General features: G+C 41.1%; 5 protein-coding genes across 10 annotated transcripts; 3 read left to right on the top strand and 2 right to left on the bottom strand.

Moving 5' to 3' along the window:
* Nucleotides 1-22,146: 22,146 nt before the first annotated feature.
* Nucleotides 22,147-23,263, bottom strand: ccr6b (chemokine (C-C motif) receptor 6b). The gene has a single exon (XM_076749151.1). It carries the CDS (start codon nt 23,258-23,260, stop codon nt 22,172-22,174), a length of 1,089 nt encoding a protein of 362 aa, XP_076605266.1. The 5' UTR covers nt 23,261-23,263; the 3' UTR covers nt 22,147-22,171.
* A 4,437-nt stretch (nt 23,264-27,700) lies between these two features.
* crybg1a (crystallin beta-gamma domain containing 1a) lies at nt 27,701-90,832 on the top strand. 2 transcript variants are annotated; one of them, XM_076748680.1, is made up of 23 exons: nt 27,701-28,111; nt 51,197-51,338; nt 60,901-62,339; nt 63,969-65,068; nt 65,900-69,672; nt 70,088-70,126; nt 70,230-70,348; nt 70,975-71,152; nt 71,729-71,868; nt 73,017-73,143; nt 73,235-73,270; nt 80,445-80,605; nt 80,791-80,917; nt 81,196-81,341; nt 84,003-84,129; nt 86,555-86,584; nt 86,708-86,820; nt 87,140-87,272; nt 87,418-87,557; nt 88,205-88,328; nt 88,587-88,745; nt 89,237-89,399; nt 89,724-90,832. In XM_076748680.1, the coding sequence occupies exons 1-23, from the start codon at nt 27,780-27,782 to the stop codon at nt 89,810-89,812; spliced, it is 8,937 nt and encodes a 2,978-aa protein (XP_076604795.1). In that variant the 5' UTR covers nt 27,701-27,779; the 3' UTR covers nt 89,813-90,832. The 2 variants fall into 2 exon arrangements, 1 of the variants encoding a protein (XP_076604795.1); XR_013078152.1 differs by lacking the exons at nt 81,196-81,341; nt 86,708-86,820; nt 87,140-87,272; ... (3 more) ...; nt 89,237-89,399; nt 89,724-90,832.
* Nucleotides 90,833-92,025: 1,193 nt separating this feature from the next.
* rtn4ip1 (reticulon 4 interacting protein 1) lies at nt 92,026-121,476 on the bottom strand. The gene is made up of 9 exons (XM_076748688.1): nt 120,910-121,476; nt 118,423-118,574; nt 97,643-97,711; nt 97,103-97,227; nt 96,710-96,758; nt 96,359-96,495; nt 95,844-96,027; nt 93,341-93,433; nt 92,026-93,126 (listed from the first exon to the last, which is right to left on the bottom strand). Exons 1-9 carry the CDS (start codon nt 121,190-121,192, stop codon nt 93,004-93,006), a joined length of 1,215 nt encoding a protein of 404 aa, XP_076604803.1. The 5' UTR covers nt 121,193-121,476; the 3' UTR covers nt 92,026-93,003.
* A 62-nt stretch (nt 121,477-121,538) lies between these two features.
* Nucleotides 121,539-142,301, top strand: qrsl1 (glutaminyl-tRNA amidotransferase subunit QRSL1). Of its 3 annotated transcripts, XR_013078154.1 has the most exons (13): nt 121,539-121,660; nt 122,704-122,863; nt 122,939-123,037; nt 123,128-123,224; nt 123,436-123,597; nt 123,732-123,907; nt 125,052-125,164; nt 126,985-127,177; nt 127,322-127,439; nt 127,714-127,919; nt 134,027-134,244; nt 135,931-141,047; nt 141,171-142,301. XR_013078154.1 is itself a non-coding variant. In XM_076748687.1 (11 exons), the coding sequence occupies exons 1-11, from the start codon at nt 121,637-121,639 to the stop codon at nt 134,191-134,193; spliced, it is 1,515 nt and encodes a 504-aa protein (XP_076604802.1). In that variant the 5' UTR covers nt 121,539-121,636; the 3' UTR covers nt 134,194-134,520. The 3 variants fall into 3 exon arrangements, 1 of the variants encoding a protein (XP_076604802.1); XR_013078153.1 differs by having other exon boundaries at nt 135,931-142,301; XM_076748687.1 differs by lacking the exons at nt 135,931-141,047; nt 141,171-142,301 and having other exon boundaries at nt 134,027-134,520.
* A 10-nt stretch (nt 142,302-142,311) lies between these two features.
* iars2 (isoleucyl-tRNA synthetase 2, mitochondrial) lies at nt 142,312-205,109 on the top strand. 3 transcript variants are annotated; one of them, XM_076748686.1, is made up of 25 exons: nt 142,312-142,708; nt 169,969-170,054; nt 174,683-174,805; nt 175,465-175,618; nt 175,701-175,849; nt 178,935-178,984; nt 179,117-179,226; nt 179,354-179,444; nt 181,515-181,630; nt 181,766-181,935; nt 182,194-182,284; nt 182,427-182,578; nt 182,716-182,876; nt 183,072-183,174; nt 184,551-184,644; nt 188,510-188,590; nt 189,203-189,311; nt 195,101-195,203; nt 195,532-195,654; nt 195,751-195,882; nt 196,058-196,164; nt 196,336-196,481; nt 196,592-196,782; nt 200,636-200,780; nt 204,315-205,109. In XM_076748686.1, exons 4-25 carry the CDS (start codon nt 175,495-175,497, stop codon nt 204,458-204,460), a joined length of 2,694 nt encoding a protein of 897 aa, XP_076604801.1. In that variant the 5' UTR covers nt 142,312-142,708; nt 169,969-170,054; nt 174,683-174,805; nt 175,465-175,494; the 3' UTR covers nt 204,461-205,109. The 3 variants fall into 3 exon arrangements, with proteins under 3 accessions (XP_076604801.1, XP_076604800.1, XP_076604799.1); XM_076748684.1 differs by lacking the exons at nt 142,312-142,708; nt 169,969-170,054 and adding an exon at nt 173,787-174,371; XM_076748685.1 differs by lacking the exons at nt 142,312-142,708; nt 169,969-170,054; nt 188,510-188,590 and adding an exon at nt 173,755-174,371.
* The last annotated feature ends 83,249 nt before the right edge of the window (nt 205,110-288,358 follow it).

Here is a 288,358-nt window from a genome sequence, read left to right on the forward strand (position 1 = left end):
GACGGGAGGACAGGTCTGTATCTCCTCCTTCTGGCGCGACGATCAGCTCCAGCACGACTTCCCTGTCTCCTCCTCTTCAGCTCGCAGGAAACGTCAGGTCTTACCAAGCACTGCCACCCAAACAAAACATAATTCAAACCCCAAGAAATGATATGGACATGTAAGAAAAACACGAAAATAGTGTATGTCCACTTTAATGCTTCTGCTGATCTCACCACATCAAGCAAACCACACAACCACACAAGCTCCAAAGACTGACTGATGATGAAGATGTCTGCCTCACCACTGTGCGACGAAAACTTGGGGAACTACCAGCCCAAGAGTAGCCGAATTAACTTTGCAAAACCATAAAGTATGTCTTACCGTTGCTGTTTTGTGGTCAAAAGTTGAATTCCAGTTCAAAAAAATGCTGCTAATGTCTACTCCTATGACTCTGCGTTAGTTTGAAATGAATCATGAAGGTCCTGGTTGTTTACATAAAGAGGAGGGGGTTTCTAGAGTGGAGGGTGCACTCTTCAGGGAAATTCTCCTTGTTGCTCATTGAGAGTTGCTGGGGCTGTGGCTCTGGCCGTGGTTCTGGCTGTGGCTTTGGCTGTGGCTCTGGCCTCTGGCTGTGGCTCTGGCCCTGGCTCTGACTCAAGCTGCGGCTGCGGTTGCGGCTCTGGCTGAAGCTTGGGCTCTGGCTCTGGCTCGGTGGGTGGCTGCAGCTGCGGCTGCGGCTCCAGCCGTGGCTCTGCCCCTGGTTCTGGCCGTGGTTATGGTTGTGGCTTTGGCTGTGGCTGTAGCTGTGGCTCTGGCTCTGGCCCTGGCTCAAGCTTGGGCTGTGGCTGTAGCTGTGGCTCAAGCTTGGGCTGTGGTTCTGGCTCTGGGTCTGGCTCAGGCTTTAGCTGTGGTTGTAGCTCTGGCTCAAGCTTTGGCTGTGGCTGTGGCTCTAGCTTGGGCTGGTAGCTGGGAGCCTGGGGCTGAGGCTGAAGCTTAGGCTGGTAACCGAGATGGGGCTGAGGCTGAAGCTTGGCCTGGCAGCTGCCAACCTGGGGCTGGGGCTGAGGCTAAAGCTTGGGCTGGCAGCTGGCAACCTGGGGCTGAGGCTGAAGATTGGGCTGGTAGCTGGGAACCTCAGGCTGAGGCTGAAGCTAGGGCTAGCAGCTGGCAACCTGCGGCTGAGGCTGAGGCTTGGGCTGGTAGCTGGGAACCTCAAGCTGAGGCCGAAGCTTGGGCTGGTTTGCGGCCTGATGTCTGCGGACCCCCTTCCTGCCTGTGGGGGTCACCTTGAAAGCCAGCCGTCTCCCCTGGAATGGAGACCTCTCGTCCTCTGGTGAGAACTGCCAGGGAGCTAGCAGACCGGTGGCTAGCCCACTCAGAGACTGGAACTGGCAGGGAGCTAGCAGACTGGTGACTAGCTGACTCATGGACAGGAACTGGCAGGGAGCTAGCAGACTGGTGGCTAGCCCACTCAGAGACTGGAACTGGCAGGGAGCTAGCAGACCGGTGGCTAGCCGACTCATGGACTGGAACTGACCGGAGGCTAACTGGACTGGGGCCAGCTGACTCAGGAGCTGGTGGGAGGCTAGCAGGCTGCTGGCTAATCGAGTCATGCACTGGAATTGTCCGGCTGCTAACAAGCCTTTGGTTAGCCAACTCAGGAACTGGAGCTGGAGCTAGCAGGCTGGGGGTCTGATGGCTTAGAAGAAGAAGAAGGACCTTTATTCGTCACACACATGTCCATGCAGGACACTGCACATGATGTGAAATTTATCCTCCGCTTTTCACCCATCCTGGTCGTCCCTCCTCCGTGGCAGACCAGGAGCGGTGCGCAGCCAGACCGGCGCCCGGGGACCCATCTTGTCGTCACCATTGGTCAGGTGGTTCTTGCATGTTTTTAGTGGGGGTATATTTTTATGGAGGATACCCCAGGTGAACACGGGGAGAACATGCAAACCACACAGAAAGGAGGACACACCCCCAGTTGCAGCGAGAATCGAACCCGGGACCTTCTTGCTGTGAGGCGACAGTGTTGCCACCGTGCCACCGTGCCACCACTTAGGGGCTGAGACTGCTGACTCGCAAACTGACTGCTGCTCCAGCATGTCTTCAATGGAGTCTATCGAGCACCACAGCCTCGGCATGACAGGATGACTCCAAAACCAAGCTTTGCTATATAAAAAAGTCTCTAAAGAGATTAAAGCAACCCTACCCTGAGTGTCCAAGGAACTATCCCAACCATAAAAGGCCAGAAAATTCCAAATTGCTTCAATGTCCTCTGTCTCCTCCGGGGAAAAAAGTCTGTTGGGTTCAATTCAGGTGGGATCATTCTGTTATGATTTGTGGTCCTCAACGTAAAAGACTTAACAAAGACAATAAGCTGAGCACAGACAGTCCAAGTCATTTATTCAACCAAATATAAAGGCAACCAAAATCCACCACGTACAAAAATCCAAAAACAAAAAGCAATACTAGGAAAACAAACCTATAAACAAACTGGGAAAACAAGGACTAGGCCAGAAAACTCATTAAAGTCACGGGAAACAAGGAAAACCACACACAAGGGGATAATCCCACAAAGACAAAGGAAACACATGGACTTAAATAGATGAGGAACTAAACAGACACAGGTGGACACAATAACACAATCACCATGGTGGGAAACATACAGGAAGTAAAGTAAACTAAGACACAAGATGGAAGACTACCAAAATAAAACAGGAACTAAGCCTACCAAAATAAAACAGGATCCAAACACATTTTTCAGTCAGATGTTTTGAGTCGTGTGTCCCTGTGGTTGTCCACAATGTTTCAGTTCCAGGACTTTGAAATAAATGGCAGTGAAAGCAAAAGGCATTATTCATGCTACATCCAGCTAACCATACCCCTGGTAACTATCTCCACCTTCATAAAGAGTCATGGAGAAGCTTTGCGTATGAGATCTTCCCCAGTCCATGGTCTGCTGTTGACTATGCAGTTCTGGACAATTGGGTCCAAGTTCTTTCACCCTCTTTTTTTCGCCATCTGAGTGCCTTGTAAATGGTATTTGTTGTAAAGATACAACCAAGTTTTCTTTCACTGCTGCAGCAACACTTGATAAAGAATAAATTCCATTGGATCATTTCATATAAACTAATGATGCTATTGGTTTGGTTGCACAAAAATGCGACCCAGCGGAAAAGTTTGATGCTCCAATTAAGGCTAGCTGTGTGATTACATGATGGGGAAAAGTTCAGTATCTTCCATAGACTACTGTATAGTCAGCGACCCGTAACTAGGAAGAGCTGGAATACACGTAAATGGTTGCTGACAGCCCGTGGCAGGTTCTTAAAGCCTACCATACTTATTGTAAGAGTAGAGCATATTAATGTCTTATTTATTTCTTATTTATTATCAAGAATTTATGTAGTCATAGATTTTCTTCTCGATATTTTAAAGAGGGCAGCACCCTAGTGCCCCTTATTTACCGAACACCCCTGGTCAAAGGTTAAGATGTTGGGGACAACGTCTATCTTGAGGGGGGTATGTCACAAGTAATACGTTTGTGTTTGTACTGTTTACCGTTGAAATTGTGTTGCCAGTGACACCAGAGGAACACAGATATTGTTTTGGTACAGATCCTTATTTGTGGATTAATCATGCGTTGAGTTGGTGGTAATGCCTCAATGTTCCAGTAGGGGAATCACGCCACTCCCTGTCTCACTTATCAAAAAATTCCAGTTCCAGCCTGAACCCCAGTGTGTGTTTGTTCCTTTGGTATTATTTTTCGGTCTAGCTTTGGGTATGCACTGCATTGCTGAGCAGGTCATCTCCGCTAACAGGGTATGGGCCCAGAGTTTTCCAGAGATAGTTAACCAGTGACTTACCACAGAGAGAAACATCGCAACGTACAGCATGTCCAGTGAGAAGAGTCCAGTAGCCACTGGTCAAGGATAGTTTTTGACAGAGATGAAAAGAATTATGAACTGTGGGAAAGAAAGTTTTTGGGCCATTGTGAGTTACTCTGGCTGAAGGACAATTTTAGATGAGTCTGCCTGATTGGGACAAAGAAACAGCAGAATATGCTGCAGTCATAGAGGCAGAGACAGTCATCACAGCATTAAGAAATGCTGGTGAGACATTGAGTGACAGGCTGTTAATAGCAATGATTTTTGAAGGGACTGTCAGAGTCATTCAAGCCATTCGTTATTCATGTCAAAACTAATTTGCGGAGCTACGAGGACACCAAGAAAACGTGCGCAGCCACATCTGATGACAATGTCATGAAGGCACAAGTGCAGCCAAGTGTGGGGCCCACTCTGGCAAGTTCAGGTGACCGAGGAGCAGAGTGTGTGGACATAGCATGTTTCAAATGTGGCCAAAGAGGACATAAAGCCAGATGATGTCAATGCAAGCAGTGGTGCAGTCAGTGTAAAAGCACCTGAAAAGTCCAAAATTCAACCTTCTGTGAAAGTATGTGATTGTACTCATACTTCAGCTTTGTAAGCGCTCTCAGATCATGTGGAGAGAAGTCCTGTTTCAATTGTTGTTCAGCCTCTTCCACTTTTTTTTTTTCCAAAGCTGCTAGCCCTCTCAGATTCCACTTTTTCTTGAGAAAACTGAATTACATGACCACTTATAAATGCTTTAAAGACTTCCCAGGTTGTACCTGGTGATGGAGAGGAGTGAACATTTGTTTCAATAAAAAGATCAATTTGAGTTTTTAACATTGCTTTGAAGGCATCATCTTGCAGGAGGGAGGAGTTGAATCTCCATCTAGTAGATGTTTTCATATTATCAGCAGAAACCAAATTAAGCAACACCATAGCATGGTCCTATACTAATATGTTCCCAATAGTGCATGACACTGTGAATGGAAGCATCTCTTTAGAAATAAAAAAATAATCAATCCTTGTGAACACGCTGTGCATCGCTGAGAGAAATGTATAGTCCCTTCCTGCAGGGTTAAATAGACGCTATACATCTAGGAGGGCAGAGCCAGGGCAGAGCACAATTTCTTAACTACAGTCAGCGACTTAGGTGGTTTAGCTTTGCTAGGACTATTCCTGTCTAGGACTGTGTCCATTACCATGTTCATGTCCGCTGCCCATATAACTGGGTGGCTGCCCATATCAGTCAGTTTACACTCCAAATTGGTGAAAAAGACAGGATCATCATTGTTTGGAGCATTAATGTTCCAGCCAGGATAAGAAGCATCCTTCCCTCTTCATCCTTAATTTCTTTTAAACATCTCAATTGTAACTGTTTACTTTGACTTGTGTCAGCACTACAAAAAACTTTCCCCACCCATCCTTTATGTAGTTTATTTGCATCTTTAAGAGACAGATGGCACTCCTGCAGGCAAACAATATCATATATGACTGCTTTCAAATTGTGAAGTATCTTATTCCTCTTAGTGGGGTTCCCCTGACTGTTCACATTCCATGTGGCTAGGCGCAACTGATTATCAGCAACAGACATAGCAATAAAGTGCGAACATATGTGTCAGTGGTACCAGAACTATGATATGCCTTGGGTGAGATGCATAACAACAAAACCTTATGAACATAAATCTCGAATTAAATAATAAAACTGCGCAGAACTCTGAACACAGCGCAACTTAACACACTTCAGGTCCGTAGACTGTCAGTAAAGTAAAGTGACCAACCAAGTCCAAGTCCATTAACAGTGTCTTAAGGAAAATGTAGCACTTTAATGTGCATCCAAATATAAACAGCTGGTGAACACAAGGTGTGCAGGCAGAAGAGGAAAGCTCAAACATACCCCTTGACAACAGTTGTCCGTTCACCATGTTGCACTTAGAAATTGTAAATAAATTTGACAAGGTAAACTTTTAGCAAACTTCAGATAATTTACTGATGATCATTAATATGGTCATTAAATTTTACTCTCCTTTGTAAGCTTTACTTATAAATCTCACCTAAAATCAATGGCTTTTCAAGGTAATTTTTAAATACTTTTTGTAACTTTTATTTATGGACTATATTTAAGCAACATGTACACAACATTTTTGAAACAATGACTTTTAAAAAAATGAGGCAACTGTTTAATTTAACAACACCTTTAATTTTCTTAAGTGAAAAAATAATCTTTTCAATAAAACATTTTCCAACAAGTTTGGATGACAAAACAACAACAAGGTATAGTTCACCCTAAGATGAAATTTTTGTTATTATTTACTCACCCCTTTGTCGATAGGATTGGTGAAGTTTTGCTAACACCTGTGTTCTTCTGTGAGTTTGAGAGATGTTTTTTCCACTCAACTGCAGTGATGGGTATCTTAGCTTCAAACATCCAAAAATGTATCAAATACAGCAAACAAAGCCAAAATACAATTTTGAGATGCTTTTTTCAAAACATCTAGGAATGTGTAAGCTGCAGGACACTTGATTACTTCAGATGAGCAGTATGGAGACATGTTTTTGATTCATGACATATTTTTTGGATGTTTGAAGCCAAGTTGCCGTTCACTGCAGTTTTGTGAGAAACAAACATCTCAGCAAACTCCCAGAAGAGCATGAATGTTGACAAAACTTCAGTCCTTCTAGCAGTATTGAGGTGAGTAGATGATGACAGAAATTTCATCTTAGGGTGGCTAAAATGGGTCTGAGGTAGCTTGTTAAAGGCACAACAACAACTTCAGGAACTGTTTGCATACGCAGCCCGAAGAGTGGGAGAACTTTCCCGGTGGAGGCTGTAAAAGACAAAGAAATGTAATCATTAATGCATCATACTCAAAGTTACTTTAATGCCAGGGATAATGGAGAAGCAGCATTTCTTGGGCTATATTAATATCACTACAATACATATAACATCAGGTTGTCCTTTCAACTTTTGTATACATCACATATCTATTCTGTGATGATAGTAAACCTCTTACAACTTATGAAGTGCAAAGCACTACACAATTTTTTTTTTTTTTTTTTCACCTGATAAGCCAGATGGCTTTGATTGTGACACAGCTTGCTGTAGCTGCTGCTTGAGAGGGCACTGTGTCAACTGCAGAAAGTTGTTGCTTTGGGCTTAGGGACAAAAACATAAAGACAAAATAATACATTAAAACTACACAATACTACAAGAAATACTACATTAAAACTACAGAATCGTGTAACCAAAATAAACTGCACCACTGTCAAACCAATGTATTTTTGATAATATGATGTCAAAATACTTTAAAATATTGCTCTGATCTAAAAAACAAAAAACAAAAAAAAAAACAACACATCTTTCATACAAAATCGGAACCATTTCCACATATGTTGAATCTTAATTCAAGAAAATCCTACATTTTTGCCGCTGTGATTCTGATCCTTCCTCAAAAAAACAGTAAAGCAATGCTGGCCTAGATTCACATCTTTGAGAGAGAGCTGTGTCATATGTATCAAGAATAATGCAGAATCAAAATTTAATCAGTGTAAACGGAATCAGAATAGAGAGCAATGAGGGTTCATATCCAAAGATATAAAAGAGATATATAAAAAGACGTTAACTGGTTAGCTAGCAGCCCCTCCTCCTACTGTCTCTCTCCCGTGCGGGCGGACATACACACACACACACACAAAGACCGGTGCACGGACAGGTCGCGCTGGACCACTAATAGACGCTAAATGCGCTAAATCGCGCTAATGGTACAGTGTTCAAATTACCACGATCCGTTACACATACAAGAATAACCCTGAATGATTTACCTTCAAGATGATTTAGCCGCTCCTGCCTCCATTGAACCTGACCGCCGTTGTCGTCTTCTTGTGTTTAAGCGGGCAACGAAGCGCATGTGTCCTGTATGCGCATCACAAGTTCTCCTGGAGAAGTCCGGAAAAATCATAACTCGTTTTCCTTCCCACCATATTTCACCTTTGTCTTGGGATCCACATAGGATGCGGTCTCTGCTTCCTGTTCGCATAAATCTTGCAATCAAGTCCGACCATTAACTTTGCGCCGGTCAACAGCGGTCCGGCGGCCGAGTCTGTGTGCGTGTTCAATAAACCTACCCTGCAATGGTGTAGTTATATGCATTTCAGGCAAAGCTTTCTTCAAGAATGCAATTGAATCCCCAGCCTCACAGCCTTTAGGGAAGCTGACAAAACGCAGATTATTACGCCTGCTTCTGTCTTCCATGTCGTACACCTTTTTGTGAAGAGCTTCAAGTTCGGATTTTGTAGCGGGCGGGTTTGCCTTTCGCTTGGCTTCAGCGTCCTCCAGGAAGCCGAGTCTCCCTTCCACTTTGCCAATTCTTGTCACGAGTGTTGTTAGTTTCTCCTCCATTGATGACGTTGCTTTGCGTATTTCTCCCAGACATTGCATCTCCCCTGAAATCTCTTTCAGGATTGAAAAATGTTTGTGATGTCCTCTGCTACGTTTCCTGACAGTCGGTCGCAGTCTTCACTCTGATGTGTTGGTGAACTGCCATTAGCACCCTTGCTAACACTCACATAGCCCTTGGCCACGAGTCTTGTGTTTGGCCAATTTGTACTCTTCTGCGTGCCCGACATTACAGACTAGGGTATCGCCTGTCGTCAGACTTGTGTTTGAAGGAATTGTGCCAACTCCAAATGGAAATATCGGATAAAATATCAGACACTGCAGCGCAGAACTCGGCTTGGCAGCCATCTTCTCCACTGCTTCACGTGTGATTCTTCACCTGTTTTAACTTCACCCTCTTCCACAGACCTGGCTCTCAGAACATCAAGCCTGACACTCTGTCACATCAGTTTCAGGAGGAGGAGGAGAGAGTGACCCAAGCCACACCCATCTTGTCCAGCTCCTGACTTCTAGCCCCCATTACCTGGGAGATTGGGGAGAGGGGGAGAGTGGCCACAGAGGACAAGCCTGGGCCATCGCCTGCCCTCAGGATTGGTTAATTGTTCCTCTGAACCTGCGCTCTGACGTTCTCCAGTGGGTACATGCCTCCAAGCTCACCTGCCACCCCGGAATTCAACGGACTCGGGATGTCCTCCAACAATGGTTTTGGTGGCCCACCTTGGAGGAGGACGTCAGGGAATTCATCAATGTCTGTGCCATGTGCAACCAACAAAAACCCTCTCATCATGCCCCAGCTGACCTCCTTCAGCCCTTGCCTATCCCGCATCGTCCCTGGTCCCTGGACCTCCCTGGACTTTTTCACCGGTCTCCCTTGTCCCAGGGAATGGCATCTCAGAAGCCTTCCTCTTGGTCACAACAGATCTTATGGGTTGAGTATGCAGCCCCCACTCTTCCCAGCATTGGAGAGGGAGGTCTCATGTCCTCATACTGTTGACGCACTTGGGTTTGTGCCAGAGCCTCACTCTACTCTGTGGGTCACTATACCTTCACCACCAACCGCCTGCACTCGCAAGCACCAGAATACCACAAGGGTCAAAAGGTGTGGCTATCCACGCCACACCTTCTGCACCACGAAATTTCCACCAAAAGCACCCGGACCAGCCCACTAGGGCTCCAGCAACCTCATGAGAGAGGAGAACCACAGAAATATTGACCCATGTGGAAGAAGATTTATCCTCAGACGGGACCGAACCCTCTGACAATGTAGAAAACAAAGTGACAGCAAGGGCAGTTGATATATTGTATAAATGTGCTCTCAATCGTAAAAGGTTGACTTTTATTTTTATTTTGGAATCATTACACAGGCAGACTTAATAAGTTAATGCATGTATTGGAGAAGGGACAGTGAAAACAGCCAATGAGGTGTGCTGTGTGTGTAAAGAGGTCATGTGTAAATAAAGTTATCAAAAAATTCCAGTTTCAGCTAGAACCTTTGCCCCAGTGTGTGTTTGTTCCTCTGGTATAATTTTTCAATCTAGCTTGAGCAATTCATCTCTGCTAACAGTCAGTCATTGTTTGACTCTTGACTCTTCAACTGGGTGTACATGGGAGCCAAAGACGTTTCCACAAGAGGAAAAGAGGTATTTGCAAACAGGTTAAGAGTACTTTTTAATTAACCTTTTCATTGTCAAGCCTACCCTGTTTAAAATGTTTTTGTGGTTAGTATCATTCAACAACACAATTTTGGCTCAGCTACTGTGTACTGAACATATGCTAATCAGCAGTGAACACAAAGTACATCTGAGGCTGATAGGACTGCCTGTAGTTCTGCAGGCATTTGGTCATAAACCAAAGTTTTCAACAAATTTTGACCTGATGCTGGCATTAGATGAAAAGTCAGGAAAGCCATTACAGTTAATCCACTGTCACCCTGAATGTCTGTACCAAATTCCATGACAATCCATCCAATTGCTGTGAACATTTTTCAGTCTGGACTGAAGTGATGACCCAACCAACAGATATAAATTGCCATCCACAGAACCATGCCCCCAGCAGAGCTAAAAGCCAAATGATGAAAACAAGCAGTTTTCATCATTTGGACATCAGGCTAATAGTGAGTACCTCATGTGAACCTGCATTTCAAGGTTTGCAGGATACAAAAATGGTGTGATGATGCAGCCTGCCGTCACATTCTCCAGTTCTAAATACAGTCATCTTGTCCCCAAGTTTGATGGGGTTTTTTTTTCTTTTTTCATTTCTCTTCCTGCCCATTTTCATCACAGATACCATCTTTTTTCATGTACAATAAGAGAAGAGCAATGCTGTACCACACATACCGTGGATTAATTCCGTGGATTAATTAATTTGTCATTATCAGTAGCAGGCTCTCTCACCATGACCATGTCAGAGAGCAGACTGTCACAATGTGCAGCCACTCTTCCCTTTTCTGTTGTGATTGTCAGTAAAATGAATTCAGCTTTCAGCTGGGGTTGATTACCTACAGAGTTTGCGCAACATAAAAACAGAGTAATGTGTGCCATTGTATCCAGGCATGCTATTTAGGATTTAAATGTCCAGTAACTGTATAAAAAGTCATTAGTAATAGGCTTGGTAATTAACTAATGTTTACTTGTAAAAATATATGTTAATTATGAACAAAAAGCCAATGAGTAATTAGTTATTTCACAGTCTGGTTCAAATGTCACATTATCATACATACTGACCATAAATGTTTCGCATGCTATTTAGTGGTACACAAGCTATTTTACAGCACTGTACACTATCCACTTAAAGAACCAACATGTAAGGTTTGGGGGACATATTGGTAGAATATGGCAGAAATCCAATATTATATTCCATAATGATGTTTCATTAATGTGTAACTACCTGAAAATAAGAATTGTGTTTTGGTTAGGTTGATGAACTCTTTATATTTGCAGGAAGAATGGGTCTTCTCCCATGGCCATGTTGCACTGCCATATTTCTACAGTAGCCTAGAATGGACAAACTTAACACTGGCTCTAATGACCACCTATCGCGTTTTTTGTGCCCACCAGGGCCAGGGAAACTTTTTTCTGTCAAGGAAATAGAATGAAATAGAGACTTCTGCCGGCCAGCAAGGCTTTTAATTTTCTTTGCAAAGAAAAGGTCAATCATCACCCAAGCGGTAGAATGAAGAAAGACCCCAAGCATGGGGAGAGCTACACATCTATACCTGAGGAACGTCCCCTACCCAAAGGTGTGTTTTCGCACCTTTTGGTCGGCTGTAGGTATTGGTGCCGGCTCCCTAGGGAGTAGTTCGCACCGGAGACATCCTGCAGGATTTTGTACGTAGATGTTAAGAGGTCTAGACATCAGAATTTAAAACACAAAAGAACCTGATATCCTGGTGAGGAAATGGGAGGTGGGCTTTCTCAAGTAGATGAAGTACAAGGAAATGAAATTGCCTTTACAATTCCTCCCTTTTGATTATTAGTTAATCACTGAAAAACAAAAACAAAACAACAACAAAAGGGAAGAAGGGTAAAATAAGAACGAAAAAAGTCACAACGTAATTATCCGATACATTAATTCACACAGATTTTAAAATGCATCATCATGGCAGTTGTGAGAAATAAAGATAAAAGAATAAAACAAAAGTAAAAGAATGAAACAGAAACATTATTTACATCAGTGTCAGAGTGATGGTCTTCGCAGGTTTGTAGGTGTAGACCTCTTTTAGCATCACCGAACATGTTGGATCAGGATTAGGTGATGCACAGTGTAGCCTGGTGGGAAAAAGTTTTTGTGTTGTTAGTCCTGTATGTCTAGCGGGTGTGAACTGATTGATTTTGACTGTGAACTGAAGATTGCTTCAGACTGTTCTTGGGCTTTCAACAAAGAACCGAAGGCTAAAAGCAGTGTTATTTCTTGTGTCATCCTCGCGTTGTCCATCTTTGCATTGTCCGGGTTGGCAGCTGAGTTCTTCTGGTGGGTCCGGGACTTTCTTGCAGTGGTTGGCGTGAACCCACGTTGCTCTTTCAGCGATCTTTACAGCAGTATGTGTTGTCAGGAACACCTGGAATAGACCTCGCCAGCGTTTGGAGTGCCAGTGTTTCCTTCTTAGGTCCTTTATCAATATTCAGTTGCCATGCTTGAAGTCATGGAGCACTGTGGAAGCTGGTGGTGGAAGGGCTGATTTTACCTGCTGAGAGATGAAAGAGAGAGTAGAAGATAAGTTTTTGCGATATTGTAGCATGTCATCCTCATATAGGCCAGTGGAGGGGAGTGGCCTTGTTACAGGTTCCTCTCCAAGGGATGGAGGTCTGCTGAAAAGAATTTCAAAGGCACTCATATTCACTCTGGATCTTTTTCTCATTCTCATGTGCATTAGAACAATGGGCAAAGCTTTTGTCCAACGCAGTCCCGTTTCCTCACAATATTTTGCTAATTTTGATTTCAGAGTGCCATTCTCTTGTTGACAGCACCTCCACTGGCAGGGTGATATGGGCAATGTTGTTTGAGGTCAATGGCAAGGAATTCACTGATTTGGTTTACTGCAGAATTGACGAAGTGAGAGCCATTAAACCTTTGGTGAACCAGTGCTGAGTTATAGCGTCCAACATCCCCCTTTTGACACATGGTCCAAGCCGTGTGTCAATTTTGCAAAGTGAGGAAAGAAATGTTTAGGAAGGCATGGTTTGTCATTGGGTCCCCGCAACACTGCGTCTCTATTGGTGGCACCGCAGCGTCTCCACGATGTCTTTTCTTGTGGTGTGGCAAAGGACTGTATTGCTGTAAGGGAGCTGGGAGACTGACAGAGACTGGAAATGAAACAAACAATGGCTTAAGGATAGTGGGCTGGGTTGCAGCTCTTTTTGCAGCAGCATCAGCTCTTGCGTTCCCTAAGGAAACAGAATCTGAGCTGTTAGTATGAGCATGGCATTTATAAACAGCAATTGATTTTGGAAGCAAAATGGCTTCTAGAAGAGCTGCAACCTTGTCAAGATGGAGAATGGGTTTTCCGTAAGATTTTAAGAATTCTCTGTGTTTCCATACAGTGCCAAAATCATGCACAAATCCAAATGCGTATCTAGAGTCAGTGTAGATAGTTACAGTCTTGTTGCTTGCCAGTTTGCATGCCTCTGTCAATGCTGTCACTTCTGCCACTTGCCAGAATAGTGAGAGGGGAGTGAACCTGAGACAAGAGTTTCATGATTAGTTACAACAGCAAATCCCACGCTGTTGCGACCAGTTTGTGGGTCATCTGAAGCAGATCCATCTACAAAAACAACCAAATCAGTGTTAGTTGATGGTGTTTTTTGGAGATCCGGTCTTGGGGAGCAAACCTGTTAGAGGACAGCAACACAGTTGTGCTCTTGTCCATCATCTGGTGTGGGAAAGAGAGTGGCAGGGTTTAAAACATTGCATCTTTTGACAGTGATATTTGGCATTTCTAAAACCACAGTGTTGTATCTTAGCCATCGTGCTGTGGAGCTTTTTTGTTCAAGTAAAATCATGGACACAGCATGTGGAACCAGTAGAGTTACATCAGAGTAACCCACCATGTCTCTGGAGGCCATGACTGCCTTTTCAGCAGCAGCCACAGCTCATTTCGGGAGGCTTGCAGCTACAGGATCCAGTTTTGAAGAAAAATAAGCTACATGTGATCTTGCAACAAAACAGAAGTCATACTTCCATTTTTCTCATCTACCGTTTGATTGAAAGGTCTGGTAGGATGAGGTAGACCCAAGGTTGGAGCGGTCTGTGAGGGAAGTTTTAGTTCGTCGAAAGATTGTGTCGCTTCAAGAGTCCATGTGATCTTGTCTTGTGGTTGGAAACCTTTGCCATGAATGAGGGAGGCGAGTGGAGCCTCAAGAATGGCACAGTTCGGAATGAATTGTCTACAGTAAGAGCATATGCCAAGAAATGACATCATCTGTTTCTTTGTGATGGGTCTTGGAAGATTCTGAATTGCATCTACTCTTTTTGATGAAAGAGTTTTCCCTTCAGAAGAAATGACATGACCCAAGAAAACAACTTTTTCCTGGACAAATTGAAGTTTGGACAAGCTGGCTTTGTGACCACCATTTGCCAGATGTTTCAAGAGTTTCACTGTGTCGACTTCACACTGCTTTTCGGTTGAACTGCAGATCATAAGGTCATCAACATACTGTAACAAAGCAGTCCATCTGGATGAACTGGAACACTAAAGAAAGCATTTGAAAGGTCCACCACTGAACAGAATTTTGCACTGGGTGGGATTTGGAATGTTTGAAGCTCTGGGTTGGACTGCGGCATTTACTGCTTGCAAACCCTGAACAAAATGCCATTCTGTTGGTTGATCTTTATCGCTCATTTTTTTTGACAGGGAACAAAGGTGTACGTACTGGAGAGTCATCACAGGGAACAATTACTCCTGCTGTTTTAAGAGACTCAAAAACGGTGTTATGCCATCGATGGCTTCTTGTTTGAGTGGGTATTGAGCCTTGCAAGGTCTAAAGTCTGATTTTGGAGTGATGACAACAGGTTCACAGTCTTTGATGAGGCCAATATCAAAGTTACTGACATCCCACAGTGTCTTAGGGACCTGCTGTAGGGCTGTAATAGTTATAGCTTGTTCTTCGCACAAAAAAGAAAAAGAAAAAGGTTTGGAGGCGCTTTTTGATACCAGCTGGGAGTAGCACTGCGGTGTTGGTGAAAAGATCGATCAGGCGTTTTTTGACAGTCAGCTGCATGCAGACATGATTTCATAAATGGGCCCAAATCTTCCCAGTTATCTGATGTGTGTTTTGCAAGTGTGATGTGTGGGACCAAATGGTCAATGGTATACACATCACATCGAGCTGGTGTGAGAGAGACTGATATAGCGTATTTATGTTGTGTCCAGTAAATGCGCGTCAGGGTTAGTCTATCAAATCCTTCTCTCAACCAACGTTCCTCATATGGCTCATCAGGTCCTGGTGACACATGAGAGATGCATTGCAGATCGTCTGGTGTCATGAAATGTGTTGCAGCTGTTAAGACTACTTTTCTAGCTTCTGTAACAAGCTCAAAAGAGTTTGTCAATGGTTGCAATTTCCATTGATATGCATACTGCAAGTTTGGGGTGTGGTGGACAAAGGAGTGTGAGAAATTTGGTTCCAGATCAGATATCAGTCTGTGAACTTTGATACCTCCTGGAGTTGAGATCAGACAAAGGCCTAATTTGCACATCAAGTCTCTGCCCATCAGGTTAATGGGGCAGACTTTAGAGAGCAAGAATGCATGTTTGAAGCTTTTAGTTGGTCCGTCCACACATTTGAGTGGGACAGTGATGTTTTCTCTAATTGTTTGACCTGATGAACCAACAGAGTACACATAATCTCCACTCAGTTGTGGTTTTGTAGTTAGTTCTAAATCTTTTATCACAGAATGTGCGGTCCTTGAGTCAACTAAGAACACAACATTTTGTTCTGCAATGGCCAATATATGTTGTGGGAACTTCTTGAAGTGATCAGATGTGTACTTCACCAACGTCAGAGCAATTGCGTATCTATTGTCTGAGCCCTCAATAGATGGTGTGTTAAGCCTGGTTTATGCTTCTGCGTCGCGGCGACACCGTACCTACGGCGTACACCCGACGCCGTCACTGAGCATTCATAGTTCTGCGTCGAGGGAACGCGTTGTTCCGCAATTCACCGCCAAGCCGCTAGGGGGGTGTGGCTGTGTCTTTGTATGGTTTCGGGGGGCTGTTGTCGGATTCCTTGGTTTTCTTCCGGTCAGAGACAACAATTGCGACTGAGATGGAGCGGTTGTTTTTGGAGATGGAGCTCATCGATATTGAACAACAAATGTTGTTACTCCAAATGTTGAAGCGCAGGCGACGCAGAAGACGTTTGCGGAGGTGGTCTGTCTGACCATTGAACCAGTCGAGGATGAGAATGGGGGAATTTCTTCTTGTAGCTCTCACCACAGAAACTTTGAAAATGGCGGTGTTGTTGTGCTGCGACCATAGGGCTGCGACTGAACCGGAAATTACGTTCTGAGCGGACCAATCACAGTCCTCGACGTTCACGTCATGACGCGTCGACGCAACGCGTAGTCAGGATTTTTTGGAGGTGCACGTCAGGCTGCGGCGTAGGGTCCGCGTCAACGCCGTATCTACGCCGTCGACAAGAAGCATAAACCAGGCTTTAGTCTGCTCAGTATGTGTGTGTGGTGCAGTACCTTCTTCTGATCTTTGGTCTGGCTTGTCAGCAGGAGTCCATCCCTCTCCGACAACCCCCAGCCATCGTCAATCTGATGTGTTTGCTGGATTTGATGATGTCTTCACCACAACAAATTCCTCGTATGTGTAAAATCTTACCATGTCTTTCTCCTCTGTGTCCATGACTTGGTTGTCCACTGCGTTATACATGGTTATTGCTGCCATGTGAAGTTCTTTATGAATTGTCTCTTCCCTTTTTTTTTTTTTCTTTTTTCTTGGGGAGTAGTTGGTCATGGGCGTGCATGGCATGTCACAGGCGTGCATCACACCAACTGATGCAGGAAATTTTAACAGCTGATGCAATATCTGGTTTCAGTCCACTTAGTCCACAATCACAAAGATGAATTTCCCACACATCTGAAGTGTTGCTCAACTCATCAGGCAGTTGAAGGCCACTGTAGGTGCTGAATACCTCTGTCAGGCGAGTGAGATATTCGTCAGGGTTTTTTTGTTTTTTTTTTCCTCCATGCTTTTGCTTGATGCTGTGGGGTTGGCCGGATGTTGAGAGGCTGTTGTGACATCAGCAGAAGTCCATGGACGGAAAACCAGCGTTGCACCTTCTGGTCCAGATATTCCATGGGCATGTTGAAGGCTGCATTTTTATTGGGATGGCCCAGTATATGTGCAACTGAAGAAGCGGAGTAGGTTGTAGAGTTTTGTGGTGGAACAGGCACATCAGGATGAGCTGCTCCCGAACTTGTGTTATGTTGTGGCATGGTGGAGTCTGCTTCTCTTCTTTAGTTTGACACCGTAGGGTTGTATGGTGGTGGAGCTGAAGAATTAGTTGGTGGGTTGCCGTCAAGGTCTGAATCCAGCTTCAGAGCCGCCAACTGTGGAAACAAAAAAAGAAGAGATCTGTGAGTCCGGTGTTATTTTTGTGTGTAAATTTTGTTTTTCATTGGTTTCAACTTTTTCGCATGAAAAGTTGTTTCTGCATTATTTTCCTGTTTCGTGCTTCTGTTTCCCCTTTCCACATTTGTAAACATTCTTTTTGACCATCTATAATTTCATTTTTTTTTTTTTTTTTTTTTTTACAGAAAGTTTCTTTCTCTTTCTCATTTCTTGTTCTTTTTCTTTCAGTTTTACTTCTACCAGTAATATGTTTTTCAAACTGAGGGATCCCCCTATTGGGAATCCAAACTCAGCTGTCCAGACATTTATATATTTTAAACTTTTATCCCCATATTTCCTTCTCATGATATCCACAATCGGAACCTCTGGAGATCCAATCTCAACAGAGCCTTTACTCTACACACTCAAAACTGGTGGGTTAAAAATAACACAATTTGGGCTGTTTTATAACCCTACCGCTGGGTCATTATAGCACCAGCCCAGCAGTAGTTAATTTGACCCAAAAAGATGGGTTAGTCCATTTTAACCCAACAGATGAGTTAAATATTCTACCCAAATACTGGGTCAAATTAACTGCAAATCTGGGTTGTTTCAACCACACATATTTGTTATTTATGCAACCCAAATGCTGGGTCAAATTAATAATATTCTGGGTTGTTTCAACCACGCATATTTGTTATTTACTCTACCCAAATGCTGGGTCAAATTAATAAATATACTGGGTTGTTTCAGCCACACATATTTGTTATTTGCTCTACCCAAATGCTGGGTCAAATTAATAAATATTCTGGTTTGTTTCAACCACACATATTTGTTATTTACTCTACCCAAATGCTGGGTCATTACAGTACAATCTATAAGAAAATAAATTGCAATAGACTACCCATACCTATACAACTGTTCATCTACAAACCTATAAGAAAAGACATGCTAGATTTGGTCATGCAAAGCATATATAATGCAATAAACACTTCAACAATACTGGAATTTTTAGGCACCGCCTTGAAATTTATTATTACAGAATATAAATAAGGTCAAGAACTGGAACAGTTCAGATCAGTGGCACTAAATCATTCAGTGCGAAAAAAAAAAAAAAAGAAAAAGAAACAAAACTGAAAACAGTTAACAGGCCTAGTATCCATTTTTTCCTGTGTTTCCTCTACTTGCAAGCAAGTATAATACTTTGAAGAAACTTCACCAGTTTGGACGTGCTGATCATCATTCCCAAATGTCAGGACGTAGGTTTATGGTCTGGATGCCTTGGCCTCATGGAGGTACTCCACCATGTTTGTTCCAGGCTAAAGAAAGAAAGAAAGAAAGAAAGAATGCAGGACAGCAAGTGAGAGAGTATGAGTGAGTAAGGACCAAATGTCTACCAACTAGTATAGTAAAATAAAAATTAAAAACCAGGACCATTTTCCTGACCTTCACAAGAAAAATGATTGTTTTAAGACAAAGTCTAGTTAGGTTTACAACTTGGAAAAGATTCAGTGCATCTCTAACTCAACAAGTGTGGTGTCCTCCGTTTCGTCATGTTTTCAACAAGTAGTTCCTGCACTCAAAAGACCAAGATTCCTTGCGAATAGAACATGCACAGAACACAAATTAATGTTCCGTTCGATGGGGATATTCCGATAGGCGTATACATGACCAAATATTCGGGTTAGAAAAGGAGTAACCCAGGGGTCATATTCGGGTTTTTAAAAACCGGAATATGAGCATATTCCGGTTATTCAAGGTGTTTACATGGCCGTGTGCAACCGGGTTATTGCTGATATTCCGGTTATGAAAGAGTTTTTGACTGCACGTAAACGTAAAGACTGTGTAAGATGTTTCCTGCTCCAACACACCTGATTCAAATGATCGGCCCAGGAGCCGCTTTGTTTTATTTTTCCCTCGACTGTTTTTTTATCTATTCAAGCCGCTCGTGATTGGTCAACTACATGATGCATGGTGGCTTCAGCGTGTACGCACCGATTTGGGGGGGGGGGGGTATAAAGATACTACTTGAATAGGTAATGCAACACAGACAATGTGAATTAGGTATGTAGTGTGCACAAACCTTTTATTATACATTTGCCTTGCCTAGTCAGGTTCTCCCGGTGCTCATACGTGTGAGCTCTCGATGCATGGAGCCTGGTGTTTGGATTCGTGGTGGAGCACGTCTGTCAACGTGATGACACGTGACGTTTGAAGCACAAACAACCCAGTTGCTGAGTCAGCCGATGTATGTTGGGTTGATGGATTTTGAGCGCATGAGTTGCACAAAAATAACCCAAATCACATACAAATAACCCATAATGGGCAAAACATTTTATAACCCAGCGGCTGAGTAGATGAAATAACCCAGCTGTTTTTAGTGTGTACAAACCAGCTGCAGAGGTTGTGCACGACAATTACAATACAGACGTCTCTGTAAGGACTGCTTCGTCCTTGCCACAAGCAGTAAAGAGCCCTCAAAGTTTTTACACTTTGACCTCTGAGTCTACCCTGGTCTCAGACACAATTGTGGATAAAATGAAAATGAAAATGTTTAGCCAAATTAAAACCCTAAATTTAAAAGTCAATATAAACATCCCAAATTTAAAAACCAGATAAAAAGTTTGCCCCTTTTTTTTATGAAAAAGAATTGAAATGTCAATATTTCAATGCTCACCAGATGAATTTCGCTGAATTACATTCGTGGAATCCCAGCGGTAACGATGCGGGGCGAACACAGACAGTCCTCCCTTCTCAGAAGAGGATTTGAGGTTGGAGACTGGAAAACCTTTTTTCTTCCAGGATGGCCTGTCACTGTTCGTGTTCCGTCCCAGACGATCACTTGAGGGATCCCACTTCTGATACCAAATTGTTGTGGAAATTCTCTGCTGCTGGTGAAGAATGAAATAGAGACTTCTGCCGGCCGACAAGGTTTTTATTTTCTTTGCAAAGAAAAGGTCAATCATCACCCGAGCGGTAGAATGAAGAAAGACCCAAGCATGGGGAGAGCTCAACATTTATACCTGAGGAATGCCCCCTACCCAAAGGTGTGTTTTCGCACCTTTAAAGGGCCATTTAAATTTTTAGAACATCCTTCAACCGCCATAGTATATTATTGAACACATATCACACTAGCCTCTGTAATGGATGGAATTGCTTCTCTTTAACGAGGTACCTAATGTCAGATGGTAATCTCAGCTGGTTTTCCAGGTTTGGGTCAGTTCACCTTGTGCAGAACTGAGTCTTTGCAAGAGTCAGTTATGAAAATGACTGCTCACAACTGCTCAGGAGTAGGTTGTTGCTTTGCAGTTTAATGATTTTGTGTTGTAGGTTGTCAAGCACATGTGTGTATACACACTGGTCCTTTAAGTGCTATCTTCAGTGCTTTTCGAGACAAAAGACTCTAATTTCCTGACATCCAATAGCCAAGAAATTTCCAATTGAACTCAATTTTGGATTGACTGTGCTAAAGAAAATGTACATTCTTAAACACAATATTTATTAGTTGAGATAGAGCAATACAAGCTGAAATCATTGTATATCAATACAATCAAAATATAAAAGCTTTATCACATATAACAAAGTAGGGCATGTAAAGTGACAGTCCAGCAAGATCAGAAATGCTTCTTATCTTTAAAAAAAAATGAGCAGAGTCACTCCACATCATATACATGCAGTAGAAATATAAGAAAACAAGAGGTTGTTGTTATGATGACATAAGTGCAATAAAATAACAACAACAAAATAGGGCTTAATCATTATGTTGGATAGAGAAATGTAATTCCATGTGTCAACCATAAAAGTTGGGATGTAAAACATAAATGAAAACAGACTTCAGTATGATGCATTTTACAGTGTTCCCCAGCCCATATAGTAATATCCTTTATACAATTATATGTTTCACAAAGCAGTGAACCTTGCCCCATCCTTGCTTGTGAACAAGCAAATTAATTAATTTTTCAATTAAATTCAATTTTATTTGTATAGCGCCAAATCACAACAGAAGTTGTCTCAGGACACTTTCCATATCATAACATTCTGTTTTGTTAATGTAGCGTTCAAACTTTTTGAACCAGAATTGTACAATAATTGAAAATGAGGATATTACAGATATTGACATAAGATGTAACTTTGACCTCACTAATCAGCAGATATTCCTTCCATGGTAATCCCTTAATCATATCTATGTAAAATTTGACTTAAAATACCATTACATTGTATGAAAGTTTCTGTTCACCAGTTGTTGTCATATGTGGTTATTGTAAGACTGGTCATAGGACGAAAAATACATTTGTAATTAATAACATAACATAACGTGTTCCAGTTCCATCGTTCATGTTATTAGTTACATGTGCTATCCCTGCTTGACTGTGCAGATGCAGGTGATTAACAGTTACACTAAATGATGATATAAATTTTTATTGTGTATTTTAAGGAGAACTCCACAGTTTACACGTCATTTTAATCAGCCTCAAAAAGCAGATTTTTTTGTCTTATGTCTGCTTGAGCTAGAAGACATATTCTGAACAAAAACTTTCAAAGACATGGGTGTTTGGTAGGCAGGGCATGTATTGCAAAAAAAAAAAATATTGGTTATTGGTTGCAGTATTGGAAATGTAGCATCCAGCATTTCAAACCATGTGGAATATCTTCCAATATTGTATTATAGTGAAGGCAATTCGATTGCTGGCTTACTAGAATATAATAGATTTCAAATACACATGTTTTGTTTTAGCACATTTTGCACAAATGCTTTCACTTTTAGCTATGTACAGCTACAGCAAAGTAACAGTGTGGGAAAGATGAGAGGCTGCTCTATCATCGCCATTGCTAATTATCCCCTTTCGAAGGAATTCTACCATTGCAATGTCATCCACTGAAAGATGACATTTTGTTGGAACCATCTGGAGACATGTGGGCTGAAATGCAAATATCAGAAGTTCGCCGTGATGAGCGAACAGTGTAGATGTATTTTCTGCTGAAGCACCATAGGTCCAACATTATTTGCCAGAAGTAGCTCCTGAATTTCACCCCAATGAAGGCATAGAGGATGGGATTAAGACAGCAATGGAGGTAGGCCATGCTTCTGGAAATGGCCAGAACTTGGAGTTTAATCTTTTCCGTCTCACAACTCCTCTCCTTAAAAAGAGACAAAGTGTGGTCCAGCAGAGCCACATTGAAGGGAAGGTGGCACATGATGAAAACCACAACCACTGCCCAAACAACCCGGATGGCCTTGTGCCTCTGGCTGCTCTGTGCTCTCAGCAAGGTGCACATGATTCTGGAGTAGCAGAACACCATCACCAACAAAGGCAGCAGGAAGCCAATGGCCATTTGAAGGCTGGGAACCAGCACCTTCATTAGCTTTGCTGTTTCATTCTTACTGAAAGACAGCTGACAAATCACAGTGACAGTCTTAGCTCCCACACTGTGCTCTTCAAAGCGCTCAGTGTAGATGAGTGTGGGCAAAGTTAAGGCCACTGCAAACACCCAAACAACTGAGCAGATGAGGCGACTGTAGATAAGAGTATGTGAGCGAGCACCAAAGAATCTTCTAGCTTGAACTATAGCTACATAACGATCGCCACTAATGCACGCAAGCAGGAGCATGCCACTGTAGAGATTGACATAGTAGGCTGACCTCAGCATCTTACAAGCCACAGGACCCATTAACCAATTGTGCTGCTCATTGTATATAATAAATGGTAGAGCAACCACAAAGATCAGGTCTGCCACAGCCACATTGAAGAGATAGACATCTGTCATCATCTTGGTTCTCTTGTAGAATATATAGGTAGCGATTACAAGAATGTTGCCAATCAGACCGAAGGCACAGATGATGGAGTGGATGTAAGTTTGAGTGATGACCTCATTGGGGTTCTGGTCAAGGTTGCAGAGTCCATCATCTGAGTAATCTCCTTCCGTACTGTAATCATAATCCGAAGTCACTGATGCCATGTTTTTAATCTAGAGAAGCAAAAACAACCATTTACATCAAACAGCAAATCATTTAAAAATTTCAGCAAATCCCCCACATATCAGAGGGAAATATTGTACTTTTCATTTGACTACAGTTAGTTGACTGCTGTAGCTATGATACCTTATAGTGCCTTACTATTAAACTACCCGGTAGTGTATAAAGTACTTAAAATTGGCAACAAATTGTCAGATTACAACAGTAAGTGCCACAAATTTGTAACAATATAACCCTCTGAAAGGAGTGTGTCTGCATGAGGAATACTTTTGATACTATAAATACATTTTGCTAAGGAATACTCTGTACTGCATTCAAGGTTTTAATTAAGAAAAGGTACAAATGGATCCATTTGCATCAGTAAAGTAAAAGTTCTCATTTTAGAAAATGAACCATTTAAGAATCTTTCATATTATATTATTGGATTATAACTATGGATGCATTAATGTGTAAGCATCATTTTAATGTTGCAACAGGTAAAGGTTAAGTTTATTTTAATTACTTATATACTGCTGTGTATTTTAATCTATCATGTTACATAATTGATTAGTTGATTTTATTTCATATTAATAATTTGAAATGACCAAGTAACTAGTAACTAAAGCTGTCAGATAAATGTAGTGGTGTGAAAAGTACATTATTTGACTCCAAAATGTAGTGAAGTAGATGTATAAAGGAGGATAAATTTTAATTACTAAGAAAGGTATAAGTCCCACAAAACTGTACTCAGTTAATGTAAATACAGCATTTGTACTTATTGAACATATTTAGCTTCCAGCACTGCTTAGCAATATTAAGTTACATTTTGAATTGAAGACTTGTGATACATGTAATGGAGCAATTTTAGACTATTCTGCATTTACTCAAGTAAAAGATCTGAAATACTTTTCCCCATTAATAATACAGTTAATAAATTGTAACTAATGGCTTTATTAATGGTTATTAACTAAGGTATTCACTCTTTTACAGAACCGTAATAAGACCTCACTATAACCATGAGCCCTCAGATGGACAGTGGTGCCAGCACAGAATTTTTATAGTTAAAGTCTGCACCCTGCATAAACTAAGTAAAACTCACACTACAACTTTTTGTCTGTTTACAAGACAAAAGCCAGTGTTCTAGTTCAGCTCTTCCTCTGGCTGTCAATGACCCAGTTTCGGTCTCATTAAACATTTAGTGAATGCATGCAAAGACAAGTTGCAGGTGTTTGCACTCTGTTCTTTGTCTGATCTTTGTCTGAAGTGATCTTTATCAGCAAAGGTCTGTGACGTATCATTGAGAATTGGTATCAGATCACAAACATCTAGGTCAGATAACACGAACAGACCTACTGGTTGTATAAAAATGATTAAGAAAATAATCAATGTGTTTTTCTGTGTGACCCTAGAACATTACACTCCTCTTGTGATTTGTCTGTGAATAGTAGCATGTGAGAAACAGCATACTTCAGTTTACTTCTTCAAAAACTTGATGTAAGGAACAAACATGATGTGATGATATCTCTCGTTTTAGGACTTTCACTTCTCAGAAAATCACAAAAATTAGACATGGTACAGTGTAGTAGGACTCATCGATGAGAAAGGTATTGGGTTTTGCACATATTTGTTTGGGGAGATAATATGTAAAGAAACACATTTTGAGAACTTCAAGCGGTCTGCAAATACTGTTTTCGCAATTTACAGAAATGACAGTTCTGTAAAAATGTGTGTTATTTGAACGCTTTCTATGATACTCGAGCTATCTTTAAAAGTGATAGGTAAATCATTTTAAAGGTTTAACACTGATAAATCATTGCAAAACACTGACATTGGTCATTGCAGATCAGTTTTAGGCTTTAAAATTTATCACATGCACTTTGTCAGAGAAAAAAACAATAATTATAGTTCCACCCTTAGGCATATAGACACATCAAAGTACATTATGCAGTAACCAAAATCCAGAATCGAATTTCAAAGGTTTAGTACTCACATTTTCTGTTCAGAACATACATACCTTGTGAAATGATGCAGATTGTCTTCCTGTTAATTTCTTTATCCTCAAGGTATGATGTTAACAAGTCAAATGACAGTGAAAAATATTCATCCCAGGTGCCAGAGCTTCACTGTTGTCAAAGCTGCTTATGAAGAAAGATGTAAGGGAGCTTTATGTCACAATTACTGTGCGCTTAAAAAAAATCTCAAAAGAAGAAGATAAAGGCAAAACCACATTCTCACTGGCTCTGCTGGTGCTTCACTGATCTTCCTGCTTTTGATATCAACTCATCTATATCTGCTGCCGACCTTTGTACACAGATCCTACCAACAAAATAACACTTTGTATCATTCTGTGTGCAGGGACATTCCACCTGCATGCTCAAGGTACATTGGGGGGTTCCAGTGATTCTCTGCTAGATTGCATAATTTACACAAGCTGCTAACAGTCTCTTCTTTGAATCAACTTATGTCCGGTCAGAATTTTTATTAATTTGGAGAAAACAAGTCTGCCGTAGAGCTATAGAAAAAACTTTTTCATGCCATTTATGAAATTTGAGTTTTTACAAACTGCTGACTAAAAGATTGCTTCCCTCCCACACCCTCCCTACAACACACAGAAACTCTCATCTCCTTTATTCATCTCATGCATATGGTCAAACTGGGATTTGGTGAGGATTAGTTATTCGTTATGCAGAATGATGCAGATTGTCAAAAAAAAAAAATTTTTGATTTAAGGCACTTCAGGAGAAAAAGACATTTATGCTTGCACTGTAATAAACTTCTGTGCAATTAACAAAAGAGGTTGCACAGAATTTTAATGGCTTATGATGTTGGTGAGGACCTTTGTGTTCAAACTGAGAATTAAACTCTAACTGTCAACCCAACTGACACCTTTGAATGCCGTGTAGGGAAAAGTTTTTTTGCTTCAGTTCTCTTACATTTAGAGAAAAACATATACATCCACACCCACCCACCCACCCACCCATATCCGTATTGAAACATCAAATATATTATTAACAAGGTGTAAAGAGGTAATTAAAGGGCAAATGGAGGTTTGCATTAAGGTAAGACTAAATTGGGAAGGTTATGTTGAGACACTCAAGAGTCTGTCAGCAGCAGCAAGCAAGAAGCTCAAAGTAAAAATGGTGCTTTCAAAATAAAAGCTTTTTAGTGTGGCTCCTTAAAAGGAAGTAGCTGACGCCTTGCATGTGAGAGAATAGCACTCATATTAATATAAAGCTGAACACTGTAGTGAAAAGTGTATTAAATCTTAAATGTTATGATTTACAGGTGTTAAAAATCAGGTCTCACAGCATACACACTTAAAAAATATAATAATAAATTGCCCCTTGCTTAACTCAGATGATGTATACACACAGACATTTTCAAACACCAAACTCAAATGATTTGGCTAAGTTGTTGCCAAAATTGGTTTTAAGCTGTTCTCATCATGCACAGGACAGGTGGAGCAGATGCTGCAAGGTCCTGGACCATCAGTGGACCCTAAAATAGTAAAACTAATCATTCTAACAAGCGAACAGTAGTAATGCTTAAAATTGTTTCACCAGTGAAGATTTAAGGTTTTGTTTTTTTTTTTAAATCCTGCATATGACACAGCATGCTTGTGTGTCGTTGAAGGGGATAGGGTACTTGTACTAGATACTAAGTATGTTTGAGTTTTGAACTGTTGGTCAGATAAAACAAGCAATTAAATTATGTAACCTTGGATAATTTATAAACAAATACTTACTGATTAATTGATTACCTGAGAGAAATGGCAGATTAATTCATAATGAAATGCATGCCATATGTTCATACCAGCATTTCTAGTCTCACTATTTATGTATTAGTATTTTTCTATTTGAAGTAGTACATTTTTACTGAAAGAGAGTTAAATACATAAAAATGTTTCTGCTGTCTTCCTTCTTCCTTGAATAATTTCCCAAATTGGGATCAATAAAGTAACAGTCTAAGTCTAAGTCTAATTTTCTCTCCCTCTTCGATTTTATATGTAAATGAAATAAATCAGTATTTCTACAGAAGAATTTCATTTTCATTTGCAATTAGCATGGAGCTTTGGTCTGTACATATCTGTGTACAAATCTTTGGTGGATCCTCAAGGTTGATAAGCAAAAATTACAGTAAATATGACTTCACTGAGTAAATTAAATTGTATTATCCCACATACTTCAAACACTTGACGTTCTTCTGGTCAGAATTTAATCACTGTAATGTATTTAGGAGCATGACCTTAAAGAAGCAACCTGTACGATAACTTACGGTATATTCAGCATAATACAGTATTCGTCAAATAAAGGCATTTATTTTGAAGGTAACCGTGTACGTCTTCTGAGAGTTTTTATACAGCTGTATCTTTCCCTTACTTGCTGGTGCGCACTACTGGTTTAAGCAAGTCCAAAACTTCCTGTTCTACAGGTTAGCCCGGTGAATCCAGCAGCTAGAAGCAGAACAGCTCTCGTCTTAGATTTGTCTCGCACTTTCTTAAGCAGGAATTGTTTTACAGTCACTATGAGTAAGTCGAGCACTCTGAAAGTAAAGGGCTTGTTTAAATTAAAATCACCTGAAAAGGACAGCAAGGAGCTGAAACGGTCGGGTTCCCTCAAAGATGTAGGAGCGACCCGCACCGGAGACAAGCCGGGGACCTTACCGACGAGTCCCGGTCCCTTCAGTCCAGGAGACAACGCCACGATGTCCGGTGATGTTTTACCCATTTCCCCGATACCAAAGAAGGGGAAGCGGCTGTTGTCGTTCAGGCTGAAACGAAAGAAATCCAAGAGCGAGAAGGAAGGACAGGGGTTCCCCAGCGAGACTGATGAACTGGACAGCTTCAGCAGCCACCGGTACGATCAGAAATGTTCATTTCTATCATATCCAATTCATGTTTTTCTCCTTTATGAGCCCGTGGATAGTCGTTGTGAGTTAGATAGGCCTATATATGATTGGCTTGCCAGCAGAAGCTTGGCTATATCAACCTAATGTATTCTATCATTGCTATCATTGCCACTGTAACAATGTCATTGTTTTAAATGAACAAACCACCGCAGATATAGATCACTTTCCCCCGTTTAGTAAAAATAATTGTCTGAAGAGCCCGTATCAGAAAATATATTTGTTGTGAAATCTATATATTTTTATTTTTTCCGCAGACACTTGAGCAAATCACTAAAACAAAACAAAATTATACATTTTCTGATATATGAATATAAGTCAATAATGGTGAAGCTATAGGACCCCTGGCAAGTCTTGTAGGGCCCCGGGCCCCTTAGACACCACTTTGGAAAGAGCACACCATATTTCTCAGCTGACTGAACAGAAGGAAGCATTGAAATGTGTGTGTGTAGAAACACGTCTCAAAGCGACTGCTTTCCCCTTTGGCACTAACCACTTGTATTGAGCTATGACTGGGCTAGTTTAGTCATGCATAAGGCTTGTTGGTAGCAAGTTTGAAAATCCAGAGGGAGGTAAACAGCCACAGTGAGGTAGGAGTCTAGTTGAACTGTCACACAAACCACAAGATGCTTTTTTGTGGCTTCTTGTTACGCAGTTCAAATGTAAAATTTTGCATATTAGGTCTCCACTTTCTGGGAAGTTGTGGAAAATGAATGTGAAACACACACTGACCCAGTTCTGTTAAGGTGCCCTTAGACAAAGCATTTGACCCCATCAGTCCTTGCTCACTGGCTGACAGTTTAAGGCTGTGGCAGTTCCTTGATGGGAATGCTGGGAGCATGACTGTGAATGCCTTTGTCCATGCTGAGTCACTCTTCCCTGGATAAATTAAAGATTGAAAAAGAAACTGGTAAGCCTCAAGTGGTCACTATAATGACAAAGACAAAGTTTCGAGTTCTTTAATTATCACAAATATTTCAAGTTTCTCTTTTTTTTTAAAAATATATATTTTGATCTATATTGTTATGCATCCATACCGAAGTGTTCATGGATTATGATCTGTTGCCTCTGACTCAGGTGTTACTGCCACATGGTGTCACACTAACGTACATTGACAGATGCTGCATAACATTTAATGTTGAAATGACAAACCTGCTGTGCAGGTGTGACGCACTTTCCTGATCAGTCCAATTATATGTTACTCCATGAAGTTGATATTGTTTTCTGAGCTGGTTCTGGATCTAGACAAATATGAGTAGTACTGAAGAGAGTGTGGATGACATACTGTGCATAAATGGGAAGGATGAATGTCACTGTCACTTTTTTTATAACATCATGTAATGAAGGGGTGCACAATTAATTATATGACAATGATTATGTAACAGTTATGTGTATGCGGGACTGCAGGGAAACAAGGGACTGAACCCAAATGTAGGACACCAAACAGGCAGGCTGACAAAACAAAAGCAAGCTTTGATAAAATAAAGCTGATTACAGTCCACAAAAACAGGTGGGCAGCAAAACTGAGGAAGCAGGCTGTGGCAAATGAAAAAAGGAACAACAAAGGTGAACAACAAAAACTAAACTAAATAAGAAAAATCTGAAGTATGTGGAACAAAGTCAGGAAATACTGATAAGCAACACACACAGATGACCTGACAACTGAAAGAGGACTACATGGACTAAATACACAAGAGTGAAGGCTAATGAGCGACAGGTGAAACAAATCACGAATCACCAAGGTGGGAAAGAGACAAAAGCGGGAAATAAACTCAACTAAAACCCAAAACCCATAACACATGTCTACCCTACAATATTGTAATACTGCCGCTTTGTCTTGTGAGTGCCTCGGTGGATCCAATTGATGTTATCTGTTCACATATCAACAGTCACCATCATCAGTCACAAGCAAATCTGCTGTGATTAACTGGTCTTTGCTTCCCAAATATGCAAAGGAGAGCACCTTTCCATTACACTGGGAACTTTCAAATGCAATATGACATCTCTGTATAGATAAAAAACTGTTCTAATTTGACTTCTTGCTTTTGTGGCTAGGGCTGCTAGGGGTAGAGGATTTGTAAAAGAAGCTCAAAGACAAATAACCCCGGACTGTATTTCTATAGTAGTGCATTTATCATTTACATATTAATGTTGTATAAAGATGTCATGGCTAAGGTGTGGGCAAACAATTGCCCACGTACACATCCAGCAGATGCAATGAAGCATTATCATCCCATTGCAGTAGTGTCTCTGGGCCCTTGATGTGCATTTCAAAAGTTCAATAGAAATTAAAAAATATGTACCCAATGTGCAACAAACATTTAAATAAACATTTTCAATATGTTGAAACAATTACAGTAACAACTCTGACAAAATTCAGTTCTTATTCCCCCAGTGCTTTACAGGCCTGGCGGGCCGCCAGGCTTTTCTTGCCCCCCGCCAGGCTAAGCGTCGCTTGTTTATTTATTTTAAATAGGTTTTTTTATGCACCAGAAACAGTGATACCAAAGACAGTATATAGAGCTTTTAACCGCATCTGGTGATAAGATTGAAAGTGCAATGGCGACATCTTAAGCTTGGTTTAGGCTTCGGCGTCGCGGCGACGCCGTACCTACGGCGTACACCCTACGCCGTCACTGAGCATTCGTAGTTCTGCGTCGAGGGAACGCGTTGCTCCGCAATTCACCGCCAAGCCACTAGGGGGGTGCGACTGTGTCTTTGTATGGTTTCGGGGGGCTCTTGCTGCCGCGAAGAGGAGTTGTAGAGGTGGTCGTACTTGCGTACCTCCTCGATAATTCTTTCTTCGGCTTGGTCCAGTTTTTCTTGTAGCTCTCACCACAGGAACTTTGAAAATGGCGGTGTTGTTGTGCTGCGACCATAGGGCTGCGACTGAACCGAAAATTACGTTCTGAACGGACCAATCACAGTCCTCGACGTTCACGTCACTACGCGTCGACGCGACGCGTAGTCAGGATTTTTTGGAGGTGCGCGTCAGGCTACGGCGTAGGGTCCGCGTAGGGGTCTGCGTCGACGGCGTAGGTACGGCGTCGCCGCGACGCAGAAGCCTAAACCAAGCTTTATGGTCAATACGTGAACACATAGGGGGTGAGTGGTCAGGTGTATTTTCCATCACCTGAACCCCCCAAACCACTGCCTCTCTCTACCTGTCTACACGCTAACAACTTTTACGCGACATGTCACGAAGAAACGCCCTAACCCACGAGAAAGGGTCAGAAAATGTTGGACACTTTCTTTTTCCGAAGTCGGAGGAGCACTGGAGGAGACGATGAGCCCGCTTGTTCATCCCCAGGCCAAAGGGAGTGCATCCCCGGCGAGCCAACCAAGCCACGGCTGGATGATGAGGCAGAGCCAGTGCCAGTTAGCACGGATGTTAGCACGTTGTCAGAGCAGCCTTCTGCGAGCCACGAAGGTAAACATCGAACTAGCGGATTTGATCCAAAATGGTTAGCTGACCCTAAATTTAGTGGATGGCTCTACAACACCGGGTATGGTAAGCATGTTTTGTGCTATATTAAAATATTAACAATATTATGCTCGCTAATTTCATGTTGGTTTAGCAAATTTTGCAATTAAATTCAGCATTAGATACGCTTCGTTTTATAGCCATGGCTTTTTTTGTGTCGTTCTTAGGTATATTTTGCCGGGTGTGTTGCAACCGCCGCCAGCGGGCAATGCAAGGATCCTCAACCAGAGTCTTCATTGAAGCTCCCTGTACAACTTATAGGCAAGATGTGCTAAACGCACATATGGGTCTCTACACCATCGCACTAGCATTGAGATGGCAGCAAGCAAAAGGGGAAAAGCCTAACTGTGCCTATGGCATATGTAAATACATATAAATGCAGACAGTAGGTACCCCAAGAGTTTGGCTGGGGGAGTCGTGTTCTTTCCCTTCCCAAAGCCGAAGACACAACAGAAGCTGTGCCTACAATGGATCAAACAGTGTGGAAGGCCCCACTCCCAGCTAAATGTCACGAAAACAAACAAGCATACATACGTCTGCTCCAAGGTCAGGCGAGGCTAGGCTAACGCCATAGCGATAGCTAGCTAGCAAGACTATATGAGCAAGACGCTCATATATGCAAAACTGGATATCAAAGTTATGGTTACCATTAGCGAATATTGTATATTACTAGTATATCATTGCCAGAACATTACCAATACCCTCTAAGTTTAGCTAGCTAGCTAACCTAACGGTAACGCTCTTATGGAGGATGTGGACACAGATAAACATGTTTTAACAATACTAGGCTAACATAAGAGAACTTACCCGGCAGTGCAAGAGCATGACTGGTCCACAAGGCTGTGCTCGTTGCATTTGTGGTGGAGCTCGTAGGGTTTCTCCGATTTTCCCATTGACTGGTATGCTTTCGCTTTGATAGTCATAGTGTTCCCATCGTTCCTTATTTTAATATTTTGGATATACCCCTCTACTGCATATTGCAACCGCGCTGGTATTGCTCCAAAAAGAGTCATTGACACGCACCGGTATACTTCTCCCCGGCATGACACTGTGTTGACAGTCCGTCGGCGTCAAGAAGCTTGTCGTGCTAGCAACAGTAACTAAGGGGTGCGGGCTTTTGCGAAAGGTCAATTGATATTTTTTATTTTAATTGTATTTTTTTTTGTGTTAAAACACAAAAGAGCCAGCTCTGTCCTGGGCTGCCCACTTGAATTCATCGAGGAGGTGGCGGACAGAAGGATGTTAGCCAAGCTGACATCCATCATGGACAACTCCTCCCACCCCCTGCACCACACTGTGAGGACCTTGAGCAGCTCCTTCAGCACAAGACTTTTACATCCCCAGTGCAGGAAGGAGCGCTACCACAGGTCATTCCTGCCCACAGCCATCAGACTGTATAACAGTGCACAATAACATCAACTCAAATGCAAATTGTACTGATCACATCTCACACTTTTCCTGTTTTCATTTGCAATCATCATTTTTAAATGAGTAGTACATATAAGTAAATAAGGGTGTATGTATTGTATATATTGTAAATCCCATAGCGTATATAACACTTGTGCAATATTTTTCTTGTCTTATTGTCCTCTGACTTCTTGCACTCTGTCTTGTTGCTGCTGTAACGTGAATTTCCCCCCATTGTGGGATAAATAAAGTCTATCTTATCTTTCAAGATTGTGCCTTTTTGTAAGACTCTACGTTTAAGTATTGTTAATAAATGGCTTACAATAACACATAATAGTCATAATTTCAAAATTCCTGTCAACTTTTAACATTTTATTTTTACAAAAACACGGTGGGCCGCTGGTGGACTTCTCTAGCGGCCCTACCACCAGGCTTAGCAAGTTTTCTTGGGGAAACCCTGAAATTCTCTCAGAAATGTAATTGGCGACTGTTAACATTTTTCAATCAAAAAAGCAAACATTCTCTGATTCCAGCTTCTCTAAGGTGAGAATTTGCTATTCTCTTCTCTTAAATTACAGTAAACTGAATGTTTTGGTTTTACACTGGTAGTTGGTCAAGATAAGCTTTTGAAGTTGTCACCATGGGCTTGGTGAAATAGTAACTGGCTTTGTCACTGTTTTTTGAGACCCATACAGGGAAAAAGAGAAGATTTTTGTAATGATGCTACTGGAAAACCAGCAAAAAGGCAAAGGCAGATTGACAACTGTGCCAAACACACATTTCCTAATCAGGGTTCTAAATTAACTTTTTTGATCACCAGCCAATGTGGCTGGTGACCTAAAGTTACCAGCCAATCAGAATTTCCACTATCCAAATTTTTTCCCGGTGAAAATAAGAGAGATTATGAGTGCCACTGAATGCATTTGATCATTTTATTTACATTGTTGGCATGAAAAATGCACAGAAAGTACAACACATGAAACAAAATATACACAGAAAGTGCAAACATTTAATTTATACAAACAAAAAATGCTGTCAGATTTATTATTTTATAAAAGACATTTTTCCAGTAAGCATTTAGTATCATTACATTCCTAATAAAATGTATTTTTCCTTTCAACTTAAAGTGTTTCTGCTTTCCTTCTTTAATAAGAAATATATATAAGTAACAGCCATGACTTAAACACTTGCAAAAAATTGCATTGGTAATAAATTGAATTATGTATGTACAACTAGAAAACACAAATAGTGCAGCAGTCAGTATTGCAGACTCCTTAGGTTCTCCTGATGACTTCGGGCACTCTCATGGTCCTTTACTGCCTTGACTTTAAAATTATTAGTCTCCACCACAAAATTATTCGTCTTGTTTTTTTCTTTCGTGTACATGCGGCAATCCTTACAAAACATGACGGCATTTTCATGATCAAACACAAGCCATTCACGACCTGTCAGCCATTTCTTCGTTTCGCACGCTTTGTCGACATTCTCATCCCCTGCCTCCTTCCTGTTCTCGCCCCCAGACGTCTGTCCCAACCACCGCAGCATTTAGTTTAACTTTACTTTTTACTTTTAGCTAGCTCAGTCTCCTTTTTTACAGTTTATACGCCGCCGTTCATTCTTCTTCTTCTTCTTTGTGTTTGCGTTTCCATGGTTTCTCGCGCCGGTTGCACTACAGACTGTAGTGTGCCTGCGCACAACCAATGGGCGTCTTATACGTCATCACGTAGCATCACGACAGTGTTCATGGGAAATGTAGGACGGACTGTTAGGGGGACAAACGACCAAGAACTGTAGAGCGGCTCTGACTGACATGATTGCCTAATGCATTACCGGCCAAATTGGCTAGTAAGTTTTTATTTACACCCATCCATCCATCCATCCATTTCCACCCGCTTATCCGGGGCCGGGTCGCGGGGGCAGCAGTCTAAGCAGGGATGCCCAAACTTCCCTCTCCCCGGACACTTCCTCTAGCTCATCCGGGGGGACCCCGAGGCGTTCCCAGGCCAGCCGAGCGACATAGTCACTCCAGCGTGTCCTGGGTCTTTCCCGGGGCCTCCTCCCGGTGGGGCATGCCTGGAACACCTCCCTAGGGAGGCGTCCAGGGGGCATCCGGTAGAGATGCCCAAGCCACCTCAGCTGACTCCTCTCGATGTGGAGGAGCAGCGACTCTACTCTGAGCTCCCCCCGGGTGACAGAGCTCCTCACCCTATCTCTAAGGGAGTGCCCCGCCACCCTGCGGAGGAAACTCATTTCAGCCGCTTGTATCCGGGACCTCGTTCTTTCGGTCATGACCCAAAGTTCATGACCATAGGTGAGGGTAGGAACGTAGATTGACCAGTAAATCGAGAGCTTCGCCTTTTGGCTCAGCTCCTTCTTCACCACGACAGACCGATACAGCGACCGCATTACTGCTGCTGCTGCACCGATCCGCCTGTCAATCTCACGCTCCATTCTGTCCATAAAAATAATGAACAGAACTGGTGACAAAGGGCAGCCCTGGCGGAGTCCAACATGCACCGGGAACAGGTCCGACTTACTGCCGGCAATGCAGACCAGGCTCCTGCTCCGGTTGTACAGGGACTGCACAGCCCTCAGCAGAGGGCCTCCAACCCCATACTCCCGGAGCACCTCCCACAGAATGACGCGAGGGACACAGTCGAATGCCTTCTCCAAGTCCACAAAACATATGTGGACTGGTTGGGCAAACTCCCATGAACCCTCAAGCACCCTGTGGAGGGTATAGAGCTGGTCCAGTGTTCCGCGGCCGGGACAAAAACCTCATTGTTCCTCCTGAATCCGAGGTTCGACTATCGGCCGGATTCTCCTCTCCAGTACCCTGGAATAGACTTTCCCAGGGAGGCTGAGGAGTGTGATCCCCCGATAGTTGGAACACACCCTCTGGTCCCCCTTTTTAAACAGAGGGACCACCACCCCAGTCTGCCAGTCCAAAGGCACCATCCCCGACTGCCACGTGATGTTGCAGAGGCGTGTCAACCAGGACAGCCCTGCAACATCCAGTGACTTGAGGTACTCAGGGCGGATCTCGTCCACCCCCGGAGCTTTGCCATCGAGGAGCTTGCAGACTACCTCAGTGACTTCAGCCCGGGTGATGGACGAATCGACTTCCAAGTCCCCAGTCTCTGCTTCCTCTGCAGAAGACATGACAGTGGGATTGAGGAGATCCTCGAAGTATTCCTTCCACTGCCCGACAATATCCCCAGTCGAGGTCAGCAGCTCCCCACCTCCACTGTAAACAGTATTAATGGAGAGCTGCTTCCCCCTCCTGAGGCGCCGAACGGTTTGCCAGAATTTCTTCGAGGCCGACCGGTAGTCCTCCTCCATGGCCTCCCCGAACTCCTCCCAGACCCGAGTTTTTGCTTCTACAATCGCCCGAGCTGCTGCCCGCTTAGCCTGCCGGTACCCGTCAGCTGCCTCAGGAGTCCTACGAGCCAACCAAGCCCGATAGGACTCCTTCTTCAGCTTGACGGCATCCCTTACTTCCGGTGTCCACCACCGGGTTCGGGGATTGCCGCCACGACAGGCACCGGTGACTTTACGGCCACAGCTATGGACGGCTGCATCAACAATGGAAGTGGAGAACATGGTCCATTCGGACTCAATGTCTCCAACCTCCCTCGGAATCTGGTCGAAGCTCTCCCGGAGGTGGGAGTTGAAGACCTCCCTGACAGCGGGTTCCGCCAGACGTTCCCAACAGACCCTCACAGTACGTTTGGGTCTGCCAAGCCTGTCCCGCTTCCTCCCCTGCCAGCGGATCCAACTCACCACCAGGTGGTGATCAGTTGACAGCTCAGCCCCTCTCTTCACCCGAGTGTCCAAGACATACCGCCGAAGGTCAGATGATACGACTACAAAGTCGATCATTGACCTCCGACCTAGGGTATCCTGGTGCCACGTGCACTGATGGACACCCTTATGCACCCTTTACACCCGCCAGTATGAATTTTAACCCGCATTTGGCGGGTTGGCGGGTGTTAATTTAGAACCCTGTTCCTAATAATCAATTGTGATGGGATCTGGGAAAACCAGTCACATGTTGAAATTTTACCTTTTGGAGATTTTTATATCACCTAGAAGGTTATTTCAAACTCTTTTCAAAGCTCTTTTTTATTATTTTTTATATCTGGTTTGTATCAAGTGTTATGATCACTCAAAGTCAGCTAATCAGTAGGATTTTTTGGAGCACAATTTTGAGAAAAACAGGTTCAAAGACAAGGATTCTAATTCAGAACACGACCAGCTCCCTCAAACTCTCTCCGTCTCTGAAGCTTTGACATCTCTCTCCGTGTATCTCGTAGCATCTGACTGAGGTTTCAAAATAATGTTTTGATGATTAGGGTGACCTGACGTCCTGCTTTGTGCGGGTCAGTCACGCATTTCCATTACTTTTCCCAGGTTCCACAAATTGCGACATTGTCGCGAATTGTTAGCGACACTGTCAATAATAATTCACGACAACATCACAATTTGCGGGACGTGTGAAAAGTAATGGAAATGTGTGGCTGTCCTGCACAAAGCGGGACATCTGGTCACCTTAACTATGATAGATAAACCGTCTTCTTAGGCTATGTAGACTAACACGTTAAGGGTGGATTTCATGCATGTTTGTGTTTCATTCGTAGGAGATAACAACAAACAGCGTGCCTAATTTAAATAATGTTTTTAACATATTAAACAAGTGAAATATAATGAGATATTTTCAGGAATGGTAGACAAGATGTTGTAAAATAATTATTTAATGAAAACCCAATTTCACCAATATTTTGAATTTCGACCTATTTTCGCATTTTCTTGGAAAAGTGCCGGGGCAACATCTGACGGGTTTTCCCAGATCGCATCACAATTTCACTGTATTCCAAGGGATTTTCATTGATTTTTCCTACATCTATTCCCTGGTTCTCCTTTGCAATCATCATTTTATGGACTGGCCTGGAATGTTCTTGATTCGCCATGATCCTGGTTTTGCCACAGTACTGAAGTTAGACCTTCCAGTACAGGTATATTGTACTAAGAGAACAGGGAAAGTTCATGTCGTTCAAAGTCACTAATAATACTGAGGCATTAGAAAAAGTTCAGGATTTGTGTTTATGAGCAGAATTCAATAATTAATAATAACGAACAGTTTCACAACGTGTTCCCAAGCCCATGTAGTAATATCCTTTATATAGTCATTTTTAACAAAGAGGTGAACTTTGCCCCCATCCTTGCCTGTGAACGACTGAACCTTTCGATGATACCCCAAAGGTCAGATGATATGACTACAAAGTCGATCATTGACCTCCGGCCTAGGGTGTCCTGGTGCCACGTGCACTGATGGACATCCTTATGCTTGAACATGGTGTTCGTTATGGACAAAGTGTGACTAGCACAGAAATTCAATAACAGAACACCGCTCGGGTTCAGATCGGGGAGGCCGTTCCTCCCAATCACAACCCTCCAGGTATCACTGTCACTACCCATGTCAGCATTGAAGTTCCCCAGCAGAACAATGGAGTCCCCAATTTCCAGTACGCCTCCTAGGGACTCCAAGAAGGCCGGGTACTCTACACTGCTGTTCGGCCCGTAGGCCGAAACAACAGTAAGAGGCCTATCCCCGACCCAAAGCGCAGGGAAGCGACCCTCTCACTCAGCGGGGAGAACTCCAACACATGACGGCTGAGCTGGGGGGCTATAAACAAGCCCACACCAGCTCGCCGCCTCTCACCGTGGGCAACTCCAGAGTTGAAGAGAGTCCAGCCAAGGAGTTGGGTTCCAGAGCCCGGACTGCGCGCGGATGTGAGCCCGACTATCTCTAGTCGGTACCGCTCAACCTTCCGCACTAGCTCTGGCTCTTTCCCCCCCAGCGAGGTGACATTCCATGTCCCCATGGCCAGAGTCGTCGTCCAGGGTTTGGGTCGTCGGGGCCCCCGCCCACAACTGCCACGTCGCTCCTTCGGGCTGCACCCGGCCACCAGGTGCTCGCCTGCGAGCCCCAACCCCAGGCCTGGCTCCAGGGTGGGGCCCCGGTGGCGCCAATCCGGGTGACGTAAGCTTCCTTGTTGTTTTTTCTTTCATAGGGGCTTTTGAACCGCTCTTAGTCTGACCCGTCACCTAGAACCTGTTTGCCTTGGGAGACCCTACCCGGGGCATTAAGCCCCAGACAACATAGCCTCTAGGATCATTCGGGTACTCAAACTCCTCCACCACCGTAAGGTGTCGGTTCAAGGAGGAGCCTATTCCATTATTTACAGTATTGTGTTTCTGGAGCCATTGTTGTTTAAATACCTGACCTCTGTTGACTTTGTAAGATGCTGAGTTTGTTTAATTCATTTGACTAAGTCATTCAAATCATGCACAGTATCAATAGCTGCTTACCATTGTTCTGTAGAATTGATTAATTTCATCAGAACCTTTCATTATAACTTCAGTTTTAAGGCAAGTTTAATCCAGAAGTTAAATAGTGCTATCTTGTATGCACATGTGTGCATATATGTTTTTGGGTATTGCATAGATGTCAATTTCTCTTTGGATAACTGACTATTAACACCTAACCCTAACCTAACCATTGTTGCTTTTTGTACTGCAATAGAATCCCAAACAAATTTAAATCAAGGTGAGGAAGGAAAAACAACAAATACTCAGGGTAAGTCAGCTGTTTACACTAAGATATATAAAATAAAAATTCTAAGTTTTGATTTACCAAGTCAAAATTATGAGAATTAGTTAAAATTCTTAGATATTGTCTATAAATAATAATATACATTATCTTCATTATTTTGACGTACCATTAGCATTATCACATAGCAGTATTAGGACAGATGGGAGGATAGGATGGAATAAACTAGCATATTTTACTGTTCAGATATTTGTTTATTAAGTAGGTATTTGCCTTTCGATTTTGGGATTTCGATACTCTATTTTTTTCTAAAAGTAGGCTAACAAAAAGGGTGCACTGAAAAATACATTTTGTTAGCACGTTTTTCTACTACATAAATCTTATGAACCTCAAATCTCAAATTTGTTGGAGCTACTATACTGTTTTGTGCTTCTGCCTCTCTTCTGTATCGGATTCAAAGTCTATTGTCATGAGCATTCATGTAGGTCTATAATTTATGTTTTTTTAAAAAATAGTAATAATTTTGGGCTGTGGACCATGCTTGACTGCATCTACCTGTCAATCTTGTCCTGGAAATTTTCAGTGTCCCAGACAAGTGGGAGAAATTCCAGTCAAATATTATCTGTAATTATGGACCCTACCCTCCCATGTTTTTGTGTCTAATTGACTAACAGAGACAACAGTTTTTGAAGTTTTTCCAGTATTTACTGAGTATTTGCTGCAGCCGGCAGCCACAAAACAGGCTGCAATGTAAATCCTCTGGGTGTTTGCGCACTGTAAATGTATGTCCATTAAATGTGCTTGTTTTTGCCTCTGGCAGGCTCAGATTGATACTCAACTTGTCTGACAATATTATGGAAAGGTTCTCTACAGAGAAAAAAAATATACGTTTTCTCGATATGACTATAAAAATATGGCTCAGTGCTGTTGTGGGACTGTGACACTATCTACCCTGACATTACATGGTCCTTGTTGAAAATTATATTGCTTGTGTTTGAACAGCAGAGGGTGCAATCATAGTTGTCAAGAAGACTCCTGTCATCCTTTGCTTGCAAGCCAAGCACTGCTAAAAATATACCCAACAAGAAAATTACAGATGAATCTTCTGATAACGAAAAAGAGATTGAGGATGCTCCACTGACTTTTAGAACTGATGCGTGGCAGCATTTTGGTTTTCCCATTTCAAGAACTGACACTGCCGAAAAGGAAACTCACAAATGCAGAACATTTTGCATACACTACAGGACGGCTGTCAACTACAGTATGGCATACACATCAAACATGAAAAGCCATTTGGCACAAAGCTTATATAAAGCTTGGTCAAGTGAGGCATGTTGACAATTTTTGCACATGCGTAAGTCATGGTTGGCTACTTTTATTTTGTGAAAGAAGGAAAGCAGAAACACTTTAAGTTAAAAAATAATTTTATGTGAATAAAAAATATTGGGCCAGTGCACTGTGCACTGTCTGTGTGTATGCAAATTAACTCTCAACTGACGTGTAACCGGTCAAAAATATTCTTGGTCCATTGACATCCCTAATTGTAACATTATCATCCACATGCTTGTGGTAGTATCACAACAGTCTGTTTAGGTGACTGTAACAATGATCTCCTGTATACATTTTATTACTTCCACTGCATTTTGCTTACAGCAGGGTGGAGGGCACATGCAGCTGGCTTTAGTTTTTCACTAGAAGCATCATCTGCACTCTTAAGTTGAGGAAAACACTTGAAAGTATTCACAAACATGCTGGCTTCATTCCCATTGCATGCCATCATACCAGTTATTGGTCCAAGAGGAAGTGTAGTGGCTGCAACATACTGGTTATTGCAGACCCACCCAGCATCTGGCAAACACTTGGCCTGTACCAGCTGTTCCAGACACTCCCTAGTGCACAGTCACTCTAACAAACAGCTGTTTTCAATTCATTTTATGAAGCAACATTACAGTCTATTTATGTCTTGTCATTAGCACTTCAGGTTGTTGTATGGATTTGTTTTACACATATATCACTGCCTGACAAAACATCAGGCTTTCACAGCCCTAAAGGAAACTGCTGTGTTGTTTCAGGATGAAAAGAGAAAATTCAACTCATTGCAGCCTCCGCTTTTTGCTGCATTGTACTTCAGCTTAGCGGGGACCTTCAAGCTTTCTGTTGGGCAACTTGACCAAGAAACAAGCTCTTAAAGCAGGCAGTAGTCCATGGTATGATCAATGGATCAGTGTGGTGTTAATCTCTGGGTTGGCTGAGAAACTGCAGGGGTTTAAGTTCATGAAGGTTTGGTGGTAGTTTGTGCATTTTCCATGAATTAAGTAGAGTTGCTAGGTTCCTCCGCTTTGTGGACAACAACAATAGCTTTTTTTACTTTTAGGACAACACTTTAGTACAAAGCACAGTAGTATGTTTACATTACAGCGGTCAGGGGCCTCATTTTTAAAACATTGCATAGAATCCATACTAAAAGTGTGCGTACGCCCAAAAGCTGAAAATGGCGTACGCCAAAAAATATTCGGATTTATAAAGCCGTGCGTACTCACACCAGCACGCAGTTTTCCCTTTATAAATCACACTCCACCTGGAAGATTGCGCCGGTGGATTCACCTCACATCCCGCCCCTGACACACCCACATTTTACCATGAATGGTCAATGCAAAGTACCTCATGAATGTCTTTGCGTATAAATATGCCTGCTGATCAATGGCATTTTATGTTCGATCATGGCAGAGAAAAGAAAAAGAAATTTTACGGAGACTGAAATCGAGGTGCTTGTGGGTGATGTGGAGGCCAGAAAGGATATTTTGTTTGGTGGTCACAGTAGTGGCGTCACAAATATAATTAAAAAAAAATGAGTGGCAGCACGTCGTCACATTGTGTGTGTGCCACATTGAAGTGCACCTCCTCTGCGCTCTGCGGGTTGGTGAAGGGGGTGAGGAGCCAGCGCTTTAGGGGGTAGCCACTGTCACCTGCAAGGTATAACAGAAGAGTAATTATAAATCAGGCTTTAATGGTTGGAATCTATACAATGGTGTTTATGTACTTACCCAGGAGCCAGCCATCACGCGCAGCGCCTGCCTGCAGTCTGCTCCCTACACGACTGTACGTCAGGATGAATGAGTCATGTGTTGACCCAGGCCACCATGCCACTACATTCGTCAAGATCATGTCCGAGGTACAAATAATTTGTACATTGAGTGAATGCACATTTTTTCGGTTCACATAAGCAAATTCATTTTCACTCGGAGCCCTTATAGCAATGTGAGTGCAGTCAATTGCGCCGTAACATTTGGGAAACCGGACATTGGTGCAAATTGCCTTTTAATGTTGGCCTGTTCACCCACAGTGTAAGGAAACCTGATGTATCGACTGGTCATTTTTATAATGCCATCCAAAACGGCTGGCATTATGGCGCTGAGGGATGGCTGCGATATCCCAGACCTAAGGACATAATTTAACTGAATTATATCATACCCAAAAGGGGCTTTAGACAGACAATGTAACATTAAATAATATTAATCATATCAAACACTTACCTGTCGGCTAATTCCCACTGAAAGGAGCCAGTCGCCAGAAACCCCAGAGTGGTCAGCACCTGGATATGCACCGGCATGGTGCGGTTCCGGCGGGTGGGTCTATCTAACACTGGGCCCAGTTCAGCACGTAGATCCAAGAGCACCGCTCTAGGGAATCTAAATCGGCTTATTAGCCAGTCATCATGATGGGCCAGGAAATCTCCGTGGTCCCTAAAACTTCTCTCCATCCTGATCCTACCATTTGCGTGATCTTCCAGCAGTGCCAGTGCATCCATTGTGCAGCATTACGCACGAGTGTCACCGCACTATTTATATGCTTACTCAGCAAATTGAATGATTGTGACACACCTTGTCACAATTAATACTAATCCATCAGTGCCATCCACCACTCATCATTTGAAGATGGAAGTACGATATATGAACATTGTACATAAAGTAGTAGGCCTAACGGCTCACTAAAGGAACACATCTATAACACTGCAGACTTGGGTGTTTATGATTACGCGGGTCTATAAGTCTGATATGTGATGGCATTAAATGTATGAGATCAATCGGGCTTCACCACCTCACCATCTGCACCGCCAGCTCCCCCTGTCTCCAAAATGTTCGTACGCAAGCATCAAAGTTGGCGTACCGGTGCGCACATTCTCACGCTAAGTTTATTTTTATAAATCACAACCTTTGCATAGGAAGTTGCGTACGCAACTTTCAAGCCCCGTTTTGTGCGTAAGCAAGTTTTATAAATGAGGCCCCAGGTCATTACAGATCAAAATATACGTGTGTTTTTTCACCCTTTCGAATGTCATTAATGTTGTAAATCAGTGAGCAAGACTGATTTGTGGCAAGATTGGATTTTTCTAAAATGTTTGCATTAATTTGATGTATTACAGTACCTTGATTAAGGATCAGTCAAAAACAGACTTTCCTGTCTAAGTATTTTATCCATAAACAAATTCCCAATTGGTTGTCAGAAAAAATACTATATTACAATATATTGATGTGGCAATATGCCATGACATGTACAGTACCATGATAGAAGATTTTGTCCACTCATCTGGTCACTTATATACAGTGCCTTGCAAAAGTATTTTTTGTCATGGATCTGCACAAAATAGTCTTAAGTTGGTGAAGTGAAATGAGAAAAATATATATAAAAAATTAATTTTAAAAAATAAAAAAATAAAAATTGGCATGTACATATGTATTCACCCCCTTTGCTATGAAGCCCCTAAAAATTTCTGGTGCAACCAATTACCTTCAGAAGTCACATAATTAGTGAAATGAAGTCCACCTGTGTGCAATCTAAGTGTCACATGACCTGTCAGTATAAACACACCTTCTCTGAAAGGACCCACAGGCTGCAAAACCACTAAACAAGAGGCATCACACCATGAAGACCAAGTAGCTCTCCAAACAAGTCAAGGACAAAGTTGTTGAGAAGTCAGGGTGGGGTTATAAAAAAAAATAGCCAAATCTTTAATGATCCCCAGAGCACTGTTAAATCCATCATCTTCAAATGGAAAGAACATGGTACCACAACAAACCTGCCAAGAGAGGGCCGCCCACCAAAACTCACAGACCAGGCAAGGAGGGCATTAATCAAAGAGGCAGCACAGAGACCAAAGATAACCCTGAAGGAGTTGCAGAAGTCCACAGCAGAGAGTGAATTATCTGTCCATAGGACCACAATAAGCCGTACACTCCATAGAGCTGGGCTTTATGGAAGAGTGGCCAGAAAAAGCCATTACTTAGTGTTAAAAATAAGAAGGCACGTTTTGAGTTTGCCAAAAGGCATATGGGCAACTCCCCAAATGTATGGAGGAAGGTGCTCTGGTCAGATGAGACTAAAATTGAACTTTTCTGCCACCAAGGAAAACGCTATGTCTGGTGCAAACCCAACACATCCCATCACCCCAAGAACACCATCCCCACAGTGAAACATGGTGGTGGCAGCATCATGCTGTGGGGATGTTTTTCAGCAGCAGGGACTGGGAAACTGGTCCAAGTCGAGGGAAAGATGGATAGTGCTAAATACAGGGATATTCTTGAGCAAAACCTGTTACAGTCTGCCTGTGATTTGAGACTGGGATGGAGGTTCACCTTCCAGCAGGACAATGACCCAAAGCATACTGCTAAAGCAACACTTCAGTTGTTCAAGGCAGAGGTGTCAAACTCAAGTACACAGCGGGCCAAAATTTAAAAAATTGTTCCACGTCGAGGGCTGGACTGGTTCAATGTTTATTGAAAACTGATTGAAATGACCTTTTTGCACATATTGAACTTGGAACTAACACGGTCTATAAGTTACTGCCTATAAAACAACATTAATCATTAATAAATGAAAAACCAGTTGCATTCATTTCTTATGGCTTTATCTGCAGCTTTCCATAGTAATTTCAAATGAAAACATTTTCCCAAAGGCCAACAACAGCCAAAAAATAATTTCCTTCAAACAAAAACCAAACATGTCCAGAGAGTGCAAGAAGTCAACATATATTAAACCTGAGTGTGTTGCTTTCTGATGTGCGCTAGTCTAAGCCAGATACTTGAACCTGGACAACAACAACATTAAACATTAAATACAAGAAAAATCAGTTGCATTCATTTCTTCTGGCTCTTTATGCAGCTTTTCCAGACTAATTTACCTGTCATGATGTTTCGTTTCCTAGTGTCTTCTTACGTTATATTCTTTCATGAAAGCCACACTGTCTCCGCACAGAAGACAAACAGCTTTGTCCTTCATATCCACGAACACATACTCTGCCTCCCACCTGCCTTGAAAACCCCTGTTCTCAAAGTCCACCTTCAGTTTAGCCATTTTTCGGGGAGAGGGTAGCTGAAAGTTGACCACAGGTAACAAGCTCCATCAGGCTGCTGATGAACGAGTGGGGCAGGGACTGGCGCTCGCAGGCCTTTGATTGGCGTGCCAACGCACTGGCAGTGCATTGTGGGGCTTGTAGTACGAGTGGTGTGTGCAATATATCGGCGGGCCAGCTCTAATAATAATTAGATATTATCATGCGGGCCAAAGATAGTTCCATCGCGGGCCAAAACCCGCGGGCCTTGAGTTGATGTGGTTTAAGGGGAAACATTTAAATGTGTTGGAATGGCCTTGTCAAAGTCCAGACCTCAATCCAATTGAGAATCTGTGGTCAGACTTGAAGATTGCTGTTCACAAGTGAAAACCATCCGACATGAAGGAGCTGGACCAGTTTTGCCTTGAGGAATGGGCAAAAATCTCAGTGGCAAGATGTAGCAAGCTCATAGAGACTTGTCCAAAGCGACTTGCAGCTGTAATTGCTGTCAAAGGTGGCTCTACAAAGTACTGACTTTAGGGGTGTGAATAGTTATGCATGCTGAAGTATATATATGTATGACTGACTGGAGTGGAGCTCAGGGGTTTGGGCTACTGACTGCCACACGGGAGAGTGGGGGTTTGAATCCCGCTCAGGACAGTCTCTGATGAGAGCAACAATAACAGATAAAGCCGGACCAGACATCGCCTGGTCCAACGCGGACCTTGTTGGACCAGGACACCCTAATAAGAAGTTGGCTACTGGTACATGACATACATGGGGCAGGATAGAGAACAAAGAGGAGGATGTTCTTCCCGGAAAGAACATCTGAGGTCTCTATATGTATGTGTGCGCACATGTACATACATACATACACACACACACACACACACACACACACACACACATATATATGTAGTAACATTTTGACCCGAGCTTGGTGTTTTTCTTTCTATATATTTGCCAAATCATTATTTGATCTGTGACATAACCCTGTTTTCTTGAGACTACAATATTACTCTTCTATTTTCTTCTCACTGGAAATCAAAGTTTGTTGTGTCAAGATGATGAACTAAAACATCAGCAATAAGTACAGGTGTGAATGATGGAGCTGACTGCTAACTGCATTGCTGGCTTTAAAGGTTGAATAATATCAATAATATATGAAATATGTGTATTTATATTTAGGTTTATTGAAAAGCTGACTTTAAATTGAATTGCTGGCTTTGATTTGTATGGAGAAGCAGCTGAAGGAGTATGATTAGTTGGAAAAGTGGGAAAGAACTTATTTATTTATTTATTCAGCTGAAAAGTTGAGTAAATCACATCATGTATGGAAGATGTGGAACATGAAAAGGATTGAATTTTGAGGTTTCTGTCTTAAAGTATGAATGAGCAGATAAAAGTTGAAAAGGGTATGAATACCTGGAAAAGTAGGAAAAAGGTGAAGGATGCAAAACGGTGTAAGATAAGATAAAATATCTTACACCTTATTAATCCCACGCTGGGGAAATTTAGTCGTTACAGCAAGCAAGTTACAAAAAGCAAGCAAAGACTGGGAGATTAGCTGCATTGCTTGACTGATGGCTAGGAGTTAAACTGCATAGCTAGCTTAACTTTGTACCTAGAGACATCGGAAGTAGTATGAGTAATGGCTAGGAGCTAAACTGCGTTGCTGGTTTAAGTCAATATGAGGAAGCAGAGGGGTACGAAGGGTTAGAAAAGTGGAAAAGAATGGAGTTTAAACATTCAATGAGACCAATGTGTGAAAGATGTGGAATATAGTAAGGTTTCAGTGGAGTTTCTGGCTTAAAGTATGAATCAGTAGCTAAAGTTGAAAAGAGTATGAAGAGTTGGAAAAGTGGGAAAGAGATGAAGGTTGAAAACCTGTAAATTAGGAGAGGCATTGCTTCACTAATGGCTGGGAGCATGAAGGAGTATGAAGAATTGGAAAACTGGGAAAAGGACAATTGTTGGCAGTATTTTATGTTGAGGGACAATCAAGAGAAACTGTGACTGTTAAGCCTCATTTGAAGCCAATTAAAAGGCCTGAGTAGTAGCTTGGATGTGGAAAACTGTTTTTCTACATTGCTTTTTGTATATTCTCACAGAGCCAGACCAAGTGTTATCTCCACACTTCATTTTGTCTGTTGCTGCCAAATGCAAATTTACTCGAAAGACATGCCCCATGGTACCCTGACTGTTGTACTTACATATTGCACTTTGGGCTTTCTGCCAAAGTATATTATGTTGTTTTGTGTGCCTGTTGCTGCTGTATGTAAATATACTTGATAGACATGCCCTGTGTTCCAACTCTGAGAACGAATCACATTACATTTACTAATTAACCTACATTATGGCCCCCGTTCGACATGACTGTGTGTGTGTGTGTGTGTGTGTGTGTGTGTGAGAGAGAGTGAGAGACACGAAATGAAACATAGCAGCATATTTTTTTCTGTGTATGCAGTTTATGTGCTGTCAAAAAATGCTTAAGAGGATAGGCAAACCCTGATTTTTTAAAGTTGCATCCACATGATGGGACTTTACATTAATTCTGCGATTTACAGTTGATTATGTTTTATTATCACATTCTGCAATTTCTGCAATTTTGCATTGTGGAAATCATAGGACCCTATGTTTGCTTCTGTCATTACATGTCAGCACAAATTTTCCTACTTTTTGAAAATTATGTATGTTGTGTGAATTTTGGGAGGGAGAGCAAGTTCAAGAGAATGAATGAGAATCTTCACAGACAAGTTTACCAGAGGATTTTTCGACAGTTTTGCAGCTCCTTGTCTCCCCTCTGAACATTCACACTGAAGTAAAATTGCATGAAACTAAAACTGCAATTGTGTCGCAAGTAATAACATTAGGAAAAATTGGAATTTAAGTAAGTCCCAAGTGTGGTGAATGTATGAAAATTTGAATGAAGTTTCTTTGTGAAACTGTGAATAAATGGGAACAGGATGAAGTGGGTTCCAAGGGTTTTCTGATTGGCTTCCATTGTAACAAAGTTCAACTTTGTAACTTTAAAGAAAGTTGAATATTTTGAAAGGTTTTACTGGAATTTAAAAATTGAATAGCAAAAATGTTTGAAAGATGTGGAGGTTAGGAAAATGTGTGAATTTTGAACATTCTGTCCATCATTTAAAATGTCAAAAATTTCCAGGAAAATGTTAAATATATCAGAAAATATAAAAGATATGAATGAGAAAAGTAATATCACTTTAATTTCATTTTAAAGTTCAGGTGCTTACCAGGCAGTGTAGCAGGATCATGTGCAAACCATTTGTAAATCAAAGAATTGGGAGGTTGTCTTTCATATTGCACCCAGAACCTATGTGAAACAAAAATTTCTTAGTGTCTTGCTACAAAAAAACACTATTTTAAAGATGTATTTATACCTGTTAGGAGTTATTGCATAGCTGGAACTGGCATGCACCTCCTTCAAAATATTGCCACTTGTCAGGGTTACAACAGCTATGGAGATACCATGTGCAGTGAATCAGTTCACATATTGAAGGCATGCATATTCCTTGGAGGATGGTGAGAGACATTTCAGGAAAAATAGTAAATCTAGATAGACAGGAGTAAAGAAAAAAAGTAAATTACATCTCTTGTATAATTTCAGCCAACTGACAACTGACTAATTGGCCACGCTGGTCAGTAGAGGTTGGCCCTATTATGCCCTACTCTATGTTTTATATAATGCTTGGCTCAGTGACTGTATGTTAGGTCAATCTGTGTTAAATCACCAATTGTTTTTCCTTGCTTCACCAACAATAAAAAAAACCTTTAACTTATAACAACATACTGTATAACAAAACAAAAAAAATATGTAAATATAGTTGATTATTTATGCACAAGCCCTCTGGATCTACTGTTTTAACTCTATCCTTTCAGAGTTTGAAAGTACAGAGTAAACCAATGTCTGAATACTGTACATTAGAATATTTAACAGAAAATTCATTATTGATTTTTCACCAAAAAAGAAAAAAAAATGCTATCAGATAGTTGGATGTTCATGTACTTGTTTGTCAGTAATTTCCACAGGGAGTACACCCATCAGTCATAGACTGCAGAGCCTGCTTTCAAAATGTTGGCACATTTTAACCAGGTCTACCTCTGCCCCCTTGTGGAGAAATGCCACACGTTGTCTCATGTCCTGGTGATTGAGCAAAGGCCAAGGGAACTACTACAAAATTACTGCCACAGGTGCTAACAATATGCTGTCATATTGTTGTTATGTCTTGACAAACAATATTGGAGTTGATTAATGTTGTTTCTTATGAAGTGAAAGTGACGTGGATATGGTGCAGAATTAATCTCATCAGATCTGGAGGCTGCCATCTTTCGGTGCTTTGTGCAGATGATATCATGATTATGTCACGATAGTATTATTTTGAAGACACAGTATGTCATTGCTTGAAGTGCAAATTTAGTGCATGTAATGTTTAAATTAGGTGGAATGCTGTCTGTCATTCCATCATACACTCCAGATTGGGTGTGATTTGTTTACAGCTAACTAACTTGTAGAAAAGCCACTCCTCCTGAAATAGGTGCACCTCCTCATGCCTCACATGTGTTCTACAATCCTTGAAGGTGCTCTAATTGTTCAGTGTGTGTGGTTTGCCACTGGGGAGTGAATGTTGTCTGTCAAGTGCCATATTGTCTGTGTCCCCTGAGTGTTTTTCCAACTCAATGCAAAGGTAGAATGGAAAATGTTACTGCAGTTAAGAACAATCAGAGGTGCCAGTACACATAAGAACAATAACATATGCGACACTGGATGGAAGCAGGTTTGTGTTTGAGGTTTTTTATTTGTATATTATTGTTAATGAGGGACATTATGTGCACACAAACTGGGGACAAGTTCATGATCCTATAGGTAACATTTTGAACGAGACCAAGACAGCACCATATATTCAAAATTGTGCACTCATGCACTATTTTACACTCATGGACATATAAATGAAAAAATAAGATATTCTTCTCTCATCATTGTACTCTTAAATTTGTTATTGAAAAACAGTACACATTCAAAAAGACACCTATCAAAACTGTCATACATTGTAGCAAAGCTTCATGACAAGGAGTTTGATGAATAAATAATACTGTAAAAATATGAGCACTCTATATTGTGAGGGGAAGCCAAAGGGCCAATAACATAACATCTCTCTCTGCATTTCCTTCCTCTCGACCAGGAGCTATGACCAGATGAGTGTTTCCACAGAGTGCAGTTTCCAGACTGAATCGGACTGGGACCCTCATTCTGAGTCCACCTCCATGGTTAGCTTTGACATGACACAGCCATACAGCCCTACTTCACCCTCCAAATTCTTCAAGGTTAGTTTTATTAAGTAATTTTAACATTTTCAGTGTTAAACTAAAAACATTGTAGAAGTTAGTAGAAAAATGTGAAAGATTAGTGTGTGTGTGTGTGTGTGTGTGTGTGTGTGTGTCTGCATGTGTTAACATGCATGTGCACATAGCTACTTTCCTTGAAGTCATTACTAATTTCTTGGAAAATGAATTCATTCTGTTTTAATTGTTAACCTAAATAGTTTTTTGTCGTATCATAAAACCCAGTTGAATTTCTGTTGACAGCTAATAAATTTTCGTAAGGCCCATGACTAGCATTACACTTTTGTAAAAGAAATAAAGAGAAATCTGACATAAATTTAAAATGGTAACAACAGTAACAAAAGCAAAACAAATTGAATAACACATACACATGACATACTACATTTTCCTACTTTCGTGTACTTTTTTCTTCTTACCTTGTTCTAAAGAATCTGAATACTTCCTGCACTGCATTTTTGGAGCCGTCGTGATAACCACAGTGTAATACGACCTATTGAGAAGCAAACCGCCAGTGACGGCAAGCAACCGCCACAACCGCATGAACAGACTCCACACAGCAGACATGCTGTCTTAAACATAAGAGGATTCTCTAAATTTATCCGTTATTCCAAAACAGTGTAGATGAAACTATGCCCACTTGGATCGGAGTAGAGTGGCATGTCTTTCACGCAGGAGAGCAGGGTTTAATTCCTGTGTGAAACCACGAGTTAATGTTGATTGTTTTAAGGAAGTAGTTATTTCAAGACAAACCATGATTTCATTAAGCTTTGTTTTGAAAGTCTAACCGGACGTTGCATATGTATTATTGCTTACGACGTAAGTGCGTGTTCTCATACCTGGGTACAGCAAAACCTAACACCGATGTGTTTGAGCTGCGGTTGAGTTAGCTTGTTACTGGGGTGCAGAATCACAAGCTCTACTGTGTCTCACGTTCGGCCCAGTATTACAATAGTACACAGGAGAAAATTGCGTAGCCCGCCTCATTAGCTGTGAACTTCCGACTGGGAACACGGATGTTTTCGTTGAAAACTGGCCCGCTACTTATCATAGTTCAGCAAAGCTGGAGCGTTGCGGCATGTAGTCGTGACAGACTAATGAGGCAGGAGAAGAGAGAGTGCAAGGGATTAATTCAAGCGGGTATTATGATGAAACATTATCCCGCTGTTACCCTTACAAAGTAATTTGCAGGAAAAAACACACACACACACACACACACACACACACACACACACAAAAAACGCGCTTATACCGCATCCCGCGCTGTTGAGCCAACCTAAAACGCATTTAAGGGAAATTCTTAACTGCATCAGCCATATACAGAGCCGGCCCAAGCCTCCATGGGGCCCAAAGCTAATAATATTGATTGTTGATCATTCACACACCACCTATAAACTTACTGCAGCTCTGGCAGTGTGGCAATGTTTACATTATCCTATTGTCAGCGTGACATGTCTTTACACATTTAAGGGGGTGGCCCAGTTAATAGCATAAATAATACCAATGCAATAATAATACAAATAATACCAATGAATGAATGATGTCCAGGGTGCCACATATGATTTTTAATCTCAAAAAGGTAGCACATTCAGGTACAAGAGCTGCCTGGGGTTGATTTACACAACATTCAAAGTGATAAAGCACTGTATTAACTATAAAAGTGTCATCTGGTTTGTTATTTTTGGTTTCAAAAAACTGCAACAGCAATGCGCAAAAATAATTTGTAGTGCAAGAATAACAATAAAGTACAAGAACAAGTAAAATCACTTAGATATATGAAAATAATAGCAAATTCAATTGTACAAAAACAGGAAGAATAAAATCAAATATCAATCAAATACTTCAATAATGATGTAATGAAAGAGTTACCTGAAACAGGGTACCAAAAATGGTTTAAAGTTGAATAATTAGGTCTTAAAACTATGTAAAAGTATGTAACTATGTGCAAAAGCTTTAGTAAAATAAATAAATAAATAAATAAAATCAAAATAAACTACCTTAATCCACACATTTGACTTTTGTTTGTTACTCTGCTCTTCCTCAACACACTTACTCCTTAAAACCTGTGCTTCCTTGCTTTTCTGGAGGTAAAGTCATTTAATGACATCACTGTAAGAAATCTGATGGCCAACTTTGTTGTTAATACTAATCACTGCCAGTCCACTCAGTCTTTCTTGTGCCATGGAAGTAGTTCTTTATTAATTTGAGCTTGGAAAAGCTCCACTCTGCAGATGCAACAGTCACAGGGAGAATGCAGGCTATCCGTAGAGCTACCCAAAGATTTGGGTACAACTCACAGATCTCATTTTGAGAGAGGTAAGTGAGCAGTTTAAATGGGGGTCATCTGCGCTTTAGGGAGTTCTGGAAGGTTCTCCATCTCTGTAGCCAGTGCACTCCCATCAACATTAGACTGTTCTCCAAAGGTGAGTTTGTCTCTGAGAAGTTTACACTGGCCCTCCCTTGTCTGTGCATCAAGTGGGCACAGAGGATCGGGGTGCGAGACAGAACTCTGTAGAGGATGGAGATGGACCTAAGATGAAATACATACATACATACATACATACACAGGCAGTCCTGAGTAGTTTTATGCCCTGGGTGAACCATCCCTTGCCCCCCCCCCCCCCCCCCCCCAAAAAAAAGACTTACCCCAAAACCCCACCAGCACAACAATATATATATATTATTTGTATTATTTTATTATATATAATCTTAAATACAAAAAGGTAACAAGAAAAAACAAGATAAATAAATGAAATACAGTATGTAAACACCAATATAAATTGCACAAATCCTTCATCACATAAACACAAATGAGTAAAATAAAATAAATAAAAAATTGTATTTGACACATGGATAAGCATAGATAATTTGTGTGTGGCTACAGAGGTATCTGACTCCTCATTTTGGCCAGTGGGTGCTCCAGCTCCAAAAAATTTCAGAAGTGCCCCTGAATTTACCCCCCTGAATTGTAAGATACAATATGTAAGTAAGATCACACTTACATCACACATGCATCAGTTACCTAATAAAAATAACCATAATGCACAATTTATTAACATTTGTTAACATCCTATTAACTAAGCATATCACACGACAAATTATTCAGAAAGCTATATCACATGTAACTTACAAAATGTCATGTCAATGTATATTAGAAGTTATCTAAGTTAGCATAGACCCCATTAAAAACTCCACAGTCAGGACATCTGTGTAAACTTGCACTTGTGTTGCAAACACAAACTAGTCAAGGTTGCCTATGGGTGAAATTAGTTGCCTCAATTCTAATAGTTGCTAGTTCAGCAAAACTAAAAACCAAATACAGTCGTCTTCTGTGGCTAAGTAGCAACATATTAGCAAGAGGCTAATAAATAGCCTGTAGGCTATTGTCATTCACTCATAGAAACCTGCATACCTTTATCTCTTGCGCGTTTCTTGTTTGTTGAAGACTCGACATCATTACCTTTTGCATCACCTTTTGCCAACACTGTCTGTCCGAAGCAGGTTGTGTTGTGTGGCCTGGGATCATCAGTCTATCCCTCACCCCCCTCACCCTTGCCTATTCTGACACACACAACCTGTATGACTCTCAGCAGCAAGTTGACATGACAGTAAGGGCGCCCCAGCGCACACTCCACTAACTTGACATGGAAATGAGCGGTAGTCTAGAAAACTGGCGAGTTTTGTTTAGTCTCTCTCTAGTCTCTCTCTCTTTTTTTTTTTTCTTTTTTTGTTTTTTTTTAGGGCGCATAGATTGCGCCGCATAGATTGCGCCCTCGCATAGATTGCACCCTGTGCGGTCACCCACATTGCTCATAGCAAAAAGCGGCCATGCATACATATACACACATATTAATGAGATCTTTTGACTAAATTAATTTCCCTTTAGGTGTAATTGTTATACTTAGAAATTAAATGTATACTGTATGGTGACAGTCTTTCCCTCACCTGATTCATTACCCACAGTTGAGCCTGAGGATGTTAACTGGCACTGGGCTGATTCTGTGCCTCCAAAGTATTTTAACAGTGCTCCTGGGGAAGTTTCACATAACTTATGAGTTGATGTAAAAAATAACATGTTTATTTTACTCACATAAACTACCATGCTCTGCAGCAAACAATTTGTGCAAACAACATATCTCAAACTATAGCTAGCATCCTGATGAGATTTAAGATTTAAGATCCATACTTTATTAATCACCACACAACATGCCATGCATTGGTGAACACAACAACACACACAACATGCACATCATGCTTTTTGGTGAAATTATTCTTCCGTGTTTGACCCATCCTGGTAAGTCCTTCCTCCGCGGGACACCAGAAGCGGCTGTGGGCTGCCTGGGGACCCAGTTCCTTGTTGTCACCATTCGGTCAGGTGGTGATCTTCTTTTTTTGTGGAGGATACCCCAGGTGAACATGCAAACTCCACACACAAAGGCCTCGAGACAAAGGGCACCAAAGGCATGGTGGAGGACACGCCCCACAGCGCCCACAGCGCCCCAGGTGGGAATCAAACCCGGGTCCTTCTAGCTGTGAGGCGACAGTGTTACCACTGTTTCACCGTGCCACTGCTAGCACCGCGCTTGCTAGCAAACAAGGTGGCATTTTAATTAATGTTTGCTATCAAACTTTAGCAAAAACTTTGTTTTGAAACCAAAAAAAAAAAAAAAGCCAAAATATATAAGGCCAACCTCGAGAATCAACTCAAAGTTAAGCTCAGTATTACACAAATACAAACACGTTAGCATGAGTATTAAGCTATTTAACCAGCCAGTTAAAAGAAGATAAATTTTTCGTTTTCAACTAGCTAGCTAATGTACTATCAACGGCTACACAAATCTCTTTGATAAACATTCCATTACGAAGACATGCAAACATACCTTTATCTTGGTGTTTTTTCTCCATTTCCTCTTTCTTTTTCCTGACCCTGAAGGATATGTCCTTTTTTGGGACATTGTTTTGCCTTCAACTACCTGCGCTTTGGATGCGCAGTGCGCACTGCACGGCAGGAGGCACACATTACTGGAGCAGCGGAGCTTTGACATTTAAAGAGAGGCAGTAAGAATCACTAGGCCTACATCAGCAGCAGCACTCTGTTGACATAAAATTGTGTTTTTGTACAATAATATATCTTTGAGCATATAGAAATCATCACTCATACATGCAAAAAATATTTTTTTTTGTTAATCGCTCTTGGTGGCCCCCTAGTGGCTGCAGGGCTCTAAGCAGGTGCTTAGTCCGCTTATGCCCTGGGCCAGCTGTGGCCATATACATATACTGTTTGTATTTCCATAGGAGTAATAGGATCAGTGTTACGATTCCGAGGAATCAGAGTGATAACCGGACCAGAGGAGCGGACAATCAGCCGGAGACAAGGAGTGGAAACAAAGCGGTTTATTGCCGAGGGCACAAGAAACGATAACACAAAATCAGCCTGATAACAAAAAAACAATCGCTACTCCGTGGCGAGTGGGTAGGAAGAAAACCCCTGAATAAGAAACAAAACAAAACACTAAATCAAAACTGTCACAACCAACAACCTCGGGAATAATACGAACACAAAATCAGCCCAACGAAACAAAAACACTCACTACTCCATGGCGAGCGGGTAGGAGAGACTAAACCAGAAGTAGTAGAAGTCAAACAAACTAGCAATACGAGAGATAACAACAAGGAAACAAAACTAGCAGAATACAAGGACTACGACACAGGAACAAGAGCTAGGATAAGTGGCTGGAAAGTCGTGGCAAGAAGCTCAGACAATCTGGCAGCATGCTCATGCTGCCAGGCTGCTTAAGACAGGCAGGTGATCAGTCGAGATGCAGCTCAGGTGCAACGAAAGGTAACAGCCGCCGCCAGGTCACACCTCCACTACAGGCAAGGAGGGAGAGAGAGATGTTAAAAATAAGCAAATGTAAACAGACTGGAGAAATGAAATACGGACACAAATCATAACAATCAGAAGAGGAAGAGGGTGGGGCAACATACACTATAGAAGTATGTTTTGTGTTCATGTTTACTCAACACTGAACAGAAGACACAGCTTAAGTAAGAATAGTATGTAAAAATAATTACCTTTCTGCAGCTGTAGCAATCAGTATCTTGTGCAGGTTCCATATTTATCAGAAAGCTAGCTCAAGGATATGGCCATGCTTAGCATTCCTTTCAAGTTTATTCTTTGACCAGCTGCACAACTCCATGACATCATCAAATTCAGACCTAAATTTGTGACTGTACGGGACAGTAAATGCTCACTGAAAGACAGTGGCATTGTTAGGATCTCTTGGGGCTCCAAGCAAGAAATCTCTGGGGCCCCCACCCCACGCGTGCACGACACAAAAATTTTGTTTTTGCACACATAAATGCACAATTTCTGGGACATTTGAGATGAATACTGAAAAAATAGATTAGTGGTTCTCAAAATGAGGTCCAGGGACCAACAGAGATCCCTGAAAGCCCAGGCCTATCAATAATCGTTGTTGTAAATAAGTGGCGGAGGCCCCCCTAGTGGCTGGGGGCTCCAAGCAACTGCCTGGCTTGCCAGGCCCTGCTGAAAGACTAGCCTTTCAGAGGTGACTGAAATAACATTTTTAGAGGCTGTAAATGTGTAATGCTATGGGATCTCATTGTCCTTGGGCTATTTTCCATAGACTGAAACCTGTTAAACCTGTCTCAATGATATTTGTGTCAGTTGGAGTCATTAAGAAGTGATGCGCCAGTATGTTCCCATGTTTATTAAATGTTTTAAGGAATTTCAGTGCATCATATTTATAGTGTATAACAGAGAGACATTAAATTTCTTTGGGTTTATAGTGAGAAAAAAATTGACCTGCTCTGTTTACCCTCTTGCAGTCTGAAATTTCCAGTGCTGGCAGTATTTAACTGATCAAGTGTGTGCCTTTATTATTATCTGCTGCTGACATGAGATAATGAAACAGTGCTTTGGCTGACAGATAAGGAAGTGCTCCATCATGCACACAGATACTGTTATCTCCACCTACTTGACTTTTGTCATTGCTATGAGTAAATAGCAATGAGTAAATACAAGGGCAATACTCAGTGGAGGGGTAATACTAGGAGAAGACAGTTGGCCATTCAAGACTTAAAAATACGCTGGACAAAACATACTCAATTTATGCTCATGTTGCTTCAACACCGTTGATTTGTGAGTCAAAACAGCCTGGAGGTACAGTATTATTGCTTTTACTACATATTAAAGCAAAAGCAATATTTGAGCCAAGCGCAGCCATTCACTTTCTGTGTTTTATTCTATTTAGACATGAACTGGAAAACCCAGCCACAGACTGTCTGTACCTGCTGTTTGCTCAGTTAAATTATGTTAATGTTTCGATGCACTGAACAGTGTGTTGAAACAGGTGTTTACCTTTGAAAAAGGGCGAAAGTGCAGAAAGCATTCAGATTTAGCTCTAAGTGCAGTTAAGATAATGCAAACTGGCATGCACATGTATTTACACTCATACAGTGCTGGATCATTGCACCTTTGACCCATTTCACTGTGTAGTTCCTGAATGATAAGTTCAATGAGTCTGGACTGATACAAACTGAATTTTTCTTAAATAAAGCCACAGTAGATAACAGATGTCCTATTGATTTACCCAGATTTAGAATGAGGAAGGGTGGAGTTTTCTCCTGCAGGTCTGTCCACACCTTTTTAATTTCACCAGATTGTGAATTTTTTTCCCCATGTGATCCATCTTCCACAATCATTTTTTTCACACCCTGGCTACAATGCAAATGGATTTGCCCTGAAGTCAGACACTGGGGCACTTAACTGAAGACACACACACGTCATTGCAGCCAGTACTGCTTTTCTAGTTATAAGAGAAGAGTGACTATTTTATTTTCTATGCAGTCTGTTAAACAGGTAGGATACTGGCTTTCGTATTTAACTTTATAAGTACCTTTGTAACAACTTAGTTTAAAGATGATCATTATGTCTTCTAACAGACATACATTTTAACTTCTGTCATCTGTTCATTTAACGATCTAAGCATTAATTAGGCACAGAACTCCAAAGGAATTGAATAGTTTAGACTCCAGGAAATCAAAATGGTATGTAACTGTTGTTTTTACTTTATTGATCCTACTTCTTGTCTTAACATGTGCACTTTATAATGTAGATACAGTTAGTCACGGTTTGCAATATGTTTTATGTTGGCATGGAATTTTCCTTTGTGTCAGGTCTTCTTGGCTGTGATATAAATCCTGTCCATGTATAATAATAATAATAATAATAATAATAATAATAATAAGTCCATGTCAGCACTGAAATGTGGCTCAGAACTAAATAAACAAACATATGGAAGTCAGTGCTGTATCCTATGTTAATTCCTAACATAGTTCTCATTAATTATTAGGCATTTTTTGAACCTAAACCTGTGTAGTTTGACTTCAGTATTGTACTGTTTATGTACAGTTAGTAGCTATGATATCTTAGATGACCTTTGAACTGAACATCAGAGAAGTTATGTATCGGTCTAGTTAGTCATTAGTCATTCCACTCCAGCCTGATGTTTTACCAATGTGTTGTTACTTTCACCAGGGTGTCTGCATTTAGCCAGTTCAGCTTGGTTTAGTTTTGAGCTGTTTTACAGATTTTAATAGACTCTGTACTTGGAACTCTTGTAATAGGCATCCGAAAGTCATTAGATGAATAACTAAAGTAATTATTGGTTAAATTTTTTAGGGCTGACCTTTTAATTGTCATCTTGAAAAAATAAATAGCCTGAAAAGGCAAATGCAAAGATGACAAATACTAATAAAAGACAAAGACATTGTGTGTGTGTGCGTGTGTGTGTGCGTGTGTGTGTGTGTGTGTGTGTGTGTGTGTGTGTGTGTGTGTGTGTGTGTGTGACTCAAAAACAATATATTAAAAAACAAAAGATTTAGTTAAAAAAATGCATTTTGAGTATTATTGTTGAGATATGTACATGATTTCTGTAATCATAATTAAGTTCTTAGTTTCAAAGCAGAAATACTTAAAAACTGAATTTAAGATATATATGATATGTTGGTGTTCTATACTAATATAAGAAATACAAATTCTAGTTCCAAAACTTTTTTTTTAACTCTGCAAGAATTTTTTTCTGTCAAACATTTTTTCATGTTCCTGCTGACTAATAGATTATATTTAGCTTGTCGATATATGTATGTATATATAGTTTTTAGTTATATAGTTTACATAGTATGTTGCTGTTTAGTTAAGCATGTTCTTACATGTTCTCCAACTCTTTTTTGATCTGATACATCTAAATCTTGTCCTGTATCTAAAATGTTATATAAACTTTAATTTAATTTGTTAGTTCATAGTTTTTCCAAATATATTGAGTGGATGCAAGCCATTTATTGACTTGCCAGTAAAGTCAAGATTGTAAATAGCCTCTAACCTGGAGGTATCTAACAAAAATGTGGTCATTCACATTTTAACTGCAGTTTGTCAAATGAAATTTATGGTAAATTATGTTAATTTTTCTCTCCACCTCTGTATCTTTACATTTCTGCCTGCTTTTTGTCTGTCCTCTTTCAGAATTCAGAGGAAAAGAGGGGAGTGTTGCATCGCCTCAGCAATTTCTTCAACTCCAGGAGAAAGAAGAGCAATAGTAGGCAGCATTCAGATGCCCCTACTCATGCAAGTACCCCAACATCCCCCTTATCTTCATGTTCACTTCAGTCGCAAGGGGAGGATGGGCTAAAGACTCCAACTACTACTCGAAAAGACAATGAGCTGACAGTGCCTCATTATGCAGAGACCAGAGCTGTAACAGAGTGTGGTGAGACCCTCAGCCAAAGCTCCAATTGCAGTGGCTCAAGCATGGCTTCTATGCTGACACCTGAAGCAGAGCTCCCATTTGCAGATAGCAATAGCAGTGGCCATAGCAGTGTGAGGCAGGTGCATGTGTGCAGGGTCAGCACAGCCAGCAGTGAAAGGAATTCTGGGAATTTGACACCCACCACTTCAGATCTTGCAACCACCATTCATCCAAGTGCTGATTGTAGTTCAGAACCAGGCTTTGCAGAGTCAGTGGTGGAGGAAGTAAGCAAGAGGCTGCAGGTGAGCTTGGAAGAAAGTAACCTGAAGAATACAGAGGATACCAGTGAGGATAATGCAGTTAACCAGACCACCCTTTCAGCATTTCAAGTCCTGCTTTCCAAGACAGCTGAGGCCCCAGAGTTACCTAACCAAATCTCTATAAGCTTAGCATCAAAGACAACATCAGTAAAAGACAAGGGACACAGCACTGTCCTCAGAAGAATAACTTTCGGCTCTCACTTGTCCGCTTCACACCTCATCAAGACTCAACAGGAAGATGAAGATTCTCCAGACATATCATGGGAACACTCAGGAGCCAAGAAGAGGGCTCAGGTATTCTCTTGGGAAACTGCAGCTGCGGCATGGGGCCCTTCATCTGAGAAAGAGCAAATATCCAGAGGTGATTCTCCTGTCCAACTCCACAAAGCCATATGGGTGGAAACAACATTGGGACAGGAGGAGGAAGGGGAGAGGGAGGGGCAGAAAGAGAACTGTGTAATGAAAGAATGGGAAGAGGGCTTCAGAGCAGACTCGCCTCCTGTGCTGGCTATACCTGTCACAGTAATTCCTGAGGATGACTCAGTCACTCAGGGCACTGCCAACAACCCTTCTACTTGCTCAGAGACTTTACCATCCAGCTCACCAGAATCAGCCATCGCCTTTGTACTGTCTGCAGGGGAGATCCAAACAACCTCTCTACGGCCAGATGGGCCTGACACTGGCAGGTGCTCAAAGCAAAGTTCACTTCAGGAGAAACACAAATCTAGAGAAGTCCGTGTTACACGTAAGACTGTGAATCTGCCTTCAAAACACAAGGTTTTCATCCAGAAGGTGCATGTTAACCTGGAACCAAGTTTGGATGGGAACAAATCAGATGGAGAAGAATACAGCAGAGATTCAGCTTCAGAGACCTCAGACACAACACAAACAAAAGTGTGAGTATCTTTCTATTATGATTTTCTGTGGTTAGTCCCTTCCCTTTGATCGTGGGAGAAAGAGACAGCAGAGGAACTAAAGAGAACTAAGCCTGCATGCAACCTGAGCTTTGAGTTCCCATGCTCCATTGTACCAGAGGAGAACAATTCAGGCTAAACCCGTACTGAGGCCCTGACATATAAGTATACAGTATATCTAATCATACAAAAACAGTGACATATTTTCTATAACATACTTAAAATTCCTGAAAAGTATTTGAAAAAAAAAAAAAAAAACAGGATAATTTTTCCTTTTGCCAAGTTTCAGTTGATATGAAGGTCACCGTTGCTGTGTTTGTCTGTATCTTCACTGCCAGGATAGGTTATTCATTACAAAACTGCCTGTACACTGTTTGATTTTAGGGTTACATGGTTACACTTAACTGACACATTCCTGTAGATAAATGGCATAACACACATACAAAATGATTTATAGTTTCAGAATAACTGCAGGGTGATTCTTTTACATAGCTGAAGTTTGACCATACAGAGTTTTAACAGTATTTTCTATTTTGCTTTTGTTTTTGAAATGGAACACGTCTCCAGTTTAAACTCTTTTAGACATCCAGTGTGTAGGATTTAGTAGCATCGAGTGGTGATGTTGCAGACTGTAACCAACTGAATACCCCTCCCCACACCCATCCCTTTCCAAACATGTAGGAGGAGCTATGATGGCCTTCAGGTTGCATTAAAATGCAACAGGCCCTCTCGCGAACCAGTGTTTGGTTTGCCTGTTCTGGCCTGCTGTAGAAACATGGTGGTGCAATGTGGTGGGCTCCGTGAAAAAGGACTCACTCTCTATGTAGGTATAAAGAGCTCATTCCAAGGTAATGAAAACACAATGATTATTATTTTTAGGTGATTATACATACACTATTGAAAAAATAATTTTTAATATTATATCCCAATTTCTGACAATAGGCTCCCCTAAATCCTACACACTGGACCCTTAAGACATAAAGAAAAAAGCACAATGTAAAAGTAAAGGAACACTTTGATATTTTGGGAAATACTTTTTTTCACTATCTTTCTGAGAGTTAGATGAAAAGATTGACATCACTCCCACATCTGTACACTAAATATGTAGCCACAATGAGCAGCTAGTTAACTTAACTTAGCATAAAGACTGGAAACAGAGGGAAACAGCTAGCATGGCTCCATCAAAAGTGAACAAACTCTGCCTTCCAGCACCTCAAAAGCTCACTAATTAATGTTTTATCTTGTTTGTTTCATCTGTATAAAAAACATAGTGGGGCTATGTGGTGTTACGGAATAGCGAAAGTTTTTACACTTTGCTTTTTGTACGGATTTAGCAAAAAAGATTTAGAGGTGCTGGTAGGCAGATATGGTTAACTTTTGATGGAGCAATGCAAACAGTTTCTAACTCTCTTTACGAGAACTTAAGTAACCAGCTGCTGGCTCCATCTATATGTTTTCTGTTGAAGAGAGTGGTGTCGATTTTGTCATCTAACTTAGGGCAAAGAAGTGAAGTGTATTCCCCCAAAAAAACTATTTTACTTTAAACTATATGTATTTTTTTATATTTTACTTGCATGTAGTTTACTACTCTCTCTCTCTCTCTCTCTTCAGACTGTCAAGCTTCCAAAGCAAAATTGTGGAACTCAAAGAAGCCGACCTTGAGCCATTTCCAACAACAGATGAGATTACACATTCTGACACAAATACTTCTGAACCCCTAGTTGAATTAAAAACAGACTCTGAGGGCTCTGAGTTTGATGATACCGCTGCATCCTCTCACATGTATAGAACAAAGTCACAGGTGGTGGAGTCTGGGGTAAGAGGTCAAGGGACTATCCAGGCTACACCCTCTAAACTAAGGGTGAAATCAGCACCAGAAAGTCAGCATACCACAGCAAGTGGGGCAAAGACCACATCCTCAGCATCTGGCAGCAAGGCCAAAAATGTGACAGCAAAAGATAATGCCTCCACAGAGAGCACAATAGTGCGAACTTCCAGTGATATGCCACCACACAGGGAACATAGCAATGATAAAGCAGTTTCTGTGTTACCAACATTTAAAGACCAATGCACCAGTGGTGTCTCACGTGCAACAGGTTCAAAGTCTAAAATCCCCAAAAGGTCAGGATCAGATCCTGAGGTGAAATCATCAGTGACACCAGATAAAATGTCAGTGATTGATGCCTCTTCTAAACTGCAGAAACAACCCAGAACCAAAGAATCTTTGAAATCTTCATTCACTACAACCAAAACTGTCAGGAAACCGAGTTTTGTAGAAGCCAAGGGAGGGAAAGCTCTGTCAGGAGACATTTCTCCCACAAAAACAACACACAATACGGGAAAGAGGCATATTAAAGAAAAATCAGATGAGCACAGTGGCATGGAGAAAGACACCAAGGAGACTAATATTAAAACAGGACGCCCAACTGAAAGGAAGAGCCTAGACGTCAAAAAACAAGGGCAAAACCATCTGGAGAATAATGCATCCTTGGCATCAAATAGTCAGTTGTCCATTTCATCTCCAACAACAAAGAGGAACATTGAGATAACTGAAACAAGTGGCACTAACTATAGAAAAATCACATCCAGTCTGACAGACTCAGATAGACCAAAGGCAGTTCAGAAGCAGAGTCTAGAGAAGCAAGAAGTAACTCCTGGTGAGAGATCTGGTAATGAGACACCACTTCCACTCCCTGAAAGTCCCAAGAAAGGTAAGATAATGTGATCACAACATGTTATATGCTAGACAGTAAATCACTCAGTTCCCATGCTTTTTTTCACAGATAGTGAATGAAAGATCATGTAAACATAGTTCATTCTAAGGTTTGAAAATTGGCCATGTGTCAAAAAGGAATAGTTCAATATTTTGTGAAATTGATTTCTTCTGGAGAATTAAAATATTGATATCACTTACCTGTGTACTAAATATGGAGCACTGCCAACAGCTGGTTAACTTAGCTTAGCACAAAGATTTGAAGCAGGAGGAAACAACTAGCCTGGCTTTGTCCAAACATAACAAAAAATGCCTGCACCTCTAAAGCTTTAGCATGTTATATTGTAATAATAATAACAATAATAATAATAAGAAGAAGAAGAAGAATAAACATGTTATATCTTGTTTCTTTAATTTGCACAGAAACTGTGCTTGTCTTATAGTCCTGTGCATAACCACCCATAAAACACAATATTTTGTTCTTAGACTTTTGTTTTTGTAAGGATTAAACAAATAACATATAACATGTTGATTAGTGAGCTTTAGAGGTGCTGGTAGGCAGATGTTGGTACCTTTGGATATAGCTGGGCTCCAGCTTCATATTAACTATACAAGTGGGGGAATATCATCAATCCTCTCATCAAACCCTCAGCAACAAAGCAAATAATCTTATTTAGGAACTATTCCTTTAACGTAATGACATTTATTGTCATTTGAGACTGGAATTGTTTGTTGTTTTGTGTTTTGGGGGGTTCATTAAACTTGTTTGTGTGTGTGTGTGTGTGTGTGTGTGTGTGTGTGTGTGTGTGTGTGTGTGTGTGTTCAACAGAAAGCATCTTCTTGAAAAGACCATCCAAACACCTCTCTAAAAGGAGCATCAGTCATAAAGAGATTGATACCATCTCTCCACCTCACACAGAGCAAGAGAAAATGGTCTCATCGAGGCTCTCCAAAGAAAAAGACATCAAAAATACACTAAAGGATTCAGCTGATCTGTCATCATCTGCAAGCAAGCTTCCTACAAAAGGTCAAAGAAGCTCCAACAAAGTAAACTCCAAAAACAATTTTCCTCCTGAAAATTCTCCAAGCACATCTACATCTAGGTGGGAGCACTCAAAAACAAACACAGAGACATCTGTCAAAGCATCTGAAAGTGTCATGACAGATCAAGTGAAGAATAGTGGTGACATATTTAAATTCACATCTCTGTCTACAGAGGAAGAATATAATCAGTCCAATATCAGTGAGATCAAACTGAAAGGAAAAAAGACAAAGGAATTAGAGGAGAGCATAACCAGTCCTACAACTGAAGATATATCAAAAATCCAACCAGTTCAAAAAAACAATGCTATTATTACAGAGGAGAAGGTTACACCAGTCACAGACCCAAGAGCTGAGGTATTTCCTAGGAGTGAGGCTGTCAAGGCAAGTCCTTCTCCACCTGAAAATGTATGTCACATTCAAAGGTACAACACCACACAGGAGCCAAATATTTGTCCAGAAGATGTAACAGAGAAAGACATTGTAGAGACAACCCAGCCAATACACAACATAAAGCCAGATTTAATCCAGGAAAAAGACTTCTCAGAACCAAATTCTGCAGTGTTGGTTCAGGACACAATACCGGCTCATGAGGATGTAACTGATATGTCAGCCAAACCTGTTTTGGTTGACAGTATTCACTGCGACATAACAACCTTCTCTGATCAGGACAGCATTATGCCTGGTAGTGATTGCTTTAAAAAAACAAACAAGGTAACCTCCAATGAATACAATACCAGAAATAGTCTTCCTGCTAATTTGGCCTCAAAAGACCAAGATGCGGAGCCAAAAGATGCATTTTTACCCACTTCCATCACCATTTCAGTTGATTCTAACCTCACCAGTAAAGAGCAGCAAAAGGATTTATTGAAGGATCAAATCACAAATATCATTCTTGAAAATGATAGATTCAACAGAAATTTTGTTAAATCTTTCGAGGTAGAGGAGAAAAGTAAAGAGGAAAAACCAGTAGAGGCTTTGGACATTCAAACAGAGACTGTGACTGTTTGTGACTTGCTCAAGAATGTTGGAAATCAGCTGCACAAAGAGCCTCTTTTACTGGCTAGAGAATTTGAAAGACAGGAGAAAGACTCAAAACCAAATGAAAGGCTGAATGATGCAGTGGTGGAAATCACTGACTCACAGAACAGTTGCAAAAAGGAGCTCAAGGGTGTAACTATTGAGGATGAAGAGAAAGTCATTACAAAACCAGAGACACCAACACATCTATCGTCAGATGAGAAATGTTTACAGCCTGACTCAGAGGAGGAACCACAGATGGTAGTTACAGATGCCCTTCAAGAGAAGAACACAGAGGCAGAGCAATCAAAAAGTGCACTCCATGAAAATACAGCCATTGTGGTCAATACAAAGCAGGAATATGGGATAAAAGAAAATGCAGAAAGTGTTAATAAGGAAGGAGATCAGCAGATGAAGGCAACAACAGTGAAAAATGAACAGAAACCCATAGAATTTCTAACCAAAAATGAGGAGGTCAGGGATAATGACTCATATCAGGAGAATAATCACACAGATGTTGTAAAGGAAAGGCAGACTCAAGAACTAAATGACTGGAGCACAAAATCTCAGAGATCTGAAGGCACTAATGAAGAGAGTGTCACAGGGACATTTGGTAGGAATTTACTAAATGAGTTTTTAAATGAGACTGCTGACACTGAAGTTAGTAGCCACAAGGACCAGATGAGCTCAATTGCTAAAGACCAAGATGAGGACATTAAAAAGACTGAGGAAAATACTTATATATCAGTGCAATTCAAATATCCAAATGCTAACCTAGAACAGCAAACTGAAACAGAAAAAGCTCCAGAGAAGACAACAGAAAGCCAACTTTTACAAAGGGATGTAACCCAGAGTGCTGGAGGTGCTAAAGGAGAGACTGAAACCAAGGATTCATCAATAAAATGTTTGGTGAATGAGACTGCAAATATGAGTGCTAATAGTGAAGTTAGTATCCAGCAAGATCAGAAATCCATAATTGGTAGAGACCAAGATGACGGCATTACAAAACCAAAGAAAATCAAATCAATGAAATATAAATACCCAAATACTAACCGAGAACAGGAACCAAAGACTGTGACAAAAGAATCTCTAAAGATGACAGATCCCCAATTACCTGAAAAGTCAAGTATTTTCTCAACTGAAAGAGCAGTTAGCAAGACTGATAAACAGGAAGAAAAAAGCCTTGTTAAAAAGGGTGATGAAGTTAGAAATAAAGTGACACAGCAGGAGGTTCAGCAGATGAAAGCATCAAAGATAGATGCCAAGCAAGAGTTAGAACCAATTTTTGTAAAAGATGAATCTGGCAAAAAAAGTGGTGGAGAACAAAAAGACAAGCACACTGTTGTTCTTGATAATGTCCTTAATAGTACCCATGCTGAGAAGAATGACGAGGAAAACAAAGAAAAATCAAAAATAGATAGTTGTTTGAAACAGGAACCACAGACCTTAAGAGAAGAGAAAACCATAAACCTCACTAATCCACAAAAACCTGCAAAGCAAACACTCTATGACAGTTTTTCATTTCTCTCAACCACAGTGAAACCATTCATTCCGTCTCAAAGTCTTCAGCTAAAGAAAGAATCCCCATCTAGCTGGTTAAATGTGGAACATCATCAAAAACAGAAGAGGGAATATAAAAGACTAGATGCTTCAGCCAGCGAGGATGAATCTCTTGAGCCTGATGACTTTGATGATTTTATCAGGAGCATTAAGGTGGGCAGCATTCCCTTTTCACTACCTCCAAAGAGGCATATCCACAAAAAGTCCCCATCTCCAAATTTTGCCATGCCAGCTATCAAGGAGGACTATTTTGAGAGAACGTTTGATCCAGAGGAATTCCAATTCGGTTTAAGGAAAAAGAGCAAAATTTGTAGGGATCCTTCCCCAGCTATGGTGCTTAAACAAAAAGCAGCTAATAGAAAAGGACGTACCATGGAAAAACGTTCAAAGGATAATGCCTTACACACAGCTAAAGACCAAATGAAATCACTTGATGAGGTGGAAGGAAAAGATGGAGTCAAAAAGGGGACAAATACTGATGCAAGAAACGAAGAGCAACAAAACAATGGAGAAGGGCCTGGGAAACCGATGTCACGACTTGGAAGGATATCTATTCTCTCCAGCTTATTAAGTTCTGCTAGGTCCTCCAGGAAGCCAAAAGAGGAATCTACCTCCACCTCAAATAGCACACTTTCGTCTCATGGCTTGGATGAAGGCCTACTTGTTGGTGATGATATAGGTATAGTCAGTGAGTCAGCAGTCAGCCCCTCGTCTCCACCTCCTCTGCCCTTGTTGTCAGAGACAAAGCTGCCTGATCATTTTGAGAAATATCTCAAGAGGAACAGAAGAGAATCTGAGGCCTACCAGGACCCTAAACAGATGATTAAAACTAAGCTGAATCATAAGGGGAGTCCTGTGACAGACAAGGCCTCAATAGCAGGAACACCTAATGTGGGCCTGAGGGGGCCTGCAGGACTGCCGCAAACTACCCACTATAGCCAGCAGACTTCCCAAAATGGACTTTCTCCTTCGAAGACTAGGGTAGGTATTTCAGTATTTAAATGATGGGCTTCAATGATTGTGGTTTCAGATTAGTATTTACTGTCTTAAGATAAAGAAGTAACACCCTAAAGCCTGAATGGGTTTGGACCTGCTTGGCTTTTAGACAATGCACTGGCGTAGTGTATTTCCATGATGATGTGTCTCAATTTACCATAATTGGTAGTGTTAAATAACATTTAACACTGTTAAAGTGTATTAAAGTGTTAAATAACATCTAGTTTAAATGACCACATTTGGAACATAACAATAGTGAGAAATGTTTCTTATTTCTACAAATAAATTGGTTCTCAAGAGGCTAACGAAGGGGCTAAGTTAGCTGTACTGTTTGGAGGATTAAAGTCTTTTTTAAAGCAGACGTTGAAGTTCATAATCAGAATATTACATTTTCTTTCAGATACCTGCAGCAAGAGGGTTCTACAAAAGGCCTGGAAAGGTATGATCAAATGTTATTTACTTGAATGTTTGATAATTTTTTGTGTCAGTAATACATTGTTTGGTGCAATATATTTTAATGAAATGTCTAAATCTTCATCCAGATTGTCATACATGAACTTGCGCAGTTTGGAGGGGAAGTGTTTGAACTCTACTGTGATGCAGAGGATGCCACCACAATGAAGCTGTCCTCCGTCATCTCAGTTAGGGTTATCAGAGGATGGTAATGGTCTTTTTCCTAGTCCTTGCAGGTTTAATACGAATGCTGATGATCAAAAGTGTAATTACTAAAACCAAATAGGGTGAGAACATGACTTAATCATTTTCTGTTTTTAATCTAAATAGCTATCCAGATATTACGTCTGCACTTGGCACCTTTACGCTGATCATGTTTCAGAGCCATCCTCCCAGATCCTATCCACTTTTTTTATGGGTATTTTTCACTGTCTGTCCGCTGGTGGGAGTGTGCTCACCTTTGTGTGTGTGTGCGTGCACACATCCCAGCTGAACTGCACGATACAGAGGGCAGAGGAGAATTGTAAATACGACCATGTAGAGACAGAAATGACATGCCGTCACGTAAATAACATATATAACATAAGGCTATTTGGTTTGTTTAATAAAAGGACAAGGTATAGGCCTGTTCTATAGGAAAGGTATCCTTAAATTACTTCTGTGATCTGGCGCTATATAGAAAATTAAATAAAATTAACTTGACCTTCAAGGGGGGCGGGGCGCCCTCCTAATATAATGGTAGGGGAAACACTGAGCCATCTACATAGGTGTTTAATTATCCCATAAGCATGAATAATTCACATTTTTTGATGATATAGTTTTCTTTTTCTTTAGCTGGCTTCTCTATGAGAAACCTGGCTTCCAGGGTCGTATCATTGCCCTTGAGGAGGGTCCTACAGAGCGCATAGTGAATATGTGGGCAGAAGAGGGAAGTCCAACAACTTTAGACCAGATGGGTCTGCCTGTACTAACATCACCTATGGTCATAGGTTCTATCCGATTGGCAGTCAGGGTAAGTACTGATGTGGCCAATGATTGATTCATTTATCGGTTTGTCATACTGCATTCATATTGTTGGAGATATTTGTATGCCCTGTAATTTTGTTTTTCTCCTAGAATTCCACAGAATGCCTTTGCAGGTTTTATAGACCCTGGGGTTCATATGATATCTAGGGAACCTTAGATAGCTTTGGGTATTGAGTATCAGTATTTTTTGATATCAACAAAAATGTGTCCTTCTTATCATATGTCAAAAACTGTCAAATAACAATGACTTGCGCTGATTGCTTACTTAGTTCTTAGTTTAGTATACTTCACTTATTAGTTTATCACACAAGTCTTACCAATTTTAGACTGTATTTTATTTAGGTAGAATTTTCTGTGTGCCTTGTGTTTGATATATTTATTGTATATTTTGTTAAGTTAAAAAAGATTTTGTAAAAAAAATAGAATGTCTGTATAATAAGTTTCAAAAATATTGTGTTGGCACAAGAATTAAAAACGTTTAATGAAAGCCTGCACTATCTGTAAATATGAATTTTCAGATTAATAACTTGAAATTCTTGCGGATTTATTTCATATTTTATAGGACTATAGCATACCCCGAATTGACCTGTTTACAGAGGTAAATGGATCGGGGAGATTGTCATCTTACTGTGATGACACTGTTGAGATTGCCTCCTTTGGGATCCCACAGACCACTGGCTCCATTAAGGTCCATTCTGGAGTGTAAGTTCAGCTGACAGTTATGTGAAAGCCTTTTTTGTATCATTAATTTAAAATCACAGGGGATGTTGCATTGTGGAAACATATTTTGGTGTCATTGTTGGTGGCAACCCTGTTACTAACAAGTAGTTTTAAATAGGGATGAGCGAGTACACCACTATCTGTATCTGTATCTGTATCTGTTCAACCATCTAAATTATCTGTATCCGTATCTGTACTCGGAATGGGCGGGGTCTAAACCGGAAGTGGACATGAAAACGGAAATGGGTGGGGCTTAAATCAGTACATTATTTTACGTCTGAAATTGATATACAATAAAAATATTAATATAGGCTACTTTGTGTGTTCAGCTATATGTGTGTATGTGTGTAAGTGGTCTGTAAAACTGTTTATTTTTTAATGATCTGTGTGAACTTGGTGATTCATGCAAACATCCAATGATGGCAAACAGGGAAATAATATGTCAGCCTTGTTCACTGTATTCTTCTCAAAAGCACCGCGTTCAGTACGAGCAAAGTTTTCCAACTGACTTTATATCACCAGCCAAACTAAGAGCAAGCAGACGATAAAAAAAACAAACCCCAACCGGAGTGGAGGCAGTGACCGACGCAACACGAGCCGTTTTCAGCTCTGTCTTGTCAAATGCACCGCGTACGTTAGGAAACAAGTCGTGAGAACAGAGCAGAGCGTGAAGACAGTCAGTTACCCAATGAGGATTTTCCTTCAGCACGAGCACGGATATTGACGAGTTTTACTCGTATCATGCTCGTACTCGTCAAAAATGCTTTATCCGTACCGGGTACTCATCTGAAACGAGTATCCGGCTTAACCCTAGTTTTAAAGCTCACAGAGTCTATGTGCAGTACCTGTTCTCTGTCTATGAAAGAATGCATGTTGCAGGCTAGAGCTTGTGGTTGACATAGTTTGAACTGCTGCTCATTACTGATGGTTTGTACTTCTAGTTTTTGACTGGCTCATGTGCAGAGAGCAAAAGAACAGTATTATGTCCCTTCATTATGTAACAGGAAAAAACAGATTTGCCTCTACATAGTAGTATGACTAAGTCACTAAATGGCCATTACTGACCTTTCTTACCTCCCCCTTTCTTTTTCTCACTCTCTCTATCCCTTGCTTTGCCTGTGTGTCTGTAGGTGGTTGGTGTACACTGATCCAGGGTTTGGGGGTTTTGTAGGAATGCTGGAAGTGGGGGAGTATCCCTGCCCAGAGACCTGGGGTTTCCATGAGCCCTTCATAGGGTCTCTCAGACCCCTCCGAATGGTATAGTACTTGAAGTATGGATGTATATTTGCACTAAACTGTCATTTTGTCACTTGTCTTGATCTGACGAACGTGTCTCTCTTCATTACAGGGAGCAATAAGGGTGGAGCATCCTGATGAATTCAAGGTTTATTCTGCATTACATTTGCTGTCTCTATCAGTATTTGTTGTTTATAGAAACAACAGACAGACTGAAATGTCAACATAAAGTCTTGTATGTTGTGTTTGTCAACTAGTGTCAGAGAATATTGTTTAGAGGCAAATGATGGTTGAGAAGGGAAACTTAGTTGTGGACATTGAGTGGGTACAACGAATCACAAAAGTTTAGCCCGAGTCATGTTTAACTGATATGATTCGTGATTAATGCCTGGCTCAAATTCACATGAGAAATTCCATCTTGTTTATGCATTCATATTACTAAGGAGCTTTATTAATGGCAAATGAACTGTATTTATATAGTGCTGTTCTAGTCTTAATGACCACTCAAAGTGCTCTACCTCCTGAGCCACTGCCTCCTCATTAATCCATCCCATTAATCAAGTAGGCGATCAACAGAAAATGAACAATTCCTGATAATAATAATTACTGATAATAAAAACCCACAGATTAAGGACATCACTGTGGACTTTTAGAAATTGTGAATAATATTTTTCTAGATTTTTAAACCTTTATAGACTAAATAATTAAATGATTAATTGAGACAAGGCAGAACCACATCAGACTTCTAACAAGTTTTCAAACTTCAAACTTCAAACTTTATTTATTTATATGGCACTTTTCATACTTAAAAAGCAACACAAAGTGCCTCACGGAGGCTAAAAACAACAAAGAAGAAAACCCAGCCCTCCCGTCCCCATAACTACATACAGAAACACATGCACAGACATGCGTGCACGCACACACACACTCGCGCACACACCAAGATAAGGAATAAGCCACCTTTGGGGGCCATCCACACTGAGAAGGCCCCCAGCTCATGACCGGGGAGCACCACCCGAGACCACCCCGACCCAGGCAGACAGGAGGCCCCACACCAAGGTGCAGAGGCCTCCAGCCATCCAGGCCAGAGCCGTCCCCTCAGCAGCGCCCCCATCAGTAGACCAGGAGCAGTTCCCAGTGTGGGGGGCCCCCATGAGGAAACCCTTGACCTAAAAACCAAGGACCCCATGAGGAAACACTGGAGCTAAAAACCAAGGGACTAAGACATAAACATAAAATAAAATAAAATAAAATGAGTAAATGAAATAAATGGCAATTAAACATGTCGTTAAAACATGCAACTAAAATAAGAACAAACAAAGATAAATATGCTAAGAAGCATGATTAAAGGAATAGGATAAATCAAACAAATCAATTGAAAGCCTGATTAAAAAGGTGGGTCTTGAGCCTCTTTTTAAAAACATCAACAGTCTCTGCAGCACTAAGGTTCTCCAGCAGGCTGTTCCACAATCGGGGTCCATAATAACTAAAAGCTGCCTCCCTGTGTGTTTTAGTTCTTACTTTTGGAATGGTTTAGAGGTCAGTACCGGAGGACCTCAGGGTCCGCGAGGGTTGGTAGGGTAAAAGTAGGTAAGATAAATAAGAAGGTCCAAGACCGTTAAGACATTTAAAAACTAATAAAAGAACCTTAAATACTATCCTGAAACGCACGGGGAGCCAATGCAGCGATTTTAAAACTGATGTAATGTGCTCCCGCCCTCTGGTCCTCGTCAGCACTCATGCGGCTGAATTCTGTAGTAATTGAAGATTGGAGATACTCTTTTTGGGAAGACCAGAGAGCAGAGCATTACAGTAATGTAAGCGACAGGAGATAAAAGCATGCATCAGCACCTCCATGCTGGCCTGAGAGAGAAACGGGCGGACCTATCTTTGTTATGTTTTTGATGTGTGGAATAAAAGTAAGCTCAGAGTCAAAAATCACACCCAGATATTTTACAGAATGTGTTGGTTTAAGATCTTGTAGTTTTGGTAAAAGTTTCTCTCTCTGGCCTTCAGGACCAATGACTAAGACCTCTGTTTTGTTCTGGTTGAGCTGAAGGAAATTTTCTGCCATCCATGACTTTATGTCTAAAATGCAGTTAAAAAGGGCATCAATTGGCCCTGTGTCATCAGGAGACACAGCAATGTACAGTTGTGTATCATCAGCATAACTATGGAAGCTGATGCCGTGCCTCCTGATGACGTCCCTGAGGGGAAGCATGTAAAGATTAAAAAGAGCTGGACCTAAAATTGACCGCTGGGGAACCCCACACTTGATCTCATGGGTTCCTGAGGAACATGCATCCCAACTTACAAAGAAGTGTCGGTCAGTGAGGTATGAGATGAACCAGTTAAAAGCAGTACCTGAGAGGCCGACCAGGTGCCTCAGCCTGTCTAATAAAATGCAATGGTCTACTGTATCGAAGACGGTGGTTAGATCCAGTAGTACCAAGACTGTGAGCTTGTGGTTATCTAAGTTGCACCTGATATCGTTTAACATCTTTAAGGGCTGTCTCTGTACTATGGTTCATCCTAAAACCAGACTGATGCCTTTCTAAAATGTTGTTTTTGTTTAAAAAGTCATTTACTTGAAAAAAGTTTTTCTAAAATTTTACTTAAAAAAGGTAAGTTGGATACAGGTCGGTAGTTATTAAGAATGTTGGGGTCTAAATTGCCCTTCTTCAGAAGGGGCTTCACCACCGCCCTTTTAAAGGAGGTGGGGAAGACACCCGTCTGAAGAGAGCAATTCACCATGTATAATAGCTGTTCCTCAAAGAATCCATAGAGTGTTTTAAAAAATGGTGTGGGAATTGGCAGTCTTCGCACAGGGTATTTGTTATTGTCTTATGAGATCTGTTAAAATTACTGTTTGTTAAAAGATCAATGGTGGAGAAGAGAAATTTGGGATTATTTTTGTGGTCAGAGATTAGTTATTTGAAGTGAGAAATTCTTGCCTGTTTAATAGTGCTATTGTAAGTTTTGAGGTGTTGACGTAAAACTTCATAGTGGACTCTTAGTTTTGATTTTCTCCATTTCCTTTCAGCACTCCTGCAGTTTCTTTTCAGTTGCTTAATTTCCTCATTTCTCCACGGAGCTATAGGTTTTTTCTTAATTGTTTTTGTTAAAAGAGGAGCCACTGAGTCCAGCGTTGACTTCAAATTGCTGCTAAAATTGTCAAAGATAAAATCACAGGGTGCTGGTAAAATCTCTGCAGGAGTGCTCTGTAAAATCTGGATAAAATTTACAGCCACTTCAGGAGTTAGGTAGCGTTTCCTCACTGTTCTCACTGGAGCCTCCCGCTGATTAAAACTGGTGATGTTAAAAAACACACGATAGTGGTCAGACACAGCCAGATCCACAACAGAGGACACAACCACGGACAAGCCATAAGTTATGACCAAGTCTAGGGTGTGTCCCCTGTCGTGGGTCGGCTGCGTAACATGCTGTTTAAAATCCAGACAGTTTAAGAGGTTTAAAAATTCTCTGGATACTGGGTCCGAGCTGTTGTCTATGTGTAGATTAAAATCACCAGTTATTAAAATCCTGTTGTTGGTGGTGTGAGTGATTGATAAGAATTCAGAGAATTCGCTGAGATTCATGAGAGGGACGTTAACAAACTCTTCAGGAGACAGAACCCCCGGAAGGCAGCTGGACCGGATTCTGTTTCCCCGTCCACCTTGAAGCTGTGCGCTGATCAGCTGTCTCCAGTGTTCACAGACATTTTTAACACCTCACTGGAGACATGTCACATGCCTGCCTGCTTCAAGTCCTCAATCATCATCCCTGTTCCCAAAAAGCCAAGGACCACAGGACTTAATGACTTCAGACCCGTCACCCTGACCTCTGTGGTCATAAAGTCCTTTGAGCGCCTTGTGCTCTCACACCTCAAAACAGTTTGCCTACAGAGCCAACAGGTCTGTAGATGATGCAGTCAACATGGCCCTCCGCTTCATCCTCCAGCATCTGGACTCCGCAGGAACCTATGCTAGGATCCTGTTTGTGGATTTCAGCTCTGCCTTCAACACCATCATCCCAACTCTGCTTCAGGAGAAACTCTCCCAGCTGAGCATGCCTGACTCCACTTGCAGGTGGATTACAGACTTCCTGTCTGACAGGAAACAGTGTGTGAAGCTGGGGAAACACGTCTCCGATGTAAAGTCCATCAGCACCGGATCCCCCCAGGGCTGCGTTCTTTCTCCTCTGCTCTTCTCCCTGTACATAAACAGCTGCACCACCAGTCACCAGTCTGTCAAGCTCCTGAAGTTTGCGGACGACACCACCCTCATCGGACTCATCTCTGATGGCGACGAGTCCGCCTACAGGTGGGAGGTTGACCATCTGGTGACCTGGTGCAACCAGAACAACCTGGAGCTCAACGCTCTAAAGACAGTGGAGATGGTTGTGGACAACAGGAAGAACTCAGCCTCACCTGCCCCCATCACCCTCTGTGACTCCACTATTGACACTGTGGAGTCTTTCCGCTTCCTGGGAACTATCATCTCCCAGGACCTCAAGTGGGAGCCGAACATCAGCTCCCTCATCAAGAAAGCACAGCAGAGGATGTATTGATGAATTTCTTCAGCTTCCTATGGCAGCTGAAGAAATTCAGCCTGCCAAAGACAATGATGGTGCACTTCTACACAGCCATCATTGAGTCCATCCTCACCTCCTCCATCACCATATGGAAGGTGATTGGCTGCAATCTCCCATCTCTCCAGGACCTGTACGCCTCCAGGACCCTGAGGCATGCAGAAAAGATTGTGGCCGATCCGTCTCACCCCGGACACAAACTCTTTGAGACACTCCCCTCTGGCAGGAGGCTGCGGTCCATCAGGACCAAAACCTCACGCCACAAGAACAGTTTTTTCCCGTCTGCCTTATCAACAAGGCCCGGAACCCCCCCGACACCCTTCACACTCCACCTCTGCCTCATCTTGCCACATTGACACACACAACTCTATGCGTTACATTAACGCTCAGTTTGGATTTTTTTCTGAAAAAAAACCCAAAAAACAACAGACTGTGTTTCTGGAAAAAACAAACAAAAAACAGACTTGTGTATATATATCTATATTGTTATATTTTGTACTTTCATTTTTAGTAGATGTGTCTGCACCAACTTCACCACAACAAATTCCTTGTGTGTATAAAATCATACCTGGCAATAAAGCAATTTCTGATTTCTGAGTTCCGCCTCCTTTTTTGCCCCCCCCCCAGTAGAGAATAAAAAGTTAAAATTTGGTGGGGAAGCCTCAGTGAGAACAACAGGTGCATCGGTGCCAAGCCATGTCTCTGTAAGGAGAATACCATCTAGCTTTTGTCTAAAATTAAATCATTTATGATAAAAGATTTGTTTAAAAGAGAGCGCACATTCAGCACAGCTAATTTGATATCTGTGCTGAACTTGCGCTCTTCATGGTGTTTTAAAGGAATGTTAAAAACAGTGCTGGGTCTAAAAACACTCCTGGGTTTTAACTGTCTGTGTGAAGTGATGGTTCTAATGGTGTGAATGTCCTGAGTTTTTGGTGGCAGAGAGGAGGTTACTGATGTAAAGGTGTGTATGGTGTGGGTGAAACGTGGTGGGTGAGGGTGCGGGTGAGTGTGGGGCAGAGGGCCTGTGTGCGTGAGTCATACCATTGAGTCACGAGGACGAGGACAGTGAGATCAATGTTGACTGATAAAAGCCGTGAACCCTCCTGGTTGGGGTGGAGATTGTCCCGTTTAAAAAGGCAAGGCCTGTTTAAAAATGCTATAAAATTGTCCACATACAGGATACTTTTAGTCAGGCAGTATCCCTTCAGCCACAGGTGCAGCTGGCGAAGCCGGCTGGTGATGACGTCACCATAGCGTGGTGGGGGAAGCGGGCTGGAGATAATTAGGCATTTTAAATAAATAAATTTAAAAAGTTTTAAATAATGATGCACAGTTTCATAAAGACAAAGTATATTTAAATCTTTTGTCAAACTGACTGTTAAGGTTATTCACTGTGGGGTTCCAAAGTACACGTGTCTAGTTTTACATTTATCCTAAAATATATTGTTAATTTAAAATATGGTTAGGTATTGGTAGCTAATAGCCTTTTGGTAGCTAGGTAACTATGGAATCGTACGAACTAAGGTAGGAAATTAGTCCATTTTGCGTATTCCTGTCTGTGTTTCCTGCATCTGAAGAGCTGTCAGGATCAGACAAATAAGTCAGACATGAGGAAGAATCATTCTGTTCTTTGTATTTACTGTTGCATAACTCTGATATTTACTAGATGCTCAACCCCAAATTGCTTCCAATGTTGTGTGAGTGTTAATGGTTACTGTTCATGATGAGCTGCTAGGTCTGTAGACCACTCAACAATATGACTCAAACGCCAAGGCACAGAGGACAAACACAAGAGAGTTGTTTAACGGTTTTATTTAGAAAAAACAAAAAGGCACAGAACAAAAATCTCTCCCAGGGGAGGTAAAAACCATTGAACACAAAAACACAAGATAGTGAAGAGAGTCCAAAGAACTAAACAGTACACAACTAAGGAGGCGGGCAGGCAGGAATCTAAATATACAAAAACAGTCGCAGAAATAAGCAGCAGCTGCATGGCAGCTAAACCTCACCAGGAAGGATCAAACAGGGTACAGAGTTCACTTGCTGAATACAAGATACCAAAACGATCTGACAACCAGGAGCAAGAAACACAGAGCTTAAAACTGGTGGAGATAATTGCTGCCTGCCGATCAGCTGTGCTGCCTGCAGCTAAACACACCTGCCAGCCACACCTCCAACTGGCATAGAAAAGAGAGAGTCAGACACCACAAACTCAAAAACAATACCAAAAACCCAGAATCCCCACATGAGCAGGTGGCTCATGCTGTAAAGTGCTTTGAGTTGTTGGTAAGACTGGACAAGCAGTATATAAATACAGTCCATTTACCACTGACTCACTAGCTTTCTCAACCACTGTCTGTCTCTGTGTGTCTTTGTTTTTAGAAGTAGTTTGGAAAGCCAACAACAAAGCCTTATTTTATTTTTAATGTTAATAAGTTCCTGATTTCTTCTTAAGTTTCTTGGTCTCATAGGAAAATTCCTGTGATGGAAATGCCCTATAAATTTCCTAGATACAGCTCAAAAAGAAAGCTCAAACAAATAAAGAGCATATCCAAACACTTGTTTATTGTGTCTATAGCCTGGGACAGCACTAGAGATATGTCAAGTTATACTGTTGGACAGAAATGAGTGAAAACCACATATCAGGCAGAAACTCTACAGATCTCACATTTAAGGACTGTGTATTTGACAAAGGCTCGTATTTAATTCCTTCCTTTCCTTTCATCCAGGCTTTAGTGTTTGAGAAGCCCAATTTTGAGGGAGCGTGCATAGAGGTTGATAACAACATGTACAACTTGCAAGAAAAAACAGACGAAGAAAAAACAGGCAAACCGGATGATAACAAGAAAAGAATATCTACAGTGGGATCTATAAAGATACTTTGTGGTCTGTAAGTATCTGTTTGAGTCAATCGATGCAAGGGGGTGATCAGCAGCAGCAGCAGAATATGCATTTGCTAATCATCTTTGTTTGGGAGGTAGCCAACCATCAGGATATTTTGTCTTCATAGAATCAAATAAGGTTGAAGCACAAGTTGTGAATTTTTAGTAATATTTCTTTGTTTTGTCCTTGTAGCTGGGTGGGCTATCAAGAGGCAAACTTTGAAGGCCAGCAGTACATCCTGGAGGAGGGCGAGTATCCTCATTGCAGTGACTGGGGAGGATCCGATGACAGGCTCCTGTCACTTCGGCCTGTATGCACAGTAAGTACCACCCGCAATCATAATCTGTGAGATTTGTTGCTTGATGGTCCTCCATCTTTGGCACTAAGTGCTGATTGCTGTGCTGCACTCCACCTTTCACAGTTCACAGGTCATTTCAACAGTGCCAACTCTGCCTCTGTTGATTCTAAATTAACCAGAAACACTAAAGACTGAACTTCATGTGTAGCTGAGTTGTTTCCCTGGACAGATGGGAGTTGAAATGAACTGAACTGGCCTTTCACTTTCTAATCATTTTACTTTGTCATTATCTTTCCAAGGATTTCCTGTCACCCCATGTTAAACTGTTCAGTGAGCGGCACTTTGATGAGCTGGGGCTCAAAGTAGACTTGTTGGGTCCCGTTGTCAACATGGAGGATGTTGACTATGGTGTCAAAACTCAGTCTGTCAACGTCATGAGTGGAGTGTAAGTTAAACAGTTTCTGTTAAAAAAACAAAAACAAAAACAAAAACAAATGGTAACTTTAAGGGAAACATTTTGACTGGGTGTTGTTCACACCCTTGTAGCATTTATAAAGGCTACTTCTGACCTTCTAGACATACTAAAAGTGTTTTGTCACTGTGTACACATACAACTCTGTTTCCAAGAAAATTAGGACACTGTGTAAAATGTAAATAGAAACAGAGTGTGGTGATTTGTAAAACACTGAGACACCATATTTAATTGAAAGTGTTGACACTGACAAATTTTATTGTTTTTAAAAATGATAACCTCGTTTAGAAAATGATGTCAGCTACACGTTTCAAGAAAGTTGGGACAGGGTCATGTTTGCAACTCTATTGCATCACCTCCTCTTTTAACGATACTCTGTAAGCGTTTGGGAAATGAGGAGACCAATTGCTGTAATTTTGAAAGTGGAATGTTTTCCCATTCTGGCTTTATATATGATTTGACAAACATTTTCGGTGGGTGACAAGGCACAGACCCTTTTACTACCGAACCATGCGGTTGTAATATGTGCAGAATGTGGCTTGACATTGTCTCGGATGCTGGCTTTTGAACTGTGCACTGACTACAAGGTGGATGATCGCTCTCCTCTTCAGCCTGGAATGTGGTGTCGATGATTTCCAAAAAGAATTTCAAATTTTGACCCGTCATACCACAGGACAGTCTTCAACTTTGCTTCAGTCCATCTTAAATGAGGTCAGGACCACAGAAGGCAGCAGCGTTTCTGGATCTGATTTATATACAGTTTCCTCTCTGCATGGTAGAGTTCCAACTTGAGTTTGCGGATGCAGCAACAAAATGTGTTCTCAAACAGAGGTTTTTGGAAGTGTTGCTGAGCCCAGACCTCGTATCTGTTTTCAATGCAATGCCATCTGAGGGCCCGAAGATCACTTTTACATTGAGAAACTTATTCTTGTTGCACTATATGGCAGCACAGTCTATCACAGAGATGCTCTTTATTATTATTATTATTATTATTGTTATTATTATTATTATTATTATTATTATTATTATTATTATTATTAAATTTATTTGTATTGCACCTTTCATACAGGAATTGCAGCTCAAAGTGATTTACAAGAAATAAAAGTGAGTGCTTTACATAAAAAAACAGAATGGACGTAAAAACACATAAAAAGTGAATGTAAAATAAGATGGATGAAAATAAAAATAAAGAAAATGCATAAAACACACAATAAAATATTAAAATCTAGGTAAGTCTGTTAGGATTAAGCTGTAAAAGAACTCTTCGACTCTGCCCTCTGTCCCTGCTTTCTATGGTTCTCAGATACAACAGAATTTTTTTCCTTCTCTTCAGATACTGATACACCACAGGCTTAGATTAAATCAGATCAGATTCAACTTCATTGTCTTTGTCAGAGTGCAACACAGAGACAACAAAATGCAGGTCTTGATTACACCAACGCAAGCATTTCACAGCCACCTCAGAATGTATTCTCATGGATGTGATCTCACTGTCTTATCTACCCATAGGGCACAATCCAGTATTGCCCCAGAGACCACCGTATTCACTTAGAGTGAATAAAGACTTATACCTAATCATGTTGCAAACCTGTTGCCATTTCACCTAATTAATTGTAAGATATTCCATCAGTTGTTTTCTATAAGAGTTTTCCAGTCTTTTGTTGCCACTGTCCCAACTTTTAGTAAAACGTGTTGCTGGCATCAAATTCTAACTGAGGATATAATTTTCAAAAAACAATCAAATTTCTGTTTCAATATTTGATATGTGATTCTGTTTCTATTTACATTTTACACTGTATCCCAACTGTTAATAAATAATCTAGTGTGATGGATCATTGGTTAATTGATAGGTCATGTTTGGCAAAGGATGAAAAAAACAATGGCAATGGCAAATATTTACACTGATCATATGAATACAAAGAGTCAGTTTTTTAGTTTCAGCAAAGAAAAAGAGGCCTTGATCCTAGTACAGTGCATGCTTCACATTTTGTGAAGTTATAATAAAGATATAAAAAATGTATCTTAAATAATACCTTTTGGGCGGCACGGTGGCGCAGCAGGTAGTGCGCGTGCCTCACAGCAAGAAGGTTGCTGGTTCGCAGGGCCTTTCTGTGTGAAGTTTGCATGTTCTTCCCGTGCATGCGTGGCTTCTCTCTGGGCACTCCCGGAGACTTCCTCCCACAGACCAAAAACATGCTCATTAGGTTAATTGGTCTCTAAATTGTCCGTAGGTGTGTGTGAGTTGTCTGTCTGTGTGTCTGTGTATGTAGCCCTGCGACCATTGCTAGCTGGGATAGGCTCCAGCCCCCCGCAACCCCGAAATGGGATGCGCGGGTATAGAAGATGAATGAAATAATACCTTTTAAAACATGGCACACATATTTTAGTTAACAGATTTTTGTCCGTCAGCCACTGCACCTTTGAGCTGAGTGAATTTGTTTAACCTTCCTGAACAGGTTTATGTAACATCCCACCATTTGCTTCACATCTGTCTCACCTGTTGAATTGTTTTACCGCCTTTCAGAAGCATGAATTTCTTCTTTTTCTAATAATGGTATACAGGTCAATACATAATGAAGAGACAGCTTCACCTGTATCTGTTCTCATGAATTCCTCTGTTACTGTGGTGTTAAGGTGGGTGGGCTTTGAGAAGCCTGGATTCAGTGGAGAACTCTATGTCCTGGAGAAAGGTCTGTATGCAAGTCCAGAGGACTGGGGAGCCCTGAACTTCAAGATCTCATCCATACAACCCATTTTCCATGTAAGAAATGAACTGTGCGATCAGTTAAAACAGGGTGTGACTTCTTAGGTTTTTTGATATGGAGTGTAGAGGAATTACCTCTAAATTAATGTTACATTCGTTAATATTACTAGGGGCACCAACCTTCGTCAGCTACGAAGGATTTTGTATATTATATCTGTTAAAGCTGATGTAGTGAACGAATGAATCAACAGTAGATCAGTCTGATAATCTAAGGCGTAAACTCTCAGTACAGGGATTGCTCATATTCAGCTTAAAAGGACACCGTCTGACAACGACTTGTATGCAAAAGATTATTTATTAAACACAATAATGAAATGAATATGAATCATGGATAATGTAAAAGATTATATGGATGAGGTAAATTAACACAAACACTGCACAGAGGAACTTATGGCAAGAGGATGGTAAAATGAGTTTGGCGATAGTGAGAAGTAGGTTTTAAAGGGAAATGGGGACGCGAATGTGAAGTTAATTTGTTGAATGAACGATTTAGAGAATTTAGACAAATTAACAATATCTCAACCTCACGGACCAACTCTTATTCAAAACCGCTTAAATATGCCTACTTTGTCAGCGATGTTCCTGTAGAGGTCTGCTCCGAACTAACACGAAGAGGCTCCGGTTGTCAGTCACTCTGGCCCATACAGCAGTCTGCAGGACGAATCAAGCGAACCGCTGATGAGAGCTGGTGGGATGTCTCGGGAGCTGAGGGTCTTCGGTGTCGGTTACAGACGAGGAACGGCTTCGGATGGTTCTTTAACCCGGACCAGCGGGTCAGCAGCAGGCTACAGGTCTTCGGTGCGGTCAGCTAGTTGTTGGCCGTTTGGCAAGGCTTTTGATTACTAATAATAAGATTGAGAAATTCTTTGATGGCCGGTCGAAAATGTCTCCAAAGTTATTATTACGTGACTAGACTTTAACAACAAAAATAGGAATTATGCGGCTTGGCGTGGCGAGCAAAAATGAAAGTTTCACGAAGATTAGAAAAGTGCGTTTTCTGCAGAATTAAATCAGGCCACTCTGTGTAGTGAGCAGCACCAAAAAGACTGAGAAAACGACGGAGCGGAAAATACTTGAAAATAATTAGATTAACTAAATCTAGATTAACTAAAAGAAAGGAAAAACAAGAACTAGAACAAGACGAAAAGGAAAACTGAACAAGACGAAAAAGAAAACTTAACTGAACGAAAAAGGAGACAAAACTAGAACTAAAAACTAAAAAGAAAACTGAACTAAACTAAACGAAAAGAAAAACTAAAACTGAACTAAAGTCCGCGATGCGCGACTAACCTTTTCATCGCTCCAGGGCGTGTCTAATCAATAGGACGTCACGCATGTAGGATGGTTCGCAGACGCGCAACGTGATTTCATCCTACAGAGCGAGAATTAATTAATGATTCATACGAGGGACTCATCTGCTTCTCACTATGGTCAATCGAATATATTTTAAATGATCAATTTTCAGTGGCACTTCAACAACAACATGCGCGTTCGCTACATGCGTTAGGCAATTCTTATGAATAACGACAACATTAAACAATGAACATGGTAACATTTTCTAACACTAGTCCTAATAAACATGATGACTAAGGGTATAACAACTTTAATATGATGAAGGAATAAAGAAGGGCAGACTATATTTGCCGAAATGATTATCGCTATTACGGTTACTTATTAATAAATGTCTCCCGCTAAGCACATTCAACCTAACCGCTATGAACCTCTAGATGGTAGTATGGTTACATGGTAGAAACTCAGAGAAAACCTTAGAAATAGTTTAATTCACAGTTTCGTCATTCTGTAAGTTAGAAAGACCGGGAAAGCATTGTTATTGTGCAGCTCACGAGCTGAGCAATGTAATAACATCTACAGTTAAATCAAACATAGAGATTTGGTTAATTTGGTAGGTAAAGCAAAAGGCACACAGACATACAGAACAGTTTGCTTCAGGAATGTTCAATTTACAACCCATCAGCATTATCTGGTTTGAAGATTCCTTTGAGACATGGCATTCGTCCATCCAGGCAGTTTTATTGTCCTTAACTCCCATGGGCTATCAAGAAAGAGTTAGCACCTCCATGAGAACGTCTTGACCAAATGTAAATTAGAAGTAAAAGTGTTGTCAGTGACTCTTGTTGCCCTGAAAGAGTGTGATAAGAGGTCTCTCAACCAGACATCCTGTCTCTGCCTGGGTTCACACCTTTCTGTGAACCTTCCAGATGGTCAATAACTCTTAAAAGTCTGATTGTTTTATCACTACACTTCTCCTGAGCAATGCAAAGAGGTTAGAAGAGGGTCAGCTACAGACCAGTTCTGCTACAGGAGTGTTCCAAGAAATAGTGTCTGCCACTGTGATCTATTAAGTAAATATAATTTAAAATGTACAGTTGATGTTAATGCCTACCTCATGTCTGTTCTATAGGACACACTGATGGGAACAACAAAATTCAAGGTATCAACTCTGTATTCCAGGTTTTTTTTTTTTTTTTCTCAATATTAACCCATTTTTCCTCAACCATCTTGGTTGTCTGTTCTGACCAGGTCAGAACAAGTTCTGTTTGTATGCATGTTTCAGGTGCAGCTGTATTCTGAGCCAGACTTCCAGGGAAGGGTGGTAGCTCTGGAGGGCAGTGCAGCAGCACTGGATGAGGGGTTCATATCCAGGTCCTGTAAGGTGCTGGCTGGCAGGTAGGCACAACTGAATTCTCACTAAGTACTCCCTGGAACTGTCAGTGACATTATAGAGATGGCCTGCATGATGGCATGGCTGGCTGAAAAATTTCAAACTAATCTTTTTTTTTTTTTTTTTTTTTTGTACCAAGCAAAAAAAAAAAAAATGCTTTCGCCAGATGAAAACCTATTTATTAGTTAACTTACATGTTAGAAAATTAATAAACTGAATAAACTCAGCAACACTTGCCGTGAAGTTGGTTGTATGAAACTAACTTAAAGAACAAAATGACAACAATAACGTATGTACTTGTGTGCGTGTATCTTTGTGTGTTAGCTGGGTTGCATATGAAGGAGCCCAGTTCACAGAGAATATGTATGTGTTGGAGAAAGGGGAATATCCCAACACAGAGGCCATGGGCTTCCAGTCCTCAGACTCTACCATCCGCTCCATACAGACTGTGGGACATGTAAGAAATGTTTATGTGTGTGATTCAAAAACTACTTTTGGGGCCTTTGTGACTTTCACTCGGCTTTGTTGGTGATAAAGGAATCATTGGAAGTCATTGTGGATGAGACTAATAATGAATTCAACTCTCTGGTCTCCTTTTTCAGGAGCTTTCTTTGCCCTCCATCATCTTGTTCAGTAAGGTGGGCTGTAGAGGTCGCAGAGTGGTGTTGACAAATGGAGCTTTGAACCTGCTGCAGGCAGGCCTGGACATACACATACACTCCCTGGTGGTGGAGGGAGGAATGTAGGTCACTACCTTAAAATTGCCGCTGCTATCTTTTTAGTGTCTTTGAAAGCACAGTCCATAATGTAAACAGATTAGAAGCCACATCAATAGCAATCAAACCACCAGAATTAAAAACCTAATCCCAACTCATAAAATGCACAACAAAACTCAACAATACCAAAACACAGCAAAATTGGGGTTATTATAGTGATGTTAAAGTTGTTTTAAAACATGATTATCTGAATACATTTTACAATTTTGAATAATCAACCACACAAACTGTTGATTGTGTAAATCTTCAACTGTTAAGTTGTGTCTATGTATGTACCTTAGATTTATGTAGTAAAACTTGTTATGGATGGAGATGTAAATACATATTTAAATTAGCGCAATTTTTATCTAACCATTCTTTATCCAATCTCTTAGCCACTGATGAGTGGAGGAAATGCAGAAGGCTTCAGTGGCAACATACAAACAAACATGGACACATTAAATATTCATGTTCCTGCAAAAGATTTGTGAGGAAGTAAATTAAATATGTTAAAACTATAAATCCTGTTCAGCTTTAATGCAAATATAGACTGTCCAACAATTGTAATTTTTTTTTCTATATCATGCAAGTCTGTGAAGCTGAGGTAACACATGGCTGATTGCCTTCTCCCCAGGTGGGTGTTGTATGAAGGTAGTAACTACTGTGGTCGACAGTTGCTTCTTCAGCCAAGTGAAGTGAATGATTTGCACAAGTTCAGTGGCTTGCAACGAGTAGGATCACTACGTCCATTACTCCAGGTATGGGAGGAAGGATATTAGCCCTTCAAAAATTGTTGTAGGACGTTGTCTCATACATCAAGTTAGTGTCTCTGTCTATTTTCAGTTGTCACCCAGAAAAGAATTTAAAAATGAGTTGAAATATAAGATAAATAAAACACCAAGTAAATGCTGCCACACTAATAAATACAGCAAGTCAAACACCTAATTGTAAATGACCTTGACATATATTCATAGATCACATTTCACCATGTAGTTTTGCATGTTTCCTTCCAACAGAGGCAGATGTACTTCCGTCTGCGGAACAGGGAGACAGGATGCATGATGTCCCTGACAGGAACTTTGGATGACATCAAGCTAATGAGGGTTCAGGCTGTGGAGGAGACAGGAGGGGTAGAGCAGGTCTGGCTCTATCGGAACGGGCAGCTTACCTGCAAGGTACGGCATTATACCAAGATCAGACAACACTGTAGGAAAAAATGTATTCTCAACAGACTTGCAACCCCTGCTAAGAGGTTGTGCATTTATGCCTGTTAGCAGGATATCTCAAAACTTTCCAACAAATGTAGCTTGGTGGAAAGATAAGTATGGATCCAGTGCTTACTTTTTTGTTTGTTTGTTTGTTTTTTTTAGTTTTTTAAGGATTTCTTTACATTGCAATTTTTAATTTTTTTATTTTATATTTTCTATAATGAAATAACACCTTTACAGGATTAAATCAGCAAAGACAGACATGCACCCTGTGAGAACTTTGTTGTGTAGTTTGTCTTTTGTACTGTTTTGTGAGCAGGCTTCTTTTGATATTATGATGGCAACCTGTTTGCCACAATATAATGACAAGTTCAACTGGATTTTCAGCAAGAAGGAAAATTAAGTGGTACTTACTAATGCATCTTCATTCTCATCCACCATGTCCTCAATGTCTTCAGCTGGTGGAGGACTGTTGCCTGCAGACCACAGGGAGTGTGGTGATGGTGGGCAGCAGGCTCTGTGTTTCCCCAGAGCAAGGCAAAAACAACCAACTGTGGAACATCACCCATGATGGCCTGGTGCGCTGCCATCTCAAACCTGACCTGGTCTTGGATGTGAAAGGTCAGGTTGCTTTGTCTTAACTTCAGACACACTGTATCTTTGTCAAGTTAAGTCTTGTGGAATAAATTAAAATGGTTCAACTACCCAGAGTGGTACATCTCACTGTGGGACTCAGTCCTGATCGAATGTTTCCATCTCTTGGTGTACTGGAGAGATGCAATGGTTGAAAATATCTGGCTAGTTGCAATCAGAACATTCTGTTTTGACCTCTGTAATGCAATTGCTGCTCGATAATAGGGTTTTATTATTTTAATTCCTGAATGACCAGCTTCGTTCAGAATGTTCTATAGTACAAAACTGACTTGTATTGTGTTTGCTTCCTAGGCGGTCATCAGTATGATAAGAACCAGATGATCCTCAACATTTTTGATGATAAAAAATTTAACCAAAGGTGGACTTTGGAGATCCTGTGATCTAATGAGCCTCAACTCTGCAGTGGTCCTCATATTGTAGCCCCCTACCGCAGCTCTGCCAGGGCAGCCAGCCCTACCCTGTCATGCAGGTCCATATCACGGAGATGGGCCCAGTGGGGGTTTCGCACTGCACTCTTTTCTAGTATTTTGACTCTTGTGTACTCTTGGTAATGTGGGTAACCATTGACTGGATCAACGTTATTACTGTTAATCAAACTTTGAAAAATATGCACTCACATAGTGTTTGGTCGAATAGTGTTTTCTCTTTTTCAAAATGAATGAGTAGTGCTAAAGTATTGCTTATTTTTAGCCACTTGATTTTGAACACTAAAGCAAAGACTCCATCCACCTCTCTCTATGTTGTCACAGCATGTACTCAGCCCTGTTTCACTGATGCATACTTTATGGTACTTTTCTACTACATATCTGCTTTCAGATCAAAATGTTGGTAAATGGTGCAGTGTGAAGTCCGATATGCATACACTTCAAAGATTTCTGGAAACTAGGAATGTTTTCTTTTCGTAATTACTGTAAATCAAAAATTATCAATTGTTAAGTTTTGATATCTTTTTAAGATTTTACACAAACTGTACTTAACTGCAGTAGGTTCAAAATCATCAAGTGTATAGATTTGAGTTTAAATTTCAAAGCAGAACTGCCATTATAATTCTGCCTACTGTTAATTGTAAATATGTGAACTTGAGAGAAGATTGTTACACATGAAAATAAGAATATGATTTTTTTTCTTGTGTTTTCTTCTTTATTTTCAAAATAAAACATTGTCTTTAGGTTTTATTTACCTGCTGCTGTGAAAATAAGAATAATTTCTCTGACAGTCATGTGACTTGTTTCATCTTCCATGGATTCGCGGGTGGAATTACTTTCACTTTACTTGCAAGCTACTTGGGGCACAAACCACGTGGTATGATCCACTTGACCACTTGATTTTGTATTTTGATTTTTGGCACAAAATAACGTGTTTCATCACCACATTAAATTAAATAAAAATGTGTACAAACCAAACCACAAGCCAGCAGAGTAAAAACAGTTTTCCTCCCATTTCTAGTCTCCTACATCTGAAATACATGAGGGAGAAATGATATGACCATGAACTTACAGTATAAAACTATTCAAAAGAGCACCATGTACTGAAGTTTTAGCAACATCTCTCAAGCAAACTTGAACATCATAAACTTGGATAAAATAAGTATGCACTGCAGGGCTTAATTATTTTGGATACATAATTTTGTCCAGCCACTTTATGTGGACCCTTAATTTTATTATTATTATTATTAGTAGTAGTAGTAGTAGTAGTAGTAGTAGTATTAACATTTACACTATGGAGGACAAACTGAGCAGTTAAGCTTGTTCTAAAAGGTCAGCAATATATCAAGCTGAAGTAGCAGTCACATTCACTGGCAGTTATCAAGTCCATTATTAGCCGTATAGAAATACTGTATACTGTATGATAGCGACACATCAAAGGTCTTTCTCTTTCTCATATACACATATACAACTGACCATGACCAAGTATGTCTTTTTGTCACACCCAGGCCAGTTTTTACCTGCTGCTGCTCAGCAACGCCTCTCTGCGCACCTGCACACCTGTTTTCCATCAGCTTCATCAGTCTAACTATAAAAGGAGCCCAGTCACCACCATTCAGTTCCCAGTTGTCAATTGCTCATGCTTGACTCTCCAGTGTTCTTCTTCAGTGTTTTTCAGCATCTGACCTCATCTGAACCTGACCCCATACCTGATACCTTAGCCTGGCAAGACTACAGATCTGCTTACCCTATGGTCTAAAAGAGCTAAGTTCTGATTGAGATTCGTTTCCCCCTGGCTGAAGTCTCTCAGTGGCTTCCATCATCGTAAACAACCTCCTTTCAGCAAATCCGTCAGAGCTTGCTCTCAGTACGGTACAGTAGTGTAGTGTAACCCAAATGTATAAACACATAGCAATATATCCATTGTCATAGCCAAACCACATTAGCAAGATTTAAAAAAAACAAAAACAAATGTGTTTACTGTATATCCTGTATTTATAATGGCACGGTGGCATGGTGGCAACACTGTCGCCTCACAGCAAGAAGGTCCCGGGTCAGCAAGAAGGTCCCGGGTTCGATTCTCGCTGCGGGCACCGGGGGTGTGTCCTCCACCATGCCTTCGGTGCCTGCTGCTTGAGGAAAAAGGCCTTTCTGTGTGGAGTTTGCATGTTCTCCCCGTGTTAGCCTGGGGTATCCTCCATAAAAATATACCCCCACTAAAAACATGCAAGAAGATCACCACCTGACCAATGGTGACACAAGGAACTGGGTCCCCGGGCGCCGGTTGGATGGCAGCCCACCGCTCCTGGTCTGCCGCAGAGGAAGGACGACCAGGATGGGTTAAAGGCGGAAGTTAAATTTCACCAGTGCATGGCGTGTTGGGCATGATGCATGTATCTGTGTGACCAATAAAGGGGATTGTCCCTCTGATTCTTCTTCTTCATAAAACGGAAAGGTGAAATTCGGCTGTTAACTGTGATATAATGAGCGTATACCACAGCTACTATTCTAAAAAGCCTTATCACAGCATATCTCTCCGCTTCAGGGAAGCAACAATGTTTCCATGACAACAACCAACTTTTACAGTATGCCGCAAAAAGTAGCCAGTTTTGATGTCTATTTTTTTAAGGCCTTAACAACATTCAAACATGTTCACGGGCAGTAGTGCAGCAGGTAGTGTGCGTGCCTCACAGCAAGAAGGACGCCGTTTCGATCCCCGGGTCGGGCAGGGCCTTTCTGTGTGAAGTTTGCATGTTCTTCCCGTGCATGCGTGGGTTCTCTCCGGGCACTCTGGCTTCCTCCCACAGACCAAAAACATGCTCACATACTCTAGTAATTGTCCTTAGGTGTGAGTGCGAGCGTTGTCTGTCTCTATATGTTGCAATCGACTGCCGATCGTTTCAGGTTGTACCCCACCTCTCGCCCGTTGACAGCTGGGATAGGCTCCAGCACCCCGAAAGGGATAGTCGGTATAGAAGATGAATGAATAAATTGTCAGTGCTTACATGATTACTTTTATCAGCTTATTTATTTTTCTAACATAAGCCAATATAAAAATGCCAAACATTTTCAAGCATAAGCTGAAGTGCTGAAGTGCTTACATACACAGTCATCTAAAAACACACAGTTTCTAAGTGCCAGTGCTTTTAGTCATCTCCCCCTTTGCTGATCTGGACCACAGTTTTTCCTCGAGCATGACCATTTTCCACCTTTGTGATGGCCTCAGGAACCTGGGAAAAGTTGAAAGTCTCCTCCACCACAGCCTGGATCTGATAGAGAGTAGATAGAGGATGGCTGAGCAGAGCTCATCAAGCCTTCTCAACTATTATGAATTACAATATCAGTGAGGGCAAAAATGATCATAAGGCTTTTCTAGTGTGTATGTAAAGAAAGGGTTAGAAAGAAAGAAAAAAATCTAGAAGAAGCAAAAGTCAGTTCATTGTCAGTCCCTGAACAGACTAGAGAATACATCTGGGACCATACCTGTCCAGCATCCACCATTTCCCTTACTTCATCCAATGCAGGACCACTGGGTGAAAAAAATCCCCAGCGGTAGTGAACTCCTTTGACTAGGTGCTACCAGGAAACAGAATGAGAGAGAAGGCTTGAATACAAGGATAATTGCAACTTGTGTAATTGTGTGCATACACAAAAAACACACACACACACAAAAAAGCTTTACTGTTGATGTGAACTTGGCAGTGTAAGATACAGTAGTAAGGTCTGAGGCTGTGTAAGATGCTAGATAAAAAGACTTGGTGAATTGGTCTGGTTCCTGCTGAACATCTAAAATATACTTAGCAAATATTTCTTCTCCTCATCATTTATTTTACTTTCTTCCTACTTCACAACATTCACCCCAACATTATTATCTCATAGCTGTCAGTTCCTGTCACAACAGATAAATTAATCATCATGATAACTTTAGGTCTATAGCCCTGGCTAGTGTGCTTTCCAGTGTGTGGGGGGGTATTAGAATTGTTTGTCTTCATAAATGTTAGTTAATCTTGCTTTAAAGCAAGACTATGTAACTTTAAAAAGATAAAATGAGTTTGTGTTTCTTAGATGTGTATTCAAACTTTAAAATGAGTGTTAGAGTGGTACCTACTTATCTGCACAGAAAATCAGATAATGCAACATAGATTGGGTAGAGCTGCATCCAATTTTTTTCATATAAATAATGGTGGTTAGGTTGCCTATTATCTCCATTCTTGTTTGATTTGTATGGTTGCCTTTTCTGGGCAGTTGAACGCTTGTAAAATGGCTTGTGTTTTAGACAGTCTCAGAGTAAAACACTGTCTACAGATTATTGCTTATACAGTATTTTCTCCCTGTAGTATTGGCCTCAGCAGTTGTTCAGTACAGGCTCCAAGTAAGCCTAACCCTTACCCTAACCTTAACCTAAACCTAACTGGGTAGGATTCCTTGCAACTCACGACAAAAAGAGAAATAATTGACTCTGTCTTTTGCTACATTTGTTCCTGTGTGTGTGTATGAGTGTGCATGTTCGTGTAGTGTATATAGGGGTTGTAGGGATTTTCAATATAAAGCAGTAACTTAACATGCTTCCTTCAGGCCTATTTAGAAATTAGGACAGTGTGATAACCAAGTTAGCTGTCAGCAGTCTAGTTTTCCTATTACTAGCAAAGTGCACAGTGTGTGAGTGAACAAGGAGATGTACAGTGCAGTAGTCGTTTTTTGCTTCCTCTCCATAAACCCACAAGGTACATTCCGTCCTATTCTTTTACTTAGAAGTGTCATCATTCTAATGTAAATGTATTTCCAAATCAGCTCTATAAAAGAACTATCCAACCAACACCTTGTTAATTCTCGACTGACAAATCCAGTTAACACAGACACAATGCATCAGCAACTGGAAAAAGACATGTTTGCTGCATCAGCATCAATAATCTGTGCCCAACTCTAGTTATGACGGGGACGGTGTGGGTGCTAATAAGAGAAAATGCTGCTGTAAATTACATCTTTATTGTGGAAGTGCACCTGTCCTAGTCTGAAGCACAATATGTGACCATGTTAAAAAAATTGCTCAGCCTTTCACAATTCCATTAAGGGAGCTCAAATGAATGGCCAAATGGCTATTCATGGCATTTCTATGAAAATAGTAATAGAGTCAACATTTCAAGGCACCAGCATCACCATACAAGACACTATTTGTTCTATTTGGTTATATATACAGAAGCAAGAAGAAGAATATGGTTAAGGATCAGTTGAATAAACTGAACACTTTTTTTATATACTGGAAAGGAATAAATTTAGTGACTAGCAGAGGAGTATAGTACAATGCAAATATGCATCTGCCACTATAGTTTTAATCCTATTATCTAAATGGTAATGCCTCCTCTGTACCTGTGTTCCTCCCCAGCCTGCTTCTTGCTCCACACTTTCTCCCCACACCTGCCCTGCATCTGCCTTGTTAGCCCTGCCCTGTTAACAGTGTTTTCCCCAGCCAATCAGCTCCTTTCCTGTTCTCCTGATACATTTACATCATTCCTCTCCCCTGAGCTTCTCCACCTGTACCTCATCCCCTTATCAGTTTAGTTTGCATTTTTAGCTCAGTATGACGCAACACATTGGAACAACTTTCTGACATTTCCCATTCATTATGTTCTAATCACTTGGATTTACCATAGAGCAGTTATGTGTACTTGTTAGTCACTGATTTAACTCCCAAACAGTAAATGTGTGTTCCATCCACAGAACTAGAAATAGGCATAACTATCCTTACTTTGCTACTATACACATATAGTATAATAACTATACTTCTCCAGGTAATTCATGTAAAACATAATCCTAAACTACCCCAAACTAATAAAAAGGGACACAAATTTGGCTTTAGGTGTAACCAGTCACTTCAAGTAGAGGTGTTACTTTTTCATGTACTTGTTGGTGGGGGTGCTGCAGAAAAAGTCTGGGAACCACTAATGTAATTAATGAAACTGTATCCATGTTATTCTGCCATGATTACCTTGAGGGCTTTGGTGGCCACTGTGGCAGCACTCTGCATCATTCCATCAGCAATGCCCAGCCTGTCAGTGTTCTTGAGGAACGGTGTTACAAGGGTGACATACTTGGCACCACACCAAGGCTTAAGCAGATTCAACGCCCAACGTTCTGTGTCCCCCCCAACATTATCGAGGATCAGGTCAAATCTTGAGGTGAAGAAGGGTAGGGTTTGTGAAAACAAGAGACACAAGCTAAAATACATACATGTGGGGTCACTGGGCATAAAAGACAAAGTAAATGAAAGGGAGAATCTGAGGTATAGAAAGGATGGTCGGGCAGATTACTGAAATGGAGAGAGCGATTAATCTGAGTGTGATTAAGTTTGCTAGACAATGAAAGGGCTCAGTTTTCCCACATGAATGAGCTGACTGTAGTTAAAGGGACTGGGCTGCCTTTGTAACGAATCATTGATACATACACGAGCCAACTCCAATTAAATACAAACATGACGTGTGTGTGTGTGTGGGATTCTCTCACTTCTCCAGTGTACTGAGCCGCTCCTCAACAGGGCCAGCAGTGTAGTCCACCACATAGTCTGCCCCCAGACCCCTTACAAACCATTCAGCATTCTGGGAGCAGGTAACAGTCACATGGGCTCTCCAAGCCTTCAGCATCTGTTCACAATGATCACATCACATGGCAAAAGTGACCTGACTGGCCAAACAGACTTTTTATAACACCACTGACACCACATGATCAGTGTTCTTGTTTTTCTTTAGACTGCTACCATAGAGTAGGTGTATATATAAAGTAGGCTGTTGTGTTACATAATGACATGATGTGTAAAAAATGCAGCTTGGCTATCAACCTCCTCCGCCTCATCCATACCTGTATTGCAAATGTTCCCACTCCCCCGGATCCTCCAAGGATCAAAATCCTGTAGGAAAGAGGAGATGCATACATGTTCAACAAATTTGTCGAAAATATTTCATACACTATTTTTGCATAGGCTCTCCCTCATTAGGATTAATGTCAAATGCACTCTGAGCTTTAGTGTTTAGAGTTCACTGTGGTGTGAGGGAGCGTCTGAGCCAATACCAGAGAACTGGACCACATCGTGCTCATTGCAGAGCAGGCCAACAGGAGTTAATCTTAGAAAGAATGAGTGGAATAATAAGAATTGGCTAAATCAAAGACAGGGTGCTTTTTCGGGGTTAACAGGGATTAACAACAAGTGGGAATTGTGTATTTGTGTGTGTAGCGGTGTCAATGTTCCCTCACCGTTTCTTAGCACAGTTGTCCTTACTGAGTCCACCAGTGTTAACCAGTGCCGACCAGGCAGTAGTTGCTACATAAGGAATGGCTGCTGCCTCTGTGTGGCTCAGTGACTTTGGTTTGTGGGATACCTTAGCACAACACACATTCATAATAAAAACAGTTGTGAACATAGAACTGCCTCAACACCATTCAGCAGTACACCTTCTGAGTCATTATGAAAGAGCACAATTGTGCCAGATTTAGCAAGTATTCACAAACTTAATCAGTGAGTTTTTCATTTGCATGCTTCAGTAATAAGCAACAAGGGATAGGCTGCCTTTTAATTTTAGAAGAAGAAAAATTAATGTGCTGATGATGATGCTGACTAACTGTGCCACTGACACAAACCACAATCTGCAAAAAGGAAAGTAACCACACAGAACTGATACAAATTACTCCATACAGACAGAAGCAGACCTCAATTCTAAGCTGAGAATCTTTTTGTAGCACTAAGAAGATTAGCTCAAGGCTACAACGTAGTCATTGAGATACCAACAACAATACCTCATTGGCACTCAGCACCACAAACTCAGCCAAGCTGCCCTGCTTCCATGGTGGTATAGCTGCCCACACCTAAGGGAAACACACAGCAATACAACATAAATAACATTAACCAAAGGCACAAAGTGTCTGCATTTCTATAGTTCACAATTGTTTGGTATGATGAGACTGCACAGTAATGTATCTAATCAAAGTAGCACATGTGTAGTGTCCCATTATGGGTCACTCAGAGTGCTTCCTGATTTAGTATACAAATGTGTGGTAACAAAAAATGCAGAATGTGGCTTCATGAAGTATTATATAGCATTATTACAATAACAATAAACTGTATTTGTGTTGCAGTTCAAAGAGCTTTGCAACAAAGAAATCATATGCACCAAGTGCTTCACACAAAGAAGACATAAAATGAACAGAAAAAATGGGATAGAAAATTAATGTAAAATAAGATGGAGAATAAAGCCCACTTGATAATAATAGTAAAAGTACGATGGAATAAGCATGGAAATAAAGACAGTAAAAATAAAGCCACAGAAAAATAGTAATACATAGGTAAAAAAATAGATTGCATAAAATCAAGTCCATTACAGGCTTCGTATAGAGGACTTAAAAATCAATTCTAACTTTTACAGGAAGCCAGTGCATAGCAGCTAAAACTGGACTAATTTGCTCTCTCCTCTTGGGTCTGGTTAATAGCAAAGCTGTCGAGTTTTGAATGGGCTGAAGTCTCTCAATGTTTTGACCACCAAGTGGCAACATGTACAGTGAGAACAGCAATGGACTAAGGCCATTCCCTTGTGCAACCCCAGAAGAGATGTTATGTTTCTCAGACACATGAGCTTTAACACAGATGTAAAATGTACTCCCACTGATGTATGTTTTAAACCAGTTAAACACACAGACATAAAGCCCAACCAACTTTGCAATCTATATTGATTAAGATATCATGGTCAGTTGAAGTGCTGGACCTAGGTTTAAGAGGACAAGAATAGAGACTTTATTTATTTATTCATTTTAAGTCAGATTTTAGTCTGAGGTCACTGGTTTTAGTAAAAGCTGTTTCAGTGCTGTGGTATGTTCTAAAGTCTGACTCAAATTCCTCCGGGAAATTCTTCTTCTTTTTCTTCTTCTTCTTCTTCTTCTTCTTCTTCTTCTTCTTATTATTATTATATCTTCTTCTCTTGAAGAAGAACAATTTGGACGCATCAATACCAGAGAACCATCGACCAGTTTCCAACTTGCCATTTTTAAGTAAGATCCTAGAAAAACTTGTTTTTAACCAATTAAATGATTTTATGACCTTGACTAACACTGCTTAAATATATCAATCTGGTTTTAGAAAATATCACAGCACAGAGACAGCACTAGTGAAAACTTTCAATGACATTAGGTCAAACATGGACACAAAAATGCTGTCTGTCTTGGTGCTTTTAGATTTGAGTGCAGCTTTTGACACAGTAGATCATACCATTCTTTTAAACGGACTCCGAAATTTAATTGGCATTTCTGGTACTGTTTTTAACTGGTTCAAATCATATCTCACTGACAGGGAATTCTATGTCAGCATGGGTGAACACACATCTAGTTTTTATCAAATGAAATGCTGTGTTCCCCAGGGGTCAATTTTAGGTCCAACCCTTTTTAACCTATACATGCTACCATTTGGAAATGTCATCAGGAGGCACAGCCTCAACTTTCACAGCTATGCAGATGACACACAGCTTTACATGTGTCTCCTGATGACACAGGACCACTTGATGTCCTTTTTAACTGTATTACAGACATTAAATGTTGGATGGCAGAGAACTTCAATCAGGACAAAACTCAACTCAGGTTTTAGTTACTGGTACAGGAGACCAGAGAGAGAGAAACTGGTTAGCAAACTACAAGCTGTCTCTTTTAGCCCACGTCAACAAGTCATAAATCTTGGCATAACATTTGATGCAGAACTGAATTTTGAGGCTCATATAAAGGATGTCACAAGAAAGGCATTTTATCATTTAAAAAACATTGCCAAAGTACGCCAGTTTCTCTCTCAAGGCAATGCAGAGACACTTATTCATGCTTTTATTACCTGCAGGCTTGATTACTGCAATGCTCTTCTTTCTGGTCTCCCTAAAAAGAGTATTTTCCAACTACAATTACTTCAAAACTCAGCCACTTGAATGCTGACAAAGACCAGAAAGAGAGCGCATATTACACCAATTTTAAAGTCTCTGCCTTGGCTTCCTGTGCATTTTAGAATTGATTTTAAAATTCTTTTATTGGTTTATAAAACTCTTAATGGTCTTGCTCCTTCTTATTTATCTAACTTGCTTTTACCATATGAACCCAGCAGAGTCCTCAGGTCCTCTGGAAGTGGCCTTTTAACAGTACCCAAAGTTAGAACCAAAACATATGGTGAGGCATCTTTTTATTACTATGCCCCCCGTTTATGGAATAGCATGCCTGAAGATCTGAGGGCAACATGTAATATTGATACTTTTAAGAGCAAACTTAAGACCCATATTTTTAGTCTGGCTTTTAACTCAATTTTTAATTTTTATCAATTTTAGGTATTTTATTTCATTTTATTGTATTTTGTGTATATATATATATATATATATACAATTATTATTATTATTATTATTATTATTATTATTATTGCTTTAATATTTAAAATTTATCTCCTGTGTTTCCTTATTTCATTTCTTTTTAATTCAAGACAGCGTTTCCTCAGTATGTACTTCATCATGATGTAAAGTGAGTGTTGATTGTGTGAGTTTGTGATCTTATGTGTGGCTTCGTGTGGGTGTGTGTGGGCGGGGCAGAGGTGGGGGGTGGGTCTTTATTTTATTTATCTTTGACTGTTATTATTATTATTATTATTATTATTATTATTATTATTATTATTATTATTATATCTTTAAGAAATTAGTTAATTTGCACTAAAACTATCTTTTCCTATTTCTTACTGATGAATGGAAGGTTGGCTATTGGCTTGCAGTTGGTGTTTGTACATTACCATGTAGTTTGGGTTTCTGTTGTAAGGGTTTTGCAACAGCTGTTGAAGGCATCTGAGAAGATGCCTGTTTGCAGAGATGTATTTATAATCCTCAGGAAATCACTTGAAACACTGTTAAACAACTGCTTTTAAAATGCTGTACATACAGGGTCAATGTGAGGTGGGCAAGTTACAGACTCAGTAACAGTCTTGCAGAGTTCAGCTAATGTAATACTGGAGTATTTTCCCATGGCTACATCTTTCTTACAAGGATTGCTGAGGTCATCAGAAACAATGCTGGCTTTTCTTCAGGATATTTTCTTATTGGATATAATTAAGTTTTTCACAGTTTGATTCAGAGTACTGCAGATGAGTCAGGGCAGTGTTGAGTAAATAGTGCAGAATAATATTCCCAGTGAATATTTTGGTGGCCAACACAATCTAATGATGAGCACTGAATTCTGCTTCCGGCAAGAGCAATATATTCAAATGATGTGAATTCACCCATGTCAATGTCATTACACACAGTCTGTGTAGAAGGAAAAGCTTCTATCAGTGTTGCCACACTAGCAGTGCTGTTCAGCCAGGTTTCAACTAAAAACATTAAATGCAAGTTCTTTTCAATTATCAGATCATTAATCAAAAAGGATTTGTTACCCAATGATCTGACATTAAGAAGAGCTAATTTCAGCTGTAGGGATTCTGTGACAGGAAAGGAGACAGTGGCTGAACATTGGAAAATTTAAGATTACTAAGACAGGTACCAGATGGTCTGTGATTTCTACTATGTGTTTAACCATACCACTGGCTGGCTGGTCTAAAGAGGTGGCATGGGGTATGAGACATACCCCATGCCTGGGGTTTTGAAGACACCTGAGTGATGAAGTCTGTGGTTATTGTTTTTTAATAGTTTGCCAATTTGACTGAACTTTAGCACTGCAGCTTTAAATAACTCTTTCATTGGTGATTGTTATGGAGAATGCCTTGTGTGATATGAAGCAGAGGGTCAGGTGGGTAGTCAGACAGGCTGTAAACCTGTGTGTGCTGTCCTTTGCTGTCACCTGTGCATTCTTGTTTTAGTACTACATGCCAAGAGTATGTCGCAGGTTGGTGCTGAGCAGTCTGCAACCAGTATTGTTTGGATGTATCCTTTCAGGCTTCTAGCAGTCTTTATAGTTCCAAAAGGTATTGAAATTATTAATAAACTTTATCCCATGGGTGAGTCATGCCACTGTCAGCCATATATTGAGGCCAAGTAATCTAACCCAGCATTAGAATGAGGCCTGATGTGAATAAATGCTGTGACTGACAGTCACTCAGTTTCTCCCATAGCAGACAAAAGTTTTCTTTCAGGACCTCAGAGTTTTGCTTCACAGAATGTCAAAAGGTCCAACATGAATAATAATCTTTCCGTCACTTTGACATATAGAAATTCTAGTCTGCTGTGAGATGTTGAGGGAGGGAAAGCACTATTTAGTCACTCCCACTCTCTACTCTCTACTCCCTTGTCTATTTTTACTCACCACATTAAACCGCATAACTTTTTCAGAGTTAAAGCCAAACTCTTCTTTTCTTTAACCATTAAAGCCAAATGACATAAGAATATTTTGTAGATATTTTTGACCGGCCATCGAAAGTATTCTCGACTTTATTATTAACTGAGAAGTTTTGCCATACGGCTGTCAACCTCTTTGGACTGAAGTGGGCCTTCCAGCCCCTGAAGTATCTCTGTTCAACACTGGTTCTCCACCATGCTCCGACTGGTTCCTCCCGTTGGACCGCAGCGCAGATTGGAGCAGACAGTCCAGGGCCCCCTCCCTTCGTGGCAGTTCGGGACAGGCCACCATTGGAGCGCCGCTGGCACAGAAGTAGGCATTTTCCATGCTGCTTTAAACAAAGAGTTGGTGTCGTAGGCTATAACAATCTCAATTTTCATTAGACTCGCTTAGTCATTCATTCAAGAAATTAACACTACATTTGCATCCTCATTTTTCCTCAAAACTGCTTCTCACTATTGCCAAACTCATTCTTTTTATTATTTTGCTATAGCTTCTTCATCCAGTTGTTTGTGCTACATTATATAGTCCATATTATTCATTGTATTATTCATTATTCATATCTATTCTCATTATTGTATCAAATAAATAATACTTTGCATTTAAGTTGTTGTCAGACAGTGTCCTTTTGAGCTGGAAATAGGTGATCACTGTATCGTGAGCTACGCTTTAGATAATGAAATTGATCTCTCATTAATTTGTTAATGATTATTAAATCAGCATTAGAAGAATAAATAAAATCCTTCTGAGCTGAGGAAGGTTGGTGCCCCTTTTTAGAAGAAGAAGAAGAATCGGGGGGAGACATTCCCCTTTATTTGTCACACACATGCACATGCACGCACTGCACACGAGGTGAAATTTGTCCTCCGCATTTCACCCATACTGGTCGTCCTTCCTCTGCGGCAGACCAGGAGCGGTGGGCAGCCAGACCGGCGCCCGGGGACCCATCTTTGGTGTCACCATTGGTCAGGTGGTGATCTTCTTGCATTTTTTTAGTGGGGGTATATTTTTACCGAGGATACCCCAGGTGAACACAGGGAGAACATGCAAACTCCACACAGAAAGGCCCTCTTTTTTGCAGCAGCCACCGAAGGCATGGTGGAGGACACACCCCCGGTGCCCGCAGCGACAATCGAACACGGGATCTTCTTGCTGTGAGGCGACAGTGTTGCCACCTTGCCACCGTGCCACCAATTTTATATTAATATTAATTTTATATTTTATATTAACAAGTGCAAACCCAAAGGTTTAGTGACCTGATTCCCCTACACTGAATTTCTTTAAATTGATTTCAGTTGAACATAACATGAACATAAAAAAAAGAAAAAAGGAAAAAAAAAGACTGTGCAGCTACAACAAACAGAAGCAAGATAGACATGAGTCAAGACTGTCAGCTATGACTGGACAAATGCCTTTTTGTGTTTTATGTTGGCCAGTTGGCCATGGCAGTGAGAACTCAGGATCCTTCGACAGAAGAAGGCCACATTAGCGAAAGAGGCAAACAATATTGCTGCACCCTTCAAAGCCAACTTGATCAACATGTTCAGGATTGTCTCATTTGTCCTCAGTGTGTCAGACTCAAATGCCTTTGTAGGGAGGATTTTCTCCGATGATCATTCAACGGTCAGACTCAAGAAACATATGTAGCACTAAGCTGATTAAATGATTAAGGTTGTATCTTCTGTGAGTCAGTGTTACTTCATGTTTGTCACCCATAGAATTATCAAGAAGAGAATGCCTTTTTCTAATCTGCAGTATAAGGGTCACAAGTGTTTTGACAGAGAAGGGGTTGCACATGAAAAGCCATATTAGACAAATGGTTCCAAATAGGGAACTGTGTTTGAAGTACCAATTATAAAGTAACACAGTGTAGCAGAACTGGTCTGTAGCTGACCCTCTTCTAACCTCTTTGCATTCCTCAGTGTAGTGTAGTGATAAAACAATCAGACTTTTAAGAGTTATTGACCATCTGGAAGGTTCACCGAAAGGTGTGAACCCAGGCAGAGACAGGATGTCTGGTTGAGAGACCTCTTATCACACTCTTTCAGGGCAACACGAGTCACTGAAAACACTTTTACTTCTAATTTACATTTGGTCAAGACATTCTCATGGAGGTGCTAACTCTTTCTTGATAGCCCATGGGAGTTAAGGACAATAAAACTGCCTGGATGGACGAATGCCATGTCTCAAAGGAATCTCCAAACCAGATAATGCTGATGGGTTGTAAATTGAACATTCCTGAAGCAAACTGTTCTGTGTGTCTGTGTGCCTTTTTGCTTAACCTACCAAATTAACCAAATCTCTATGTTTGATTTAACCGTAGATGTTATTACATTGCTAAGCTTGTGATCTGTACAATAACAATGCTTTCCTGGTTTTTCTAACTTACAGAATGACGAAACTGTGAATTAAACTATTTCAAAGGTTTTCTCTGAGTTTCTACCATGTAACCACACCGCCATCTAGAGGTTCATAGCAATTAGGTTGAATGTGCTTAGCGGATACATTTATTAATAAGTAACCGTAATAGCGATAATCATTTTGGCAAATATAGTCTGCCCTTCTTTATCCCTTCATCATATTAAAGTAGTTATACTCTTAGTCACCATGTTTATTAGGATTAGTGTTAGAAAATGTCACCATGTTCATTGTTTAATGTTGTCGTTATTCATAAGAATTGTCTAACGCATGTAGCGAACGCGCTTGTTGTTGTTGAAGTGCCATTGAAAATTGATCATTTAAAATATATTCGAGTGACCATAGTGAGAAGCAGATGAGTCCCTCGTATGAATCATTAATTAATTCTCGCTCTGTAGGATGAAATCACGTTGCGCGTCTGCGAACCATCCTACATGCGTGACGTCCTATTGATTAGACACGCCCTGGAGCGATGAAAAGGTTAGTCGCGCATCGCGGACTTCAGTTTTTAGTTAAGTTTTCCTTTCGTTCAGTTCTTTCCTTTTCTTTCTTTCAGTTTTTCTTTAGTCTAATTTTTGTGTTAAGTTCTTTGTCTTTAGTTTCCAAGTATTTTTCCGCGTCGTCGTTTTCTCAGTCTTTTTTGTTGCTGCTCACGACTACACAGAGTGGCCTGATTTAATTCTGCAGAAAACGCACTTTTCTAATCTTCGTGAAACTTTCATTTTTGCTCGCCACGCCAAGCCGCATAATTTCTATTTTTGTTGTTAAAGTCTAGTCACGTAATAATAACTTTGAAGACATTTTCGACCGGCCATCGAAGAATTTCTCAATCTTATTATTAGTAATCAAAAGCCTTGCCAAACGGCCAACAACTAGCCGACCGCACCGAAGACCTGTAGCCTGCTGCTGACCCACTGGTCCGGGTTAAAGAACCATCCGAAGCCGTTCCTCGTCTGTAACCGACACCGAAGACCCTCAGCTCCCGAGACATCCCTGTCCAGCACCAGCTCTCATCAGCGGTTCGCTTGATTCGTCCTGCAGACTGCTGTACGGGCCAGAGTGACAGACAACGGCGCGGAGCCTCTTCGTGTTAGTTCGGAGCAGACCTCTACAGGAACGTCGCCGACAAAGTAGGCATACCTAAGCGGTTTTGAATAAGAGTTGGTCCGTGAGGTTGAGATATTGTTAATTTGTCTAAATTCTCTAGATCGTTCATTCAACAAATTAACTTCATATTCGCGTCCCCATTTCCCTTTAGAAGCTACTTCTCACTATCGCCAAACTCATTTTACCATTCTCTTGCCATAAGTTCCTCTGTGCAGTGTTCGTGTTAATCTATATCATCCATATAATCTATCGTATTATTCATGATTCATATTCATCTCATTATTGTGTTTAATAAATAATCTTTTGCATACAAGTCATTGTCCGACGGTCTCCTTTTGAACTGGATATAAGCAATCCCTGTACTGAGAGTTCACGCCTTAGATTATCAGACTGATCTACTGTTGATTCATTCGTTCACTACATCAGCTTTAACAGATATAATATACAAAATCCTTCGTAGCTGACGAAGGTTGGTGCCCCTGGTAATATTAACGAATGTAACATTAATTTAGAGGTAATTCCCCTACAACAGACTAAATTAAAACCTGTATCGCCAAGGCCTGACAATTGGGAATTGATCTTTACTTTGACTGTAACAGATTAGCTATCATTATCAAGATGGCAGCGCATGCACAATGCGAGGCTCAGCGTCTCACTAGAATTCGCCAGTGTTTCCTCTACATTCATTTAGGAGTGGCGGGCTACTATTCCTAAATCCTAACCGCTGCTCCTTCAAATTTCTTTAATTCTTTCTTTATTTTTTTTTAATTGTTGCAAATAGGGGAGAGTGGGGTAATTTGTGCCAAGGGGCAAGTAGTGCCACCCCTGTTATTTAGAAAACCATAGAAGAAGTTGGTCATGTGACCACATATTTTTGAAGAGGCATCCATTTCGCTCATCCTGCAAAGAAGGGAGACACATGACTTGAGAGGTAAGCACATTTAAGTTCAAAAAACATTTTTTTGCCCTCCAAAGTAAAATTTCTATGACTAAGGTTTTTTGATTGCTGTGTTTGAACAATTATAGAAAACTTTGAAAACAGTTCACACATGTTTTAGTGCTTTAGTAAGCTACATCATGAGTCTATACAGTTAGCATGATGCTAGCTCAAAACAGCTGAGGGATGCATTTTTTTCAAAATGGTGGGCTTGGGGTAATTTGTGCCAAAGGAGCTGGGTTAAGTTGTGCCAGTGGCACAACTTCCCCCATCTTATGATTATTTACTATATATTACTTTATTGTATTTTATTGATGACGATGACGATGATGATGATGATGATGGTGACAAGGATCTGTCTGCTGGTGACTTTGTCTTTGTGAAGTTTGCAGGTAAAAAATCCAAATCCTATAACTATGTTGGATTGGTGGAGAATGTTGAAGGTGACGAGATCAGTGCAAAGTTTCTGAAGCAAAGTTGTAAGAGGTCTGTTGATGGAAAGCCCATCTTCACATTTAGAGAGAATGATGAAGGAGTCATCCCTAGAGGTGATGTGCTCAAGAAACTACCCACACCACAAAAGCTTGGTGGTACAGCCAGAAGGGAGCACAAGTTCACATTCCCCTGCAGCATTGACAAGTGGAATGTCCAGTAGTAGGCTGAATCTGTGAAGATATTCAGATGCAGATGCAGTTAGGTGCCCATTTTGGAATTTTCATTTGGTTCTGAGCATGTGTTCATGTGGTGCTAGGCCTTGTTGAAGCAAACTGGCCTTTGATGATGTTAAAACTTTAAATAAACATTAAACAAGTACTTTTGTATTGAAATTGTCTTGCTTTTATATAGCATTATCGTTTGTGAGATTAAAATGATCTTTTTTACTTCAGTTATCAATGGCACAATTTACCCCAGTGTGTTCTGACTAATGGCACAACTTACCCCGCACTGGGGGCAAGTTGTGCCACAAAACCACTTTTTTTTCTAAAGCTATATTTCTGAAACAGTTTATTTAAGATCCAAAGTGATTGCTCCCAGGGATGCACAACATCCTAAACTATATGTACATATTTTAGTTGGAGGCATTCCTGTAATCCCCTTGCGTAAAAGGCACTTTAAGTAAAAATTGGCACTACTTACCCCACTCTCCCCTACACCACCACCGCATTTTCTCCAGCTTCACAGCAGAGACTAACGTTAATTACTCGCGAGAGCGTGGCCTTGAAAGTGACATCACGTCAAGCACCGAGGCACCAGGTCAGAGAGTCAGAGGAGTGTCGTCTTGACTTATTAGTTAAGTTAAATAGATGTTGGCAAAATATTGATGGCCAGCTAATGTTATGTAACATATCGGTAGCTTAAGTTAATTGGGCCCAGCCTCTCCTTCGCATGCAAACCGCCGGTGTGTTGGCTTGTAAACAGGGTTAAACAGCGTTTTAGGTTCCAAAACGTCACAACATGCGACTGAAAATACTTAAGGTCATGTGAGTGACCTATGGTAACACTCACGACCATAGGTTTGGCATAGTTATGATGGCGCTCGACGGCGTATTTTTCCGGGTTCATGTAAACGACAACATTTTTGAAAACAATGTTGTGTGCACGATGTTATTTTTGAAACAGAGGGGCTAAAATATCCGTTTTCCAAAATACCCTGCTACTGTAAACGTAGCCTCAGTGTCGCTAATGTGAGTAAACAAATTGATAGCATTAAGCTAGTATCTACACGCCATGATGTAACTGCTGACTGCAGATGAGCTATTTCTCCAAGAAGAGAAAGACAGCTGATGAAGGTGATGCTTGTCAGGTATCATTAGCCTTTTACTGACTTATAAATCATGATGGTTAGGTAAAAAATTGCATCCACACTTGTAATCAGATGTGATGTTACTGTAAATTATCTAACGTTAATGTTTTATGTAATCGTGTAAGACAAGTAACATTAGACAGGGAGGAGCAGTGGAACAAAGTGAAGAAGAGCAGAGTACAGCAGGGGGACAGCCGAGTGAAGGAGCAGGAGAGCAAAGTGAGTGTGCAGCCTCTGAGCCTTAGAGCTCTTCTATAAAAAAAAACCCAGAAAAATTAATTGTTCTGAGCCTGGATGCAAACTTTGCCACTGATTCTACAGCCCCATCAAGAAATTATTATTTATTGTTTTCATATATTAAATTTTATGGTTTTATTTATTTATTTTTATTTTTACATTCAGCCTTTAAAAAGCAATTTTCAACTGGCCATTCAATAAATAGGTTGTAAAAGTAAAATCTGCAGTCAAGTGTCACTTGTTTACGCCGCCACGGCTCCCCGGGGAGCCTGCCCCCGCTGCTGAAAAAAATCCGAGAGGAAACACTTCGCAATATAGTTATTATTCTCTTATTGGCTTTGAGTCTGCTCATTTATTACAGCTTTGCAAACACTTCCTACACCAGACAGCAACTTTTGGATTTAAGATTTCGATGCACAGGCAGTGTATTTGACAAACTTAAGCTCCCCCAAGAGATCACCAGGACAGCGAGGCCAACTGACTCAGCTATGCTGACCGGAAGTGACCGTCAGCGGTGTCGAGATTGTAAACAAAGGAACGGGAAGCACAGAGGTCTATGGACTAAGCTATGGCTAACCCTGCACCAGCTACTGCTTCGGTTCTGTCCTTGGTGAACAAAATGGAGGAGCTATAACTTCGCATCACCTCACAGAGAATGTTTATGGACTGCAAAATCATGATTTTCACTGAAACGTGGCTTATCAACAACACCCCAGACAACGTGACAGAGCCGCAGGGACGCTGTGTCTTCAGAGTGGACAGAACGGCAGAGCACTCCGGTAAGTCCAGGGGCACAGGACTATTTATCAAAATGAACAAAACTTGGTGTACAGACTGTTATCACTGGGAGTCACTGTTCTGCTAATCTGGAATATCTGATGATCAAGTGCAGGCCTTTTTATCTGCCTAGAGAGTTCACTTCCACTGTGATAACTGCAGCTTATATATCCCCAGATGCTAATACTAAACTGGCAATGAAAGAACTGTATGCTGCTATCCACAAACTACAAACTGCACAACCTGATGGAGCCTTTATTGTTGCTGGAGACTTCAACCACTCCAACCAGAGAACTGTTCTCCCCAAATTTCACCAGAATGTCTCCCGCCCCACCAGAGGAGACAAAACCCTGGACCATGCTTATGAATCAGCCTATAGGGATTAGGTTCAGCAGCTGTTGAAGTGGTGCACCGACAACAACCTGACCCTCAACACCAAGGAGACCAAGGAGCTCATCGTGAACTACAGGAAAACCAAAGGCTGTGATCACACCCCCCATTCACATCGATGGGGCTGAGGTTGAATGTGTTTCAACCTTGTCCAGCTTCAAGTTCCAGGGCGTCCACATCTCTGAGGACCTCTCCTGGACCCTCAACTCCTCCACCTTGACAAAGAAGGCTCAACAGCGTCTCTACTTCCTGAGGAGACTGAAGAAAGTTAACCTGGCTCCCCAAATCCTAGTTAATTCTACCACTGCACCATTGAGAGCATCCTGGCCAATTGTATCTCAGTATGGTACAGCAGCTGCAGAGCCTCAATGGGTGCAACGGGTGGTGAAAACTGCCCAGTACATCACCGTTGCTCAGCTAACTGCCATTGAGGACCTCCAGCGCAAGCAGTGTCTAAGAAGGGCATGCAGCATCAGCAGTGACAACTCCCACCCCAACCATTGACTATTTGCCCCCTCTTACTTATTTGCCCCCTCTTATTTGCCCCCTCTTACCAGATGGTAGCATCTGATAAGAGGTTCAGGAGCCTCCGTTCTCGAATCAGCAGTCACAGGAACAGCTTCTTCCCCAGAGCTGTTACCCTGCTGAACTACGTCCCCAGCAGCCTTCCTCCAACCCCCACCGCCCTCCCATTGACACTGACACCCCCTCTTACCACCTCATGGCCCCATTCCAACCCCTACCACCCTCCCATTGATTGACACTGACACACCTCTTACCACCTCGTCTTCATAGAAATTACTTAAAAGGTACTACCTGCATTTACCTCATACTGTTTATACCTCATGCCACTTGCACTACTTGCAGGTATTTATATTTATTTTTGATATTATGACTAGTTGCACTTCTGGTTAGATGCTAAACTGCATTTTGTTGTCTCTGTGTGGCACTCCAACGATGACAATAAAGTAGAATCTAATCTAATTATGATAAATGACTCAAAACAATACACTGTATATGCACACATCATACCAATACCACTGTGACATGCCATTTTTTGTCCCTTATTTGGTAGTGAGAAATTTGAAAACTCTAAGTGTAAACAACGGTGGGATTAGTAAGGAAGTCTCTAAAAGAGAGACAAGGCTGTAAGTGCTTGAGCCGAAACAGTGCTAGTTTAAATGTATTGCGGGTAATTAGTGGCTGTAATGAAGAGTATAGCAATATTTATTGAGATAAGCTTGAGTAGGAAAACTATACTACCACTAACCCAGCAATCGGAAATGAAACAACACGCTTACCTCCATGCATGTCAGCACATCACCATATCAACACTCATCTTGCACAAATGCCCTACCCTCTGTTTAAGGCAATGCATGCCCTATCTATGTGTACGTCTGTCTGTCAGTGATTTTCAGTTCAAGTGAAGTTCACAATATTTATCAACCATTAACAATGATGGGGGAAGCAATTAATCAACAAGAATTACCGCCTCAAGATTGCATCCCTCTGTCAACTTGTATTTACACCCATGTCTGTTCAGACTCAAATAATACATGTAGTGACGACTTTAAAGGAATTTAATAAGTATTATGTGTATTTTTTGTTAAAATGGAAGTTATTTCTATATGGACTTCCAGTGAAAATCACATTGTCTTCACTAAGACACTATTGTTACAGAGGGGCACAGGGTTATGACAGAGAGCTTCATCACATGGTGCAACGACAATCACCTGAAGCTCAGTATCAGCAAAACTAACAGGCTTGTGGTGGACTACAATGCTTTAAATATGCACATTGCTGCAAAGAAGCTACAAATTGTAAAACACGGCTGTTTCACATACATCTGAAGGGCACCCAAGATTAGTGTCATCAATTCATTAAGAAGCAAATTGAAAAAATTACAATCTCCCCTTGTGTTCCTGGGTTATGGTGTTGAATAATGCCCAGAAAAGTGTTTTTTCAGAACATTATGATGTCAGAGTGAGAGTGACCTTTGACCTTTTGGGTATAAAATGTCATGACTTCATAATTTTAAGATATAAGACATTTGAGTGAAATTGTATCATAATCAGCATATGAACTGGCATATTTCTGCCAGTTGTAATGAAATCCCCTCCAAATGCCCCAAGTAGGGCTGGGCGATAAAACGATAATGATATGTCTCGCAATAGACACGTAATCAATATCAATAAAAAATGTGTTCAATAGAACATTCGATAATTTTTTTCTTCGTCGGAAGAAACCAGAAGTTGTGAAGCAAGGTTGGTTGCATGAACAAAGGCACTCGCTCTCAGGTAACCGAGCAACGTAGGGAGTGATCGCTGATCAGTGGGAGTGACACGCTAACAACCAATCATTTAACAGTATCTCATTTGGTTGTGTCATCGCGTTGTCTCGTGTTTGATTCTTCGCGAGGACTGAGATAAGTAGAAAGTGAGCGCTGCAACGAGCGAAGAAATTGTCGATAAAACAGGGAAAGTCAGCTCGCCAGTATGGCAGTTTTTTGGATTTTATAAGTCGGACCGTAGTCAGACCAATGTGGTCTGTAAAGTATGCAAGACCGTCGCCCCCACCAAGACCGTTTAATACCACAAACTTGTTTAACCACCTTAGCCGCGCTCACCCTTTGGAGCGCAGCCGTATTTGCCAACGTCCAACAACATCTGTTACCACAGCACCACCGCACAAGCAGCAGACCACCATGCAGAGGTGCTCTGCTTCAGTGCCTTATGACAAATCATCTAAAAGGCACAAAGACATAACGGAGGCAGTGGCATATCATATAGATAAAGACATGCTCCCGCTGAGCACTGTGGAGAAGACAGGTTATACACGTTTTTTTTTTCTTTTTTTTTTTTTTTAGCACACTTGCAATAAAAATATAATTGAATAGTTCACGTATGTTAAGAGTTACTAAAGTTATTCATATGTCTAGGCTGGTTTTATAGTTCAATCAATGTTACTGTCTATCATGTTTGTTTTTTGTATGTTACAGATGTCAAGTCTACCTCAGTTTCTGCTTTGTTTACAAAATGCTGCACATATTTGAAAACATTTTATTCACCAGAAGGTGAATCAGCTTGTGAACTTCCTGGCACTAAACCTGCAGAAAAAAAGTTCTCAAGTTTCTCTCTGTTTACATTTTTACACTTTTATTTACATTTATTATTTGAGTGTTTTCCATGGTTGTGTTGACATTTCCTTTCCTTTCTGCCTTGATAGCTGAGGGGATTATAATCACAGGAAGGTTAAATTTAAAATAAAAAATGTTTAATTTTAATGTATTTTTCTCCTGGTCCTTATTTTAAATAGGTCATAAAAAATATCAATAATTATCGATATCGACCGATATAAAACACTTATATTGTGATACAGTTTTCAGCCATATCGCCCAGCCCTAGCCCCAAGTTATCATGTTCACAAAAATGGGATGGATGGGAGGTCACAGTAAACTTTGACCTTCAACTACAAAAATTAAATCAGTTCATTCTTGAGTCCAAAGAAATTCCTTCAAGGCACTCCTGAGATATCACTTTCATGAGAAAGGTCACATTTAAAGGTCAACGTGATAGTATCAGCAAACTCTTTTTTGTTTATTTGCCCTACAAAAAGATAAGATAAGATAGACTTTATTGATCCCACAATGGGGGGGAAATTCACATGTTACAGCAGCAACAAGACAGAGTGCAAGAAGTCAGAGAACAAGAAGACAAGAAAATATTGCACAAGTGTTATATACCCTATGGTAATTTACAATATATACAATACATACACTTATTTACTTATACGTACTACTCATTTAAAAATGACGATTGCACATGAAAACAGGAAAAATGTGAGATGTGATCAGTACAACTTGCATTTGAGTTGATGTTATTGTGCACTGTTATACAGTCTGATGGCTGTGGGCAGGAATGACCTGCGGTAGCGCTCCTTCCTGCACTGGGGATGTAAAAGTCTTGTGCTGAAGGAGCTGCTCAAGGTCCTCACAGTGTGGTGCAGAGGGTGGGAGGAGTTGTCCATGATGGATGTCAGCTTGGCTAACATCCTTCTGTCCGCCACCTCCTCGATGGAGTCCAGTGGGCAGCCCAGGACGGAGCTGGTTCTCTTAACCAGTTTGTTCAGTCTCTTCCTGTCTCTGTCCGTGCTGCCCCCTCTCCAGCACACTATGGCATAAAACACTGCAGAGGCCACCACAGTGTCATAGAAAGTCCGGAGTAGAGCCCTGCACACACCAAAGGACCTCAGTCTCCTCAGCAGTTGTACGCGACTCTGGCCCTTCCTGTACAGGGCATTTGTATTGTCTGTCCAGTCCAGTTTATTGTTGAGGTGAACACCCAGGTACTTAAATGAGTCCACCATGTCAATGTCTGAGCCCTGGATGTTCACTGGTGTGTGAGGGGAAGGTTTCCTTCGGAAATCAATAATCATCTCCTTGTTCTTGCTGGTGTTTAGGATCAGGTGGTTCTGCTGACACCAGCCCACGAAGTCCGTGATGACCCCACTGTACTCCTGCTCATTCTCCTCCGACACAGAGCCAACAATGGCACTGTCATCAGAGAATTTCTGCAGATGACAGAGGGTGGAGTTGTACATAAAGTCCGAGGTGTAGAGGGTGAAAAGGAACGGTGACAGCACCGTACCCTGGGGGGCCCCTGTGCTGCTGACAACCACATCTGACACACAGCTGTGTAGCCTCACATACTGTGGTCTGTCAGTGAGGTAGTCGATGGTCCATGCAGCCAGCTGTTGGTCCACAACAGCCGCCTCCATTTTCCCCTGCAGCATTGAAGGCTGGATGGTGTTGAAAGCACTGGAGAAGTCAAAAAACATGACTCACAGTGCTCCCGGGGGACTGCAAGTGAGACAGGGCCCGGTGTAGCAGGTAGGTGATGGCGTCGTCCACCCCGATGCCAGGTCGATATGCGAACTGCATTGGGTCCAGCACAGAGCTCATCTAGGCACGGAGGTGGCTGAGGACGATCCTCTCCATGGTTTCATGAGGTGGGAGGTTAGGGCGACAGGTCTGTAGTGGCTTGGTTCCCTGGGATGGGCTGTTTTTGGAACCAGCACCACGCAGGAGGTCTTCCACAGGGCTGGGACTCTCTCCAGACTGAGGCTCAGGTTGAACATGTACAGAACCACCTGTCTGAGCTGGTCTGCACACTCCCTGAGCACCCTGGAGCTGATGATGTCTTGGCCTGCAGCTTTCCTGGCCTTTGTCTTCCTGAGCTCCCTCCTCACCTGGTCCATAGTGATGGAGAGGGGGGAGGGGGGTGACTGTGGGGGGTAGTTCAGAGCTGTAGGTGGTGGTGGGACCTTGATGACAACGGGGGTTGGAGCAGAGTGGTCTGAGGGGAGCTGAGGTGTTAAGGACTGCAGCTGAGTGGAGATGACTGGCCTGGAGAGGTGTGAAGAAGTGGGGGCACCAAGTGAGAGGGGGCTGGAGTGGGGGCAGAATCAAATCTATTAAAAAACAAGTTTAACTCATTTGCCCAGGCCTGATCTCCACTGGTGGCTTGTCCATCCCCACTTTTGCCATGACCTGAGATATGTTTCAGACCTCTCCACACATCTCGGACATTGTTCTTGTCCAGGCGCTGCTCCAGTTTCTCTCTATAGTTTTTCTTACACCTCCTGATGTTATACTTCAGCTCCCGCTGTACTCTCCGCAGCTCCTCCTTGTCCCCTGAGATGAAGGCCATCTTATTCTCATTTAGCAGAGCCTTCAGTTCAGGGGTCACCCATGGCTTGTTGTTGGGAAAACACTGTACTCTCTTGGATGGCACAGCGTTTTCCACACAGAAGTTGATATAGTCCGTGATGCAGTGAGCCAGACCGTCAATGTCCTCCCCATGAGAGCTGCACAGTATGTTCCCAGTCAGTGGTGTTAAAACAGTCCCTCAGTTGTTCACATGCCTCCTCAGTCCAGGTCTTTACAGCCTTCCTCTGTGGAGACTGTCTTTTCAGCACTGATGTGTATTCTGGCTGCAGATGGACGAGGTTGTGATCAGAGCGACCAAGAGGGGGGAGGAGGGTGGAGGTGGATGCATCCCTGACATTAGCATACAGAAGGTCCAGAGTTTTAGTGTCCCTTGTGTGGCAGTTTACATACTGTGTGAAGTTGGGGAGAGTGGCAGAGAGAGAGGCATAATTGAAGTCCCCAGAGATGAGAAAGAGGGCCTGTGGGTGTCTTGTCTGCAGCGTAGACAATGTGCTGTTCATGCGCTCACAGGCAGCAGCAGCAGCAGCCGACAGGGGGATGTACACAGTCAACACAATACCATGTGAGAACTCCCGAGGAATGTAATACGGCCGAACGCTGACTGCAAGAAGCTCCATGTCCCTGCTACAGAGCTTCTCTTTAACGGTGATGTGACCAGGGTTACACCATCTGTTGTTAAGAAACACACACAGTCCACCACCTTTCTTCTTACCGCTCTCTGCCACTTTCTGCCACTAAAGAGACAACAGAGTCCGGTGTGTCCTGGTTCAGCCATGTCTCAAAAAAACACATAAGACTGCTCTCCCTGTACTCCCGCTGCAGCCTTACTAGCGCCAATAGTTTGTCCATCTTGTTGGAGAGAGAGTGGACGTTTCCCATGATGACGGCCGGCAAACATGGTTTATAGCTCCGTCTTCTCTCCCGGCACTTGAGACCCCCTCTACAGCCTCTCCGTTTCCTCCTTGTAGGAGCTGGGATGTGTTTTCTCACCTTGTCACTGTGTGTGGGTGTGTCTATGTGGAGGTGTGGCTGGGTGTGAGTGTTACTGGGGCAGAGTGATTGCTTGATTGATATCACCTGCACCTACCTGGGGATCAGTTTGTTTGTTACAGAGTGAGGGTGAGGTATGGTGCCTATATTTGTTGACCGCAAAGGCCATTTACCATCTAAAGGTCCAGTAATGCAATAACATCTGCATATCGTGTAAGGTCGAAAGTTTGATTTTACTTAAAGGGTCAATAAACACCCTTGAACAACAGCAATGGCTTCATGTTTTCTTGGACTCAGCGTGTCAGACAGATCCCTGCCTTCTCCCTCTCAGTGACTAATTAAAAGTTGATAGTCACAATACTCCTTATCTCCGCTGGAATCTCTGGTTTCCCAGTGTCTGAGGGCTAACAGCTGGTCCCGTGTGTAGACAATAGAGCCATGGCTGAAAGGGTCTCCCAAGGCAGACTCAAAAAGTCCAAAAAATAACAGAAAAAAAGAGCGCAAAAACTACAAACGTGGAACCCCTACTTGCGCATATCCATGGGGGTTTTAGAAAACAAGAAAGAACACAAGAAAAACACACAGAAATACAAAAAAACACTAAAGTGAGGAAAACAGAAGACAGAGCTGCTGCAACTTGCTGCCACTCACACGGTGCCATCTTGGATTTATATCATGTTCATTAAACTTTATTTCATTTCATATTTTTTCCCACTAGTCTATGTTAAACCACCTACTGTAGGCATGTGAGTCTCACATACTATGGTCCAGAGGGGGCAAGACTAAACTTGTTGTCAGGGTCACAGAACAGGGGTCTTTACAGGGGAACAGGAGAGCAGACGAGGTCAAAGGCAGGCTGGGTCAAAACTGGGCAATCTGTCCGAAGGTATACGCTGGAGAGTCTTGCATAAGGGCTAAGAAAAATCTGGCGAAGAGTGAATGTGAGGGAGCCACTCAAGTATGGCACAGGTAGTGATTAGTCTCAAGTGTGCGCTGGCTGAGCAGGTGTGCAGATGAGAGAGAGAGTGGCAGCAGAATAGGAGCGGACTGATGTGACACCTGCTGTGTTTTTTCACCAACATACGCTTTTAAAAAAGCTGGAACCATAAAATAATGGCATTTTTCCTCGAAACTGAACTTTTAGTTTGATTTAATCAAAGTAATTCTGACTCTACAGTGTGTTCAGTTCCTTTAATAACGTTACCAACTAAAAATAAGTTAGCTAATGACAAAAGTGATCAGTTGAATTCCATTTTAGATATAATGATGTGGTTCTGTAGTGTAAATTTTTTCCTATGCGGAGCAGATGTGTCAGCTATCATGTTGTGATGTAAGCAGAGCACTGATGACCAGAGAAACAGCTGTGGCAGCAATTGTGTAGTGCTATTGTGCTGAGCACTGAGCAGAGGAATGGTGGTACTCATGCGCATGCTTCCTGGGACTTTCCTATGATTCGTGTGCAGGTGTTTTAGCAGCTGCTTCTTTGATCAGCGACCAAAAGATTACCTAATGGTGTATCAAAACGTAACTATTGGACAGTACTTAAGAGGACACCCCAGAGGCGTGGTAAAAAACTGAATAAAAGATAATGCCCAGGTCATCTCAGATCAGAACACTTCTGGTGCATCTCATGGGTACTTGAACCTGTTCTCCTTTTCTGTCGACATTAAAGTCTTTGCTTCCACACTTTCTGGCTCCTGCTGATTTTTACTGAACACAAGAAGATTTTTTTCTGAACAATTGAACATGGTTGATGCTTTGATTTTTGGTCCATGTGGCTTGGAACTTCGGTTTCAATACACCACAGTTCCTAAGTATACATGCACAAATCTCTGTAATTTGCTATTTGCTACATTTACCTCATCCCTTTCTCTGAAATACTTCACATCCAGGCCACACTCCATGATGACCCCAGACACGTCTCTTCCCAGGATGAGAGGGAACTCGCTGCCTGACTGCTTGATACTCAGAGGGTCTCTCTTCATAGACAGAGTTGCAGCACCATAGCCACCTGAAAGGGAAAGAGTTTCGGATTACAGCCAGAGCTTCAGTAGAGTCGAACATGAGAGAATTATATAAAGTTACAGGAGATAGTTTGCTGTAGTGGCAGAACAAGAAAAAAAAGTTCATACTTTTTGGGTTTGGTGGATGTACGAACCAAAACAAAAAGAAAGAAAGAACAAAATTGGAGAAGCCAAAGCAATGCTCCAGTGGAGTGGTGGAGTGCACAGTAGTCAATGATGTCAAAATCTACATTAAGATCAGTAACAGCAGCACAGATGTGGATTCAACTGAAGGAACCATAGCAGGGCTGCAACTAATTATGATATTAATCTGACAACTATTTTCTCAATCAATTGGTTAATTGTTTTATCGATAGCATTTTAAATCTGCTATCTCTTAAGACAAAGGAAAGAAGGTAACCCTCACAATGTAGAAGCTGGACCTAGCTAATTTTGGCAAATTATTGCCATGCTAGAGGTGTGGTGCTAGGACTACCAATGTCAGTCTCTTTATTATTATTATTTAGATATCATTGTCATTGTGAGAATGTTAGCATGCTGATGCTAGCATGTAGTTCAAAGCATCACTGTGCCTAAGTACAGCCTCACAGAGCTGTAAGCATGTCTGTAGACTCTCAGCCTTGTTGCTTGAGAGATGGCTCAAATAAGTATTTGATTATCAAAATAGTTACCAAAATAGCTGTCAAACTGATTAATCGACTTCTCATTTCAGTTCTGAACTACAGCAAGCTGGAGATCATTAGCTACTTATGTAAGTGCAGTTTCAGTGGAGCGATAGGCCCTAAAATCAGAGTTAATGGTTCAAAAATGTTGTTATTGTCTAGCACTGTTGAGAAGAATGGTAGGTTAGAGACTGTAAAATCTGGATTACTGTGATCAGTCTTAAAACTAATAGTAAGCAATATATTAACTATATTCAGCATTGTGGGTCCTTAAATTCAATTCAATTCAATTCAATATTCCTTTATTAGTCCCGCAAGGGGAAATTGCAGATTACAGCAGCATCAGAAGAGCAGATTAATTTAAGAAGTGCATGCAAATTAGAAACAACATCAGTATATATACAAAAGAGTGAGAATTTTAAATAAAAATAAAAAGAAAGAAATTGTAAAAAATTGTAAGAAATTGTGAATAGTATTTACAGACTGTTATGTACATGTTTTATTGCACAGCTTATTGCACAGACTATTGCACTGATTACTTGGAGCAGTTTTATTGTACAGTCTGACAGCTGCAGGGAGCAATGACTTGCGACACTGCTCTTTCACACACTTTGGATGTGTAAATCAGTCAAAAATCTTAAATAGTTTTATCTGGCTGTGTGTTGAGGATGCAGTTTTAGGTTTGGCAGCCAACACCTGCTTCCATAATATTTCAGGAGAAATTTGTAAGAACAGGTACTACTTGGAAGTCATTGTATCAGTTTAACAAAACATCTCAACTCAAAATCAGGAATTATCTTTTATCTAATCTATTCTTCTGAAAAAAGCTAAGGAGAAACTAAAGGGTCACTGACACTAAAAGGTGAGTAGCTAGTGGAAGGTAACTTTTGTTACCTTAAGTTTGGCAGTATCAAGAAAAAAAACGCTTTGGCAGCTAACAGAGCACACTTATCTAAAGAGACATTGGTTCCAGTGCCACATGAAGTACTTCCAGTTAAGATGTATGCTGTATAAAATGTCAAATCCCACAGAGCTGCTTAAGAGTATGTGTTTCTTCTGGAAACTACAGAATTAACTTCTGTACATGCAAGGCTGGATTACCAAGTGACCAAAGAAGGCAGCTGACCCAGGATCCCAGGCACCCAGGGACCTCAAAAACCTCGGATTCACAGCATGTAAATTGTCTTTTGGTAATATCATTTATCAAAATAGGGTGCATATTTTAGTGCCTTATTTTGATTAATCAAATAATAATAGATGCTACTGAATCAATGAGATAAGAAAGGTGTTTAGGTCACCAGCGAGATTGTCAGACATCATAGCCAGTTTGGAAGCCAATCATGGTCCAACTTACATGGGTGTGCCATGGAAACCTGAAATCTCCAAGGCAAACACTGAGAAAGAACTTTTCTGTGGTGTAGGAGAGATTGGAGAGTGTCCAGAAGAAATAAAAAACATTGCATATTTATAGACTTTACAGACTATTTATTTTTGCCAATTTAAGGTGATTTAAGTATCCTTAAATGTCCAAAACATATCCAGAGGGGAATGAAAGAAGCAAGACACTCACCAACCTGGAAACAGACAAACTCTTAATCCCAGCCAGCAGGTTAACATCTGGTGCGACTTCAGACATGCACAAAGGCTTGTTGTCACTTACCTCTCATGCTGACATCAAGTGGGTTCAGTCCTGCTGCAAACACTTTGACAATAACCTCATTCGGGTAATTGATGACGGGGAAACTGGCATTTTTAGTCAACCGTAACACATCATTGCTTCCATATTTATCAATAACCCAGGCAGGCATAACGGTCATGCAGATTTTGGTGGTACTGAACGGTCTTGTCTGGTTGCCATGCCAGTAAACTGACGTGTTCACACTTTGTGATTTACTAAGGTGACACCACCATCTACTGTGCACTACGTGTCTAACAGAACGCATTATTCAACTCTTAAAAGCCTAAATATGGTCTAATAAGATTCAACAGTGCAACTGTAAAGTAGCAGTGCTATCAATCACTATTATAAATACTAGAATGCTGGAATAAATACCTTATTCTTTAAGTTCTTTATAAGCCTAGGTTACTTTCTGACTATAAATATGTTATTTTACATAAGCATGTATCACTAATCATTTCGATAAATGCACTGATTCCGAAATTTGTGATCATTTCAAGTCTCCGTTCGTGACATGCCACTTCCTCGACGGTGTGTTTGACAGCGCTCAGCCACTCCACCAATCTCAACGCAGCTTTCTCAATCGCTGTCCAATCACAGAAAGCGTTGTTATACGGTGATTATGGAAACAAACATGGCAGACTGCTAGTGTGCCACACTACGAAGGTTGTTGTCAATTTGAAAGGTTTTCATAAAAAATACTATCAACATGCTCAGCCTGACAATAAAAGAGGTTAGTACGAGTATTTCCTTCCTCTTTGAACTTCTATCTTCTACTACTTCTCTGTCTTTGTCTGGTGTATTTATCTACATATTGGACGTTGTGTTCTGTCTATTCATAACTTAACTAAATAGTTACTGATACTCTCCCTAATTGTCCATAACTAAAACATACTGTTAGGCAACCGTTTCAAACTGTATTACATAGCTCTATGAATAGAGTAGAAGATGTAACGTCAAGTAAACAAGCAAACCAGTAATCTGCTAACTATTAAAAATTGCTCGTCTAGCTCAGAAACAACACAATAACAACTTACATATGATTCGTAGTTGTGGAACAGGTAAATTATTGTTATTATTATTTTTATAAAGTAGAAGTTTATTTAACCTGGAGTAAATGCTAAGTATTGGCAGACAAATACACGCAAAGTATCAGACGTAAAAGCACGCATTATGCAGAATGACCCCATTCAGGGTGTTACATTTATCATGAATATATTATTGGAATGTGACCAATGCATTAACATTCAAGCAGCATTTTAATGCTGTGGGCCTAATTTTAGACACTTTATATTCTGCTGGGTAGTTTAATCTGTGGCAACGCAACATATTTTAGGATTTTGTCTTTGTTTTTAAAATATTTATCCGCCAAATAATTTGCTACGAACTGTCAAATAAATGTAGTGGAGTAAAATGTCCAACACTGACTGCTGAAATGGATATGAAATGAAATGGATAAAGGAACGTAAAATGTAAATACTTTATAGTCTCGAAAAAACGGCCTATTACAAATAGGTCGTTTTTACAGAAGACATTTCAAAAGAAGTAAGAAAGGAACAAATAATACATTTAATGATGGTGAACTCCATTTGGCTGCTGTCAGTTTCCGGTTTATGGTATTGTGTATGCTGGCTCACTGGCTCACTGTCACACTGTCATGGCTTACTGAGACATTTTAATAGAACGTAGCCATTGTTAATGTTATTAGTAACACTGTGCTTTTCCAACTGTAACAAGTCAAAATTGCATCACTGCTGTTTCATCATCATTCTCCAGGTGTCTTTGGCTCTCAGGGAGAGAAGAATCTCTCCAACAGAGCTTTGTAAGAAGTGTCTGAACCGCATCAAGAAAACACAATATCTGAATGCATACATCACCCAGACAGAGGAGTTGGCACTGAAGCAGGCTCAAGAAGCAGAAACCAGACTGCTGCATGGTGTGGACACGTGAGTGTTTCTTTATATTCTGTGTAGAGTCATAGGTGTTACAGTTTGTTCTTGTTTTACTTCAGGTGCCCCCAAAGGTCCTCTGGATGGAATCCCTTTTGCAGTCAAGGACAATTTCTGTACAGAAAATATCAAGACCACATGTGCTTCACAGATGCTGAAAGGTCTGTGTGAACCTCAGTGAACGTGCGACACTTGTATTTTCCACTCTATGTTAGTCCATTAAAGATAACCTACCATTACTACTGCTGCAGACTACACTCCACCCTACAATGCTACAATAGTCCAGAAGCTCTTTGACCAAGGGGCTGTTCTCATTGGGAAGACCAACATGGATGAGTTCGCTATGGGGTAAGGCCATTGTCAAAATATTTCTCACTATTACTGTTTCACTCACAGCATGCATTTTTGTAAGAGCTAGTTACAAATTTCATTTTTATGTAACTTGCTTGATGAAGCTGTTATGGCTGTGTGCACCTTCAGGAACAGACTCGGGTGTATTTTTTTAGATTACTGGTCCTCATTGTGTTATTTTTTTTATCTATAATTTTTTGTCTTGCAGTTCGGGCAGTACAGATGGGGCTTTCGGTCCAGTGAGAAACCCATGGAGCTATGCTTCTCCCTACAGAGAGCAGACAGTGGTAGTGCCAGATGCTGACTGGGTCATTGCTGGAGGAAGTTCAGGAGGAAGTGCTGCAGCTGTGGCCTCCCTCACCAGCTACCTGTGAGGGAACACATCAAAATTCATGTTCAATGATTAAGGAAAAACTTACAAAGAAAAATCTGTTCATAATAGAAAGCTTTGATTCCAAATGGTGCTTACAAACCAAATGTACTGTTTTGGTAATTATTTGACAGGGCTTTGGGTTCAGACACAGGTGGTTCTACTCGTAACCCTGGAGCGCTGTGTGGCGTTGTGGCCCTGAAGCCCACTTATGGTCTGCTGTCCAGACATGGTCTCATTCCCCTGGTTAACTCCATGGACGTCCCTGGCATTATGACCCGCAGTGTCAGTGATGCAGCCATCGTCTTAGGTGGGAAACTATTGATCACCTGTCATTACACTGTGGGCTAGTGTTCTACATTCATAGATAACATCAACTGGGCCTACATTCAAACAATATTTGCCCTTTATGAATATGGTCATTCTACATTTCCAGCTACTGCTTTCTACTAGAGGCCTTTGAATTCAATGGAACTGCGTTCTGACATCTGGGCGTAATTTACTTTGAGACTGCTAGGATTAGGATTAGGATTAGGATTACGATCATGAGTGTATGTGCTTTTCAAATAAGAATTTCTTAGACTTTGCTCTAAGAAACAAACAATTGGAACAATTGAGGATGCCCTTTCCTTTTGAGATCTTTCAGGGATCTTTTTTTGTTGCTATGTTTCCTGTCCCTGTCCACTGGCTTGATTAAGAAATAAAAAAAATGCTTAAAATTCAATAGTCTTAGATCACCTGCAAAATCTTTCCTCTAACATCCAGTTGAGGGTTATACATGTATGCTTACCAAATACCACATGAAAAACTGATTAAAGGTACCCTGTGGCATTTGGACCATTTGCATTGTGATCAAGCAAAGTTTTTATGAGTGGATTCCCATCTTGTTTGTAACGAGCTGCCAGCAGCACAGTTCTCATCCTGCCATTCACACCATTCTGCTGATCAAGAGTTAGTGGCAGTAACACACAAAGTAGGTATGCACCAACAAAGGTAAGCAAGGAAACATGAATGTAAAGATATTTAATATTTATGAATACAATTCTAAACTTATTTTAAGAAATTGGTTTGTCAATTTTTCTCAAGGAAGGAAATACATTCAACATTAATTAGACCTGAAGTATATACAGTGTGTTTTGGTTAGAGACACTTAAACTAAACATAAACCTTTTCTGTTTCCAACCCCACAGGGCACCCTTAAATCTATCGATGTAATAGCAGGAATATGTGACATTGTAAATGGATCAGTAGAGCAGTTCTGCTCTGCTCTGGTGTAATAGCAAGAATATGTGACGTTGTAAATGAATCAGTAGAGCAGTTCTGCACTTCTCTGGTGTAATAGCAAGAATATGTGACATTGTAAATGAATCAGTAGGGCAGTTCTGCATTGTTGTACATTTGTCAACCGCCCTCAAATAATAAACCTAACTAGGTTTTGTTGACATGTCACACAGGTGTCCTCCAAGGCCTTGATATTAGAGACTCAACAACAGTTCCTGTACCCTCATTGCTTACAGAGCTACCTGAAGATTTTGATGCCAATAACATCTGTGTAGGCATCCCCAAGGTGAGTTTAGCTTTGAATTAAAATCATTATCTGTGTTGTTTCAGCATCACAGCTGACACCATTTTAAATGTAAGTTGTTAGTAACTCAAGTTTTGCTGTAAATATTAAATATTTAAAGAGTACTGGGGTGGCTCAGGAGGTAGAGCGGTCGTCCACTTATCAGAAAGTCAGCGGTTTTGATCCCTGGCCTTGGTAGTCTACAAGATACTGAACCTGCTGTGCCATCAGTGTATGAGTGTGAATGGTTAAAAGCTTGTAAAGAGCAGGTGGCCTAGCCATGCGTTGTAAAAGCGCTTTGAGTGGTCGTCAGACTAGAAGAGCGTTATTGAGGATTCCAGTATATATGTATGTGTGTACATGCACACATATACATATAATGCAAGTCAATTTAAATCAGTAACAATAGAAGAAAACATAGAGAAACAAACCATTATTCCAGTTGTACAAAATAACATATAAGTATATTATGATATCTATATTATATGTTATTTTCCACCTTGACAAGTTTTTTGTTTTTTTTTAATACTGTTTGTTGTTCATGGAAACCATGGCTTCAAGTCCTGTACCCGAATCAAGACAAATTCCTTCTAGAGTACATTATATACTAGGGATGAAACGATATGAAAAATTCACTGTGCGATTATACCTTAAGGCCACGATTAAAAATGTATTTTTAACTCAAAGTGCTTCTGCTTTCCTTCTTTCATAAAACAAAATAAAAGCAGACATAACCTAAGTATGTGCAAAAAATGGCATGAATTGTCTTTGGCAATGAGTGACTGAACCATGTACAATTTCTAAACAAAAACAATGCACCAGTCAGTAGCAGTCCTTTTATAAAATTATTAAAAGAGCTGTTCCATTGGGTGACCACATCCATGATCAATTTATGTACTGGCAGGGTTAACAGTCTCTGTTTGGTGGTCAGTTCAGCTGTGGCAGTTGAACTGCAGTGAAAAAACGGCGCTACACGTCTCACTCAACCAAGCAGACAGTTGCTGCAGCCTACGTTCAGACCAGCTGGTGAAGCAAGGTTTAAAGTGTGTGCAAAACACTTTGTGTGGGAACATTCTGGCCTCTCTCACCATTACATCCATATTTTGTGCATTGTCTGTATGGTAACATTACTGTGGTGATTGTACAGTGATTGTACTCCAATACAGCAGATTTCAAAACCTCAGCTATGTTGAGTCCAGTGTGTGACTGGAAAAGAGGCCGCGTCTGCAGGGCAGAACTTCTCATTTTCCGATTTCTGGTCGTAACATGAGCTGTGACCGTAATATAGTTATGAGTAGCTCATCAAGTCCACCCATCTGTGGTTATTAAGATGCTCTCTACTGCTTTGAGGTTGTGTCACTTTAGCTTTTATCTCTTGATTCAGATCTGGTACCTCTGCAACTAAAGTTTGGCTTTGGTGGACTTGTATACTTTGGCTCCAGTGTGTTTACTAACCTCCAAATCCATCGTTGTCGACCACAGAAAACTTTGAGTATATATGGGGCATGTTGTTATTTCTTAAGCTCTCAGACTGTTATGCAGCATCAGGGCTCCAAATGCATCTTTCATACTCCTCTGGCCTTGCTGAAGCTTTGTTGTGGGGATTTCAGGTTTTTCGGGTGGTGATATGCTAAATGGTTTCTCATGTTTGATGTGTTTCCTGTAGTGTAGTTGACTGTCATCAGGCAGTATTTGCAAGTTCTTTTGCATCCCTATTATGTACAAAGATGGTTCTGATACAGAATTTTTAAAATGTCTCTGTTCGTACAAATGCATTGATTTCCTAAAGCTACTTTTCTTTCCTGTCTCTTAATCTATGTCAGGAGTACCATGCCCCAGGGTTGTCTGAGGAGACTCTAGCACAGTGGAGTCGTGTTGCTGACATGTTTGAGAGGGCAGGGGCACAAGTGGAGCAAGTATCTCTCCCTCACACCCAGTACTCCATTGTGTGCTACCACATCCTAGGCCACACTGAGGTGGCGTCTAACATGGCCCGTTTCGACGGCCTAGAATACGGTATACAATAAATTAAGGGTGCAGCATGGAGTATTTCACACTTGGTGCCACATCACACATGAGATAACAGAGAATTGAATGAATTATTGCACAGTCCAAAATCAGAAAAGGTAGTACTATTGATTTCCATCCTTCTTCTATCAGGCCATCGTAGTCTGTTGGACAGCTCAACGGAGACCATGTATGCCTCAAGCCGACATGAGGGCTTCAATGACGTAGTGAGAGGGAGGATACTTTCTGGGAACTACTTCCTGCTTAAAGAGTAAGACAACAAACCTTTTGAACTATTTGCACCTTTCTGCTTCAGTTCACTAACTTCAAACTAGTGTATAGCTGACAGTATGTCAGTGACTCTCTTTGATCTTTTCTCCACTCTCTGATTTCTGTTGTCTTTAGATGCAACAGTTATGAGCATTTGGTTATTTGCCAACTTGTCTTTCATGAAATATAAGAGAGAATAAAATTGTCCAGTGGAGCTGTGATATTTCCAAAACAGCAAAAAACAAGTGTCAACATCCTTGTCCTTCTTTTTCCAGGAACTACCGGCACTACTTTGTCAAGGCTCAGAAAGTCCGCCGGCTGATCACAGATGATTTCAAGCATGTGTTCAGCTCAGGTGTCGATGTGCTGCTGACTCCCACCACTCTGACTGATGCAGCCTGTTACTCTGACTTCACACAGGAAGACAACCGAACACGCAGCACGCAGGAAGACATCTTCACCCAGCCTGTCAACATGGCAGGTACAGAAAAAAAGGCCTTCAGGTCAAACTGTTCATGCATGTGTAGTAAGTGTAGGAGGATTCAAAAAGTTATATATTCTGCATGCATGGATACAAACACACACCCCTAAAAACATTTCACGCACAACTACTTCAGTTCATGCTTCTTACTTACCATTCTGTAACAAAGGCAGATTGCTGAAGGGCAGTTCTCCATTTTTGATTTGTTAATTCTCATGGCAAAAAACCATAGTCTGGTCAGTACATACACTGAACAAAAATATAAACGCAACTCTTTTGCTTTTGCTCCCATTTTTCATGAGCTGAACTCAAAGATCTAAAACATTTTCTATATACACAAAAGATCAATTTCTCTCAAGTATTATTCACAAATCTGTCTAAATCTATGTTAGTGAGCACTTCTCCTTTGCCGAGATAATCCATCCCACCTCACAGGTGTGGCATATCAAGATGCTGATTAGACAGCATGAATACTGTATTGCACAGGTGTGCCTTAGGCTGGCCACAATAAAAGGCCACTCCGAAATGTGCAGTTTTGCTTTACTGAGGGAGTCAGAAAACCACTCAGTATCTGGTGTGACCACCATTTGCTTTCAGCAATGCAACACATCTTCACATAGAGAAGAAGAATCGGGGGGAGACATTCCCCTTTATTTGTCACACACATGCACATGCAGGACACTGCACACGAGGTGAAATTTGTCCTCCGCATTTCACCCATCCTGCCCATCCCTCCTCCGCGGCAGACCAGGAGCGGTGGGCAGCCAGACCGGCGCCCGGGGACCCATCTTTGCAGTCACCATTGGTCAGGTGGTGATCTTCTTGCGTGTTTTTAGTGGGGGTACATATTTACGGAGGATACGTGAACACGGGTAGAACATGCAAGCATCATCCCCAGACGTGATGCTAAGCCCAAGCAGCCAGCCAGTCTGCACAAACCGGCACCGCCGCCTCCTCCCAAGAGGACTGCGCCGCCCGTGTGTTCGGGGCCCCAGCCGGTGAAGCAACAAACAACCGGCCAGAACCCACACCCATCAGCCTGGTGCAAGGGTCCGCCACCAGGCGTCCTGAAGAGTTCAATGTCCCCCGAACATTCACCAAATGTGTCGAGGTGGCGTTAGCCCCGCTCTGGGAGAAAGGTGTTCGCATATTAGCCTATCTGGACAATGGGGCTCTTATTGCGAGCTCCAGAGAGCGAGAAGCGGCTCAGCTGTCACTGACACTGTCGCACATCCAAACGTTGGGTTTTTCAGTAAATCTGCAGAAAAGTTCACTGACACAGAGCCAACGATTTTCTTTCCTCAGTTTGGAAATATGCTCTGGTTCGAGCCAAGCGCGTCTGTCAGAGCACAGCGCGGCTGAGTTTCACTGCTGCCTCGCTTAATTTCAGTTGGGATGCAAACTGCATTTGCGGACGATTTTACAGCTGACAGGCATGATGGCATCTATGATCGCTGTAGTGCCGCTCGGGCTGTTAAAGATGTGAGCGTTTCAACGGTGGACTCTATCTCACCGGCTGTGTGCACCACATCACCTCCAGAGGAGGCTGACGATAACTCCGTCTTGCATGTCGGCTCTTCTCCCATGGAGAGAACCCGGTTTACTGCAACAAGGGTCTCCTATAGGGAGGGTGTTTTTAGACAAAGTGGTGTCCACAGATGCGTCCCTGAGGGAGTGGGGGGCACTGTGCGAGGGCGTAGCAGTGAGAGGGGTTTGGACGCCAGCACAGTGCAGGCTCCACATCAACCTCCTGGAGCTATTAGTGACCGTTTTAGGTCTGAAGCATTTTTGTCCCATTCTGACAGGCCATCATGTCCTGATCAGGACAGACAACACAATGGTGGTTTCCTACATAAACAAGCAGGGAGGAACACGCTCCCTGCCCGTGTTAAAACGGTCTCACTCTCTGTTGCTCTGGTGCAGTACTCATTTTCTGTCCCTCAGGGCCACACATGTTCCAGGGCACTTGAACCTGGGGCCGGACCTTCTCTCCAGGGGCGGTCCTCTGGTGAGGAAGTGGAGATTGCACCCACTGGTGGTGTCTCAGATCTGGGATCGCTTCGGCAGGGCAGAAGTGGATCTTTTTGCCTCCAGAGCAAATACCCACTGTCCCCTGTTCTTCTCCATAACAGACCGCAGTGCTCCTCTGCGCTTGCACACACATGGCCCAACATGCTGCTGTATGCATTTCCTCCAGTGGAAATGATTTTGTCTGTTCTGGAGAGGGTGCGCTAGCAGGGGCTCTCCCTGATCCTGGTGGCCCCTCGCTGGCCAGCGAAGTTGTGGTACGCAGAGATGATCAATCTGCTAGCGGCAAGGCCCTGGCAGCTCCCTCTTCGAAGGGACTTCCTCTCCCAGGCAGGAGGAGAGGTGATTCACCCACGCCCAGAACTGTGGCGTCTACATGCCTACCTTTTGAGAGGTCCAATTTAATAGCTCATGGTCTGCCCCCAAATGTGGTGGCGACGAATGGCGGGCGTTTGAGCAGTGGTGTCAGGACCGAAATGTACTCCCATTTCAGTGCTCTATTGTGGATGTTTTAACATTCCTTCAGGAGCTGCTGGATAAGGGTTTCTCTTTCTCAACGATTAAGGTCTATTTGGCAGCTATATCTGCATGCCACATTGGTTTTGATGGAGTGATGCCAGGCGCTCACCCTCTTGCTATGCGCTTCCTGAAGGGAGTCCACAGGCTGAGGCCTGTTTAAACCCAGTGTTCCCTCATGGGATTTAGCGTTGGTGCTTGAGGCTCTTTGTGGACCCCCATTTGAGCCTATTGAGTCTGCAGATATGAAATTTCTTTCATACAAGACTGCACTGCTACTTGCTTTGACTTCTACAAAGCGAGTGGGCGACCTTCATGCTTTGTCTGTGCATTCCTCTTGTACCCAGTTTACTCAGGATGGATCTAAGGTTACGTTGCGCCCGAATGCGGCGTATTTGCCTAAGATTATCCCCGCAGCCTATAGCTCTATGGCTTTTGAGCTCTTGAGCTTCTTCCCCCCTCCTTTTGCATCTGAGGAGCAGAGGAGGTTACATTCCTTGTGCCCTGTGCGTGCACTACGCACTTACATAGGCCACATCCAAGGTGTGCGTTTATGTGACCAGTTGTTTGTCTGTTTTGCTAATCCGGCTAAGGGCAAGGCACTTTCTAAACAGCGGCTTTCACACTGGATTGTGGAGGCTATCTCCCAAGCATACAGCAGCAGGGGTCTTCCGTTGCCCCAAGGTGTGAGGGCACATTCAACCAGGGGTATGGCGGCCTCATGGGCCTTGTTTAAAGGGGTTTCTATGAGTGATGTCTGCGCTGCAGCCCGTTGGTCATCACCGCACACTTCTGCTTGGTTTTATCGTCTGGACGTGACAGCCCCTTCAGTGGCTCACTCTGTCCTTTCTGCTGGGTCTACGATGCACTAGAGTATTGGAGGTTTGGCTCTGGTTCGGTGGCTGCTCCACGGGGCGTGTATACATGTCCCATACAATATGTGTTGTACCGAGTGAATCGACTGAAAGGGAACGAAATGTTATGAATGTAACCTCTGTTCCCTGAAGGAGAGGAACGAGGTACAACACTACATTGCCCCGCTGCGCAGCTGGGCTCGATGAAGAGTGGTTATCGAACTGAAGGATGACTGTGGTGGTGCACGTATATATGTGCAGGTGGGGCCTCACATATGTCACCACAAGTCATCTGCCGTAAAGGCGTGATAGAGGTGTCTTCAGTCAGGCCACACAGGGGCGTGATATCCCATACAATATGTGTTGTACCTCGTTCCTCTCCTTGAGGGAACAGAAGTTACATTCATAACATTTCAATTGTGGCCTGTGGAACGTTGGTCCACTCCTCTTCAATGGCTATGGGAAGTTGCTGGATATTGGCAGGAACTGGAACACACTGTCGTATATGCTAATCCAGAGCATCCCAAACATGCTCAATGGTTGACATGTCCAGTGAGTATGCTGGCCATGCAAGAACTGGGATGTTTTCAGCTTCCAGGAATTTTGTACAGATCCTTGCAACATGGGGCCGTGCATTATCATGCTGCAACATGAGGTGATGGTCGTGGATGAAAAGCTCAACAATGGGCCTCAGGATCTTGTCACAGTATCTTTGTGCATTCAAAATGCCCTCAATAAAATGCGCCTGTGTTCGTTGTCCATAACATACGCCTGCACATACCATAACCCCACCGGCACTATGGGCCAGCAAACCACTCACCCACACGATGCCACGCACGCTGTCTGCTATCGGCCCTGAACAGTGAAAACCGGGATTCATCCGTGAAGAGAACACCACTCCAACGTGCCAGACGCCATCGAATGTGAGAATTTGCCCACTCAAGTCGGTTACGACGACGAACTGCAGTCAGGTCGAAACCCTGATGAGGATGACGAGCATGCAAATGAGCTTCCCTGAGACGGTTTCTGACTGTGCAGAAATTCTTTGGTTATGCAAACCGATTGTCGCAGCAGCTGTCCAGGTGGCTGGTCTCAGACGATCTTGGAGGTGAACATGCTGGATGTGGAGGTCCTGGGCTGGTGTGGTTGTGTGTGGTCTGCAGTTGTGAGACCGGTTGGATGTACTGCCAAATTGTCTGAAACGCCTTTGGAGATGGCTTATGGTAGGGAAATGAACATGCAATTCATGGGCAACAGCTCTGGTGGACATTCCTGCAGTCAGCATGCCATTTGCATGCTCCCTCAAAACTTGCGACATCTTAGGCATTGTGCTGTGTGATAAAACTGAACATTTTAGAGTGGCCTTTTATTGTGGCCAGCCTAAAGCTTGGTTTAGGCTTCGGCGTCACGGCGACGCCGTACCTACGGCGTACACCCTACGCCGTCACTGAGCATTCGTAGTTCTGCGTCGAGGGAACGCGTTGCTCCGCAATTCACCGCCAAGCCGCTAGGGGGGTGCGGCTGTGTCTTTGTATGGTTTCGGGGGGCTCTTGCTGCCGCGAAGAGGAGTTGTAGAGGTGGTCGTACTTGCGTACCTCCTCGATAATTCTTTCTTCGGCTTGGTCCAGTTTTTCTTGTAGCTCTCACCACAGAAACTTTGAAAATGGCGGTGTTGTTGTGCTGCGACCATAGGGCTGCGACTGAACCGAAAATTACGTTCTGAACGGACCAATCACAGTCCTCGACGTTCACATCACTACGCGTCGACGCGACGCGTAGTCAGGATTTTTTGGAGGTGCGCGTCAGGCTACGGCGTAGGGTCCGCGTAGGGGTCTGCGTCGACGGCGTAGGTACGGCGTCGCCGCGACGCAGAAGCCTAAACCAAGCTTAAGGCACACCTGTGCAATATTCATGCTGTCTAATCAGCATCTTGATATGCCACACCTGTGAGGTGGGATGGATTATCTCGGCAAAGGAGAAGTGCTCACTAACACAGATTTAGACAGATTTGTGAACAATATTTGAGAGAAATTGATCTGTTGTGTATATAGAAAATGTTTTAGATCTTTGAGTTCAGCTCATGAAAAATGGGATCAAAAACAAAAGTATTGCGTTTATATTGCGTTTATATATGCCTATTTGTTAAGTGTAACTTCAGCACAGATTGAAATGTACCTCAGAGCATTAAAGGAGCATTTCTTTACCTTTTATCACTCTCCAAGTTAACCTGTTTATAGTGACTATCTTTAATCAACATGTTTCTTCCTTCTTAATATCTACTTCTTAATATAACCACATTTTTTGAAGACATAGACGACATGAGACTGTTTTATGCTTTGAGTCGGCTCGGTGGCAGTGTCAATGGTAAAACAATCATGTTGCTCTGTTGTCACTCGTTTATTCACTAAACAGAACCTTTCACAGTAAAATTCCACTTCCTGTTATTTTGTTGCTAGTCAACGGAAACTGCACAGGATGACAAAATGAAGCTCAGAGGGCAAAACAAACAGGAATAAAGTCACACAAAATATTCAACAATATTCCCTGACCCTAAATTTAAATATTCTCTCATCGTGCTCAACAAGAACTACAATTTAACAGTAAATAAATTTACTAAATGATAAATGCCACTTACACTGTTACTAACCTGGAGATGTAATGAATGCCTTTCTCTGAACTATCCTTCAGTTCTCTTTTTGTTCACGTCAGGTCTGCCTGCTGTGTCTGTGCCAACTGCTTTATCAAGACGGGGCCTTCCCATTGGTTTACAGCTTATCGGCCCAGCCCTCCAAGACAAGAAGCTGCTTAGTGTTGCCCAGTGGATTGAGCAGAGGGTTGGGTTTCCCTCCATCAATGACCAGATTTCAGCTATATGAGGAGAACTGTGGACACAAGTGACCCACTATTCACAAATTCACCAAATACAGGTACACAACATAGACTGTCAAATTTATTGACATTATTAGCTCATAGCTTGTAAGATGCTATGAGCTAAGAACATTTTTTATTGCTGTTTCAGCCATCTGTCCATTGCCATAGCTTTAAGTTTCCTTGATGGAATGAAATATAATTACAACAGGTGATAAACGCAATGTTTTACAACATGCATCACAAGTGTGGGGACAATGTATCAATCTGTGACTTGCTTCTGTATTTGTTGTTTGAAGGTGATACTATTAAATAAATACAAGTTGGGAGATTTATTTTGACAGTGATATTTACTATATGTAATGTTTAAGAAGGTGTTAATGCACTGTTGCCAAATCAAGTCAACACATTTTCTGCTAAAAGTTTGTTCTTCACCTACATTTGCTAACTTAGAAAAGAGTTTTGATTTTTTTGAGCTACAATCACAGCGTGGGTCTAGAGATGGCAATGCCAGTCTCTTGGACAGTCTGTTGTCTGACACTTTGGTCCAGACTGAAATGTCTCCATAGCTATTAATTTCCATGAAACTTTGTACATTCACGTTCCTCAAATTGGTTCCCTGGTTCTTGGGGTTTGATTTGTTTTATTGTTAGTGAAATCTCAATCAAATGGATTGGCATGAAATTTGAAGGATTAAAAGTTGTTCATAACCTCAGAAATTTCAATTTATTGTCTCTTAAGACAAAGGAAAGAAGTAAACCCTTACAGCTGACAGGCTGGAACTACCTAACATTTAGCATTTTTAGCAACGCTAGCAGTGTGTCTCTAGTGACTTGTAATGTCAGTCTGTGAGTCAGTTCATGACAGCAAGTAGATGGATTGCCATTAAATTTGTTACAGACATTCATGGTCACCAGAGGATGAATCATGTAGGTTTGGTGGTCCCTCAACTTTTCACCCATTAGCATTACTGTAGACGCTTTGTCTTGTTTTATATTAAGGCTTTTTAAGTCATTAGTTTTTTTAAATAAATGTATACATCAGGTTTTAGCAAATGAAGATTTTTTTTTTTCAAAAAAATATTTTTATTGGAAAAATACAATACAATACTTCCAATCACAGAAATACAATTTACCTTTTTTTTTCTGAAAGATATACACATCTGTACACATTCACATATACACACATAAAAACAAGACCATCATGATCAGCACACATATTACTGGTTATTTATGCAATATAACAGGTACAACAATAACAGGCACACATTCTGTTGGGTAGCACCTCTAAATTAGTGAAATAGGAAATATAGGGTTCCATTTGTGGAAAAAAAAAAATGTTTTTAATACTTTATTTGTAATTTTCAGTTTTACAGTAACAAATACAAGATGACATGAGAAGAACAATTAGAAGAAGAACAAAAAAAAAAGAAAAAGTAACACACACACTCTCAAAACAAACAGACCAAAAAGACAAACAAACACACAAACAAACATAAAAATTAAAATAAAAATAAAAAGGCTGCCAGATAGCACATGAGGGGAGTTTACATAAGGGATCTTTTCATCATGGTAACACCTCAGTGGCAAAGTAGAATGACAGAAGTAAATGTATCATACTCAATATGGGGCCCAGTCAAGTAACCAGAGAGGTCCAGGCCCCCATGAATGTTTGGTGATATGGCACTGTGTCAAAAAAGGTCCCCAAATCCTCTCAAATCTGTTCTGTGTATTATGTTTGTACAGGTGCAGTTTTTCCATTTGAATGATGGACAACATCTCCCTAAGCCAGTGTGTAAAGCAGGGTGGAGTGGTCAACTTCCAATTCAGAAGGATAAGTTTTTTAGTAACCAATATTCCCAGGTGCAGAGCAATCTGCATATCGTAGGCCAGTCCTGAAGTCTCTTGAGAGCATCCAAAGATGGCAAGGTTATGGTTGGATGTGCAAGTGAACCTTCGGCTAAATGGCATTTATCACATTCAGGAGATATTTGTGGAAAAATTTGACTGTACATCCTCTCAACGTGTAGTCTTTGAGCCACCGGGAGATAGAAGGACATTTAGCAGATTTCCAGTGTAGCAATAAGGAATGTCTTGCTAGCAAGGGAAATGTGCCCTGTATAAGACCTTAATTTGAATAAGTCCAAGACGAGCACAAGAGGTGGTAGATAGATCATATCCTCTCTATGGCCTGTTCCCAGGACTCTTCATGTGTTTGTATTCCCAGTTCCCTTTCCCATGTACACTTAAGTTTAGCATTTGAGTGGTTGCTAAAAGCTAAGATAATGTCATGCAGCTTTGAAATAATTCTTCTGTGATGAGGAACAAATGAAAGCTTAGTTTCCCACCGCTGTTCTGGAGGTAAAGAGGGGAAATTAGGGAAACACTTAACCACAACATTGCGGGTTTGAAAGTAGCGAAACAGTAACAGGGAGGTCATAGCAAGATGACAAATTGGCAAAACTATCAAAGACACCATCGGCATATAAATATCTGAATTGTCTAATACCCTTGTCATACCACACTGAAAATGTCGAGTCTGAAAGTGATGGAGGAAATAAATGGTTGTTATTTAAAGGATCCAAGAAAGATGCAGCTACAAATTGAAAGTGCCATCTAAATTGATACCAGATTTTGAGTGTGTTAAGAACCACTTGATTATTAGTGTATAGAGAGGGTTTTGTAGGTAAAGAGGAGTAAAGTAGAGCAGGTATAGAAGATCCCCTACAGCAGGGTTCACCAACATGGTGCCCGTGGGCACCAGTTTTGTGTTGCTATTCTAAAAAAAATAGCGCCACTTACCAGTGAGCTGCATCTAACTTTTTTTTTTGTTACTATTCTTTTTTAAATCACACTTGTATTGGTGTAAATTTGAAAATTACAATATTAAAAAAAAAAAAAAACTAGTATAGTTCAAAGGTCAGTATTGTGTGCATGACCAAACCATAGTGTTGGCGGAGACAAGCTAGTGGGCGCAACAACGATGAGGAGATGATTTACCCCAAAAAAACATGGCAGAAAAAAAGAAAGAAAACATATCATTTTCACAATGAATGGGAGGAAGAGTTCTTCTTTACCACTGTGAAAAAATCCTGCATGTGTCTCATTTGTGGGGTGACTGTGGTGACGGCAATGTGGCACAATGTGGAAAGACGTTTCAGAACGCATCACACAAGCCACCATGCTGACTACCCACCGGGCAGCACACTACGAGCCGAAAAAGCCTGTGAGTTAAAGGCAACTCCCAAAAAGCAACCTAAGCCTCATTTAGAGCTACACATTTCTTAATTAAGAAAAAGAAGGCATTTTTCAGATGGGGAGGTTTCCAAAGAAGCAATGATGATAATTGCAAACACTGTACTTTAAGACGAGAAATATGGAACTGATGTAATCTCCGCTCTCTGCTGTCCAACTGGGGGCAACTACAATGGTTAGAAGAGTGCCGGCTATGTCCGGGGACTTGGCCAATCAGCTGGACCAAGATCTGGCAAAGTGCTGGTGGTTTAGCATCCAGTGTGACGAGTCCATGGACAGCAGCGCGGCTGATGATCTTTATCCGGATGGTGTTTGATGATTTCTCCGCAAAAGAAGAACTTCTGACTCCACTGCCTCTAAAGACAACTACGAGGGGAATTGACATCTATAACGCGGTGAAGGAGTTCTCCAGAAAACTTAAAACAGCAGGGATAGAAAGTGTTGGATCAGTTACATACAATAACAAGTCATCCACATACAGCGATAATTCATATTCAATTCCATTACGGGTGATTCTTTTGAATAAGATCAAGATCAAGATCAATATTCCTTTATTTGTCCCGCGAGGGGAAATTCCAGAATACAGCAGCATCAGTAAAGATTAATAATCAAATAAGGGGGAAGATCTTGATGTAATAGACAGAGGCTCAATAGCGATGGCAAAGAGCAAAGGTGATAAAGGACAGCCTTGGCGACCTCCACGTCCAAGGGCAAAATAATCAGAATAAGCATCATTAGTATGGCCTTAGGGGATGATTAAAGGAGGTAAATCCAAGGAATAAATTTATCACCAAATTCGAATTTCTTTAAACTGCAAAGAAGTACTACTCTACCCTATTGAATGCCTTTTTAGCATCTAAAGAAATCACAAGTTCAGGAAGTTCAGTCGAATGTTTTGAGTAAATTATACTGAAAAGTGAGGATCCAAAGATCCAACTGGAGGTTGGATCTTTGTCCCTTTTAAGAAGGAGAGCAATAGTGGCTTGTGTCAAGTTTGGTGGTAATGAACCACTTTCTAAGGATTCATTGAATATGGATAGAAGTAGCGGTGCCAATTTACCAATACATTTTTGAAAAATTTACTTGAAAACCTGTCAGGGCCTGGGGCTTTGTTAGATTGCATAGCTTTAATTGCATTTAATACTTCTTCTAGGGAGAGTGGGGAGTCCAGTTGCCTGGCAGTATTAGTATCAATGACAGGATTTGAAAGGTTCTGAAGAAGTTCATTCATTTTAGTGTTGTCTGTAGGACATTCAGACAATTCAGATTTATATAATGAATTTGAAAAATAAAATGATTTAAAAGTAGCACTAATTTCCAAAGGATCTGTAGCAATAGTGTCACAAGTGTCTGCCTGTCTTCGTAACTGATGTGCCAGTAAACGACTTGCCTTGTCACCATGTTTATAATATGAGCCACGACTGCGTAGTAACAAGCGCTCTACCCCTTTAGTTGAAATGAGGTCGAATTCTGCTTGCAAATCAACACGCTTTAAGTAGTTCCGGAGAAGGGTTCAGTGCATGTCTTTGATCAAGGTTATTAAACACAGATGTAAATACATTAAGCCTAGCATTAATCTTTTATTAGAAAGAGAAGAGAAGAGACGTACTTTATTAATCACTCCACACAACCACATGCATTACATGCACACGCCATGCTAATGTGAAATTAATTTTGACCCATCCTGGTAGTCCTTCCTCCGTGGCAGACTAGGAGCGGTGGGCTGCCAACCGACAGCGGCGCCCAGGGACCCAGTTCCTTTCTGTCACCATTGGTCAGGTGGTGATCATCCTGCATGTTTTTAGTGGGTTTTTTTTTATGGAGGATACCCCAGGTGAACACGGCAAGAACATGCAAACTCCACACAGAAAGGGCCCTTTCCTCGAGCAGCAGGCACTGAAGGCATGGTGGAAGACACGCCCCCAGCACCCACAGCCCCCCAGGTGGGAATGAAACCCTGGACCTTCTAGCTGTGAGGCGACAGTGTTACCACTATCACTGTGCCGAAAGAACAGAGTAAGAAATAATTTGACCTCTGATGTAACATTTAAGTGTCTCCCATAGCCATGAATATGAAGAGGAGTCATTTTGATTCAAAGACAAAAACTCATCAATAGAATTTGAAATGAGTTTGCAAAATTCTTTGTCTGCCAAAAGAAGAGAGTTAAATCTCCAAAGTGGTAGGTTACGTTTATAGGTAGAAAGTTGAATATCTAATAATAAAGGTGAATGGTCAGATATTACAATACCTAAATAGTCAGAAGAATTTACACATGAATTAAGCGTATTGTCAATAAAAAGTAATCAATCCTAGAATATGAATGGTGCACCTGGGAGAAGAAAGAGAATTTTTTAATAGAGGGGTTACAAGATCTCCATGGATCAATAAGACCATTCTGTTTCATAAAATCACAGAATGTTTTAGGAATAGCAGATTGAGTCAGATTACGAGGATTAGACCGATCCAAGATTGGTTTAAAAACACAATTTAAAATTTAAAATGGCAACTCCTCTAGCTTTTGAATTAAAGTTTGAATGGAAGGGCAATGTAAGAAGTAAGAGAAAAAAAAACGTCCTGCCGATCTTAACACTTTTTATAACATATTGTTTCATCTAAAGGTGAACATTCCAACAAAACAACAAAGATGACTGCCTTAATAACACAAATCAAATTTCCACATAGATCAGATGAATACAGTAAAGCATGTGAAAATACATATTAACAAATTACAGTAGGCCATCAGTCCTGTACAAATAGATGCAGAAAGCATAAAATGAGGTAGTGCTGATCTTATCTGAAGTACAAAAATACAAAATATGGTATAGCCTTGTTATATCCTCCTGACTACCAGTAGTTCAAATTTGTGGTCTGTGGAGGACATTTGTAAATCTGAATATCTCCCACCCACTGAATACTACTGAACTCCTTTTGCTATCTACAGAGAACATTTAGGGCTTTTCAATAATACCAAATGTGAAGGGGTGGAGCTTTGGTACCTTTCTCTTTCTCATTAAGGAAAATGGCGTCCACCAGTGCAAGCGCATTTTATGGGAAGAGGAGAAGTAAGTGCATAATACTTTTTATTGAGTAAATTTTGGCTTGAAATGTTGTTGGCATATTTTAGATAAGTCTCTTAGCAACAACACGTTAAAACATTGTCTGAATTATTTATATATTATATATTTAAACTGTATTTTAGCATAATATTTGTGTTTAAAATGTGTCCCAAAAAAATTTTTTTTAAAACAAACAAACAAAAAATGCTTTCAGTATTCTAATTATCTTACAAAGATTGGGGAACTTAAAAAATGTGATTGGATAATATTTTTTTTCCTGGTAGTCAGGAGGATATAACAATATCCAGTAAGATTGAGGGAAAAAATTGTTTCCTATAAACAAACAATAGTGACATTAACCTAGTTTTGCAACAAACCAGAAAACCACCTAATACTGCACAGGTAGAACATTAAGGCTAGTAAGTCCACAAACTCTAATCAATAATAGAACACATATCTGAAAAGCTATTGGAGCTCACCCAGAAATCAAGGTTTTGACATAGTCACTGCCTTCCTCTGCTGAAACGAAGTCCGTCTCAACGCCGTTGTACGTGATGCAAAGTCGGGCTGGATGAATCAGACCATACCGAGCACCTTCAATGCCACGAAGTTGGCACCTGACCTTGTTGAATGCAGCCTGAGCCCACGCTATCTTGGCAGTGTGGTCAGGGAAGACTGAGATGGTCAAGTCTCTGACTTTAATCTGTCGGAGATCTCTAGCACGGCGTAAAATGTCAACACAGTCACTGTAATAATGAAATCTGCACACAATGGCTCATGGACGATCACTGAGCCTGGGTTTGGGTTGGAGGGTCCGGTGGGACCGGTCCAAAAGCGGCTCCTTTACCAGATTGAACGCTTCCTTCAGTAAGGCAGCTACAGCAGCAGTGGTACAGGTGTCAGGACCATCCAGTACTCCCACTATCCTAATGTTGTTATGCCATGATCTGGACTCCAAGTCTTCACATTTATTTTCCAGCATCACGTTAGCTGTGATGCACTTGAAAATAGTTTTCATCTCGCCAATGTCATTGGAGCACTCGGTGAGTGCGTGCTCCATCTCTCCGACCGTACCTTTTAGCTTGGACATGGTAGCATCAGTAACAGCTTTATCATTCGCCAGCTGTGTCTTCACCACTTGCAGGTCAAGCTTGATAGTAGACAAAACATCCCAGAGAGTATCCTGGAGTTTCAGCAATATCTTTGCTCAGCGAGGCCAGCAACTTGAGCTTGGGGGCAGCGATGTTAAGGTTAGTGTGTGTCGAGACGACCTCTGCAGGAGCCAACAGCTCACTCGAGGATGTGGTCACGGTTTGTGGACCAGGCCGCAGTTGTGGCTGAATAGTATTGCAAGTTCTGGAGTTCTTTCCAGACATTTTACGTAGTCCAGAGTTAAAGTTCCCAACAAAAAGTACTGCGGAGTAAGACAAGACTAAATATGTGACTAAAAAGCACAGATGAACTACAATTTTAATCGAAATCGGCAGGAGCTTCCAAACTCACGTCCTACTCCATTAAAGCTCAGCAGCGCCCCCCAGCAAACGAAGATCTTTGATGAGAAAGAAGGATGTACATCTCTACATTAATCTATGTGCTTGTCGAGAAATTATTATAGTCTCAGTGTAAGTCTTATCTTAGGTTTTTGTCCTCCTCCTGTCACTCTGATGTGATGTATCTGGAGGGTTGTAAATAGGTCATCCCACATCACAGGCTGACACATGCTGTTTGGCATTATGTATACCTCAGGTCTTGACCCTGTCTCAAAACCTCCACTGAATATACTTCTTCCTCTTTTTTTCGTCTTTGTTTCAGTGTTTATACATGGCTCATGTATGTCCCAGCTCAGACTGGGAACAACACAAAGCATCCGTCTGAGACTGTACTTCCGTAGCTCTGTAGCCAGTCCCTACGATGCCACTCGTGCGTAATGCTGCACAATGGATGCGCTGGCACTGCTGGAAGATCACGCAAATGGTAGGATCAGGATGGAGAGAAGTTTTAGGGACCACGGAGATTCCCTGGCCCATGATGATGACTGGCTAATAAGCCGATTTAGATTCCCTAGAGCGGTGCTCTTGGATCTATGTGCTGAACTGGGCCCAGTGTTAGATAGACCCACCCGCCGGAACCGCGCCATCCCGGTGCATATCCAGGTGCTGACCACTCTGGGGTTTCTGGTGACTGGCTCCTTTCAGCGGTAATTAGCTGACAGGTAAGTGTTTGATATGATTAATATTATATAATGTTACATTGTCTGTCTAAAGCCCCTTTTGGGTATGATATAATTCAGTTAAATTATGTCCTTAAGTCTGGGATATCGCAGCCATCCCTCAGCGCCATAATGCCAGCCGTTTTGTGTGGCATTATAAAAATGACCAGTCGATACATCAGGTTTCCTTACACTGTGGGTGAACAGGCCAACATTAAAAGGCAATTTGCAGCAATGTCCGGTTTCCCAAATATAATCGACGCAATTGACTGCACTCACATTGCTATAAGGGCTCAGAGTGAAAATGAATTTGCTTATGTGAATCGAAAAAATGTGCATTCACTCAATGTACAAATTATTTGTACCTCGGACATGATCTTGACGAATGTAGTGGCACGGTGGCCTGGGTCAGCACATGACTCATTCATCCTGACGCACAGTAGTGTAGGGATCTGTAATTTCTGCCACACATCGCTCTGTGGCACTGGAACTATTCACTGCGGTGACGACGTGCCGCCACTCTTTTTTTTTTTTTTTTTTTTTTTTTTTGTATTCGTGACACCACTACTGTGACCACCAAACAAAATATCCTTTCTGGCCTCCACCTCACCCACAAGCACCTCGATTTCAGTCTCCGTAAAATTTCTTTTTCTTTTCTCTACCATGATCGAACGTAAAATGCCATTGATCAGCAGGCATATTTATATGCAAAGCTATTCATGAGGTACTTTGCATTGACCATTCATGGTAAAATGTCGGTGTGTCGGGGGCGGGATGTGAGGTGAATCCACCTGCGCAATCTTCCAGGTGGAGTGTGATTTATAAATGGAAAATTGCGTGAAGGTGTGAGTACGCACGGTTTTATAAATTCGAATATTTTTTGGCGTATGCCATTTTCAGCTTTTGGGCGTACGCACACTTTTAGTATGGATTCTACGCAATGTTTTATAAATGAGGCCCCTGGTCCTTATCCACACTGTGCCATTCACCCGCTCTGCTTAACACGTGTATAAATATTTAAAGATGTCACAGAAAGTTATTGATAACTGGAAGAACTGTTAACCAGACTCCTTGGGGTCGGTATTATTTGAAACAGTGGCCAGATGACAGAAAAAAGTTCAGAAAGAGGAAGAAGAGAAAGGAATAGATAGATTTGTAGATTGGACAGGTAAATGTACTATCCTGTCATTAATAGCTCCTGTCAAAATCATTAAGACTACTGCCTCAGAAGTAGCCTCGTGGACGTCCACCATCTATCGTATCTCACCCCAACCCTGCAGGCATAAGCGTAACACATTTGACCTACAGTTGAAACCAGAAGTTTACACACACTGTAAAAAGGACACATAAACCTTTTTTTCCTCACTGCCTGAAATTAAATCAGACTAAACCTCTCCTGTTTTAGCTCAGTTAGGATTACCAAAATTATTTCTATTTGCTAAATGCTGCAATAATGAGAGTTCAGTGAAGTTTTTATTACTTTCTTCGAAGTCAGAAGTTTACATACACAAAGATTACTATGTCTTTAAACAATGTGCGAAAGCCCAGATGAGGATGACATGGCTTTGGGAGCTTCTGATAGGTTAACTTGCAACATTTGAGTTAATTGGAGGCACACATGTGCATGTATTTTAAGACCACACCTCAAACACACTGCTTCCTTCTTTGACATTATGGGAAAATCAAAAGAAATCAGCCAAGACATCGGGAAGAGAATTGTGGAGCTCCACAAGTCTGGTTCATCCTTAGATGCAATTTCCAGATGCTTGTAGGTGCCACGTTCATCTGTTCAAACAATTATCTGCTAGTATAGACAACATAGGAATGTCCAGCCATCATACCGCTCAGGAAGGAGACGGGTTCTGTGTCCCAGAGATGAACGTATTTTGATCCAAAATGTGTGAATTAACCCCAGAACCAAAGCTTAAGACCTTATGAAGATGATGGTTGAAGCTGGTAAGAGTGTGTCATTATCCACAGTCAAACGAGTCCTGTACCGACGTGGGCTAAAAGGCCACTCAGCTAGGAAGAAGTCATTACTCCAGAAGCCACATAAAAAAGCCAGATGACAGTTTGCAAATGCACACAGGGACAAACACCCTATTTTTTGGAGACATGTCCTGTGGTCTGATGAAACTAAAGTGGAACTGCTTGGCCATAATGACCATTGTTACATTTGGAGGAAAAAGGGGGAAGCTTGTAAACCTGAGAACACCATTCCATCTGTGAAGTATGGGGTTGGCAGCATCATGTTGTAGGGCTGTTTTGTGCAGGAGGAACTGGTCCACTTCATAAAATAGATGGCATCATGAAGAAAGAACATTATTTGGAAATACTGAAGCATCATCTCAAGCCATCAGCCAGGAAGTTGAGGCTTGGGTGCAAATGGGTCTTCCAAATGGACAGTGACCCTAAGCATACTGCCAAAGTAGTCACAAACTGGCTTGAGGACAACAAAGTCAATGTTTTGAAGCTGCCATCACAAAGCCCTGATCTCAATCCCACAGAAACTTTGTTGGCAGAATTGAAAAGATGCGTGCAAGCAAGGCAGCCTACAAAAATGACCCAGCTACACCAGTTCTGTCAGGAGGAATGGGCCAGGATTCCAGCCAACAATTGTGAGAAGTTAGTGGAAGGATACCCAAAATGCTTGACCCAAGTCATAAAGTTTAAAGGCAGTGCTACCAAATACTAAGGAAATGTTTGTAAACTTCTGACTTTGAAGAAAGTAATAAAAAACTTACTGAAATATTCTCTCTCCCATTATTGCAACATTTAGCAAATAGAAATAATTGTGGTATTCCTAAATGACCTAAAACAGGAGAGGTTTAGTCTGATTTAATTTCAGACAGTGAGAAAAAAAAGGTTTATGTATGTTTTTTACAGTGTATGTGGCACGGTGGCACAGTGGCAACACTGTCGCCTCACAGCAAGAAGGTCCCGGGTTCGAATCTCGCTGCGGGCACTGGGTGTGTCCTCCACCATGCTTCGGTGTCTGCTGCTCGAGGAGGGCCTTTCTGTGTGGAGTTTGCATGTTCTCCCCGTGTTCACCTGGGGTATCCTCCGTAAAAATATACCCCCACTAAAAACATGCAAGAAGATCACCAATGGTGACGAAGAAGATGGGTCCCCGGGCGCCGGTCTGGCTGCCCACCGCTCCCTGTCTGCCGCGGAGGAAGGACGACCAGGATGGGTCAAAGGCGGAAGACAAATTTCACCTCCGTGTGCTGTGTGCATGTGTGTGTGACAATAAAGGGGAATGTCTCCCCCTGATTCTTCTTCTTCTTCTTCTTCTGGTTTCAACTGTATATCAGAACTCCTCGACCTATATAGATGCAATTGGAGCCCCCAGAAGTGTACCTGATGAATATAAATTGGTTGATCAAGTTGCTTCAGGGTTTGAGTCTCTATTCTGGTGGGTCACTATAAATAAAATGTAGGCAAGATTAATTACATCCTTTTTAATGTCCGGAGGATCAACAATATGGCTTGAGATGCCATTGCTGGACTGCATGAACAATTGGCTGCTACCTCCCTGATGGCTTATCAAAGCAGAATGACCCTGGATTTCCTCCTAGCTGAAAGAGGTGGTGTGTGCGCTCTGTTTTCCCAAGACTGCTGTGTGTTCATCCCTAACAACACAGCCCCAGATGGCTCCATTGAGCCAACTCGAGCCCTTTCTGGCCTTAAGACCATGTCAGAAGAGTTAACAGAACACTCAGGGCTCCCTTAACTCATTGGCTAAACAGGACCTTTGGCAAGTGGAAAACATTAATTATGTCCATTCTTTTTCTTAGTTGTTGTTGTAACTGTGTTAACTTTATGTGTCTTGTTGCTGTATACCATGTATGAGGCACCTCTGTCTAAAGTGTATTACCACAGCTATCAATGACAAATTCCCCACACCACCTCCTTACCAATTGTCACAACATGCTGCTGAAACTGTTCCCTTGGTTTCCCTCTTTGAACCTGGAGGGGATGAGACTGAAGACTACAAGGACGTTGATGATGACGATCACTGTTTATGCTCCCGAATCCCTGTAAATACATAAATTCTGCTGGGGGTCACGTGATGCCATCACCCTGAGCAGTCGACTGCTGCTGAGCTCCTGCTGCTAATGAGCTATATTTGACTTTTAACGCTACCTTAGAAATAACAACCGCAAAGAAACTTGCATATTAGCTCCCAGACAACATGCCACATACAAAAGCCTCCAAAGCCACGGCAAACACGCCTGTTGAGGACCCAGATCCGAAGAAGACCGCAGCAGCTAGCAAGGATGCTATGTGTGCTGTGGACGACGAAGCCCTCACTATGGAGATTTCACAATATGTCGCTGAGAAAATATCTGCGTTGATGGAGAAGAGGTTTGAGGATCTCTCAGCCACTTTGGACAATATTACTACACGCTTGGAGTCCAATACTAAACGCATCACCGAAGTTGAGAGCCGCGTTTCGGAGGGAGAAGATAACATGGTGACCATGGAGTCCAAGTTGAAGAGCCTGGAGACTAAAGTCTGCACTTTGGCGGAGAAGAGCCTTGATATAGAGGGACGCAGTCGCAGGGAAAATATTTTAATCTTCAACCTCAAAGAAAATACGGAGGGCCGACAGCCGATTACATTTTTTGAGAAGTGGCTGCCTACACTGCTGAACTTGGAGACCAAGCGCAGCATCATTAAAATTGACCGTGCACACAGATCCCTCGGCCAGTCGCAGCCCAACCGGCCCCGCGCAGTGATCATCAAGCTGCACAACCCGAGGGACAAGATGAGGATCCTGGCTGCTGCGAGGGAGAAAGGAGCGCTGACGCATGATGGACAGACCATCTTCATCCGGCAGGACCTAGCGAGCTGAGTTAAGGAGATGAGACGCGCATTTAACGGAGTGTGCCAGTGACTTGTTGAGATGAACATACGTTTCTCCATGCGCTTCCCCGCTACCCTGTGCTTCACTCACGGAGGGAAAAATCACTCTTTCCACTCACCAAAGGAGGCACTTGCCTACATAATAATGGTCACTACATCCTAATCTCAGGTTATCTTTATGGGGAACAGATCCTTATTGGTTGCATATATGGCCCAAATTCATATGACTCCGCCTTTTTCCCTAAGCTCTTATCTGAAGTCACATCACTATCCACACCTTATGTCGTGTTGGGGGGCGACTTTAACTGTGTCCCTGACCCAGGCCTCGACCAGTCCCCACCAAAACCTGGCCCAATCCCTCGAAAGAGTCTCAGACTGAAAGAGTTTTGCCATGATTTAGAGCTGTATGACACATGGAGAGTGACCAATCCCAGGGGGAGAGATTACTCCTTCTTCTCCAGTCCCCATCAGACGTTCTCGAGAATTGATTTTTTCCTGACATCCAAGATGGTCTTTGATAGGGTGGAAGAGTGCTCAATTGGCATATGCTCATTGTCTGACCACTCTCATGTGAGTTTAAGCATCAACCCTCCTTACGCTGATCCAGCCTCTCGCCACTGGAGGATGAACCCTTCTCTACTGAGCAGTCCGTCATTTATTGACTATATTACTGAACAGTGGAATATTTTTATTGCCGCTAATAAGACTCCTGATGTCAGCCCATCTTTACTGTGGGAAACAGCTAAAGCCTATCTTAGGGGATGTATTATATCATATACCACAGCTCAGAAAAAAGCTGCTTTGAAGGAACAACTTAGCTTGGAAAATACAATACAGCAGATGGAGGCACAATTCAAAAATGCACCCTCTAAATTTTTGTCTAAGAAATTAGAGGCAGCCCGCTCAGCCCTGAATCAGCTTTTAACTAAAAAGGCTGAGTCAGCCATTTTCTTTGCAAAGCATAGACTTTATGAATCAGGAAACAAACCTGGCCGCCTCTTAGCAAGGTTGGCGAAAGGTAGAACAGAGTCAAACACAATATCCTCACTACTGGATGACAAACAGACTAGACAACACAAAACCAGTGACATCAATAAAATAATGATGCAATTTTATCAGAAGCTTTATTCATCTGAATGTGAGTTTTCTGAGGGGAGGAGAAAAGAGTTCCTCCATAGAGTCTCCTTCCCATCCCTGTCAGAAGAGCAAAGAGAAAACCTGACTGCACCAGTGACTGAGAGGGAGGTCCATGCGGCTATAGCGTCCTTGAGGGGTGGAAAGGCACCGGGGCCTGATGGGTTCTGTCCGGAGTTCTATAAGAAATTGAAACACCTGCTCGTTAAACCACTTACGGACATGTATCTGGACTCCTTTGGGACTGGTCGCCTCCCCCCAACACTTAACATAGCAAATATCACTCTTATCCTTAAGAAAGATAAGCCACCTGATGTCTGTGGCTCATTCAGGCCTATTAGCCTTATCAACGTGGATAATAAGCTACTATCAAAATTGCTTGCAGCAAGATTAGAAAAGCTCCTGCCTTTCTTAATAAATACTGATCAAACCGGATTTATACAGGGCAGGTTATCTGTCACAAATGTGTGAAGACTGTTGAATGTCATACAGTACTCAAAAAAGACAAACCATGGAGCACTCGCCGTATCTTTAGACGCTGAAAACGCGTTCGATAGGGTGGAATGGGAGTATTTATTCGATGCTCTCGAGAGGTTTGAGCTGGGGGGCGATTTTCTTAAATGGATTAAGGTGCTTTTCAGCTCCCCACAGGCCTGTGTTGTCACTGGTGGCATGCAATCACCACCTTTTCCACTGCATAGAGGGACGAGACAGGGCTGCCCCCTGTCCCCACTGCTCTTCGCGCTAGCAGTCGAACCCCTAGCGGAGGCTATAAGACAACATAAGGACGTACATGGGGTTACGATGGGAGGGAAAACCCATAAAATAGCCCTGTACGCCGACGACATCCTGCTATTTTTGACTAAACCAGATTTATCTATACCAGCTATTCTCTCTATTATTCAGGACTTTGGCTCATTCTCAGGTTACAAGATTAACTATGGAAAATCTGAGGCTATGCCATTAGGCTCTACCGATCTGGCTTCACTCACCAACTCCCCCTTTAAATTGTCCCCTACAGGCTTCACCTACCTTGGGATAAAAGTCTCACCAGATCTGACTGAGCTGTGGAAGCTTAATTTCTCTCCTATAGTAGCTACAATAAAGAGGGACTTAGACAGATGGCATGACCTCTCGTTATCCTTTATGGGACGCATTAGTTTAATTAAAATGAATATATTGCCTAGGTTATTATATCCCCTACAAATGTTACCCTTATGGATCTCCAAAAAGGTTGCTTTTGATATAGAGAGGGCATTCTCTAAATTCATATGGCATGGCAAAAGACCCAGACAGAAAATTAAAATCTTACAGTTACCCTCAGGTGAAGGTGGCCTTGGCCTACCAAACATAACCTATTATAACTGGGCATGCCACGCTCGCTTCTTGTGGGAGTGGCTGCATGCTCATCTGGACTCCAAGCCCTGTCTAGACTCATGGTCCTCTCTGCCCTCCTCGCTATGGAGCTTGGTCATGGGTGATAAGAAAAAGCTACACCGGGACATCAAGAGTAATCCAATTGTATACAACACAATTAGAGTGTGGGAGAAGATCTGTAAACACCTAGGCAGAGGGGGTTATGCCTCGTTTCTGACCCCTCTTACAAGAAATCAGGATTTTCCCCTGGGTCTCCATTTTAGTATGTTTGACAGGTGGCACGATAATGGGGCACGTGTGATTGGAGACTTATATGACAATTTGATGTTAATGACTTTCCAACAACTGCAGTCCAAATTCAGCATCCCTAAAGAACATCACTTTGGCTTTCTTCAGATCAGACACTTTATTGGATCTAAGACCCTATCCCCTCCTGGTCTGGTCATATACAATGAGGTTGAGAGGTTCCTTATTTCACGAAAAGGTGTCACTGGTTTTATTTCTTGCTTCTATGCACTACTGTACTCTCTTAATACAGGCAATATCACAAGCATTGCGCGGAAGTGGGAGAGAGATTTTGACACAGAATATATTGAGGATGACTGGCAGGAGGCCGTTAAAGTTTTTAAATCCACCTTTACATGCAACAGATTGAGAGAAACACAGTACAAGATACTGCACCGTCTACACCTAACTCCATACAGATTAAATAAGATGGACCGTCAGATTTCTCCTCTATGTATTAAGTGTCTCAGGGAGTCTGGAACGTATTATCATTATTTCTGTCAATGCAAATTGATCAGAAGATTTTGGGGTACAATTTCTCAAGAACTGAGTGGCATCTTTCAGGTAAAGGTGGGGAAGGACCCTGGCTTTTTCATCCTCGGCCTACCTTCAAGGGAATTGACCATGACCCGCTTGAAGCCATGAAAGACTCAGTGCAGTCATGAGGGGTAATGAAAGGTCCTTTGATGAGATGTGGGCTCCTCTGCTTAACTACCTACCTGATACTTTGACTCAGTTAGTGATGAGGGGTCAGTTCTCATTACAGTGGTCAAATTCACCTGAGTGAAATGCACAAGTGCCTTCAATTTGAAACCTGCACACTGCAAAACCTTGTTGTTGTTGTTTTTTGTTTTTTTTGTCTGTTTGTTTGTTTTGTTTTGTTTTGTTTGCCTTAAGTATTATTGCCCACTGTGTGGGAAGCTGATGTGACTGTGATTGAACTGATGAGTGTTATGTGCATACTGTACGTGGAGCGGTGTATACGGTGGGGGCCCTGTGTACGATGTGGGGGATGTATGTGGGACTGATGGCTTGAAGACTCACCTTTTAGGGTCAAATGGATGGCAATATCCTGTTTTATCATGTTTATTTCTGTCTGTCTTTGATCACTTTCTGTGCCTCAGATGATGGCAGATTGTATTTTATGTCATATGCATATGGTGAAAATTAATAAAATTTGTTAAAAAAAATAAAATAAAATAAATTCTGCTGAAGTTACCACATACCCTTACACACATGTAGAGGCGTGAAATTTATAGTTTTCTTGTATGATTCTTGTGCTCATTGCGGATATGCTATCAGTAGAGTTTTGGAAGGTTGTACTCCCCTGGGAAAGAAGTTCTGCTCCCAGCACCCGGTTCTAACTCCTGATATGAATTGTTTAGCTAACGCTGTCTTTTATGACTGTTTTGGTATGCCCACATTGCTCAAACAGTCTCAGGCAAAACAAAATCCAAGAGGCGTAAGGCAAGGCTCCTGATCAGGGCAAATAGACTAAGGTATTTATCGGAGAACAGGAGAACAGGCGTAGTCAGAAACAGGCAGGTTCGGCAATGGGAGATCAGTCTATATGAAATTGCTGGAGGGTCTTGCATGGGAACAATAACAGCCTGGCAAAGAGTAAGTGTGGCAGAGCAGCTTAAATACTGCACTTACTGCTATGAGCAATCAGGTGTGTGATCAGGTGAGCAGGCAGGTACACTGTAAGACATTTCAAGCTCGTTCAACTTGCAAATGATAGTCAAACTCAGCTCAAAAGCTGTAGTTCATCAAGTACTGTCAACATGGTTTTTTAAGTTGTCCAAGTTGATTTAACTTTTAACCACTAGTTGTTTCAACTTTTTTCTGTAAGTTAAAACAAAGAATTATTTTACATTATCAGTGCATGAAAACTTAATTTACATAATCCAACTAAGTTACATTTCTGCATTGTTATAACTCATAGTTCAAAGTTAAAATAACTTATCAACATTTATACAACTTGCCATTTTGAGTCAAGAGGATTTAACTTTAAAATGTTTTGCAACTTAGATGTATAAGTTATCTTGACTGATAATTAATAGTAACAATCACTGAATTCTCGCAGCCTCTCTATTCAGAAATATAACATTTATTTGAAAAACAGTGTCATACAGCTTAAACATTATGTTTTGATCTCAAACATGCCTTCACACCTAAATAGGTGGGTTGACACTGAACAATCAGGCTCATGTAAGACAATCAGTGGGTTCATAACATCCTGAGATGGACAAGAGCAATGTTGCATGTTAGTAAATCTTAACCATTCTTTTGCAAAACAGCTGACTTTTAACACATAAGTCTCAGTTATGATAACTGCCAGTGCTGGGGTTGAGAGAGACAGTAAACAGTTTTATAAAATCCAAATATAAACAAGAACAATATGATACAATGTATCATGATACAATCCCAAAAAACAAAAGTTTAACAAATCTGCTGGTTCCCACATTCTTCCAAAACTTGAAATGAGAATAAAAAAGATGAAAAAGAGAAACAGAACATTTGAGGTATTGTGGGGTTCTGCTGAGGCAAATTAAAGGGTGTTAAGAGCTTTCTAAAACCATACAACAAACTTTTGTAGCCCTGTGGCTCTTATTTTCATTCATTTATATACAGAGATTAAAATGTTTATGTTGGTAATAAATAACAGTTCGTGAGATGTAAATATGTTTTTAAAAAAATGTTGGATTATAACATGTTAAAAAAACAGTCATCTTATATACTGTTAAAAGTCAGAGACAAAAGGGTAGTGTTAATTTTAAAAACCATTCGTAGTTGGTTGTCAGCACAGATGACAGGAGACCGCATTTGTTTGTGGGGCAGTGAAGCAACTTTTTATTCTTTCATCTCTGTATGTCTGTAGTCTTTCGTCAAATCCTGTCTTCACCTTGTTCAGGTAGGAGGTATTTAGCGTCGCCAACGTGCCACAGCCAAGTTAGCAGCAGCAGAGTCTGTTTTATCAGTGTCTGAGCAGGTGAGTTGTAAGCTATAAAAGTAATGTGAACACTCATCACTTCCAAGACTGACGGAGAGTCGTCCCGTGGTTGATGTGTGCGAATTCTGAGAAGCTGCCAGAGGTAAATTCATGTGTTTTTGATGTAGTAGCTTATTTACTAAGAGGAATTATGTGATTCAGGACCAGACATTTGCCATTAGAGGGAGAGAGTGAGGACCAGGAGAGCCCTGGACCGTGGCAGAGACTGTAGCTGCTGTACTTGAGCGTGGTTTGCTGCACGTGTTGCTGCACGCTCCATTCCCTTGCAGCTGAAACTGCACCTTGTCTTTTGCCCCTTTTCCCCATCTTCATCTCTGACTGTTGTCGGACTCAGAGGGACAATCAGAGGGACAATCCCCTTTATTTGTCACACAGATACATGCCCATATCATGCCCACACACGCCATGCACTGGTGAAATTTGACTTCTGCCTTTAACCCATCCTGGTCGTCCTTCCTCCGCGGCAGACCAGGAGCGGTGGGCTGCCATCCAACCGGCACCCGGGGACCCAGTTCCTTTTGTCACCATTGGTCAGGTGGTGATCTTCTTCTTCGTGAGTACACTTAACATTTTGCACGTGCCTTTTTGTTTGTGCTGGTTAAAAGCAGTGAAGTGGCCATTTGTTTCCGGCCTCCCCACTCACAAGCATTGACTGGGCCTGCAACGTTTTTTTTGTTTGTTTGTTTTTTTCACATTCGATAGCCCTGTATGAATGAGTGTGTGAGTGTGGGCTGTGGACACTTGAGTTTCCCTGGTCATTTCGATTTATTTTACATTTTCTAGTTGGATTCGTCAGGGATCATTTGTGGGTCAAACCTGCCAGAGCATTATATGAGAGTTTTGAATACTGTTATCAGTGCATACTTAAAGGTCAACAGTGAACCAGTGAACCACCACTAATTTGCAGATGACTAATTTGTAACTTTGTCATAAATAATTCTGGTTGTTTGAAGTAAATCCTGTGTTGTAATTGTGAGGGTGATACTTTTTGGACAAATATAAAACAAGTTAAAGCAAACTTTTATTTTAAAGGGGAAGTATGAAATTTTGTGTTTACTTCTTAAAAGTTATTGGAGGCACCGCCAAGTTATTTTATATCATTATTACAGTTATCACAGGTATATAGCGCCATCTCCAGATGAACTCAGGCCCCATCCCATTGTACTACAACACCGCAATAATTTGTCAGTCAGTATTCATTAGTTACATGGGACTGGGGTTACACTTTCATCTCTAGATAGCAGATCTCTTTAAAACAATACTCAAGTAAAATTGTTCTTTTGTTAACCAAAGGTTCTTACACATTTTAACAAACCTACAGTTCAGAACAGTGTGCAAGGTCTTCACCTTTTAATTTATGCTGTTTTCTTGACTTGGTCGATAACTGATTTCAAGATCAAGATCAATATTCCTTTATTTGTCCCGCGAGGGGAAATTTCAGAATACAGCAGCATCAGTAAAGATTAATAAAGATTGATATAAGAAGTGCAATGCAGATTAGAAACAAAACAGTATATACAAAAGAGTGAGGATTTAAATAAAAATAAAAACAAAGAAATTGTAAAAAACTTGTAAGAAATTGTAGATCGTATTTACAGATTGTTATGTACATGTTTTATTGCACAGCTTATTGTCCAGACTATTGCACTGATTTGTGTTGTACAAACTACACTTTAAAAACATAAGCAATTTGTAAGAACAATGCAAGTCCCCAAAAACAGCTTCTTCTCAGTATGAGCTTGAGATGTGCATTAATTTGTGTAAAGGTGTTATCTTGGCAGCGTTATGTATATCTGACCTGCACTGTACAAACTACGCTGCTGGAAACACAAACAGTTTATGAAGAACAGTCCCAGAGTCCAAAAACTACATTTTCTTCTAGTAGGAGCTAAAGATGGGCATTCATTTGTTTACAGGCGATATCTGAACAGCTTATTTCTGAGACCATGGATTCACTGGTCCAGTTTAATGCTCATGATGACCCTCTGAAGGATTTCAAAGGAGTACTTCATGTTGCGGGGGTACTTGAGGTTAAGGCAGTAGATTGCGCCCATTAACATGGCAAAGTCTGTGCGCACATCTTTGAGGTCATGAAAGGTAATCATATCCTCGACCACCACAGCCACATTAAAGACTTCCAGAGAAAATGCATCATAGAGAGGGCCTTCGTGTCCAATAAGCAGTCCGACCTGCATTCCTGTCATTATCACATCGTGGGTTTCTCCATGAGCCTAATGACAAAGACATGCACATCTCAACTGACATCTCCTGTTTGTAATTTAAAAAATGCAAAACAAAAATATACAAATTGCTATTATTATATTTTAGATATTAGTAGTAGCCTCAAAACAACTGGGTTTTGTTGTGCCAATGCCAAAATCAAGTCATTATTTTGTGTTAGTTTATCATTAAAGTAACTTGGTGTTCATTTATCTGTTCTTTTAATCACAAATCAAGCTCACTCTGATATTGCATCAAACATAGATCATGTTAGGGGTTAGAACAGTTTTCGAATGTTTTTTTCCATTTTCTGGATATTTTTAATGACTAATTTTTTTTTTTAAGAAGAATCAGGGGGAGACATTCCCCTTTATTGTCACACACACGCGCACAGCACACGGAGGTGAAATTTGTCTTCCGCTTTTGACCCATCCTGGTCGTCCTTCCTCCGCGGCAGACCAGGAGCGGTGGGCAGCCAGACCGGCGCCCGGGGACCCATTCTTCTGTCACCATTGGTCAGGTGGTGATCTTCTTGCATGTTTTTAGTGGGGGTATATTTTTACGGAGGATACCCCAGGTGAACACGGGGAGAACATGCAAACTCCACACAGAAAGGCCCTCCTCGAGCAGCAGGCACCGAAGCATGGTGGAGGACACACCCAGTGCCCGCAGCGAGATTCGAACCCGGGACCTTCTTGCTGTGAGGCGACAGTGTTGCCACTGTGCCACCGTGCCACAATCAATAATTGATTGTAAAGGCAGCCAAATTGAATTTAATTGAAAAAAATTGAACTATCAATTCAAGAAACTGGCTGAAATTTGCATCCCTACCAATAAACGAAGACCACTTAGAATGTGTGTAATGAATTTTAATTTACCAGTGGTTACTTTCCCCAAAGTATTTAATGTACAATTTTAAGACTTTAACCTGTAGATAAGATTATTTTTTACAATGCTAGAAAAATATGACATTAAGAGGACAATACAAGACAAACAGCAAGGTTTGGTGTTCTGTATAATGCTTTAGAGTTGTGGGGCGTGTATCCATGTGAGTATGGGGACTGACATGTTGAAGTATGGTGTAGCTTAAGCCACAGTAAGAATTTGTACACAATTTCTAAAAAAATAAGTGTTTCTTTGGCAATGGCAATGTCTCAAATAAAGCAAGAGAAAAGTGAGTGTAGTATAAAATGTGTTAATATACTGACTTATATCACACATCCTGATTATACCAGAGGAATCCTCTGAAAGAAATCGAGGAAGACCAAGTAGGGCAGCTGCTCTCCTGTTTTCGTTTGTGTCCTCCAGGAAATAATAAGACAAGAATTTCAGTGAATCCTAAGCTAGAATCCAAATTTTTGTAAACATTATTAGCAATGTTGTTCTCTATGCCATACATACTTCTTTTCGAAGACACTCCAGAATTCCACTCAGGGTCAACTTTCTGTTCGATGCCACAGCAGCTTTGTACACTCCAAAAAGACTTGGCACTGTGGCATCTAGTCCTTCCAGACTCCAGCAGGTCTGTAGTGACAATTCTGTGGAATTCAGCACTAAGCTGAAACAGGCATACTAAAACAGCAGCGAAAAGGACACGAGTGAGGGAAAATCAGAGCAACATAGCGCTGTCGCGGTAGGAACCAAGAAATCACAAATATCACTGCAAGAAAGAGAACATGCTTGTTGTGGAGGAAGCATTCAGATACCTCAGTAAAAGTATCAATACTGCACTGCAGGTCAAAGCCCTCATTCAAAACATTACTTGCGTGAAGTAAGCAAGCATTATCGGCAAATGTAAGGCACTTAAAGTAAAATTATTCATGTTGTTAAATCTCCCTCCTGTCAGTGTTTTACTATTATATCTGATGGCTATGAATTAGTATCACTACCGCATTCAAGTTAAAAACATCTGGAGATACATGGTTTCACTGCACAGGAAGGGGATGACAAAATGTCAATCTGAAAGTATACTAACTAAATAAATCAGACAGATTTAGTGTAGTAAAAAGTAAAATATTTGCCATGAGAAATAGAGGAGTAAAAGTAAACAATTGTACAAAAAAGAAATACTCCAGTGAAGTACAAGTACCTATAATTTGTACCTACTAAACTGTAACTGAATAAAGTACTTGAGTAAATGACTTTCACTTCCACTGTTTTTGACTACACATAACAAAATACAGGAATTCTATGCCGTACTGAGTTGGCAAAGGATTACCTGTCTTTGACAAAACAGTGCAGGCCATCTGTCCATGACTTCAGAGATGAGTGGCTCATCACCAATGACCTCTTGTCTTCGCTGTGAGAATGTTGCAATCATCAGTTTATCCAGGAGTTATAAATCTGGATCTCTCTTCTGCACTTCTAGAAGCATTGTCTCACGATCCTTCCCTGATTTAACAGCAGTCCACCCATCAGGTGGCTCTGGCAGGTAGTGGATCTCTACCATTTTGACTTCTTGACTGGCTTGCCGTGCCCCTCTCCCCTTTTTCTTTTATTTACAAGATCTTCAGGGCATCCAGCTGCCATCATTCTCTGACGGTAATTTCCCATCTTGAATCTCAAGCTGAACACCCAGCAATACCATCCTTTCTGTGACCCAGGCTCCCTGAAACAAGGGTGCTTTGCAACAAGAGCTTTGGCTACGCTTTCATAATGGTCTTTACTGGGATAGGCTGTGATTTGGGATATGATATCGGCAAGTCTGTCCAGTATCTCACTCTTCACAACGTTTGAGATGACCATCACAGTTCCATCCTTGCTGCCCATAGTCGAAACTCAACATCATGGGAAAACGCTGGGATAACAAAGGGATCAGGCCATTCAGCTGAATCACAACTAGTCAGGGAACCAAGGCTTGTGGTGTTTAATGCTGAGTCAGAAGCCACTTCAGAGGACATACACAAAACTTTCAGAGTGGCTCGTTCCATTGGTAGGTCCTTGATATCTGTCAAATTACAAAGCTCTCTGTGTGGTTGTTTGTGTTGTTGTTAACCTTCTCTCCATGTCTGCAGTGGAGGTGTGGCCTGGTGGTGCAGCGGGCAGACGGCACACCTGACGCTGATCTCCACTGATTCTCCTCATGTTTTAAGCAGCGTGGCAGAATCGGCACACTGCCAGATTGTTGAAGCATCTTGCCTAGACTTTCCAGCCATTTGTCTTGTGCTCATAGCTTCCTAGTAGTCCTAGTCGCCTGTGTCCGGATCTTGTCTTTGTTTTGATTAACCATATAGCCTCCTAGGTTTGGTTTTTGTCCTTAGTAGCGTGTTCTTCTTCCTACCCGCTCGCCACAGTGTAGTGAATGTTTTGTTGTCTTGGGCTGATTTTGTGTTATCTTGTTACTCAGGGTTTTGTAGTCTTTTGGATTATTCATTATTGTTAAATAAACTGTCTGTGTTTAACAGCTCCCTTTGTTTCTCGTGCTGTTTACAGTATCTGCCTCCAGGGTTCAGTCCAAAATACATTGATTTGCGAATTGTAACAGTATTTCATCAGACAATGATGCTACAACAGAGGAATCAGCTACGCAGTTATTTGCATCCAATACTTTCTGTATAATTTTCTTTATGTTTTGATTAGCAAATTCTCCGATGTCAAATAATTCATCAATTACTTCCTGTGTTGTTGAATTTGAACGTAAAATGGTTTGCATACGGAGCAGTAAAGTTTCCAACTGATTTTTTAATGGCCTCTCCATTTTCAAAAAGAGGTTCAGCCTCCAGTATAGGATCATATGAAGGTGATTCCTCAGTATCAGAAACAGAATCCTTCCCGACCCCTACTACTCCGTTTGTAAGGGTATGCGCTACACAAAACTCTGATCTTAAACTATTTAGGGTTGAAAACTTATGATAGCGACTTCTGTGAGTAGTAAATGTTGACAGTATACTAAACTTGAAAGATCAATCTGCAAATTGACATTTAACTGTTTCCCTCTTCCTTCAATATGTCTTCAAGTGAGCATAATATTTGTTAATGTCACCAGGCTCTGAGAATGTACACAAATCACAGCATAACTTAGTCACATTTTTTTTTTTACCTCTTTACCTCTTTTACCTCTCACATGTTCTTTCAAATGATTTTTAAGTTCAGCTTGAGTTTGAAATGTGCTCAAACAGTCCTCATAAACACAGACAAGGCCTGAGCCCCTCAAATGATGTCTGTGACGCTCTTTGCAATGCTGAATTATTCTTCCTTGACCATTGGTGGTGAACACACAAAACTTACATTTCCACTTCATGACCTGAGCATGCTTGTTGACACCTGTAAACTGAAAATAAAAATGAATTGCACGTTTAGGTAAAAGACAGTGTATTACAAAAATAACACCCAAATACTTATGTATTTATTTTTCAAGTGTTTAAATTATTACTCTTTCAAAATGCATAATAGTACTTGTTCTTAAAAACCTGCTACTATAATATTTGCTGCCAGACCCTTCCTAACCTATGTAGGAGAACCCGAGACCTCTAAATGACCTTTTTCCCTTGCATTCCCTCAGGAGAGCTGGAGACAAAAGACATTTCAACTACAAAGGATTATCTATCCATTAAACTGTTTTCATGGAGATGCTAATTCTTTCTTCCAGCTTCACACCAGATGAAGGCGTTAAAACCGTCAGGGTGGACAATTAACAGATCTCAAGAGGCCCCAAGAATCGGATAACATTGACAAGTTATAAATCAGAGATTTCTGGAGCAAACTGTTTTGTGTGCTTTTTTTTTCTACCACATCAGGAGAATACAAACAACATGTTTGATTCAACTTTGGACATTCCCACAGCACTAAACTCACAATTTGTATGGTATCAATGCTTTTCCCATGTTGATCTTCGTTCTCAGAAACATTTTTGTCTGGGTTTCTACCATGGAACCATACTGCCATCTAGAGACTAGTAGCGATTAGGTTTTAGATACATGAGACAGTTATAATTAGTAGTGCTTAATTCACCAAATATAATCTGCCTTTCCTCGTTCCTTTGTTCTATTAGTTAGTCATACTACTAGTTATCATATAAGTTAGTATTAGTATTGAAGAATGTTGCCATTAATCAACGAAATGTCCCTTACAAAAAAGAAGTTTATTTAAGTATACTATTAGTATACTTCTTCTCAACTAAAAATAAGAGAGTTTACTTTTGATGTACTTATCAGAGATATACTTAACAAAGTTATACTTAAAGTATACTTGGCTTATACTGAAAAGTATACAGAAAAGTCGAAGTATATTTGGCTTACATTTGTACTTGTACTTGAACTTTTGATCGAGATTTACTTAGGAAAAGAAAATAATGTTCAAGTATATTTGGATCACGGTTGTGCTTATTCTTTTGATAGTAGCCTATTAAAATATTTTTCCCCTACATATTAGCTTCTTTGAAGTACACTGAAGTATGTTTTACATACTATCTCATGAACTTACATATTCCACAAGCAAATTTGCAATAACAATAACAAGTCAGCTTTGGGGTGGAATAGGATCCGATAAAATATTTTGTTCTTTTCACCCGCGAGCGTTGTCGTGTAGATGGGGCCTAAGATGCAATAACAGCATTCCCCTGTAAATCATTCTAATGCGAGCAAAGGCCAGGGACCAGTTGCACAAAACTAGGATAAGGGATTAAGCCGGGATATGTTGGTTATCCTGGCTCAACTTATCCATGATCCGGTTGCACAAAAGCAGGATAGTGGAAAGTGGGATATGTTATGGGATAAGTTGCCATGGAGATTTATTCTGTGGAGCTAGCCTGCTCCAGACCAGGCTAAATTCCAAGAACTATTTAATCTCATCCCTTATTTCAGTCAGCAGTCATCATAAACGGAAACCAATAGTTATTCCACTGCCCACTACACATTGTTATCACATTCAACTAGATCCACTGTCATTATTTAAACATTAACACAAAACATAAGCATCATTAATTTAAATTTTACTTGATTTAATTAATTTCAATTATTGTAGATAAATGATGTTTTTAGATGATGTTGCAATCATTACATAGACAGTTTCCCATATACTATATATAAAATACACATCCAATATAAATGTAAATACACATCAAAGAGTAACATGATGTTCTTTTATTGAATAAGGATAAATCAAAGCATCAGTTCCTTTCAAAACTGAAGTCACACAGTGACTCTACAAGATAGAAAGCACATAATCAAAGCATATTATACAACACAAGAATAAATACACATTCAAAGGTCTGTATATAATACACCACACATGTCTGCACACTGAAATAAATGCAGGACAAATCCATACACAACAAGTGAACAGACAAATGAATGGATGCAGTATCCTCCCTGCAAGCTTGTATACACACGGTATACAGCACAAACATAAGAGGCCAAATCAATCTAAATTAAAAAAAACAAACAAAAAAACAAAAACACAAATTCCTCTGCCAATGCAGAGGGGTCTGTGTATGGTGTCAGGAGAAAAGGCTTGCAGGCATACCCCCTGTCCCCCAGCAAGACACCAGAGAATTCACCTGTCAATACAAAATCTCATCATCACAACCTCATAAATAGAGTGACATTCTTGACACAGCTATGATGTAAAAAGTGGTTATTGTACATTCTTTAGTATTATTCAGGGCACTTACCATTCTGCAAAATGTTCTTGTATTAAATCTTGACTTGCTGCCATGTCCGTTTTGGCCCAGTCATAATATCTCTCTCTCTCTCTCTCTCTCTCTCTCTCTCTCTCTATATATATATATATATATATATATATATACACACACACACACACATATATAGGGATATATATTGGGATAAATAAAGTTGATCTTATCTCAATGAGATAATGAAATTATCAAGGAGTTAATACAGTCTGATGGAGTTACATTTACACAATTTCACTCACATCTGCAGTCAATTTCACAATTTCAACTGATTCATAATCAGTGTTCAACCACGTTTTCGGAGATGTTAATTAACTATTTGGATTGTGATGGTTTCAGCGGAGCAGTGAGTGTGTATTTGTGCGCCACTTACGGATTCAGGCGGTCTGCAATACTTTGCCATGCTTCTTCTCGCTGTTTTATAACTGTGGCGGTGTTGCCTTTCTTTTTAATTTGGTCCTTTACCTCCTCGTAAGCCTCCATGAAGATTTCTGCCTCCGACGGGGAAAAGTACGCCACTCTAGTTGCCATGGTGAATCGGTGAATCTGTGATCTAGTGATGGGAACGCCAGTTCTTTTAGATGTACTGAATCACTAGAATCAGTTCACTAGAAAGATTCGTTCAAAAGATTCGTTCACTGAATCACCGAATCATTCAGTGCTTGGCAGGAGGAGCCTGCGACTCCTGAACTGATATACGGCTGAACGGTTCAAGTTTCAGTTCAGTTGACAGCTTCCAGGACCGGGAGACGAGAGTGTTGTGACTGTGTTGCTTTGACAAACACATTTGTAAATATAAAACTATATATAACTATATTATAAATCATGATGTTTTAAGTGCCCTATCCTATGGTATGCTATGTAACTGGTCTACTCTGCAAATTGGGCTCAGTTAGTGATCCGTTCACTGAACGTATACCCCACAGTACATTCAGTGAAGGATTCACACTGAATATGCACCGTTCCCTCGCAAATTGTCGCAATGAGATGATCAGACAGTCACGCGTTTTCTCAAACTGCGGGTTTTATACACTATTTGTTACATGCTGTGTCCTACTGTACTGTTGTTGCGGTGGCAAATTTAGCAGAGTTTAAAAAAAAGTTAGTTTTCTCCGAGGTACACATGAACACAAAACACCCCTATCTCCCTCCGTCGCTCCTCATTACTGCCAGCATAAGCGTTTTAAGTTTGTTTATCCGCCAAAGTCCTGCAGCCAGCCTCAACCCATCTGCCTTGGCCAAATAGCTGCTGAAAGAGCCGCTCCTCGTCTGTTACCGACACCGAAGGACATCTGAAGCGTCTCTGCCCAACATTGACTGCAGCACACATCGGACGCACAAGTGACAGCCTGGGGCCCAGCCTTTGTGTCCGTTCGGGACAGGCTGTCATCAGAGCGCCGCTGACACAGAAGTAGGCATTGTCCATGCTTCTTTAAACAAAGAGTTGGTGTCGTAGGCTATAACAATCTCAATTTTCATTTAACTCGCATAGCCATTAATTCAAGAAATTAACACTACATTCGCGTCTTGATTTTTCTTCAAAACTACTTCTCACTATTGCCAAACTCGCCTTTTATTATTTTGCATAGCTTCTTCATCCATTTGTTTGTGTTACATCATATAATCCATATTATTTGTCATTCATTATTCATATCCATTCTCATTATTGTGTCAAATAAATAACACTTTTATCAAAGTCATTGTCAGTGTAGTAACTCAAGGGAAAGCTTCTTATTGAATACAGGGGGGTTTATTTTGTTCCTGACGAACTGGGTGTAGCTCAGTTACACTCGTCTTCATAACAACAAGCATACAGCTCTTATTTGTCTTGTCTGAAAAGATACCCCCAACAGATAAACCCATACGTTTGCGCCACCTAGTGGACCGGCAGACATATATAACATACAAATAAACAGGGTTACCACATCCTTCCCCCCTTAAGTTTTTTCTATACAACTCAATGGAACATTGTGACTTTTTTTTTTTTTTTTTTTTTTTGAGTCTCTCTGAGTTCAATTTAAAGTCCTTAAGGTAACTAGGCAACTTAGTTTCCCTTCTTGACTGCCTCCTCACTGGAGTAATGTTTGTTACAGTTCTTAGTTCAGTCTCTAAGCTTCCTACAGCTTCAGTAGCTGCTGGCTCCTCCAACTTGTCATCACCGAGTACCACCTCCTCAGCTTCCAGCCATGCTTCATTTCTTCCGTCAGCTTGACTTTGCTGAATAGAGACAGTCTGTGGAGGGTTGTTGCATTCTTCTGGTCTCTGGTGATGAGTGTGAATCTGATCCACATGTCTCCTCACTACTCTCCCATCACCCAGCATCACTTTGTATGACACCGGTCCTGTCACTGACTCAATAATTCCCGGGATCCACTTGGGTCCGAGACTGAAGTTCTGGGTCAGCACTGAGTCTCCTGTTTTGAACCAGCGTCCCTTTGCCTTTTTTTTGTGATCTTTTGTCTGTTGTTCTTGTTTTTTCATTACTTTCCTGCTTAGGTCTGGGTGAATTGAGTCCAGGGTGTAACGTAGCTTCCTACCGAGAAGTAGCTCTGCAGGAGATAGACCAGTTGTTGTGTGAGGAGTCACTCTGTAGTTAAATAACACTCTGGCTACTTTAGCTGTCAGTGTGCCCTCTGGACATTTTTTCATCATTCTCTTGAAAGTTTGTACCGCCCTCTCTGCCAACCCGTTGCTGGCAGCATGGTAGGGTGCAGAGGTCACATGACGGATACCATTTTTGCTCAGAAAGTCTTTGAACTCTGTGCTGGTGAAACAAGTGCCATTATCAGACACCAACAACTCAGGCAGTCCATGGTTGCTAAAGCTGGTATGCAGGCACTCAATTGTGGTGGCTGAAGTGGCAGAGTTCACTGGATACACGTCCATCCATTTTGAATGTGCATCAATGTGCAAACATTTTCTCCATAAATGGTCCAGCATAATCAACATGAATACGGCTCCAAGGTTTGTCCGGCCAATCCCACGGGTGTAATGGGGCTGGTGCAGGGCTGTTGTGGTGCTCTTGACAGGTCATACAGCCCTTGACCGTATCCTCCACCTCTTTGTCCAACTTTGGCCACCATACATAACTCCTAGCCAGTGATTTCATTCTGGACACTCCTGGGTGGCACTGATGAAGCTGTCTCATGACATTTTCTTGTCCTGGTTTTGGCACAATCACTCTCGAACCCCATAACACACACCCATTTTTGATGCTGAGTTCATATTTTCTCACCTCATAGGGGGCAAACTCCTCCCCTTTTTCTTTTGATGACCAGCCATTTTGTACCATCTCCCGCACCTTTGAGAGTACTGGATCTTTGTCTGTCCATGCTCTCACTTGATCAGCTGTCACCAGCGTGATGTCAGAGCTCTCCAGCATGAGAACCCTCTCTTCACGCTTCTCCTCTGCTTCCACTGGTAAGGGAAGGCGGCTCAGGGCATCTGCATTGCAGTGATACTTCCCTTCTTTATACACTATTGTGTATTCGTAGGCTCTCAAGGTTACTGCCCACCTCTGTATTCTGGGTGAGGCCATTTGTGGCACAGCTCGCATCTCACTGAAGAGTGCCAACAAAGGCTTGTGATCTGTCACGATAGTGAATTTCCTTCCGTAAATGTACTTGTGGAACCGTTAAATGCCGAACATCACTGCTAGTCCTTCCTTGTCCAGCTGTGAATAATTCTTTTCTGCCGTGTTTAAGGTTCTTGAGGTGAATCCTATGGGTCTCTCCGTTCCATCAGGCATGTGATGCGACAACACGGCACCTACTCCATAGGGTGATGCATCACATGACAGTACAATGTCCTTCTCTGGGTCATAGTGCACGAGGACTTCTGCAGACTGCATCATTTCCTTTGACTTGTCAAAAGTAGCTTGTTGTGCTTCACCCCACTGCCACTTTGAAAGATTGGGCAGGAACTTGTTGTAATAGTTTAACAGTCCCAGGTATGCCTTCAACTCTGTTACATTTGCAGGTGTGGGTGCCTCTTTGATTGCTTGTACCTTCTCATGTACTGGGTGCAGTCCTGTTGCGTCCGCTTTATGACCCAGGAACATCACTTTCTCATTCATGAATAGGCACTTGGCCCTCTTGAGTCTGAGACCAGCCTCCTGTAGCCGTTTCAGCACCGTGGCTAGTAGGGATGGGACGGTTAATGAAACCGAGCCGAACCGTTCGGGTCGGCCTTCCCGGTTCGGTGCGCGTGCGTGCCGTTCGAATCATACTCGCGCAACTTTGGGTGTGTTGCGGGAAATCAGTTGTAGAGGAGGTGCGAACATGGCGAGCGGAGAAGACTCGGAGCTGGAGGATGCGCCAGCAGCATTATATAGGTCTGGTGTGTGGGAGCATTTTGCATTCAGGGTGACCTATGAAGGCGGTAAGAAAGTTGTGGATAAAAGTGCCACAGTGTGCAAGTACTGTGCAACGCGTATCGCTTACGCTAACGGAAACACATCTAACATGTTGGCTCATCTGTGGAGACATCATCCCAGTGTGACCGTTGACAGCGCAAGAAGGAGGGGCGGGGAGCCGGGCAGAGAGCCGGGCAGGGCTGTTACTTCAGATAACACAGTGACACTTTAAGTTTGATAAAAAAAAAAATAAAAAAAAAACTCCAGCCTTATTTCTTTGATTGTATTTCAAACACTGCACTTCAATTTTCGAGTGGAAAATACTTGGCTTTTCATGAACCACTAATAGTCCATAGGGAGTTGAAACATGTTACATGTTAGAAGAAACATGTTATTTTTGTGTTGATTTCAAAGGGACCTAAGTGTGATAGAGCCTATGCTTTACTTTATGTTGATGGTATATAATGTGAGTTGTAAAAACAGTAAAGTTAAATTCTTTCATAAGCACCAATTCAAGCGTCAAAGTCGTAAGAGCCGTTTTGGCGAAGCTTTTTATTTTAGATAGAGATATTGTTTTCCAAATAAATGAAAAGCATGTTGGAACTAGCAATGTCTCCTCTCTTTCAGTGCCAGAATCTCACTTACCTTTAACCCAAGACTGTCACAATGATGTATCAAATGTCAGACTGCTTCATTCTTTCAGTTTTAACATTACAAGACATTATACAAGACATAATTGATTTTTGAAACAATCAATGTACACCGAAGCAAACCGAAAACCGTGACCACAAAACCGTGATACGAACCGAACCGTGGATTTTGTGAACCGTTCCACCCCTAGTGGCTAGAGTCTGCAGGTGTTCGTGGTCGTCTTTCCCTGTGAGGAGGACGTCATCCAGGAAGATGGTCACATGAGGGATGCCCTGTAGCAGTCCCTCCATTGTCCGTTGGAATATCGCTGGGCTTGATGAAATGCCAAAAGGTAGCACTCTGTATGTGAACAACCCTTTGTGAGTATTTATGGTCACACACTTCTTTGCTTCTTCGTCCAAGGGAATAGGTGATAGGCATGACTCAGATCTAATTTCGAGAATTTCTGTCCACCTGAAAGCGTGGCAAACAGGTCCTCAATTCTGGGAACTGGGTACTGCTCCAGTTTTGAGATCTGGTTTACAGTCAGTTTGTAATCTCCACACAGTCTTGCTGTGTCATCAGGTTTCAGCACAGGGACCACAGGTGCAGCCCTCTCGGAATGTTTTACAGGTTCGATGATCTCCTGGGCAAGGAGTCTGTCAAGCTCAGCCTCCAGTCTTCCTCTCATGGCATATGGGACAGGCCGGGCTTTAAAAAACCTGGGGGCTGCTTCCTTGTCCACATATATTTTTGCTGGGGGCCCTTTAAATCGCCCAAGTTCATCTTTGAAAACCTCCCCATACTCCCCCAGTACCTGCTCCAAGGTCACTTCTGCCACATTGTGGATTTGGGTTTCTGGACTATCCTGGACCTCCTCTGCTGTCTCTACCTGGACATGATGGACCTGGGGTGCTGCTCTCCACTGTAAACCTAGCCTCCTAATCCAGTACCTGCCTACTAGACTGGGGCCTGAACCTCCTACCACTACTACAGGTAAGTCTAGTGCTCGCCCTTTGTGCTGCACTTTAACCACAGCTGCTCCTAAGACTTTGACCTTATGCCCTGTGTATGTTTTGAGCCTAACCCGACATGGGTGTAGCTTTGGTGCCTCTTTTCCCCCTAGGGTTTTGAACACTGTGTGGTTCACTACTGTTACCCCACAACCTGAATCCAGTTCAAACTGTGTGTCTGTCCCATTAACTGTCAATGTCTCTACAAATGGAGCTTCTGCTGGGATGTCAAGTTCATTTATCTTGTGCAGTGTGAACATGACTTCATCTGAATCTATGCCATCCTTTTCTTCCTCCCCCCGGCTGACTTAATTCGCTCCCTGAGTTCTCCCCTGTTTGCCTGTCTGCACTCCACCCCCTCTGGCCTTCGCGTTATTAGCTGAGCCCTTGAACCTACACACTTTCTAAATGTGGCCAACCTTACCGCACTTGTGACAGGTTTCTTTAATAAACCGACAGTCCCCAGCCCTGTGCTGCCCACCACCACACCTGTAGCAAGCCTTATGCTGGTGCTGCTGCTTACTGGGGGTCTGCTTTGTAGACATTTTATGCACTGCCTGAGGTGCCTTCGTGTGTGGGGGTGCAAACTCCAGAGACTGTAAGTCTTTCACATCTTTGCTGGCCGTCTCAATGGCCTGGGCCAACTTCAGTGCCTTGTCGAAGGTCAAATCCGGCTCTGACAGCAGTCTGCGCTGAATGCGGTCATCTCCGATGCCACAGACCAGTCTATCACGTATCATCTCTGATAACTTGTCTCCATAGTTGCAGTCTTGAGCTAGCACGGCAACATACTCCATAACAGTTTCTCCCTGCTTTCTGTTCCTGGAGTTAAACTTGAAACGCTGCACAATCTCGCTGGGTTTAGGGTTGAAATGATCCTTTAATAACTTGACAAGTTCATCAAAGCTCTTATCTCCAGGCTTGGCGGGGCTGACCAAGTTCCGCATGAGGCTGTAAGTCTGACTGCCCACTGAACTAAGCAATATAGCTTTCTGTTGACCTGCATCGTCGATCTTATTAGCTTCAAAAAAATGGTGGAGCACTTCACAATATTCCTCCCATGTCTGGGTTTGACTATCAAAAGGAGCGGTGCTTCCTACCATAGCCGCCATGCCTTCTTGCACTTGGTTACACAGTCCGGTCTGCTATGCTACTAAGCCACTTAGCAGCAAGTCTTACTCATTCTGCGTCCATACGAGGCCTCCACTGTGACTTTATCCTCGTCGCCATTTATGTAGTAACTCAAGGGAACGCTTCTTATTGAATACAGGGGAGTTTATTTTGTTCCTGACGAACAGGGTGTAGCTCAGTTACACTTGTCTTCATAACAACAGGCATACAGCTCTTATTTGTCTTGTCTGAAAAGATACCCCCAACAGATAAACCCATACGCTTGCGCCACCTAGTGGACCGGCAGACATATATAACATACAAATAAACAGGGTTACCACAGTCAGACAGTGTCCTTTTGAGCTGGAAATAGACAATCACTGTATTGAGAGCTTATGCTTCAGATGATGAGACTGAATTACCATTAATTCATTAATTATTATTAAATCAGCATTAAAAGAAAAGAATCAATAAAATCCATCTGCAATGATTTACAGTGTAGGCGTGGCTGAGTGTGGAAAAGTGCTGATGGCATATGTGAGCAGATGAGGAGACAATGGCAGCAGGTAACAGACCTGAATATACTGTGACACTGTCCATCTATCTATCTATTCTTTTTTTTCCCAGGAACTATGACTTGGACTCCACCATGTGATGAGCAAGCAAAGATGATGCCACAACAAGGTTCTCCAGCCTAAGTACCCAACTTTCAGGTGAGTGAGGTAGAAAGCTTTGTGTTTTAAAAATATGTGTCTGTTACATATCTGACAGCAATGATGTATCATTTTTGACAAGTAGATGTGTGCTGATGAAGTTTACACTTAATATTGTACATTTCTCAGCAAAACATTGACTGAAGTGATAGCTATCTGTCAGAACAGAAATTCCAAAGGCTTTGATATGAACATAAGTTATGCTATAGAAATAATTGTGATTCTGCCTATTTTCATTGCAGTTCACCTTGAAGATGTGGTGCTTTATTGGTTGAAATGATTAGCTAAAACACACAATCGATTATATAGTACATAATACAAAACAATTTTTTGTGTAAATACATTTTATTAGGTGAGGAAACCATAGTGTCATAGTGTTCAGAGGAAATGTGCCCATTTTAAGGTTTGGGTATTAAATACACATGGCTTTGACCTGGCTTGCAAATATACAAATGATGGTCCTGCATTGAGGCAACCTTCCACATACCCGGTCTGACAAGCTGGTTATGTATATGATACATTGCCACTTTTCAAGTCTTCATTAAGGTTTTCAATGAATAATCTTCATTCTGACAAACACATATGCCATTAATGTCTTCCTGTGACTTCATTATTATACATATTGGTATTAAAGTTAGTTCTGGATATATCCCATATGAGAAATCAACTGATTTACAGCAACAATTTAATAAATGACTTTATTGCACCTTAAAATAGCAGTAAAAATATTATAGGATCTATTTCTTGTTGGGTTCTGATAGGAGCAGATTTGGTTATAGCAGATATTAGGGATTGTTATTGGACCCAGTAGTGTCAATACATTTTTTAATAAGAATTAATAACAACAAGGCACCACCCTGAGATCAGGACCAATAACCAATCCCTGGATACAGTCTCACAGAAGGGCTGTTCACTTAAAATGCCAATGTTTATAACACCATTTTACATTTATCAGTTGAACAGTGAGGGGTTGAATCAGAGCACTGACCTTGATAACCATCAATAATCACAGAAAAATTGCTCTGTAAATGTACAATAGCATTTAACTTCAGCAGTTCAATCCTTCAATCAAACATCGATTGCCAAACTACATCTACAACATGAGCAGCTTTAACATAAGCACATAAGTACACTTACAAGCGTATGGCAGCAAGCATGCTACAAATGTGAATGTGTGTGTGTGTGAGGGGGGAAAAGAGAGAGAGAGAGAGAGAGAGAGAGAGAGAGAGAGCGCATCTGCTTTCGCAAGCTGCTGATCAATTGCGGACTCAAGGCCAGGGTAAGGTTCCTCTTTTGGGGACTGAGTTCATCGCCACCTGAGGTTGTGTATTGTGGCTGAGTCACAAGGTCATTCAAGAAAATGTCTTCTCCAGTGTCTAGGGTGTTGTCACAGATTGATTTATCCTGTAGTATTTTGTGGCAGGCAACGGTGATCATTTTGGTTGTAAAGGTGAAAAGGACAGTGTCCAGGTTGTGGTATCTGGCTAAGGATGTGGGCACCTCTCCTATGACTGGCACTGTCAGTTCAAAGTCATGGAAAGAGCTGTTAACCACTGTCTCTTATCCAAAAGGCACAGGGGTTGGAGTTGTGGAACAACACTCAAAAAGTGCATGGCATATTTTCTCCCAATCTGCACAGGGAGGGTGCATACTCCAATCACTTTGAGGAGTGTCTGCAGGGACCCCATAGAGAGAGGGCAATGGCTTTGCTGTGCAAAGGCTGAAGGAAGATTATGTTGACAGAGGCCAGGTCTTGACTGACAGCAGACTTCTCAGACCAGAGCACTGAAAATGCATCAGGGGTGATGTCAAGCCCCACAATGCACTGCCAGTGCGTTGGCACGTCAATCAAAGGCCCGCAAGCGCGAGTCCCTGCCCCACTCGTTCATCAGCAGCCTGATGGAGCTAGTTATCTGTGGTCAACTTTCAGCTACCCTCTCCCCTGAAAAATGGCGAAATGGAAGGTGGACTTTGAAAATAGGTGTTTTCAAGGCAGGTGAAAGGCTGAATATATGTGTCAAGTGGCCCTCACTCTTGTGGGGTTTAACCTGCAGTTTGCCCCACTTGAAAAGGCAGCTTGCTTCAGAAGATTTGACTGGAATTCACTAAATGACCAAGATTCAGCTTTCTTTTCTTTCTTTTATTTTGAAAGTTGTCAAGGCCAATAACAGGTGAAAAACCTTAAAATACAAACACAAATAGAAGGTCAAGAAAAATGTAACCCAAGAAACCATAATCAATCAACATAACCCAAAATCAAATGCCTCATTTTTAAATGACTAGAAATTAGGGCTGGGCGATAAAACGATAATGATATGTCTCGCGATAGACACGTAATCAATATCAATAAAAAATGCGTTCGATAGAACATTCGATAATTTTTTTCTTCGTCGGAAGAAACCAGAAGTTGTGAAGCAAGGTTGGTTGCATGAACAAAGGCACTCGCTCTCAGGTAACCGAGCAACGTAGGGAGTGATCACTGATCAGTGGGAGTGACACGCTAACAACCAATCATTAACAGTATCTCGTTTGGTTGCGCCATCGCGTTGTCTAGTGTTTGATTCTTCGCGAGGACTGAGATAAGTAGAAAGTGAGCGCTGCAACGAGCGAAGAAATTGTCGATAAAACAGGGAAAGTCAGCTCGCCAGTATGGCAGTTTCTTGGATTTTATAAGTCGGACCATAGTCAGACCAATGTGGTCTGTAAAGTATGCAAGACCGTCGCCCCCACCAAGACTGTTTAATACCACAAACTTGTTTAGCCACCTTAGCCGCGCTCACCCTTTGGAGCGCAGCCGTATTTGCCAACGTCCAACAACATCTGGTACCGCAGCAGCACCACCACACAAGCAGCAGACCACCATGCAGAGGTGCTCTGCTTCAGTGCCTCATGACAAATCATCTAAAAGGCACAAAGACATAACGGAGGCAGTGGCATATCATATAGATAAAGACATGCTCCCGCTGAGCACTGTGGAGAAGACAGGTTTTTTTTTTGTTTTTTTTTTTTTAGCACACTTGCAATAAAAATATAATTGAATAGTTCACGTATGTTAAGAGTTACTAAAATTATTCATATGTCTAGGCTGGTTTTATAGTTCAAACAATGTTACTGTCTATCATGTTTGTTTTTTGTATGTTACAGATGTCAAGTCTACCTCAGTTTCTGCTTTGTTTACAAAACGCTGCACATATTTGAAAACATTTTATTCACCAGAAGGTGAATCAGCTTGTGAACTTCCTGGCACTAAACCTGCAGAAAAAAAGTTCTCAGGTTTCTCTCTGTTTACATTTTTACACTTTTATTTACATTTATTATTTGAGTGTTTTCCATGGTTGTGTTGACATTTCCTTTCCTTTCTGCCTTGATAGCTGAGGGGATTATAATCAGAGGAAGGTTAAATTTAAAATAAAAATGTTTAATTTTAATGTATTTTTCTCCTGGTCCTTATTTATATTCCAAGCATTAGCTTGGAAGGCCTCAGCATGAGGATGCAGATAAACACAACATGCCAAAAACGGCCCAACTTTAATAAACTAATGGTAAAATATAGGGTGAACATATGGATATTATCTGAGATAGAAAGCACCACATCACTACGAAGAACAGCGTAGTAGACAAAGAAAGGTGCTGGCTGTTGCCCAATTTGTCAGTCACAAACGAGGAAGTGATGTCACGACCCGCCTTGATGAGAGGACTGACAGATTGCATTCTGAACAAGTAAACGTAAATGTGAAGTGAGGATCGCATTTCCACTTTGCTGAATCGCCATCAAAATAAAACAACTCGATCACAATTCAAACTATTACTACGATAAAGGGCGTCCTCCAGTGAGCGTTTGTAACCATTCGTTAAAAATGCGATATGGGTTTACTACTGACCCAACAGGGTTTCCATAGTTGTCTTCTCCGCAGTTTCTTCCGGTGAAACACGCACTAGAAGAAGGGCGGACTGTGACGACACCGTATCTGCGTACTGTCACAAGGCAGAAACAGCCGAACAGTTTTCAGTTTGTGTTTTTGCTTATGCACAGAACCCGCTCGCCTCTCCATGCTGCTGTGCCGGGTTTCGGTAGTACGCCAGACGCTAGCGAAATGGGGATGGAGGTCACAGCGGGGAAACGGCCTCCTTCATCGTGCTCTCTCCCTCAGCTCCAGCCGCTGTCATGGTGTCAGTTCAAGGGAAGGTAGTGCTCAGCCCGCAAAGCCGGCGATTGCTCAGGGATTATACCGAGAAACAGTGCTGCTTCCCCGGACTGAGTTCCCAATGAAACTGACCGGACAGAAGCTGCTAGACCGAGAACTCGAGATACAGCAGGTACGACGAACGCCGGACGTTGATCACTGGACACGTTTTGTATGACTTGCAGCACATGCCCTAAACCTACATTTACTCTGGGTTCGTTCATTTCGGCATACATCAGTTGCGTCCCAGTTGTAAGACATACGGACTCGTTTCTGAATTACGCAAGCTGAAAATAATGTCGGACACATAACGAAGTTACTTACCCGTCCGGTGCGCGCATTTTTAGTTTTGAACAACATATCTGATTGATGAACTTACTGACTCACATGATAACGATGTTTGTTTTGTCATATGAAAAAGTAAAATTCTCCTTGCCTTTGCAGGAGTGTGGATTTGCAGATTTGTACTCCTGGCAGAGAGAGAGGAAGGTCAAGAAGGAGTTCTGTCTTCATGATGGACCTCCTTATGCCAATGGAGACCCTCATGTAGGACATGCACTCAATAAGGTGATTAGCTAATACTGTGCTTGTAATGCCACAGTAATTTCCCTGAAGTTGCAAGTGATAAATAAATGTAAACAATAAACAACAATAAGCAATATTGCAGTAGTGCAAATAATATGTAAAAATTGAACTATTGGAGTTTGTGAGGTTGGTGGAGATTAATTGTTTAAATTACTGTTGTATAGTGTGATGGCTCTTAGCAGGAATGATTTCCTGGAGCGGTCTATTGGAGAAGGAGCTCTGCTGTCTGTCCACGAGGTGGTGAAGATGATGTTCAGGGTTGTCCATGATGAATAGCAGTATGTCTAGTGTCCTCCTCTCCACCACCTCCTTAAAGGTGTCTAATTTGCAGCCAATAATGGAGCTGGCCTTCCTGATCAGTTTGTTCAGTCTGTTGTGGACACCGGCTCTGATGCTGCTCCCCCAGCACACTACAGCAAAGAAGAGTGTACTGGCTACAACTGACTGGTAGAAGATCTCAAACATCTTGCTGCACACGCTAAATGATCTGAGTCTCCTTAGGAAATAGAGTCTGCTCATCCCCTTCTTGTTGACAGCGTATATTCGCTGTTGTAAAAGTTATAATCTTTCTGGTGGCAATGACAGTTCAAACACCGCCAAAAGAATATTCAGTTCAGTTCACTGTATCTTGTTTGATTCAGATCCTGAAAGATATCCGTAACCGTTTTGAGATGCTGAGGGGACGACAGGTCCATTACATCCCAGGCTGGGATTGCCATGGCCTGCCCATCGAACTGAAGGCTCTGGGGGAGGTGGGGACCAGCAGCCTTAGCCCACTCCAGATCCGACAGAAAGGTAAAGACAGACACAAAGCTGGATGAGAATGAGGCCTATTAGACTTGCAGCTGCTGTAATGTGTTGTTGTCATCCCATCCAGCGCAGGCATTTGCAGAGGGGGCCATAGCTCGTCAGAAGGCTGCTTTCCAGCGCTGGGGTGTGATGGCTGACTGGAATCAGTGCTATTACACCTATGACGGGGCGTATGAGGCTGCTCAACTGAAAGTCTTCCAGGAGATGCACAGCAAGGTGGGCAGTGGTACTTTCATTGTCCTAGGCAGACTGAAAAGGCTTAATAACTATGAATGTTACAAATAGGAACATTTAGCAGTTGTTTTAACCAAGTAAAACCACCATAGAATTAATGTAGTAAGCACAGGAGTGGGACTGAAACTAAATGTTTACCTGTCAGTTGCTGTACAATTAGGGATGCACCGATCCACTTTCTTCACCTCCAATACCGATATCTGAGGTTTAGTAATCAGCCAATACCGGTCCAATATCGATACAGAAAAACAGCGCTGAATTACCTAACAAATGGTATGTCTCATTGTGTGGAAAAGACTGGGATCATTCTTTTGTGCATCAGACTTGACTTAAACATTTCTTTCCAATTTTTAAAAAACAAACAGATATAAATGTACTGAGTTACTTATTTATTAATAACTGTGCAGCAGTACAACAATATTAAACCAACAGCTTCTCTAGCTTGGTCAAACAACATGTGAAAAAAAAAACAAGTGTAACTGGTTCAGTCAGTCCAATTAGGGATTCAAAATCCAATGTAAATTAAATAAAATAAACATTAAATAAACAATAAAGGAGCTGAAATTGAGAAAAGAAAAACAATAGCTTCACTAGCTTGGTTGGTAGACATTCAAAATAAACAGCAGTCAGCTCTTTACAATGGTTTAGTGCAAATGGGAATTAAACATCCATTACAAAAGCATCAGGATAAACCAATAGCTTCTCTAACTTGGTCAAAACTAAAAAAAAAAATCACAGATAGTGCCAACTTGAACAGTGACCTGCTCAAGCAGATTTCTCAAGCTCAGGCTTAAGCATCACTAGCAGGTTCTTGCTTAGGAAAGCAAACATTTCTGCTCTTTCGGCTGTGAGTCTGTTTCGCTTCTCGTCCAGGATGGTGGAAACTGTGCTGAAAAGCCTTTCACTTTCAACGCTAGTGCAAGGCACACAGAGGTATTTGAAGGCAGCAGCAGCAAGGCCAGGAAACCGCTGGCGGTTGACTCGCCAGTATTTGTATGGGTCATCTGTGCAGGAATTGTGTCAAATATCCATGCAACTGTACAGCAGTGCTAGAGGTGCTTACTGCACCAGGACCTTCCTTACGCTCCCCCCGAATTTTCTCAAATTCTTTCATGAAGCTGCTGCTGCTGCTTGGAGTTGCTGCTGCTGTTTCCACTTGGGGGCCTTTCCTGGTGGCTCCGAAGCCTGTGCTCCATCAGTGGTGGTCCTCATGTCTTCCTCCAGTTCCTTAGCCAGTACATCTTTCCCACACTTGGCAGAGTCTGCACTGGTAAAAAATCTAAAGAAAAAAAATAAAACATGTTGGGTTCAGTTATAGACTCAGCAAAGTAATACTTCTTGAAATGAAAAAAGATCACATGCAGTTATTCTTGCTTTAAATTTCAAATATGTTATTAGTATATTTGATATCTATAATGTCTGTATAATATTTAATATTTATCTGTTATAAGTTCTATCCAAATAATGTTTCTCACAAAGAGTGAAAAAATTTACAAACGATAAAAAAAAAAAAAATGAAATTTTTCGCTATACTCTTGTGATGTTGTAAGTTTACAGTCTCACCTGTCCTTGTATCTTGGGTCCAGCAGCATGGAAAGTGCATATAGTAGTTCATTTTCCACTGAACTAAAACGCTTGTTGACAGCTTCTAAGAGGGTCTTTTTCATGGTTTTGATCCCAGAGTCAGCCTCGGTTTCCACTGAGAGGAGACGTTTCAGAACGGTGACACTTGGGACAACATCAGCAGTGGAGGCTGTGGTTGTGCTCACCTTCCTTGTAAACTCCTCAAACAGTTCAAGACAGGTCATTGTTTTCTCCAGCAAGCCCCACTGCTTTGCTGTGAGTGTTGTGGGCAGCTCATGGTCAGCAGTATCAGCAGACAGTGCTCATGAAGTAGGTGCGATTCCACCTGGTTTTGACATTCTGCTGCAGGCGTTTTGGTTGCAGGTTCATCTCGAGCTGTATATCTTGCAGCCGTGAATATGCTAATGGGGAATGCTTAAAGTGTGCACAATCTGTCTCCCACTTGCAACGGCATCACTCACTGCACGCTGTGATAAAGTCCCTCGTTGACAACCAGCTGCATTGTATGTGCAAGGCAGCCTAAACTACGCACTCCCATGCAGTCCATCGCCTTTCGCGTGTTGCTGGCGTTGTCCCTCAGGATCACGTGGACTTTACTCAATGGAATTGCCACTTGTCTAACATTTCCTTTAGGGTAGCTGCGATCACGTCGCTGGTGTGTGATCCAAGGAAGTTTGAACCATTTAGCATTGCACTGTGTGGCACGTAGCTGTCATCCAGCCAGTGTGCAGTTAAATGTGAAACTCAGAGCTTTGGCATCTTTTATCTTCTCTAATATGTGTTTGCACACTTTACCATGCAGTTCAGGTAGAGCCGTCTTGGACAAATATTTTCGGCTTACCATGTTGTACTGTGGCTCCAGGTGGCTAATTAGCATCCGGAATCCCTTGTCCCCAACAACCGACAGCGGTTGTCCATCCAGAACAATGAAGTTCAGTATCCTCTCTGTGATTTTTGTTGTCTGGACACTATTAGGTGGAAATTTTTCACCTCTTTCCTTCATCTCTTTCAATGTTAGCTGTGTCATACCGCCTCCTTTTTGTTTATTCCGTTCAATGAACTCAGCGTGCTCCTTTGCGTGAAATCTCTGTAGGTGCTTTATTAAGTTTGTTGTATTAAAACTTGAAGTTTTACCACTGCCCCTCGCAGCATTTGCTGTGCAGGTATTGCAAGTAGCCGTCGAGCTTGTAGGCTGAGGTAGTGTGAAAAAGTGCCAGATAACCGATCCTTTCTCTCGCTCCATTTTGAAAACAGTGTGCGTGTTGCTTGCGCATGACGCCACTCACAGCGCGTATAGCATAGCATCAGACTGAATAGATCGGCCCCTATGTATCGGGCCCATTATCACTGATACCCGATCTGGAATTTTCTTCAATATTGGGACCGATAAGATACCAGTATCGGCTCGGTGCATCCCTAAGTACAATTTGATATTATTAGTTTTTCTGTAGTCTAATTTTTATTCCACTTTGTTGTTCCGCAGGGGTTCATCTACCAGGACTATAAGCCAGTCTTCTGGTCTCCTTCATCAAGGTACTGAGTTAATATGCTTATTGCAGATTTTGTGGCATGGAGACATCCATATTTTTACTGTTTTCTATTCTGTATTACCATAATGTTTCTACTGCTCTTGTGTGTTTTTATCTTGTCTCTGTGCTTTTTTAGAACAGCTCTAGCAGAGGCAGAATTGGAGTACAACCCTGAGCATGTGAGCAGGGCCATCTATGTTACATTCCCCCTGATCACAATGCCACCTCAGATTGCTTCAGAAGCAGGTATTACAAATACACACAAACTGGTAATTCAGAACTTTTTTTTTTTTTTTATAGATTATGCTTCTGATCGACTGGGGAATCTCTTAACAGTTTATGGGTGCATGTGTGTATGGTTTCTGTACCTCAGCAAATCTGGAAAGTGTTTCTTTGTTGGTGTGGACCACCCAGCCTTGGACCATTCATGCCAACCAGGCTGTCTGCTACATGCCCAATGCCCAGTAAGTACCTGCGTCATAAAATTACGTGAAAAATACTAAGCTTTCTGTTGTCACAAATAGCTAAACTTTACTTTATGAAGCTGTATGCTGTCAGACTTATCTAAACTTTCATTCACTTCAGCTGTCTTTTGTCATCTTCGTTCCTTTTTGTCAGGTTAAGGTGTTCTTATCAGACTCAGCTCACCTGGGGTTTCTGTCCCAAAGGGAATGTTTCAGCATTGCTTTTTCCTCTTTGGGTGCTGTTTTGTGCATTTGTACTGAGTAGGGCTTTTCAAAGTCCTGACCTTGGTTTACGTGAGGGCGGCTGTGGAGGTAGAGTGGTCGTCCATCTATCAGAAGGTCAGTGGTTCAATCCCTAGCCTTGGCAGTCCACATGCTGAAGTATCTCTGGGGAAGATACTGAAGGGATGCTCTACCATTGGTGTGTTTGAATGGGTAGCGCACATAATGAGCAGGTGGCTTAGCTGTGGGAACGGGTGAATACAGACTTGTGTTGTAAAAGTGCTTTTCGTGGTCGTCAGACTAGAAAAGTCCAATTACCATTTACATTCACCCACTCTACAGAAACAGATTTTTGTCCAACTCCATCCTCTCTACTATACTAACAGCAGCACTCTGGCCAAATATGGAATCGGATGGGATCACTAAGCTTGTGTATTAGATGTCAAGATGTATCAGTTGGATATATTGTCATTGGCCAACTGAAGTGTTGTGTCTCAAACTGAGTATTTTTGTTTGCTGATCACAAAGAGGAGTTTTTTGTTGAGATAAGGACTCATTCATTGGTAGCTGAGCTGTGGGTTTGTATTGAGCACTGACTGCCTCCTTGGTAAAGGTCTGAGAGCATTTTTTAGTTAACTATCTAGTTATCATTCCATGTTTTTCCATGTTTTTTAGGTGGTTGTTCACACTGATACAGACTCATAAATAATAATTATTTGTTTACCCTAAAAAACTAATATTTATGTTTCCACTTTCTAATTTAGTGAGAAAGTAAATATGAAAATGTTAAAAATATGAAGCAATTCATTTGTGGCCCTTGGACAAATGTAGTTGAGGACCCCTGCCATACCTCATGCTACAATACTATATGACTATGAAGAGTAACGTGTGCTGTTAATACATTTTCTATTGATCAGTAAATTGGTAGTGATGTTGAATGTACAGTGTAGCTAGAGATCATTCACAGTTAAGCTGTGCCCAGATGAATGTTGTTTTAATGTGGCTGATTTCCCTATTGTCAACATAAATGTCATGGCGATGTTAACTACTGGAGAAAGTGTTGTGTATTGTTGCTGCCAAGTTGGCACATTAACATTACATTGGAGAATTTGCTGTCAGCCCCTTAAATTGCAGTCAGAGAATATGTCTAGTACGCAATGTCTACATCTGGTGTAAATGTAGTTATAAAAATATGTCTGAGTCAGAAATAATTACGGACAAACTGTCTGAGCCTTGTCTGCCTTGGATTTGTACTGGCCCAATCACAAGAAATGTAACTTTAATTAATTGATTAAATATTATTTTGTTACTGCCTGTTGTTCTGGACCTCCGAAATCAGATGTGGACCTTTGAGTAATAAGTTTGAGAACTCCTGTATTGAGGATCATTGAAAGCTGAATGAAACAGTGGTGTGCCTTTTCTGAATTATAAAGATAAACGCATAATCTTTACTTGCAGTTAATTCTGATAGCAAATTTCTCTGATAACAATAAATAATGACATATACACAGTTCATTAGACCATTTTGGAAGCTACACGCACCTGATACATGCTTGATGCTTTCTGTTTAAAAGCCTGGATTCAAGATGGAAAATTTCAGAATTCACAAAACACAGTGTTTCTAAATTGCTTCTTGCTTTGGCTTTTCTGTATTTCATTGTACTGATTAAAAAGATAAAAATAAGAAAGGGTATAGGCTTTCAGTAGAAAATTTCTGTATTCTTGATGGGATGATGATAAAATGAGAGTTTGACTAACAATACAGATCATGTCTGTGATATGAATAGTGACGTTATACAACATGTAGTGTTATTTTTGGAAGGCAAGTGCTATGTTCTGTGTTTACAGGTATTCTGTGGTGAAGAGGGCCAACACCTCTCATTTGCTCTTAGTGGCTACTGAGCGCACAGTCAACGTTGCAGAATTACTGGGCACAGAGCTGGAGAGTGTCAGCACCTTCATGGGTAATGCTCACTCTCACGCTCACTCTTACACACACACACACAAACACACACACACACACACACACAGCAGTCTTCACTGTGTGTGTCTTCTCACAACCATAACCATGCTAGTGTCCCCTGTCCTTCTTTTCCAAGGCTCCCAACTTGAAGGTGGGATCTGCAAACATCCGACAATTCCTGACAAAAAAGTGCCACTATTGCCAGCCAATCATGTCACTATGGCAAAAGGAACAGGACTGGTCCACACAGCACCAGCTCATGGAATGGAGGATTACAGTGTGGCCTCACAATTTAAACTGTCCGTTGTAGGTTCTATTTTTAAAAATCAGCCATTTGGGAATCAAGAAAAGCTGGTTGCTTGTACCATACAAGATATTCTATTTTTTTATATTTCACAATATTCCACAAACAGGTCTAGTGAATTCAGTGCTGAAATGATTAGGCAACATTCAAGTAATGAACAACAATTGGATAATTGCTTGATTGTTTCAAAAGAAAAAAGCAAAACATGGTGGACATAACATGCTTTACATCTATGTAACTGTGTTTTTCTTCTACCAAAGGAGTGTGTGGTGGATGAGGATGGCAAGTTCACTGAACAAGCCGGCCCTGAGCTACAGAATCTGTATGTGATGAGAGAAGGGACAGAAAAAGGTACCGCCTAAGTGTCTGAAAATAGAAATAAACTTTCTTTGCCCATGTAGATATGTGAGTACATTGTGAGTGGTCGTGTTATTTTTCATATCTGTCTGTAACTGTTCTTCCTCTTTCCTGTTTGTGGAATCCTGTGTGTTAGTGATTTCCATGCTGAAGGAGTGTGGGGCTCTGGTGAAGGAGGAGCAGTGTGTTCACAGTTATCCGTATGACTGGAGGACAAAGCAGCCTGTTGTCATTAGGCCCAGCAAACAGTGGTTTATCAATATGGTGTCACTTAAAGACAAGGCCAAGGTAAAGCATATTACTAGTTTTTGTTACCTCCTGTATTTGCTTGGTTGAAAGAGATCCTGGTGTTCCTGGTCCACAGAAAGTGGTTTACAGTTTGTTTCCAAGAGGAAAATAATCTGTTGGTGTGTGTGTTTGTCCAGGAGGCTCTGCAAAAGGTGAGTGTTTTACCAGAGTCAGCACGGGGCAGCTTGCTAGCCATGCTGGACAGACGGACCTATTGGTGCATCTCTAGACAGCGAAGCTGGGGCGTCCCAATCCCAGTCTTCTACCACAGAGACACTGGAGAGGCTCTAATCAACAAGTAAGATGATGCATGGCACAGATGCAGACAAACAAGCTAGTCCACATGCTTGGATACATACAAATGTGATACGCATGTTCACATTTTTTGAGATAGACAAATACTAAGTCATCCTATTCCTATATATTCATATTCAAACACAGACACACAACTATGCTATATATTAAACATTCCCTGTGTGTCTGGCCTCTGCAGACACACAATATCCCATATAGCAAAGCTCTTCAAAGAAAAGGGTAGTAACTGTTGGTGGGAGCTTCCTATTGCGACTTTGCTGCCGGTTGAGGTGCTCAAGAAGGTGAGTGCACTGTATGTGTGTTGGTGTGTATGTGAGGGTGAGATTAAGTTATGACAGAGTTGTGGGTTTGAACTAGCCTTAGTGGTGCATCAGATGATATTGGCCATGGTAAAGGGTATGGCCTGTCTAATCCTCCTCTCCTGATACGACTTTTCCAGGGTGGTACACTGATTACTTAGAACATCACTAATTAAGTGAAATGTAAAAAAAAAAATAATAAGATTTGTATTTTCAGTAACTTCTTTACACCTTTAAAGAAAAGTATAAAATCCCTCAATATATAATAAACAAAAGATTTATGCATTTGGAAGCTTCAGTTGTTCAGAACCACAGTGTGAAACCTTTTGTTAACTGAACATGTATGTTGATTGTTTAATCTACAAAATGTCAAAAGCTATAACAAATGGCCATCACAAGTCAGCCAGAGCTTAGTGATGCCTTAAAAATGCCTGTGTTGAAGTGTTTACAAACACTTAAGAAAAGACACACAGGCATATAATTGAACCTTCTTCCCATTTGTCATTAAATATATACATTTATACATTTACTACATTACTGCATAACATTTCTACATTATATGTTATTCATTTTATCATGACTGGTCATAAGTCTGCCATATTATTAAATTGTATTATTATGTTTTACTTTATTACATTCTATGTATGCTCAACATTTCTTTCATGTACATTGTATATATTATATTCCTACATTTTAACTTCTGCACTATTTTGTGTCTTAGATTCTCATTTTTTTGCTGTTGTGATTTTCTTTTCATACATTTTTTATAAGCGTTGTAGGAGGGAGTCAGAGAACTCAGAATTTCTTTGCCAACAACTGCATAATTGTTGTGCATCCGACAAACAAAGACCTTGAACTTAACCATATGAAAGAAAGAAAAGCAGCAAATTCTCAATGTTCAAAGTAATAGAATTTTTTTTCCTGATGACTGACCTGCATTAATCAACATATTTCTTATGAAGAACAAATGGAATGACTGTATGTAATATGAAATGGCAACTTTTTAATCTCTTTTGGCAAATTGTTTTGGTCAACACATTCAGTAAACCCACTGTACACTACCTGTCTACCAAATAGACAAACAGCAGACAAAGTTAGAGCAACTAGCAGGTTAATATAATAGAACATCTTGCAGCTAAGACATTTATATTACTATATTTATATTTATTTGCACTGATATACATTTGCCAGGAGTTGGTGGAGTTTGAGTTATTGTTATTCTGCCCCTAGTAGCTACAAAATCTGTCAGTGCAGCTTTAAACATGATTGTCTTGTTATAAGTTGTCATCTGTTCAACTAATCAGACCCCTTGTTCACTACCATTTCCCTGTACATGTTTGCCTGTGCGTGCACATCAGAGTAAAGCAGGTCCAGTGACTGACTACGTTCTTGGAGAAGATGTCCTAGACATCTGGTTTGACAGTGGAGCATCATGGGCTGCTGTGCTAGAAGGTACATCTGAAATTTCTTCAGTCTCAAATTTCGTCTGTCTCATTATGCATATAATGCTGAGTATAAATAGATTTAGTTAATTTTGCGGCAAATCCACATCTGTGATGCTCTGATTAATGCTAACACCAATAAAAGCTTGATTCCTTTAATAATAATAATATATCCTGCTCAATAGAGACAATGTGAGTTAAAAACTGATATCCACGACTACAAATGCTTTGGCTATTACTCACTTCCTCTATAACAATGATAGGCTTTCTAATCCAGTTTTCATAATCTACAAAGTCTCCTTTCATTAGTTTTATTGGAAAGAAAGTTACTTCCATTTGCCTTATGTAGTCCAATTAAGTTGTTTTACAAAGTGTCTTGTCAGCAGAAGCAGTCATTTGCTGACAACAAACCTGGATTAGAAGGCAATGTAGTCTCAGCATGGCAGAGATACCTACCTTAACCTTGTCTCGGATAAGTCTTCAAACCATACATTATACACACAAATGGTGTATGATATATGTAGTATGTGATAATTTTGATTGAAGAAAAGCATTGTGTTCTTTAAATCTTGTTTCAAATGTTGTTGTTTTTAATCTGGAGCAGAAACTTTTTCTCTCAAGTTAGCAGTTAGACACAAGTGCAATTTTTTTTTTTTTTAGCTAAGCTAGAAGTTTGGCTCTATGGGTGACACTGTTGATCAGCCAGCTCTCCACCTTTATGGGTAGTCTAAAATGCTGCACTTGAAATTTTGTATTTTGTTCCCCTCAGGATTATTCAGACTGACTAGTTGAATTTAAATTTATTCCTTTTAAGTGAAATTTTGTACAGACATTCATCTCCACTTGTGGATAAATTAATAATATTGGTGATCATGTGACTTATCCCCTGGTGCCATCAGTTGGTCAAAATTTAAATTTGTCGAATATGAGTTTTACAACTAAATACTTACAAAACTAACATTCCCATTAGCTTCAAATGTACTTTGTAGTCAGTGCTAATTATCAAATATTAGCAGACTAACACACTAAACTAATATGGTTAACACAGTAAACTTTATTGAGAGGCATGCAGAAGTTTGGGTACCCATAGTCAAAATTTCTGTTTCTATGAGTAACGAAGTGACAAAAGGATGACCTGATTTGGAAAAGTCCTAAAGTTAAAGATGACTAATTTCTTAAAGTTTTAAACAAGATGACTTTTTTATTTCCATTTTTCACAGCGTCAAAATGACAAAAAAGGAAAAGGGCCCGAGGCAAAAGTTTGGGCGCCCTGCATGGTTAGTGTTTACTAACACCCCCTTGAGCAAGTATCACAGGTTGTAACAGCTCTTTTGTGGCCAGCTAAGAGTATTTCAGTTCTTGTTTGGGTGATTTCTGATTATTCTTCCTGCAAAAGGGTTCTAGCTCTGTGAGGTTCTTAGGCTGTCTTGCATGCACTGCTGTTTTGAGGTCTATCCATAGATTTTTGATGATGTTTAGGTCAGGGGACTATGAGAGCCACTACAAAACTTTCAGCATGGTCCTCTTGAAGTAGTCCATTGTGGAGGAGTCCATTGTTTTTGGAGGTGTGTTCAGGATCATTATCCACTTGTAGAAGCCATTCTCTTTTCATCCTCCGCATTTTTACAGATGGTGTGTGATGTTTGCTTCCAGAATTTGCTGGTATATGATGGAATCCACTCTTCCCTCTTCCAGTGAAGTGTTCCCCATGCCACTGACTGCAACACAAGCCCAAAGCTTGATCTTCCTTAACTGTTGGAGAGTTGGGCCTTTCATGAAATTCTAACCCCTTTTCTCCACAACATAACATTGCTTATTCCAACCAAAAAGTTCTAGTTTAATATCATCAGTCCACAGGACTTGTTTTCAACATGTATCAGTCTTGTTTAGATGTTGCTTTGCAAACTTTTGCCGTTGAATTTTGTGTTGAGGGTTCAGGAAAGGTTTTCTTCAAATGACTCTTTCATCCTCAGCCTTCTCCTGCGTTGTGGGCGTCAGTTATTTTACTTTTCAGACTGCTAGGCAACTGCTTAGAGGAGGCCATGGCTGCTTATTGTTGGGAAAAGGTCTGAGAAGTATTTCTAAAGCTTTGAAATTTGCGTCACCTGGCCTTTCCTAATGATGACTGTAGGGCTGGGCGATAAAACGATAATGATATGTCTCGCGATAGACACATAATCAATATCAATAAAAAATGCGTTCGATGGAACATTCGATAATTTTTTTCTTCGTCGGAAGAAACCAGAAGTTGTGAAGCAAGGTTGGTTGCATGAACAAAGGCACTCGCTCTCAGGTAACCGAGCAACGTAGGGAGTGATCACTGATCAGTGGGAGTGACAGGCTAACAACCAATCATTTAACAGTATCTCGTTTGGTTGCGCCATCGCGTTGTCTAGTGTTTGATTCTTCACGAGGACTGAGATAAGTAGAAAGTGAGCGCTGCAACGAGTGAAGAAATTGTCGATAAAACAGGGAAAGTTAGCTCGCCAGTATGGCAGTTTTTTGGATTTTATAAGTCGGACCATAGTCAGACCAATGTGGTCTGTAAAGTATGCAAGACCGTCGCCCCCACCAAGACTGTTTAATACCACAAACTTGTTTAACCACCTTAGCCGCGCTCACCCTTTGGAGCGCAGCCGTATTTGCCAACGTCCAACAACATCTGTTACCGCAGCACCACCGCACAAGCAGCAGACCACCATGCAGAGGTGCTCTGCTTCAGTGCCTTATGACCAATCATCTAAAAGGCACAAAGACATAATGGAGGCAGTGGCATATCATATAGATAAAGACATGCTCCCGCTGAGCACTGTGGAGAAGACAGGTTATACACGTTTTTTTTTTCTTTTTTTTTTTTTTTAGCACACTTGCAATAAAAATATAATTGAATAGTTCACGTATGTTAAGAGTTACTAAAGTTATTCATATGTCTAGGCTGGTTTTATAGTTCAATCAATGTTACTGTCTATCATGTTTGTTTTTTGTATGTTACAGATGTCAAGTCTACCTCAGTTTCTGCTTTGTTTACAAAACGCTGCACATATTTGAAAACATTTTATTCACCAGAAGGTGAATCAGCTTGTGAACTTCCTGGCACTAAACCTGCAGAAAAAAGTTCTCAGGTTTCTCTCTGTTAACATTTTTACACTTTTATTTACATTTATTATTTGAGTGTTTTCCATGGCTGTGTTGACATTTCCTTTCCTTTCTGCCTTGATAGCTGATGGGATTATAATCAGAGGAAGGTTAAATTTAAAATATAAAATGTTTAATTTTAATGTATTTTTCTCCTGGTCCTTATTTTAAATAGGTCATAAAAAATATCAATAATTATCGATATCGACCGATATAAAACACTTATATGGTGATACAGTTTTTCAGCCATATCGCCCGGCCCTAGATGACTGTGAACAAGCCATAGACCTAGCAAGCTAATTAAGGTCTTTATCTCCTTATCTGCAAGCTCATGTCTCAAGGTGCCCAAACTCTTGTATGCATTTCCTTTCCTTTTTTCACTCTAAAATTGTACAAATCAGAAATAATACACTAATCTTACTTACTTACTCTTCTTTTTCCATACCACTTTACCTGTTTAACCATCAGCATGTAAGTATTGCCACTGTGAGTATATTAGTGTGCTGACATTGGCAGCATTTAAAGCACAGCTGAGCCTAAGTACAGCCTCACACGGCAGCTAGCATGACTGGAGACTCTGCTTGTTATAAAACAGGTCACAGGGGACCAGATAATCCCAGCAGTTTTTTGTCTCAAAATTATTTAGATAGAGATGTCACTTGTTTGCTTGTGAATCAGAATACAAAACCGAATGGACTGCAAAAGTGAACCTGCTCACTGTCGCTGTTTGTCATTTCCAGAGGAGATAGAGCAGGACACTGAGGAGCACGAGTCACATCTCAGCTGGCTCCCTGCCCCGCTTCGCAAACCTCTGGTCACAGGTTATTTGATGATCTACCTCCTGTGGTCAACACAACAGCCTTTGTCTTCTAATATGTCTTTGGCCCTCTCTGTCTTTGTTTCTTGGGCTTTTATTTCTGTCATGCCTCCATCTGCTCGTACATCCTCTATTTGCAGATGTTCTTGGATGCTTTGTAATTATATGTTGAATACACATGAATGGGATATGGATAGGACTATTTCTGAATACCAAATGTGGAGGTAGGAGATTACAAGGAAACACCTGGCCTGGGAGAACACTACCAGTTTGCTTCTTTTTCCAGGATTGGCCAGAACTCTCCACTTCTCTAGATATCTGTTTTGTTTGTGCATTGATTCAGATGGACAAGGCTGAAACTTGTTTGTGTCTGTGATTTCATGGCTGAAACACCTGTTTGTTAGAAAACTGCTTACATAAAACTTAGTAGTAGTCATTGCACACATCATGGGTTGTTGCAATTTTACAGGTAATGCTGGCTGGTCTTTCTTGTCTTTCCAGATACTTCTGTCCTCTAAAAGATCCACTAACCATTTTGTTTACCTAATTTTTGTGACATGAGTGTACAAGTTACTTTTCCCCTATTTTCTTCCTCTGTCCTACTCCATCCCTCCAGAGTCAGACTCCAGGGCAGATGCATATGTGGAAGGGAAGGACCAGATTGGAGGCTGGTTTCAGTCCTCGCTGCTCACAAGTGTAGCCGTCAGGAACAAGGCACCATACAAGTGAGTGTCTTGTCTACTCACTTTGACATGCACAAGGTCTAAATTACTCTAAATGTTGGTGTGTGCTAGATGCATAGAAAAATATAGTGAATTTTATCTACAATTACAGTACAAAATCTTGCAGTTTAGTGGATACACATTTTTCTAACATGAAAGGAATGCATCTGGTGGACATTGCTATCACGAGCCTAAAACAAGCTTGTGATTGGTCCTTGGTGAAACTGATAGTGACACTTATCAGGTATCAAGTTTATCAGTTTAAAGTTGCTGAAATATTTTTAGTTTATCTTAGTTGAAAAATAGACAAAGAAGCCTCTACTTTAAGGGCTACCCCAGCAATTTGTTACTGCACTTTTATAAAGTGCAGTAACAAAGTAAATAAAGTAAAAAATTTTTAAATGGTCAAAATCGAAGCGGCAGAGGTTTATATATCCTGATTTTTGGCTCTGGCTTTAACTCCAGAATCACTTGATCCTTCTTTTTTCATAATGCAACTTGATAGTGTCCTTCAAAATAGACTCCACTTGCCTCTTAAATTGCCTCTTCTTTGAAACCCCTGCAATAACCATGATCACATCATCATGGTTATTTTTCCAAACTTTAGTAAGTAGTCATATACACTACTGTTCAAAAGTTTGGAGTCCCTTAGAAATGTCCTATTTTTCAAAGAAAAGCAGTAGAGGCATTGAATTAATCAGAAAATACAGTCTAGACATTGTTTAATGTTAGTTCAATAACTATGACGACAATCAGAATGCATACTCTCAGTGCGTTCTGCTTCTGTAAATGCTCTCCTTGCAGCATGTAATGCTTAGATGCGCTGGGCTATCCAAGTAGCCATGCTAGTCCCTTCTAGAGCTGGTGGTTTATCAGTGAGAACTGACGGCAGATTTGGGTTCTGTCCAAACACTAGCTGGTAGGGACTGTAGCCATGCACATTGTGCATAGAGTTTTTTGCCATCAGGGCCCAGTCTAGGGCTGTCTTCCGGTCACATCCGTTGTCTCTTTTTACTTTCGACGGGTTTCAGTGAGGGTTTCCAGGGCTCGAGACTGCGACCAAAATGGTCGCATATGCGACCTTTTTTTCAGAGTTTGCAAGTAAGAATTTCATCTGGTCGCGTTCGTGCGAGCGCATCAGTTTTATGGCTCCGTGTTAGACATTTTTTGTTTGTCCTGTGTTGTCATGCTTTCTGTCACAATGAGGATCTCATCTTCATTTTGGGTATCACTTCCACTTATCATCTTCCATCTGGGGTGCTCTCATCCCTCAGGTTCAAACAATAATGTCCTGACGATATCAGTTAAAGTTTCACAGGTTACTTTGAACATTTTGGCTTCCTCTCAATGTCCAGAACTGCAGCTGCTCTTTTCAGTGAAGTTTTGCTTAGAAGCAATGGGATATCTGTTGGGACAACTTCTGTCTCAATTTAACATCTAGTCTGTGCTATCACAGCTGGGATTTTCACTTTCTTCATGGAATGGACAATTTTCCCATTGCCAAATTTGAATGGTCTTGCACTTTTTATGTCCTTCATTTTCAGTAATTCATCCTGTGTTAACTGACTGGCATAATGATCAAGCCATCTTTCGCCCCACACTGTTCTGGTGCAGGCTGTGTCAATTCACAGCAGATCCCAAAGACTCTACCATGAAAATCTCTGTGTCAGACTGTGTGTCTTTAGACAACAAAGTAATGTTGCAGTCTTCACCATCTGACAGTTTTTCATCTTCTGTTAGTTTTGCATGTTCATTTTTGTGGGGGCAGTCCTTTGCCCAGTGAAATATGCTTTGGCAGACTGCACATCGTGTTCTCCTACCATATCTGTCAAGCGGATTGGTGCCTTGAACAGCTGTTTGATGTTGCCGATTTGACTTCCTTTTCTACTGCCAGCAAACTTTGTGTAGTAGGCAGCATCAGCTGCATCTCCACTCACCTGCAGTTCACCAGCGCCCCTCTGTGGCATATTAGCGCCAAAGATCCTCTTCAAGGCAGCTTTCATGTTGTCAAACATGAGCCTTGGACAAGCGGTAAGCGCCAAATGTTTGTCCTTAACATTAAGTCCTGCGGTGTCTAGCAGCTTGAATGCTAAAGCCGCATCCGGAAGCTCGATTTTGAACTGGTGAATTCTGTTGTACCTCCGTTCAGGGCTCGAGACTGCGACCAAAATGGTGGCATATGCGACCTTTTTTTCAGAGTTTGTGAGTAAGAATTTCATCTGGTCGCGTTCGTGCGAGCGCATCAGTTTTATTGCTCCGTGTTAGACATTGTGGTTGAAAGTCGTCCTTTTTTTCACTGGTTTAGTCAGCCGCCTCCACCTGCACTCTCTCCTGTTGAGACAGCGCTGTCGCATGCACATAAGCCGTCGCGTACACGCGCAGCGCACAGAACTTCAAGACACCAAGACTAGCGTTTCGCTATTCTCAAAAATAAAGTGGTCTATTGCTGATTTTTTTTTTTTTAAGGAGAGAGAGGAGGAGACTGGTGGTTAGGTAGAGCCAGCAAAAGGTGCCGAATCAGACGGTAGGCCTACTGTTGATGAGGAGGTCAGGGAGAGACCGGCCGAGCAGCAGGTGAAAAAAAAAAAAAAGTACTGCTTTCAACCATAATGGCTGACACAGTACCCGTGGTTGCGGTACGAAGGGGGAACTATGTTATGTGTCTGGTGTCGACAGTATGGCCCGTCTGTTGCAGGCAACACTAAATTTGTTACGGGGTCGACACAATTTAAGCTGGAAACTGTGAAGTTACACAACGACAGCATAAAACACAAAACCTGTCGGGACCAATGCATCACCCGAAACACTGAGCCCCTCCCGACTTTTTTTCAGCAGATGGATGAGAGTAATCGCTCAACAGAAGAGAACAAAATGGTCATTAAGTTTAACACTGCCTATAACATAGCGAAAGAGGAACTCCCGTTCACACAATTCAAATCCCAGATCGCACTGATGAAAAAAAACGGGCTGAATGTGAACCCAACCTATGCCAATGACAAGGCATGTGCCCAGTTCATAGGAAAATCATGTGCTGGTGTGACCAACTGAGAAAGTTGGTCGCACCAGTGCTACCAGCGGAAAAGTTAGTGTAGAGCCCTCCCTCCGTTCAAACTCGACAATGTAATCCACGATCGAAGCACCATTTTCTCTCGAGATCCGGTCAAACTCCGTGTACGCCTCGCATTGGCAGTCCTTTTCCTCTTTCAAAAACACAGAGTCCAGTTTCATCAGAAGTGTAGTCATTCCATCATCTTTGTTCAAATTACCTGCAGCTATTTCCAGTACGCTGTCCCTCGCTCTCCCCATTAGTGATAAGGAGACCGCCAAGGCCTGCTTCTTTTTATCCAGGTCGGTAACCAGTCTCCAGATTTCGACCTCATTTTTAAAACTTTCGTAAGATTTCGTCTCATCAAACACTGGTGGAACTTTATAACTACGAGCGACCATCCTCTGCTACCATTGTTAGTTCAATAACTATGACGACAACTGTACGTTTTTTAGACTCCCTTGCACATGCGCAGTGGGAAACAGCACATAACAGTTAATGTGGTAAATGGCTATTCTAGCTGCAAACGGCTGATTTTTAATGGAATATCTCCCTAGGTGTACAGAGGCCAATTTCCAGCAACCATTACTGCTGTGTTCAAATGGTACATTTTGTTAACTAATGGTGTTAAAAGGCTAATTGATGATTAGAAAACCATTGTGCAATTATGTAAGCACAGCTGAAAACTGTTGTACTGATTAGAGAAGCCATAAAACTGGCCTTCCTTTGAGCCAGTTGAGTATCTGCAGTATCAGTGTTTGTTGGGTGCTTGATTATACTGTCAAAATGGACAGAAAAAGAGAACTTTCTTCTCAAACGTGACAGTCTATTCTTGTTCTGAGAAATGAAGGCTATTCCATGCAAGAAATTGGCAAGAAACTGAAGATATCCTACAACGGTGTGTACTACTCCCTTCAGAGAACAGCACAAACTGGCTCTAACCAGAATAGAAAGAGAAGTGGGAGGCCCCGGTGCACAACTAAGCAAGAGGACAAGTACATTAGAGTCTTTAGTTTGAGAAATATATGCCTCACAGGTCCTCAACTGGCAGCTTCATCAAATGGTACCCGCAAAACACCAATCTCAACATCCACAGTGAAGAGGCGATTCCAGGATGCTGGCCTTCTAGGCAGAGTGGCAAAGAAAAAGCCATATCTGAGACTGGCCAATAAAAGGAAAAGATTAAGATGGGCAAAAGAACACAGACATTGGACAGAGGAAGGTTGGAAAAAAGTGTTAAGGGCAGACGAATCTAAGTTTTAGGTTTTTGGATCACTCAGAAGAACATTTGTGAGATGCAGAACAAGTGAAAAGGTGCTGGAGGAGTGCCTATTTCCTCTTAAAACAGGACAATGATCCAAAGCACACCTCCAAACTATGCACGAATTATTTAGGGAAGAAGCAGTCAACTGGTATTCTGTCTGTAATGCAGTGGCCAGCACAGTCACCAGATCTCAGCCCTATTTGAGCTGTTGTGGAAGCAGCTTGACTGTATGGTACGTAAGAAGTGCCCATCAAGTCAATCCAACTTGTGGGAGGTGCTTCAGGAAGCGTGGGGTGAAATTTCTTCAGATTACCGCAACAAATTGACAGCTAGAATGCCAAATGTCTGCCAGGCTGTAATTGCTGTAAATAGATAGATAGATAGATAGATAGATAGATAGATAGATAGATAGATAGATAGATAATCCTTCAAACTTTGCTTTCGTCAAAGGAAAGCAAAGTTTGAAGGACAAAATTATTATTTCATAAAAGTGTGAGATTTCATGGAAAACATGAAATTGTCTGGGTGACCCCAAACTTTTGAACGGTAGTGTAGTTCATGGTTATACAAGAAGAGTTGAATCAAGAGCAACTGGACTTGGTTGGAGAAACTTACAAATGTTTCACCTCTCATTCATGGAGCTTCTTCAGTTCTAACTGACTGGTGGGGCATCTCAGGTATTTAACCTCTGTGGGGTTGTTATCACCGTCATTGAAATCACTTGGGTGTGGCTTGCTGTGTGAACGACAGTCAATACGGTTGTTGCATGTGGCCAGTTGTGAAAAGTTCTTAAATCTCCAGGGAAATGACTGCCACACCACGTACAGTCAGCACAACTGGGATTTTATAGACAAAAGCATGGTTGTGCCATTAGTTCACTAGTATCCTCCAATGTGGCCAACCTCTCGGGCAGAGCCCAGAACTCCTTCAGAGGACAGCACTGAACCACATATTATGTGGACGACATGTGAGTCAAAATCAAAACCCAAGCCTTCGCAGAACACATTAACTCAGTGGACAATAAAATCAAGTTCACACAAGAGGATGTCAGGTATGACAGCTTGAGATCCAGGAACAACATTGCACCTTCGCACTAACAGGTGGTGAAGAAAACAAGTACAAACACAACATCGTCATTCCTTATGTGTTTGGAGTATCTGCAAAGCTCAGGAGGATTTTCAACAAACAACTGCATCCAGAAACTGTTCCACCAGGAAGACTGCACACCCAAGCACAAGCAATGTATGTTGTGTATGCCATCCAGTACCATGAGGAATGCACAGACTTGCATACTGGCGAAAATAAACAATCATTGAACAAAAACATGGCTCAGCACAGGAGGTCCAACTCCTTAGGTCAAGACTCAACATTTCTGTGCCCACATAACTTTTGTTTTTTTAATTGTAAAGTTTCAGCCGGTGTGAAATACGTACAATAACCTCATTTTGTCAATGTGAGAAACTGATGTGTATTTGCGTGTAGGTCTCTGGTAGTCCATGGCTTTGCTGTCAGTGAGAAAGGAGAGAAGATGTCCAAATCTCTCGGCAATGTTGTGGATCCTGATGCAGTCATAAATGGAGGCAAGGTAAGTTTAGGGAAGAGATTGTGAAATGTCTCCAAAAATTGGCCTCTGGGAAGCTGTCCTGTGACTTCAAATTGATTTTGATTAATACTTAAAAATGATTTAATCATTTGTAATCAAACATTTTAAAAACTCCATTGTGACTATATAGCGCTGTAGCAATATCTGTGCTGATACTTCAAAACCTTTTACAATTAAAACTAATTTGCAATCTGCAATTCAAAATACACTAAGGAGTAAGTGGTAAGTTTTTAGTGGTTTGTAAAGTTGTGTAAGTAGACATACAAATATTTTTAGAGATAAAATTGTGTTTTTGTTCATATATTTTCAGGACCCCAGTATGCCGGCCTATGGGGCAGATGTGCTGCGTTGGTGGGTGGCGGAGTCAAATATATTCTCTGAGGTTCAGATTGGACCCGCTGCACTTAACTCAGCCAGAGACAGCATCAGCAAGGTACCAGTGCAGTAAGGACAAGTGTTATCTTACAGGTAGTTATTTTTTCAGAATGTTACTCACTGCTTTCACACTCTATCCATGTTTCTCTCCCAGTTGAGGAACACACTGAGGTTCCTGCTCGGCAACCTGTGGGGCTTTGACCCACGTGTGCAGGCTGTGGACCCCAAAGAGATGCACTACATTGATCAGTACATGTTGCACTTGCTCCACGAGTACAGCATCAAGGTGTGTTTAGGTATTTTACTTGAAAAATTATATTTTACTTCAAAATGGAACCAGCTGCTGAAACGAGGGTACTTGTGAAAGCCACTGAGGTGTGTGTGTGTGTGTGTGTGTGTGTGTGTGTGTGTGTGTGTGTGTGTGTGTGTGTGTGTTGTGTGTTGTGTGTGTGTCACTGCAGGTGACAGATGCCTACAGTGAGTTTGATGCTAGCAGGGTCATCCGTGTCCTCCAAGCTTTCATCACAAAAGACCTCTCCAGCTTTTACTTCAGCATCATCAAAGACAGGTAAAGGCTTGCCACAACATGAAAACCACAATTGCCATACTTGGTTTAGCTATGCTGTTTTTTTGCCAATGGCCTTACTTTGCATTAAGTGTCTTTTTAAACTTAAACATTTCTTTGCCCTCCTTTGTCTCTCCACCAATCTGTTATTTTATTTCTGCCTTTTTCAATCAGGTTATACTGTGATCCAAAGGACTCTTTGGGCAGGAGATCATGTCAGACGGTTTTAGAGGAAATTCTGGATGGAGTGACCAGATCCATAGCTCCCATCCTGCCACATCTAGCTGAAGAGGTCTATCTACATGCACCCGGACATGACAGTATGTGTCTCTTGGTTTGTGTTGTCAGACTATTGAGGTTACTCCTTCTGGAGTATGATTTGTGTTTGCTTGCTAACAAGAACACTCATAAACTGTAATTGTTTCTGCAGAAGGAGAGACATTATTCAAGAGTGGATGGATCAAAAGCAGTTCTGTGTGGCGGCGACCAGGATTGGAAGAGGCAGTGGAAGGGGCATGTGCCATCAGGGACTCCTTTCTGTCTTCCATTCCTGGCAAAAATGTAGCTCAGTATGACCTCACCATTACCATTGAACCCGGTTTGCTGTTTGAACTCATGGAGGTAAATCAAGTGTTGTCATCTCCACAAGAGATAGTGGAAGATCCATCATATGTAAAAATGCTGAAGCAATAGAGTGTGCCTTTAAATGATTAAGTATAATCATTATGTTTCTAGTTGTTAAACTCCTTATTGAAACAAATGCAGAAATAGGTATCCCGTGGCTTGAGGACCTTCATACACCATACATCATCGGTTTCTGATGGTGTGTGTGTGTGTGTGTGTGTGTGTGTGTGTGTGTGTGTGTGTGTGTATGTCTTGACTATATATATATATATATATATATATTTTGACTTAAAGTTACTTTTATTCAACAAGCAAGTTTTTTCTTGATTGGAAATGACACAGGCATCTCCCAGAAGACGATGTACAAGAGGCATCATTGTGCAAAAAAATATTTCAAAATATTTATTTACATTTGAATAAAAAGTGGCCTGTCTGCCTTGAGATGTTGCCACCAGCAGAGCCCAGATTCACCAGGATGGCCTTGGTGGTGATCCTTGGATTCTTTTTCACCTCTCTCACTATCCTCCTGGCCGGCACAGGTGTCACTTTTGTCTTCCAACCACATCCTCTGAGATTTTCCACAGTGCGGAACATCTTGTATTTTTAATAATACTGTGCACTGCGGCCACTGGAACCTGAAAACATTTAGATAAGGCATTATAGCCCTTTCCTGACTTGTGAGCAGCCACAATGCGCAGCTGCAGGTCCTCAGTGAGCTCCTTTGTCTTAGCCATGACTGTCCACAAACCAACTACAGAGAGCTGCTGTTTTTCACCTGTTGAATTGATTGAAACAGCTGTTCCCACTGAATCTGGGTAATTACGATGTTTTAGGACAGCTTGGACTATTTGGAATGGTATAGAACTGTGGATTTTCCCATTGGGTGTGACAGTTTGCAAAGGGTATGAATAATTTTGGACATGCCACTTTTTGTTCAAACGTAAATAAAAGCTGAGAAATACATTTTTCCACTATGCTTCTTGTACATCGTCTTATTATCTTCTGGGAGATGCCTGTGTCATTTCCAATCAAGAAAAAACTTGCTGGTTGAATAAAAGTAACTTTAAGTCAAAATTTGCCAGGGGTATGAATTATTTTGGGCTTGACTGTATATGGATATAGATGTATATGTATATACACATATACAGTGCTTAATAAATTTATTAGACCACCTGTCATAAAAACAATAAAACATAAATATTTTAGAAATCTTTCAAAAACTTGTTTAAAACTAAAAATGTTATTGTTATTTATTTGGCAAATAACAAACTGAAACAACTAAATAGTCCTTTTTCACAAATAAAAATTAATAATAACAAAAAAACTTAATATTTTGTATGGCCTCCTTTGGCCTTGATAACAGCTTGCATTCTTGCAGGCATTGTTTTTATGTAGTTTTCGACAGTCTCTTTTGTTATTGAGTTCCAAATAGTTCCTAGCTGTTCCCACAGACTTACTTTAGATGAAACTTTTGTGCGATCCATTTTTGAATCTACTAAATCCCAAATTTGTTCAATAGGATTCAAATCCGGACTTTGACTTGGCCAGTCCATCAGTTCCAATACTCCAGATTCCTTTTTCTTTGTCAAATAGTCTCTGTTTGACCAAGAATGTATGTATGCTTGGGGTCATTGTCTTGTTGGTATATGAACCCACGCCCAATCAGATTCAGTCCAGAAGGGATTCCATGATGCACTAAGATGTTGTGGTAGATGGTCTCATTCATGATACTGTCGATTTTCACTAATTTGCCCACGCTGTTTCCACAAATGGAACCCCATACCATAATGGAATCTCCACCGTGTTTCACCATGGGTGCAATGCATCTGGCATCAAAACGTTCCCCAGCTTTTCTGTGGACATAAACACGACAATGCTGACTGAAGAGTTCAAACTTGGACTCGTCCATCCAGAGCACCTTCTTCCAGTCATCAACCGTCCAGTGTTTGTGCTCCCTGTCAAATCTGAGGCATTTCTGGATGTTTGCAGGCCTCAATAATGGCTTCTTAGCAGCTATTCTTCCCTTTAAGCCTTGTTCCGTCAGTCGTCTGCTTATGGTTATTCTGGAGACTTTCTCAGACTCTGATCTAGAAGTATTCATCTCTGCCTGATGATCAGCAGTGGTCTTCCTTCTGTCTCTAGTACTTAAAATCTTGAGGTGTCTGACATCTGCTTCAGTTAACTTTCGTTTCCTGCCTCTTCCTTGGCAATACCAGTCTCGGCAATTGACTCCAAAGCATACTTGACCACACTGTGAGAACACTTTATGTCTTTCCCTATTTGTCTCAGAGACCATCCACCATTGTGAAGTGCATTAATGCGGACTCTTTCATTTTCAGTGAGCTCTCGACATTTTGCCATTTTGAGCAGGAATGAGGAATTTCAAACTGAATTCACCTTTTTATACCCAAATTTGAGCCGGCTCACTGGACTTCTCTGAGTAATCAGAAATGAATCAAGCATAACATTCCACCACTAAAACTAATTTTTCTATTCAGGAATGCAAATAAATAACTACAATTTGACATATTAATCAAGAAATAATAATGTGCTTTACTATTTTTTCATTTTTTTGTAAATCAGTAAATTTGAAAATTCGTGGTTACAATAATAATTATATTTTAGCGTTAAAAATATTTCAGTTAAAGAGCTTCTACATATTGGTGTATTAACCATTACAGAAACATAAAAATGATTTTGGTAATTACCAGCGCTGCTAATTTAGGGCAGCTGTGGAATAAACCTTACTTTGGGTGGTTGTCTAATAGATTTGTTAAGCACTGTGTGTGTGTGTGTGTGTGTGTGTGTGTACAGTACCAGTCAAAAGTTTGGACACACCTTCTCATTCAATGTTTTTTTTGTTTTTGATTTTTTTAATTTTCTTCATTGTAGATTAATACTGAATAAATCCAAACTATGAAGGAACACATATGGAATTTTGCAGTAAACAAAAAATGTGAAACAAACCAGAATATGTTTTATATTTTAGATTCTTCAAAGTAGCCACCATTTGCTTTGATGACAGCTTTGCATACTCTTGGCATTCTCTCAGTCAGCTTCATGAGGTAGTCACCTTGGTCGTTACCAGCAGTAATGGAGCCTATCCCAGCTGTCAATGGGCAAGAGGCGGGGTACACCCTGAACCGGTCGCCAGTCAATTGCAGGGCAACATATAGAGACAGACAACCATTCACACTCACACTCACACCTAAGGACAATTTTTAGAGTCACCAATTAACCTAATGAGCATGTTTTTGGTCTGAGGGAGGAAGCCGGAGTGCCCGGAGAGAACCCACGCATGCACGGGAAGAACATGGAAACTTCACACAGAAAGGCCCTGCCTGACCCGGGGATCGAACCGGCGACCTTCTTGCTGTGAGGCACATGCTGTGCCACCATGCCACCCATATATTCATTGTCTATATAAATATATATATCAGAAACTGATGATGTGTGGTGTATGAAGGTCCTCAAGCCATGGGATACCAATTTCTGCATTTGTTTCAATAAGGAGTGTAACATCCACTAGTAATATATATATATGCAAATGTGTGTTTAATGTGTTATTTGCCAACATAACACTACATGGACAAAATATCTGGTGTTTATTGTTTCACTTTATAACAGGTGCGACATAGTTTGCATTGTTAACAGCATGTTTACAATATTCAGTACAATATATCAGTACAATAATTATTTGAAAATAAGTACAAAATCTAGAATATGCTACCATGAATGAAGTATTAATCCAAGTTTAATGTCATTCTGCAATGTTTATTGTAATTTTTTTTTTATATTGTCAGTTCATTTGAAGGGACAGTATAAATACAAACTTCTACTTCACTCCCAGTCTCTCCAGGAGGAACCCACCTCTACCTCCTCACAGCTGGCTGAGCTGATGATGGTAGCGCGGGTCAACCTGACCAGTGAGGTACCTCGTGACCTGCCCCCTGATGCCCTGCTTAGCCACGGTACCTTCCTCATCAACCTGGAGGGTGAGGAACATTAACACAAATCTAGTGATATAATGATATGATATCATGATGCAAATATTAACCAGCCAGGATTGAGTAAATGCTGAGCTTTGATAGCATGGATCATGGGGGGCTGTGGCTCAGGAGGTAGAGTGGTCATTCACTTATCAGATGGTCGGTGGTTCGATCCCTGGCCTCCACATGTCGAAATATTCTGAGGCAAAATACTGAATCCCAGCTTTCAGAGGTCCGAGTCTGATTATTGACCAATCAGATCACTGGAAAAATTCAGAAATCATCCTGACAGTATCCTGACAGGGATATAAGTACTGAGTTAACAATAAAGTGACAGAAATATATAATTTCCTGATAAAAAAAAATAATATATTATAATTGTTTTGATCCCAATGATAATTACATCAAAAATAGAAGAAAATGTTTTTACACAAAAATATGTCCACTCTGAGTTAAAAGACTGAGACAAACATACTATGATTTACCACAGTAACACACCAATGAATGATGATCATAGTTGCATAATGGTGCACACTGTTGCCCACATTGCAATTAGCTTGGTAAATTCTAAACTCAACATTGTGGTCAGCAAATCAGATATTAATTTCAGACCTTTTTTTTGCCTATTACTATTTTTCTTCTCCGCTTAGGCAGCATGAAGAGCTTTACTTTAGCAGTTTTAAGTGTGCATAATATTAATTCATATTCAGTTTGTTATTCATGTTGAAAAAAAGCACCAAAATGTTACTATTTTTGACTGTTGAAAATGCCAACCATATTTAAGCAGGTCTGTATAATAATTCCTACTTTTATCCATTGCCTTATTTTTCACACACAGATATTCCTACTGTTTCAAAGCTTCTTGTGTGATTATATTGTACATATTTCACCTTGCAGAATACCACTTTATGCTACTGCTATAGCAACATTAACCTGCAGGTGGCTCAATCAAATTTCATATGAAACACTTGACTCATTGTTCTGATAATATTGCTATTAATTAATTAACACCTCCTCCTCTTTCACATGAACACACTGTAAGGGAATTACCTCTAAATTAACGATACATTCGTTAATATTTGCCGGGCACCAACCTTCCTCAGCTAAGAAGGATTTTGTATATCATATTTAGTAATGCTGATGTAGTAAACGAATGAACCAACAGTAGATCAGTCTGACATTCTAAGGCGTAAACTCTCAGTACAGGGATTGCTTATATCCAGCTCAAAAGGACACCGTCTGACAACGACTTGTATGCAAAAGATTATTTATTAAACACAATAATGAAATGAATATGAATCATGGATAATGCAATAGATTATATGGATGAGGTAGATTAACACAAACACTGCACAGAGGAACTTATGGCAAGAGAATGGTAAAATGAGTTTGACGATAGTGAGAAGTAGGTCTTTAAAGGGGAAAGGGGACGCGAATATGAAGTTAATTTGTTGAATGAACAATTTAGAGAATTTAAACAAACTGACAATATCTCAACCTCACGGACCAACTCTTATTCAAAACCGCTTAAATATGCCTACTTTGTCAGCGACGTTCCTAGATGTCTGCCCCGAACTGACACGAAGAGGCTCCGCGTCGTAGTCCGTCACTCTGGTCTGCACAGCGGTCTGCCGGACAAATCAAGCGAACCACTGATGAGAGCTGGTGCTGGACAGGGATGTCTCGGGAGCTGAGGGTCTTCGGTGCGGTCAGTTAGTTGTTGGCCGTTTGGCAAGGCTTTTGATTACTAATAATAAGATTGAGAAACTCTTCGATGGCCGGTCGAAAATGTCTTCAAAATTATTATTACGTGACTAGACTTTAACAACAAAAATAGGAATTATGCGGCTTGGCGTGGCGAACAAAAATGAAAGTTTCACGAAGATTAGAAAAGTGCGTTTTCTGCAGAATTAAGTCAGGCCACTCTGTGTAGTTGTGAGCAGCAACAAAAAGACTGAGAAAACGACGGAGAGGAAAAATACTTGAAAACTAAAGACGAAGAACTTAACACAAACTAAGACAAAATGAGACAAAAGAAAAACGAGACTAGAAGAAAGAAAACTAACTAAAACACAACTAGACATAAACTGGCGTCCGTTGTGCGCGGCTAACTTTATCATTGCTCCAGGGTGTGTCTAATCAATAGGACGTCACGCATGTGGGATGGTTCGCAGACGCGCAACGTGATTTCATTTCACAGAGCGAGAATTAATTAATGATTCGTACGAGGGCTCATCTGCTTCTCACTATGGTCAATCGAATATATTTTAAATGATCAATTTTCAATGGCACTACAACAACATGCGTGTTCACGACATGCGTTAGACAATTCTTATGAATAACGACAACATTAAACAATGAACATGGTAACATTTTCTAATACTAATCCTAATAAACATGATGACTAAGGGTATAACAACTTTAATATGATGAAGGAATAAAGAAGGGCAGACTATATTTGCCGAAATGATTATCGCTATTACGGTTACTTATTAATAAATGTCTCCCGCTAAGCACATTCAACCTAACCGCTATGAACCTCTAGATGGTAGTATGGTTACATGGTCGAAACTCAGAGAAAACCTTTGGAATAGTTAATTTCACAGTTTCGTCATTCTGTAAGTTAGAAACACCAGGAAAGCATTGTTATTGTGCAGATCACGAGCTTAGCAATGTAATAACATCTACAGTTAAATCAAACCTAGAGATTTGGTTAATTTGGTAGGTTAAGCAAAAAGGCACACAGACATACAGAACAGTTTGCTTCAGGAATGTCTAATTTACAACCCATCAGCATTATCTGGTTTGAAGATTCCTTTGAGACATGGCATTCGTCCATCCAGGCAGTTTTATTGTCCTTAGTTAGCACCTCCATGAGAACGTCTTGACCAGATGTAAATTAGCAGTAAAAGTGTTATCAGTGACTCTTGTTGCCCTGAAAGGGTGTGAGAAGATGTCTCTAAACCAGACATCCTGTCTCTGCCTGGGTTCACACCTTCCTGTGAACCTTCCAGATGGTCAATAACTCTTAAAAGTCTGATTGTTTTATCACTACACTTCTCCTGAGCAATGCAAAGAGGGGAGAAGAGGGTCAGCTACAGACCAGTTCTGCTACAACACTAACTGATAAACCCAGAGTGAACTGAGCCAGCTGCTGACACCCCAGACATGTAGTAGTTCTTCTTACACTGCTTTCTGGAGTTCCACACATGCCTAGACCTAATCCATAGCTTGTTGTAATGAAGTGGCACACATCAAACTAGAAATACACGATGTCCACAGAGCCTTCATGTACATCCTCTGCTGATGAAGTTTGTGCACTGCGGGCCCCAGTGCATTTGCAGATTTGGAAAATGGAATCCATGCTTTAGTCTCAGTAAAACCAGGGATCACAATTTGCTTCAAGATAAAGACCCTTGTACTTTTCCTGCTTGGGCAAATCAATATATCTACACTGAAAATGGTCTATACCACTGAGGAAAAAACATGAATAAGCAATGACTTCAAATTTGCTCAGTATGTGTGTATCTGTCCTGCCAGGTGGTGTTATTCGTGAGGAGAGTGCCTACAATATAGCAGTGGTGCCCACTTCTGCTGCCCAGTGTCCACGGTGTCGCCGCTTCACTGCAAAGTCGGCAGACTGCCTGTGCCTGCGCTGCCAGACAGTTGTTTCACAGGCTCACTGACAGGCCAGATATTGCGTCACTGTGATGACCATCACTTTGTCCATTTTGTTCCCCTACTTTGCGTGAAATTGCTCTAGAGTTGCCTCGGAATTCACTGCACTTGCACTTCACTAGAACAGCAGGTGTGAACTCTAGAGCCAAAATGTCCAAGGCAGCCTCAGTCACTTGGCTGTGGCATGAATGTGCTAGTTAAACAGTTGATCTTGTTCCACCAAGCAATCTGACACAGCATGGGCGAGACTGTTTATTGTATATATAGTTGAAAATTGAAGATATTGACTTGGTTTTCAGTGTAGAAGGGATGCCATTCAGAGGGCTTACGTGTTGTTTTTTTTAATGTGTACATACTGGAAAAGGGATTCATCACCATGACGTCATGGACAAGAGTAGAGAATTTATGTATGAAAAACTACTACTTTAAATTTAGTTTTTCTGTGAACGTGTTATGAACGTCAGCAGAAGGGCAGGATTTTTGCAAAGAAGATCTCTTCTACTCATAAGATAGCTAAACAAGGGGTGCAAAATAAATGTATTAGTGTTTGAATCTAAACCAACGTGTTGAAAAGAATAAATCATATATTTTACAAGCATATGTATGGCTTCAAGAGCATGGATATATGAATAAAAATCCTATTTATTCCTTAAACCATTCAGATGACCTGTTCATTGCAATGTACTTAACTTGTCTCGGATGTCAGTCAGTCCTCCAAACACAATATTATCTGCTTTGCACTATGTGCATTGTTTACAGCTTACAGAACACTTGGCTTGTATATAGAATTTTTTTTTATTAATGTGTGCAAATATACATCATGACTTCTGACCCATGTAGGACTTTGTGGTTATTAAAAACAAAAACCCATGAAGATGTTCTTGGAACATGATTATCATGTCACAGTTGATTATGTAAGAGTAGAATAATTTCTGTTGTCGCTGCAACAGGTTACCAACCTGTTAAGGGTTAGGGTTAGGGTCCACTGCTACCTTACTCTCCAGGCCCTTGCATTTCCCTTGCGATTCATCGCTGAATTGTTTAACCACCTCATCCACTTGATTATCCAGGTCCTGCCAGAGTTCCTGGTTAAAGGTGAAAGGGTCAGATTTGAAGGTCAGAAGCTCCTCTGTGACCAACTCTGACTTCACCTGGTGCCCTGCCTCACAATGGCATCCAAACTAAAGCACATGGACACTTCATCTCTTGAAGTCTCACTGAGTCCAACTTCAAGTTGTCTGATAAAATCTTGATGTTGGTAACATCAAGATTATAGAAAAATATAATATTCTCCAGTGGTAAAACACTGTGAAAGGAGGCATTCCAGCATCATCCTAAATATACACACACACTGTAGGCTGGACTGGCTCGGTCTGAATTACTGAGATTTCACACAAAATGTAGGGAAAAGCAGGACTTCAAAGAAGCCAATAGGATGCTGTTTTGAGCTTTGGACACCACAGGGAATGCTCAGTCTTTCCTTAGTCTTTCCTTTCAACCCAGGAAACCAACCCTCATCCTAATATAGTAAATGATTTTTCTACCATTCTTCATTCTCCTCGTGGGACTAATAAAGGAATATTGAATTGAATTAAGAATAATTACTATCTAATTATGTACATAGTACATGTATGTATGGGGGGACTTGCATGGTACACCAAATGCAGAAATTCTTGTGTCCTTTCAGAATTGAGCATTAAGAGCCCACACACCGAATTTTAGGCCAGTCGGATCATGTGGCACACATTTGGCATACTTATTTACACCCTGGCACAGTTGGGGAATTTACATAATTACGACCATGCCTTTTTTTACACAGATATGAAGTGGGTTTCCATGTGTGCAATGTGGGCCCCTAGTCTAACAAGACCACTTGTACTTTAGTCGGATGTTCCTGTGAATTTTTAGAAAATGTTATGGGACTTGCCCCCTCAATGATATTGTCACGTGTTGGGGGAATGGGGCTGACTAATACATTGATCTTATATAGCACTTTTCAGGGTACTCAAAGATGGTGCAATTAATGAAATAAATGAATAGATAAATACATATATACATAAAGACATTGCAGTTAACATGCTTCTCAAGGAGACCTCTTGAATTCGCTGTCTCTCTTTGAGTTTTCTCAGTGTAGGTCTAAGGCACACATGTCAAACTCAAGGCCCACAGTCCAAACCCAGCCCGAGATGGAATTATCTTTGGCCCGCATGATAATATCTAATTATTATTAGAGCTGGCCCGCCAGTATAGTGCACGCGCCACTAGTAGTACAAGTCCCACAATGCACTGCCAGTGTGTTGGCACGTCAATCAAAGGCCCGCAAGCGCGAGTCCCTGCTCCAATCATTCATCAGCAGCCTGATGGAGCTAGTTACCTGTGGTCAACTTTTAGCTATCCGGGGTTCCAGGCAAGATGGCGCGCTGACAAGTCGCATCTCTCAGAGCTCCCCCGAGTTTCTGACGTTAAAGTTAATAACAAGCCTATAATTCCCCTGAAACTTGCCTCTTGACCAGCACTCAGCCCAAAAATGACCGAAAATAACAACGTGAAACCTTCGGCACAGAAAAGCCTCTATTTTGTAAATGGGGAGATGATGTATGAGCATGACTATACAGAAGTAACCATGGAGGAGTCGGCTACGGCTAACAACAAACGGGACAGAACGATGAGAACCCCGGCCGACACTCCAGAGAAAACTCACATGGAAAATAAAAAGCAAGGGTATGTCTCAAGAAGAAAAAAACACAGAGACTATACTGAATGCTATCGACACTATGGGAAAACGTGTTAATGAACGCATTGAAGATGTAACCATGCAGTTGAAACAACACAGTGCTATGCTAGCAACCATTGCTAAGTCGGTGCAGCTAAATGCAAAAGACGAATGCAAGACGAAAATAAAACACCTGGAGAAAACAGTTGAAACACTCAAAAAGGAGAACGAGGTCATGAAGGGCCAAGTGGCTCTTCACGACAGATACAAAAGACGATGGTGCCTGTGCATCAAAGGGAAAAAAGAAAATGCTCGAGAAAACGTGAGGGCAGAGGCGATACAACTTCTGAGCAAGATTGCACCTGACCTTGCGGAGAAAATGGATGAAGCAGTTGATGTAGTACACAGAGTAGGTTGAATGATGGAAAACAAGAAAAGGCAAATAATCATTTTATTTGCGAGACGAGCAGTGAGAGATGAGATATTGAGGCGAACAAAAACTTCCCCAGTGTGCAAAGAAGAGGGAATCTGGTTTGCGGAGGATCTGACACAAGAGGATTGGAGAGCAAGACAAGCTTTGTGGCCAAAAATTGAGGAAACAAGAAAGGAAGGCAAAGCGGCGGGATTCAGAAGACCATTCGGCTTCATCGATGGCAAACGCATCACGAAAGAAGAAGAAAGAAGAGGAGCGGCTGAGATTTGAATTTGCAATAAGCTACATATAGTGGAACAGTTCTGAAAAGGGGACTTCTACCTCAAGGTTTCTTTACTCCACCTCCCTAAAACTTTTCTTCAAGGTTCACTTGTTCATTTGTTCATGTGTTCTGTTTTTCATTTAAAAACTGACATCTTTCATTTCTTTTAATACAAGGGGACTCAAAGACTCTGTTAAACAAAAAGCAGTTTTTTTTATTTTGCAAAGGGCAACAAGCACACTGCACATTTCTTCAAGAAACTCATTCTGACTCATCCAGCGTTAAATTCTGGACACAACAATGGGGGGGATAAAATCCTCTTTAGCCATGGGACGAATCGTTCGGCTGGAACTGCAATATGCTTTAATAGATGTCCTTGTAAGGTTATGTGTGAAAAAGTAGATAAAGATGGTCACTGGGTAGCCTGTGTATTGAAAATCGACAATAACCTTATTATTATTATCAACGTCTACGAATACAACAATGATCAGAAAAATAGAAAGCTACTGCATCAGTTATCAACAGCTATAACAGAATTTAATGCAAAATTTCATACTGATAACATAGTGGGAACATAAGCGAATATAAAAATCCAGTCTTAGAAGAATTTATAAACAATAACAAATTGATTGATATCTGGAGGTCTCTACACAAAGATATCAAACAATTTACCTGGTTTAAACCAAACAGCCAAAGTAGATCACGTATTGATTATTGCCTTGTCTCAAATTCAGTTTCAGAACATGTCACAGAAACATCAATTGCTAATTGCCCTCTAAGTGATCATTGCATTATTAATTTTAAATTTAAAGAAAGAAACCACAATAACAATCCAAAAGACTACTGGAAATTTAACTCCCAGTTGCTAAAGAACAGAGAATTTTGTGATGCAATTAAAAAGTTGATTCTGGATATAAAAAATGATCATACAATTGACACACCGATCCAAAGATGGGAATATCTAAAATTCGGTATAAGAAAGTATTCAATAACATTTGGTAAAAAATTAAATAAGGAAAAGAGAGCACAGGAAACATCTGTGATTAAAGAGCTTATGTTACTTTACAGTAAACTCAACTGGAATGAAGAGGATAAAGAAAATATAAACAAACTGCAGACCAAACTGGATGAAATGTTTATAAATAAGGCTAAAGGAGCATATATAAGATCCAGAGCCCGATGGATTGAAGAGGGAGAAAAGAACACAGCCTATTTTTATAATTTGGAAAAACGCAGTCAAGAATAGAATTCAGTTGGCAGTCTAATGATTGATGGTACAGAGTGCACAGAATCTAAACGTATAGCAAAAGAAGTTTTTAACTTCTACAGCAATCTTTATAAATCGTCATATTCAGAACAAAATGCCTCATCCTTCCTCAATAAAATAAAAAACCTGATTCCTGTAATTGATGAAAACTTTAAAGATGTGATGAGGAAATAAGAATCACAGAATTTGATTGTGCAATTAAAAAAATGGCATCTGATCACTCGCCAGGCCCAGACGGCTTAACAACTCATTTTTTTAAACACTTTTGGGAAGATTTAAAACTCATGCTGTTCCAAGCTATTAATGAATGTAAAATTTTAAGCAATTTAAGACCTATTACACTTTTAAATACTGATTACAAGATTCTGACAACAGTTTTGGCAACAAGATTAAAAACGGGTAAATCTGAGTTTATTAGCCCAACACAATCTGGTTTTCTCAAGGGTAGATCTATACATAACAACATCTGCCTGGTTCTGGATCTTATTGAATACAATCACTTAATTGAGGAAGATGCTCTCATACTATTTTTAGACTTCCATAAAGCTTTTGATTCGGTAGAACATATATTCATTATTAATACTTTGAAACAATTTGGCTTTGGAAATAAATTTATTGATATAATAACAATGCTTTATACAGGTATCAATAGCTGCGTTTCTCTTCCAGAAGGAACATGCCCTAGATTTAATGTAGAACAGGGAATTAAACAAGGATGCAGTATCTCACCGCTTCTATTCATTACAGTCACAGAATTATTAGCCATAACTGTTAGAAATTCAAACACTGAAGGACTAAACATCAATAATAACAAACTGATTATAAGTCAGCTAGCTGATGATACAACTATATTCCTAAAAAAATAAAGAACAAATACCACTAGCTTTAGAAGTAATAGAGCAATTTTCACAAGCATCTGGTCTGAGATTAAATCTGAGTAAATGTGAACTTATGAGTATTCACAACTGCCCTGATTCCTCAATATATAATAATCCAGTCAAGGCTGACGTAAAGTATCTAGGTATTTGGATCTCTAAAGAATTAGACACAAGCGAAAAAAAGAATATTCAAAACAATGTTGATAAATGCAGAAAAACATTAAACTATTGGCTACAAAAGGATTTAACATTATTTGGTAGAACGATGTTAACTAAAATTGAATCGCTTTCTAGACTGATTTACCCTGCATATTCTCTAGCTATTTCTCCAAGACAAATTAAGGAGATTAATAGAATAAATTTTAACTTTATTTGGAAGAATAAGTATCATTACATCAAAAAGGGGGACCTGTTGAAAGATTATGAGGATGGTGGACTTAAGGCAATTGATTTTGAAATTATGAATGGGGTATTAAAAATTAAATGGCTCCAGTCTTTTTTAAAGAATGGAAATGATATATGGTTTTCATTACCTTCATTTATATTCAATAAAATGGGAGGTATTCAGTTCTTACTTACATGTGATTTTGAAATTACAAAATTGCCTATTAAACTATCCACTTTTCATCAACAGGTTTTGCTACAATGGAAAATGGTTTTAGCCCTCACAATGTTCTATTTTTATGGGAAACTGGATGGAGAAAGGTATATGGTCTATTGCACATTTAATGGACAATCACGGTAATTTTCTTGAACTGGAGGAATTTAATAATAGACATAATATTAGATGCTCCATTGAAGATTATAAAAAAGTGCCTTTATTCAACTAGTTAAATATAGCTTAATGACCATGAGAACACCAAGACTGCCCAAACTTAAAATCGATTGTGTAGATTTCATGAATGAAAAATGTAATAATTCATTTATTAGACAGTACTTTGTAAACTCTTTCTACCCGGGAAAAACTAGAAGCTCACTTATCCTCCAAAATTACAACAAATCCGACAGATCAGTGATCAGAACAAAATTTTTAAAATTTCCACTTCCTCCGAAATATAAGGAGATTCACTTTAAAATTATAAATGACATATATCCATCCATTCATTCATTCATTCATTCATCTTCTTTACCCGCGCATCCCATTTCGGGGTTGCGGGGGGCTGGAGCCTATCCCAGCTAGCAATGGGCGAGAGGCGGGGTACACCCTGAACCGGTCGCCAGCCGATCGCAGGGCTACATACACAGACACACAGACAGACAACCATTCACACTCACACTCACACCTACGGACAATTTAGAGACCAATTAACCTAATGAGCATGTTTTTGGTCTGTGGGAGGAAGCCGGAGTGCCCGGAGAGAACCCACGCATGCACGGGAAGAACATGCAAACTTCACACAGAAAGGCCCTGCCCGACCCAGGGTTCGAACCAGCAACCTTCTTGCTGATTCGAATTTGAGGTTGACATTTGTCAAATGTGTAGTGAAAATGTGGAAACAACAGAACATCTATTTTTGTCTTCCAAGTCCATAGAGATCGATTTCTTCTCTTATCAAAATATTCAAATGGGTGTAATCCTCAAAGATAAAAAAACTGAATTCATGGTTAACGATCAAATTATTGTAACAAAATGTTATATACATAAATGCAGATGTGCCCCACCCACTCACTGTCCAGCTTAGGGCATCTGCCCTTCTTCCTCTGGGGGTTATACACCCACACAGACTCTCCAGCTTTGAAATGGCATCCTCTGGAAAGCACATCGTAGTTCCTTTTTTGTCGGGCTCCCGCGCCTAGTAGTTGACCTCTTGTGTACTCATGGGTGGACTCGAGCCGGTCCTGGAGCTTCCTGACATACTCCGGCCCTGGAGGGTCAAGGGGGGTGTCGGGGGGCCTGCCTACCATCATTTCTGCTGGGGTCCGAATCTCCCTCCCTAACATGAGGAGGGCAGGAGAGCAGGAAGTGGAGTCCTGAGCGGCCGAGCGGTATGCCATTAACACCAGGGGAACATGTGTATCCCAGTCACGTTGGTGCTTAGCCGTCACCATGGCCAGTTGCTGTGCTAGCGTGCGGTTAAATCTCTCAACTAGGCCATCACTCTGTGGGTGGAGGGGTGTGGTGCGGGTCTTGTGGGAACCCAGTTTCTCACACATTGCTGAAAACACACAGGACTCAAAGTTCCTGCCCTGGTCAGGTGAATAATTTCAGACACCCCAAATCTGCTGAACATTCCTTCCATCAGCGCATCCACAATGGTCTCCGCCTCTTGGTCTGGCAGGCTGTATGCCTCGGGCCACTTGGTGAAATAGTCCATGGCAGTGAGGATGAAGCGGTTACCCCTGTCTGTGCAGGGAAACGGCCCGAGGACATCAATCCCCACTCTCTCCATGGGGGACCCAACGGGGAATTGCTGGAGCTGGGCATGAGATCTGTCTGTGGGGCCTTTACGTGCAGTGCAGCTGTCGCAGCGCCGGCAAAAGTCTTCCACATCCCGCCTATGCTGGCCCCAGTAAAACCCCTGACGGAGGCAGCGGAGGGTCTTGGTAGCCCCAAAGTGGCTGGATCCTGGTGCCCCATGCATGGCCTGGAGAACCGTCTCCTGCAGGGTCCTTGGCACCACTACCTGCCACCATGTCTCTTCTGTCGCTGGTTCTTTCCACCCCCTCTGTAGCACTCCATCACACAGGCACAGAGATTCAAACATAGACCAGAGTCCTTTAGTGGTTCGGGAGAGCATGGCGATGTCCTCCCATGGTGGTCGGCCCTGTGCTGCCACCCATGTGAGGACTGGTCTAATGTCCACATCCTCCTCCTGTTTGTGCCCCCACTCCACTGCAGTCACTGCTATTAGTCCATGGTTGGTCGGTGGCCCGTCTGTACCCATTGCTGCACATTCCACATCAGGCTGCAGCCGCTCCCCCTCCATCATCTCCCTTTTATCATAGTAGTTGCACCCATCAGTGCTGCAGGGGCGGCGGGACAGTGCATCCAAACTTCAAACTTCAAACTTTATTTATTTATATGGCACTTTTCATACTTAAAAAGCAACACAAAGTGCCTCACAGAGGCTAAAAATGACAGAGAAGAAGACCCAGCCCTCCCGCCCCCATAACCACATACAGAAACACACACACAGACACACACGCACCCATACGGATAAGATAAGTAGTAAGCCACCTGTGGGGGCCATCCACACTGAGAGGGCCCCCGGCTCATGACCGGGGGGCGCCGCCCGAGACCACCCCGACCCAGGCAGACAGAAGGCCCCACACCAGGGTGCGGAGGTCTCCAGCCATCCAGGCCAGAGCCGTCCCCTCAGCAGCGCCCCCATCAGTGGGCCAGAAGCATTTCCCAGTGAGGGGGGCCCCCATGAGGAAACGCTTGACCTAAAAACCAAGGACCCCCATGAGGAAACACTGGAGCTAAAAACCAAGGGACTAAGACATAAACATAAAATTAAATAAAATGAGTAAATGAAATAAATAGCAAATTAAACATGTTGTTAAAACATGCAACTAAAATAACAAAGATAGACATGCTAAGAAACGTGATTAAAGGAATAAGATAAATCAAACAAATCAATTGAAAGCCTGATTAAAAAGGTGGGTCTTGAGCCTCTTTTTAAAAACATCAACAGTCTCTGCGACACTGAGGCTCTCCGGCAGGCTGTTCCACAATCGGGGTCCATAATAACTAAAGGCCGCCTCCCCGTGTGTTTTAGTTCTTACTTTTGGTATGGTTAGGAGGCCAGTACCGGAGGACCTCAGGGTCCGCGAGGGTTGGTAGGGTAACAGTAGGTCAGATAAATAAGAAGGCGCAAGACCATTAAGACATTTAAAAACTAATAAAAGAACCTTAAAATCTATCCTGAAATCCGCATTCCTGTGTTGTGCTCCCGGTCTGTGGACCACAGTGAAGTCATACGCTTGTAGCTCTTCGATCCAACATGCCAGCTGGCCCTCTGGTTCTCTGAAAGACATGAGCCAAAGCAAAGCTGAGTGGTCAGTCCTGACAGTGAAGAGAAGGCGCCGAAGGTAGTATTTAAAATGTCGGATGGCACTGACCACAGCAAGCAGCTTCCGTCTGGTGGCACAATAGCGACGTTCAGCCTTGTTAAATGTCCTGCTGTAGTATGCCACCACTCTCTCTCCATCAGGTGTCACCTGAGCCAGCACAGCACCAGAGCCGACATTGCTTGCATCAGTATCAAGGATGAAAGGCAGGGCAGTCAGGCGGGGACAGAACTGGGGCCTCTGTGAGGGCTCTCTGCAGTGAAGTGAATGCGGCCTGGCACTCGTCAGTCCACAAAAACGTCTCCCCTTTCTGCAGCAGGCGAAACAGGGGTGCAGCTATGCAGGAGAACCCTAGCACAAACCTTCTGTAGTAGGAGGCCAGGCCCAGGAAGCACTTCAGGTCCTGTGTGGAGTCGGGGGTGGGCCAGGCCTTCAGTGCTTGCACCTTCTCATCCATGGTGCTGACGCCTCCACCTCCCAGTCTGTGACCCAAGAAGGTAACCTCACGCCTCAGAAAGCAGCATTTATGGGGATGCAGTTTCAGTCCTGCTGCTGCCACTCTCTCCAGCACCCGCCTTAGGGACCTGAGAGCTGACTCAAAAGACTCACCATGGACAAGAATATTATCAAGGTACACAACACACTCTTGGCAGGGGATGTCAGCAAGAACCTTCTCCATCAGTCTCTCAAATGTGGCGGGGGCGTTGCAGAGACCGAATGGGAGGACTTTAAACTGCCACAAGCCCCCGCTGGTAATGAAGGCAGTCTTAGGTCTAGCCTCAGGAGTGAGGGGGGCCTGCCAGTATCCACTGCGCAGGTCTAGAGAAGAGAACCAGGATGACCCTGCTACTGTGTCAAGGGCCTCATGAATGCGTGGGAGGGGGTAAGGATCTTTCTTGGACACTTTGTTAAGTGGTCTGAAATCCACTCAAAACTGCCAATCATCTTTCAGTTTCTTCGGAACCATGACGACTGGGGAGGCCCAGGAGCTGGTGGAGGGTTCAATGAGTCCAGCCCGCTGCATCTCCCGGAGGGCTTTGTCTGCCGCCGCCTGCTTAGCTAGAGGGAGGCGTCGAGGTCTCATCCTGATTGACAGGTTCTGCATCTCCAGTGTCAATGTCATGCTGGATTAGATCTGTCCGGCCGACATCCTCCTCTGATAGTGAAAAAAAGTCCTTTCCAGCAAGAGTTGCTACAGCCTGTCCTGTTCACTGGAAGTTAGTCCATCACAGTTTTTCTGCCAAACTTCCCTCACGGCCAGGACTCTCTCTTTTTCTTCAGGTGGTGTTGTGGGGGCTGGCTGTGGGCCAGGTGGGGTGGAGGGTGGTGTGGGCATTTTATCAGGGGAGCTGCTGCAGGAAGCCATCTCTTCTGTTGTCTCAGCTGCTAGTACAGCAACAGTGTGAGTCACAGGGCAGCCTGGTGGGGAAGGCTGTTTAGACATTTGGATAACATGTCCATCCGGAAAGGTAAGAGTTCCACTCTTTGTGTTAATAACAAAGTCCAGTGCCCCAAGAATGTCCAGCCCCAGGATACAGTCCTCCAGGGTCGCGACCCAAACTGGGCAGTGAACTGACTGTTTCCCCAACCCCAGTGTCACTAATGCCTCGCCCACCATGGGGGCCCGTTCCCCGGTAACTGTCTGTAGTTTCACTAAGGTGGGGAAAATTTTTATCCCGTCCCCCACCACCTCAGGCTTCACAAGAGTGGCTGAAGAACCTGTGTCCACCAGTGCGGAGCAGCGTGTCCCTCCAATTGTAACTGGTGCGTACCAGCAGTCTCCTATCCAGGTCCGGCCCAGTACCACAAGTCGTTCTAGCTGACCATCAAGATTATTCTGTGGGGATAATGCTTCCACTTGATTGGACCACTGTACTGGTTCCCTGCTAGGATGAGGCCGGGACACAGCATCAGGGGTCCGCATCATCCTGGTCATGCGGTCCCTGTTCCGTTTCCCTGGTTTGGAGAGTTGCGAGGGCACTGACGAAGCAGGTGGCCAGGCTGCCCACATCCCCAACAGAGCCTCGAACGTGGCCTGGGCTGTTGCTCCTCCCTCAGTGTGGCAGCCCGCAACAGTTGGGTCAATTCACCCTCCCATGCAGGTTCTGTTACAGTCACGTCAGTCCCACTGGCAGTTGTCCCTTTTTGCAGAGCGTGGGGCATGCTCGTCAGGGGTGCACCGCATTTCCCTCTCTGTTGCTGACTCCAAAGCCCCCTGGAGAGACCTGGGGTGAGCCAGCAGAGTCTGGATACGCAGGTCGGGTGGTAGCAGGGCCTGAAAGTAAAGGGTCTCGGGCTAATTCACTCTGGATGGCAGGAGGCATGTGAGAATAGGTGCGGTGAACTAGTCCCTCAATGTCATTGGCAAGCTCCCTCAGCGGCTCTCCTGATCGTCGCTGGCGGCTGCACAGTTCAGAGCGAAGTAGGCTAGCTGCCGAGCAGAGGCCAAACCGCCTCTTCAGAGCTCCAACTAAAGCATCATAATCACTCCTATCCTCAGGGCTTAGAAGCAGCAGGCTAGACAAAGCATCTCCCGTGAGGCACATCGCTAGTTGGAGGGCTTTCTCTTCAGTGGACCACCTGCCAGCTTGGGCTAACAGTTCAAACTGGGCATGAAAAGCCTCCCAGTTAGCCTTGCCATCATACCTGGGGGTTTTCATTGTGGGAGGGAGGGTTTCTCCACACAGTTCAAGTCTGTTCATTTTAACCGCTGCTGTTTTCCTGCGGTCGGTACCCCCCTCACCAGATCATTTAGATGAGCCCAAGCCAGCCTCTGCAGCCATCTTCACTGCCATCTTCCTGACCCGTTCTCTGTGTTCTGCAGCGCTCACAGCCGCGTCCGTGCCATAACCTCCCTGCTCGTCGGATCCGTCCTCCCGCTTGATCGTGGAAAGGTCCCACGGTAGCATGTCACTTGTCTGCAGTCGCACTCCCAGCAGTAGCAGTCAGCAGACCATCGACACAATAGCCAGCGGTGCAGGTAACTCTGTCGGCGAAGTCCGTTCACTTTTCTGACACCAATGTAGCGTCCCTTAACAATGAGGCTACGAGACGTGAACTCGGTTTACTGGCTTTTTATTCCTGAACTTTAACACAGGCTACTGTGGGCCGTAGCCAACGGCAAAATAAAAAACACCTGTCTTAAAATGCCATTAGCGGCTACTTCAACAACTCACGCTATCCCCCCATCTACACACAAACTCTCTCGAATAACAAAACCCTCCCTCCTTGATCCTCTCCAATCACAGGTGGGTATCTCACACAAATCATTGCCATAGGTGCTGGTATTGATTGACAGGCTTCACAGTGTCTAAAAGCATGAAGACGTAGCTGGAATAACACATTCACTGACATTAAGGAAACTCAGTAACTGCCCTAATGAACTTCTGACTGTAGCTGACCATAACACATTCTTAACAATAACAGAATAACATGTAATTGACAGCACCCAATCCATTACAGTACTTTTAGAGCTTTCAGTGCGCTTTTTTGGCATTGATTAACCGCTATCCTATGGATATGGAAACAAGCCTAAACTCGTTTATTCGAGGAACCAACTACTTGCCCGACGAACAAAGTCCCGTGCTGGTGTGGTTCCCCAGTTACCAGACCTGGTGAGGAGGAGGCCGTATAGAGGCTGCAGAACCGGCGCAAAGCTAAACGCTAAGTGGCTAGCAAGAAAGTGCAGATACAAACCTTCGGTACCTTCGGTTATCATGGGTAATGTGAACTCACTACCGAACAAAATTGACGATCTGGCTGCGCTGGTGAAGGATGTAAAGATCTACAGAGAGTGCAGTTTGTTGTGCTTTTCTGAAATGTGGCTCACAACATACATCCCGGATGCTAACATGGAGCTACCCAGCTTCAGCACAGTCAGGGTAGACAGAGACACAAAAGCCTGCGGGAAGAGAAAGGGAGGAGGACTCGCTATATACATCAACACAAGGTGGTGTAATCCTGGGTATGTAAGCACCAAAATCTGCATCTGCTGCAGGGACATTGAACTTATGGCTGTAAGTTTGCGTCCTTATTATTTGCCCAGAAAGTTTGGACACGCCATTGTCGTTATTGTTTACATCCCGCCATGAGCTGACGCAGAGGTAGCATGTGACGTCATTCACGCCGCTGTTGCCAAACTGCAAACACAGCATCCTGTGGCCATTGTGTTGATAACTGGGGACTTCTGCTTTCTTCCAGTATGTGGACCGTAACACCAGGGGAAATAGGACTATTTACCTACTGTATGCAAACGTAAAGGACGCATACAGCACCACCCCGCTGCCCGTATTGGGGAAAGTAGACCACAACATGATTCTGCTTCAGCCTCACTACAAACTGAGAGTGCTACCCACGACCACAGACTCATTCAGGAAGTGGTCCCCTGAGGCAGAGCAGGCTCTGAGAGACTACAACAACTACAGACTGGGATGTACTGCAGGGGTCACACAGTGAGGACACTGAAGGAGCTGTGAACTGCACGACTGACTACATCAACTTCTGCATGGACGTTGTTGTTCCCCCAAGGACTGTACGCTGCTATGCTAACAATAAGCCCTGGATCATGAGTGACATGAAGGGCCTTCTTAATCAGAAGAAGAGGGCTTTCAAAGACAGTGATCAGCAGGAGCTTAAGCGCGTGCAGAGGGAACTCAAAGTCCAGCTCAGGGAGGCGAAGGAGCAGTACGGAAGGAAACTGGAGCAGAAGTTACAGAACAACAGCAGGAGGGAGGTGTGGGACGGGATGAAGATCGTCACCAGCTGCAGCTCGAAGCGGGGTGTCACCATCGAAGGAGATGTGGAGAGAGGGAACCAGCTGACCAACTTCTTCAACAGGTTTGACCACCCCAACTCATCCGCACCTCACAGTAGTAGTACTGTACACCCCTCCCTACCCTCTGTTGTCTCTCTCCCTCTAGATACCGGCACAGAGGAGACCATCCCCCCACCCAAGATCACAGCAGCCTAGGTGTGTGGAGAGCTGAGAAGGCTTCAACTAAGCAAGGCAGGGGGTCCAGATGGGGTATCCCCACAACTGCTGAAGGCCTGCGCGTTGGAGCTGGGAGACACCCTACAGCGCATCTTCAACCTGAGCCTGGGGCAAGGGAGGGTCCCTCAGCTGTGGAAAACATCCTACATCATCCCAGTCCCAAAGAGACCAAAGCCTGAGGAGCTGAATGACTTCAGGCCAGTCGCCCTGACATCACACGTGATGAAGACCATGGAGCGGCTGCTGCTACACCACCTGAGGCCACAGGTGCGCCACGCCCCTTGATCCTTTGCAGTTTGCTTACCAGGAGAAGGTGGGAGTGGAGGACACCATCGTCTCCTTGCTACACCAATTGCTCTCCCATCTGGACAGGGGCAACGGCACGGTGAGGATTACAGACTATCTGACAGGCAGACCTCAGTATGTGAGACTGGGGGACTGCAGGTCTGACACCATGGTTTGCAGCACAGGAGCACCGCAGGGGACCGTGCTCTCTCCAGTCCTGTTTACCCTGTACACATCGGACTTCCAATACAACTCAGAGTCCTGCCACGTGCAAAAGTTTGCAGACGACACTGCTATCATGGCCTGTATCAGGAACGGACAGGGGGAGGAGTACAGGACACTGATCCAGGACTTTGTCACGTGGTGCGACTTCAACCACCTGCACTTCAACACCACCAAGACCAGGGAGATGGTGGTGGACTTCAGGAGGCCCAGGCCTCATCCGGAGCCTGTGACCATCAAAGGGGACTGTGTGGAGATTGTACGGACTTACAAATACCTGGGAGTGCAGCTGGATAAAATGGACTGGACTGCCAACACAGATGCTCTGTGCAGGAGGACAGAGCCGACTGTACTTCCTCAGAAGGCTGGCGTCCTTCAACATCTGCAAAAAGATGCTGCAGATGTTCTACCAGACTGTGGTAGCAAGTGCCCTCTTCTATGCAGCAGTGTGCTGGGGAGGCAGCATCAAAAAGAGTGATGCTACACATCTGGATAAACTGGTGAGGAAGGCGGGCTCTGTTGTGGGCACAGAGCTTGACAGCCTGACATCTGTGGCAGAGCGACAGATGCTGAGCAGGCTCCTGTTAATCATGGACAATTCACTGCATCCGCTACACAGCGTCATCTCCAGGCAGAGGAGCAGCTTCAGTGACAGGCTGCTGTTACTGTCCTGCTCCTCTGACAGACTGAGGAAGTCGTTCCTCCCCCATGCCATGCGGCTCTTTAACTCCACTCAGGGGAAATGTTAAACATCAATGTCAACATTCCTCAGTGTTCTCAATGGAATCTGTACAGCACTCTGTTCAACACCTTAATTTGAATAAAGTATCTATCTATCTCTATCTATCTATCTAATGTTTAATGTTGTTGTTTATTGATTAAAAAAACAGTCTTATAAGCTGTGTTAGTTTCAGGTTCAAGTATCTTGCTTAGACTACTGTGCATCAGAGAGCAGCAATCTCAGGTTTAATATATGTTTACTGTTTGCACTCTTTTCCTGCTACCACTGGGCCTGTTAGGTTTTTCTTTGAAGGAAATTATTTTTTGACTGTTGTTGGCCTGTGGGAAAATGTTTTCATTTGAAATTACTATGGAAAGCTGCAGATAACTCCATAAGAATTTTAATTTATGTAATGATTAATGTTGTTTCATAAGCAGTAACTTATAGGCTGTGTTGGTTCCAGGTTCAATATGTGCAATAAGGTCATTTCAATCAGTTGTCAATAAACAGTCCGGCACCCGACTTGGAACAATTTTTAAAATTTTGGCCCACTGTGTATTTGAGTTTGACAGCCCTGGTGTAAGGTAATGTGCTCTTGGAGAAGATATTTGGTGTTTTCAATAACAGACAAAGAGGGTGTTAATGCTCTCTCTGGTGATCTCATATTTTATCTACACTTAAATTTAACTGGCAGGGTAGTTCTACCAGGGTAGAAAGTGTGTATTGTAGAGACCTCAGGAAGCTCATCTGTTCCATCCAATGCAGCTACAGGTATGATGAAGTAAGCTGAGCAGTAGATCAGTCTGGCAGATGTGCCTCAAAGTACCTATCATTGGGTCCAGACAACTGAGGCCAGTTTCATACAGACATGGTAAGATGTTCAGGAAACTGCACCTTTGAGCAGGTGTTGTCATCACGCCTGCCTGGAGGCTCATAAGTTGTCAAAGGGGTGATCATCTCTGAAGCCACAAAGAAACACAATACTCTTCAAATGTTGGCCACACACAGCAAGTATTTCATTTTAAATTTCTTACAATGAGAAAAAGTGAGTGACATCACATTCAACTTTCAATTCAATTTCATTTGTATAGCGCCAAATCACAACAAAAGTCATCTCAGGACTCTTTCCATATAGAGCTGGTACAGAGTCTTTTATCTACAGAGTACCAACAATTCCCTCATGAGCAAGCACTTGGCGACAGTGGCGAGGAAAAACTTCCTTTTAACAGGCAGAACCAGGCTCTGGGTGGGTGGCCATCTGCCTCGACCGGTTGGGTGAGAGAGAGAGAGAGAGAGAGACAGTAACAGTGACAGTTACATTGTGATGTTAAAAAGAAAGATAACAATACAATAGCAAATATTAATAGAGTTAAAATGGGAAGAAAATGATAAAACGGTTTACCAAAGAGTAGGTTAAAAATCAAACCGGCATATATCCACCATGAAACTAACGTTAACGATACTATATGGCATATTAGCCTGTAATAAGTTCAGTCATGTCTGCAAATGGGGACCACGTTTTTTGCAAAAGCACCTTTGCAAGACTTGCTAATCAAACACAATTTCAAGTGAAAAAAGTGAAAGAAAGACAACAAAATGCTATCAATTTAGCCAATGTCCCCAGAGAGGATAATCTAAGTGAGTCAAATCATATTAAAACATTTACCTTGCTAACGTTGACTTGACCATTCTGATAAGTGCAGTCCAGAAAAGTCAGAGAGACTATGGGGCGGAGATGTTGACGATACTTCTACTGAGAAGATGTCTTTGATGTGCTGGATGAACAGCTGTAAATGTGCTGGATGAACAGCACATCAAAGATGTTTCAATTCTGGGGTCCAGGTGCAGTTTTTTTTTCAGAAGATTGTTAATGTGGTGGGTAGTGCAGAGTAGGAAAAGAGAAGGTGCAGCAATTAGTCAGGCCGTGGATATAGGGCTACCTGCAGGAGGAATGCAGGTTGCAGCAGTTGGTTCAGGCTGGTGGAGTGAGGCAGGTGCACGCCTCATTCCACACTGGTGTACAGAAAAGCAGGCATGCAGGAATAATTATTTTCTTCCAGCTCCACACCAGATAAAAGCGTTAAAACCGACAGGACTGACTGTTAACAGGTGTCAAGGACTGGATAAAAATGACAACTTGTACACCAGACATTCCTGGAGCAAACTGTTTCGTGTGTCTATGTACTTTCTTTTCTAACACATCAGGATAATGCAAACTATATGTTTGATTCAACTTTTACACCCTTATTTACCTATATGTATTACTCATTTAAAAATTACGATTGCACATAAAAACAGGAAAAATGTGAGATGTGATCAGTACGGCTTGCATTTGAGTTGATGTTATTGTGCACTGTTATACAGTCTGATGGCTGTGGGCAGGAATGACCTGCGGTAGCGCTTCTTCCTGCACTGGGGATGTAAAAGTCTTGTGCTGAAGGAGCTGCTCAAGGTCCTCACAGTGTGGTGCAGGGGGTGGGAGGAGTTGTCCATGATGGATGTCAGCTTGGCAAACATCCTTCTGTCCGCCACCTCCGATGGAGTCCAGCGGGCAGCCCAGGACAGAGCTGGCTCTCTTAACCAGTTTGTTCAGTCTCTTCCTGTCTCTGTCCGTGCTGCCCCCTCCCCAACATACTATGGCATAAAACACTGCAGAGGCCACCACAGTGTCATAGAAAGTCCGGAGTAGAGCCCTGCACACACCAAAGGACCTCAGTCTCCTCAGCAGGTGTAGGCGACTCTGGCCCTTCCTGTACAGGGCATTTGTATTGTCTGTCCAGTCCAGTTTATTGTTGAGGTGAATACCCAGGTACTTAAATGAGTCCACCATGTCAATGTCCGAGCCCTGGATGTTCACCGGTGTGTGAGGGGAAGGTTTTCTTCGGAAATCAATAATCGTCTCCTTGGTCTTGCTGGTGTTTAGGATCAGGTGGTTCTGCTGACACCAGTCCACGAAGTCCGTGATGACTCCCCTGTACTCCTGCTCATTCTCCTCTGACACACAGCCAACAATGGCACTGTCATCAGAGAATTCCTGCAGATGACAGAGGGTGGAGTTGTGCATGAAGTCTGAGGTGTAGAGGGTGAAAAGGAACGGTGACAGCACCGTAGCCTGGGGGGCCCCTGTGCTGCTGACTACCACATCTGACACACAGCTGTGTAGCCTCACATACTGTGGTCTGTCAGCGAGGTAGTCGATGGTCCATGCAGCCAGCTGTTGGTCCACACCAGCCGCCTCCATTTTCTCCTGCAGCATTGAAGGCTGGATGGTGTTGCATCGTCCACCCCAATGCCAGGTCGATATGCGAACTGCAGCGGGTCCAGCACAGAGCTCACCTGGGCGCGGAGGTGGCTGAGGACGATCCTCTCCATGGTCTTCATGAGGTGGGAGGTCAGGGCAACAGGTCTGTAGTGGCTTGGTTCCCTGGGATGGGCTGTTTTTGGAACCGGCACCACGCAGGAGGTCTTCCACAGGGCTGGGACTCTCTCCAGACTGAGACTCAGGTTGAACATGTACAAAACCACCTGACTGAGCTGGTCTGCACACTCCCTGAGCACCCTGGAGCTGATGGCGTCTGGGCCTGTGGCTTTCCTGGCCTTTGTCTTCCTGAGCTCCCTCCTCACCTGGTCCATAGTGATGGAGAGGGGAGAGGGGGGTGACTGTGGGGGGTAGTCCAGAGCTGTAGGTGTTGGTGGTGGTGGGACCTTGATGACAGCGGGGGTTGGAGCAGAGTGGTCTGAGGGGAGCTGAGGTGTTAAGGACTGCAGCTGAGGGGAGACGACTGGCCTGGAGAGGTGTGAGGAAGTGGGGCCCCAGTGAGAGGGGGCTGGAGTGGGGGCAGAGTCAAATCTATTAAAAAACAAGTTTAACTCATTTGTCCAGGCCTGATCTCCAGTGGTGGTTTGTCCATCCCCACTTTTGCCATGACCCGAGATATGTTTAAGACCTCTCCACACATCTCGGACATTGTTCTTCTCCAGGCGCTGCTCCAGTTTCTCTCTGTAGTTTTCTTACACCTCCTGATGTTATACTTCAGCTCCTTCTGGGATTTGGGGTGTTATTTTGTGTCTCTGGTGCTACCACACGCATACAAAGTGTGAAATAAGACCGTCCATGCTTTTTTGAGTGAGATAGGGATTTGTGAAGCCGTTCGGGGAGTACTGTTACGTAACAAGATCTCATATTTGCATGCTCCCACCCACCAGCCACCACCCCCTACTCCTCTCCCCACTCCACCCACCAGATATGCTACCTTCTCACAGATCCGCCATTTCGCTACCAAAAGCACCGTGTTAGGGATCATATCGAGCCGCCACACACAATGTTCTGTTGGTGGCTGTAAATACGAGCACAAATCGCTCCATCGGCTCCCAGCCGCAGGGGACAGAAGAGTGGCGTGAATTGAATTTTTGAAGGCAACGTCCCTGCTACAGATGGCAACAACTTGGTGGTTTGTGCTAACCACTTCAAGGCTGACTGTTTCTCCAACCTCGGTCAGTACGAAGCAGGATTAGCTGGGAGACTTTCTCTAAAGGAGGGCTCACTACCAGCTTTGCGTTGAATACGTGCAGACGAGGGAAATGTAAGTATACAAATAACTAGCTGTGTGTTTCTTGAGTAGATTAGCGCGAACTCTTGCGTGTTGTAGTGTGTGTGTTTTGCCATTGAGAACGATGTAAGTCTAACTGCTAGCTTCGAGACTACGGTCGTCTCTCAATACCAAGTACGGTTCGGACTTAGCAAGTTCGACCTGGGTGTACAGTCTCTCCAGGACGGGAGGACGCAGGACAGTCATTCTGCAATAGGGACAGCAGCGTACTTGATGACGTCACCATCGCAGCTCGTCTGCCGGTTATCTCCGAAAACTTTGGAGCAAATTATAAACTACGCGCTATCGTGATGAATCGCCCACAGATTTTAAGTTTTAACATCCACTTTCTCACATAAAATAATCGTAAAACCACATTCTGTACTACTAAAACAGTAGTATTTCGAAACTTGTAACTTTACAGTTGTGAGTCCTCTCCACCGCCATCGGTGCTACGAAATGCATTCTGGAATACGTGGCTGCCCCAAGTCCACAAAAGTCACCACCTGATGCATCCTCGATAAAATTGGAGGGGCAAGAACACATCCAGGTATTTGACTGTACTTGGTGAGATGCGGACTTTTGAATTGGAACAGTACTTGGGCTCAGACTGATGACGTTTCTCAAGTACACAAGAACACAAGTACAGAGAAGAACGCATATTGAGAAAGGCCCTATGACTTCAGCCATGAAAGGTTAGCTTGCTGCTACTGTAGCTTTTGGTACATCTAGGGTTGCCACCTGTCCTGTAAAATACGGAATGTTGCGCGATTTGTTCGGTATTTTCGTAAATGTCCAATACACATGCCTGTCACATACACATCAACACTAAATCTAACAATAATGAACTAAATAAAACACAGGAAATACTAAGGCCAGCAAAATTGTCGTGGCGGGATCTACGCAGGACCATGCCCCCCCCGTCGTGTGTCTGTGCCTCGCAGCCTGCGTGTGTTGCTGTCACGGTTGCCTGGAGACAGACACCACACACCAGCGCTGCTCACAACACCCGCGCCTTTTAAAAATGTCCACTACACCCGATACTCCACCACGTCCTCAAAAGCGAAAACGCTTGCAAAAGTACAGACGTGAGTGGGAAGAGGCACATCCTTGGCTGGACAGCGTCAGTGGAGATGATTACAAGGCAAATTGTAAAATATGTCGGCGAGTGTTTTCAGTGATGCACGGTGGGCTGTCTGACATCAGACAGCATGCATCAGGAGAGCAACACTGCAGGCACGTAAGAACGCAGAAGACCCAAGCGTCAGTGTCACAGTTCTTCATACCCCAATCATCTCCTGAGACTGATACGATATGGGACATTATGTCATGATTGATTCAGTTTCCTATCTGGTTGTGCTTTTGCCAGAATATGTCAGTGCATGGGCATAGCCTGTTTTAGTAGACTAATGTGGTTTGATTGATTGTTTAGGATGTTGAGTTTTTAAAGTCGAATGAATGATCATTTATTTAATATGCAGTATTAGCCATTTAAAGAACAAATCATACTAATGGGTTAACAGTTAATGAATAAATAAATAAATATTGAAAACGTTTATTTTTTAAATATATATACATTTCTTAGATTAAAAATGTTTGTAGAGCTTTCTGTGTATTCTATGTCAAAATGTTTATACTTTTGAGGAATACAGTGTTCAGTGATCATTACATAAATTCTTTTATTAGTGCGGTTTAACTGTTTGGATGACCTGACTTCCTTTCAAGTCATAAGACAGGCAGCAAACAAATACTGGTCAATTTAATTAACAATTTGTCACCTCACTCCTCCCCCTCTAGGTTACCGCAACTGAGGTGACACAGGTGTACCACACAGTCAGACACAACCTCAGCTACAACGGTGCGGAAACTGAATCGAAAGATTCTACCGGATTCAAAAATTGTAAAAAAAAAAAAAAAAAGACTATAGGGAGAGCAAAGGCAGAGGCAGTGGTTAAAGATTTCCTTGCTTCAAAGGCAGTGGATGATGTTCTCAAGGCCCTAACATCAGATAAACCCCTTCCATTCTCCATACAGACGGATGCATCAAATAAAGGCAACCGAAAGATGTTTCCCCTTGCTGTTCAATACTTCAGTCCAGAATGTGGGGTCACCAACAAAACGCTTGATTTCATAAAGAATGCAGATGAGTCCGCTGCTGGTATTGTAGCTCTCATAGAGCAGCCGCTTGACAAATTTGGCTTATCATTTGATCAAGTGACAGCATGTAGTGCAGACAATACAAATGTGAATTACGGACTTCACAACTCTGTCGTCACCAAACTGGAAACTGCCGTGCCCACATTGTGCACAACACAGTGTGCTGAAGGTCTATGGCTTCTTTTCCACATCTGCCAAATGAAGAGAATCACTCAAAGAGTTTTGTAGCTTTTGTGATGTTGAGTTCCAGGAAATTCTACGACATGTCACAACCAGGTGGCTCTCCCTTAATCCAGCCATCACCTGGCCAATGCAAACCTGGACTGCATGAAGTCTTACTTCATCAGCCTGGGGGAGGAGTGTCCCAAATGACTTCGAGCTTTGTTAAAGTTCAGTGAGGACTCAACTGAGGAAGATAGTGACATTGTGGAGGTTTACCTTCTCTTCTGCAATAATATCCCCTCTCTCTTTGAGGAAGTTGTAAAGAAGCTAGAGAGTGATGAAACAGCCTGTGTTGAGTTATATTCCTTCATGGATAACTTCAAGCAAAAACTCACACAGAGACGAGATGGCCAGTGCTATGGCTACTCAACTAAAGTGAAGCTGCAGCGTCTCCTTCCACATGATGCAGACATGGCAAGGGCAGATTTCACAGCATTTCTCAAACACCGCACTGTCATATGTTGAGAAATGGTTCAACTTTTCAGAAGACAACTGGCTGTTCTCACTGCAACCTCTCTCTCTGCACCATGGCACCTTGACCTTCAGTGACATGGAGAGGGTGACCACCAAGCTCATCCTCATCCATGAAGTCAACATGGATGAACTTTATAATGAATGCTCCACAGCAAAACCCATTCTGAAGAAGCTCAAAGAAGATGCTGAAGATGCCAGGTGGGTGGCTCTCTTTCAAGTAGCTGACCTGCCTAACATTCTGTCTATTATCAGCCACATCCTGAGCATCCCAGCATCCACTGGATATGTGGAAAGGATATTTTCCAGAATGGCCAACAAATGGAGTGACTGCAGGAACAGGTATGAGGAGTGAGCTCCTGATCACTCTCAACTTTGAGCAGTCCTGTTCAGAGTTTTACACCGGCTCGATCACCACCGGAACTCCGGCACCAGCACTGGCCGAGTCCCGCTGGCACCAACAGGGAGCCAAGCCCAAGGCATCGGCACCTTCCACTTCCTGCCTTCGCCCCGCGGAGTCGCACTGCCTCACCGGGGAGGATGGGGCGGAGGGTCCAGTAAGCTCAACTCCACTCAGGCCGAGGGAACCCTGGTCGGTGGTGCACCGGGGCGCTGGAGCCCGGCCATCTCCTCCTCTACCACCTCCGGAGCTGCCACTGGACAACAGGTTCGACATCTTGAGCCTGCAGGATTTCCCTCCCGTCGGTGCCCGGTCCAGCTCACCGCCAGGACCTGTCCACCCAGCTGTCCGTGGCTCTCACCAGTCCAGGAAGTGGGATCCGCCGGTCCAGCATGGTCCCTCCCCTCCAGCTCGGCCCGGAGCAATCACGTCGTGACCCCGGCAGGCTCCACCTCACCCCCGCCGCACCTCCAGGGAGCCAGTGATGCAGCGCACCCCCCCCCTCGGTGCTGGTGGTGGGGACCTCCATGGTCAGGCACGTGGCAGTGCTCGGCGGCCGGACCTTCTGCCACCCTGGAGCACGCGTCACGGAGGTTGCATCTGCCGCTCTTCAGCTGTGTGCGCAGCACAGCCCGGCCTCCACACTGGTCCTGGAGGCCGGCATCAACGACGTGAAAAACCAGGAGTCTGAGGTCCTGAAGAAGGACTTCGTGTCGCTGATCGACCGCCTGTTGGACACGGGGAAGCGCCTAATTATCTCCGGCCCGCTTCCCCCACCACGCTACGGTGACGTCATCACCAGCCGGCTTCGCCAGCTGCACCTGTGGCTGAAGGGATACTGCCTGAGTAAAAGTATCCCGTATGTGGACAATTTTATAGCGTTTTTAAACAGACCTTGCCTTTTTAAACGGGACAGTCTCCACCCCAACAAGGAGGGTTCACGGCTTTTATCAGTCAACATTGATCTCACTGTCCGGTCCTGCACTTCAGCCACCTCCTGACTAAATGGTATGACTCACGCACATGGGCCCTCTGCCCTACACTCACCCGCACCCTCGTCCACCACATGTTTCACCCACACCATACACACCTTTACATCAGTAACTTCCTCTCAGCCACCAAAAACTCAGGACATTCACTCCATTAGAACCATCACTTCACACAGACAGTTAAAATCCAGGAATGTTTTTAGACCCAGTACTGTTCTTAACATTCCTTTAAAACACCATGTTAAGCGCACGTTCAGCACAGATATCAAATTAGCTGTGCTGAATGTGCGCTCTCTTTTAAACAAATCCTTTATCATAAATGATTTGATTTTAGACAAAAAGCTAGATGGCATTCTCCTTACAGAGACATGGCTTGGCACCGATGCACCTGTTGTTCTCACTGAGGCCTCCCCACCAAATTTTAACTTTTTATTCTCTACTAGGGGGGGCAAGAAAGGAGGCGGAACTGCATCCATCACAATAATTACAACATCTGCAAATGCAGTCTCTTTTAACAGTTTTACATCATTTGAGCACCATGCCTTTGTTTTTAGCAGCCCTCCTATTCTTTGCATAACGGTCTACGGACCACCCAAGTATTCATCCTCTTTTATCAGCGAATTCTCTGAATTCTTATCAGTCATTCACACCACCTACAACAGGATTTTGATAACTGGTGATTTTAATCTACACGTAGACAACAGCTCGGACCCAGTATCCAGAGAATTTTTAAACCTCTTAAACTGTCTGGATTTTAAACAGCACGTTACGCAGCCGACCCACGACAGGGGACACACCCTGGACCTGGTCATAGCTTATGGCCTGTCCGTGGGTGTGTCCTCTGTTGTGGATCTGGCTGTGTCTGACCACTACTGTGTGTTTTTTAACATCACCAGTTTTAATCAGCGGGAGGCTCCAGTGAGAACAGTGAGGAAACACTACCTAACTCCTGAAGTGGCTGCAAATTTTATCCAGATTTTACAGAGCACTCCTGCAGAGATTTTACCAGCACCCTGTGATTTTATCGTTGACAGTTTTAACAGCAATTTGAAGTCAACGCTGGACTCAGTGGCTCCTCTTTTAACAAAAACAATTAAGAAAAAACCTATACCTCCGTGGAGAAATGAGGAAATTAAGCAACTGAAAAGAAACTGCAGGAGTGCCGAAAGTAAATGGAGAAAATCAAAACTAACAGTCCACTATGAAGTTTTACGTCAACACCTCAAAACTTACAATAGCACTATTAAACAGGCAAGAATTTCTCACTTCAAAAAACTAATCTCTGACCACAAAAATAATCCCAAATTTCTCTTCTCCACCATTGATCTTTTAACAAACAGTAAGTTTAACAGATCTCATAAGACAATAACAAATACCCTGTGCGAAGACTTTGCAGACCACTTCAGGTACAAAATTGATAACATCAGATCCAGTCTTTTATCTCAACAGGTTTTAACTACCAACACGTCTGGATCACAGGTTCTACCTGAGGAAACACTGGAGAGTTTTGCCCTCGTTGATGCAAGGACACTCGGTCGAGTTTTCTCCCAGGTAAACCCTACAACCTGCCTTTTAGATCCAATTCCCACACTGTTTTTTAAAACACTTTATGGATTCTTTGAGGAACAGCTGTTATACATGGTGAATTGCTCTCTTCAGACGGGTGTCTTCCCTGCCTCCTTTAAAACGGCGGTGGTGAAGCCCCTTCTGAAGAAGAGCAATTTAGACCCCAACATTCTTAATAACTACCGACCTGTATCCAACTTACCTTTTTTAAGTAAAATTTTAAAAACTAGTTTTTAACCAAGTAAATGACTTTTTAAACAAAAATAACATTTTAGACAGGCATCAGTCTGGTTTTAGGATGAACCACAGTACCGAGACAGCCCTCTTAAAGATTTTAAATGATATCAGGTCCAACTTGGATAACCACAAGCTCACAGTCTTGGTACTGCTGGATCTAACCGCCGTCTTCGATACAGTAGACCATCCCATTTTATTAGACAGGCTGAGGCACCTGGTCGGCCTCTCAGGTACTGCTTTTAACTGGTTCGTCTCATACCTCACTGACCGACACTTCTTTGTAAGTTGGGATGCATGTTCCTCGGGAACCCATGAGATCAAGTGTGGGGTTCCCAAGGGGTCAATTTTAGGTCCAACTCTTTTTAATCTGTACATGCTACCCCTCGGGGACGTCATCAGGAGGCACGGCATAAGCTTCCATAGTTATGCTGACGATACACAACTGTACATTGCCGTGTCTCCTGATGACACAGGGCCAATTTGCCCTTTTTAAATGCATTTTAGACATAAAGTCATGGATGGCAGAAAATTTCCTTTAGCTCAACCAGGACAAAACAGAGGTCTTAGTCATTGGTCCTGAAGGCCAGAGAGAGAAACTTTTACCAAAACTACAAGATCTTAAACCAACACATGCTGTAAAAAAATCTGGGTGTGATTTTTGACTCTGAGCTTACTTTTATTCCACACATCAAAAACATAACAAAGATAGGTTTTTACCATCTCAAGAACATAGCCAGAGTCCGCCCGTTTCTCTCTCAGGCCAGCATGGAGGTGCTGATGCATGCTTTTATCTCCTGTCGCTTAGATTACTGTAATGCCCCGCTCTCTGGTCTTCCCAAAATGAGTATCTCCAACCTTCAATTACTACAGAATTCAGCCGCATGAGTGCTGACAAGGACCAGAGGGCGGGAACACATTACGCCAGTTTTAAAATCACTGCATTGGCTCCCCGTGCATTTCAGGATCGATTTTAAGGTTCTTTTATTCGTTTTTAAATGTCTTAACGGTCTTGCTCCTTCTTATTTATATGACCTACTTTTACCCTACCAACCCTCGCGGACCCTGAGGTCCTCTGGTACCGGCCTCTTAACCATTCCAAAAGTAAGAACTAAAACACACGGGGAGGCGGCCTTTAGTTATTATGGACCCCGATTGTGGAACAGCCTGCCGGAGAGCCTCAGCGCCGCAGAGACTGTTGATGTTTCTAAAAAGAGGCTCAAGACCCACCTTTTTAATCAGGCTTTCAATTGATTTGTTTGATTTATCTTATTCACGCTTCTTAGCATATTTATCTTTGTTCGTATCTTATTTTAGTTGCATATTTTAACAACAAGTTTAATTGCTATTTATTTCATTTACTCATTTTATTTCATTTTATGTTTATGTCTTAGTCCCTTGGTTTTTAGCTCTAGCGTTTCCTCATGGGGGTCCTTGGTTTTCAGGTCAAGTGTTTCCTCATGGGGGCCCCCCTCACTGGGAACTGCTCCTGGCCTACTGATGGGGGCACTGCTGAGGGGACGGCTCTGGCCTGATTGGCTGGAGGCCTCTGCACCTTGGTGGCTTACCCCTTATCTTGTCTGTATGGGTGTGTGTGCGGGTGTGTGTGTGGGTGTGTGTGCGCGTGCGTACGTGTCTGTGTGTGTGTTTCTGTATGTATTTATGGGGGCGGGAGGGCTGGGTTTTCTTCTTTGTTGTTTTTAGCCTCTGTGAGGCACTTTGTGTTGCTTTTTAAGTATGAAAAGTGCCATATAAATAAATAAAGTTTGAAGTTTGAAGAAGTACACTTGGAAAAAGAAGTAATTCAGTGAGGAAGAGAGGGAAATCTGTTGACTATTTAAATCTGGTCTCCTCCACAGACAAGAGAAACACAACAGTTTCTGATGCACCCAAGACTGTTGAAGGAAGGAGTAATGTTTTGCACTTTCTTTTTTTGTATTTGAATAAGCAGCTAAACAAGTTTACAAGTGTTTTTGTTGTTTTTTCCTCTTTAAGAAAAAATGTCCCCAGGGTTCACAAAGAGAGTCCCTACAGCGAGAACAGTTATGCACTTTAAAGTTACATTAAGTTCTAAGCTTATATTTTAAAAGTTCATTGTTGCACACTCCACACAAACAGATCTCCTTTAGGTGCTAGTGCTACTGCCATGTGGTAGATCATACAGTATCTCATTAACTAGGTTAATTGATTGTGCAATAACTAAGTTGTGTGCATATGGAACTTTGTTTTATATTTTCCTCATTGTATTGTTAAATAGGGATGCATGTAATTATGGCTTTATGTAGCCTAATTAACAGCACTTTATATGCAACAATGTTGCACAATGAAGAACATGTTGATTGATAATAAAGCATTTCAAGCTTTAAGTATGACTAATTGCTTTCTTGATCACCCCTTCACTAAAAACAGTGGCACAAAATAAAACATACCACTGCTGCGGGCGCTCCACCCCATGGGAGTCAGGCCCATGGTGGTCATGACCCCGAGGAGCTTATTTTCATTTCTGAAAGGTGGCAACCTATTCTAGTTAGCAATCAGCATGGTCTCCATATGCAAACCCAGCGACCCAATCGGTCAAGTGATACATACGCAGACTCTCTGCAGGGTCTAAGCTTCGGGAATTTGAGAAAATAATGCATTTGGAAACGTTTTCTAAACTGGAGTATGTTAGAAAAGCCCAGGGCAAAACGACTGCATGGGTGAGACTGCTACATCACAGCACAATTTACACTCCAAGCGTTTTTTCTCTTAGAGTTTATGAGTGATCCTTTTTTATGCTGTATGTAGCTGTTGGCTTAGCTATACATGTAAGATAAGGTAGATGTCACTTCTCTCTTTTTATATAGGCCAGTGTATCATTACAGTTACCTGCTGTTGATCAAGTGTAGCAGTGAGCTGTTGCAGCCTTTAGTGCTTGAATTTATACTGTAACAGTGCTATCATGTTTTACTCCTGTATGCCCTGTTATCATAACAATATACTTTTGTTACAGCTGTCCAGGCTACTGTGTCCTGCAAGGACTAATGTTGTTATGAGAGCCAAACCAGTGAAGACCAGAAGGCCACATTTGTAAGTGGCCTCCTGGTACAAAATTCAAAGTGCAAAATGTCACTATATTTGCAGTTGTTGAATGGTCTAATAAATGATACTAATGATTCACTTTTTCCTGTGTGTCTGTGTATTGCACAGGGTATACTGATGATTTGATGGACATGATCATGGAGAAGATCTTTGTCGACCCATCATCGTACAGAGCTGAGATTCTGAAGATAAACATCATGCCGGATGTGTCTTCACAATATGAGCATCCAAAAGATGTTTTTTGACTAATCTTTCAGGAGCGTCCTGCTGAATTCTCTGAGGTTCTGTAGGAGCCTCCCCTCCTTCAGGATCCGATTCAGGTTCGAACATGTACGGTTGAACTACTGAAGAACTCGGTCTGTTCACTGCCGCCATGTCCGCTACTCTCACACAGTAGTGCTACGTGAGTCTACGCTCTCCCCGTTACCATGGTGACATGGGTGTGACAGCAGCAGCTCATTTGCATTTAAAGCTACAGACACCAGAAACAGCACATTCTGAAAGGGAGTGAAACAGAGGGATATAGACGGGGAAGAACCTTTTCCTAAAAGCTATTTCCAGCAAACAGCTTCAAAAACATGTTTTATGGAAATCATAGACCTATGTAACTTATTGAAAAAGCTTCATAATATGTCACCTTTAAGGAATGTTGCCGTTAATCAACGAAATGTGTCAGATGTATGTATTTTTGTGCCAACATACATGCTGTAACAATGTTGTTGTGATTGAAAATTAATCATTTAAACTCTGTGATTGACCATGGTGAGAAGCAGCATTGCATGCAACCGTTAATGTTTCTCTTTTTATAGGATGAAATAACAGCGTTCACCTGTAAAGGCCTGTTTGTCACAGACATGCCTCGGAGCCCCGGAGGGTATATTCCCCACAGCCCGCGGCAAACGCTCTCTTCACTTCACTGCACTTTAGTCTTTCTTTAGTTTTGAATTCAATTTAGTTCCATTTAGTTCCTTTTCCAGTCTTCTTGTAACATCAATTTTTGCTCACCAGGCTTAACTGCATAACGTTTTCTAAATTAAAGCCAAACTCTTTTTTTCTCTAACCGTTAAGGCAATCATGTAATAATATTTTTGTAGATATTTACGACCGGCCATCGGAAGTATTTTCAACATTATTATTAACTGAAAATTTTGCCATATGATCATCAACCTCTTTGGACCAAAGTCCTATAACCAGCCTCAACCCATCTGTCTGGGTCAAATAGCCACCAAAAGAGCCGTCCTTCTTCTGCTACTGACACAAATATCATATAATCCATATTATTCATCGTATCATTCATTATTCATATCGATTCTCATTATTGTGCCAAATAAATAATACTTTTCACTTAAGTCGTTGTCAGACAGTGTCCTTTTGAGCTGGAAGTAGATGATCACGGTATCAAGACCTTACGCTTCAGATCAGGGGTGTCAAACTCAAAATTGGACTGTTTATTGAAAACTGATTGAAATGACCTAATTGCACATATTGAACCTGGAACTAACACAGCCTATAAGTTATTGCTTATGAAACAACATTAATCATTAAATAGATGAAGAATCAGTTGCATTCATTTCTTATGGTGTTATCTGCAGCTTTCCATAGTAATTTCAAATGAAAACATTTTCCCACAGGCCAGCAACAGCCAAAAAATAATTTCCTTCAAAGAAAAACCAAACAGGCCCAGTAGTAGAAAGAAAAGCCTGCAAAGGTAAACATATATTAAACCCAAGTTTGCTGCTCTCTGATGCACGATAGTCTAAGCCAGATACTTGAACCTGAAACTAACACAAGACTTTTTATCTATAAACAGCAACAAGAAAAATCATTTTCTTAGGGCTCATATGCAGCTTACGTTACATTACATTCTTTCATTACAGCCACACTGTCTCTACACAGACGACAAACAGCTTTGTCCTTCATATCCACAAACATATACTCTGCCTTGAAAACACCTGTTTTCAAAGTCCACCATCCGTTTAGCCATTTTTTGGGGGAGAGGGTAGCAGAAAGTTGACCACAGGTAACTAGCTCCATCAGGCTGCTGATGAATGAGTGGGGCAGGGACTCGCCCTTGCGGGCCTTCAATTGACATGCCAACACACTGGCAGTGCATTGGGGGACTTGTAGTACTAGTGGTGCGTGCAATATACCGGTGGGCCAGCAATAATTAGATATTATCATGCAGGCCAAAGATATTTCCATCACGGACCTTGAGTTTGACATATGTGCTTCGTGTGCTTTGTGTGTTCCATTAATGATAGTGTGAACTGCATTAACTCAACTGTATCACATTTTTATTAGTCTCTTTCTCCAATTGTTTCTTTTCCTAGCTCATTTAAGTGATTGTTCAAATCCAAACAACAAATAGAACCTCAGTTCACTCATTTAATTGATTTGATAAAAGAATTAAATTAAAATTACAAAATTGAATTTTAAACAGAATTGTTAATTTCAAAAGAAGAGTGTAATGGGAATTCTTATTATTCATCTTCTCTTTACTCAATCATAAGTATTCACTGTCTTAAAGCCAAATGAACAACCATGTCATATGATTAGTTGTGTGTATGTAGTATACACAGTATGTTATTATGCACTGATTAAGTGAACCTTGTGTCCTGATTGTACAACACATTATGATGTGCCCATTGTGCTGATATTGTTCTGATGATAGAACAAAGCCATCCTGTCTACAAAGATAATATATTGTATATAATCTATCAACTTCTCCTGCTCCAGGCTCTTTCTTGTCATCTCTCACTCGAGACAGCAAGAAGGGAGTCTGTCTGCAGGCGTCAGAATAAACTCACAGAAAGACAACGAATGACTCTGTGCTTTTTAGTACAAAATTGCCAGAACACGGGCTATAAATACACCTATATATATATAAAGAAAAATAAATAAATAAAACTTTGAAAATAACACACTTGTTTGTTTCTTGAACTTAATCATTTATTAGTTTTGCTTTTGTGCTATTCCTTTTTTTTTTTCCTTCATAAAGACACACACAAACTCAAACTCTTTAACGAAGCTACCCTCAAACACAGTTAAAACTGGGTTTTAACTCTGTCTGTCTGGACTTTCTGGACCCTCCAGTCAATGGGACCCTCTTGAGCATTGGTGGATCTGACCAGAGAGTTACTCCCTGGTTACATAGACCAAATACATAACACTAAACCCAATGTCCTGGAAACTGCCATGTCACAATTAACAACCACAGTATTGACTACTACAGGTAAAGACAAAGAAATGTCTAAAATGCTTGGAAGCATGGCAGTAATGATCTGAGTGTGAGTGTGAGTTGAAATCCACTCCAACTGGTGATGATGGCAGTGAATTATCAGAAGATGAGGAGAAAATCCAATTGAGAACTAAGACTGAGAAGCTGGAGACCGCCCTCCCCGAATGTGAGTCGAAACTAACCAAAGTTAAAAACGCCCTGATCAAAACAAGTAGTGAATGTGACAAGTATGAAGTACTCCTCAAAAGAGCTGAGGTGAAGATAGAACACCTGGAAGACCAAGCTAGACTCCTAGCCGAGTCTACAGAATCTGACTGTAGGTATATCCAAGAGATGCTTCAACAACTGATGGAGGTAGAGGACCAAGTCAGTAAAGCACATCACCAACAACAACTGACGGAAGCAGAACTGACGAACACCAGAAGAGAGCTTTCCTTGTAGGAATTAGATGACTTACTTATCCCAGGAATCAGTCTATGAATTGTAAGTCTTTGTGGCCCTTTCTCACTAAGGTGAGAAAGAGGACAAAAGGACATTCAATGAGGGAAACAGGACGAAGGGGGAAATTTAGGGTGCAATTCATTGTACCTGAGGAGTTTATGGTATAGTATGAATCCTGGGAAACAGGATGACTCCCCCAAATGGTCATTGTTTTAAGAGACTGATTTACCAATACCAGGTGCATGTGACAACCAGTTGTCCTTTTTGTTGCCAAACAGTATAAAAGCCAAGACATTGTGGAGATCTGCAGAGAACACTCTATATGAGTCTTCCCTCCATGCTGCATGTATTAAAGGGAATTAGCAACTCTCAACAAGCAACAAGGAGAATTTCCCTTACATCCTACACTGTTGAACAAAAGGAAAGTCGCCGAACATTCCTTGATGATTTTTCCCAAGAAGAAAAGAAAGATGACAAGTTCCTTGAAGACATCCGAGGGAACATGTCCTCTTGCCAAGTGCCGCCGAAACCTGTTTCTAACTTGAGAAGCAGGAGGCCTGCACCTGACCGTGTCAGAAAATTCCCACTCAGCATCTTAATCCAGCCACTCATAACTACACGCCACGTGGGCCCACAGATAGAGATCTGGACAAGATTGCTCACAATATAGCTCGTTTTGAACCAAACCTTGGTGGTTCAGATCAAACCAGTCAATACCTCAAAGACATCTATTTCTATCTTTGGAAATTTCCGAATGCCAGCGTTGACGATTAAATTTATCTAATCAAGGTGACCTCTAGTCGGGACGTCAGCAGGTTCATTGAGAGACAGCGGGACTACATTAGAGATGACTATGGCTTGCTCTGCGAAGCACTGCTGGAAGAATTTTCCAATCATCTTTCCCAGACAGGTTAACTGCCACTCTCTCAGTCAAACAGGAGAGGCAAGAGTCACCTAAACAGTACTACAACCGCCCATGTCAGGCTTACTTTGGTTCCAGAAATGAACCGGGGATGGAGGAAGATCTGAATTTCAAAACCTCTCTTTGTCCAAAACCTCCATCCCACCACCAGCCATCATCTTGGTGTTGCAGCCTGTTTGTGCACTTCCACTAGCCAGCACCTGCATGAACTAGTTTCAATGGGGTTTGTAAAGCAAAGACAAAGCACCACCAACCACACAGACCCCAACGCAATCTTGAGTCTGGGAGCAGAAGTCTTGGAGCTTGAAGGGACTTCTGGTGGTGGACCGCAAAAACCCAACACGTTCTCTTTCCAAACTCGTAGATCCACATCACAATGGATCTTCACCTCAACGAATGGATTGTGACCATGGTTATTCTCAATGACGCAAGTTTCGAAATCCTCAACAGCAGGAAGACCTTCCCCAAGGACATAATTGGTCCAATGAAGAAAGGAAAGAAAACTATGGTGGGTAAGCCATGGGTTGGAAAGACAGTGATGCTAAAGGCAGGTCTCATCTAGATGGCATTAGCAAGGAAGATATTGAGGCCATGAGACAATTGATCCAAACCATGTGTAGAAAGAAAAAGGAAAAAGCTGAACTCTTTGCCGTCACCTCCATGAATACAGAACTTCCTTCTCAGGAGGACCAAACCCATCAGTCTGAGGCAGCAATGACAGAACTGTATTTGGGGCCCGATGAACTTGAACTCACATCCCCTCAAGATCAAGTTACAGTGTCAGACAATGAAGAGCTGATGCCCCCTAGCACAGTCTTGGTGGTTAAACTCAAATCAAAAGAGGACCTTACCACCAACAACCCTTCGGTCCTCCAAGGTGAACCACCCCTTTTACCAATTCTTGTGCCACTTGATCGAAATAGGAATTGCATGGAAATTTTATCTGTCAACAACACTTAAGGCTGAACTGGTGCATGAAGCACTCCCTGACACAGCGCCTTAACCTTAATGTCAGCGGCACTTCTCAACACGCTGCAGGCTATAGCACGTTGATCAAACAGGGACTTGAAGCTACAAGCCTGCTCTCTTGATGTCCAAACCTATTGTCCCACCAGTGCCACATTGACAAATCTGGCTTTGGTGCAACTGATGATCAGCCCAATGACCCTTGTTCACCCTGTGTACGTGTCTCAGCTGAACACCATTTCGCTCCTTATCTGTAAAGACCTTCTTAATTGACTGTAGCCCCTAATTGATTTTAAGCACTTGGAGCTCTGGCCACAGGTCCACAAGCCTCTGCCCATCTCTTCTATCCAGCAAGACATGGCTCGATTCTGTGTCCTTGAGACCGAAGCTGGCTGCCAGAGCACCCCAACTGAACAGCCAAAGGCCACTTGGGAGGGTAGAACACCACACATGACTCCAAATGTCACCCCAACATCACCATGGCTCCAACAAGAACTCTTGACCGAACGAGACACTTTCTTGTGTGAGTTCAATGACGCTACCACTGACAGTAAATACTGTCCACAAGTGATCAGTGGCGTTGAAGTGGATGGTGTTCACACTGACAACATGGTCTTGGCCCTCTGGGCTGACAAGTCAGCTATCAGCTGGCAATTCTATGAGACACTGGTACAAGTCCACTCCAGTATTCAGCTCGTGAAAGCCTCCTCCCGCTTTTCTGCAGATCCTCTGCCTCAAACAACTTTGGCAGCCAGTGGTATCTGCTTCTTAAAACTGAAGTGGCATCATAGGGAATTGGCTCATGCTTTCATAGTCGTTCCAAATCAGCCACATGATACCTACATCGGCAATGATGTACTGTGCTGTGTTGACCCAGTAACCGTGCAGCCTCAGGGCACACTTTTTCTCAAGATTTGTTCTAAATTACACCGTTATTTCTTAATTAATTATTTGTTTCTTTTTTAAAAAAGATTAGTAAACACAATCTTTAATGGTACATGCATAATATAACGTTATAAGATCATAACATGCTACAATATGGTTATTGAGTGTATCTTAAGGTTATATCAGATCATAGCATGATTATAAGAACATGTTCTTCATCCGTAAAATCATGGTAAGTTTATAAGAACGCTTCATTTATCAGCAATCACACATGATTATGAGTTACAACAAAGTATGATCTAAGAGAATACACACTAAAGGCCACTGGCAGTCAGTAGGCCATATGAGACTACTAGGATGAACCTGTTTTCCCAAAGAGCCAGCCACAAAGACGCCCGTGTTTGAGCCATGGGAATGTCTCTGAAGGCCCTTGGCAGGTGTATTGACCATAACACTTTCCAGGGTCGACCTGTCTACGACCTCTAGCATGTTTACTCCAGCTTCATGTTTACTACTACAGCTATTGATTAACATTAAGTACAGCTTTTCTTAAATCATCAAACGTCTGTTCGGAAAAAAATTACTACTACTACTTATAACTGTCTCATGTCAAGCATATACAACCTATCTGCTATGAACCTTTAGATGGCAGTATGGTTCCATGGTAGAAACTCAGACAAACTTTTTAGGAGAATTAAAATCACAGCTTTGTCATTTCATAAGCTAGAAGCACCGGAAAAGCATTGATATCATACACATTATGGGTTTAGTACTGTAAGACCATCCAAAGTTAACTCAAACGTATAGATTTCATTATCCTGGTGTAACAGGGTTATTATAGATTACTGAAGTTCGCCAAAATTCATTAATATGTTCACTCACTGTTCCTTTAATTTTCTATTAAGTTATTTTGTTATTTTATTTGTTAAGGAAATAGATATAGTAGATACACATATCCTATACCCATGGCTCTCTTTATTTGTTTAAAAACAGCGTCCTCATGTGGCGGTGGTGGTAATTACAGTATAGAGATCCGAGATCGTCAGCTCGCCCCTTTGCTTGCTGATGATCTTAGTGACGGTACGTGCTAAAAATAGCTCCGTTATTCGTTTCAAGTATTAAGCTATAAAAGTAACTTCACATTATTCAGAATGCATAGGAAGTGATTTAAGTGGTTTTACCACGTTTTGTGACTGTTGCAGGATTGTCATTTTGTGTTTAGATCGTTCTGTTGAGTGAAGTTTGTTTGCTAAGTGTTAGCAGCTAGCCGTCTAATGACTCATGCGCTGTGTTTACGTATGAACTGCGCAGCTAATTTAAGTATGGCGTCTGCTTCATTGTGTTAACTGTATTCTTATCGCAATGTGTAGGAGCTGGAGCTGTACTGTATGTTGCCACCACCAACCACATTTCTGTGTTTGTTTGACAGGTATGTTTATATTTTGTTTTGTTCAAAGGAATTTTGTAATTTGCTAATTATTTTTGGACGCTGTAGAGCCTTTGCATAGAAAAGTAGAATATTTTGCATATAAAAAAAATAAAAAAATAAAAAAACTGAAAACAGGTTCATAGCAGGTTAGGTGATAAAATGAGGTGTTACATGGAAAGGAAGACTGCACATTTGTATTAGTGGATAGTGGATTTATTTTGCAATGCAAATGTATTTTTATTCTTTCAACAAAACTATACGATCACACTGTAAAGGAGGTGTACCCTTTGCTTGCTGATGATCTTAATGACGGAGCTGGAGCTGTACTGTATGTTGCCACCACCAACCACATTTCTGTGTTTGTTTGACACTTGTGTGTGGAGAAGTAAATGCTGTGAACCTGACCAAAAAGTCGCCACGTGATTCCTTCAGTCCATCAACGTAGATAAAAAAAAAGGGGGGTTACAAATGGTGCCGTGACCCGTGACTACAGATGGTCAGCCTCCTGGCGATCCAACATCCAGTGGACTACGGGACGACTGGGTTGGAGATTTGTGTGGATTTTGAGGTTTCACTTCAGGCACAGCTTTCAGCCTTATTCTGTTTTTTTTTAAGGTTCAAGTTACGTTGCCACTTTGGCATCTGATTGTTAATTTGAGTCTGAGCTATTTGTTTTATTTAATTTATTTTGATATTTCATTGGGCTTGCTTATCAGCAGCAGTGGCCTTTATACTGATTTTAATCTGAACTGGCCGCTGTGATAGATAGAGGACATTTTGTTTTTTTTTCTATTGATGTGCTGTGGTACATCTGTCATTTATATTTTGTCTCTCTCCTCTTATGGATGGTGGTTGGTCAGTTTTCGCTCATTGGATTAGTGTTTCTGTTGAGTCAATATGGCAGAGGGAACATACACACAGATGAACAACACAGAGCCGAGTAACATGGGTGCGCGTCCTAGAGTGGGTTTTGGTAGAGGACTGATTTTGCCCACTAGCTCGCCTGCCACTACTGGGTATGTGGGTTCTTCAGGTCGTGGTAGAGGGATTGCAACAAACTCTGATGGGGGTGGGACTAGTTTGTTAGTTGGTCAAGTTACCCAAACCCCTTTAACCTCTACCCCCATTCATCACCAGTCTAGTGAGACAGAGAGCACACTCAAACACCTGGGTGTTTTAATCACAGAGCTGGGGAAACACATAGGAGATTCAGTCACAGCTAGGTTGCTGTCAGACAGTATTACTACTAACTGCCAGGGCAGGAATGGTGGGTGTACACAGGCTTGTGGTGCCACAGTAGACCTTGCACAGCTCAACAAGGTGCTGAAGTCAGACAGCAAGGAACCCCCCATCTTCCGTGGTGACGGAACTGATAAGTGCTCTATCCATGAATGGGCCGACCTGATGTCAGTGTACCTGAAAAAGAAGTGTGTTGACGCTGCAGACCAGTCTGATGAGATTATGGGTAAGCTAATGGGGAAAGCCAGGGATGTAGTGAGGATTGGAATACGCAGTGACCCATCACTTAGTGTCGAGCAGCATCCTGACACAATCTATGCTATTCTGAAGCAACACTTCAGTGACCTGTCATACTCGTGCATGCCTCTCGCTGATTTCTACAGCACACTCCCCAGAGCTCATGAGAGTCCCATTGATTACTGGGTGCGTCTGAATAAAGCGGCTGATGTCGCAGAGGAGTGTCTTCAGCGTCAAGGGAAAAGCATGGGAGACTTCAACAAGGAGGTGGCTTTGATGTTTGTGAGACATTGTAATGAGCCAACTTTGTCTGTTGTGTTTAAAAGCAAACTAGCTGGCAGCTGGACGGCTAAGGAGGTCCAACAAAGAATTGACGAATACCACAGAGAGACAAAATCCAGACCCATTAAACCTGCAGCAGATCGCTTTGCTAGGCAGGCTGTTGTAGTGGTGAGTGATGACAAACAGGGAGCGGGAGTATCAGGGCCTGATATTGCGTTACAATCCCACAAACAAGGTATGGGCCAACACCAGCGAAGTGTTGAACTTGCTTCAATACAGAGCAGTATGGATAAGATGGTGCATATGCTGAGTGATGTGTTGAGTAATTTAACTGCTCCTGCAAGATCTCCCTCCTACAAAAGTCACAAAAGCTCATCACAGAAGAAAGCTTCAGGGCCTGGAAGTTGTAGCATCTGTAGTGACAGTTCCCACTCTACCATTGCCCATTGCCGACTGCACCGCCTGTGTTTCTTATGTCACCAACCAGGTCACATGAAACAAGAGTGCCCTGACACATCCCCTCCTACACCCCAGCCTGCCCCTGTCTCCTCTTTTCATCTGGAAAACTAGATGGCTCACATTTTGAGAGGGGCAGTGTGAGCCTCAGTGACAACTCCCTCAGTGATGATCTGCAGTCAGTGTATGAGTCTATCTGTGAGAGTCTTCCTAGTCACCAGATAGTCGTCCTTCAGAATACTCAGAGACTGAAAGGCAGCGATAGTTTGTTCTACACGTCAGTGATTGTCAATGGATGTGAAAAAGTGACTGCCATGCTCGACACAGGTTCTATGGCATGTTCTGTAAATGAGGCTGTGGAACAGAAGCTCATTGCTGCTGGTGTTTTGGACAGTGATGTTCAACAAGATTTGGATATTGTTCTGGTTGGATGTGGAGGACAGAAAGTCCATCCAAAGAGAGTTTGTGATTTGCAGCTTGAAGTGTATGGATGTACAGTGATTGTCCCCACATTGGTTGTCCCTGGTCAAGCGGATGACTTTATCATAGGGACTAATGTGATCAAGTACCTGACACGCAGATTCAAGGAATCAGACGTGTATTGGAAGATGATTTCTGAGAGGACTGGTCCTGGTGTTGAGGGGCGTGACGACTTTCTTGCTATGCTCACTGGTGTCTATCAGTGGAAAGGCGAGGAGGTGCCTGATGTTCTAGGGACAGTCAAACTCACCCAAGCTGTCATGCTGTTGCCTGGACATGAACATCTGGTATGGGGTAGGCTCCCAGAGAAGTCACGCGGCTCACCTGGCTGCACTGTAATGGTTGAGCCAACAAAATCACGATCTGCTCCCAGAAAAGTCCTCGTTGGCAGAGTGGTGACTCCTCTTTGGGGTGATGGATGGGTCCCTATGAAAGTCATAAACCCCACAGATAAGTCAGTAACAATCAGGAGGAATGCTAAGTTGGCAGATGTGTCTCCATGTCTGGCTGTTGAAGAACTTCAGCCTGCCGACAGTTCATGCGTCAAGTCAAGCAGCCAACATGTCTCAAATGTAGAAACCCCTGACCTGTCCAACATGGCAGAAACCCTGAAAAACCATGGCTTGGGTGACTTGGACCTTGACTCTTGTGAAGTGTCAGATCACTGCAAGGCAGAGATTTGCAAGCTTGCACTGAAGTATTCTGACATCTTTTCCAAGCACAGGCTTGACTGCGGTGAAGTAAAGGACTTTGTCCACAAGATCCACCTAGTGGACGAGAGACCTTTCAAACTCCCCTACAGATGTGTCCCACCTGCGCAGTACCAGAAACTCAGGGTGACACTGAATGAAATGGAAGAGCGAGGTATCATTAGAAAGTCTACTAGTGAGTTTGCTTCACCACTTGTCTTGGTCTGGAAGAGGAATGGTGACCTGCGCATCTGCACTGATTTCCGTTGGCTCAATGCCCGGACAGTGAAGGATGCCTTTCCTCTCCCTCATCAGGCCGATTGTCTTGCTGCTTTGGGAGGGAATACGCTGTTCAGTACCATGGACCTCACGTCGGGGTTCTACAACGTTCCCCTTCACGAAGACCACAAGAAGTTCACTGCCTTTGCCTCGCCTGTTGGTCTCCATGAGTACAACAGGCTCCCTCAAGGACTCTGTAACAGCCCAGCGAGTTTCATGCGCATGATGATGATGATTTTTGGGGATCAGAATTTCATGAGCTTGCTCTGTTATCTTGACGACCTCATGGTGTTTGCGCCTGACGAAACAGAGGCTGTAAAGAGACTTGAGATGGTGTTTGAGCGATTGCGGGTGTACAACCTCAAGTTGGCCCCCAAAAAATGCCACCTTCTGCGTCGCTTGGTCCACTTTCTGGGCCATGTCATCGACAGCAAAGGTGTGTCGACAGATCCAGCTAAAGTGGAGGCCATAACTAACGTGGCAAAGTCAGACTTGATGCTTCCTGATGGCCAAACACCATGCCCTAAAAAGATCAAATCCTTCCTGGGTCTTGTCATGTGGTACCAGCGCTTTGTCCCAAACTGCTCCATGGTGGCTAAGCCTCTCTTCCAGTTGACATCTGTGTCAAAACCCAACAAAGCTGGCAAAGGGGGGAAACGGAGACATGTGACTTACAGAAAGCTGACAGCTTCTGACTGGATGCTAGACTGTGACGATGCCCTACAAAAACTGAAAGACGCCTTGCTTAACAATGTCATACTGGCTCACCCAGATTTCTCTAAGCCATTCATCCTCTCCACTGATGCGTCTTCTGACGGCTTGGGTGCTGTTCTGTCCCAAGTTGCTCCAGGTGATGAACAGGCTCGTCCAATAGCATTTGCAAGCAAGTCACTGACCAAAGCCCAGAGTAAATACCCTGCTCACCGCTTGGAGTTTCTTGCTCTGAAATGGGCAGTTTGTGAAAAATTCAGCCACTGGCTGAAAGGTCATGTTTTCACCGCCTAGACAGACAACAACCCACTTGCCCACGTCCTCACAAAGCCGAAGCTAGATGCATGTGAGCAGCGTTGGGTTGCGAAGTTAGCTGCCTACGAGTTTGACATCAAGTATGTCCCTGGGCCTAAGAATGTCGTCGCAGATGCCCTTAGTAGGGAACCTTTTGCGAACAAGAGGATTGGTGAGCGCCTTATCAGTGAACCTTATGGATGTCTGTTGAAAGTGTCAGAGGGTTTGTCGGGATGTGATGTCCAAGAGGCTTTCAGGTGGTCCAGTGTGCACCAGTCTACTCAGAGAACCTCAGGTAAGGTTGAGACAGCGGCAGCTGATGTGGAAGCACCTCAAGTTGGCTCCCTGTCTGGACCTGAAGTGTTGGCTCTTTTGGACTGCCATAGGGACTGGGAAACAGCTGCGAGAATCAGGTCCACAGTCCTTGTGGAGCATGTCCAGAGCATCATGTCTGCAGGCCAGGTTGTGTTGCCATCTCTCTCCAAACAAGACCTCAGGGACAGGCAGCAGGAAGATGCTGACTTGGTGAGAGTGATGTTCTGTCGAGCGGCATCGCAGGCCCTCAAGGAGAGAGAGACCTGCAGAGACTGTAAGTGCTTTGAGACTTATGAGGCAGTGGGACAAGTTGGTGCTAGAGGATGGCATCCTGTATCGTGTGTCCAAAGACCCAATCACCAGAAGGAAGAGACACCAGTATGTCGTCCCTTTGTCTCTTAGAGAAGATGCTGTGCATGGTTGTCATGACAACGCGGGTCATCAGGGCCAAGATAGAACCCTCTCCCTTGTTAAACAAAGGTTCTACTGGTGTTCTATGGAGCGGGATGTGAGGGACCATGTCAAGCGCTGTGCCAGGTGTGCGATGGGCAAGTCGCCAGAGCCAGGTGGTCGCGCACCTCTTGAGAGCATCAAGACAACAGCACCACCGGAATTGGTGTGCATTGACTTTTGGACGGCGGAGGACTCTAAGAACCGTTCTGTTGATGTCTTGGTCGTGACTGACCACTTTACCAAGCTGGCTCATGCCTTCTGTTGCCCTGACCAGACTGCCAAGCAGGTGGCTCGAAAGCTGTGGGACAACTTCTTCTGCTACTATGGCTTTCCTGAGAGAATACACTCTGACCAAGGTGCTAACTTTGAGAGTGAGTTGATAGCCGCACTTCTCCAGGTCTCAGGAGTCAGGAAGTCCCGCACTACAGCCTATCACCCGATGGGTAATGGGTCTGCCGAACGCTTCAACCGCACATTGGGAAATATGATCAGAACCCTCCCTCCACGAGCAAAACAGGTCTGGCCTCAAATGTTACACACCTTGACATTCATGTACAACAGCACTGCTCATGAGACTACTGGGTTCCCACCATTCTACCTCATGTTTGGTCGGGTTCCCCGCCTGCCTGTCGATGTCCTGTTCAAGTCTGCTCTGAGGGATGATGGTGAGGTTTCGTTCCCACAGTACATTGAGGAACTGAGGAGAGACCTTCGTGAAGCCATGGTACTTGTGGAGAAACGTTATAGCGTTGAGCAAAAGCGGCAAGCAGACATTTACAACAGGAGGGTGAAAGGAGCGGAGATCGAGCCTGGCGACAGGGTTCTTCTTGCAAACAAGGGAAAGAGAGGGCGCAGGAAGCTGGCTGATCGGTGGGGAGACGTGGTCTATACTGTGGTCAACACAAACCCTCAGACTCACACCTTCGAAGTCCGTGATCCCATCTCGGGCCAGTCAAAGATTGTCCACCGGAACTTGATGCTCTGTGTCAATTTCTTGCCTGTCTTACCTGGGACTGACAACTGTGACTCTCTGATCTCTTCTTGTGTCTCTGATGGAACCAGGGCTGTGGATCTTTCCACTGACCGCCTCATTCAGCCTGGCTGTGATGTGGACCACATCGCCCGCACTCAGGACTGGGTCTCTCAGATTCCCACGGGAAGCGACCGTTGCCTGTCTTTGGTTGCTTTCCCACCCCAGTCAACCTGTGTGATGGACAGTGGCCGAGATGGCGTGGCTGTGGTTGTGGAGGCCCTCTCAAATGCCCCGATCCCTGATGAGAGCTTGTGCAGCCAGATCAACCAAGACCAGGTTGAGCCTGACATTCTCCAAGTTGCTGAGTCTGGGCTGTGTCCCGAGAGTGCTACAGCTGTCAGATCTAGGGCTGGCCGTGTCATTAGACCTGTCAACAGGCTTATTCAGACTATGAATGGCCAGAAACTGCATACACAGACTAGTAAGTTAAGGACATGGGCTAGTTCTTTGTTCAGTGTGAACACAGGGTGTTAGCCCCCCCCCCCCTCCTAGTAGATGGCTTACTGTACCTTCCCTTCCAAAGTATGCTTTATGAATGTTGATTGTTAGTCTGAAGTTGAATGAATTGGAGAAGTGTATATGGGCACTTTTTATGTCATCAGTGGAGGGTTTGTGATAAGCACTGCACTTCCCTCATGAGTTCTTCATTGAACGGCCTTCTGGCTTGACAGGGCACACTGTGAGTGTGTTACTCATTCAAGGTGTTGCTTGTGAGTACAATGGGATTCGTCTTACACCGTGGTGTTCGTGTTTACAGGAGTCCCTTTCATCATTGGATGTGTTTGGGAATTTTGCCGACTTCAGGGGAGGAGAGTGTAACAGGGTTATTATAGATTATTGAAGTTCGCCAAAATTCATTAATATGTTCACTCACTGTTCCTTTAATTTTTTATCAAGTTATTTTGTTATTTTATTTGTTAAGGAAATAGATATAGTAGATACACATATCCTATACCCATGGCTCTCTTTATTTGTTTAAAAACAGCGCCGTCATGTGGCGGTGGTGGTAATTATAGAGATCCGAGATCGTCAGCTCGCCCCTTTGCTTGCTGATGATCTTAATGACGGTACGTGCTAAAAATAGCTCCGTGATTCGTTTCAAATATTAAGCTATAAAAGTAACTTCACATTATTCAGAATGCATAGGAAGTGATTTAAGTGGTTTTACCACGTTTTGTGACTGTTGCAGGATTGTCATTTTGTGTTTAGATCGTTCTGTTGAGTGAAGTTTGTTTGCTAAGTGTTAGCAGCTAGCCGTCTAATGCCTCATGCGCTGTGTTTAGGTATGAACTGCGCAGCTAATTTAAGTACGGCGTCTGCTTCATTGTGTTAACTGTATTCTTATCGCAATGTGTAGGAGCTGGAGCTGTACTGTATGTTGCCACCACCAACCACATTTCTGTGTTTGTTTGACAGGTATGTTTATATTTTGTTTTGTTCAAAGGAATTTTGTAATTTGCTAATTATTTTGGATGCTGTAGAGCCTTTGCATAGAAAAGTAGAATATTTTGTATATAAAAAAAATAAAAAAATAAAAAAACTGAAAACAGGTTCATAGCAGGTTAGGTGATAAAATGAGGTGTTACATGGAAAGGAAGACTGCACATTTGTATTAGTGGATAGTGGATTTATTTTGCAATGCAAATGTATTTTTATTCTTTCAACAAAACTATACGATCACACTGTAAAGGAGGTGTACCCTTTGCTTGCTGATGATCTTAATGACGGAGCTGGAGCTGTACTGTATGTTGCCACCACCAACCACATTTCTGTGTTTGTTTGACACTTGTGTGTGGAGAAGTAAATGCTGTGAACCTGACCAAAAAGTCGCCACGTGATTCCTTCAGTCCATCAACGTAGATAAAAAAAAAAGGGGGGGTTACACTGGTGTGATATAAAAGAGGCACACAGACATACAAAAACAGTTTGCTTCAGGAATGTCTAATTGACAACCTATCAGCATTATCTGATTTTGTAGATTCTTCTGAGGCCTGGCAATTGTCCATTCAGATGTTTTAATGCCTGCATCTGCTTGTGAAGCTGTAAAGAAGAATTAGCATCTTCATGGGAGACACTCTAGGTGGAAGGTAACCTTTAAAGTTGAACTGTATCTCCTGCTGATATGTGGAAGAGGTGTTTCTAAGCCAGACATCTTGTCTCTCTCTGAAATCATACCACTCTGTAAACAGTCCAAAGTGTTTTATGACTCCATTTCTCCAGAAGGAACAGGGGGGAAAGAGAGGGTCAGTTATAGGTCAGTTATGCTACACAGCGTTATTGAGGAAAATCACTAAGATGAATGAGAAAGGTCTTAAAGCTAGCTACCAAGTTGCTGAATTCATCGCTAAATCAAAACAGCCACACACTGTGGCAGAGACATTAATACTGCCTGCTTGCGAAATTATCTTAAAAGAGTTGCTGGCACCGATAAAGAAAAAGCCCAAGCCCCTTTATCAAATAATACAATTTCCAGATGTATTGAAGACATGTCTGCAGACATTGAGAGGTTTGGTTTTGGAAAAGTTGCGCATCAGTGGAAAATTTGCATTGCAACTCAATGAATCTACGGATATCAGTGGACATGCACAACATGCACAATTGATGTGGAATTGTCATTCTAAGACAGTTTGACACATAAAAACAGCTGAATCTTAAATAGTGACTTTCGTTTGATTTTCCTGTCAAAATCACACTATATGAGCGTGAAAAGCACAAAATGAGACAGCATGAACACTTGTTGCATTATTCACAGTAGCTCAACAAGAAGTCAAAATAAACCATGCTGTCCTTCAAAAACATGACAATTGATGTTTCTGAAGTGGAATTGTCAATCTAAGACAGTTTGACACATAAAAACAGCTGAATCTTAAATAGTGACTTTCGTTTGATTTTCCTGTCAAAATCATGCTATATGAGCGAGAAAAGCACAAAATGAGACAACATGAACACTTGCATTTTTCACAGTAACTACACATGTAGTCAAAATAAACAATGTTGTCCTTCACAAACATGCACAATTGACCAGAGGTAACCAGCAGTCCCACCGTGGTTATCAGACAGCCCCAGCGGACTTTCTAGGGGTGCTGCATGGCCAAATGCGCACCGGCTGGTAGGGCGGAGGACACCAGTGTGTGTGACCGCCGGCTCATCATATAATCAGCGCCCGTACATCAACCGCAATAACGGCTGGAATAATTACCGACTGTGGCGGTACCAGCAGCCCATCCATAAGTCAAACAACAATCCAACCACACCAGCTCAGAACAGGGTCCAGGAGGAGGAGCCGGTGACCTACACGCCCAACCCCATCACCAGGTCAGAGCCATCCATTGGTTCCCGGGTCCCATCCAGGACCTCCTTTCTTACACCTTGGCCACTACACCACAATGACCAGGACACCACAGCTCTTCAGACAGTCGCCACCCGGTCTGCTGCAGAACCCTCAGTGGATTCCCTACAACAGTCCCAACAATCCACACCACACACATCCACATGCAGACCAAAGAGCACCAAAAGACAGGTAAAAAAACAAAAGAAAAACAAAACTACATTAAAAAAAGATATTTATGATTTCATCGATTAAGTTAAAATCCTAACATTCCTATAAGCGCTATTCTATTCACAATTGATGTGGACAGCCTTTATACTAAGATTGATACATAAGAAGACATTCAAGCAATTAAAAACATTTTTTGAGGAGGAATTTGCTGTGTTTTTGGACATCTTAATAAGCATAATCCCTCTATAAAATGTAAATCCATAATTCATCACAATTCGGTTAATTTCTTGGACACAGCCACATTCAAAGGACCCAAATTCACAATACACAACCAATTGTACACAAAAGTTTATTTCAAATCCCAATTATCACGGTTCCACAGAATATACACACAGACAGAGGATTTTAAACAAGCCACCAAGGTGCCGTTCTCAGCTTTGTCCAGCAGAGGGCAGTCCAGGGCCATTTTTGGAATTATTTTAAACAACAAGGATTGGTATATGACTTGCACAAATAAGAGGTATTTAAAAGGGCCAGGCCAGCTGAGAGACATAATCCCTCCAGCGTGTCCTGGGTCCGCCCGGTGGTGTCAAGTTGAAAAAAGTCTGTTTGTATGGAACTACAGTTTATCTTTGTGGATTGTTTTGATACCAAACTGACAAGAAGACTGCCGACATATAATGCCTTTTATCTTGTGTTTCTGGAGTAATATGTTTTTGTGGACATATAAGGAATTGTTAATACATCATATATCTTAAAGGGAGATTGGTATAATGTTTTCCCCGGAGACCACAGGGAGCTCAAATACTGTATATATATATTTTTAATGTTTTGTCACAACCACAGAAACACTAGGTAACTGCTTAAGTATGGCAGAGTTGTCTGACAGCTTAGTTATTGTTTTGATGGTTTACAGTCCAATAATTTGATTGTATTGAATACTGACAGTGGCTGGACAGGCTAATTATCAGCTACAAAAGCTAATATTTCTCTATATTTATTTCCTCTTTGTCAGCTGCTGTGTGTCTGCAGTGTATCTAGTGCCAAGAAGAGAAAAACAAGTTTCTCATCGGTGTGTTTAATGTTTAGCATGTCAAAAGTGATTTCATTCATTTTTGTGACTGCTCTTATGAGCTCAGACTCAAATGCTAATAGTTACATGGGTGCTGAAACTCTAGCACCCTGCTGCACTGACTTTCACCATCTTGAAGTGCTTTGAAAGGCTTGCCATGCAACAAATAAGATCCAGCCTCACCTCTCTCCTGGACCCATTTCAGTATCCATATAAGGCCAACCAGTCCACCGATGATCATCCCTCAGCAGTTACCAGCTTGGCCAAGCAACCTCCTCTGGAATGGTGGCAGGACTTTGTCACAGAGAGATCATATGCAGCACAGGTCAGCATCAGCAACAATGATGAGACCAATTACAGGGACGTGGTGAACCCACTGGCCATGTGGTGTGGAAATACCAATCTCTTCATGAATGTGGGGAAAACAAAGGAGATTGTAATTGACTTCTAGAGAACCCACCCCCAACACCCCCCACGTACCACTTAATCGTTCTGCTGTGAGGGGGTTGAGCAGCACCAAATTACTGAGGACCTCTCCTGAACAACAAACACTGCATCAGTGGCAAACAAAGGCCAGCAGTGCCTCTACTTCCTCCTCAAATTAAAGAGAGTCAGAGCCCCACCACCCATCATGTGATCTTTCTACTGAGGCACCATGCAAGCTCCACCAGACTGAACTATTTATCCTCACACTTTTTGCAATTACAATTAATTTGTCATTTGGCTGACACTTTTATCCAAAGTGACGTACATATGTGATTTTCAAAACTCACAATTTTTTTGTGATCACATTTTATGTCTTGGTACTATTCAGTAGTTTTGTGCCCCTGTATTTATTTTAAACACTTGTCCTGGGGGGATGGACTCACTTCGATCCCTCTTTATGTCCTGTACATGTGGTGTAATTGACAAAAAAGTTGATTTTTGACTTTGACTCGTAGCCCATTTGTAGACTTAATTTTAATCGCGGGCACGCGCGCACACACACACACACACACACACACACACACACACACGTGTGTGTGCGCGCACACTCCCACCAGCAGACAGAGAGCGCTTTTTCTGTACATGTACAATACAGGAGTACATGTGGTTCACACATAGAGCAGTGTTTCCCCTACCATCATGTTAGGGGGGCAGACAAAAATATCTGTGTTTTAACTGATAAATGGGCCAGACGTTTCTGACTTCCCATATCAAGAGGCTCTGGAAATGTTCGTCCAGAGCCTAACTGTTCAGCTGTTATATTGACTGCTGTCATTAAAAGAAACACATGAAAACCATGATTCCTTTCAGTGTTTGTGCCTGTGTTCGTCTCCATAATAAATGAACAGCATGACAAATTAACCCTTCCTTTTTCATTATCTTTTTTCTTTCCCCAGGCAAAGGCCTGCGACCCACTGAAAACAGTTCCGCAAGCCACTTTTGGACCACAACCCACCAATTGAGATTCACTGATTCAGAGGACAGTTGAGAAAAAAATCACCACATAAAAATGGCCTCGCAGATACAGAGAGCATTAAGAGTCCATAATAAATGAACAGAATGACTAAATTAACCCTTCTCTGCTCATTATCTTTTTTTGTTTTCCCCGGGCAAAGACCACTGAAAACAATTCCACCTGAAAAAGACTCAAATGTGAATCTTTTTAAAGGACACCATTGTTTAATTTTACTTTTTTTCAGATACTGTGAAAAGTACGACAAGTGTTCAGTTTGTGCTTATCTCGCTCATGTAGTGTGATTTTGACTGTAAAATCAAACGAGCGTTACCATTTAAGATTCATTTGTTTTTATGTGCCACACTGTCTCAGAATGACAATTCCACTTTAGAAACATTCAACTGTGAATGTTTATGAAAGACAACATGTTTTAATTTGATTTCCATCACAGTTGTTGTGAAAAATACAATGATACAATGATGTTGTGTTCCTGTCACTCATGTAGTGTGATTTTGACTGTAAAGTCAAATGAGTGTCACCATTCAAGATTAATTTGTTTTTATGTGTCACACTGTCTCAGAATGACAATTCCACTTGAGAAACATTCAACTGTGAATGTTTATGAATGACAACATGTTTTAATTTTACTTCCTTCACAGTTTCTGTGAAAAATACAAGTGTTGATGTGCTTCTGTCACTCATGTAGTGTGATTTTGACCGCACAACCAAATGAATGTTATCGTCCAAGATTCATGTGTTTTTATGTGTCACACTGTCTCAGAATGACAATTCCACTTTAGACACATTCAACTGTGAATATTTATGACGGACAACATGTTTCATGTTCATTTTGTGCTCCTGTCGCTCATATGTAATGATTTTGACTCTAAAATCAAATGAGCGTCACCATTTAAGATTCATTTGTTTTTATGTGTCACACTGTCTCGGAATGTCAATTTCACTTTAGAAGCATTCAAATGTGAATGTTTATGAAGGACAACATGTTTTAATTTTACTTCCTTCACAGTTTCTGTGAAAAATACAAGTGTTGATGTTGTGCTTCTGTTGCTCATGTAGTGTGATTTTGACTATGATATCAAATGAGTGTCACCATTTAAGATTCATTTGTTTTTATGTGTCACACTGTCTCAGAATGACAATTTCACTTGAGAAACATTCAACTGTGAATGTTTATGAATGACAACATGTTTTAATTTGACTTCCTACACAGTTTCTGTGAAAAATACAAGTGTTGATGTTGTGCTTCTGTTGCTCATGTAATGTGATTTTGACTGAGATATCAAATGAGTGTCACCATTTAAGATTCATTTGTTTTTATGTGTCACACTGTCTCAGTATGACAATTTCACTTGAGAAACATTCAACTGTAAATGTTTATGAATGACAACATGTTTTAATTTGACTTCCTTCACAGTTTCTGTGAAAAAAACAAGTGTTGATGTTGTGCTCCTGTCACTCATGTAGTGTGATTTTGACTGTAAAATCAAATGAGCGTCACCATTTAAGATCATTTGTTTTTATGTGTCACACTGTCTCAGAATGACAATTCCACCTGAAAAAGACTCAAATGTGAATCTTTTTAAAGGACACCATTGTTTAATTTTACTTTTTTTCAGATACTGTGAAAAGTACGACAAGTGTTCAGTTTGTGCTTATCTCGCTCATGTAGTGTGATTTTGACTGTAAAATCAAACGAGCGTTACCATTTAAGATTCATTTGTTTTTATGTGCCACACTGTCTCAGAATGACAATTCCACTTTAGAAACATTCAACTGTGAATGTTTATGAAAGACAACATGTTTTAATTTGATTTCCATCACAGTTGTTGTGAAAAATACAATGATACAATGATGTTGTGTTCCTGTCACTCATGTAGTGTGATTTTGACTGTAAAGTCAAATGAGTGTCACCATTCAAGATTAATTTGTTTTTATGTGTCACACTGTCTCAGAATGACAATTCCACTTGAGAAACATTCAACTGTGAATGTTTATGAATGACAACATGTTTTAATTTTACTTCCTTCACAGTTTCTGTGAAAAATACAAGTGTTGATGTGCTTCTGTCACTCATGTAGTGTGATTTTGACCGCACAACCAAATGAATGTTATCATCCAAGATTCATGTGTTTTTATGTGTCACACTGTCTCAGAATGACAATTCCACTTTAGACACATTCAACTGTGAATATTTATGACGGACAACATGTTTCATGTTCATTTTGTGCTCCTGTCGCTCATATGTAATGATTTTGACTCTAAAATCAAATGAGCGTCACCATTTAAGATTCATTTGTTTTTATGTGCCACACTGTCTCGGAATGTCAATTTCACTGTAGAAGCATTCAAATGTGAATGTTTATGAAGGACAACATGTTTTAATTTTACTTCCTTCACAGTTTCTGTGAAAAATACAAGTGTTGATGTTGTGCTTCTGTTGCTCATGTAGTGTGATTTTGACTATGATATCAAATGAGTGTCACCATTTAAGATTCATTTGTTTTTATGTATCACACTGTCTCAGAATGACAATTTCACTTGAGAAACATTCAACTGTGAATGTTTATGAATGACAACATGTTTTAATTTGACTTCCTACACAGTTTCTGTGAAAAATACAAGTGTTGATGTTGTGCTTCTGTTGCTCATGTAATGTGATTTTGACTGAGATATCAAATGAGTGTCACCATTTAAGATTCATTTGTTTTTATGTGTCACACTGTCTCAGTATGACAATTTCACTTGAGAAACATTCAACTGTAAATGTTTATGAATGACAACATGTTTTAATTTGACTTCCTTCACAATTTCTGTGAAACATACAAGTGTTGATGTTGTGCTTCTGTCGCTCATGTAGTGTGATTTTGACCGTACAACCAAATGAATGTTATCATCCAAAATTTATGTGTTTTTATCTGTCACACTGTCTCAGAATGACAATTTCACTTTAGACACATTCAACTGTGAATATTTATGACAGACAACATGTTTCATGTTCATTTTGTGCCCCTGTTGCTCATATGCAATGATTTTGAGTCTAAAGTCAAATGAGCGTCACCATTTAAGATTCATTTGTTTTTATGTGTCACACTGTCTCAGAATGTCAATTCCACTTTAGAAACATTCAAATGTGAATGTTTATGAAGGACAACATGTTTTAATTTGACTTCCTTCACAGTTTCTGTGAAAAATAAAAGTGTTGATGTTGTGCTTCTGTTGCTCATGTAGTATGATTTTGACTGTAAAATCAAATGAGCGTCACCATTTCAGGTTCATTTGTTTTTATGTGTCACACTGTCTCAGAATGTCAATTCCACTTTAGAAACATTCAAATGTGAATATTTAGGAATGACAACATGTTTTTATTTGACTTCCTTCACAGTTTCTGTGAAAAATACAAGTGTTGATGTTGTGCTTCTGTTGCTCATGTAGTGTGATTTTGATCGTACAACCAAATGAATGTTATCATCCAAAATTTATGTGTTTTCATGCATCACACTGTCTCAGAATGACAATTTCACTTTCGACACATTGAACTGTGAATATTTATGACGGACAACATGTTTCATGTTCATTTTGTGCCCCTGTTGCTCATATGTAATGATTTTGACTGTAAAATCAAATGAGCGTCACCATTTAAGATTCATTTGTGTCACACTGTCTCAGAAAGTCAATTCCACTTTAGAAACATTCAAATGTGAATATTTAGGAATGACAATATATTTTAATTTGACTTCTTTTTCAGATACTGTGAAAAGTATGACAAGTGTTCAGTTTGTACTTGTCTCGCTCATGTAGTGTGATTTGGACTGTAAAATCAAATGAGCGTAACCTTTTAAGATTCATTTATTTTATTTGTCACACTGTCTCAGAATGACAATTCCACTTTAGAAACATTCAACTGTGAATGTTTATGAAGGACAGTATGTTTTAATTTGACTTCCTTCACAGTTAATGTGAAACATACAAGTGTTGATGTTGTGCTCCTGTCAGTCATGTAGTACGATTTTGACTGTAAAATCAAATGAGCGTCACCATTTAAGATTCATTTGTTTTTATGTGTCACACTGTCTCAGAAAGACAATTCCACTCTGGAAACATTCAACTGTGAATGTTTATGAAGGACAACATGTTTTAATTTGACGTCTTTTTCAGATACTGTGAAAAGTACAAGTGTTCAGTTTGTGCGTGTCTTGCTAATGTAGTGTGATTTTGACTGTAAAATCAAATAAGCGTCACCATTTAAGATTCATTTGTTTTTATGTGTCACACTGTCTCAGAATGACAATTCCACCTGAGAAACACTCAAATGTGAATTTTTATGAAGGACAGCATTATTTCATTTGACTTCTTTTTCAGGTACTCTGAAAAGTACAATAAGTGTTCAGTTTGTGCGTGTCTTGCTCATGTTGTGTGATTTGGACTGTAAAATCAAATGAGCGTCACCATTTAAGATTCATTTATTTTATGTGTCACACTGTCTCAGAATGACAATTCCACTCTGGAAACATTCAACTGTGAAGGTTTCTGAAGGACAACATGTTTTAATTTGACTTTATTCACAATTAAAGTGAAAAATACAAGTGTTGATGTTGTGCTCCTGTCACTCATGTAGTGTGATTTTGAATGTAAAATCAAATGAGCGTAACCTTTTAAGATTCATTTATTTTATGTGTCACACTGTCTCAGAATGACAATTCCACTTTAGAAACATTCAACTGTGAATGTGTATGAAGGACAGTATGTTTTAATTTGACGTCTTTTTCAGATACTGCGAAAAGTACGACAAATGTTCAATTTGTGCTTTTCTCGCAGTGTGATTTTGACTGTAAAATCAAATGAGCGTCACCATTTAAGATTCATTTGTTTTTATGTGTCACACTGTGTCAGAATGACAATTCCACTTTAGAAACACTCAAATGTGAATGTGTATGAAGGACAGCATTATTTAATTTGACGTCTTTTTCAGATACTGTGAAAAGTACAAGCGTTCAGTTTGTGCGTGTCTCGCTAATGTAGTGTGATTTTGACTGTAAATTCAAATAGGCGTCACCATTTAGGATTCATTTGTTTTTATGTGTCACACTGTCTCAGAATGACAATTCCACTCTGGAAACATTCAACTGTGAATGTTTATGAAGGACAACATGTTTTAATTTGACGTCTTTTTCAGATACTGTGAAAAGTACAACAAATGTTCAATTTGTGCGTGGCTCGCTCATGTAGTGTGATTTTGACTGTAAAATCAAATGAGCGTCACCATTTAAGATTCATTTGTTTTTATGTGTCACACTGTCTCAGAATGACAATTCCACTTTAGAAACACTCAAATGTGAATGTGTATGGAGGACAGCATTACTTAATTTGACGTCTTTTTCCAGATACTGTGAAAAGTACAAGTGTTCAATTTGTGCGTGGCTCGCTCATGTAGTGTGATTTTGACTGTAAAATCAAATGAGCGTCACCATTTAAGATTCATTTGTTTTTGTGTCACACTGTCTCAGAATGACAATTCCACTTTGGAAACATTCAATTGTAAATGTTTATGAAGGACAATATATTTTAATTTGACTTCTTATTCAGATACTCTGAAAAGTACAATAAGTGTTCAGTTTGTGCTTGTCTCGCTCATGTTGTCATTTTGACTGTAAAATCAAATAAGCGTCACCATTTAAGATTCATTTGTTTTTATGTGTCACACTGTCTCAGAATGACAATTCTACCTGAGAGACACTCAAATGTGAATGTTTATGAAGGACAGCATTATTTCATTTGACTTCTTTTTCAGATACACTGAAAAGTACCACAAGTGTTCAGTTTTTGCGTGTCTCGCTCATGTAGTGTGATTTTGACTGTAAAATCAAATGAGCGTAACCTTTTAAGATTCATTTATTTTATTTGTCACACTGTCTCAGAATGACAATTCCACTTTAGAAACATTCAACTGTGAATGTTTATGAAGGACAGTATGTTTTAATTTGACTTCCTTCACAGTTAATGTGAAACATACAAGTGTTGATGTTGTGCTCCTGTCAGTCATGTAGTACGATTTTGACTGTAAAATCAAATGAGCGTCACCATTTAAGATTCATTTGTTTTTATGTGTCACACTGTCTCAGAAAGACAATTCCACTCTGGAAACATTCAACTGTGAATGTTTATGAAGGACAACATGTTTTAATTTGACGTCTTTTTCAGATACTGTGAAAAGTACAAGTGTTCAGTTTGTGCGTGTCTTGCTAATGTAGTGTGATTTTGACTGTAAAATCAAATAAGCGTCACCATTTAAGATTCATTTGTTTTTATGTGTCACACTGTCTCAGAATGACAATTCCACCTGAGAAACACTCAAATGTGAATTTTTATGAAGGACAGCATTATTTCATTTGACTTCTTTTTCAGGTACTCTGAAAAGTACAATAAGTGTTCAGTTTGTGCGTGTCTTGCTCATGTTGTGTGATTTGGACTGTAAAATCAAATGAGCGTCACCATTTAAGATTCATTTATTTTATGTGTCACACTGTCTCAGAATGACAATTCCACTCTGGAAACATTCAACTGTGAAGGTTTCTGAAGGACAACATGTTTTAATTTGACTTTATTCACAATTAAAGTGAAAAATACAAGTGTTGATGTTGTGCTCCTGTCACTCATGTAGTGTGATTTTGAATGTAAAATCAAATGAGCGTAACCTTTTAAGATTCATTTATTTTATGTGTCACACTGTCTCAGAATGACAATTCCACTTTAGAAACATTCAACTGTGAATGTGTATGAAGGACAGTATGTTTTAATTTGACGTCTTTTTCAGATACTGCGAAAAGTACGACAAATGTTCAATTTGTGCTTTTCTCGCAGTGTGATTTTGACTGTAAAATCAAATGAGCGTCACCATTTAAGATTCATTTGTTTTTATGTGTCACACTGTGTCAGAATGACAATTCCACTTTAGAAACACTCAAATGTGAATGTGTATGAAGGACAGCATTATTTAATTTGACGTCTTTTTCAGATACTGTGAAAAGTACAAGCGTTCAGTTTGTGCGTGTCTCGCTAATGTAGTGTGATTTTGACTGTAAATTCAAATAGGCGTCACCATTTAGGATTCATTTGTTTTTATGTGTCACACTGTCTCAGAATGACAATTCCACTCTGGAAACATTCAACTGTGAATGTTTATGAAGGACAACATGTTTTAATTTGACGTCTTTTTCAGATACTGTGAAAAGTACAACAAATGTTCAATTTGTGCGTGGCTCGCTCATGTAGTGTGATTTTGACTGTAAAATCAAATGAGCGTCACCATTTAAGATTCATTTGTTTTTATGTGTCACACTGTGTCAGAATGACAATTCCACTTTAGAAACACTCAAATGTGAATGTGTATGGAGGACAGCATTACTTAATTTGACGTCTTTTTCAGATACTGTGAAAAGTACAAGTGTTCAATTTGTGCGTGGCTCGCTCATGTAGTGTGATTTTGACTGTAAAATCAAATGAGCGTCACCATTTAAGATTCATTTGTTTTTGTGTCACACTGTCTCAGAATGACAGTTCCACTTTGGAAACATTCAATTGTAAATGTTTATGAAGGACAATATATTTTAATTTGACTTCTTATTCAGATACTCTGAAAAGTACAATAAGTGTTCAGTTTGTGCTTGTCTCGCTCATGTTGTCATCTTGACTGTAAAATCAAATAAGCGTCACCATTTAAGATTCATTTGTTTTTATGTGTCACACTGTCTCAGAATGACAATTCCACTTTAGAAACATTCAACTGTGAATGTTTATGAAGGACAGTATGTTTTAATTTGACTTCCTTCACAGTTAATGTGAAACATACAAGTGTTGATGTTGTGCTCCTGTCAGTCATGTAGTACGATTTTGACTGTAAAATCAAATGAGCGTCACCATTTAAGATTCATTTGTTTTTATGTGTCACACTGTCTCAGAAAGACAATTCCACTCTGGAAACATTCAACTGTGAATGTTTATGAAGGACAACATGTTTTAATTTGACGTCTTTTTCAGATACTGTGAAAAGTACAAGTGTTCAGTTTGTGCGTGTCTTGCTAATGTAGTGTGATTTTGACTGTAAAATCAAATAAGCGTCACCATTTAAGATTCATTTGTTTTTATGTGTCACACTGTCTCAGAATGACAATTCCACCTGAGAAACACTCAAATGTGAATTTTTATGAAGGACAGCATTATTTCATTTGACTTCTTTTTCAGGTACTCTGAAAAGTACAATAAGTGTTCAGTTTGTGCGTGTCTTGCTCATGTTGTGTGATTTGGACTGTAAAATCAAATGAGCGTCACCATTTAAGATTCATTTATTTTATGTGTCACACTGTCTCAGAATGACAATTCCACTCTGGAAACATTCAACTGTGAAGGTTTCTGAAGGACAACATGTTTTAATTTGACTTTATTCACAATTAAAGTGAAAAATACAAGTGTTGATGTTGTGCTCCTGTCACTCATGTAGTGTGATTTTGAATGTAAAATCAAATGAGCGTAACCTTTTAAGATTCATTTATTTTATGTGTCACACTGTCTCAGAATGACAATTCCACTTTAGAAACATTCAACTGTGAATGTGTATGAAGGACAGTATGTTTTAATTTGACGTCTTTTTCAGATACTGCGAAAAGTACGACAAATGTTCAATTTGTGCTTTTCTCGCAGTGTGATTTTGACTGTAAAATCAAATGAGCGTCACCATTTAAGATTCATTTGTTTTTATGTGTCACACTGTGTCAGAATGACAATTCCACTTTAGAAACACTCAAATGTGAATGTGTATGAAGGACAGCATTATTTAATTTGACGTCTTTTTCAGATACTGTGAAAAGTACAAGCGTTCAGTTTGTGCGTGTCTCGCTAATGTAGTGTGATTTTGACTGTAAATTCAAATAGGCGTCACCATTTAGGATTCATTTGTTTTTATGTGTCACACTGTCTCAGAATGACAATTCCACTCTGGAAACATTCAACTGTGAATGTTTATGAAGGACAACATGTTTTAATTTGACGTCTTTTTCAGATACTGTGAAAAGTACAACAAATGTTCAATTTGTGCGTGGCTCGCTCATGTAGTGTGATTTTGACTGTAAAATCAAATGAGCGTCACCATTTAAGATTCATTTGTTTTTATGTGTCACACTGTGTCAGAATGACAATTCCACTTTAGAAACACTCAAATGTGAATGTGTATGGAGGACAGCATTACTTAATTTGACGTCTTTTTCAGATACTGTGAAAAGTACAAGTGTTCAATTTGTGCGTGGCTCGCTCATGTAGTGTGATTTTGACTGTAAAATCAAATGAGCGTCACCATTTAAGATTCATTTGTTTTTGTGTCACACTGTCTCAGAATGACAATTCCACTTTGGAAACATTCAATTGTAAATGTTTATGAAGGACAATATATTTTAATTTGACTTCTTATTCAGATACTCTGAAAAGTACAATAAGTGTTCAGTTTGTGCTTGTCTCGCTCATGTTGTCATCTTGACTGTAAAATCAAATAAGCGTCACCATTTAAGATTCATTTGTTTTTATGTGTCACACTGTCTCAGAATGACAATTCTACCTGAGAGACACTCAAATGTGAATGTTTATGAAGGACAGCATTATTTCATTTGACTTCTTTTTCAGATACACTGAAAAGTACCACAAGTGTTCAGTTTTTGCGTGTCTCGCTCATGTAGTGTGATTTTGACTGTAAAATCAAATGAGCGTAACCTTTTAAGATTCATTTATTTTATTTGTCACACTGTCTCAGAATGACAATTCCACTTTAGAAACATTCAACTGTGAATGTTTATGAAGGACAGTATGTTTTAATTTGACTTCCTTCACAGTTAATGTGAAACATACAAGTGTTGATGTTGTGCTCCTGTCAGTCATGTAGTACGATTTTGACTGTAAAATCAAATGAGCGTCACCATTTAAGATTCATTTGTTTTTATGTGTCACACTGTCTCAGAAAGACAATTCCACTCTGGAAACATTCAACTGTGAATGTTTATGAAGGACAACATGTTTTAATTTGACGTCTTTTTCAGATACTGTGAAAAGTACAAGTGTTCAGTTTGTGCGTGTCTTGCTAATGTAGTGTGATTTTGACTGTAAAATCAAATAAGCGTCACCATTTAAGATTCATTTGTTTTTATGTGTCACACTGTCTCAGAATGACAATTCCACCTGAGAAACACTCAAATGTGAATTTTTATGAAGGACAGCATTATTTCATTTGACTTCTTTTTCAGGTACTCTGAAAAGTACAATAAGTGTTCAGTTTGTGCGTGTCTTGCTCATGTTGTGTGATTTGGACTGTAAAATCAAATGAGCGTCACCATTTAAGATTCATTTATTTTATGTGTCACACTGTCTCAGAATGACAATTCCACTCTGGAAACATTCAACTGTGAAGGTTTCTGAAGGACAACATGTTTTAATTTGACTTTATTCACAATTAAAGTGAAAAATACAAGTGTTGATGTTGTGCTCCTGTCACTCATGTAGTGTGATTTTGAATGTAAAATCAAATGAGCGTAACCTTTTAAGATTCATTTATTTTATGTGTCACACTGTCTCAGAATGACAATTCCACTTTAGAAACATTCAACTGTGAATGTGTATGAAGGACAGTATGTTTTAATTTGACGTCTTTTTCAGATACTGCGAAAAGTACGACAAATGTTCAATTTGTGCTTTTCTCGCAGTGTGATTTTGACTGTAAAATCAAATGAGCGTCACCATTTAAGATTCATTTGTTTTTATGTGTCACACTGTCTCAGAATGACAATTCCACTTTAGAAACACTCAAATGTGAATGTGTATGGAGGACAGCATTACTTAATTTGACGTCTTTTTCAGATACTGTGAAAAGTACAAGTGTTCAATTTGTGCGTGGCTCGCTCATGTAGTGTGATTTTGACTGTAAAATCAAATGAGCGTCACCATTTAAGATTCATTTGTTTTTGTGTCACACTGTCTCAGAATGACAATTCCACTTTGGAAACATTCAATTGTAAATGTTTATGAAGGACAATATATTTTAATTTGACTTCTTATTCAGATACTCTGAAAAGTACAATAAGTGTTCAGTTTGTGCTTGTCTCGCTCATGTTGTCATTTTGACTGTAAAATCAAATAAGCGTCACCATTTAAGATTCATTTGTTTTTATGTGTCACACTGTCTCAGAATGACAATTCTACCTGAGAGACACTCAAATGTGAATGTTTATGAAGGACAGCATTATTTCATTTGACTTCTTTTTCAGATACACTGAAAAGTACCACAAGTGTTCAGTTTTTGCGTGTCTCGCTCATGTAGTGTGATTTTGACTGTAAAATCAAATGAGCGTAACCTTTTAAGATTCATTTATTTTATTTGTCACACTGTCTCAGAATGACAATTCCACTTTAGAAACATTCAACTGTGAATGTTTATGAAGGACAGTATGTTTTAATTTGACTTCCTTCACAGTTAATGTGAAACATACAAGTGTTGATGTTGTGCTCCTGTCAGTCATGTAGTACGATTTTGACTGTAAAATCAAATGAGCGTCACCATTTAAGATTCATTTGTTTTTATGTGTCACACTGTCTCAGAAAGACAATTCCACTCTGGAAACATTCAACTGTGAATGTTTATGAAGGACAACATGTTTTAATTTGACGTCTTTTTCAGATACTGTGAAAAGTACAAGTGTTCAGTTTGTGCGTGTCTTGCTAATGTAGTGTGATTTTGACTGTAAAATCAAATAAGCGTCACCATTTAAGATTCATTTGTTTTTATGTGTCACACTGTCTCAGAATGACAATTCCACCTGAGAAACACTCAAATGTGAATTTTTATGAAGGACAGCATTATTTCATTTGACTTCTTTTTCAGGTACTCTGAAAAGTACAATAAGTGTTCAGTTTGTGCGTGTCTTGCTCATGTTGTGTGATTTGGACTGTAAAATCAAATGAGCGTCACCATTTAAGATTCATTTATTTTATGTGTCACACTGTCTCAGAATGACAATTCCACTCTGGAAACATTCAACTGTGAAGGTTTCTGAAGGACAACATGTTTTAATTTGACTTTATTCACAATTAAAGTGAAAAATACAAGTGTTGATGTTGTGCTCCTGTCACTCATGTAGTGTGATTTTGAATGTAAAATCAAATGAGCGTAACCTTTTAAGATTCATTTATTTTATGTGTCACACTGTCTCAGAATGACAATTCCACTTTAGAAACATTCAACTGTGAATGTGTATGAAGGACAGTATGTTTTAATTTGACGTCTTTTTCAGATACTGCGAAAAGTACGACAAATGTTCAATTTGTGCTTTTCTCGCAGTGTGATTTTGACTGTAAAATCAAATGAGCGTCACCATTTAAGATTCATTTGTTTTTATGTGTCACACTGTGTCAGAATGACAATTCCACTTTAGAAACACTCAAATGTGAATGTGTATGAAGGACAGCATTATTTAATTTGACGTCTTTTTCAGATACTGTGAAAAGTACAAGCGTTCAGTTTGTGCGTGTCTCGCTAATGTAGTGTGATTTTGACTGTAAATTCAAATAGGCGTCACCATTTAGGATTCATTTGTTTTTATGTGTCACACTGTCTCAGAATGACAATTCCACTCTGGAAACATTCAACTGTGAATGTTTATGAAGGACAACATGTTTTAATTTGACGTCTTTTTCAGATACTGTGAAAAGTACAACAAATGTTCAATTTGTGCGTGGCTCGCTCATGTAGTGTGATTTTGACTGTAAAATCAAATGAGCGTCACCATTTAAGATTCATTTGTTTTTATGTGTCACACTGTCTCAGAATGACAATTCCACTTTAGAAACACTCAAATGTGAATGTGTATGGAGGACAGCATTACTTAATTTGACGTCTTTTTCAGATACTGTGAAAAGTACAAGTGTTCAATTTGTGCGTGGCTCGCTCATGTAGTGTGATTTTGACTGTAAAATCAAATGAGCGTCACCATTTAAGATTCATTTGTTTTTGTGTCACACTGTCTCAGAATGACAATTCCACTTTGGAAACATTCAATTGTAAATGTTTATGAAGGACAATATATTTTAATTTGACTTCTTATTCAGATACTCTGAAAAGTACAATAAGTGTTCAGTTTGTGCTTGTCTCGCTCATGTTGTCATTTTGACTGTAAAATCAAATAAGCGTCACCATTTAAGATTCATTTGTTTTTATGTGTCACACTGTCTCAGAATGACAATTCTACCTGAGAGACACTCAAATGTGAATGTTTATGAAGGACAGCATTATTTCATTTGACTTCTTTTTCAGATACACTGAAAAGTACCACAAGTGTTCAGTTTTTGCGTGTCTCGCTCATGTAGTGTGATTTTGACTGTAAAATCAAATGAGCGTAACCTTTTAAGATTCATTTATTTTATTTGTCACACTGTCTCAGAATGACAATTCCACTTTAGAAACATTCAACTGTGAATGTTTATGAAGGACAGTATGTTTTAATTTGACTTCCTTCACAGTTAATGTGAAATATACAAGTGTTGATGTTGTGCTCCTGTCAGTCATGTAGTACGATTTTGACTGTAAAATCAAATGAGCGTCACCATTTAAGATTCATTTGTTTTTATGTGTCACACTGTCTCAGAAAGACAATTCCACTCTGGAAACATTCAACTGTGAATGTTTATGAAGGACAACATGTTTTAATTTGACGTCTTTTTCAGATACTGTGAAAAGTACAAGTGTTCAGTTTGTGCGTGTCTTGCTAATGTAGTGTGATTTTGACTGTAAAATCAAATAAGCGTCACCATTTAAGATTCATTTGTTTTTATGTGTCACACTGTCTCAGAATGACAATTCCACCTGAGAAACACTCAAATGTGAATTTTTATGAAGGACAGCATTATTTCATTTGACTTCTTTTTCAGGTACTCTGAAAAGTACAATAAGTGTTCAGTTTGTGCGTGTCTTGCTCATGTTGTGTGATTTGGACTGTAAAATCAAATGAGCGTCACCATTTAAGATTCATTTATTTTATGTGTCACACTGTCTCAGAATGACAATTCCACTCTGGAAACATTCAACTGTGAAGGTTTCTGAAGGACAACATGTTTTAATTTGACTTTATTCACAATTAAAGTGAAAAATACAAGTGTTGATGTTGTGCTCCTGTCACTCATGTAGTGTGATTTTGAATGTAAAATCAAATGAGCGTAACCTTTTAAGATTCATTTATTTTATGTGTCACACTGTCTCAGAATGACAATTCCACTTTAGAAACATTCAACTGTGAATGTGTATGAAGGACAGTATGTTTTAATTTGACGTCTTTTTCAGATACTGCGAAAAGTACGACAAATGTTCAATTTGTGCTTTTCTCGCAGTGTGATTTTGACTGTAAAATCAAATGAGCGTCACCATTTAAGATTCATTTGTTTTTATGTGTCACACTGTGTCAGAATGACAATTCCACTTTAGAAACACTCAAATGTGAATGTGTATGAAGGACAGCATTATTTAATTTGACGTCTTTTTCAGATACTGTGAAAAGTACAAGCGTTCAGTTTGTGCGTGTCTCGCTAATGTAGTGGGATTTTGACTGTAAATTCAAATAGGCGTCACCATTTAGGATTCATTTGTTTTTATGTGTCACACTGTCTCAGAATGACAATTCCACTCTGGAAACATTCAACTGTGAATGTTTATGAAGGACAACATGTTTTAATTTGACGTCTTTTTCAGATACTGTGAAAAGTACAACAAATGTTCAATTTGTGCGTGGCTCGCTCATGTAGTGTGATTTTGACTGTAAAATCAAATGAGCGTCACCATTTAAGATTCATTTGTTTTTATGTGTCACACTGTCTCAGAATGACAATTCCACTTTAGAAACACTCAAATGTGAATGTGTATGGAGGACAGCATTACTTAATTTGACGTCTTTTTCAGATACTGTGAAAAGTACAAGTGTTCAATTTGTGCGTGGCTCGCTCATGTAGTGTGATTTTGACTGTAAAATCAAATGAGCGTCACCATTTAAGATTCATTTGTTTTTGTGTCACACTGTCTCAGAATGACAATTCCACTTTGGAAACATTCAATTGTAAATGTTTATGAAGGACAATATATTTTAATTTGACTTCTTATTCAGATACTCTGAAAAGTACAATAAGTGTTCAGTTTGTGCTTGTCTCGCTCATGTTGTCATTTTGACTGTAAAATCAAATAAGCGTCACCATTTAAGATTCATTTGTTTTTATGTGTCACACTGTCTCAGAATGACAATTCTACCTGAGAGACACTCAAATGTGAATGTTTATGAAGGACAGCATTATTTCATTTGACTTCTTTTTCAGATACACTGAAAAGTACCACAAGTGTTCAGTTTTTGCGTGTCTCGCTCATGTAGTGTGATTTTGACTGTAAAATCAAATGAGCGTAACCTTTTAAGATTCATTTATTTTATTTGTCACACTGTCTCAGAATGACAATTCCACTTTAGAAACATTCAACTGTGAATGTTTATGAAGGACAGTATGTTTTAATTTGACTTCCTTCACAGTTAATGTGAAACATACAAGTGTTGATGTTGTGCTCCTGTCAGTCATGTAGTACGATTTTGACTGTAAAATCAAATGAGCGTCACCATTTAAGATTCATTTGTTTTTATGTGTCACACTGTCTCAGAATGACAATTCCACTCTGGAAACATTCAACTGTGAATGTTTATGAAGGACAACATGTTTTATTTTGACGTCTTTTTCAGATACTGTGAAAAGTACAAGTGTTCAGTTTGTGCGTGTCTTGCTAATGTAGTGTGATTTTGACTGTAAAATCAAATAAGCGTCACCATTTAAGATTCATTTGTTTTTATGTGTCACACTGTCTCAGAATGACAATTCCACCTGAGAAACACTCAAATGTGAATTTTTATGAAGGACAGCATTATTTCATTTGACTTCTTTTTCAGGTACTCTGAAAAGTACAATAAGTGTTCAGTTTGTGCGTGTCTTGCTCATGTTGTGTGATTTGGACTGTAAAATCAAATGAGCGTCACCATTTAAGATTCATTTATTTTATGTGTCACACTGTCTCAGAATGACAATTCCACTCTGGAAACATTCAACTGTGAATGTTTCTGAAGGACAACATGTTTTAATTTGACTTTATTCACAATTAAAGTGAAAAATACAAGTGTTGATGTTGTGCTCCTGTCACTCATGTAGTGTGATTTTGAATGTAAAATCAAATGACCGTAACCTTTTAAGATTCATTTATTTTATGTGTCACACTGTCTCAGAATGACAATTCCACTCTGGAAACATTCAACTGTGAATGTTTCTGAAGGACAACATGTTTTAATTTGACTTAATTCACAGTTAAAGTGAAAAATACAAGTGTTGATGTTGTGCTCCTAAGATTCATTTGTTTTTATGTGTCACACTATCTCAGAATGACAATTCCATCTGAGAAACACTCAAATGTGAATGTGTATGAAGGACAGCATTACTTAATTTGACGTCTTTTTCAGATACTGCGAAAAGTACGACAAATGTTCAATTTGTGCTTTTCTCGCAGTGTGATTTTGACTGTAAAATCAAATAAGCGTCACCATTTAAGATTCATTTGTTTTTATGTGTCACACTGTCTCAGAATGACAATTCCACGTGAGAAACACTCAAATGTGAATGTTTATGAAGGATAGCATTATTACATTTGACTTCTTTTTCAGATACTCTGAAAAGAAGAAGAATAGAAGAAGAAGAATCAGGGGGAGACATTCCCCTTTATTTGTCACACACATGCGAGCACGGCACACGAGGTGAAATTTGACTTCCGCCTTTAACCCATCCTGGTCGTCCCTCCTCCGTGGCAGACCAGGAGCGGTGGGCAGCCAGACCGGCGCCCGGGGACCCATCTTTGGTGTCACCATTGGTCAGGTGGTGATCTTCTTGCATGTTTTTAGTGGGGGTATATTTTTACGGAGGATACCCCAGGTGAACATGGGGAGAACATGCAAACTCCACACAGAAAGGCCCTCCTCGAGCAGCAGGCACCGAAGGCATGGTGGAGGACACACCCGGTGCCCGCAGCGAGATTCGAACCCGGGACCTTCTTGATGTGAGGCAACAGTGGTGGCACGGTGGCACGGTGGCAACACTGTCGCCTCACAGCAAGAAGGTCCCGGGTTCGAATCTCGCTGCGGGCACCAGGTACCACAAGTGTAGAGTTTTTGCGTGTCTCGCTCATGTAGTGTGATTTTGACTTAAAAATCAAATGAGCGTACCCTTTTAAGATTCATTTATTTTATGTGTCACACTGTCTCAGAATGACAATTCCACTTTGGACACATTGAACTGTGGATATTTATGACGGACAACATGTTTCATGTTCATTTTGTGCCCCTGTTGCTCATATGTAATGATTTTGACTGTAAAATCAAATGAGCGTCACCATTTAAGATTCATTTGTTTTTGTGTCACACTGTCTCAGAATGACAATTCTACCTGAGAAACACTCAAATGTGAATGTTTATGAAGGACAACATTTTTTAATTTGACTTCTTTTTCAGATACTCTGAAAAGTACGACAAATGTTCAGTTTTGCTTGTCTCGCTCATGTAGTCTCATGTTGAATGTAAAATCAAATGAGCGTCATCATTTAAGATTCATTTGTTTTTATGCGTCACGCTGTCTCAGAATGACAATTCCACCTGAGAGACACTCAAATGTGAATTTTTATGAAGGACAACATGTTTTAATTTGACTTCTTTTTCAGATACTCTGAAAAGTACGACAAGTGTTCAGTTTGTGCGTGTCTCGCTCATGTAGTGTGATGTTGACGGTAAAATCAATCAAGCGTCACCATTTAAGATTCATTTGTTTTTATGCGTCACGCTGTCTCAGAATGACAATTCCACGTGAGAAACACTCAAATGTGAATGTTTATGAAGGATAGCATTATTTCATTTGACTTCTTTTTCAGATACTCTGAAAAGAAGAAGAATAGAAGAAGAAGAATCAGGGGGAGACATTCCCCTTTATTTGTCACACACATGCGAGCACGGCACACGAGGTGAAATTTGACTTCCGCCTTTAACCCATCCTGGTCGTCCCTCCTCCGTGGCAGACCAGGAGCGGTGGGCAGCCAGACTGGCGCCCGGGGACCCATCTTTGGTGTCACCATTGGTCAGGTGGTGATCTTCTTGCATGTTTTTAGTGGGGGTATATTTTTACGGAGGATACCCCAGGTGAACACGGGGAGAACATGCAAACTCCACACAGAAAGGCCCTCCTCGAGCAGCAGGCACCGAAGGCATGGTGGAGGACACACCCGGTGCCCGCAGCGAGATTCGAACCCGGGACCTTCTTGATGTGAGGAACAGTGGTGGCACGGTGGCAACACTGTCGCCTCACAGCCAGAAGGTCCCGGGTTCGAATCTCGCTGCGGGCACCAGGTACCACAAGTGTAGAGTTTTTGTGTGTCTCGCTCATGTAGTGTGATTTTGACTGTAAAATCAAATGAGCGTAACCTTTGAAGATTCATTTATTTTATGTGTCACACTGTCTCAGAATGACAATTCCACTTTGGACACATTGAACTGTGGATATTTATGACGGACAACATGTTTCATGTTCATTTTGTGCCCCTGTTGCTCATATGTAATGATTTTGACTGTAAAATCAAATGAGCGTCACCATTTAAGATTCATTTGTTTTTGTGTCACACTGTCTCAGAATGACAATTCCACATGAGAAACACTCAAATGTGAATGTTTATGAAGGACAGCATTATTTCATTTGACTTCTTTTTCAGATACTCTGAAAAGTACCACAAGTGTTCAGTTTTTGCGTGTCTCGCTCATGTAGTGTGATTTTGACTGTAAAATCAAATGAGTGTAACCTTTTAAGATTCATTTATTTTATTTGTCACACTGTCTCAGAATGACAATTCCACTTTAGAAACATTCAACTGTGAATGTTTATGAAGGACAGTATGTTTTAATTTGACTTCCTTCACAGTTAATGTGAAACATACAAGTGTTGATGTTGTGCTCCTGTCAGTCATGTAGTACGATTTTGACTGTAAAATCAAATGAGTGTCACCATTTAAGATTCATTTGTTTTTATGTGTCACACTGTCTCAGAAAGACAATTCCACTGTGGAAACATTCAACTGTGAATGTTTATGAAGGACAACATGTTTTAATTTGACGTCTTTTTCAGATACTGTGAAAAGTACGACAAATGTTCACTTTGTGCGTGGCTCTCTCATGTAGTGTGATTTTGACTGTAAAATCAAATGAGCGTCACCATTTAAGATTCATTTGTTTTTATGTGTCACACTGTCTCAGAATGACAATTCCACCTGAGAAACACTCAAATGTGAATGTGTATGAAGGACAGCATTACTTAATTTGACGTCTTTTTCAGATACTGCGAAAAGTACGACAAATGTTCAATTTGTGCTTTTCTCGCAGTGTGATTTTGACTGTAAAATCAAATGAGCGTCAGCATTTAAGATTCATTTGTTTTTATGTGTCACACTGTCTCAGAATGTCAATTTCACTTTCGAAGCATTCAAATGTGAATGTTTATGAAGGACAACATGTTTTAATTTGACTTATTCACAGTTTCTGTGAAAAATACAAGTGTTGATGTTGTGCTTCTGTTGCTCATGTAGTGTGATTTTGATCGTACAACCAAATGAATGTGATCATCCAAAATTTATGTGTTGTCATGTGTCACACTGTCTCAGAATGACAATTTCACTTTGGACACATTGAACTGTGGATATTTATGACGGACAACATGTTTCATGTTCATTTTGTGCCCCTGTTGCTCATATGTAATGATTTTGACTGTAAAATCAATCGAGCGTCACCATTTAAGATTCATTTGTTTTTATGCGTCACACTGTCTCAGAATGACAATTCCACGTGAGAAACACTCAAATGTGAATGTTTATGAAGGATAGCATTATTTCATTTGACTTCTTTTTCAGATACTCTGAAAAGAAGAAGAATAGAAGAAGAAGAATCAGGGGGAGACATTCCCCTTTATTTGTCACACACACACATGCGAGCACGGCACACGAGGTGAAATTTGACTTCCGCCTTTAACCCATCCTGGTCGTCCCTCCTCCGTGGCAGACCAGGAGCGGTGGGGAGCCAGACTGGCGCCCGGGGACCCATCTTTGGTGTCACCATTGGTCAGGTGGTGATCTTCTTGCATGTTTTTAGTGGGGGTATATTTTTACGGAGGATACCCCAGGTGAACACGGGGAGAACATGCAAACTCCACACAGAAAGGCCCTCCTCGAGCAGCAGGCACCGAAGGCATGGTGGAGGACACACCTGGTGCCCGCAGCGAGAATCGAACCCGGGAACTTCTTGATGTGAGGCAACAGTGGTGGCACGGTGGCACGGTGGCAACACTGTCACCTCACAGCAAGAAGGGCCCGGGTTCGAATCTCGCTGCGGGCACCAGGTACCACAAGTGTAGAGTTTTTGCGTGTCTCGCTCATGTAGTGTGATTTTGACTATAAAATCAAATGAGCGTAACCTTTTAAGATTCATTTATTTTATGTGTCACACTGTCTCAGAATGACAATTCCACTTTGGACACATTGAACTGTGGATATTTATGACGGACAACATGTTTCATGTTCATTTTGTGCCCCTGTTGCTCATATAGTGTGATTTTGACTGTAAAATCAAATGAGCGTCACCATTTAAGATTCATTTGTTTTTGTGTCACACTGTCTCAGAATTACAATTCTACCTGAGAAACACTCAACTGTGAATGTTTATGAAGGACAACATGTTTTAATTTGACTTCTTTTTCAGATACTCTGAAAAGTACCACAAGTGTTCAGTTTTTGCGTGTCTCGCTCATGTAGTGTGATTTTGACTGTAAAATCAAATGAGCGTCACCATTTAAGATTCATTTGTTTTTGTGTCACACTGTCTCAGAATGACAATTCTACCTGAGAAACACTCAACTGTGAATGTTTATGAAGGACAACATGTTTTAATTTGACGTCTTTTTCAGATACTGTGAAAAGTACAAATGTTCAGTTTGTGCGTGTCTCGCTAATGTAGTGTGATTTTGACTGTAAAATCAAATAAGCGTCACCATTTAAGATTCATTTGTTTTTATGTGTCACACTGTCTCAGAATGACAATTCTACCTGAGAGACACTCAAATGTGAATGTTTATGAAGGACAGCATTATTTCATTTGACTTCTTTTTCAGATACTCTGAAAAGTACCACAAGTGTTCAGTTTTTGCGTGTCTCGCTCATGTAGTGTGATTTTGACTGTAAAATCAAATGAGCGTAACCTTTTAAGATTCATTTATTTTATTTGTCACACTGTCTCAGAATGACAATTCCACTTTAGAAACATTCAACTGTGAATGTTTATGAAGGACAGTATGTTTTAATTTGACTTCCTTCACAGTTAATGTGAAACATACAAGTGTTGATGTTGTGCTCCTGTCAGTCATGTAGTACGATTTTGACTGTAAAATCAAATAAGCGTCACCATTTAAGATTCATTTGTTTTTATGTCACACTGTCTCAGAATGTCAATTCCACCTGAGAAACACTCAAATGTGAGTGCTTTGAAAGGACAACATCGTTTAATTTGACTTTTTTTCAGTTGCTGTGAAAAATACATGTTCATTTTGTTCTCTTGTTACCCATGTATAATGATGTTGACATTGAAATTAGATGAGCGTTACCATTTGATAGTCATGTGTTTTTTATGCTTCAACGTGTCTTAGAATGACAATTCCACTTTAAAAGCAATGTAAATGTTGCAACATTCAGCAACATAATTACTGAATTTGACTTCGTTTAAGTTATTGTTGAATTCATGTTGTCTTGACATTATGAATCTTAAAAAGTAACATTCATATGATTTTCCTGTCAAAATGAGGGAGAAAAGCACAAAATGAACATATACTGCACTTTTCACACTAACTCAACACGAATTCAAAATAAACCATGCTGTCCTTCAAAAACATGCAAGACTTGATGTTTCTACAGTGGAATTGTCATTCTCAGACAGTTTGATGCATAAAAACACATGAATCTAAAACAATCACATTCTGTCATTTTCCGGTCAAAATAACGCTATTTCAGCGAGAAAAGCACAAAATGAACATATACTGCACTTTTCACACTAACTCAACACGAATTCAAAAGAAACCATGCTGTCCTTCAAAAACATGCAAGACTTGATGTTTCTACAGTGGAATTGTCATTCTCAGACAGTTTGATGCATAAAAACACATGAATCTAAAACAATCACATTCTGTCATTTTCCGGTCAAAATAACGCTATTTGAGCGAGAATAACGCTATTTGAGCGAGAAAAGCACAAAATGAACATATACTGCACTTTTCACACTAACTCAACACGAATTCAAAAGAAACCATGCTGTCCTTCAAAAACATGCAAGAATTGATGTTTCTAAAGTGGAAATGTCATTCTATGACAGTTTGACAAATAAAAACACATGAATCTAAAACAATCACATTCTGTCATTTTCCGGTCAAAATAACGCTATTTGAGCGAGAAAAGCACAAAATGAACATATACTGCACTTTTCACACTAACTCAACACGAATTCAAAAGAAACCATGCTGTCCTTCAAAAACATGCAAGAATTGATGTTTCTAAAGTGGAAATGTCATTCTATGACAGTTTGACAAATAAATACAAATGAATCTAAAATACTCATATTCTGTCATTTTCAGGTCGGAATAACGCTATTTGAGCGAGAAAAGCACAAAATGAACATGTACTGCACTTTTCACACTAACTCAACACGAATTCAAAATAAACCATGCTGTCCTTCAAAAACATGCAAGAATTGATGTTTCTAAAGTGGAAATGTCATTCTATGACAGTTTGACAAATAAATACAAATGAATCTAAAATACTCATATTCTGTCATTTTCAGGTCGGAATAACGCTATTTGAGCGAGAAAAGCACAAAATGAACATATACTGCACTTTTCACACTAACTCAACACGAATTCAAAATAAACCATGCTGTCCTTCAAAAACATGCAAGAATTGATGTTTCTAAAGTGGAAATGTCATTCTATGACAGTTTGACAAATAAATACAAATGAATCTAAAATACTCATATTCTGTCATTTTCAGGTCGGAATAACGCTATTTGAGCGAGAAAAGCACAAAATGAACATGTACTGCACTTTTCACACTAACTCAACACGAATTCAAAAGAAACCATGCTGTCCTTCAAAAACATGCAAGAATTGATGTTTCTAAAGTGGAAATGTCATTCTATGACAGTTTGACAAATAAATACAAATGAATCTAAAATACTCATATTCTGTCATTTTCAGGTCAGAATAACGCTATTTGAGCGAGAAAAGCACAATAAGACGCTATTTGAGCGAGAAAAGCACAAAAAGAACATATACTGCACTTTTCACACTAACTCAACACGAATTCAAAAGAAACCATGCTGTCCTTCAAAAACATGCAAGACTTGATGTTTCTACAGTGGAAATGTCATTCTCAGACAGTTTGAAGCATAAAAACACATGAATCTAAAACAATCACATTCTGTCATTTTCCGGTCAAAATAACGCTATTTGAGCGAGAAAAGCACAAAATGAACATATACTGCACTTTTCACACTAACTCAACACGAATTCAAAAGAAACCATGCTGTCCTTCAAAAACATGCAAGAACTGATGTTTCTAAAGTGGAAATGTCATTCTATGACAGTTTGACAAATAAATACAAATGAATCTAAAATACTCATATTCCGTCATTTTCAAGTCAAAATAACCGTATTTGAGCGAGAAAAGCACAAAATGAACATATACTGCACTTTTCACACTAACTCAACACGAATTCAAAATAAACCATGCTGTCCTTCAAAAACATGCAAGACTTGATGTTTCTACAGTGGAAATGTCATTCTCAGACAGTTTGATGCATAAAAACACATGAATCTAAAACAATCGCATTCTGTCATTTTCCGGTCAAAATAACGCTATTTGAGCGAGAAAAGCACAAAATGAACATATACTGCACTTTTCACACTAACTCAACACGAATTCAAAAGAAACCATGCTGTCCTTCAAAAACATGCAAGAATTGATGTTTCTAAAGTGGAAATGTCATTCTATGACAGTTTGACAAATAAATACAAATGAATCTAAAATACTCATATTCTGACATTTTCAGGTCAGAATAACGCTATTTGAGCGAGAAAAGCACAATAAGACGCTATTTGAGCGAGAAAAGCACAAAAAGAACATATACTGCACTTTTCACACTAACTCAACACGAATTCAAAATAAACCATGCTGTCCTTCAAAAACATGCAAGAATTGATGTTTCTAAAGTGGAAATGTCATTCTATGACAGTTTGACAAATAAATACAAATGAATCTAAAATACTCATATTCCGTCATTTTCCGGTCAAAATAACGCTATTTGAGCGAGAAAAGCACAAAATGAACATATACTGCACTTTTCACACTAACTCAACACGAATTCAAAAGAAACCTTGCTGTCCTTCAAAAACATGCAAGAATTGATGTTTCTAAAGTGGAAATGTCATTCTATGACAGTTTGACAAATAAATACAAATGAATCTAAAATACTCATATTCTGTCATTTTCAGGTCAGAATAACGCTATTTGAGCGAGAAAAGCACAATAAGACGCTATTTGAGCGAGAAAAGCACAAAAAGAACATAAACTGCACTTTTCACACTAACTCAACACGAATTCAAAAGAAACCATGCTGTCCTTCAAAAACATGCAAGAACTGATGTTTCTAAAGTGGAAATGTCATTCTATGACAGTTTGACAAATAAATACAAATGAATCTAAAATACTCATATTCCGTCATTTTCAAGTCAAAATAACCGTATTTGAGCGAGAAAAGCACAAAATGAACATATTTTCACACTAACTCAACACGAATTCAAAAGAAACCATGCTGTCCTTCAAAAACATGCAAGAATTGATGTTTCTAAAGTGGAAATGTCATTCTATGACAGTTTGACAAATAAATACAAATGAATCTAAAATACTCATATTCCGTCATTTTCCTGTCAAAATAACGCTATTTGAGCGAGAAAAGCACAAAATGAACATATACTGCACTTTTCACACTAACTCAACACGAATTCAAAAAAAACCATGCTGTCCTTCAAAAACATGCAAGAATTGATGTTTCTAAAGTGGAAATGTCATTCTATGACAGTTTGACAAATAAATACAAATGAATCTAAAATACTCATATTCTGTCATTTTCAGGTCAGAATAACGCTATTTGAGCGAGAAAAGCACAATAAGACGCTATTTGAGCGAGAAAAGCACAAAAAGAACATATACTGCACTTTTCACACTAACTCAACACGAATTCAAAATAAACCATGCTGTCCTTCAAAAACATGCAAGAATTGATGTTTCTAAAGTGGAAATGTCATTCTATGACAGTTTGACAAATAAATACAAATGAATCTAAAATACTCATATTCCGTCATTTTCCGGTCAAAATAACGCTATTTGAGCGAGAAAAGCACAAAATGAACATATACTGCACTTTTCACACTAACTCAACACGAATTCAAAAGAAACCTTGCTGTCCTTCAAAAACATGCAAGAATTGATGTTTCTAAAGTGGAAATGTCATTCTATGACAGTTTGACAAATAAATACAAATGAATCTAAAATACTCATATTCTGTCATTTTCAGGTCAGAATAACGCTATTTGAGCGAGAAAAGCACAATAAGACGCTATTTGAGCGAGAAAAGCACAAAAAGAACATATACTGCACTTTTCACACTAACTCAACACGAATTCAAAATAAACCATGCTGTCCTTCAAAAACATGCAAGAATTGATGTTTCTAAAGTGGAAATGTCATTCTATGACAGTTTGACAAATAAATACAAATGAATCTAAAATACTCATATTCTGTCATTTTCAGGTCAGAATAACGCTATTTGAGCGAGAAAAGCACAATAAGACGCTATTTGAGCGAGAAAAGCACAAAAAGAACATATACTGCACTTTTCACACTAACTCAACACGAATTCAAAATAAACCATGCTGTCCTTCAAAAACATGCAAGAATTGATGTTTCTAAAGTGGAAATGTCATTCTATGACAGTTTGACAAATAAATACAAATGAATCTAAAATACTCATATTCTGTCATTTTCAGGTCGGAATAACGCTATTTGAGCGAGAAAAGCACAAAATGAACATGTACTGCACTTTTCACACTAACTCAACACGAATTCAAAATAAACCATGCTGTCCTTCAAAAACATGCAAGAATTGATGTTTCTAAAGTGGAAATGTCATTCTATGACAGTTTGACAAATAAATACAAATGAATCTAAAATACTCATATTCTGTCATTTTCAGGTCGGAATAACGCTATTTGAGCGAGAAAAGCACAAAATGAACATGTACTGCACTTTTCACACTAACTCAACACGAATTCAAAATAAACCATGCTGTCCTTCAAAAACATGCAAGAATTGATGTTTCTAAAGTGGAAATGTCATTCTATGACAGTTTGACAAATAAATACAAATGAATCTAAAATACTCATATTCTGTCATTTTCAGGTCGGAATAACGCTATTTGAGCGAGAAAAGCACAAAATGAACATATACTGCACTTTTCACACTAACAACACGAATTCAAAATAAACCATGCTGTCCTTCAAAAACATGCAAGAATTGATGTTTCTAAAGTGGAAATGTCATTCTATGACAGTTTGACAAATAAATACAAATGAATCTAAAATACTCATATTCTGTCATTTTCAGGTCGGAATAACGCTATTTGAGCGAGAAAAGCACAAAATGAACATATACTGCACTTTTCACACTAACTCAACACGAATTCAAAATAAACCATGCTGTCCTTCAAAAACATGCAAGAATTGATGTTTCTAAAGTGGAAATGTCATTCTATGACAGTTTGACAAATAAATACAAATGAATCTAAAATACTCATATTCTGTCATTTTCAGGTCGGAATAACGCTATTTGAGCGAGAAAAGCACAAAATGAACATGTACTGCACTTTTCACACTAACTCAACACGAATTCAAAATAAACCATGCTGTCCTTCAAAAACATGCAAGAATTGATGTTTCTAAAGTGGAAATGTCATTCTATGACAGTTTGACAAATAAATACAAATGAATCTAAAATACTCATATTCTGTCATTTTCAGGTCGGAATAACGCTATTTGAGCGAGAAAAGCACAAAATGAACATATACTGCACTTTTCACACTAACTCAACACGAATTCAAAATAAACCATGCTGTCCTTCAAAAACATGCAAGAATTGATGTTTCTAAAGTGGAAATGTCATTCTATGACAGTTTGACAAATAAATACAAATGAATCTAAAATACTCATATTCTGTCATTTTCAGGTCGGAATAACGCTATTTGAGCGAGAAAAGCACAAAATGAACATATACTGCACTTTTCACACTAACTCAACACGAATTCAAAATAAACCATGCTGTCCTTCAAAAACATGCAAGAATTGATGTTTCTAAAGTGGAAATGTCATTCTATGACAGTTTGACAAATAAATACAAATGAATCTAAAATACTCATATTCCGTCATTTTCAAGTCAAAATAACCGTATTTGAGCGAGAAAAGCACAAAATGAACATATACTGCACTTTTCACACTAACTCAACACGAATTCAAAAGAAACCATGCTGTCCTTCAAAAACATGCAAGAATTGATGTTTCTAAAGTGGAAATGTCATTCTATGACAGTTTGACAAATAAATACAAATGAATCTAAAATACTCATATTCCGTCATTTTCCTGTCAAAATAACGCTATTTGAGCGAGAAAAGCACAAAATGAACATATACTGCACTTTTCACACTAACTCAACACGAATTCAAAAGAAACCATGCTGTCCTTCAAAAACATGCAAGAATTGATGTTTCTAAAGTGGAAATGTCATTCTATGACAGTTTGACAAATAAATACAAATGAATCTAAAATACTCATATTCTGTCATTTTCAGGTCAGAATAACGCTATTTGAGCGAGAAAAGCACAAAAAGAACATATACTGCACTTTTCACACTAACTCAACACGAATTCAAAATAAACCATGCTGTCCTTCAAAAACATGCAAGAATTGATGTTTCTAAAGTGGAAATGTCATTCTATGACAGTTTGACAAATAAATACAAATGAATCTAAAATACTCATATTCCGTCATTTTCCGGTCAAAATAACGCTATTTGAGCGAGAAAAGCACAAAATGAACATATACTGCACTTTTCACACTAACTCAACACGAATTCAAAAGAAACCTTGCTGTCCTTCAAAAACATGCAAGAATTGATGTTTCTAAAGTGGAAATGTCATTCTATGACAGTTTGACAAATAAATACAAATGAATCTAAAATACTCATATTCTGTCATTTTCAGGTCAGAATAACGCTATTTGAGCGAGAAAAGCACAATAAGACGCTATTTGAGCGAGAAAAGCACAAAAAGAACATATACTGCACTTTTCACACTAACTCAACATGAATTCAAAATAAACCATGCTGTCCTTCAAAAACATGCAAGAATTGATGTTTCTAAAGTGGAAATGTCATTCTATGACAGTTTGACAAATAAATACAAATGAATCTAAAATACTCATATTCTGTCATTTTCAGGTCGGAATAACGCTATTTGAGCGAGAAAAGCACAAAATGAACATATACTGCACTTTTCACACTAACTCAACACGAATTCAAAATAAACCATGCTGTCCTTCAAAAACATGCAAGAATTGATGTTTCTAAAGTGGAAATGTCATTCTATGACAGTTTGACAAATAAATACAAATGAATCTAAAATACTCATATTCTGTCATTTTCAGGTCGGAATAACGCTATTTGAGCGAGAAAAGCACAAAATGAACATATACTGCACTTTTCACACTAACTCAACACGAATTCAAAATAAACCATGCTGTCCTTCAAAAACATGCAAGAATTGATGTTTCTAAAGTGGAAATGTCATTCTATGACAGTTTGACAAATAAATACAAATGAATCTAAAATACTCATATTCTGTCATTTTCAGGTCGGAATAACGCTATTTGAGCGAGAAAAGCACAAAATGAACATGTACTGCACTTTTCACACTAACTCAACACGAATTCAAAATAAACCATGCTGTCCTTCAAAAACATGCAAGAATTGATGTTTCTAAAGTGGAAATGTCATTCTATGACAGTTTGACAAATAAATACAAATGAATCTAAAATACTCATATTCTGTCATTTTCAGGTCGGAATAACGCTATTTGAGCGAGAAAAGCACAAAATGAACATATACTGCACTTTTCACACTAACAACACGAATTCAAAATAAACCATGCTGTCCTTCAAAAACATGCAAGAATTGATGTTTCTAAAGTGGAAATGTCATTCTATGACAGTTTGACAAATAAATACAAATGAATCTAAAATACTCATATTCTGTCATTTTCAGGTCGGAATAACGCTATTTGAGCGAGAAAAGCACAAAATGAACATATACTGCACTTTTCACACTAACTCAACACGAATTCAAAATAAACCATGCTGTCCTTCAAAAACATGCAAGAATTGATGTTTCTAAAGTGGAAATGTCATTCTATGACAGTTTGACAAATAAATACAAATGAATCTAAAATACTCATATTCTGTCATTTTCAGGTCGGAATAACGCTATTTGAGCGAGAAAAGCACAAAATGAACATATACTGCACTTTTCACACTAACTCAACACGAATTCAAAATAAACCATGCTGTCCTTCAAAAACATGCAAGAATTGATGTTTCTAAAGTGGAAATGTCATTCTATGACAGTTTGACAAATAAATACAAATGAATCTAAAATACTCATATTCTGTCATTTTCAGGTCGGAATAACGCTATTTGAGCGAGAAAAGCACAAAATGAACATATACTGCACTTTTCACACTAACTCAACACGAATTCAAAATAAACCATGCTGTCCTTCAAAAACATGCAAGAATTGATGTTTCTAAAGTGGAAATGTCATTCTATGACAGTTTGACAAATAAATACAAATGAATCTAAAATACTCATATTCTGTCATTTTCAGGTCGGAATAACGCTATTTGAGCGAGAAAAGCACAAAATGAACATGTACTGCACTTTTCACACTAACTCAACACGAATTCAAAATAAACCATGCTGTCCTTCAAAAACATGCAAGAATTGATGTTTCTAAAGTGGAAATGTCATTCTATGACAGTTTGACAAATAAATACAAATGAATCTAAAATACTCATATTCTGTCATTTTCAGGTCGGAATAACGCTATTTGAGCGAGAAAAGCACAAAATGAACATATACTGCACTTTTCACACTAACAACACGAATTCAAAATAAACCATGCTGTCCTTCAAAAACATGCAAGAATTGATGTTTCTAAAGTGGAAATGTCATTCTATGACAGTTTGACAAATAAATACAAATGAATCTAAAATACTCATATTCTGTCATTTTCAGGTCGGAATAACGCTATTTGAGCGAGAAAAGCACAAAATGAACATATACTGCACTTTTCACACTAACTCAACACGAATTCAAAATAAACCATGCTGTCCTTCAAAAACATGCAAGAATTGATGTTTCTAAAGTGGAAATGTCATTCTATGACAGTTTGACAAATAAATACAAATGAATCTAAAATACTCATATTCTGTCATTTTCAGGTCGGAATAACGCTATTTGAGCGAGAAAAGCACAAAATGAACATGTACTGCACTTTTCACACTAACTCAACACGAATTCAAAATAAACCATGCTGTCCTTCAAAAACATGCAAGAATTGATGTTTCTAAAGTGGAAATGTCATTCTATGACAGTTTGACAAATAAATACAAATGAATCTAAAATACTCATATTCTGTCATTTTCAGGTCGGAATAACGCTATTTGAGCGAGAAAAGCACAAAATGAACATGTACTGCACTTTTCACACTAACTCAACACGAATTCAAAATAAACCATGCTGTCCTTCAAAAACATGCAAGAATTGATGTTTCTAAAGTGGAAATGTCATTCTATGACAGTTTGACAAATAAATACAAATGAATCTAAAATACTCATATTCTGTCATTTTCAGGTCGGAATAACGCTATTTGAGCGAGAAAAGCACAAAATGAACATATACTGCACTTTTCACACTAACTCAACACGAATTCAAAATAAACCATGCTGTCCTTCAAAAACATGCAAGAATTGATGTTTCTAAAGTGGAAATGTCATTCTATGACAGTTTGACAAATAAATACAAATGAATCTAAAATACTCATATTCTGTCATTTTCAGGTCGGAATAACGCTATTTGAGCGAGAAAAGCACAAAATGAACATGTACTGCACTTTTCACACTAACTCAACACGAATTCAAAATAAACCATGCTGTCCTTCAAAAACATGCAAGAATTGATGTTTCTAAAGTGGAAATGTCATTCTATGACAGTTTGACAAATAAATACAAATGAATCTAAAATACTCATATTCTGTCATTTTCAGGTCGGAATAACGCTATTTGAGCGAGAAAAGCACAAAATGAACATATACTGCACTTTTCACACTAACTCAACACGAATTCAAAATAAACCATGCTGTCCTTCAAAAACATGCAAGAATTGATGTTTCTAAAGTGGAAATGTCATTCTATGACAGTTTGACAAATAAATACAAATGAATCTAAAATACTCATATTCTGTCATTTTCAGGTCGGAATAACGCTATTTGAGCGAGAAAAGCACAAAATGAACATATACTGCACTTTTCACACTAACTCAACACGAATTCAAAATAAACCATGCTGTCCTTCAAAAACATGCAAGAATTGATGTTTCTAAAGTGGAAATGTCATTCTATGACAGTTTGACAAATAAATACAAATGAATCTAAAATACTCATATTCTGTCATTTTCAGGTCGGAATAACGCTATTTGAGCGAGAAAAGCACAAAATGAACATGTACTGCACTTTTCACACTAACTCAACACGAATTCAAAATAAACCATGCTGTCCTTCAAAAACATGCAAGAATTGATGTTTCTAAAGTGGAAATGTCATTCTATGACAGTTTGACAAATAAATACAAATGAATCTAAAATACTCATATTCTGTCATTTTCAGGTCGGAATAACGCTATTTGAGCGAGAAAAGCACAAAATGAACATATACTGCACTTTTCACACTAACTCAACACGAATTCAAAATAAACCATGCTGTCCTTCAAAAACATGCAAGAATTGATGTTTCTAAAGTGGAAATGTCATTCTATGACAGTTTGACAAATAAATACAAATGAATCTAAAATACTCATATTCTGTCATTTTCAGGTCGGAATAACGCTATTTGAGCGAGAAAAGCACAAAATGAACATATACTGCACTTTTCACACTAACTCAACACGAATTCAAAATAAACCATGCTGTCCTTCAAAAACATGCAAGAATTGATGTTTCTAAAGTGGAAATGTCATTCTATGACAGTTTGACAAATAAATACAAATGAATCTAAAATACTCATATTCTGTCATTTTCAGGTCGGAATAACGCTATTTGAGCGAGAAAAGCACAAAATGAACATATACTGCACTTTTCACACTAACTCAACACGAATTCAAAATAAACCATGCTGTCCTTCAAAAACATGCAAGAATTGATGTTTCTAAAGTGGAAATGTCATTCTATGACAGTTTGACAAATAAATACAAATGAATCTAAAATACTCATATTCTGTCATTTTCAGGTCGGAATAACGCTATTTGAGCGAGAAAAGCACAAAATGAACATATACTGCACTTTTCACACTAACTCAACACGAATTCAAAATAAACCATGCTGTCCTTCAAAAACATGCAAGAATTGATGTTTCTAAAGTGGAAATGTCATTCTATGACAGTTTGACAAATAAATACAAATGAATCTAAAATACTCATATTCTGTCATTTTCAGGTCGGAATAACGCTATTTGAGCGAGAAAAGCACAAAATGAACATGTACTGCACTTTTCACACTAACTCAACACGAATTCAAAATAAACCATGCTGTCCTTCAAAAACATGCAAGAATTGATGTTTCTAAAGTGGAAATGTCATTCTATGACAGTTTGACAAATAAATACAAATGAATCTAAAATACTCATATTCTGTCATTTTCAGGTCGGAATAACGCTATTTGAGCGAGAAAAGCACAAAATGAACATGTACTGCACTTTTCACACTAACTCAACACGAATTCAAAATAAACCATGCTGTCCTTCAAAAACATGCAAGAATTGATGTTTCTAAAGTGGAAATGTCATTCTATGACAGTTTGACAAATAAATACAAATGAATCTAAAATACTCATATTCTGTCATTTTCAGGTCGGAATAACGCTATTTGAGCGAGAAAAGCACAAAATGAACATATACTGCACTTTTCACACTAACTCAACACGAATTCAAAATAAACCATGCTGTCCTTCAAAAACATGCAAGAATTGATGTTTCTAAAGTGGAAATGTCATTCTATGACAGTTTGACAAATAAATACAAATGAATCTAAAATACTCATATTCTGTCATTTTCAGGTCGGAGTAACGCTATTTGAGCGAGAAAAGCACAAAATGAACATGTACTGCACTTTTCACACTAACTCAACACGAATTCAAAATAAACCATGCTGTCCTTCAAAAACATGCAAGAATTGATGTTTCTAAAGTGGAAATGTCATTCTATGACAGTTTGACAAATAAATACAAATGAATCTAAAATACTCATATTCTGTCATTTTCAGGTCGGAATAACGCTATTTGAGCGAGAAAAGCACAAAATGAACATGTACTGCACTTTTCACACTAACTCAACACGAATTCAAAATAAACCATGCTGTCCTTCAAAAACATGCAAGAATTGATGTTT

Source organism: Chaetodon auriga, chromosome 14 (genome assembly GCF_051107435.1).
Source record: "Chaetodon auriga isolate fChaAug3 chromosome 14, fChaAug3.hap1, whole genome shotgun sequence".
Taxonomy (NCBI): domain Eukaryota; kingdom Metazoa; phylum Chordata; class Actinopteri; order Chaetodontiformes; family Chaetodontidae; genus Chaetodon; species Chaetodon auriga.

Bases quoted from the DNA above. Each gene is read 5' to 3' on its own strand.
- ccr6b (XM_076749151.1), bottom strand. From the start codon at position 23,260: ATGGCATCAGTGACTTCGGATTATGATTACAGTACGGAAGGAGATTAC.
- crybg1a (XM_076748680.1), top strand. From the start codon at position 27,780: ATGAGTAAGTCGAGCACTCTGAAAGTAAAGGGCTTGTTTAAATTAAAA. The intron at 87,273-87,417 runs GTAAGAAATGTT...CTCCTTTTTCAG, and splicing joins CCATACAGACTGTGGGACAT to GAGCTTTCTTTGCCCTCCAT. The intron at 87,558-88,204 runs GTAGGTCACTAC...CCTTCTCCCCAG, and splicing joins CTGGTGGTGGAGGGAGGAAT to GTGGGTGTTGTATGAAGGTA.
- rtn4ip1 (XM_076748688.1), bottom strand. From the start codon at position 121,192: ATGCGTTCTGTTAGACACGTAGTGCACAGTAGATGGTGGTGTCACCTT. The intron at 96,496-96,709 runs GTATGGATGAGG...CATTGTGAACAG, and splicing joins TGGGAACATTTGCAATACAG to ATGCTGAAGGCTTGGAGAGC. The intron at 96,028-96,358 runs GTGAGAGAATCC...CTTCACCTCAAG, and splicing joins CGGCTCAGTACACTGGAGAA to ATTTGACCTGATCCTCGATA.
- iars2 (XM_076748684.1), top strand. From the start codon at position 174,105: ATGCTGCTGTGCCGGGTTTCGGTAGTACGCCAGACGCTAGCGAAATGG. The intron at 174,806-175,464 runs GTGATTAGCTAA...TGTTTGATTCAG, and splicing joins TAGGACATGCACTCAATAAG to ATCCTGAAAGATATCCGTAA. The intron at 175,619-175,700 runs GTAAAGACAGAC...CATCCCATCCAG, and splicing joins ACTCCAGATCCGACAGAAAG to CGCAGGCATTTGCAGAGGGG.
- qrsl1 (XM_076748687.1), top strand. From the start codon at position 121,637: ATGCTCAGCCTGACAATAAAAGAG. The intron at 123,598-123,731 runs GTGAGGGAACAC...ATTATTTGACAG, and splicing joins GCCTCCCTCACCAGCTACCT to GGCTTTGGGTTCAGACACAG. The intron at 127,920-134,026 runs GTACAGAAAAAA...TGTTCACGTCAG, and splicing joins CCAGCCTGTCAACATGGCAG to GTCTGCCTGCTGTGTCTGTG.